This window comes from Paramormyrops kingsleyae, chromosome 1, assembly GCF_048594095.1.
Source record: "Paramormyrops kingsleyae isolate MSU_618 chromosome 1, PKINGS_0.4, whole genome shotgun sequence".
NCBI classification, from domain to species: Eukaryota; Metazoa; Chordata; class Actinopteri; order Osteoglossiformes; family Mormyridae; genus Paramormyrops; species Paramormyrops kingsleyae.
Window position 1 is genome coordinate 26181045 of NC_132797.1, and position 263312 is coordinate 26444356.

Here is a 263312-nt window from a genome sequence, read left to right on the forward strand (position 1 = left end):
ATAATCATGGAGGACAAATTTCAGATCTTCAGGAACACTTTTTCTCACAATAAATATCACCTTTCCTCACACAGGTGCAATTTTGTTGTCGCTATTAATCACTGAGCATGAGAATCACAACGCAGAAGCCATGCTCAAAAAGCTAGGAGGCTGAATCCACTCAACGGAGGGGTGAAATGGATTAAAGAGATTAGCCCTGGAGAGCAGGAGACCCAGCCCAGTATGAGGTTAGGAGATCAGAGGAATGCATCTCTAAAATCCCGCACATGGAAGCCATCAATCGGACAATAAAAATCATCCTGCCATTAAAACAGTTTTCTCGTCAAGGGTGAAGATTCCAGCCTGAAGATTAGCGCTGTTGTGTGGACCATGTGTTTCAAAGCTATTTACTGAAAGAGATAGAAAATCAGTCTGGATCTCAGTTTTCAGACAGACAGAAGTGACACAATCACCCCCCTCGCTATTCAAAGTGACATATATTTGAGAAGGTAGGGTCAGACAGTCCCTGCAGCAATGGGGTCCAGCTCAGGGACCCAACAATGAAATCACTATAACAGCCCTGGGATTTGACCTGGCAACCTCCCAATCACTAGCAAGGAGTCCTGACCATGCATCTCTACCACATTTATCAGTGCTCTTTATATCCCTCCAGCACTCATGCGCACATGCTGGATATTAACATCAAAAGACTTGGGCGAAGATTCTAGATTTTCCAATACTTGCAATAGTAACAGGCTTCATAATATTAGGCCACTATGACACAATTGTTCCACTAGTCTGGAAAACAATGGATGAGTTTGACAAGTTAATGACACACACCATTGTCTTCCACGTTGACACAGTGTTTTCACATGTCGTAAATATTGCTCCGGGATAGAGTTGCTGATGGACTCTGAACGGTAAAATTGTCTCCTTTTCTTTCTGTGTGTCACCCCGCTGCCAGCAAGGCCAGTGCCGTCTGGTTCCTCTTAAAGCTGCGGTCGCCCCCAGCACCATGCGCCACATCAAAGCTCCAGCGTGGCTCATCCACAGAAGAAGAATGAAAATGTGGCAGGAACCTCTCTTCTCGTACCGCACTTTGCATTCATCGGGGGAAAATAAACGTCTTGGGGGCAGGTCACACCAGGACAGGGGGTGCTGGGCGGGTCACTGAGGTTTTGCAGAGGGGTCCTATAAGACGTATCCCCCCCCATTCCCTCCAGACAATCAACTGGGCAATCTGAGAAGGATTCATGGTGAAGAAGAGGCCTTCCCAATCCTACACTGGGACGACGAAGGCTATGAATGACCCAGGGGTCTTGGCAAACGAGTGCTGAACATGACCACCTCACAGAAGGCAGAAAAAAATACAAGCGGAGGAGAAAGAAGCAGGATGACAGGATAGGGGACAATAAGTAACCAGGTCTGGATTATCTTAACTGAGGGCCCAAGGCTGACATCAGCATGACCACTTCAGGCGCTGCCGATTTAACCAACCCAGTGGTCTCAAACGTAAAGACCCCGAGGGCCTCTAGTTAGGACATCTCCTCCCGAGCGGACCGAACTGGGGGGGGTGACACCAGGAAAGTTTGCCGAAGTGGGAAGCGGGGCTGCCGGTGGACCCATCTGCGGCCCAGATTCAATAGGTTTAACCCTTCTATTTTTCCCAAGGTGAGGACTTTGATGTTTGTCCGGCTCTAGGACAAATGCAATAATCTGCCCCTGTCACAAGCCTCTGTTTTGGGGACAAACAATATATTTTTAACATAAGCTGAAAAAGTTCAGGTCGCAGTCATGGTGTGTTTGTTGTGTACAAATGACAGACCGGACCTGGTTCACTGAAGAACCCTAAGGTTTTAATCTGATCGGTTCACTGAAGAACCCTAAGGTTTTAATCTGATCGGTTCACTGAAGAACCCTAAGGTTTTAATCTGATCGGTTCACTGAAGAACCCTAAGGTTTTAATCTGATCGGCTCACTGAGGACTGTCAGAGTCTTTATCTGATTGGTTCATTGAGCGACCCTAGGGTCTTAATCCAACACTGTCTTTTGCTCCAGTCTCTTGTAGAATCTAGCTCCAGGAATCCCTCATCTGCTGCCATCTCTGCTTGCCATTTTCAGTCATTTATTTCAGTAAACCTCATCCACTCCTTCCATCATGACATGTTCGTCTACTCCTCTCATGGATCTGTCATTTGTCGCTGAGGGATTTGGAGCCGTGACATATTGGCAATCACAGGAAAAAGACACAGTTTCAAATTTCTTTTATAATCTTTTCCGTACGCCTTTTGTTGATGCAGAAATAACGACAGCTTGGCATGGGAGGGTTTGGTGGTATTTGTGGATGCCTGTAACTGGTCAGCTTCAAGCCTTTTCATTTGAAATCTGGAAACCTATATTTCATCCCTCGTATCTAGAAAGAAATACACAAGTGAGGTTTATTTTGTCAGTATACTAAGAGGCTTCTGGGAAACATTGGAGAGTGATTCTGTTTGGGCTCAGTCTATGTCTTTCCATGCCAAGACCTCAGACTAAAACAGAGGGTTACCATAACGATTACCTCTCAGGCTTGATGTCATAATGACCAAGAGCACAATAATGGCTCCAACTGACCCCTGATATATAGATCTCTGACATCATAATTCATTAAGTCTGGATTAGTCAGATTTGGGAAACAGGCTATTTGTTTTAACCTGTGACCACATTCAAAGTTATTATCGAATTGGGATATAAATGTTTATATCATTGTGTGTATGTTTATTACATTAGACAGCTGAGTTTGCTCCTAAGACACAACAATAAGCACCATAGCCCTGACCAGGATAAATACTCAGAAGATGGATTGAAGGATTATTGTCCTGTCAGCAGAAAAGACATCATGTCGGCTGCAGTTTGGTATTATGTTTATTGTATTTGGTAAGAGCATTTTCTCTCTAACCCTAACTGTAAGCCTAACCCAGCCCTGACTCAGTTAAGCAGTTGGAAGACAGGGTAAGGAAAGGATAATTTAGCAAGTTTAATAGGGTACTATTTCTTGCTTTTTTTTTGGTGAAATCGTGGAAAATGGCTGCTTTTCACTCCTCTTTTTCCAGACTCATCTTTAGGCTGTGATTTTTACATGACGGTGAAAATGCAGCTATAACAATGAAGTCACACCTCCTCCCCCTGAAAGTTGTTCTCCCAGGTCAGAATCATAGTCACTGGGGGCAGAATCATAGTCGCTGGGGGCAGAATCATAGTCACTGGGGGCAGAATCATAGTCGCTGGGGGCAGAATCGTAGCCAGCGGAGTCAGAATCATAGTTAGCAGAGTCAGAATCATAGCCAGCAGAGTCAGAATCACAGTCACAGGGGTCAGAATCACAGTCACCACAGTCAGAATCATAGTCACCATGGTCAGAATCATAGTCACCAGAGTCAGAATCATAGTCACCAGAGTCAGAAAAGTTGCTTGTGCTCATCCCGCTGCTGCGGGGTGTGGTGTGGGGGCAGAGTGTTAGATAACGACGTCTATGGCAAATGGGAAAACTGGCCTTTCCAAAATGACTCAAAGCTGAACAATGAAGGCTCAATACTGCCTGCCAACTAGCCGAATGTCGACCATAAATATGGACTAAGTGAGCTGACCTTAATGCATGTTTGCCGCTACAAAAGGTTGGCACATGTCTTGGGAAGGATGGTGTGTGGCTCTGTGGGTTAGGCATCTGTGCCTGTGATTGGAAGGTTGCTGGTTTGAATCTTGGCAGAATACCCCCATCTCTGTTGAGCCCTTTAGCAAGGCCCTTAGCCCCTTGAAAAATGCTTCTGGGGTGCTGGATGGACAGCTGAGCTGTGCTTGGACCCAAGTTTAGTTCTCCACCATATTTGTGTGTCTTAAAAAATGAGGATAAGTAGGGAAATGTGATAACAACATATTCCCAGTTTACCTGTTGTTGCATGTGCAGAAATGGTAAATAAATAGCTTCGTTTCATGTTTACATACCCCTCAACCAGCATTGTGGCTCGCAGTTGATGCACTTCACGTTGGGGCTCGCAGCTCGACCTTATATGCCCTGTAGAACTTCTAGAAGGTTCCAGGAATGCCTGCAGCTGCAGTGTCTCCTGAGAACCGTGGTTTTCAGGGCTTCCTGGAGCAAACAGAAGTGCTGGAGTCACTCCCCCTGAATCCTAACAACCCTGCAAAGAAGAAAGCAGATGAGAAACCACTGAATTAGGCAGCTGGAGACACAGTGGCCTGTGTTTCCTTTTCTGTTGTTTTTAATTCATCCATTGTATTAATTCCTCTGCTTCTACTCCAGCCGAGGTTGGAGTCTCATTAATTATCCCTTTCAGGGGTAGCAATGGCTGGGCTATGGATTTATGTAAAGGTCCTTTTGTTTTGGCTATATGGAAATTACAGGAAAGAGAGGTGTCTCTCTCCCCATCCTGGATTTGTTTATTTCCCCTGATACTGGAATCTCTGGCTCACTAAGAGCTTGTTTTCTTAAGCCTGTTTGTGAAGTTTGCATTGGTTGAACGGTTCCATGTTCCGGGGAGAGTGCCAACAGCACCCTGGCATTGCTCCTGTCCGATGAATGTGACTGAGACTCCAGTGACACTTTATTGACCTCCAGCTCAGAAAAATTTTACTAAAATGTTTTCCAGCATCTCTTACGCTTACTCTTACTGGTCCATACAATTTATCACAATAAGACATAATTTTGTGATGTTGTGGGGATTACCGGCTAAAGCTTCAGACAAATCTTATATTTTTATGCGCGGAGTCTGTTGCATGTGTGGGGATAATTCCCTGGCAGATCACATGACCTTAGCTGTCTGTGGGTCAGCTGACCACCCTCTGTTCAGGGTCATCACCCTCTGATCCTGAGGGCAAGTAATGCCAGTGACAAAGGCACTCAGGGGGTCTGTCCGCAATCAGATCAGTGATGACTGGAAATCACACCAGCCCCCCCCCCACCCCACAGCATGAGTACCATGGTCACATATGTTCCTGCGCAAGAAACCTGCTAGACAAAAGGACTGTCAGCAATGCATTCCAGTGTCTTTTCACATGAAGCATATCTGCATAGATAGATAGATAGATAGATAGATAGATAGATAGATAGATAGATAGATAGATAGATAGATAGATAGATAGATAGATAGGTCAAATTAAAAGTAGATTATATCTGCCAAGAGCAGGTGTAACATTTTCATGCAGAAAAATTACATAGATTATTATTATTTTATTGTATAGTGATTTCATACATGGATGGATGGATGAATGTTAGCCAGACTTATGGCCTTTGGAACTGGCGTATTGCCTGTTTATGTCCCTAGGTGGAGCTGTTCTTGTGCCCTTATTGTACTGTATGTAGGAAATACTGCAGTCCTTCTCCTTATATGTTTTGTGTGGGTATTTGATTTTGTTATAGTAACAGTTTAACTGCAAGCATTTGTCTTCAGCCCACATGAAAAATGGCTGCATTCCTGTTTTTTTTCTTGCCTTGAATAAACATTAAAGACAAAGTGTGCCTGTTTTGCTAATTCACTCAGATTAAGTGCCTTAATTTAATTTTACGTTACAGTTTCCTTATGACTGAATGGCCTCTCACATACTCAAGCCTTTAAAGTCACTCTGTAAACAGGGTTCAGGAAGATTTGGGCAAAGGAATCCTTTCATCAGGCCACGTTAACTGAATCACCACCAGCCCCCATGCAAGACTTCAAAGCAGGGATAATCCTTATGCCAACACTATGTGTGGGTCTCTGCGTGCATGCGAGCACGTGTTTGCGTTCGAGCCGTGACTCAGAACTGCACAAAAAAGCGTCAACGGACCCCTTCCCATATCGGTGACCGGGGGTGCCGTGACAAACTGTGACAAGCGCCCCCACCCTCCGGATCCCTTAAGGAACAGGCTGAAGTCTTGATCTCATGCCTGTGTGACTCTCATTCCTTTGTTGGTGGGAGTGGGGGGGGGCTGTGATTCTTCAAAAGATTACGATGGGGGACACCAAAGGATTGGGAAGGGGGAACCAGGAAAGTAACCAAGCTGAGACCTGGAGAATGTAACCCCAGAGTTCGGGTGAGAGATGATACCATGGAAACAGCCAAGGAAGCTGGGAATAAGCTTCTAAAGTGAGCTTCACTTGTGAATTCAATGACCATCTTTGCATTTGGGGACAGAAGATACCCTAAATCACAACTCCCGCAACCCCACACTCTCTCATCACATAGCATACAGTATATGTTAAGTTTACTAGCATGAGTACATGTCAAGATGCTACCATCTTTATGAAGTTCATTTTTATGGTACATTTTTTGAGTAAGCAGGATTTGACAATCCCTGATGCAGCTGGGGCTTACGGGCCTTGCTCAAGAGCCCAGTGGCAAAACCACTCTGCCAATCTAGGGATCGGTGGGGGAGGGGGGTGTTTGTTGTTGTATATGATGGTTTTTGCTTGTTTCAATCCTGTGATTTTTCTTTAAAAAATGTGATTTAAAAAGTATGAATTAAAACATACTGTGTTACTGACGTAACTGGGTAACAGTGTTTTTCAACATGCATATAATCACAGTAAATTAAAGAGTTCTCTGGTTTGGCGTAATTCTTCCTTTCTTGCACGCTTTAGCTGCAGAATGCGAGTGGATCACGCTGGTGAATCTCTCCTCTTCTGACGAGGGCTGGGCTACATCCAGGCTTCAGACATGCAGGCAATTTGGCAGGTGTGTTAAACATGTGCTGTCCTGTAAATCCCAGTACAGTAAAATCCCCTAAAACATAAAGTGTTTCTTCATTATTGTTGGTTATGGAGTGACACTGGGGGTCTGTCAAATGCACAGCAATTACATGTATTTCAGGACCAGTAGGGGGGTGGAAATGCATGTGGAGCCCCCAGCCCAGCACTCTGCTCCCCCCCACACAAGCATTGCTAGATGTCACTACTGCTTCCCTGGTGTCTTTGGAACTGAAGCTGTAGGTAGGATCAGAGTGGCATGGCGAGCCACCAAGCTGAACCCAAGCTGGACCCAGGGTCAGCTTCCGCCTAGACCAAGCAGGCTGGGCAATCCAAGACTCTTTACCCTCTCTGCCTCTACCTTTGCTTAAGACTGCAATCAGTTCCAGAGTATTTAAAAGCTACACACAAGCTGTAAAAATGAGTCGAAGTTTATAATTACCTAAGTTCAAATGTTCACCCCGTTCACCATGATAGATGGACAAGCTGTTGCCTCTGTTTTCTTTATCAGCTTCAGTCCTCAGCTTCTGAGCTACATGCCTTGAGCGAGTGTGGATATCTCCATAGGAATAGCTTCAGAGGCTTATCTGACTGCACACATGAGTATCTGCTAAGAAATACACATGGACATTATCCCAAGGACGTGAGGTTAGGGCAGCATTAACTCCGCTGATGCCTGAACAAGGAGAATTCTGCTTCATGTACTACCTTGATCCAGGATAACTGGTGAATTTTGTTGCAGAGGTATATAGTACTGAGAAATTACAAATGAGCAATTCTGCGCTCTTCAGAAAGTCCAGAGACCGGGTAAATTCATTTCACAGAAGTATGTTCCAGTTGCCCCAAAATTGTTATGGCTTTTATGATGTAGGGTTTCAACCAATCAAGAAGAGTTTCAACCAATCAACCTAAGGTCAAGAAACCATAGTGGCGGAGATACAAGGAAACAGTGTGTCCTTAAGAGTAATAGAAAATAGGGGAAGAGAACAGTCCGGAAAGTGGAACGGGGTGACCACAAACTACTTATAGTTTCTCCGGGGACCTGAGAGCCGTTGGCTTTGTAGACTTAGCTGCCCTCCTATGAGATCTGGTTGTGCGTTATGTCACAGTATGACGCTGAGCGCTGTCACCGTAAGACCCAACTTCTCTGCCGCCGTACGGGAAGGAGCTCCAGCTGAGTAAACACTGCGGGACAACCGACAAGCGGCCAGAACCTTCCTTTCTCACACAAGCCACAATATTCCCTAGCTGCAAGGATCAGAAGTTGCTCCAAATTACATCGTAAATGTAAGCCAGTCCCATTATTTAATACTTGAGGTTTGGCCTTTTTCTTAAGGGGAAAAAACAGTTCAAGGATGGTACAGCGATCATTAAGGTTTAATGACTGACTGGCAGTGACGTTGCGAGCGGCAGTGACGTTTCAAGCTGCGGTTAGGGAATTAGCACAGTGCTGGTGCGGAACGTGTGTTTGGCGCTGCAGACCCCTGCGCTGGGTTCTAGGCTGGTCACTTCATTTCCCCTGCCTTTGTTTTTCTTCTCTCTGTGAAGTAGCACAAATACTATGCCCTGCTGGCCAATACCAGCACAAATTATCCCAAGGAGATGGATAGAAAGGGCCAGCAGGAAGCTGGTCCACAGAACGCTACAGATACAGCAACTGCCTATGCATGCAAATCAAAAGGCTGCATAATTAACAGTGTCATTAAAGCATTATAGCTTTCACCTTCACTCCAGCTGCACCAGGGACTAGTTGACCCTGCTATCTCTCAAAAAATATCCCTAGCATTGGATGTAACATAATGTTCACATTCTGACCATCCAGAAGACAAACGATGATGTCGAACCATCGGAAAAAGGAGACATGAAGAATACCTGCTTTGGTGCGTCAGACTGAAGACCACGTCCACCACCCTGCTACTAACAGTCAATAAAGTTGGACTGCTGCTTTCACTTTCATATACGGAGAAGTTTCATGCATCATTTTGACCGTAATGAATCCCATAAGTCCAATGATTTTGCACATATTACAGTCTCTTGGGTAGGGCAGAGCTGTATAAATACCCAGAAGCCTGAGGAAAACAGAAAAAAATTATTAAGATGAACATTCCTAATGTCCACTACTAACTAGTGGAGTATCAGTTGTCTTAAAAAAAGACATATTTCATGCCACAAAAAGTGGGTGGGATGTCTATTATGATTTGTCAGTAATTTGGACCAATACGGGACTTCTGATGTGCATGATTAATGTTCCACCTGCCTGCTTCTGTTTAATTTTCAGTCAATAATCAGTGTGAGAGGACAAAACTTTGGGGACTGGGGACATTGAGTTGTTCGTTTTAATCACCAGCGAGCGCTCTCTGCAGTCAAAATACATGCTCTGTGTCATGGGAAACACGTGGGCGTTTATATTTTGGTTTTCCAATATTTAATCACAGAATATGTTTTGTTGGAATTGGAATGCTCAGCATGGTTTATATGCATGAGCAAAACAGCGTTGGACTCTACTATAAATTCGAGCCAAGCTGACGAGAAACTGTTTTGGTGTTTCTCATAGTAACCAAAGCGTAGTCCAACATAAATGGTTATGCATAAAGAGTTAAACAGAAAAACATACAACTATACTTAACTAATACTTAACATAATAAGTTCTACTTATACAAATATGCATAAAACACCTATATGATGATGAGGACAGCATGTGGCTCAGTGGACTAAGCCTCTGTGCTCGTGGTCAGAAAGACCAGCCTCAGTACATCTGCAGGTCCTTGGGCAAGGCCCTTAACCCCCAGCTCCCTGGGCACCATAACAGGTGGCTGCCCTTCACGGCCAGCTTGCTCTCACCTACAGGGAGCAAAATGGGAGGAAAAATGAGACATGTGACTATTCACATGGACAAAACACAGTCAATCGACACTTGAGACAATCCCATAAAAATGTAGGGGTTTCTCTGTTTCCATAGCTACCTTCAAAAGTGAAAATAGCTGTAAGAATTCAGGCTATACTTCTTTTTCACTGGTAACAAAGTAGGACAACTACCAACATTTTAGCCAACAATGTCCAGATTGTAAAGATCATAACTCTAACTATGACCCTCTACCAACAGCCTGATTATTTTGCCCAATGAAATGTTCTTCTTTTATCAGCTTACTAAACATTTTTTATGACTCATTGTTATTTTCATATGATTCACTCTAGGAACCTCTAACCAGAGTAGAAACCATTCACACAATCTCTGATATTCACCCATTCATTTTCCAAAGCCGATTAACGAGTTCAGAAACATGGTTAGCCAGGAAGGGTACAAGGCAAGAAACACCCAGAATGGGATTCCACCAACCCTAACACAGTCGATACACACACACACACACACACACATATCTCTCTCTCTCTCTCACACACACACAGAGTCCATGTATTCATATCTATATGGGGCAAAACCTAAACCCAACCATGACAACCTTAACTCCTACCTAGCCTTAAGCTTAACCATAAGTAACCAAACAACATACATTTTTAATATTTTGCTTGCAGTCACAAATTTTTATAACATTGAGTTTCCCCTTGTGGGGGCCGAAACAAGGTCCCCACAACATCAAAATAACAGGTTTTTATCACATTACGGGGAGAATGTAATATATATATATTACCATGCACACACACTATGGGAAATTCAGATGTCCATGTTTTTGGATCAATGCAAGGGACCAGAGTACCTGGATGAAGATGAGAACATGCACACCTCACACTCGTGCAGAGCCTGGAGCAGAAGTCACACTCCCAACCCTGTGGGTGGGCAGCTCCAGCTCTACTTACTGAACCACCATGTCTCTGCTGACCCACAACATCCACTGAACTGAACCCAGTCACTCTGAGGAAACACATCAATGACTAAACAGACCCTGCTGTTTGAAAGCAGAACCAGTCTGAATAAAAACAAAACCTGTGACCTGGTGTGGAATAAGCGGTTGGAATATTTCAATAGATGGAAAAAACCAAGAACCTTTAAGTCCTACATCTCAGACTCCTTCAGCTTTCTGAAAGCCCTCAGCAAACACTCTACAGACTTAAGTTTCTGTTACCCTTCCTAATTTGGCTCCTGCTTGAAAATCTAAGAGTACCACGACACAAGCATGTCTTCATCAAGTGATGCCAAAAAGCTCAGCACAGCAATATATTTTTATATGGTAAATACCTCTGAGTTTTGACGTGGTTTGGTGAAATAAAGCTGCTCTTTGCTTGCCGGCTGGCGAACACCCAGAGGAATGGTCCACTGTCCCATCAAACAGACCAATGTGCAACCTGATGTGGTCAACGGACCTTCAAGAGAAATCAACTGGGCTGAAAGACCTTACTGGACATTTCCAACCAAAGTGCACTTTCTTGCTAAAAAAATGACAAACAAAAAAGTATTTGACCTTTCTGGGTATTACACTGTGTTTGTAACATAATGGAGAGTGTGGGTGCTCTGAGGGGGGGCGGAGGCTGGAGCAAGCCCTTTGACTCCTTTGAAATTGAACAGGAATGGGGTGAAATAAGTCTGTTCTGTGTATCTGAGAGACTGGGGGTGATGGTGCAGCATTCCTGACTGCTGATTTTGAAATCGCATCGTATTTAGGCTAGAGGGTTGAAGTGTTTTACATTTACATATGTTAGTTATAGTTCATGCCTCCATCCTCTACTGGATAATTGGTTAGAAAAGAGGTGGATGGACTTTAAATGATATCGTGCCTGATCCATTATTACTGAAAGTTTGGTTTGTACTGACTTGGACACTTTAATCACCTGGATTTTGTACCGAGTGTATGAAATGGGTAGAAAAAAGTTTAATTGAGAAAAAACACTCAATTAAAATATGGTTTTAACAATTTTAATTTCTAATAGTTTAATACTTTGTCAGGCAGCACAGAATCTATAACAGGTGCCACGGGTGCTAAGCAGGATATGAAGCGATTTTAAATGCATGGTGTAGTCAACTGAATTAGCACAGTGTATCAGGCTGATTATGTATTATGTATGTGGTTGTATGTCCATTGTCTTAGTATTTTTGAGAGACTTGTATTTTGTAGTTATATGCTTCATTGTCTTTAGCGTACTTGTAACTAGCCGCCACTCTTGGCCAGGACTCCCTGGAAGAAGAGTTATTGTAACTCAATGGGACCTTCCTGGTTAAATAAATGTTAAATTAAATAAATAAAAATAGAGGTAGAATTGTCTGAATTTGGAGAGTTATGTTGAGGGTTTAACTGAGATTCGGGCTGAGTCAGCAATGAATGCAGCCTGCCGGTTTGACTGAGCCACTCGCATTGACTGAGGCGCTCATCTTGACTGCGCTCACCTTGATTGAGGCGCTCACCTTGATTGAGGCACTCACCTTGACTGAAGGGTTCGCCTTGACTGAAGGGTTCACCTTGACTGAGCCACTCGCCTTGACTGAAGGGTTTGCCTTGACTGAGCCACTCGCCTTGACTGAAGGGTTCGCCTTGACTGAGCCACTCGCCTTGACTGAAGGGTTTGCCTTGACTGAGCCGCTCGCCTTGACTGAGGCGCACGCCTTGACTGAAGGGTTTGCCTTGACTGAGCCGCTCGCCTTGACTGAAGGGTTCGCCTTGACTGAGCCGCTCGCCTTGACTGAGCCGCTCGCCTTGACTGAGGCGCTCGTCTTCACTGAAGGGTTCGCCTTGACTGAGCCGCTCACCTTGACTGAGGCGCTCGCCTTGACTGAAGGGTTCGCCTTGACTGAGCCGCTCGCCTTGACTGAGCCGCTCGCCTTGACTGAGGCGCTCGTCTTCACTGAAGGGTTCGCCTTGACTGAGCCGCTCACCTTGACTGAGCCGCTCGCCTTGACTGAGCCGCTCGCCTTGACTGAGGCGCTCACCTTGACTGAAGGGTTCGCCTTGACTGAGCCGCTCGCCTTGACTGAGGCGCTCGCCTTGACTGAAGGGTTTGCCTTGACTGAGCCGCTCTCCTTGACTGAAGGGTTCGCCTTGACTGAGCCGCTCGCCTTGACTGAGGCGCTCGCCTTGACTGAAGGGTTTGCCTTGACTGAGCCGCTCTCCTTGACTGAAGGGTTCGCCTTGACTGAGCCGCTCGCCTTGACTGAGCCGCTCGCCTTGACTGAGGCGCTCACCTTGACTGAAGGGTTCGCCTTGACTGAGCCGCTCGCCTTGACTGAGGCGCTCGCCTTCACTGAAGGGTTCGCCTTGACTGAGCCGCTCACCTTGACTGAGCCATTTAGAACTGGCATTAATAATATTACTTTATAAAATACTTGCATCTATATGTAGTGAAAAGTTTGTAGTTACACTCATCCCTAATGACCACTGTCATCCTTGGTCTGTATGATGTGATAGGTTATTATCTAGTAGTATTATCCAATATCCCAATATGTAATCATAAGTAACAAATCCATCGTCAATTAAAGAATATAAGAAAGCGTTGAAATACACAATTTTCAATGTGTTCGGGGATTTTCCAAAGACGTTTTTACAACATTTGAAAACTGCAGTGTTTCCATCACAACAGTAGGGGGTGCAATTGAACCCCAAGCGCCCCTTGCACCCCTTCAGCAGCGGAACAAAAGCATTCAGCTGCGTCCCCACATCAGTACCGCAGCCGCTCTTATTCTTTATTATACAAGGACAAGATGGCTTTTGTTAAACGCTTGGAGTTATGGCTTGGGCTGTGGGGACGCTTTCTGTAAGGAGGCAGTTGTGAATTGTGCGTCTCTTTCCAACAGTGCCTCTGGATGTATTGATGGCAAGTGTTTGGGCAAGTGATGCAGCAGCGCGACTGACTTTTATGTTTTGAGCAAGGACGCTTGTGCATTTTATTTTATTTTCATTTTGTTTTCCGCTATCCGAATATACTTTACTTTGGCATAATTTGTCGAAACTTTAATTGAAACGAAATCTCAAGAGACATGGGAAGTGATAAAGAAAATACACCTGAAATGTTATCCTGCATCTTCAGAGCGAGTCATGCCATCATTTTGCTTGTACTTATCGGTGAGTAACATCTACTCATAACAGTGAGTTTATGCACTTTTAAATACTTTATCATAAAAAAACACCAACAAATCACATCCTCGGTGCAAAGAAGAAAATCAGGAATTGCATGAAAATAGATATAAAATGACTGCGGTTGTTATTCTGATGTAACGATCACTCTTAGTTAAATAAATATACGACCATTTATTATTTTCTTAAGCGGGATCCCACGCTTTTTCTGTACTTCCAGGGGACCTTAAAATCGCGCCCGCGAAGCCCTGGGACCCGGGGTATGCTTTACAAACTCGTAAAAACCTACTTTACAACTTTTACTTCAATTCGGCTTATATTCCTACAAATCAGTGACATCCCCATAAATGTGGAGACTGCTGATTAACTGTTTTAAAATGATAATGAATGATGGTGGCATGAAGTGATTGAGAAGGAAAAATAAGCCCCAGCACACGTCGCTTTTATTTCTGAAGCGGTAATATTTTCATTGTAAATAATGACATTATTAGTTTCTATTACTGTTTCGAGCAAGGGAAGGGCATGTCCAAACCAAATCTTTGCGCTAATCGCTTACATTTCCCCCGATAAACACAGCACAGCACAAATCTCATTCCTTGTTTCCTTTGGCCTAAGTAAAAAAAAAAAAAGTGTTTTCCGAATAGTCTGTAGAACATCCCGAATAAGAAGGCAATAAAAATGAGGCAGCGGAGCAGATGGGGCGAGATGGGAAAGAGCGACTGACAAGCCGCAGCTGCCCGCCGTCAGCAGGGAGGAAGCTGCACTGGAGCCGCATCTTGGCTTTAACTTAAAATGAATTAGGGCTGATCTTTACTACACTTTCTATAGCATGTTTGAGGACCGTACCGTCCTCGATGCAGATTTCCCCAAACGGTAGTAAATCCTAAATTGTTAATTGGTTACTTTTTTGTGCTAAATTGGAATAAAATTACACCTCAAACCAAAGGTAACTACATCACGACGTTGTATTCTGCAATTATTTATGAATATGTCTTATTGATAAAAGGTTCATCTTGAGTCTTCTGAATAGATGGAAACATGGATATTAATGGGATTTTAGAGGGGGAAAAAATGCGTACAATTTATTTTACAAACTTCCCATTTACCAGAATAAAAAGCAAAAGTAGGTTGGAAAGCAAATGTTATCTTAAGATAGTTATGAAAATTGGTAGAATGGATTGTTACATTTAGCTGTGTTGGTGACTCAGACTTGAGCGTCTTTGGGGTTTGAGTCTGTTTTGAATCACGTCTGTCTGTGATCCCGGAACCAGAGTTACCTCACTATGGGGTACATGCCAAAGGTTAACGTTTGTAGTGGTTTAAAATCTTGAATTTCCATATGTCTCTTTTTGTGATTTACAGAGGGGGTGACGGGTGGGTTTTTTCTTTTTTTGGTGGAGACAGACTGTAAAGCTGGATTCAGTTTTGTGCTCAGCTGGTTAGCTTTGTGGCCAAAGGTATACGGAGTCGAGGATTTGGATTTGTGACCAAGATATTTGAAGGGTTTAAATTGCGGGTAGAGAACTCTGACCTTGACCAGACTCTAGATCTCTCTTTCAATGAGGTCCTGATTCAATCATGGAACCACAGGGGAGAGGATAAGAGCAGGACACCCTGCGTGTCTCAGGGGCTGGAGGTCTGGATTGCAAATGAAGAAGGTTTTGTCTCAAAATATATATAAATATTTACATTTAAATTAAAACATTAACTTAAATAAAGGCCTCTCATCTATCCGAATATTACATACATTTATTCAATTAGCAGACACTTATATCCAAAATGATTTACAATGGAGAAGGCAGGGTCAACCTGTCTCTGGCTATGATATAATCACTTTGCCAATCCTGGGATTTGATCAGGCAAACTTCTGGTCACAGTGCCTTAACTCGCTGGACCACACGCCACCCCCAAAGGAATAATAAGGCCCCCAGGAGTAAATCAGCCCCTTTGTAGCTGTGCACACATAGGGCACCAAAGACCATCTTCTTCTATGCATTACATTACTTTTATATGACACTTTTATCCAAAGAGGCGTACATTAGAGGGAAAGGTTACAGGTTATGTGCGCTTGACCTTTGGCTTGTTAGCATGATAACTGAGAATGGTAACCAAACTTGGTCACCAAACTTTGAGCATAACCAGGTGCTTGATGGCTGGAATCTCCGTCACCATTCGGTACAATATGATTTCTCTGCGTGGTGATATTCAGATTGTTCTTGTCTTTTGGGGTTATTCGCACAGGTCTGGGCGAAGGCTCCCAGCACGGCGACAACAGCTCTCAGGCGGTTTCCATGGCGAGTCACATGGGGCAGCAATATAAGGAATCGCAGTGTCACCGCTTGCTCAGTGACCTCCGTAATGGGGCGCGGGTCATTGTGCATTTGCCTTCCAACATTGAGGGCCATTGGGTGTCTACAAGGTAAGCTTCCATTTTAGGTTGTGCACTTAGAGAAGATAGGAAGCACAATTGATCTGAAATAACAAGTGCAGAAAATACAGTATTTCGCAAAAGTGTTAGGCAGTCAAAGAAAGTAATGTTTAAATGATTTTCGTGTTGATGTCACATCTAATTTTATATCCATCAAAATGTCAGATCAGCCATTTCAAAACCACTTTAAAATAATCCCAGTATTTTCAACCACTGTCCAATAAAAGAGCAAGTTGAGGGAGGCGTAAAAACAATTTCCCCCACAGGGATTAATAAAGTGTTCATTAATACATCCATGTATTTTGTGACTTGACCAGTAGCACACCAGTAGCCAATCAACACCTCAGTGAATCCATCCATTTTCTGCTACTGCTTGTCCTGTTCAGGGTCACGGGGATTTGGGGACTATCCTTTAAGCTACAGGCACAAGGCAGGGAACAACCCAGAATTGGGTGCCAACTCATAACAGGGGACACACACACACCGTTTGCTAACACAGGCACACCTATGGACAATTTGGTAAGTCCAATAAACCTCAGCATGTTTTTGGACTGTGTGTGTGGGGGGTGGGGGCAGAGTACCTGAAGGAAACCACATGACGACAGAGAACATACACACTCCACACACATGGAGCCATGGTGGAGACTCAAACCCTGGTCCCACAGGCAACAGTGCTAACCACTGTGTCACCCCCCGAGTTATTTAACTAATTAAGTTAATTATTTAATGAGCTGGTGGTGAAAATTAACAAACACATGGAATGGCTGAGGTGCCCCTGAGGAGAGGTTTGTGAACTGAAGCTGTGTTCTAGCCATCCAATAAGATATCAGTACATTTTTGGGAGAACTGAAGAAATGGCTGTACTTCGATTAATTTGCATATGTTCTAATGTTGTGATGTATTTTAGAGCAAATATATGACTACTCCCTGGATAAATAGCCTTAAACATTTTTTTGGCTGCCTGATACGTATTCACAGTGCTTTATATAGTAACTAAGTAACACGAATATGTGTTTTGTTTTGTTTATCTTTTATAGCTGCCAAGTGTGGACAAGCTGTGTTAGATTCAGTTACACTTCTTAACTTCAGAGTAACTCAGAACCTATAGTGGTTTAAGAACAACAGCAAAAACCCTGAATAATGCTGATTTTGTTTGAGTTTTAGTTGTGTAAATTAATTGCCGTAAAAGGTGTTTGAAGGAAATTAAAGCTGTGAAACCAGGGAAAATGTATCTGGTTGTTTTCATAGCTGTGAAGTGAGACCAGGCCCAGAATTCATCACCAGATCCTACAAGTTCTACCGGAATGGTAGTTTCGAGGCCCGTCAGTTTTACTACAGAGACAATCACTGCACGTCCCCGGTTTACACGCTGGTGATCCGTGGCAAAATACAGCTGCGGCAGGCCTCCTGGATCATCCGTGGTGCCACCGAGGGCGAATACCTGATCCAGCACATCCAGGCTGTGTGCCACAGCCAGAGGACGGCAGACCAGCTCGGCCAACTCCTCAACTGCACCTGCCAGGGTCCGCAGAGGTCCTGGGAGCCCGGCTTGGGCTACGAGCTGTTGAATGAGCAGACCGGCTGTGACTGCTCACTTGGTCTAAATCTCACCATGAATGAGCTGCAGCTCCTGCGCTTGGAGAAGGTGTACCTTCACCACGGCCATGTGGTGGAGCAGCTGTTCCTGGGAGACGTGCATACGGATCCCACCCAGAGGATGTATCACCGACCCTCTAGCTTCCAGGCAGCTCTTCAGAACGCTAAGGTCAGCAAGAAACATCTTGACGTTATGGGCAACCGTGATTAACCAGGCAGATGATCTGGTAACCTTCTTATTCTTAGGTCAGAGCTCATAAAATGCCTCGATATATCCGTCCATCCATCCATCCATCTGTCCGTCTTCCATAACTGCTTATCTATAGGGTTGAGGTGAGCCTGGAGCCCATCCCAGGAAGCACAAGGTACAAGGCCTTATATGAATGTAAAATCATAGTAGGTTAGGACAGAAGAAGTAACCTTTGCAACTTTCCCAGGATAGACTTGTTAGGTGCCTGTTCTTATATCAAGAAGGTTGTAGATTCAAATCCCATGGCCTGTAATCATATCTCCATTGAGCCCTTGAGCAAGGTCCATAACCCAAGTTTACGTGACCCAATGCTTGTGGGATGAAGGCAGTTTTAAAATGCTAGTGAACTTTGGAGGAAGATCAGACACGTGGCTCTTGGGTATTTCACTTCCAACCAGATACTTGTTTAAAGGCACAGAGATGCTTTTGTCTGCTCCATAATTACAATATGCTCTTCGTTACTTTGATTTTGCCAAATTTAAGTGGCGGGACTGATGTGGAGTCAACGAATTCTAATTAAAATTAAACCACTATGAGCTGGTTGACTGACACTACACCAAATCTGCTACAGTATTTGAGTGAGTAGATCCGTGAGTAATTCATATAAATTTCATATAAATGTTGCCTTAGTGACCAGACCCCAGAATTACTGTGATGGTAACTTAAATGTCTCTTTCGGGAGCTGTAACAATGCTTAAAACATTTAATGAAGAAGATTAAGAAAACAGAAATTGTCATGGAACAGACTCTGCGGTCAAGATTCCGCTTGTATTGTTACAACTTAATGGAATTTATAGAGTTATTTTCACCATGGCGATCATTCTTTTATTAGTCCAATCGCAAATATCAAACTTTCATGTTAGATTTGTGAAACACTGTACATCAGACTTTTTAAGAAAGATGAGGGAAAGGTATTTTTAAATATTGAAACTAAGTTTTGTATTATGCAACACACTCTGGGTTAAATTGTGTGTCTAACTTGTTAGCTCAGAAAAAAACACTGAATCTACCAGCCTAGATTTTCATGTTAGCCTCATTAAACACTGTCCTGGTTTTCAGCCTAAACTACCTTTAAAGTAAATAAGCTATCTTTAATCAATAAATGTGTATTTGTGCTGGACTTCTGCTGTGAAGTTCCTGTATGTACGGTGGTTTTTTGTGAATAACGCTCATTGAATTCAGTTCAGTAGTGTGGAAGCGAGTGAGTTTGGATTGCAAATGGAGAGCTGATTACATCGCAGTGTTGGGATGCTCTTGTCACGACATGTGACATTCTGAGAGATGTGATTGGCTGTTTCTTTTCCAATGTTATGTTGTGCCATAGGCAGAAATTATACATTAGTCCAACAGTGTATAATAGCACAGCCACCTAAATTCTTATGTATGTTTATATCCCAATTGACCAATAATTAAACATGTTCATATTTATCATGCTAAATTATGATGCTCTAATTATCTTTCAAATGTCTTCAAATAAGGCCTCCTTTAATTTTATGAGCATAAATTGAATTTTTATGTATGAATTACAGAGTAATTACATGCTTTTAGCAGTAAGATTATGTTGCCTGATGCTTGAATGCTGTTTTGCAGAGAGACCTGCAGACTGTTGTCCATCTGACCTACCTTTTTCATTCCCTCATTTTCATTTTTTCGTCTAACTATTAATTTATCTGTTGTGCGATCAGCCCTGCTGGTGTATTTAAGTCGTACTGAGTTTTCCGTGCTATTTTCCATGTATGGTGTCGGACGTTTGGGAAATGCTGTGCGACGCTTTTAATACTCGCCACCAGAGACTTCAGGAAAATGAGGGACTGACAAAGATCAGCAGTTGAGACAAAATCAGTTTTTAAAAGGCTGCAGTTTGGTTGCAACCTGTGATCTTTAGTCCGAATTTCTGATTCGGGCCTTTTGACTTAGACTGTGATAGACTGACATCCTATCCTGGGTGGACCCCAGCCTTATGCCCGGTGCTGCCTGGGATGGGATAGGCTGTAAGCCCCCCCCCCCCTCCCAAAGCAGGATAAGTGGTTGGAAGATGGATTTATGCCAAATATTTTCAAAGGAACCATTTCACCGCTGAATAGGCTAACAAAGCACTTAGCCTGTTTAGGATACCCATTTGGCGGATTCTGCACTGGTACACATATCAGCTTATCAGAAACTGATTGGATGGCCTGCTCCCAGGGCTGTGCCTGTAAACCAATAGCAAGTTGTCTGTCTCTCTATCTCACCCAGAAGTGGAAAGGGTACATTGGGCTTTTCCAGTCAGATTTTTTTTCTTTATTTTTCTGATACAAGATCAATCATTTGTCGCATCTCATCTGTCATATCATTATTATTATTATCCTGAATTTTCCCTCTTTATTGTGTACACCATGTTTATTGTGTACACATGAGGCAATGTCTGAGGTGGGTAGTACCATGTTTGGATGGGGAGGGGGGGGGGGGGAGTAGTTGTGGACGAAAAGTAGTAGGATGAATATGCAGGGATCCCCCCCTTTTCCCTGTGGGTTGAGATTCCCGTCTTTATGTCGGCTGCAGAACCACGAGCAGGCCTGCGTGGCATGCCGCATCATTGCGCGGTCGGGGGAGTTGCGGCCGCCCGTGCTGCCGCCACGAGCCGACCTGGCGGTGGCGCTACAGGGCCAGTGGGCGAGCCTGCGCTGCGAGGTACGGCCGCAGGGCCTCTTCCTCAAACGCCATTTCATCTTCCATGACAACAACCACACCTGGGAGGGCTACTACTACCACTACATGGACCCTGGATGTGAGCAGCCCACCTTCAGCCTCTACGCCAGGGGACGCTATACCCATGGTTTGCAGTCGGAGAAGGTCATGGGGGGCACTGAGTTTGTCTTCAAAGGTACGCCCCCATTGAGTATTTTTAGTGGAACGATGGGAGCTCGTAGGCTTGCTCCCAAATGACGACAGCTGGGACTCATTTCTTCCTTAATCACCAAGCTATCAAACGAGCTGTAACAAGGACCTCGCAGGAGCCCAAAGCTGCATGCACAGAGAGGTTGTTTTCTTGGTTAAATTTTTAAGTTAATGTGTCGTTAGCGTGGACCTCAATCTAGGAGTGCGCTTGTCATTTACTAAAAAGTACTATAGCTAAAAAGTAAACAGCTAGCATGTACAGTCAAAAGATCTATACAGCTTTGTGGCTGTTAGCAGAACATGCTGCTTCAGCGTCTCCTAAATAAGGAACATGTTTATTTAATATTTAGTGAAGTGACTGTTTGTGGCCAATAGTTCAAAATATATTTAGCTACTAAGTAAGTAGCAAACTCATAGAGTTAAAAACTAAACAAATTGCTATCAAGAGAAGATCGTAGCTAGTTGACTGGTTACTAGAACATGCTGCTTCAGCATCTGCTAGATAAGGAACACATTTATTTAATTAGTGTAGTGACTGTTTCAGTGTGTGCCCCAGCTGTGCCATGTCTTTTGAATCACACTGTAGCGTGTCAGTGAACAATGTTTCTATCTACGCAGTGAACCACATGAGGGTGACACCCATGGAGCTGTTCACGGTGTCCCTCCTGAACATCTTTGATGGGAACGAGTGCGGCGAACAGGGCTCCTGGCAGCTGGGCGTGGAGCAGGACGTCACGGCGACAAACGGCTGCGTAGCGCTGGGCATCCGGCTGCCCCACACCGAGTACGAGCTCTTCCGCATGGAGCAGGATGCCCGCGGACGCTTCCTCCTCTACAACGGCCAGCGGCCCGGTGACGGTTCCAGCCCAGACACGCCCCAGAAAAGAGCCACCTCCTATCAGGAGCCCCTGGTCCGGTGTAGGGCCAGCAGCCCAGGGGGCCACAGAGAGGCTGGGGACCAGGTCCCAAGACGCAGCGGGGGCAGTGGGCAGTGGCTTGGCCTGGCAAACGTGGCTGTGACCCTACTTGTCACCCTCCTCACCCTACAGCCATGTTGATCGAAGAGGACCAAACGTACACGAACATTTACACTTATATAGATGGATATGCTTCATACTCACATACGTTCAGGACAGGAAATCCAGGCAGCTACAGCTAGAACTATCCCCGAAGCAGGAAACTCATATGATCCCGTGGTTTATACACCTCCCAGTGACCGTGAGGAGAAACATACAGCAGGACGCAGGCTGAAAGGGAAAATGTGCTGGCATGTCGTTCGCATCCCACAATGCACCGGTTTCTTGTTCATTAGTTATTTGGGGGGGGGGGGGGGGGTACTCATAGTTGTTTTCCCTGTTCTGACCTTAGAAAATTGAAAGAAATTAGTTGTTTAGAAACCCAAATCCCTACTCACAGTCCAGTATTTCTGTAGTATCTGTACTCCCCAGAATGGCTGTGAAGCAGGGCAATAGGCTCGGCCTGGACGACACGGCTAACCAAACCATGTCACTTAGGGGTCAGAGGAAGAAACAAAGACTGTACTTATGGTGGAGAATAAAGATGGGATTTAACACGGCTGGGGGTGGGGGGGGAGCAAAGACAAAAACGGGCGGCGTCAGGCACAGCACAGGGGCAAACACAACAGGCAAAAAACCTGGTCATGGTGTTGGGGGGGGGTTACAGTGCAGTGCAGGCAAAACAAAAACGTGGAAAAAAACATCGAGCTCCTAGACCTGCTAAATGTGCCCCTTCTCCACCAGAGACCAGAAACTCACTGCAAGAACAGCGATTCCCCAAAGAGAACATGGTCAGTTATAGACAATTTTATAACTAGTAAGCGAAAGCTTACCTATTTTGCATGATCAAATAATTTACTACAAGAACTTACACTGACTGGCCACTTTATTAGGTACGCCTTGCTAGTACTGGGTTGGACCTCCCTTTTGCCTTCAGAACTGCCTTCATTCTTCATGACATAGATTCAACAAGGTGCCTGAACATTCCTCAGAGACTTTGGTCCACGTTGACATGACAGCATCAAGCAGCTGCTGCAGATTTGTCGGCTGCACCTTGATGATGCAAATCTCCCGTTCCACCACATCCCATAGGTGCTCTGCTGGATTGAGGTCTGATGACTGTGGAGGCTATTTGAGTACAGTGAGCTCACTGTCATGTTAAAGAAACCAGTCTGAGATGATATGAGCTTTGTGACATTGTGTGTTATCCTGCAGGAAGTAGCCATTAGAAGCTGGATACACTGTGGTCATAAAGGGATGGACATGGTCAGCAACCATACTCAGGTAGACGGTGGCATTTAAACGATGCTCAGTGGGCACTAAGGGGCCCAAAGTGTGCCAAGAAAATACCCCGCACACCATTACACCACCAGCAGCCTGAATTGTTGATACAAGGCAGGATGGATCTACACTGTCATTTTGCTTATACCAAATTCTAAACCTAATATTTGAATGTCACAGTAAAAATCAAGACTCGTTTGGCCAGGCAACGTTTTCCTAATCTTTCGTTGTCCAGTTCCGGTGAGCCAGTGCCCACTGCAGCCTCAGCTTCCCATCCGTAGCGGACCGGAGAAACGCCACTCACTGGATGTTGTTTCTTTTTCAGACAGTTCTTTGTAAACCCTAGAGATGGTTGTGCATGAAAAATCCCAGTAGATCAGCAGTTTCATAAGTTATCATTCCAGCATGTCTGACACCAACAACCATGCCATGTGCAAAGTGACTTAGATCACCTTTCTTCCCCAGTCTGGTGTTTGATGTGAACATTAACTGAAGGTCCTGACCTGTATCAGGATAGTGCTGCTGACATGATATATTAAATAGGTGAAATGATGATACTTTATTGACCCCTGTGGGGAAGTTATCGTGTGCCTACCCCATCTTGCTTGCCATAACTCACAGGCACATATGTAAGTGAGAGCAAGCTTGGCAGTGAAGGGCAACCACCCATAACTCACAGGCACATATGTAAGTGAGAGCAAGCTTGGCAGTGAAGGGCAACCACCCATAGCGATGCCCATGAAGCTGGAAGTTATGGGTCTTTGATCAAGGGCTCTCAGAGGTGACAGACCTGCTGTGGCTGGGGCTCGAACCAGCAAACTTCCAGTCACAGGCACAGACGCTCAGCCCCCTGAACCACACGCTGCCCCCAAATATTTGAAGCAGATACTACACATGTGCTTCAACAAGCAGCTGAACAGGTGTATCTAATAAAGTGGACAGTGAGTATAGATTCTTTGTACTCCTAAGCAGGGACACACTGTTTAAGCTTAGATAAAGCTCATGGGAGTTTCAACCATTCAGATTGTAGAAGATGTGAGTCCAAGCAAATAACAACCAATCAGATGTCTTGGTCCTGCCTCTTCTACTTGCTTGGACCCACATCCTCTACAATCTGATTGGTTATCTGTCTGAACCAATAATTTTGTTCTGCCCTCAGAACATTTTTGTGCAAGTAAAACTCCTATGAGCTTAGAGCGATGTTTTACAAGGGAACAAAATCCCTTTAAGGCACAAGCAGTGTAGCTGCTGTACTGCAAGTCTTTGCGAGCTGCCAAAACACTTTTTAGAGGGAGGGGCTGTTTTATTGGCAGGCTGCAGACATTCTTACAGCTGATAACGAGGCAGAGGGGGACAGCCTTGCCATAAACCAACAATGGAAAACATCTTGCAGTCGCATTTTCGATCTTCTTAAGGGGCAGTTGGTTGGTGCTGGCAGCCGCTTCTGGAAAGTTAACAGAGCAGTCTGGTTTGAAGCCTGAAAAGTACAGCCGTTAAAATCAGAGAGAACAGGGGAGAGATTAAAGTATTTACTGCCACTTTCAGAATACAAGCTAGCAGAAGTACAAGAGCGGCATTGAGTACAAGCAGTCTTTAGTGTCACCTCAAAACATCACGAGTCACCAAATTGGGGAATAGGTGACATCGGTTTTCACAGTAAAGACCATGTTTTCTGTATAAAAGGCACATTTCAAGCAAACAAGCAATACATGGCATTTTAGAACAGAATATCTTCATGATTAAAAGTACTTGCTTTAATTAGTCTGTTACGGCAAGGGAGAGAAGTGTTAGAAACCTTTAGGAGCAGCAGAAATTACATTTAGTGAGTTGCGTTTTGACCTCCAACCACTAGGTGGAGTGACCAGAGTGCAGGATCCTAGAGGACTTTTGGCCCCTCTATGATTATTATTAGTTTAAATGGAATCCTTCTTCACTCCTTCGGTTTCAATTTAAGCTTCCATATTAACTTTACTACATTCTTTATTGGAAAAAGAAAAAATACATGCATAATAAAGACAAACAAGGTTGTTATAAAATAATGTTAAAGATTTTTTTTTTATTTTTGTTAAATACCATGGGAGAGGATTGTAAGAATTAAGACTTTAATTCAGTTGACATTTGCCTCATGAGGGATACATGATTTGTAGAGGGAAAAAAGTACATAATAATAATAATAATAATAATAATAATAATAATAACCCAAATGTTTTAGTTGGAGTCAGCAGAAATAGGAAAATACTGGACAAATATACATTGGGGAAAATCACACTGTGTACCCCCAACCAAACCTCAAATACCCCACCCAAAAAAAATTACTCAAGATTGACAAATTTCTCAGGCAATTTAGCAACAGGTAGCAAAGTGTTTGTATGCGTGTTTGATTTTCTTTAAAGAATTAAAACAACATCTACAAGACGTGTATTTTTCCATTCAAGTCATTTTAAAAGCAGAGAGAGAAAGACAGCATGATTCTTTGAGTCTTTAAACAAAGGTCCCATAACCTCAGGTACCTACACCCTGGAAATGTAGCATTTCTTGTTCTTCCTCATTAATGAGCCCCAAGCACTCATCTCCCTCCACCTCCGCTCGCCTTAAAGGAGCGCCGTCCATTTCCAGTCTGCGTGCATGCCAACCGCGTGAGACACCGTTAAAAGCCAAGGTCTGCCCAGGATATCGTACATCGCATACTGCAGGTGACGCTATGGCCGACCTGTGACGCGGCAGGTCAACAGAAAGCACATGATTTCGACTCCCCGACCTCCCCCCACCCCAGGCACAGAGAGGCGCCACCCCAAACCCCATTCCACCACACTACAAGATGAACTTCCCCAGGAAGAACCCGATGAAGATGGCGGCGATGACAACGAGCAGGGACGGAAGAGAGCTGGAGCCGTGGTCTCTGCCTGCCAGGATGGCTGAGCTCGGGATGGCACTGTCCGACCTGGGGGCCTTACGCATCCTCAAGCCATCATCCTGGGGAGGGGGGAGGAGAGGCAGGCCAATCAACACAGTGGATTAACACCTCAGCCAAAAACCATTAGCATGTATCTTAACCTGTGCTAATTTATTGTCCCCTAAGGCAGTGTTTGCTAATTTTTGCTCCCTCCCAGGTCCTAGCCAATACCCAACAAGGGTGTGTTTGGGGCTGGGAGGGAGCAAAAATGTGGACTGGGATGGGAAACACTGCCCTAGGACATGGTTATTGCTTAATCAAAAGAAGTGGATAGCATAGAAGACTCCATTTAATTAAGGGAATTATACTTGTTTGGATAGTAACGTTGCGGCTTTGTGCCAAATACTTCAACAAGTCATCCTGTTAAGCAAAGGCAGCTTTAGCTCCTGTAGCTCAACAAGGACAGAACTGCACTAACAATGCAAGGGCTGTGAGCTCACATGAAATTGTTAGCTTGCCCTCTACTGTGGGGCACATACCCACAACGGGCAACTCAGCCACTCTGCTAAAATACAGGAGAACCTGAAGGAAGTCTGTGCCATCCCTGTGCCCAGGAGAGATTCACACAGAGGTGGGATGGAAGTGTGAGGCAATCCTACCCGCCAGTCACTGTGCTACAGAATGAACTCATCCAGTGACGCATAGCCAATCAATGACCGCGCACACGGAAAGTCCCGCCCAAATGAAAGCTGGCTGGCATTCTGAAGCACCTTGAGCTGCCGGTTCTCGTTGTCCAGCCTGACAGCCTCCAACTGGAGCCTCCTGCACTCCTCCACCAGCTTCTTCGTCTCTGTGTCGTCCAGGGCCAGGCTGCCTGGCTTGCCCATGGACTGTGGTAGAAAGGGGCCGTCCACTTTGGACAAGTTCAGCATGGGGGCGGATTTACTGGAGTCTGTGTCGCTCTAAAAACAGTGAAACAGATAAGAACTTTGGCGTCGTGCTACACGTCATCCAGGCAGTCAGCTGACTGAATAGGCCCCTCCCCCTTCAAGAAGATTTCCTTTGAAGAACCTGCCTGACTAGTTCTCCCCGGGGGGGATATCTATAAAAATAATCCAGTGAAGCATCAGTTATATATAAAAATGCCGATAAGTCAGAGTAAGGAAAAGGGCAGTGTTTACATGCACTGGAGTACTACAGTGCCCCCATGTGGTGAAATTTGATTCTACTTTGACTTGAGCATCACACAGTACTTTAACATTTGAATCATGTGGCACGACAATGGCTAGTTTGCAGCTGCAGGTGGACATTCCTGGGAAGAGCAGTAGATACCATTAACCAAAACCAATATATTTACATATTGGTGATATCCAACGAAAACCCACTGTTTGAAGATTGTGACTTTTTGCCATATATGACATATGCACATTGTCCTCTGTCTACTGATGGCGTTTGACAGCTAATTGACCAATGAAATGTTTTATGAAGTTAACTTTTTAACTAGCATTTGTTTGTACTAGTTAATATTTGTATTCATGATGGTTGTTTGTTCAATATTGCTGATTTTAACAATGTAACGTTGACAAGCTACATAATTAACATCATTGTGAATTGTGAGTATTATGCGAGATTATTTTGCATCTTGCCGACTCTGGCATATTTATCTCGCTGACAACAATTCATGTATTCATGTAAACCCATTTAAACATCAAACTGTTCACCGACAGCTGTATAAAGATAGGTTTCCATTAGTGGTGGGAAGGGTGTCATGACATTGTTTTAGGTTTATTTTCTATAGTGGTTTCTGAGAAAAAGTGTTTTTTTTTCCTCACTCCTGAAATAATGGAATTTTGGAGATGTGCGTCTTTCGTTAGACAGCGACGGCATAATAGCGAGACCAAGGGTCACTCACTGATCTTTCATTCTCCGAAGGCAGTTCAAAGACGCATCGCAGCTTGGAGTCCATGAGGTCATCGGGTTTTGCATCCCTCCACTGCGGGGTAGGGGGGGGGGGGATCAGGCATGTTGTTTAGGGCCAACCCAACAATCATCTAAACATACATCCTCTAATAAACCACCAGAGGACGCTCCTTTTAAGACATACACAGTTTATAAAAGGCTAAATAATATTTACGAATGTAACTTAATATTAACTCTACAAAAAGACAAGCAAAAGCATGCAATATATTAAAGTGGACTGCTAATGAGATTATTAAAGTTAGAATTTCAGTTATAACTTCTCATTTTCAGGTCCTAAGTGTGACTGCACAGACTTCTAAAACAGGAAGCAGGTTATGAATATTTCAGTTACTTTAAAAGTCATCTGAAAATTCATTTCTGGACTAACTGATGACATACAGCTATTCCGCATAAGATCATGTCATAAAACCAACCAACCAAAATAAACGTTTCCATTATGAATGGCAGGCTATGCATAGCAACCAGCTACTGAGACCATAGCAACGCCTTCTGACATCATAAGGGCACATGCATTTTTACTGGAACCAACCACATAAATTTTAAATTAAACTGCGTTCAGCCAGAATTCTGCTTTTAAGTATGTGTGCAATTAACAAAACTGCAAAAAAAAGGAGTTTTGAGGCCAGCGGATTATCAATGAAGGGGGAAAAAACATCTTACCACGGCTTCCAAGTCTGAAACACCGGGTGGCGCAAAAATTGTCTGTACCATAAATTTGTGTTTACTTTTCTCATTGGGATCATAGTCGAATGGCTGCAGCATCACTGGGCAAGGAGGGGAAAACATACATTTAAGAAATGACATGAGCAGGCTGATTGGTTAATTATTTTTTCAAAATTAGCGCAGAACACAGGTGCTCCTCAACTTATGATGGGCTTTCCTTCCGATGAAAGTATTGTAAGTTAAACACAAGTCGAATATGAATATGATATGATAAACAAGCAAGTAAACGAATAACTACTGTCAGTTAATAGGTAAAAGTTTGCTTAAATGTAGAAAAAAAAAAGACTGTATGATGCATTGTTACACTGTATGATGCATTGTTACACTGTATGATGCATTGTTACACTGTATGAGATGTTTCTGCTTGCTATAGAGATTGTAAGTGTGGCTATGTAGATGCCGCCATTTCCCAGCATCAGCAGAATGCATTGTACAGCATATCACCAGTTCAGGAAGACATCACAAGGCGAACCACTGTAAAACGAGGATCAACTGCTGGGATAAGGGGAGTGGTGGAAAAACCCCAAGTGGGAGGGATTACAGCACAACATCCAATCAATGCCTGAATAATCTAACAGGAACCAGTAAGGGCAGTTGATGAAGGAGCCAATGGGAAGGGAACTAAAACAGCCAGTGATTGGCTGCACATGATAATCCCACCCACAACAGCTTAAGGCTATCTTCAGTGTAAATTCCTTTAATATTTTAAGCTTTATATTAATGCTGCTTACCAGACACAGTCATGGAAGTGCCGGGTTCGATGACGCCGCTGTTTGGACGCACGCAGTACCTGCGCGGAGCCGTGGTCTTTACCTTGAAGCATACTTTTCGGTCTGAGGGATTCTTCAGCCGGAGGTTTGTGGTCACCACATCCGTGAAGGGCCCTGATGTGAGAGGAGACCACATTGCCCTTTACCATTACAACGCCTTTTGCTACATGCTCTTTTATAAACACCTTATTCACCACTATGATCACTATGATCTCGTTGCACTGAAGGTGTCAGTTTTCTGAATATCAGCCCCTTCACTTTTTTTCCTATTCCACCCTTAATAAATCATTACACGTGTCTGTTTACTGACCTTTAAGCTCTCTTCATTATCTCAAGCCCAACTCTGACCTCTCAAAATTTCATATTTATTGTTATTCCTACAACCCAACCCAGCACTACATATCCCACGGGACCCTAATCAGGACACTATTATATTATACGAGCTGTTAAGTGTCCCATTAGGATATTTTTGGGCATTTCCTGGGGAAAAAATATAAAACGGACCACACCTTATCGTCCGATGTGGTCCCCAGCTTTCAGGAAGGGGAAGCACAGGAAATGAGGAAACAGTGACCGTCTTCCCACAATGCATCTGCCCTCCTCGCTCCCACGGCTATCAGAGTACCCCCCGCGATCAGTTCATCCTGCTGTGACCAGCAGGCAGCGCCAGCGAGTCAGAAAACCAAACATACTTGAATGCGTCTCAACACACAACACCGCCCACAAGACAAACAAGGGAGAGCCTAGGAGGAAGGGGGCTGACGGGAAAGCCGCAGCGTGGGAACGCGGAGAGAGGACGGCAGCAGAACAGTATCCCTGCCAGGATCAGGATTAGAATGCAGGATCACTCTGTCTGCATTGCTACCCAGCCACTACTGGGGATTCATTTATACAGGCGGGCAGTGGGCATCCATCTCCGCGGCCACAGCGCCATCCACACCGTCAGCGGCTCCCCAATACATGGAGCATTTGCTGCATACAGGCCTACCCTGCTCAGAAAAAAACAAAAAAAAAAAAACACCACGCCTTGCTTCACCAGGATGCAGAGCTCAGGATGTCGGGTTGCAGAAACAGGATACGGGGTCGACAAAGACGGGAAGCACGGCTACCAGACGGTATCGGAATCAGAACCCCACCTATGGAGACCCCAAGGTCGCAAGCTGCTGGGCGCCACAGTGGTGCTGTTAGCCACAGGCTAGCAGGCTAGCGGTACTTAAGAAAAGTAACGTCACAAGCAACTTCATCCATGATTTTTTTAGCCACTTGCAGGTACATAGGAATTTTTCGGCCATTCTTCTGCTCCGTTGAGATAGAGACATACAAAGAGTTGAAAGCAAGTCTTGGGGTTAGAGTGCAGGGAAGCCATGTATCCAGCGCCGCTGGAGAAGGTTTTTGGGATTATGGGCCTTGTTGAAGGGCCCAACAGTGACATGATCATTCTGCTAGCCAAAGGAGTACAGCTGTGAATGGGCTCCACACACACACACACACACACACACACACACACACACACACACACACACACAGACACAGACACAGACACAGACACAGACACAGACACAGAATTCGGCTGGCCCAAAGACACACCCAGACGGCTGAGATTTTTGCAGGATTATCAGGACAGAGAAATTAAGCCGACCCACGTGACTAAGAAGCTGGAGCGATGCCCCCGATCAAGCAGAGGATATTTTCGGTGTCTCCAGGGTGGCGTGGGATTCGGGCGGCATGATCAGAGCGAGACGCATGTGAGGCTGGCGAATCCACACCCTAAACTGACATTAAGAATTGGTGGTTCTTCAGAACGAAATCATGTTTGGATTATATTCAAAAAGAGATCTGTAATCAACAGCAATGCAAGCCAACTTCTGCCACATGAATGTTGTTAGAGCAACAAGCTGTACAATGCACTGAATAAATTTCACACGATGTAAGATTATAGAAATTAAAAGCAGTACTGCTCAAATATTTATCCAGTTTATTGTTCTTGTATTGTTACACCTGCTGATCATAGAACATACGTTTTCAGACATTCACTGTCTACTTTGCTACTTGATATGTGATAACTGTATATCTTTGGGGCTGAGGGACTTTTTAAGCCTCTGCATACTTTCATATTTTTTAAAGTATCAGTGTCTATATGCAAGTAATGTGACTCTGACTTTAAACTGAAACATTAAATATAGTTTGTGATTGAAAACTGTCCCTAATATGACAATGCAATCATGGAACGTTATCCACCACTACGGGAGGGGTGTTTATTAGGGCTGCTCAATATAACATATAACGATATAATCAAGATATGAGCACATGCGCAATAATCACCAGGGCTTAAGGTGACTGGCGTGAAAATTTCTCCAGATGCTGTCTTTTCGGTACTATACAGATGTTTACTTGCACTCACAATTTGGTAAGCAGATTATAAGTACGGTTAAAAATTGAATGAGATGCGTATTGTGACACCAGTCAGTCAGTAATCTGCATAAGTGAGGCATATCCATGTGTTTAATAAATGTGCTGGATTTGAAACTGCAAAAAAAGAAAAAAATCATGTTCGATATTTCTCTGAAATGTTAAACCCCACAGCACTGCCCCCCCCTCACAATATTCAACAGCACTGTGTCAACTGTGGAGACCTTCAGAATTCTGGAAACCACCATTTCCGAAGACCTGAAGTTCAAGACCAATATCAACTCCATCCTCAAAAAGGACCCACAGACGATGTACTTTCTGCTGCAACTGAGGAACTATGGCCTGCCACACACTGCTCAGAAAGTTGTTGCCACAAATCAGGGCTTGAACAGACGGCAGAGAACAGTAAGCAGAGCAGAAGATAAAACTTGTTCTCTTCTGCATCATTTCCACCAACACGGAGCCAGTGCTGGGCTGGATCTCCCTTGGTGCCATTTGAGAACCTGCCCGCATTTCCACCGGTTTCAAAAAAGGAATAGAACCCAAATATTACACAGGCAGAAGTGAGAGTAAAGGTTAATATGTAGTCAGTTTTTAGACTTATTTTGATCAGTTTTGGATTTTAAGTTTTTACTAACTGCGGAACCGAAAAAAAAAAAAAGTTTTCAGAGTAAGACTTGTTGCGCTCTGTCTCTACTGCCTGTATCCCCTTTTGTCTCCTTAAAGGTTCCCTGTCTGTATATGTGTGTAATTTGTTCTCACTCACTGTTTTACCACTGTCCTTTTGAGGATCACACACAAAAAAAGAGTTTGCTAAAAACTTTGCTGTCCGCCATGGTTTTATTGGTCTAACCTATGATTTTTTTATAATTTATTATTAAATCTGGACAGCAAATTGATCTTTCGTTTTCTACAGAAAATAATGTTACAAGTCGTTTCACTTACCACACCGGCAATATCAGACAAAACTATATTGGACAAAGAATGAATTTTCTGGGTGTGTGAAAGGTTTGAACGCGATACCCCGTCCTACTCTCACTGACATTACGGTTCCAAACTCTGAGACCAGCTGTTCTGTGGTGCCATGCTGGAGTTGTTTTTCTTCTTGCCCAGGACCAGTTTTTTCTAGTGGAAATGCAAGGAACCAGTTCCAGATTGGTAAAATGTCTGGCACTGGCTCCGGTACTGCATTGGTGGAAACAAGGCATTCAAGAACCAGAAAATGGGCGGGGAATATTATTACAAATTCTTCACAACCTGGACACATGCTTTTTCAGCTCCTCCCCACCAGCAGACATTACCCTGTACATCAAAACTACTCAACACAGGAGCAGTTTCTTTCCTCATGCCATCACCCTCATAAATAGCTGACCTGCATCATCTGCTATGCCGCAGCTACTGGTCTTTATACCCTGCCTCACATCTACAAACACTGCATTCCCACATCAGGTGCATCACTGTTGTCGTGCATTATTGTATATTACTTATTGTGTATTTAATCTATATATGGCTTGAATATTGTGTATTGTCTGTAAATATGTTTTGGTTGTATATCGTCTAACTTGAGAGACACCAAATTCCTTGTGTGAATTAATATGCCAATAAATCTGATTCTAATTTAGCCAATAAATCTGATTCTGATCTGATTCTGACTGCAGCCTGACTCAGAAGACTCAGAAGTTTCATATCAGTGAAAATTTCCATATCGGCGCACTACATATGCAATCAAGAAAAAAAATTTATGGCCAATCCACCAGGGAAGGGACTGCGCATGTACCCCACAGGTTGTTGGGTCAAGTCCCAGGAATAGCGCTGAAGCCAAACTAGAGCGAGCTCCCCGACTCATCTAATTATAGGTGCTTGTAAAATCGAAGGCATTGTAACTCACTTCGGAAGAATGAAGCCCAACACGAAATGTCAGTGTAAGAGATTATTTTATGTTCACGAGTGGCGGCAGTGTACAGCAAAGCATTGCTTTTAAGGGGGACGTCAACGCAAACGACAGGCAAGACCATAATACTCCAACTACGCCACCTCTCCCAGACCTTGAGGTTATTTGGTGTTATAACTGCATTCCACAGATACTAAGCCTGGCTGTAGGTGATATGTCAATCCCAGCAAAATCCCTACTGTGTTTTGTCTGGGGGAAAGGAGAAAGTGTCAGTACAGAAGGGATCCTGACAGTATTAATTAAAAGCTCTTCCATTCACCGTACATTTAACTGGCCATATCAAAATACTCCAGTGGAAAAAAACAACATGCTTAAAAACGGCGCTGCCTTTGAAAGTGTGGACTTCTTAAATTTTATCTGTGGATCGAATAAGGTCAACAGCGCAATAAATTCGAGTAGTATTTTATTTCAGGCACTTAAACCGCCCTTTGGTTTTATTTAACTGATGGCAGGAAACGTAAGTGCAGTGCATACGTGCATTTTATTTCACCTGTTCATTCGACAGGACAACTACTGTTGCTCAACAGTATCATAGTATGAGGTTAAGGTGAAAAACTCGACGCTACATAAAAACAGAAGAGCATTCAGATTCATGCGCGACTCCCGTCCTCCATGCACCCCCCACCATGCACTGTCCCCCACCCACCCCCAAGGCCTACATCGCTTGCCTGCCCAAGAGAAACACAACCCCATCCATCCAACCGGCACGGTAAACAGCAGGATCGGCCACAAGTGACGGAGGACAAACGGCACACGCGGTCCCACGGTGTCACGTGTGACCTGGGCGATCACATGACCTGCTCACCGTTCACCACGACCCGATCACAGTGCCCTTCATCCCACATACTGGTTCCAAGTGTACAGGGTAACAAATAAAGCCAGCCGTCTCGTTAATGGCAACCTTTGAACCAGCACCAGTTATTGCGTACTTGTAGCAGATAAGAGGTTTAACAGGGACCCGGAGCTTGCGCTAGAATTTTCAATTATGTGACAGCTCTTAGTAAACAAGGATCTAGACAAACACTAGAGCTAACAAACGAAACTAAAAGGCATTCTTCCACATTTAGCAACTGTTACTTTATAAGGATCAGTCGTAATCAGCTACAATTTCTTTGCCACGTATGTTTAATGTTGCATGGGTATTTCACAAGCTTCGGTGTCCATCCTTTGAAGTTTAATGAAGCAAGGATAAGCACTGAATAAAACAGTGACAGAGTGAACCCACCCAGCGGACTTTTTGGGGGATCGGGTGGGTTATTAATTGGACAGGGTTGATATGTAGAGAGACGAAACTCCCAAATCGACCTCACATTGTTACAAAAGTTGTTCCTCTTTAACGGACAGTGATCTCGCTACAGAAGAATAACCCGCCAGGATGTACATGGACAACTAGTTAAAGACCCAAACTACCAACTGCAACGTGGTACCAAGAGGAATTAGCTGCCTTTACGATCCGACACAATCATGAGGCATACGGGCCCAGTGACACATCAGCGGAACGCCAAGTTCCTGCACAGTGCTGCTCCGGCTGGATGGGAGAGCTCAAACCCGGGGGTACAGGGGGGCACAGTGAAGGAAACTCCCCCCGCCGCACCTCCTTAAGCACGTGGTCCCGGCCAGTCGAGCGGCAGTCCGTCTGGAACCACGCAAACCCCCTTTACCTCTGTCAAAATGGCGTCGGAGGCTTTACAAGAAGCAACGAAGAGGGTGTGAGTATTACACCCCCCCCTCCACGATCCTGAGTGCAGCGTTACAGCTAGGCCCCGAATAAGTCCCTGCACCCACAGTAAGCGGCGGTGCATCTCCCTTACCTTTAAATCGCAGATCGCTAGGCGGATCCAGAATAAGGATTTGCTCTGATTTGGACATTTTTTCACTCCTCGGGGAAGGGGGAAAGAAAAATAATAAACCGCTGCCGACGGCTGCGCCGAAGGACCGCTGCGATTGGAGACGGGATCTGCAGCTCGCGAAAGGAACGCGCGCGACCAGTGTCTGCGCTTTTACGGCCGGGACCACTGCGGTTGCTATGGGTGACGTCACATGTGCGCCGCGCTGGAGCCGCACTGCCGGAGCGCCATTGCACTAGGGTGCTGAATGGAGCTTCGTATCGTGCATCGTCTTATAATGAATAAAGTCTGAATATTAGCTATTAGCTCATGTGGGTTTTGGGCTTGCTTGGGTTCTGATTTCGTGGCCTCACAAGAGGGACTTAAATCGGTGCTTTAAACTGATGCATCTTTGGCTACTGTCATTCCTAGTTTTTGATATTCACCAGTGCGCCAAAGACTGGTGAAAGAATCAGAATCCTAGTGGTCCTAATGAGCTGCGTGGCTACTATATCCGGCCACAGCGACAAATACGTTTTTTCAGTTTTACTAAACAGCGTAAAGGGTAACGATTCTGTACTTCTAGAAATACCTGAATCCGCACGAATGTTTATGAAATTATTTGTCCTGACATCGATTAACCAAAGGGTGGAGCCAGAGGAGTGCAAAACTTATTTATTATCCCCTTTCGTCCTGTCTACTTGTTTCAAAATGGTCAATTAACTCGTGTTTTGGCGGGTACCATCGTTGCAAGTTGGTTTATTTAAGGTGATCTCATATAAAAATGATGTTTCTTTCACATTCAGACGACTGTAGATATTACTCAATGCGACCATGCATATACGAAGCACCTACACACGTGCATACTACATATATGCATATTTCTTTATACTAGCAATACTAATATGACCAACATGCTTTTATCGAATACAGTTAAAAAGCCATAAAATTTCAGTGCTTTAGCGCTTCTCCTGTTCGGTTTAATATAATTGAGTTTGGAGTTACTCATTTTTTTTTTTTTTAATTAAACCGACACCACCTTTTTTGCAAACAACATACTACCGCTCTGAATGTTAAAGTAAATACACTGGACTGTGATTACTCAGAACATTATTGTTAGGTCCTTTGTTTGGCCCGAGTGTATAGGTTTCCTTGACACGAACCGAGTATAAACAAGTATTAAAGTGGACCGACGTGTTTCTTCCCGGACAATGGGGCTGCCCGCCGACGGCGTATTGTGGACACCGACCGCTAGATGGCGTCGTAATTTCTACGTGTACGTCGCCGGTCCGCCCGCGCGTCCGTCTCCAGCGGAGCGGCTCCCCTCTTGTCCTTTCCAGGTGTCTCCTCAGCTGCAAAGACCACTTTAAATGTAGGACCGGGACAAGATGGCGGGTATGCACCGTTCACCGTAGCTGTGGCCATCCGCGTTTTTAAAAGCCTTTCTTTTACATAGTAGCTTTTAACCACTTTTTATGCTTAACAAAAGTGTGGCTCCATAGTCTGGGCATCGCCTTACTCGCATACGATTGCTGTTTGGTTATATATAATTTTTTTAATTTGCAGATTTATCTTTGCTTCAGGAAGATTCTCAGGAGGAAATTGACGGATGTAAGTTTGATTCTCGGTTTTTGTCTGTTTTTTTTTCTCTCCCCACTCAACGGGCAGTTTTCACGCTGCGGCTGCGGGCGAAGCCGCCGTATCGCCGCCACTAGCAGGGCATCGCGGTCGGCCTAGGACTGCAGGCAGCGCCCGGAAACCTGCCGCGGCTTGCCGCTCGCTTCCTGCGTTTCCTCCTGCATTTTTATTATTATTACCCACACCCTTTATGGAGGGACAAATCAGAGGATTCATATCGCTGGCAATCGGTGTCTGGCGGCTGGATCGGTTCTGCAGGGTGTTTATGGAAACGCGGTCGGGGGTGGATTTTAACCCCCCCCCCCGGTTGTTTTTCCCCGATCAGAGCCCCCAGGCAGCGCGAACAGCTGGCCGGACACCATGCGCTAGTTTTTTCAGCTTCGAACGGGTGGCGCTGCTTGTTCGTCGGCCGACTGGGCTGTGCCGACCCAACCCGACCCGGTCAGAAAGGTCACGAGGACCCAGAGATCGGAACCAGTTCCCTGTTTAAAGAAATGTGGAAATCGGACTCAATTCGTCCGCTCACCACTTTAGAAAGTTTTCCTTAGACAAAAAAAAAAATTGCTGACTGGGTCGGACCGGCGGCCCCTGTGTTGGGGGGACGGATTTGTTTTTTCGGATATGGGTGGAAGTTGAGCATGCTTGCTTTCTTTTTTTTCTCTCCACGGAAAAGGTCCTATTGCATCCTCCTAGGCGGTCTTTTGAAGTTTTTCCGACGTTTTATCCCCTTGATCGGCTTCTTTCATGAAAACAGCTAGTCCTTCACACTGAATCCGGACCGCTCCAGCCCTGTCCCTGCCTTATAAAAAGCCCCCTGCTTGCATCTGTCTCCTTTCTTCAGTGATGGTGGAGGGTGCTGCTTCTGGTGGCGGGCCGTGCTGATATGCTGTGTCTCCCCCGCCTCGCCCCCCATCTTTTTAATAGTTGGTGTGGATGACTACAGCTCGGAGTCTGACATCATCATTATCCCTTCAGCGTTGGACTTCGTATCGCAAGATGAGATGCTGACACCCTTGGGCCGATTGGACAAATACCTTACCAGTGAGAATATTTTTAACAGGTACGTTTGGCGATCCTAAACGTCTAAGTAATCAGGAACCAGTTTCCAATCCAATGTCGTTCGCTTATGGAATCTCAACTTTGTAAAATGCGTACTAGTTCAGTTAAAACCTCTGGACATGTACAGATATACAAACTACCAATAAATTGCGTATGTGTTGTGAAATTAACCACATATTAATATCCTATATAAGTTAGCCATCCAAAAGGCCTTTTGTTTGTCATTTCTGTGGTTGTGCCAAACTACCTTACAATTCCTTATTAATTTCAGGCAAATGGTGGCTCGAAGTTTGCTAGACACCCTGAAGGCAGTGAGCGAGGACGAGAGAGACTGCATCGCTGTGCTGGAGCGGGTCAGCAGGCTGGCGGACGACTCGGGTAGGGGAGGTCACTCGGCGCTCCCTGGGTGCGGGTGGGACAGGTGGCGGGAGGCGGGGGGGGGCAGCTCTCTATGAACGAGATTTTTTTTTAACTTGCTGACAGTTGGCCAACTTTAGTCTTAAGGAGTGATCCTGAGTTTAATGGCAATGTGGTCCTGGTGTCTTTCATATCAGTTTTGCTTCTTTAGCCTCATTGCTGCCATTTCACCCAAATGGACCACCCCTGCTACTTTTGCAGGGTCCCTTCTTGGGTCTGTCTGCCAAACCCCCCCCCCCCCCAATCCACCCCACCCCACCCCACCCACGGTACCCGTGCTGGCTCACATCCACATCCGCAGCAGTTCCTGTATCATTGAATGAACACATTAAGCAATAATTCTCAGCCATAAAGCATTATGGGTCGTTCCTGTTATTGTGCAGTCTCTTATGTTGTGCTGATTAAGCCAGTAGCATTACATTATTTTGTGCCTGCAAAGGAAAAATGCAGCCAGCGTGTGTCAGAAAGGCCCTTATTCTGTGGAAGGGCGCCTTGGCACCCAGTCTCTGGTGTTGAAATACGCAAAGGTGTGTGAAATTAGAGGCCTCATCCTTTTGAGTTTTGAGTAAGCGAAACAACCGGGAGCTCAATCTGTAAAGCTGAGAGGCTCCTGTGTAATCTGACATGCTTGTTTTAATTGCGTCTGTTTAGTAATGGTGCTTGTGTAAGTCGGCTAGATAATCTGACTTGTTTCCTGAGAACGGAACTGCTGGCTGCCTGGTTTTCCTCCTCACTATATGATTGGTGGTGTCTCCTTGTATTTGTCTTAATTTTTGTTGGGTATCTTGCTGTCGTTATGTCTGGTCCTATTTGTTTATAGCAGAAGCAAATCCGGCGCCCCAAGGGCTATTAAAATACTTCAGGAAAGAATCTCATTGGCACTTAAATGATAAAAATCCAAGTGCGTTTGGTTTGGCCTTTGAAATTATACCGAGTGAAATATGAAGGGCTCTTTCAGTCACTGTAGTTTTGCCTAACGGGCATTGGTGATGTACCTGTTTGTACCTCTCTGCAAACGTTTCAGAATCACATTTCTTGCCAAATACTGTTATATAGAAGGAATTTACTTTGGGATGTTGTGCAGGACATGACAAGAAAATAAATTATGTAAATAAAGTGCCTCGTGTGGACAATGGGGGTAGTGTGAGGTTGGTTACATGGGCTGTGGGGTGGAATGTGCTGTCTATAGTCTTCAGGGAAATTTTGTTTTTAAGTTCAGAAAGAAGAATGCTATGTTTTCTCTTATGATTATGACTGAGGCCATAATTTTTATAAAGTATTGCTCAGTGTTGAGTTTTCTGCAGGGAAATGCTGTGGTCGTGACCCTCCCACCTCCACTGGCAGCTTGGTCTATGAAGGGAACACTAGTTGTAGCGTAAATAGGATTGGGGGGGGGGGGTGGGCTTCGCAGACTGAACGCGCGAGGTGAGGGTGAAGCCTCATATGCCTGTCGCTGCATGTCGTTCCTGCGGCGCTCTGGGGGGTGGGGGGTGCACGATCAGAGCCAGCCTCTGTTTTAACCGGGGGGGGGGGGGGGGGGGGTTGCTCTGAGGGGACATTCTGAGGGTGCAGGTGTTTGGCTGTAGCTAACCTCCCTGTTCTTTAGGTTTAACCCCCTCCCTGCCCCACCGGCTCACACGGAATGCTCTCTGCTTGCTGAGAGACAGAAAAAAAGCCTCACTGGGCTTAAGTGTGTCATGGCGTCAGATATCTGTGCTTGTGAGGACATGCAGAGTCGCTAATGAAGTTGTGAGTGAGGAGATCAGGGACTCCCTGCCTCTTACCATTGGTGTCTATACCCTGTAATCCCATAATAATATGCAGCCTTAGGCTTATAAAGGTCGGCTGACGATTGCGTTCCCACATGCAGTTATTACTTCAGATTGACTGGATATTATATGATGATGCTATATAATGAAATTCCTGAAAACATCACCTTTTTGTGAGCTCAGTCTTCTCAATCAGTGGTTGAATAGATCTGGTCTGCAAGGTGGTGGCAGGTGTCTGGTGTCCTGCGTTGGTCTTAATGGAGAGAGAATTTGGTAAGTGAGAGGAATCGAAGAGCAAACTTTTTAAATCTCACTCTGTTCCGCGGGGTACGTCTTTAATGAAAGTTCTTCATCAGATTACGTAAAGAGTGAGTGAGTTTTGGATCCCAGTACTGTAGCACATGAAGCCTGAGGTCACCGACGGTCTCATGCCAACATTAAAGATGGGCTGAGTGAGTTTTGTAAATGTGCTCTTCGATTTCGAAAACCGATCCGCATTGTTCTGCTGGCAGTGTCTGTGGCCTTCTGGTGTTACACGACGGCCACGGAGGTGTAGCGTTTCTCCAAAGCGGTGGGGGTGACCCCTGCCTGCTTCCCGCTCGCCTTGCAGAGCCCACGGTGCGGGCCGAGCTGATGGAGCAGGTGCCTCACATCGCCATCTTCTGCCAGGAGAACAGACCCTCCATCCCCTTCGCCTTCTCCAAGTACCTGCTGCCCATAGTGGTGAGATACCTGGCTGACCAGAACAACCAGGTAGGAGCCTCCCAGTGACCCCCCCCCCCCATCTTTGCTTCTGACTCGGTGCAACTTTAACAGATGGTGCCAGTTGAAGTCATGATGCATAATATGCTGACAGAATTAGTGTTTTGTGTATATCGTGGTATTTTGAAATATTGACTAGATGCACCGATTTGCAATTTTCTTGGCTGATTCAGTTTTTTTTTTTTTTTTTTTTTTTTTTGCAAGTGTGACTGGCCGATTAGATTTTTGCCGATTCTGATTTTGTAAGCACTATGATTGACAGCTTTGTCATAGTGGCTGCGGATTCCCTTGCCGTCGTATTCTTTGCACATGCTCGCCCGAACTAACGGCAAAGTCACATGGCCTAAGTTAGCTACTCATCTGCAGCTTCCAACTCGTTCAGCTTTTTATTCGTGGCGTCTTATTTCATGGTTTAAGTTATTCCCACCTTCCTCAGAGGGGAGTGTTGACAGCGGTACATGCTGCGCAGTTTACAGGCAAGTCATTTTGAAAATATGAAATAAAATATGAAAAAAAAATTTAAGATGTGGCACACACATTTCTGTGGGTATGCCATTGTAAGGAAGCACTGAGATTAACCTGGCCCAGACTATTATATTTCCAGCTGGGTAGCATGTAAAACTTCTCTGTCGCATTGCTAATTTCAGTGTTATTGTGGCATGCCTGCTGTGTACCAAGCATTTCATGTTTGCCGTACCCAAGGTGAATATGACCTCCACATTCCATTTGGGAATGTGACTTCTTATTCAAATCACTGTGTACAATTGCTCAGTGTCATGCGACCAGTTTACTGTTGAGAAAGAAATCACATTATGTCTGGGTAATTCCGCATTTTCATTATAGGGAGACTTCATACGTTATTTCCAAAATGTCTTGTAAAAACTGCTGCACGTGTCGTTTTGCCATTAGTTTGCGCGACTGTACAAGAAACACGACAATCGTCCATGACTGGTAAATTAAAATCCAGGTGATGCTACTTCATTTTAATTTTAATTTTGGCAGGATTTTTTGCACAATGACTTTGAAAATTAAATGGCAAAGTTTGTTCATTTTATTCAAATTTTCACATAAAATACCATAAGATGACGACATTGACCTTTTTCTCTTGTCTTAAAGTCCATTTGTTACTAACCTCCAAATGAAACTGAAGTGTAGCACAGCTGCAGGGTATGGCTGGGTGACATCACCTCAAATCAATATCAAAATTAAACGTTTTGCAGCAGATTACGATGTTTTTTTGCCCTGATATTTCAAGGTTTGTACTGTGAATATGCCCAACCATTAAAGCTGAGATTTATACAGTCTTTCATTAGAAAAATCTTTTATGATTTTAAAATAATTGCAGGAAACACAGATGAACCATTCATGGTCATTGCATAGTTTTAACAATTGAAATAAAAGTGCAAATCGCTTGAAATGAAAACGTCTTACGAAAGAGGTCACATGTTCCTTTTTTATGTAAAAAGGAAGTTCCCTAAAGAAGTAGAAAATACATAGATTATTTTGTTTGCAAAAAATGCAGTGATCTCATTTGGGTGTAATTAATCACTATAAGCAGATGAACATTATAACCAATTTTTTCTTTTCCTTTGTCTTGGGCAGATTGCCATCTAATTAACATTTGTATATTTATTACATGAATATAAGGTAATAAAATGTAGATTACAGGTCCTGAATCCCGATTTTGATTAGTTTTCAATGAATTGACGTGCCCTTCGTGTGGCGCATGTGTGAAAATGATCAGCTCGGTATTGGGACTGATCTGGCCGAGGACGCTGAAAACCAGCCAGTTCTGGTCCCTGGTTGATCGCAAATGGGGTAGTTGGACTTGCCAGTTGGTGAAGTATATCGTGGGGAACCCACTGTATGTCTGGATAGTATGTAGAATGAGGTACTGCCCAAGCCCACTTTAAGGCCGTGATTATTGATATAGATCTAATGCATCCCCCTCGCTTTGAATTAAGAGCATAAGACTGCAGGTCTTACAGAACAATTTATTCAGTCATTTTTTGAAAAGTTTGAATTCCCTGTATAATCCTTAAAAACAGTGATGAGATTTTGTTTAACTTAAGTGTTGCTGACTTTGAACAGCCGGGGGCATCGTGGTTAAGGGGTATGCATATAGCGATGTGTCCCTGCCCCCCCCCCCAGGTGAGGAAAACGAGCCAGGCTGCACTTCTGGTGTTGCTGGAGCAGGAGCTTATCGAGCGTGTCGACATCGAGAGCCAGATCTGCCCTGTACTGGTAGACCTTACGGCCCCAGATAGCAACGATGACGTCAAGACTGAAGCCATGGCGGTGAGCTGGGGGCTTGTGTGTGGCTGGGGGGGGGGCGGAGTCTGCCAGGGTGCCAGTTTCTCCACTGGGTCCACCTGACCCTGTGCTGCCCGGCCGTAGATCATCTGCAAGATGGCGCCCATGGTGGGGAAGGACATCACAGAGCGCCTCTTCCTGCCGCGGTTCTGTGAGATGTGCTGCGACTGCCGCATGTTCCACGTGCGCAAGGTGTGTCCCTCTCTACCACCCCTCTACCACCTCTACCACCCCTCTACCACCTCTACCACCCCTCTACCACCTCTACCACCTCCTTTTCTAAAACCCGTGAGGTACAGGTGCTGGTGGGCCTTGTTTTTCCCGCTCAATGACAGCACTTGTTATTGGCTTGTCCCTGTCAGGTGTGCGCAGCCAATTTTGGGGACATGTGCAGCGTGGTTGGGGGTGAGGCGACCGAGGAGCTGCTGGTATGTCTGTTACCGCAGTATTTCAGTTTTTGAAGTTGTGTAAAAGTTTAATGTTCAGTTGGAAGTGTTCTCTGACCTCCCCCAAATCTTCCTTCCCAGTTGCCCCGCTTCTTCCAGCTCTGCTCCGACAACGTGTGGGGTGTCCGCAAGGCTTGTGCAGAGTGCTTCATGGCCGTCTCCTCCGCCACCTCTCAGGACGTGCGCCGCACCAAGCTGTCCTCACTCTTCATCAACCTCATCAGCGACCCGTCCCGCTGGGTCAGTCTGCGTGCCCGGGCGTGGGGGGTGCCCTTTGTACTGATGCTCCATTCCTTTGTTATAACTCATTAGTTCACTTCAACACCCCTTCCTTTGGTGAGATAATCTTTATTGGTGGTGGCAAGCGGCTCAGCAGGTTGGTGATCAGAAGTTTGTAGGTTCAAATCCCACGGCAAGCAGAGTGATTTCGCTGTTAGGCCCCTGAGCAAGGCTCTTAAACATCAGTTGCTCCAGGCACTGTCTGACCAGAAAAAGTTCTTGGTTTAGTTAATGAATTACATTTACATGTTAGCAGAGTGAGAGGATTCTTGCTTTTTGAATAAGATGAGGCCCAAGTTTGTACTGTAGGAGATCATTTCTAGTAAGACTGATCGCTCAGTGCTGCCCCCTTCAGGACACAGCACAGGCCCTCAGTTCACCCTAATGATCCGAGGGAGTTCAGTCATGGATGCTCACTCCTGCTTCGGTACTACGTCGTGTACGCTATGTTACCTTAGGCTGATCGCGGAGCGCCTTTTCCCTGCCAGGTGCGACAGGCCGCCTTCCAGTCCCTTGGCCCGTTCATCTCCACATTTGCCAGCCCCTCCAGTGCTGGCCAGTACTTCAGGGAAGAGGGGGGGGATGGCACACGCACCTGTCCCCCCAGCAGGTATGCCCCCTAACCCTGCCTGTATATTTTCATAAATAGCATCCTAACTTCCGCATTACATGCTGCTAATCCTCTAATCTGGGCTGGAAATAAACATAGTTTAATGTGCTGGTCCTGCCTGAGATGTCACTTGGTTTCTGGTGGAATTTAGTATCCAAACAGGCTTTTAGGTTGATAGCAAGTTCATAGCAAGCCAGGCAGTGACCACCCCCATCTTCACGTGATATGCCAAAAAGTCCTTCTGTTATGAGATCTTTGTATTTAGGCCCTCAAACCCAAGACCTAATTCAGCCCCTGTCATCCCACAGTGGGGAAGCTTCAGAGACTGCAGTGAGCAAGCCTCCAGTCAGTCTAAATGCAGAGGCAGCCTCCGATCAGCAGGGGGCGACGTTGAGCCTGGACTCGGACTGCTCGCTGGATCTCACCCAGGAATACCCCTACTCGGAGGTGCCAGATCACCAGCCCCACTGTGATGTGGAGGCACCAGGCTGCTGCAGGACGGAGGAGAGCAGTGTGGACCTTGGGGTGGAGGGTGGAGGGGAGCAGGCAGCTGAGGCTCTAGCGTCGGACATCTCGTGCGACGCGGAGGCTGAGCCAGATCCGGATCCTGACCCAGATCCGGTTTTTGGGGATGTTGATGGGGGTGAGGCCTCTTACTTGGATGCGGTGGAGAATACGACCATAGCAGAGGATCGGGATACGGCCGCCCCTGCCGAGGCGGTCCCGGGGGCCGTCCCTGAACAGGAGCTCTACAACTCCTTCCATTACTGGAGGACTCCTATCCCCAACATTGACATAGACCTGGAGTTACAGGAGGATCAGGGCCCAGAGCGAGCAAGCACCAGCCCACCTGGGCACCAAGGGGCCCCTTCCCTCGGCCGGAAGGAGCTCGAGGAGATGATTGAGAACCTTGAGCCGCACATAGACGATCCCGACGTGAAAGGTGAGTCACGGGTAACCAACTCCCCATAGACCAATGGGGAATCAGCAGCAGTCCAGGTTATGACTTAACAGCTCAGATAACAGGTCCCTCAAACTTCGTTTTGATCAGGTTCGGTGGTCCAGACATTATGCCGCTTTATATGGTATTTTGAAGGAGTAACATTATGGCAGTACAGTGGTACCTCGGTTCTCGAACTCACTAGAACTCGAATTTCTTGAAAGGCGAACAAACCAGTTTGACCTAGAACTCAATCTGAATATCAGAAGTCGAACCGTGAACGCTGACCTAATATAAATTGTACGCGCCAGGAAATGAGTCACAAGGCACGTATCTGAGCGGAAACAAAAGGTAACGCTCAGTGTCAGCCTCGCATTTGCTGTAGTAGTAGCGCTTGTTGGTGATACAGTATTTTCAATAAAATAGCATTATCAGGTAATACACTGTACTTTATATCATTTTGTTAGCCATTGCTCACCAAAAAGTTACGTAATAGTTGTACAAATATTCCAACCTAAAAGTTTTGCTATTCACGAACAAATTAACGAATACAGAGTAATAATAAACAATGGACCGGATTCAAAGTTTTTTATTGTCATGTACAGACTACAATGCAATTCTTACTTGAATGCCTTCTTCACAGACTGGACGATTAATCAAATAAAGCAGCGCAACATTACAGTAACTAACAAATAAACCACTAACTTACGTGTACTATTAGAGCATTTATGTAATTTATTTAAACTTTATTTTACCAGGTAAATTAACTGAAAACCAGTTCTCACTGCTTTATGTGATATTCGGGAGAAATAGCAGATTACGCATCGGAACTGCCTGGGATACAAACGTCATGCGTGTAACTAAACTCTTCAGCCAATAAGGGCAAAGGTGTGTCGTCACGGAGGCGGTTCCAGTTTGTGCAGCCGGGTGAGAGGTCGCAATGCATCTAACTGTAATGCATTGCGTCAGGATCAGAATGCGTTGCTTTAAGCCAGCGCTGTAAGCAAGTCGAACGCACCCAATGACCGGACTGGGGGAACAAACTGAAACGTGGACTTAATACAGAGGACTAATGACAACAACCAGAAACAGCTGATCACATGGGGATCCCACACGGGTTTAACGAGGGGGCGTGGCACACGGAAGGAGCGGACTATCGGGGCAGGACAGGGGTAATGTTGGGATAAGATCTTTATCGTTTTGGAAGCCATTAAGAAAAAATGCTCTTGTTTTATGCTGTTCATTTTGTGTTTAAATGCTAAAAAAAATAAACACATTTAGGTGTAATTTTGGGGGCCGGGAACCAATTAATTGGTTTTCCATTATTTCTTATGGGAAAAATTTGATCAGAACTCGAACTTTTTAGGATTCGATCCGGAGTCTGGAACGGATTAAGTTCGAGAACCGAGGTACCACTGTATTTTAAAATCTTTTAAAATTCATTGGGGGGTGCAGCCGATTTTATCGTGGAGGACCACCCACTCCCCTCAAATCTTGTTGTCAGTATTACAATATTATCATACCACGTCCCAGGCCTACATTGGGCTTTCAGAAGTGAACTTAAAGAATCCAAATGAAATGGCTGCTTTTTGGTTTTTATGATGGGTAGGTTACCTGTTTGTTCCTTCTGAGGTACGTCCTGAGCTCCTCTCTTGGTTCCTCCCACCAGAGGTACAATCCGTGGTTACGCAACTCGCCAGCAGGGCGGCGGGCAGGAATGCACCGGTCGCGTTTCACTCGGAGGTGGCCGGTCCGGGCTTGTTAAGCCTCCTGCGTCATCCAGACCTTTACGAGCTTGGCGTGCTGTCCAGGACACGGGGGGGCGGGGGGGGGGGCAGAGAGCACCACAAGCTTCCTGCCATTTCTGGGAACCGGTTTTGCTGCCATCCTAGTCTGACTGAGTGACTGGTCACGGCAAGTTCTGAAAGGGTCTCAAGGCTGAGCTGGAATTGTAAGCATTTTTAAACCAGCAAACTCATAGCACGCCCAGTCAGATTTATGTGATGAGCATTGATTGGTGTAAATTGCAGAGTGTACTGCATGCTTGATCATGGCATTAATTTAAACCTATACTTGACATAAGGTTGCAACTGAGCTGGCATGGTAAAAATTGGGTCTCGGTGCCACAAAGGTTTGGAAACACTGGCCTAGTGAGCCTTATTAGGTTCCAGAACCTTCGGGATTCTACTGTCAATTTTATAAACCCAAATGGACTCCACTGGATGTGTTTATAGACAATGCCAGGTTGATTAGCTGTCTGTATCATGGGTTCTCCAAGAGCTTACTTATTTTTTTGTGAGTTAAATTGAAATTAACAAATTATGCTGTTTTAAACTTTTAAATTATGCTATTCCCGGTCAGATAAGAGCCCCATTCATACATCGTGACCTCAGCTCTTCAGAAGCACCACTGTGACCCATCGATGTGCCTCAGTGCCCAACAGTGAGGTTTTTATTCCGAGCCGCTAACGACGGTGTCATGTCGAGGCTGCCTGTGACGAGGGTCCCCATCCTGCTCCCGGGGACAATTTGTTTACATGACCCCCCCCCAACTTGATGTGTGACTGTCACCCTTAGGCTTGACATAACTCCACGGCTGTACAGGACACTTCTGTTCAGCTGCACTGCTGCCTCATTCCTTGTTTTGGATGCACAGGATAAGCTATACATTTTTCCATTTGTTTTGTCTGCTTTCTTTGGATGCTTCGTGATGAGCTCCGAGTTTGAGGAGACTTCCAGGAGACCCCCGCTGCTCGGCTGGACGGAATAGCCTCAGATGTCGGCCTCCATGTCCCCGCCAGCCATTCATTAATCAGTCATCTACTTACCCGTTCTTTCATTTTTCCTTTAAGCTACCAAAACGGTAACTTCTGCTGTTTCTGCTTAAAGCCTTGGCAGTTGTCTTCGGCCTTTTTAAATGTCTTTAAGCACTAACTTGAAGTTGCGAGCAGAGGTACATCAGATTTTTTAACTTTTGGACTGCAGTTTCTCACTGCTTCGAGCGAATCTGCTGCAAATGTTGCTCTTTGTTCACTTTTTTTTTTTTTTGTCTTTGAAGTGAGATTGTGCTTCTGCTAGTCAGCTTTACCAAGTGTCTTTACCCCGTATGGTGCCCTAACCCCCTCTGGACACTCTTCAGAGCCATTTCATTTTTGACAGCTATGTCACTGCACTGTATTCGACCCCGAAGCGCAAAGCTGTCGGGCTCGAGGATGCAGCCTCTGCAGAAATGAAGTGCTGGGGTCTTCTTTTTGGTCTTGGGGAGCAGTGAACTCTCCACATAATTTCTGTTTCTCAGCAATATCAAACTTTTAACAGGAAGAATATTGGATGTGGGATAGAAGAGGGCCTACTATCATGGTGAAGTGCAATGGCTATGCATGATTTGGTTAGTTTTAAAATTTTATAGCCAAATCATTGTAGGGCAATTCCAGCATTGTGAGTGTGACATTTAAACTCGCTGGCAAAAGCAATGCTTCTGCATGTACAAGCTCTGGCAATGAGTCAGTCTGCACATCATTTTGTTTAAATATAGACAAATCCTCAAAACTGATATTCATTTACATGTTAAGTATATAGCACTTTATCAGCATTATGAAACAGACTTCGGAATGGAATTGCCCAGTAAATATTGAAAAAGTCAAAAACGGGGTCAAAAAACATTTTACTGTAGTGCTATACTGTAGTATTCTGGCATTACCCCAAGTACACCTTTAAAGCCAAATCCCCCTAGACAAACACAAAAGCAGTGAGCACCAGTGTGAGGATATGCTGTCCTGTGTGAGTAGAGGTGACACTGCTCCACCCTTGTGAGAAGATGCCCGCAGTGATCTGCTCATCACAGGGGTGGAATATCGGACCCAGGGCTCACATTTCATGAGCAAGTCTCAAGTGTGGAACCCAAAACCACGTCCTAAGCACGTGAGAAGCTTTGGGTCTGGGTCGGGCACATATGGGTATGCTTTGTACTTGGGCCTCTGTGTCTGTAATCTGAAGGTTACCGGTTCGAGTCTTGTCCTCTCTAGAACAGTCACATGTCCTTTGGGGCCCTTGAGCAAGGCTCTTAACCCCCCAAAAATGCTCCGAGGCTGCTGGATAAGTGGCATAGCTTCATCTCCAACGTGCATTTTCAGGGTTAATTTCCTGTGTGGGGAGGGCCAGTCAGGTCCTGCAGAGGCTTTGCTGATGAAGCAGTCGCCTTCCCCGAGGGCTGGCCGGCCATTGCTGAGCTCAGCGTTCTCTGTTCTCAGCTCCCTGCTCACTTCTGCTTCGCCCCCCCCCCCCCCCCCCCGACATGGTTAAGCACAAGTAAACGCGTCAAGCCTTCCCCTTCATTCTGAGTCCAGGAATCATGTAGACGCCCTGCCCCAAGTCTTTGAAGCCGCCGAACAAGGGGGTTTCAGAATTTCCTAAAGCGGGACCCCCCCCCCCCCCCCCTTCCCAAAATGCCCCGAGCAAAGCTGATGACCCCATAGCATTAATGCCTGGCTTGGATGTTTTCTTGCTGCATAAGCCAAATGGTTACAAATGGTTAAACTCACATTTTGGCAGTTTTATCAACCATATGTTTCACAGAGCCCAGTGTGGGGAAAAGTTGTAGATGGATTGATGTAGATGCTTGGGTGTAAGCAGATGGGTAGATAAGCCAGAAAGAAATTGCAGGTTTACAGTGGCATGATGCACACATTTAGAAAAGACATTTATACATTAATAGACAGTAACGGCAGCAGACGACAAACGCTAATGTTGCAAAGAATCACCGAGATCCTGCAGCAGCCTACAGTGAAGAACAGTGAAGTTGCGTATCTGAGGATATGTATCCCAGGGTGCCTTCTGCCCATTGTGTGATCTGCTCTTGCGTTAAAAGCCATTTCTATGCAGATCTCAGTGCAGATGTGCTTGAGGTCACTATTTTACCTGTGGGTGGCGGCGGTGTTGGTGTGGTTAATTGGTAACAAAAGACTAATCCCCTTTTGGCACGTCAGGGTGTAAATTGGCAGCAGACGGATGCGGTTCAGAAACCAACAGTGATCATGTGTGTGTCACGTGATTCCCGTGTTAACCAGAATCGTGACCTCAGGAATGATCAGATTTGCTGAAGCTCAGATGCGGAGTCGAGCATGAATTGGGTTTCCTGCCCTCTGCAGCACAAGTGGATGTGCTGACGGCTGCCCTCCGGGTCGCGGCGCTGGACTGCCACCTGGCAGGGGTGGTGCCAGAGCTCCGGGACGCTGCCCGAGGCCGCGGCGGCCCCTTCGGCGCCCACGCCGTGCCTTTGATCACAGACGCCGCCGACATCCAGGTGATGGCCGCTTCCCGCTCTCTCTCCCCTGCCACTTCGGCTTCCGGGCCTGACGTGCATTTCCACCGTTCAGAACCACGAGCCGACTCTCACGATCCGGCACAGCGACGACTCCGAGCTCAGCGACAGCCCGAGTCCCGAGGAGAAGAAGTCTAAGCGGCAGGTTAGTATGGGGCTAGACTGGTCTGCTGCTGCTTGATTCTCAGCTAAGGGATTGTTGGGAGCCTGGGCAAGGTATTGGCCAACTAAGCAGTTGCGTAGGACTTGGGTGGCCGCCAGTGTCGCCCCCCCCCCTTCCCCCAATCTGATCAGCCTGTCATAATTGAAAGGAAGATGACAAATGACTTCTACGTCAGTCATATTTTTTTAGGGCCCCTGAAAAGCATCTCTTAACAGAGCCGATCGATAAGTCTTGGTCGAATTACACCAACACTGCAGAGTAGTTAATTTATCGGGAAACCAAAATGTTCCCAAACCACTTCTGACTGGATGATCAGCCAGCTCACAATAGCCATTATCGAGATTTTGTTGTTCAACATTTTCCTGTGAATTTAAGTTCCGATCATGTCAATAAAATGTGTTTGTTTATCTCATTGTTTACTGAACCAGAAGTGAATGTGTCCTAGGGCTGAACGTGATCCCTGGGGATCATATCACAATTTTTCTGATATATATTGCGATTCAATTTGTGATATAATTTATTATTGTTTTTAAAGTCAAGCCTCAGTTCCATATTGTGTGTAATGATATTTTTCAAACATGACACAGCATTACCACATGAGATACTATCCGAATATTAACTGGTCTATATTCTAGTGCCAGGATGAGAACGTAAAGATATGAATTGCTTCCCACCTGTATATATGACTTTAAACTGCTCTGTTCTCTGTTATCACAAAAGCTGTGAAGGTATTAAGTTAAAGTTATAAAAATAAATCAGTACAAGTAAGAAGAGAAACAGTGACCTTGCAGCTACTGCTGCTTGGACCCCTAATAATTGGACCTTTCTGTAAACAATCTCTGACCACGAAACACGTAGGTGATTCGCTTACAGCTCGGCAGTGGAATCAATATTTTTTTGCACCCCAATTATAACGTTTACCTTGGGTGTCATGTTTGCTGTTTGTGGGCGTATGCGCAGTCGCCTTGGGCCACTTCTGATTGGCAAGCATGACTGGCACGCGAGTATGACACATCTGATTGGCAAGAATGACTGTCACACAAGTAGGATGTCATGAATTGATAGAACTATTCTCACGACAGTGCGAATAAACCCTGGGGCAGACGTGCTGTGTAATGCATACCCTAAATTGCAGCGTTTGTGATGGGCTAATCCTGTTGTTTCTAATCCCAATTTCAATAAATCTTTCAGCCCTAACATCTACCATTCAGCGCTACTGGTAACTGAGTACTGTGAGCTTATGCCGCTTTTTATACCATGAGCTTTGTCCTTTTTACACTCACCTTGCACCTCCAATCCCCCTAGGACGTGGTACCTCAAGCCCTACTGGACCAGTACCTGTCCATGACCGACCCGTCACGTGCTCAGACTGTTGACATGGAGATCGCCAAGCACTGCGCCTACAGCCTGCCAGGGGTTGCCCTCACCCTGGGCCGGCAGAACTGGCACTGCCTCCGGGACACCTATGAGACGCTGGCCTCGGACATGCAGGTGCGCTGGGTCATGTGATCGTCCTAGCTGGTCATGTGATCATCCCAGCCCTCACTAACTGGCTAAAGACCTGTCTGTCTCTCAAGTTTTTTTTGGTGCAAATTATAAGCAAATTTGCACGAAAGTTAAGTTTATGAAGTTACTTTTATTAGTATTTTTTTTAAGTTTATTAAGTTACTTTTTCATCCTGTGAAATTTTAAGATCTTTGTCTCATACTTCAACATGGAGCAGGCTTTTGACAACTGAGTATCTCTATAAGAACTAATTATTTTTATGTCCTTCAGTTGTACTAATTCACAAATTGTTTCCAATTCTGTTTTCGCAATTGCAGTCTTCTAAATACGCAAACCTCAGATCAATGGAAACGCCTCTAGCAGCAGCAGCCTCCTTGGCTCTCTGCTGCCACTCGTGTTCCAGCACATTCCAGTTCTCTCACCCCCTCCTTCCCGCAGTGGAAGGTGCGCCGGACGCTGGCCTTCTCCATCCACGAGCTGGCCTTGATCCTTGGAGACCAGCTGACGGCTGCGGACCTGGTGCCCATCTTCAATAGCTTCCTCAAGGACCTGGACGAGGTGCGGATAGGGGTCCTCAAGCACCTCTACGACTTCCTCAAGGTATTCCCATTTTTTAATTTTTTTTTGCTGATTCTTCCAGAAGTGACATATTAGCACATGAGATACCACCTATCCAATAAAAGTTGAATTTAAAATAGCTAAAATGCAGTTAAACCTGAGTTTCTAGACAAGTAGTTAATTATCAAAATTTAAGTCTGTGCTTTGGAATTTGAATGGAATCTGTTTGTGGTGAACCTTGATGGCACTTTTGGCCTGATTGGTCACATGACATGGCCAACTCCCAATCACATGACCACGTCTCTTCCCCCCTCCCGCAGCTGCTGCACCAAGACACCCGCCGCAAGTACCTGTACCAGCTGCAGGAGTTCCTGGTCACGGATAACAGCAGGAACTGGCGTTTCAGATCAGAGCTCGCCGAGTAGGCTTTTCCGCCATGCCATGCCCCCCCCCCCCCACCCAGTCATATGCTATTCTCTCACATGCTCCTCACCTCACATCTCAGCTCTGTGTGGGTTTCCCCAGCATCCATGTGTATGGCCCAATGCCCAGTCTACTCTTAGTTGATGGTAATCCACCCCCCCCCTCTCTGGGGTCTTTCAGGCAGTTGGTCTTGTTGCTGGAGCTATACAGCGGTCAGGATGTCTACGACTACTTGCGCCCCCTGGCTTTCAGCTTGTGCACTGACAGAGTCTCCTCTGTGCGGTGGATTGCCTACAAACTGGTACGTCACACTAGTCTGTTTATCTTAATTCAGGTAGAGATGTTTGTTTCGGCTTAATTTTGTGCCTCAACTCTAATTCTGTTCATCCTTAAACTGCCACGCCCCCTGCAGGTGAGTGAGATTATCAGGAAGCTGTCTTCTGACCCACCCCTGGTGGCTGACTTCATGGTGGAGCTGGTCGACAAGTTCTGCCACTCGCCGAAGTGGTCGGGGCGCCAGGCCTTTGCCTCTGTGTGTCAGGTGAGGTTTTCCTTCCTCTTGACAACCTTCTGGGCAAAACGAGGCTGTGAAAGACAATCTCCCCTTCCCCCGGCTCCAAAACGGCTGCCTGAATTTCAACCTAATGAGAACCAGCTGAGCAGACAGACTAGACCCTCTACAAGACACTGGCCTCCGACATACACTATTGCTGGGGTCATGTGATTTTTCCCTGTAGGTCATGTGATCATGTCAGGCTTCACTAACTGGAACCAGTTATGACACTCTGTCATGCACTTTTGTTAGCTCTGGATTCTCGGCCTGCTTCCTGACCCAAAAGGGTTGTTTCCAGTTAATTTTCGGGCAAATTACAAATTTTCTACAAGCCAACAAAATTGAATTGAAAATGTGTTTTCTCTTAATAGATGTCATGTGGATAATTCTTGTCATTTATCATACCATGGAATTGAGATCTATCCATCCTCATACTTCAACATGGACTTTCCATGACATGGTATCTCTAGAAGAAATCATTTTGTGTTCTACCTATCTGCTAAGCCAGGTCCACAGAAACCCCAGACCAGTATACATTTTTGCTCCCTCCCAGCTCAGGTATTCGGTGCTTTTTCTTGACTGGGACCTGGGTGGGTGCACAATTGTGGTCTGTGGGTCCCTGAGGACAGGGTCACGGCCATCTTTGTGCTCTGAACCTCATCGCTTGTTTGCTGATCCCACATCATGACGAGGGTGGAGGAATTTTAGCTTGATGGGTTTTGCAAATCCCTCCCCAAACAAGGCTGCAGTCAGATCAAGTGTGTTACTTCATCTGTTTTTCAAACTGACCTAATTCATTACTACTTTCAGAAGTAATTAATGAGCTTGTAGTGTTCTGAGATCGGTTCAGTCACATGAACAAGGGTTTCTCTTCAATAATGGTATTAATGCCTCTTTTATTCTCCCTCCCTGAGTGGGGGGCTCTGCCCCCCTTCCCAGTGAAGCTCACATTCATTATCCCCTTGCCTGCTGGACATGGGCTTTGGCTAGCAAGTCAGGATCTGTTCCCGGCATGCCCTCGGCTCTCTGCCCACTCCTTCCACGTCTCTGGGGGTGTGGCCCCAGTTTCTCGATTGTTTGTGATTTTCTCGTAGCATGGCTTCCCTTGCCATCTCGTGTGTATGTGTACAGTGACGTACACGTTGAGTGCGGCTCAGCGACGTCTGCCCTCCCTAACCCCCCACCTGGGTCCCCGTGCAGCTGGTCATCGAGGACGACTGCGTCTCCCTGGAGCAGTTCTCCGAGCACCTGCTGGCCCCGCTGCTCCAGCTGGCGTCCGACCCGGTACCCAACGTCCGGGTTCTTCTGGCCAAGACCATCCGGCAGAGCCTGCTGGAGAGGGGTGAGGGGGGGGTCTCGCCGGAGGGGGGGGGGGGGTTGCGGATTAGCGACTGTGGTGGCTGCCTTTCATCGCCGTGGCCTATACCACTTTGCTTAGTCTCGTGTAGTTTTACCAGCTGCATCTATTGTGATGAGACGGTGAGGGTGGTGTGTGAATCAAATGTAAATAACTGGATCTGAAAATCATTTAGGCTCAACTTCCATCCTAAAGTGGATGAAATGAGCATTTTGTAGCTGTTCGAATTTAGTAGTTGAGAAATTTTTTGGGTGCCATGCAGTGGCGGGGCAGGCGGGGGCCACTGCCCCTGGGACAGGCCCTCCCCTGGATCGTAGAGGGCCCTCCCCCCAGCCAAAAGAGGACCCTCTCATATCCTCCTGAGACCCAAGGAAAGTGTCCTTCAATTTTAGGTTATTTGTCTTTGGGGGAAATAAGACATCTTACAATTTAGATTTTTTCAAATGTGTTTTTATTTTTAATTTCACTGCATGTCCTCTTTAGTGTACAACAGGAATAAACACGTTTCCTTACATCAGTGAAAAGATAGATGCAAAAACAAAATGTCCACTACAATGGACATAAATTAATGGGTGGGGTATCAGGAGGATATACTAAATACACACAGTTGTACTAATATAATTTCTCTAAAGCTCTTGACAGCTGTAATACATTATTTACCTTTTAACTGTGACTTGCGATTTTATATTTGTCATTTTTTGAATACATTCTTATTATGGTGGGTGTATGGTGTAATTTTTAATTTTTAGAAAAAATCTATAAAATCCCTACAACAAACTTAAAATATAATACACAGTAATGTTTTGAAGTCAAACTAAGCTGTTCCTTTTGTATTTAATGGTTTTCCGTTTGAGGAATTTGCAAAAAACTGCACTGCATGATGGGTAGGATCTAAAGGCTGCCTAACGTCCCTGCCCGTCTCACGACTGTATATAGCCGATTATATGTCGTGGGCCCTTTAAATTTGTTTGCAATTTCGCCAGGTAAACTGCGTTCTGTTAGACTACATATTTTGGGATGTTTTATTGTAGTCTTTGTAAATATGTATATAGTTTAGCCTAACCCAGCCACTTAAGGGAGCAAGCCAGCTCAGCTAGGTGCCGGTCCCAAGCCCGGATTAATGGGGATTGGCGCCAAGAAATAGAATTTCTTCACTGCATCACTGATGTCAAAATGTGGGAAATATGTGGTTGTATAAATAAATGCGTAAAAGTAGGTTAATGTCTAAATTGTTCTGTCTAAATCATACAAAAAGTTAGGCTATATGACATTTGAATGGGCTGTACCCGGAGGCATGGATGCATTATGAGAATGAGAAAGACGGTGCGTGCACACTAATTTAACCTATACCCTATTCACTTAGACAATACACTGTAATTTTTGCAACAGAAATGGATGAGATGGGCAGGCAGTTGGAGGTGAAATTTTTGTCCTTGGTAAAACTCTGACGGTCTCCACACTGGTAACAACGTTGTTTTCTAGGCATAGCCAAACAAATGTTCTCCTGTCTAGAAAACGCAATTTAGCCACTAAAACTTTAGTTTTTGTGAGGGACAGTCCAATTCTCTCAAGTTTTTGGTGTTCTTGCACCCACACTTTAAAACTCATTTCAGCGCTGCCACATATACGTATGCAGGCGGGAGGGGGGGCCCGATCTGTGTTTGGCCCCGGGACCTTGTGTGCACTTCTGCCACTGTTACTATGGCTCTGGATGCCTTGTTGACCGTCGGTTTTTCATGGCCTGTTGGAGCCAGGATGTGTTCCTTATGCCACCTCTTCTTCTACCCCCCCCCCCCCCCCCAGAATACTTCCTGCATTCTGCCAACTCCCACCAGGAGGCACTAGAACAGGCCCTGGTAGCCCTGCAGACAGACCTGGACAAGGACGTCAAGTACTTCGCCAGCGTACACCCAGGGAGCACACGCATCAGCGAGGATGCCATGAGCACGGCATCCTCCACATACTGAGTGTGCTCCCCCCCCCCCCCTGGCCCCGCCCTGCCCTGGAAAGGAGGCGGGGCATCTCTACCACAGGCACTACAAGCTTACAAAAGCCACACGAGTTGACCTTCTTGAGACTCTTACCCCTCCCCCAGCATCCTCTCCATTCTACAAAGGCCTGTCTTTGTGCTCTGACTTGCCACTGAAGCCTTAAAAACGTCTTCCGTAAAGAAAAAACGAAAAAAAAAAAAATACTTGAATGTCCAGAACGGGCTCTTTTGAAAAGAAACTCCGCTGAGTGTCACTTTTTAAAATGGACTGTCCCTCCAATCAGCCGGAGGCAGCATCATGAAGCTTTATGGAAACGCATCGGCCCAGCCAAAAGTTTGTGGGGCTCGTTTTAATAGAAATGGGGCGTAAATGATGGACGTGGCGTGTAGCTCACGTCTGCCGGGTGCGATCTAAGGGCTCTGGTGTTTTTAACGTCTAGTGCAGCACATTGTTGTACCCAGGAACCCCTACCCCTGCTCTCAGGGGGTCTTGTTAACAGGAACAATTTTGTTTGTTTTTTATTTTTCCTTTTTTAAAATATTGTCAGTTGTGCTGGCCATTTCAGGCCGTGACCAGGCAAGGCAGCCGACGGCACGATGAAGCACATTGCTGAAGTCGGGTGTTTTAAACTTGAGAATAAAATTCTGCACATTTTTCCTGTCCTCCTGCTTTTTCTTATCCTGTACATATAATCTTTAGCAAAAAATTCCACTTTGATCTACAGTCGTGTTTAGTATTGTTATATCAGTTTGTCCCCTATATGTCCAAAATAAAAGAAAATGCAAAACAGCGCTTGGAGACTGTGTGGATGAAATGGGACTTTCCTCTGGGAATCCATGAAGTTACTGAAATCATTTGCGCGTTTGAGGGGTGGGGGGATCTCTTCTCATTTGAATATTTTTGGTGGCCCTTGGGGCCTTGTATTTATCAGGGAATTTCTATTGTCCATATGGAGAAGTCTAATGCTGGATTTTGTTCTCGTGAAGAATGGTCTAAGACGCCAAAATCCTTCCCCTAGTCATTAATGATCTGGTTCTAAGGAAGGGGGTGGTGCTTCCTGTTTGTTTATAGCTGAAACGGAACATCAGCCTTTGCCCTTGGTTTGCACACAGTGTGTGAAATGTGCAACAATCTGTCCTGGTTTGTGTGCAGAAGAGTGCCCCCTGCTGGTGGTGTATGCACCATTTTGTCCTTACTGGAACAATAGATAGAGCAGCAGCCAGAGACCCCACTGGTGTTCAAGTAACTTGTTGAAGCCTCGTGAAGAGGAAATTTTACATGCATATTGTTGTGAAATTATATTTAATGAACCGTCAGATACCAAAGACTCATCTCTGGCTTAGGAGCTATATTACCAGCTGTTTCTATGCCTTGACATGACAATAATAGGTTAAGGACATCCTTGGTGTGCAGGCCCCACCCCTGTAGTGTGGTAGCCATGACGACAGTGGTTGTTTATAGCGATGGGGAACGTGGCCCGTAGATTCTGGTGGCTTTAGTTGCTGGGCTCCGCGGTGGTCTGTCTGTTTCTGGCCGGTGGGGGAGGGTCGGGGCCGGGGGTGGGGGTCCTGGTTGCCGCTGCTGCTCACTGCGCAGGAGGCGCAGCTGGACACGTAGCTCGATGATGGCCTCCTGCTCCTCATGGATGGCCTGCGTCAGGTGGGTGTTCTTCAGCTGCCGTAAAGAGCGAGACGTGTTCCTGTTATATGCCTCCGTAGCTATTCCTGACCTATTACCATAGTTTTACATTATTTGGGAACATATTTGAAGTAGCATAAGAGCTGGGAAAAAACGACCAAAAACAACATATCGTTTTGTGATGCTGTTATCTGTAGACTTGCATCTAGGTTATGTTCCAAAACTAAGGACGCAAGTCAATCTGGACATGTCTCCGTTATTGTAGGAGAAAAGTCAAATATACTTTATAACAAAAGATGCAACATCAGACACATTTAACTAAACCTCTATGGTGGCAGCGCGACTGGTTTGTTTTGATTCTTGCCACATGCTGCACTCGTGATAAAACATGTTCACCAACATCCACTGCATCTGTATGTTAAGTCTCTCGCGAGGGCATTGATTGACAGTAGAGACGTGTCCTTACCAATACTGTGGGAGTGACCATGTGTGTTTAGGGGGTCGGGGGGGGGGGGGAGGCGTTTGGGGCTGTTTGGTCCCTTTCAATGGAGAAGCCAAACCTACGCCATTGGTCTCTGGAAACATTGTACTAAAGGTTCTTATGGGACATGCGTCTGATGAGACGTTACTCGATAGGCTGGGGGTCGACACTCTTATCCAGAAAGAGCCGGGGTGTGTGCGGGTTTTCGCTGCAGCTCCCTAATTAAATTACTAACTAGAGGACTGATTGGTTGAAGTGTCCTCATGCCTGGGTTTGAACAGCTGATCTGAAGGATATCCCAAAAACCTGCATAGATACTGGCCCTTAGGCCCGAAGTTGATGTATGCGAATCTGCCTTCACCTCCAGTTCCTCATTCTGCTTCTGCAAGTCCTCCAGAATGTCCCTCAGCTCCTCCTCATCCTCGCTTTCACTGTCGCTGTCGGAGGAGCATTCCTCCGTCTCGCAGCGCCCAGGCTGTCGGCTTTGGGGGGGGGGGGGGGTAAGGGGAGGACCGTAAGGCGAAATACTGCAGTTTAGGTGAACAGTGTTTATGCAGGTCTACAATCTTCCATTAATTAACAGGTTCTATCGTGTTTGTGCCATGTTTAAATGAGGTATCAATAGCTGATACAGATGAACGAGGCCTAAAGAAAACTTACTCCCTGTTACATTAGTTGCTCTTATATAAAGTCAATGCTTAATTTGTACATTACAAATTACCAGATCAAAAAGAATAAATATGAGGCGCAACGAACAAAGGTGACCATACGACCTCAGCTTTCCAGGAACACACAAACAAAGAGGGCCTCCTATAAACATAAAGAATGTTGCAAATCTATGCACAAAAGCCAGCAGAGTAGGGTGAATAATTACCCCTGACACATGAAGAATCATTTAGTTGGCTTTACACAAGCTACTCATATAAACTATCAAACTATTAAATATACCTTTTATGTTAAAATGCAAATATCTATATATATATATATATATATGTAAAAGCACATCTGAGTTTCTGATGTGCTGACAGAAAAGTTTCAGAAATATATACATAAAAATAATGTCGTTGGACACTTGAATTCTTTGACATTACTGACCCTGACAAAGGCATTTAGACACCGAAACGTTGGTCTAATGAAATCTGCGTCTAAGTCTGTGTGCAATGTTTTTTAAAAAAAAAGACATTTCTCACATGATTCCAAATATTATGACTATTGAAGGATATGTACACACGTTGAATTCATCTTCCACAGGAAAAGAAAAATGTAGATCACTCAGCATTTTTAATCCACAGAAGAGTGCATAACTTTTTAAATCTATCTCTGTTCGATTGCAGACTGAAGTGCGCGGTTTGAGACGTGGGGGGCTTTCGCCTTGTACCGCTAGACATTACGCGTATCTCTCCTTTACATGTGGCAACTGCGCTGTCGGTGTGGGATGCTCTCGACAGCCTGGTTTTGCGTTTTAATGTGGATGGAGATTTTCGGTAAGAACAAAGGTGAAATGTACATGTGGCCTTGGTCTTCATAAGCTTGCATGCACTCGATTTCACATTCAGATAAATGCTGGATTGCTTGAACTAAATACTGTAATGCATATATTGCAGATATGGCATTTTCTGGAACAGGATCTGGCTCAAATAAGAACTATCTAAAGTGACGTGTTTTTTTTTTTTTTCTTTCGAGAAAGCAGCATCAGGCTGGCCCTGCAGCAATTTGGGATTAAGGGCCTTTGCTCAAGACCCCAGCAGTGACATCATTTTGCTGACCCTGGGATTTGAACTGGCAACCTTTTGATCCCAGGTACAGCATTCTAATCTGCTGAGCCACACCCCAACAGCACAGACATGTAGTCCATTAGCAAACCCGCGTGGAGTTACCCCTGTGTAAATATGCAGCGTACCTCTGCAGGTCCGCTATCTCAGCCCGCAGTCGTTCGATCTCCTCCTTCTCCGTGGCGATCTGCCTGCGGAGGCCCTGCTCCAGTGCCAGCAGCTCCTCCTGCTCTGTCAGGATCTCGTTCTCCTGCAGGGGGTGCAAGCGCCCACACACGTACAGGGGTATTTTTTTAAAACGTCCAGGCTGAAGATTTTCAGAAACTCTGTTTTCAGTGTCTACGTGTAGACAGGGAGTTTTTGGCTTGCAACATCAGATTGTGTGCCATTGCTGACTTTGTTGGATGTCAGAGTACGCGCAGTTCGCCGTCTACATTAGCTGTTTAATGGTCTAGCGCAGGGGTCACCAACCTTTTTGAAACTGAGAGCTACTTCACGGGTACTGAGCCATACGAAGGGCTACCAGTTTGAAACACCCTCCTAAACGTATCTAAACGTTATGTATAATAAACATGCTTTAAATGCTTCATTTAAAAAAACCTCAGAACTCAAATTTAATCCGTTCAGAACTCCGGATCGAATCCTAAAAAGTTCAAGTTCTGATCGAATTTTCCCCATAAGAAATAATGGAAGACAAATTAATTGGTTCCCGGCCCCAAAAAATTACACCTAAAAGTTTTTTTATTTTTATTTTAGCATTTCAACACAAAATGAACTGGATAAAACAAGAAGAGCATATACTGTACTAAACACATCTAAGCACATTTAATAAAAACAGTAATTTGTAAAGTAAGAAAATAAATGTATCCAAACAATGTGTCCTGTCCCGACCGTCCGCTCCTTCCGTGTGCCACGCCCCCTCGTTAACCCCGTGTGGAATCCCCGTGTGATCAGCTGTTTCTGGTTGTTTTAATTAGCCCTCTGTATTTGTCCGCGTTTCAGTTTGTTTCCGCAGTCTGGTCATTGTATTGTCCGTCTGCGTTTTGCCTGCCTTACCTGTAATTAAACCCCGTATTCCCCGATACCCTGATGTCTGCGTCTTTGTCTCCGTTCCGTCCCCGCTCAGCACAACAATATTATTATAATTAAATGTATTAACTATTTATTATTAATATTAAAATAATGAATAAGAAATCTTTATTTCTAAATGTATTTTATTATATAATAATAATTACTGTTACTGTCTATCATTGTCTAAATATATTTTTACTGTCTAAATATATGTATTCAGCTTGTGTAAACATGCACGATGCTATCATAGGTAATGCGAGGCTGAGACTGAAGCATTACCCTTTGTTTCCGCTGAGAGACGTGCCGCGTGACTCATTTCCCTGCGTGTACAAGTTATCTTAGGTCAGCATTTACGGTTTGACTTCTGAGATTCCGATCGAGCTCTAAGTAAAAATTTTTCGAACTGGTTGGTTCGACCTTTAAGAAATTCGAGTTCTAATGATTTCGAGAACTGAGGTACCACTTTTCATCTATATAAATGCAAATGTGATTAAAGAAGAATAGCAATAAGATAAGATTAAATTTTAGAGGCTGCTCACTGGTGAATTGTGCTATTTTTAGACCAGGTCCGCGGGCAACTCATGTGGTCCTTAGGGGCATCCGGGTGCCCGTGGACACCATGTTGGTGACCCCTGGTCTAGTGGAACTGGCAATAAGCCTTTTAATTGGCCAACATGACTTTACCTGTTGCTTTGGTATGCCCTTGGTATGCCCTTGGTATGCCCTTGGTATGCCCTTGACTGCACTTTAGCTTTTTCATGTGGGTGAAGGTTTTTTTTTTTTTTTTTTTAATAACTGAGGAGGAAAAACACAGTTTTTAAAGAATACCCATGTATGTGTGGACAAGGCCTTAGTTTCTTTATAAGATCTAACTACTATGCTACAGAACTGAATCGGCTGTATTCTTTGGTCTACATGTCCATCTGTTGCAGTTTCTATCGTTAATGTCAGTCCAGCGCATCCTTAGCAGATGTCCTGTTTTAATACACAGACCAGTTGCTCATCCCCATTAATCAATTTAATTAGTCGTGCAAAACACTCTGATAAACGCATGCATTTTGTCTGTGGATGCTTTCACCCACGAACACACACAAACTATAATTCCTGTGTTCCCTTTTGCTTTGCAATGTCTTATCTTTTATTGCACCGCTGTTTGCCCTGTATTTCACTGCTGTTTGCCCTGTATTTCACTGCTGTTTGCCCTGTAGTTCACAGCTGTTTGCCCTGTATTTCACTGCTGTTTGCCCTGTAGTTCACAGCTGTTTGCCCTGTAGTTTACAGCTGTTTGCCCTGTATTTCACTGCTGTTTGCCCTGTAGTTCACAGCTGTTTGCCCTGTAGTTCACAGCTGTTTGCCCTGTATTTCACTGCTGTTTGCCCTGTAGTTCACAGCTGTTTGCCCTGTAGTTCACAGCTGTTTGCCCTGTATTACACTGTTGTTCTGTCCTGCATTGCACTGTTGTTCTGACTTATTGTCTCCGCCCCCCCCCCACCCCCATGCACCTGTCTCCTCTCCTGCAACTGTGGAATTTGCTGTGTTCCTCAGAACACGTGTAGCAATATAACTTGAAATGTGAAACAAAGGTCAGAGATCACTGTGCTTGAATGAGTCTAAGGGAGCGGATTCTCTGAGCTGGAAGCATGTGATTAGAGGGGTGGTCATCTTGCTAAGCAGAGCAGGTTGATATCATACCTACTGTATTACCCAGGGGCAACATTGGTGTCCCCCTCCCCAGATGTTTCACAAACTAAATAAATTGCTACCACATCCGGGTAGAAGATCATAGCTAGCTAGCTGGTTGTAGAACACGCTGCTTCAGCATCTCCTAAATAAGGAATGTATTTATTTAACAGGGGGTCTCATGCAAATGCCTGGCTTGAGTGGTGGTAAACGCTACTGTTGTAAACCATCTACCGCAATGTGGCAAAACGTGGGCAGCGGATTGTAAAACACAGTGAGCATCACAAATAACCACCAGGGTTAGTAATTCCATACCTGGGCCAACAGGGTGTTGATCACCTCGTTCTCCGATGTTTCCTCCTTGGACAAGTCTTCTGAGGGCTGACAGCTGAGCTCCTTGACATCCTCGCCCTCACGCTCCTGGATTTATGGAGAAGGTTATCGGTTATTAGCTCAGATCCTTCTACATCACACTACAACATCTGGTAACAAGAAGAGCCAAAACCGTGGTTGTGTACAGGGCCAGCAGTAAAACTTCAATCAGAATATCAATGCTGGCAGTTAGAGCTCCGAAACAAATGCAAAACTTCCCAAATACACCAGGAAACAATGTGGAGGAAAACAACAACTAAATCAAGTGATTGTTTTTGGTCATCTATTTAGATTTGTACTTAATGCTTGTTTGAAGTAGGGTGTGTAGATCATTAAATATTATCAGGACTGGCAACTGAAGTTAATATCCATCTGTGTTCTGTAACTGCTTAGCCTATTCAGGGTGGAAGGGATCTGGAGTCTATCCTGGAAGCTACAGGCACAAGGCAGGGAACAACCCAGGATGGGACGCCAACCCATCGCAGGGGACACTCACACACCTACAGGCTGTTTGGCAACTAACCTCAGCATTTTTAGACTGTGGGGGAAACCGGAGTACCCAGAGGAAACCCAGCGACGACACAGGGAGAACATGCAAACTCCACACACGGAGCCATGGTGGAGACTCGAACACATGTCCCAGAGGTGTGAGGCAACATCGCTAACCACTGTGCCACATTGCTTTTTTTTTTTTTTTTTTTTTACCAGTAATGACTCTTTTCACAGTACTTTCACAGAGGGAAATGGTATCCTGTTGTCTTGTGTAATGGTCAGATGAAGCTGATTGGTCCATTACCCTTACAGCCCTACAGTGGATAGGCCGTCCTGCAGTACTTACCTGCTTCTCAGCCTCGCGCAGCTTACGCTTCAGCGCCGTCAGGATGCGCTGCACCTCCCACAGCCGCTCCTCTTTGGATGGGTCCTTTTCCCCGACCTGAAGGTCTTGGTGCAGGCTGTTCAGCAGGAACTCCTGTTCCACGTGAAGACACAGACATTTACTGGAGCGTGAGGGTCGTTTAACAACATAAACTGTACCTTACACCCCGAGACAGTCCACATTTTTGCTCCCTCCCAGCTTCTAACTCACTTGCACCAGGTACTTGGTGTTCTTGATTGACTGGGAGCAGGGAGGGAGCAAAAATGTGGACTGTCTGGGGGTCCCTGAAGACTGGGTTGAGAAACACTGCCTTGTACAGTCTTACGCCTCCCACCCCCCCATGGATCGTAGAACCTTCTACAACAGGGCTCACTCACTGTCACGGTCCTCAAAATTTTTTATCTGTGGGCCAGGTATGAAGCCTCTGTCCCAATCAGAATCTGTAATAATTAATTACTAAACTAACTACCCAGGAGAACTGAAAACATGGCCTGGATTTGGAGGAGCCCTGCTCTAGAGCTTGTTTGCTCCAGGTAGACCTGTCTTCGGATCTCCTCCTCGATGCTGTCCGCAGTGTCGGGTAGGCTGGGCACGGACGCCACGTTGGGCCACCTCAAGGGGCGAACGGCAGGCTTCAGGGACACGGAACCGAAGAGCTCCGGCACGTGGGTGAGGAAGACGTAGAGGACGCGGTTCCCGATCTGTGGGGATGGGAGCACATGGACCATCGATGGAGGAGGCGCTGCTCTGCTCAGTCCTGAACCTCATACAGTGCTCACGCCTTTTTCTTAAAGTCATACATCCATCCATCCATTTTCCGAAACACATTTAAAAAATGTTGTGTCTAAATAATAGTAAATAGCCCATCAGAGGCAGCAGAATCATAGAGGTAGAGGAGGTAGAACCTCTGCTGTTTTTGAGGTTAAATTATGAAACAACTCATTGCCATCATTTTGTCATTTAAAGACACATTTCTCTCTTCAGAAAAAAAAATCACCATTTTAATGCTGTAATATTGTCTTGTTAGCTCCTCAATTTTATTAGTCACTAGCTGCTAATGCACCTGTTAGCAATGTAATTTCCTTTTCTGAATTAACGGTTTTAATTATTAAGGAATACAAAATTATATACATTTAGGCCTCTAAGCATTCTGGGTTTTTTTTTTTTTTTTTTTTACATATTTTCTAAAATTAAATATAAATGTGGGTAAATGTGAGGAGCCTTTAGTATGAAATGTCTTTCTCAAAATAACAGGCACCCTGCCTTAGAATATGCTTCAGTGCTTTTTAGTTTATTGCCAAATAGTTTGAATTAAAACCAAGAAGGCCTGTTTATTGAAGAACCAACCGTATAACGAATAAACGGTAACAATGCGAGAGAATGCACATAAAAACGGAAATTAACCAAACACTCTGTTAAACCACAACAAATGGCTTCCAAGGAGGAAATAAGAGTGAAATGTCATTCTAACTGCCTGTAAAATGCCAGACTTCAAGCTAAGGTTCCAGATGCTGTAAATCATTTTCAGGTCAATGTTTTGAGGCTGAAATGGCACTGAGTCCTCTGTGACACTGTGAGTCAATAACCAAATTCTCATCAGAATTTAATAAGAGCTGTTTTTTTTACTATTATTAAAAAAATATTCTTGCCACCCTGTGCCTCACACAGGCTATCCACCCCTCCTTCCAGGCCTGACCTTCACCGTAGGGTTGAGGACGATGGAGATGTTCTGGATGTTCATTTTGGTGTCTGCCTCCCTGCTGATGATATGCTCCATGTGGGTGAAGAGCCAGGCCAGCAGCAGGCAGCTAGGGGGCGCCACCAGTGCCAGAAGCCTCCGGAACTCGTGCACCGTCTCGGCCTGGGTGCTGTGGTCACACGCCTCCTCGAAGCACGGGGCCAGGTCCTGTCCCAGGAGATGCTCTGGAAGCTCCCGCAGATACTGCTTCAGAAGGCTGGCCACCGTGTGGGGGTCCTGCTCCCCCAGGCGGGGGGGTGCTCCCCGGTCGTATGCAGCCTTCAGCTCCTCGATCTTTGACTTCACCCCTAAGAGTGCATTTTGATGGGGGGGAGGGGGGTTACTACACCATGCATCAGAAGCCAAAGTGTCATTTCTTTGGAAATTGTCCTCAATACCATAGAACAGGGGTGGGCAATATTATCCGCAAAGGGCCGGTGTGTATGCGGGTTTTCGCTGCAACTCCCTAATTAGATTACTAATTAGAGGACTGATTGGCTGAAGAGTCCTCACACCTGGGTTTGAACAGCTGACCTAAAGGTTATCCCAAAAACCTGCACACACACCGGCCCTTTGCAGATTAGATTGGCCACCCCTGCCATAGAATAATCAGACTAGTCGTCCTAGACGATCCCGATGCTCGTTATGAAACATACATTTCATGAGTCTAGTACAGGAGCCTCGTTCCCTCAGGGACATGGGTTTGATTCCTGCCTTGGCTATCTCTTGCACCTCCCTGTTTGTGCTTGAATTTCCTTCCATGGTCCAGAAACAACATACTGTTAGCTGAACTGGCAACTCTAATTATAGAGATTGCCATGCAACGGACCAGCATCCCATCCAAAGCGCCCCCTGCCTCACTGCCTTGACTTCCCAGCCCCTACATTACCCTGTTCCGCATAACCCTGAAGAATATAGATGAATCAGGCTGGAACGAGTATCACCTTTGTCCAGGTGCATAGCTAGACATTCTGGGCTGCTCAAACTGGAGTGTACATCTTTTTTTTTTTCCTCTTCATATTCAGGGGCCCTAATTAAGTGCTGTGGCCCCTGAATCCGCTAGCATATCCATGCGTCTCTGGGGGCCCCTGAATCCACTAGCGTATCCATGCCTCTCTGGGGGCCCCTGAATCCACTAGCGTATCCATACCTCTCTGACACCCGTGCCTTTGCTGTAGGGCTCACCTGAGACGCGGTAGATGCCTTCACACATGCCGTGGTTCTCGATATGGTCCACACATTCTCTGAAGATGGCCGGCAGCTGGATGCCATCGCAGAGCGCCGTCCGTTTGACCGCCTCGGCCAGCAGCACTCCGAAGACGGGCCCCGGTGTGGGCATCGCCATGAATGCCACCTCCGGCTGGGCACCGGGCTTCTTCTTCTGCTTCTTCTTCTCCTTCCACTGCTTGACCACGTCGGTGGCCGGCGGCTCCTGAGATTCCTTGTCCTCCCTGACCTTCACCTTCAGTTCCTTGTCCTTCTTCTTGGAGAAGCTGGGCTTGCGGAAGACGCGGATGGCTCTGGAACGCTTCATGGCGACGGTGAGACTCGCTCCCCCCCAGCGGCGACCTGGGGGCGACGGAGCGGCACGCGGTCGGAGGGGTGTCTGGATCTGCACCCGAGTGCAGTGGAAGTGCGCAGAGGAGGAGACTGCAATCTCGGAAAAAAACGACAAGAAAAAAAAGAGGTCAGGTTTCAATTAAAGCGCTGCCCCAATTTGCTGCTGGCTTTTTATAAACTGCCCTCTCTGGCTGCGCAGAAATGCAGTGAAGATGCAGCGGTAATCAGGGCACCCTAGACATGCACGCTGCCTCCGCGACACCCTCACTCTAGGCCTAGTTACGCACCACGGGAACAAGTCATGCTGGGAAAAGCCGATTTCCAAGTGCTCACCCCCACCCACAAGGCTCACAGGATTTTGGCAAACTGGAGCCGCATGACTGGTACAGAGCTCATCCAGCCAACACTGATCAGGCCCACCATGCATAATTCCTGGGCCCCCATGACGCACAACCCCTCCTACCTAGGCCCTCTCTGCCCCCCCCCCCCCAAACCTCAGACAAATTCCCCCCAAGAAGGCAGGCCTGATGCTGGTTAGTTAGCCTACTTGTCAAAAGTTTTTGCTTGTGGGTGTATCCTTTCTATTCAGTTAGAAAATATTCAGCTTTTTAAACATTCATTTAAGTGTATGAATATTTATGAGTGATGGCAGAAATTGATTTCAGCACCTGCAGGGTAGTCTTACATGACTAATGACTGACTGATTCAATTTGCTTCCCATTGGATACTTTACTGGTTCCTGTTAAATCAGACCAATCAGTGAGTGGCAGTTTATCAAAATCCCACCCCTTTATCACATCAGTAATTTATGATGCAGCCCTTTCATTAGTGGTTCCTCCCAAATTTCAGCCTTCAGACTTTTGCCCTCCACCCACTCGATCACTACTGACTGTCCCCACATACCGTTTCTGGCTTGTCCAAGCTCCTGCCAAATGATCCCACACACTCAAGACGTGGGCCTTCCGGAAAACTCCGTCACAAGGCTGTCATCTCTGCTCCACAGAAATACAAATGCAGCCTGGAAACATGAAATGTGCACATTGTTCTTTTCCCATCTCCTTTTCCTTGTTACACTTAGATGCTTTGATAAGGAGCAGTAACTAACCCTCCTGGGCCCACCCTTGCAGTTCCGGCCCGTGACCTCTGGGGGGCCGCTGTCCTCGGCGCTCCCCTGCACAGAGCCTGCACCCTGAATGCTGACTCACCCACCGCTGCTCTGGGGCGGCTGACAGTGGCTGAGAAGGATGCTGACTACTCACCTCATTACCAACACGCTTCTCCACAACTTCGGCTGAGGTTTCATCTGCACCCATATCAAGTTAAATTTCAAATCAAGTTAAACTGCAGTTGAAACAGGAACACAGAATTGTAAAAGTTAATAACATGAGAGAAGTGTGAGATTTCTCGAACATTGTTGTATATGTCTATACGTGTAATGATTCTTACAGTTTCAACATGCATTTTAATATGCAGGAACATATGTGATTATACCACTATCAGGCTACCTATTATGTTACACTATTGTGTATCAGTTACCAACCATCCTATCCTGACAGCCCTCATATGTTGTGCCTGTGTTTTCCCCTTTATATGTAAGGGTTTAGGTCCTGGCTCACAAGTTGAGCAACTACGTTGTGGTTAGTGCTGTCATCGCTGGTGGCCGTGGCTTCTTTGTCAACTTAACTGTCTTAGTCTACCTTGTGTATTGCTTAATAAACCTGTACTGAGATCTACTTCCCAGTATTTCTTCACCCGTTTTTGGCCAAATGTGACAACCATATTCAAAATCACTTATATTGTGTGCCTTAGACATTGTAATGTTTAGTCGAACACTAAATGGACTTTACAGCCCTGTCTGTGTGCTGTATATACTCAGTTACAACCACATGATTTGCTATTTGCAAACAATTAGGTGTACTTAATAAAGTGGGATTTGAATGTATTCAAAACAGCATTTATAACAATTCAAGAAAATATATCCCACATTGACCAATAGAGGGCACAATTTGGTAATTTTAAAACATACTCGTTATAAATCTGGGTCAGCTTATTTCATTGACTTGGGTGATCTGCTGTAAGGTTGTCCGTGAGATATGGTCTGTCATGTGAATGTAACTGTTTTATCAGTCTATATGTAACTTCACAATACAATCTATTAAGCGTAAAATCCTGCAAAGGAGCCTACGGGATAGATGTTCACAGTAGGTATACAACTACAGTACTTACAACTAGGAGAAAAATCTGCTACTCAGCCGCCAAAATACGCCAATTTAACAATCAACGCAACTTTGTTTACCAAGGATAAAATTAATATATTCTAAAACAGTAATTTCACGTTTTAATGAATAATGTGTTGAAAAGAAACTTGAAGCAATCCAAGTCAAATACAGCTAATGTGCAAGTTGAGAGGAATGCAGAACAAGGTGTGTCACAGAAGATAATTGGGCTTGTGTTAACAGGTAACAGGCTGAAATCTCATGATGGTAACAACCCCTCACAGTAAAATTCAAAACTTTAATATAAATTTACAAAAAGCTATCAAATTTCAAATCCTTCATCAAATATCTTTCACCTGAAATTCTCAAAAGCTTTATTTCTAAATTCAAAAGTCGTGTATTCAGCCGGGCAACAAGAAAACTCCCAGCCCTCCAACCTGTCGATTGCTGGATTCGGAATATTTTCGGGTTTGGGGTTTTTCTGTGGGTGTGTGTTGAGTAGGTTTGCTATCCGGATGCGTCACTTAAAATATCTAGGAGGTTTTACGTGTTTTGGATTTGATACTCGTTTAAAGTCAAATGCAAGGAACGTTTTTTTTCTCAGAAACGACGCCTAATGTACTTGCGTTTAACGCACCACGGTATCGCATAACTAACAGGAATTAGTACGCGGCTTGTTTTACTAACTCATCATAGCAAATTTAATATTAATTGTGAACACCTGACACGCATTCCTGTAACTAGTTACTACTTGAATCATTGAAAGTTTCGTTGACATACTGAAATCCTTTTTAATTGCGATTAATTACGTAAATAGTTAACTACATTAAAACATTATTACTACTCTGTATCGTTATAAAATGTCACTTGATCCTCGAATCATTTCCTCTGTAAATACCAAAATACAGCTTTCTGTGTCAGTAAGTCACATGCCTAGAAATCGCATGCCAAATAGAGCTATATATAATCGCTATTGTTATTAGCAGCGCCGAATTTGATCGCGCACAAGAACACGTAAACTGGTTGGACAAACTGCCTGTAAAGCTGCATTTGTCCCGCCTCTTTTCTGGCGGACCCTTCCATCAAGCTCGGTTGACGTGTGCGGTTGACCTGATTGGCGCTGTGCCAAGTGAGTGAGCAACCCATGCATCAATCTCAGATACTGCGTCTATTTTTTACATGAAAATATGCAGTAGAAATTTAAACCCACAGCACCATGCCAATCAATTCATAATATAAGCTGAATATTTTAGTATGCCGTTTTTTTTTTCTAAAAACCTTAAAGTTTTCTATTTTATGTGTAACTAATTATATGCGAGTTAACTATAAGGAAAATACGTATATTAGTCAGAAATCATCCATTTATATCCAGGACTCAATTTGTGAATCAATGTATATTTTAAAAAACGCCAATTCATTGAAAGTGCACACTTTTCCCATGTATAGGTCAAATACAGTAAAACGGAGCAGACGTGGACCCGCCTCGCTCCCCGGGCGCACCAAGCGCGGCCACCCTGTAGTGTTTCCCCGGGCCGGGCGCGTGCCCGACGCCACTGCGCACGAGCGCTCAGGAGGCAGGCCGCGCTGTTTTTCTCACTCCGACGGAGCCCGAGCGCGGCCATCAAAACACGGCAAAGGAGAAGCCCCGAGAGCGGCGGAGCCGCGGAGGTAAGGCGGGGGCTTCGGGCGCCGCGAACCGGACGTTTTTTAATGCGAAGAGCCGGCGTACAGTACGTTGCCCCTTTATATTATTTATTTTTACAAGGACGCGGTATTGTAGGGACATATAAAAGAAATGTTATTCCTCTTTGGGGGGGGGGGGAGACGTAGGCCCGGTGACCCACATTTGCGCTCGCCTGGAAAGAGGAAGGGGGGCGGCGGTATGTACACTTTTTTTCAAGCCGAAGGTTTGTCTCCGGTCCGGGCGACGCCTTCGCGTTATTGCGGTGGCGCTCGCCTGGCGGCCCGAGTCCCCGACCGCCCACAATAAGAAACTCCCCCGACGAACGAGGCGGACCGGCTACCGCGACGCTCCCCACGGTGCGGCTAGCTCCGGGGGGGGGGGGCTTCCAGGCTGCTGGACGTAAAATGTCACCGGAGCTCGCTAGAAGCATGTATCATATATCTTATAACATGCCATTGTGTCTGTGTACTTGGCGTAACACAACTGGAATTTTTCCTGAATGTTGGTTGAATTATTATAAATGTATTGTTATCATTATTATTATTATTATTAATAATAATATCATAAATTATAATGATGAACTAATGCGAATGATGGCCGGTCATGTCTGACTATCTGCGGTCGGTCTCGGCACTTGACAGATTGTATAAGAGCAACTTGTGGCTGCGGAGTGACGCTGCGGCTGCTCTTTCGTCTCTAACGTTATCGTGTATGGATCTGGTCTTGGGAAAACCAAAACTCAGGATTTAGCGCTTTAAATCCGCATTTACCATGTTGCATTTGCTATTTTTAACCCAAAGTATGGCCGCAGTGTAGGTATTCTGTCCATTAAGGACACATGACTGAGCGCATCGGCATTTTCGTATGGAAGGTTTGTTCCGGTTTAAAAAATGTTTTTAATGTAAAATCTACCCTTTAGGCAGTTTACAATTTAATCCCTGTAATCCTTTAACGTTAAAGGCATTTTCATATATTGGTTACCTAAGGTCAGAAAACGCTCTTAAAAGGTTTAATAAAGTTATCAGGTTTAGATACTGTCTTATGCTGTCGTTTTAATCTATTTGCATCTGAATTATATTGCCTGCGAAGGTAACTTTTTAATTAGTGAGTGCAGTACGTTATATTTCACAGCTTGTCAGAAGCATCATGGAATTTTTAATTATTCTTCAAGTATGTTAAGTGCTTGTAAAATGAGAACGGTTAGGATTTGCATTAAATCTAGAGAATATTGTTATTGGGGCTTCCCCAGTTAGGTTCCCCTCATCAGTGCAATTGATTTTATTCACCCTGTTTCTAGACACTGTAACATGCATATGTCTTTGCTGGCAAACCCCTCCAACTTACCGACTTTTTGTCCTCCTTCCTGCAGTTCTGCAGATCCAGCTTTAGGAGACCTAGATGATTATTGCTCTCCTTGGATGCCTAAGATTACAATATTGTTAAAGTCAAGCATACTCATTTGATTCATATCCCTAATGTAGGACTCTTCTAGCAGATGAAAGTTCTGTGTCCTTAGCTACCACGCCCCTGTGTGGCACTGGAGAACACATTTTTTCTGAGATGACATGAGAGGAAACATACTTTCTTATGACTGGCTGGAGTTGAAGTTTTTGGTTTTGTCTGAATGGCAAATCATGTTTATAGGCAGCGTTTACATTGTGAGGTGTTAAGCTAAACTTCGTTCCATTGCAGATTTTTTCAGTTGTATTGTTCAGGCTCACTATTACATGTGTAATTCGTATTTGAAACCTGTGGCTGTCTGGTATCACGGTTCTGTCCAACAGAGTGACATAAGGTCTAGATGAACACATAGAGAAAAGCAGCTTTGCTTACACGAATGCAGGTATGATCATTTTTGCATGGTTGGTAGACTTATCTGGAATACTATTTGATTGGTCAGCTGTGAAATAGTATTGGGGCCACAAGGAACAGGTGGCGTAAACATCACCTTGAACCAGTTTACTTTGTGTAAACTGCCTTAATGCATCTGATTCTGTAGGCTGTGTATTCACTTTGGCGAGAGCTCAGAATGGCCGTGTTTGCGTTCCTGCAGGAGAGCGTTTGGCGGGCAAGAATGGAGAGGAGCACTGCAGTGTGCCAAGCTAGTCAGTGATGTCGCTGTCTGGCCTGGCCGTGACCCGGTCAGAGGGATTTCATGGAAAGGCAGCTAGCCGTTAGCAGCGATACTCCTGCGGTCGAGTGTCGCTCCGGATTGCTACACGCGCAGCTGCTGTTTAATTCGTGTTTTTTTGGGGTTGCACTGTAGTCCAACCGTTTCCTGGAAACCTGCAAGCACCATTTACCCAGAGCTGGTGGTGCCTGCTGCAGATTCTGGCATTCAGCCCATTGCTATCTGTCGTTGCTGCCTCTTACCATTTCCCCACTTCCACTGACAGCATGTACTGAGTCAAAGGTGAAAGTATTTCCTGGATTTTTATAACCTATGTTTGACCTTTTGGTGCGGCTGGGGGTTTGTCGGAGGTGTCTAGGCCTCACTCAAGGGTAGCTGAATGTACGTTCTTCAGGGAGGGAAGCCTGGTGCAGGGGTTTGACTTGGAGTGTTGGCTTGTGAGTAGCAAGATTAAGCGGTTATGGGCTGTCCTCATCTATGTGTCTTGCAGGGGTCCTCACTATTGTGTTCTTATGGGTCATGTAGCTTTTACTGATCTTTCAGGCCCAGCTGGGGGGCTGGGGTCCCCTGCTTAGAAATGCATTTGTGTGACCCACACCCTTCTACCTCGTACCTTCTAAGCTTAGTCACCTACCTGCTGAGCTCAGCTGTATGGAAGGGTCAGCTGCTCCAGGGTTTGCTTTTGTTAGTACTGCTGGAAAACGGCAGTACTGGGGCAGGCAAATGGAACAAATGGAGCAGAAGGTTTGTAGAGTAATGCTGGCAACTAAGCCTTGATGTTTGCCTGAAACAGTGTCTTCCTCTTTAAAATAATGGACCTTTGCAGAGATGTGGTGTCCTTTGTATGTATTATCTCCACTTTTTATTTAATTGACAAATTTGTAAAGTAGCTCTTCTGCAATTCAAACACAGGCTGCATGCATTCGTTGTTCCTTAGCTCATTTATGGAAATTTTTGGTTTTTAGAGCTTGATTTTATGGAGTGATTGTGTCCATGTTGTCACATGTAAAACTTGGCTTCATTTCTTAGCTGTTGCATGGGTCCAGGAAGTTTGATTTCCACAAATGTGATAAGTGACAGTAAGTTATTGACTATGTCCATGGATTTGCATCCAGGAAGTCTTGCAGATTGGTGGGAGGAAAGTGTTTAAATAAGTGTGTGGATTATGGAAAACAAAGAGGCCACAGTGCAAACTGTTTAGTACTGGGAAGGTGCAAGGTTACGCTAACTCAAACACAGACGTGATACACGTGGTAACACTACAGTTAAAGTGACAGAAGTGTCAACGGGTGAAAAGGGCATTTCCTCGTGACCTGAGGTTTTCCTGGTCACATGTTACTGCTCACTGATGAAACGCAACATGCAGTCAGGTAGGTAATGAAGGGTCATGTCAGGATATCAGGGACATCAGCAGTGACATACAGTGACACATGACAACAAAGGACAGATCAAAACATTGCATCAGAATGCATCAGCTGTACAGTGGAGGGATTAAATCAAAGGTATTAAATGGAACCAAATTGTATTCAACATACGGTTTGTACAAATGTTTGCTAGGCTAATGCACATGTTTTTGCTTACAGGTAATCCCCCACATGTCTAATCCCTCTCTTTCTTGCACACATTTTAATGTATTTGTCTTTTAGTTCTCTTAAGCAAATGTTTCTTCCGGTCAGTACTTTGAAAGATGTTTTTGCTAAAGGTAAATCAGAGGCAGTTCTACGTTTTTTTAACAAAAGGCAATATAAACCAACTTATTTAGAATTGTATAACTTTTATGTAATTTCTTTATTACTTTCTGTGTGTTAAGTTTTTACTTTCTCAAGTTATTTTTTAAATAAACTTTTACATAACCTTGTTTTTGCCGTGCATAGGCCTAGAGCCTGAGCTGCTTGCATTGTGCGAAAATTCAACTGAACTGTACAAATGTTCATTAGTAGTATGAGTGAAGGTAATGCTATAAGTTAATGTGGTTTTTTTAACTGAGAGCCTAGTGTTTCTGTATATTTGCTACCTCCTTATCAGACTGTTTTCCTGCATTTTTTTTTCTGCATGTTTTCCTGCCAAGCGTTTATCTATTGAGACCGAACATTTTCATGGGTGAAAGTCATAGATGCTGATGTATCTGCAGTAGAATGAGCCAGTGGCTTCCTTTTATTCGTGTGTATTTGTGTCCTCCTGTGAGGAATTGCTTTCAGGTGCTTTGGGTATTTGCACCTTTGGCGCTTGAGCTGACGTCGATTGGCGCCGCTGTGCAGATGATACAGCTACTTCTGGGCTTGATTTGTATATTTTGTGCGTTGAAGCGTGTCTTGCTTCAGGTGGAATATTGACCCTGCCCTGCTGTCTAGAGTGACATACCCTGAGGACACTTGCAATAAGTGGATTCCAGGCAGCTATCATGGTGGCATTTTTCTGTGTTGTTGGCCCCTAAAGCAAAAAAACTGTTTCTCTTGTTTTTTTTTTTTTGTTTTTTGTTTTTGCTTGATGCCTTTGGCCATATTGAGCTGAAAGCAACTGCATATTTTTCATCTAATCATTACCTGACTTGTGTGCCGAGTGTGCACGCTTGCGCACTCGCACATTCACTTGCATCCATAGAAATATCGTTCCTAAGGGAGCAGCTGCGTTCACAGTTTCTAGATTTGCTAAATGATTCGTTAGCAGCAGGACACCAGCCTGTATAACGATAAAGAGCTTGGCTTTGGAACCGAACGTACTGTTCCAAGTCCAGTAGTGCAGTCGTTTTTGGGTCTTTAGGCATATTTTCAAATAAAATGGCTAATGTATGAATGGGACGTTGGGAATGCAGTACATTTAGATGAAGCCGTACTTGCAGTGTCGGCATCCCCCGACTTTCTGTAGGTTCAATGTTGATTGAGATTGGATTGGTCAAATCAAACAGCAATGTGATTGATTGTGTAGGGTGGGAGGCTTTTCTGCCAGTAGTGCTGGGCTCTTTTGTAATGGGTGGATGTTCCTTTTGACATTTTCCTTTTGGTTGTGAATTGCGTGAGTCAGATCAGAGGTCTGTTGTACACCATTGAACTCTATTGTGAGACCTGAAAAACAGGTTTCGTAGTTAAACAATTCTGACAAAAGAGACAGGAATTATGTTAGTTTTTTTTAATAGACTTTGCACGGTGTTTGGCGGTATATTGTTAATATTAAACATCCATCTGATTCCAGCTGTCGGAGATGTTATAAACATCGGTTGCTTTGTTGAAACCTTGGTGTATGCTTGTAGCAAAAGATGGTCTGTGAGAGGTAATGAAGGTTCAGGGGGAAAACAGGGTAGGAGAATTGGCAAGTAGCATGGTTGTTTAGTTTAAGATTTAGCTGATAAGTCTTAGTGTAGGTGGAAAGGTCAGGGGTGGGTTAAAAAAATATGTCTGCTCACGGTTGATTGGATGGGAATACTGCCTGAAATCTGCCATCTTTGAGTGGGGATTGCTGGTATTTCTGTCCTAGAATGCCATAGAGTAGGAGAAAAAGTTAAAAAATTGGCTTAAAGATGTCTGGTACTAAGTAAGTTACCTATGACTGAGTATGTTCAAAGCAGAGTGCATGGTGCTTGTTATTGATGGGGGAAACTTTAGATTTTTATGGATGTGTCAGTCATTGCAGTTGTGACTGAGAGCTGGTTGTTCTGATGGTTATGCGTATCAGTGCTGCATGACGTTCTTATGAATCTGTTCCCTTTGGAATTGCTGGGAATTGAGAATGGTTTGGAATCTGCAGCCGCTGTGAGTTTTGACCAGAATTTGAATGTTCTTCCTGTCTCTGATCTGTAAATCCTGGTGTCTGGGGCTGTAATTTGGATACATGCATTGTTGAGGCTTCATATATTCTGTGTGTCCCGGTGCTGCTATCTTAGTGTCGTGCCAAACCTCCACAGCCTCCCATAGCTCCAAAGACTAGCGGCTCACGGCTGCTGTAGAGAGTTCTTAATGACAGAGCTCTCTTGAGGGGCTTCTGTGAATGAAGTGACTAATTCATTCATTCTGTCTTTCCCTAGGTGCAGTAGCCTTGAACATCTTTGAGCTGCGAAGGACAACGGTTTCCCTGGACAGGACTTTACTGAGAGCGGTAAGTGCTGAGTTTGTCTGTGTGCTTCTTGGGCGTCCTGGCGCCCCGCTGGGCTTTGCTTGTCTGATGTAGATCATTTCTGTGGTCAGGAGGATAGTCTTTGTGACCCGTTTGGGTTTTTGCCATGGCGTGCCGGCGTTTGGTTGGACTTTCCCACTGCCTCGCGGGCCTTGTATTCTCCCTGTGCATGTAGTCCAGTTGGTCTTGGGTTGGCGGCCTTGTCAGACAGGCCAGATGGTCTCTGTTGCCATCGGTCAGAGCTGAGGTTAATTTCAGCAGGTACATGTTATTGCATGATTTGCCAGGGCAGAACTGAAGCAGAACGGCATTGAAGTGTTTTGACGTCACCAGTGTCCTGTAGTGCTTGGCTGTGAGTGCCCAGCTCTGGGTCGTGATGGGCTGGAGGGCATTCCAGTTTCTGTTCTTGCTGAGCTCTTTATTAGCTAGTCCCAATTAGCTGTTGGCTGAATGAATCTGAGCATATTAAATATTAGCGGAGGGCCTGAGTGCTATTCAGTCTTGTTACACAAAATTTGTGTTGGCTGAGTAACACATGTAAGTGTGAATAGAGGAAACTCTGGCAAGGTTTGGCTTCTAATAAATTATTCTCTGTTATCTGATTCTCACTGAAATCTGCTTCCAGCACAGATTTATGTGGGTTTAACTTTCATTAATCATTTATTTAACACAACAAAAACAGTTTATTATTCAAAATGGGATCATTTAAAAACTCTAATCTGTACAGTGTTATGGTTTCCTCCTTGACCATAAGTCTAGTGGAAGCCACAAATGTATTGCTTTCGCTTGTCTGATTGAAGGAGGATAAAAACCTATGGACCCCACGAGGCCTGGGATTGTCCGGTCCCCATACTAGTGGAGCGCTCCAAGCTCTTTCTCTTGAAGTTGTTTTCCAGCAAGCATCTATCCTATGAGCTTCATGGACGGTATCCAGGAAGCTTGAAATGTGGCTGAATATCTGCTGTGGTTCCTCACAATGAGCAGGCTGGGCCTGGCTAGCAATTCAAACCCTGTTTTACATGTAAAATTTCCCACTTGCAAAGGAGCCATTTCTTTCAGAGCTATTTATAAATAGAGTTAATATGCAGGGTTTGCCTTGGCGAATAACCTTCCTACAGCTACCTCTGTCTCTTTCGTGTGATATTTAGTTTATTTGCAGAATGTTTCGCTGGCTGCAATTTTGGATTCCACCTTGGTCAGTCTGTTTACCGTGCCATTTGAGAAGGTCCATGGGGGGGAAACATGCTTCCATCAGCTGTGTGTGTCTTCATTTAGCTAATTGTTTGTATAGTCTACAGGACTGCATTGGCCTCCTCGAAGCAGTTTCCCCCAAAGCTGGTTTCATTGCCTACGAAACAAATGTTACTGCTGAAAAAAATGTGCGGTGGCTGGTTTTCCTGTAGTGACCACATGCTGGTGTACTTCAGAAAAACGGGCGGTGACAAGGGCAAAAGCATGACTCTGTCGTGGTTTAATGTACAGTCATTCGTTTTTGATTCTACCATTGTGACTGAATTTGCTTTTCATGGTTCCTATAAGGCATGACGTATGAATGCTGTGGCTTGTTTGTTGGTAGCCCTGGCTGACCTCCCATCCTGGGTGTCTGGATGCCTCATGCCCTGTGATTCCTGGGATAGGCTCCAGGCCCCCAGCTACCCTGTACCAGGAGAAGTGGTGGATGTTAATTAAAAAATATCCAGTATCTCCTCATATTCCTAGCAGTAACACAAAGTAATTATGACAAATTGAATTTTGGGAGTGGTTTGGGTAGGATGACATGAATGATGTCTGAGGAAAATTAAGGATGATTGGCGAACAAGAAGTGTGTCTCATGCGGGCTGTCAAGGGTCTGGCATAGCTGGTGATGAACGCTGCTAGTGATGCACCAAAGTGGAATTTTTGCCTGACACTAATAACCGATATATTTTTCACTAATATCCATGATACCGTTAACCGACTAACCTCTTAGCCACTTGCCAAGATGGATGGGCGGACTGCCCATGGTGAAACAACAAATTTGCTGGCGTAGATTAGTGGAATGATGTTACATCCTTTTCTATTCTGTGAAAAATGAATGATCGATCTGCAGGCCAGATTAAATAATGAATTAAAAACAATTCACTGGCCAGTACTTTCGAGACGTCTTAAGTGGTGAATGAGCTGAGAAAATCCCTCATCCTTCATTATGGAAAACAGCCGATTGTCCAATACAATCATCATTATTAATTCAGTAGTTCTGTCTTTGAGCTCCAGTGCTGCTGACTTTGAATATCGGCTGGCAGCATCACCCAAGATTGACACATCAGACTGATACTAATATCTTGAATTTTAAAGAATATTTGCCAGTACCGATATGTTAACTGATATATTATGCATCTCTTAGTATAATTACTAGTGTAATTCCAGTTAGTGCTGAACCCTATAATCAGAAACCTGTGGGATTAGTCGAAGCCAAACTAGGTAGGTGGCAGACCTCCCACACATGAGCATGAGCGCCATTTGCATATGGAGCTTCTGCGCCAGTCAGTAGTCCCATTTTGGCCAAGTGAAGACGAACTGGGGCATTGCTTTTCCGTCAGTCCGTTTTCTGTTTGACTCCAGAACCGCAGTCTGGACCACTGACCCAGTTGGCGCGGCTGTGCCTGGCACCAGTCTCGGAACGACAGGCCTCTCTCTCTCTCGCGCATGCGCGCACGCAAACACACACAGCTCCCCTTTAGCTAGCTCTGATTTTCCAAGTTGATAACGGAGCTCAGAAGAACACAAACTAGGGAATAATGAGCTCAGAATCACCTGACTTAACTTTTTGGTTCTTCTGCCTGCCTTGGTATTTCTGTAATACTCGGTTGAATCGCTGCAATGCTGGGATTTTATTTAATTTATTTTTTTTAAGCTCTAAAAGCAGAGTGATCAGCACTACAATGAAACAAAACTATATTCAGCAGTTTGACTCCACAGAAAGCGTAGCCTGACATGGAGTTCATTCTCACGTCGACCCACAGGAGAGGAAACATCCATATAGTTTGTATACCTTGCAGATACATGGGGGAAGGAAGAAGATCCCAGACAAAACACACATATGCTCTGCTGTTTAAATCTTAGGTTAAAACGAAGGTGTGTGTGTTGTGAATAATGTTGCCTCTGTGTGGAGTGAAGGGGGCGAGGCAGGGAGCAGCTGGCAACATGGCCTTGCCTTCAGGCTGCCAGGCCTCTTCCTTCCGCCCCAGTGACCTACTTTAGACTCACTTCCTCTACCAGAGAGAGAGAGAGAGAGAGAGAGAGAGAGAGAGAGAGAGAGAGAGAGTGAGAGTGTATTTTAACCTCTGCCGATCAATGCTGCCGCGCAGGATTTTATCGTTTGCCTTCCGAGTGTGCTTGGTGTCTGCTCCATCTCCCCCCTCTGCATTCAGAGAACCTTTCAGGACGAAAAAATAAAAGCTGATGCAGTTACCAGGAACAAGATACTTTTTGTAATAACTCCGCAGTCTGCATTTTTAACCGTTCCCCCCCCCCCCCCCAAATTTAGTACTGTAAGATCCCTTACTTTAATCCCCCTGTCTTTAGGTGAATCTGATTTGATTTTTAGAACCTTGTTTTGGTGTAATTCATTTAGATCCACTGTATGTTATGTTATGTTATTTATTTTTTTGGGTGTTTGGGGGGAGGTGGCACAGTTCCCAAACTGGAAAACATTAAGGGCTTCTAGAATATAACCCCAGCCCAAGTGTGGCTCGGACTTTATTGTTGGAAACGTTTTATTGTATTGTCCTTATTTTAACTACCATTTTACTGACCCTTTAAAAAAAGTTTTTAGTAAAGACAAGGCAGAGGCGTTTTAGATTTTTAATTTTTTTTTTATGAAAAGCTAATCTTAAGCATCTTATTGAGATTGATTGTAATATTTTATAGTTACTTATGGAGTTTTTTTACATTTTGGGTTATTTAATCTTTTTTATATCCCTTTACTCTCACCATGAATATAGCCGTAATTCCTGGCTTAGCGTTAAAAATCAACATAATTTATTGTGGGTGTTTCTGGTGGTCTGTGCTATGCCTTTCAGTGTATTTGCAGGCTTGTTTAAGTAGAGAAGTGCTAATCACCATGAAGATGCATAACGTTGTTTGTTCTTCCCTTCAAGACCATGACTTTGGTTTTATCTTAAACCTGTTGGAATGTTTCATTGAGGCAAACAGAACAGCCCCCCCTCCCCCATCTCTCTGCCCTCCAAAACATAACTCAACATAACAATAATCATATGCATAATCTTGTCTAGCATACTTGATTTGCGGGAACTCGCATTGTGCCTTGACTGTCCTTGACTTTTTTTTTTTTTTCTCTCTTTCTCTTTCACTTACACGGCTACATTCATCCTCAGAGTTGTTGGGGTGGATGAGTAGCTGGGTTTGTGTGTGTGTGCGTGTGTGTGTATGTGCGTGCATGCGTGTGTGTGTGTGTGTGTGTGTGTGTGTGTGTGTGTGTGCGTGTGTGTGTGTTCATGTGTAATTAGCTCCTTGGTGGGTCTGCGTGGTGAGTCACGGCTTAGTGCTCTGCTGACCTACATTCCTGAGAGAGCTTCTCTCCAGAATGTTAACGTCAGGCTTTCACTGCGCCCGTCGTGTGGTGTGAGGTCCTATGAAGGCATGCAGGCCTTGAAAGTGCGGCCGGTACAGGTGTAGCAGGTTGTGGGAACGTAGAGGCATTTAAGGGGGTGTGATTAATGCTGATAGATGAGCATTGAAGCGAGGGCTTAGGGGGTATTCTCAGGGTGTAGTAGGGTGCTGTTGGGTGTAATATGATAGCTTGTCGGGGTATACAAGTGTGTGGTGTGTAATGTGGTGTGTAGAGGTGCTGCCTGTAGGGCGACCAGGCCTGCGGTGGCTGGTCGGTGAAACGCACACCTGCTCACTGGAGAGGAGCAGCACCAGAAACTGGGTCAGTGGGTCAGCAGGTCACTGGGGCGGCTTGCCGGCGACGTCAGGCTTACACAACCGTCAGCAGCGCCGCCGCTTTGCATTGGGGAGTCACCGCATGCCCCTCTTTTTCTCTCACTCCGTTTTTCCATCCACTCACAATGTCTCATCTGTGTGGCCCGCCTGATGAAATGCAGTGAGCCTGGCAGATTGCTGTTGAGGGTCTTTCTGCGCAGTATAATTTCTTGGCAGTCGTGCCCACGGCCCTCCCTCCTCGTCGGCCGTTGGGTCCCGTCCCAGTCTGCGTGCTACAAATGTGACGACGGACAAACTGCGTGTGACACGGGTGTGGCCGGTAGCGTCCGTAGCCGCGTTCCTGAACTACCGTGGGATTAATGTCAGCATCATGCCTCATATGAACTAGCAAGTTGTGTGTGTGTGTGTGTGTGTGTGTGTGTGTGTGTGTGTGTGTGTGTGTGTGTGTGTGTGTGTGTGTACGTGCGTGCGTGCGTGTCGGTAGGTGCTGTTTGATGGCGTCCAGCCCAGAGGAGGAAAACACTGAAGTGCAGTGGCCTTGGGCTGCATTGCTGTGTGTGTGTGTGTGTGGGTGTGTGTGTGTACGTGCGTGCGTGTCGGTAGGTGCTGTTTGATGGCGTCCAGCCCAGAGGAGGAAAACACTGAAGTGCAGTGGCCTTGGGCTGCATTGCTGTGTGTGTGTGTGTGTGCGTGTGTGTGCGCGCGCTCTTTGTGACTGCTTTTATCCACGCCGGGGAATTCTCTCTGGAGTAATTACAATCATCCCGCATCACGGCGTTTCCATTCGACTAGCTGATTGTCAACAGTCACAGTCTTAGTCCTTAAAAAGGTTTTGTGCCAAGAAGCTACGTGCTTTTCAGTTTTTTTTATCTTTATCCATTAATGACTAACCTCCTTTGTGTCTGAACGCTTTATTGTGAATGTAAGGCTCCGCGCGTTAAGGGCTCTGATCATAATTTCGGACGACTGATTTAGCAGCATGTCAGAGGGAGAGGAGGTGGAAACAGGAAAGTGAGGCACCAGAAGGTTTCTTCATACTGCTGATATTCACATGTTGCTCTTGCTAGCAGTAAATTTGAAAAATTAGGATAGTCTGCCTTAACTTAAAACTGTTGAACACACTGTGGTCATAAACTATGAACCTCAGTACATGGCTAAACATTTTTTAAATTATTATTTAAATCCTCAGAGTCCAGAGGGTTTGACAGTAGGATCCATCCCATGTTCCTTTTATGGGGTTGGGGTTTGGTCCAATTCTGACCTGGACCAGATGCAAGGCAGTACTTGTACTACTGCTAAGTGGGCAGCATTGAGAGTTTGCATCCTGCCCTGGCCCTGTGTGAGGAGTTTGCTTGTCCTATCCATGGTCATGTGGGTTTGTTCCTGTAGTGTGTGTACACTCTGGGCGCTTTCATACCGCACAAAGTACGGTACTTTCGGTACAGTACTTTCGGTACTTTCCATTGACTTCCGGTTGAGTTCCAGTACCGAAAGTGCCAAACCAGCTGGGGTACTTCTTTGGTACTTTGGGTTGGGACTTACAAACGTATTTGCTGTAGGGGTGGGTATTGGCAAGGACCTCACGATATGATACGTATCACAATACATGGCTCACGATACGATTAAAATGCGATATATCGTGATGCTATACATATTGCGATATATTGCGATATTCTAGAGTTCACTGAAAATGTAATAATAGAGCTGAAATGCAAGTTGCTGTGTATGATCTGGGTGGTCTTAATAAATCACATTACATTAATAATTCAGCCAAAACAACATAACTCAATTGAATTTTAACTTTATTGTCTTTGCATTTTAACTCACTGAACTAGTGGACACCAAAAACGTTAAGATAAAGTGCATAAGAATGAAAATAAGAAATTAAAGTGCCCAGTCGGTTATCTTAGGGCGCTTTTCCATCGCACAAAGTACGGTACTTCCGGTACGGTACTTTCAGTACTTTCGCTTTTCCATTGACTTCCGGTCGAGTACCAGTACCGAAATCTCGAGTACCGAAAGTGCCAAACCAGTTGGGGTACTTCTTTGGTACTTCGGTACTTTGGGGTGGGACTTGCAAACGTATTTGCTGTCGATTGGTTATGTAAATAGCCTGCCGCTGAAACACAAAATACAACCACCATCTTTTGAAATACACAGCGAGAAACAAAATAAAAAGCAGTAGAAACAAAAATATAAAAAAAGTAAAACGGAAGGATGGACAAACGAGGAAACACAGGCTTTAATCGCCATATGGTCAGATGAACAGATCCAGTGGGATTTGGATGACACGACATGGAATAAAAAAGTATTTTCCGTAATAGCAAGCCGCTTGGAAGAAATGGGGCACACGCGAAACACCGAACAATGCCGCTTGAAAATAAAAAAACTTAAGCAGGACTACAGGAAAGTGAAGGATCATAATAACATGTTTGAATTCAGCAAAAGAAATACCGCGTCGCGCTTTGTGATGTCAGTCAGGGGCGATCACTGATGATGTCTTTTGGCGCCGGTACCAGTTTTTACTCCAGTGGAAAACCGACACAAAAGAAGTACCATACTTTTGGTACTTTATGGAAGTACCGAAAGTACCAAAAGTACAGTACCTGGTGCGGTGGAAAAACGCCCTCTGTGATGTCCTCTGCCTTCTTCCCTGTACTTCCTGGGAAAGGCTTCAGGGTCACCATGACCTTGCACTGGAAAAGCTATAATGGAAGATGGATGATAATCGTGATGTAAAATGAATAAAACCTTCTGGTTTAGGGTGTATTTAGGCAAAGTTGGATGATGGAAGAACAGAGCTGGTGGCCTTGTGTGGCTGATTAATTCCCTTTCCAGTCAGCATGGAACATATGGGATATGTTATCACTGCTCAGTTTGTTATGTCTTGTTTCCACTTGCCTGGGGTGAATCTCAATTTGTGTACTAGACCATACTTGTGTTCTCACCTACCCGTTTTACATCATCAAGACCAAGACCAGTTCTGATACTAAGAAACCAAGTACAGAGGATGATAAAAATCCCTGGATGCTAGTCTTGCTCCGCCTCAAATATCAAGGATACATCGGTTGCAGCCTTGCCAAAGGAGACCAATGTCCTGATTGATTGTGCCCCTGGTTCGTTCTTGGAAGGCAAGTTAGCAAGACCGGTCTTGCCAAGACCACAAGTATGGTCTTTGTGTTCTTGGTACTGAGATTCACCCCTGCAGCCTGCTCGCATTCACGAACCCCCCCACCCACAGGTGTGCTACTTGGCTGCGATGTGGAACCTGAACACCAGGATCCGTCGGAGATCACAGCATCTGGACGGTCCCCGGTAACCCCGCTCCCCCCCACACCGTCGGAGCCTCTGGTCGGCTGCTGTCGGGGCTTGCTAAAGCACCACTCCGCTCTCTCTGGCACGCGACTGACGCCGAGCACTTCAGCCTTTGCCACGTCAACAAACCGGTCAGGCACATAGTACAAACCGGACTGGCTTTATCGGAGGTACGGACCGGTCTGGACCAACAAAATGTACCAGTGTAGCCGAGGGCTTTAGGACCCAGTGTGTCACAAGCAGGGTCAGATTAAACATGGTGTGCTGCACTGAATGTGGTTTAGGCTAACTTTACCTCTGCTTTTTTCCCCATGTTAGGTACATCTACAAATGTCTACCTCACGATTAAAGGGCCCTCTAGTTCCACTGCAACCCTGAACAAGTTACAAAAAAAAATGACCTCCAGCATTGACCGGTAAGTGTGGTTTTCCATCATGCCCTGTTTGCTCAAAAAAATCGCTCTCCCGTGGTACAGTGTGACATTGAGGTTATTCTGAGGAAATTGTTGATCTGTGTTGCTTTCTGTTATTTGGTCTGTATGAGGGATAATGCTTGTTTCGTTTGGTTTCATTTACCTCTTGGCCTGTGCTGCATGAGTTAATCATAATGATTGTTACTTGGTGGTATCTGGGAAAAGACCCCAGAACTTAGGAAAAGGCTGGCCTTTAGCAAGAAAGTAAGTAATAAAAGAAAAGCAGCGGTATAGTTGTATAGAGCAGCCTGGTAACTCCCCTACAAAGACGAAACACCATAACCGCATGTTGTCTTAAATCTGAGTTATGACCAAAATTGGGTGTCTTAGGCTCTGTTTTACCTCATGACAAAATATCTTGGTTCAGCTATGTTCTATTTTGAAGAAAACACCATCATTTGCCTACCTACCTACTACACATACAGATGGACAGTCAAAATCTTTAAAGCCCTCTTTATTGGTTTCAGTGTCAGCATAGTTACTGTGTTTTGCCTTTGTGGGGCAGTATACTGTACACACGGTCTGAGCCATGTTGTGTGTTAGCACCTGTTCTACGATAACAGCCAATTTGGAAATCCCTGTAGCTACTGTCAGGCTACCTCCGTCTCACCTAAAGGTGGCCGTAAACTTCCAATGGTGTCCAGACAAAACTAAATCGAACTTGTCTGCAAGAACAATCTGTCGCATACCAACCAAAAGCCGTTCGTTGTATGTCACACTACAACCCTAGATGGTGCAGAATGTTTCCAATGCAGCAGAGCCGCATACAGTAACAAATAAACATATTGTCATAGTCATTTTAATGCAGATGATAGAGCTTTAAAGTCACTTTATTAATAGCCACTCTTGGTTTAATACTAGCAGCGGCACAGATGGGGAAGCCAACAATTTACATGACACTCACGGTTACATGCTAATGAAGCACACGCATTCCACCGCAAACATTACAGTTATGACATTTACTATTAGCGTAAATTTAAAAAATACACCATTTAATGATAGATGGGCACTGTGCAAAGCATAACTATAATTACATAATTCGTCCTGCTGACCAATCCCGTGGCATTAAATTGTCAGCCAGTCATGGACAACCTTTGAGACTCTATATATGTGGTGCAACAAAACGGAATCGTATTGCTAAAACAATGTTGGGTCCGTTTGAAGCATACAGACACCTTTAAGAGGCTGTTTTTCCTCAAGGGTATCACCACTGTTATCAGGGCTTGGGTCTCCTGCTCAGAGCTGTGCTGTTTGTTAGCCGTCTTCCACGTGCCCACTGGCTGATGTTTGCCTTGCATGCATCTGGACTCCATTGGCACAGTAAAGTAGAACTATCAATGTTTTAAAAACACTCGAGTGTGGAGTAGCTACGCTGCTTTGACTTCCCCTCTTATTTTCCTGTTAATTTTACGACTGGATGAGCCAGCAGGATGGAAACAGAAAAACAAACCTTTCCATGATCTGGGCATTTGCTGCAGGTGCTAACCAGATGATATTATCCTTGATGTAATGGCTCACTAATAGGATAACATCGATGGATGGATGGATGGATGATCCATGTTTGTTTTTTGTTTTGATAAAACCACATGACATATGCGAGAGGGAGGAAAAGAATCAGCTTGATATATCTTCAAAAATTCTATTAATAATTCTAAAGCATGCTACAATTTTACACATCGACTCAGACCCATGAGGTTTGGGCTCTGCCAATGTCCTTCAGTCCAACGGCTAAAGATTCTTAAATCCGAGAAGGTCGAAAAGTTGAAGGTCATCCTCGCCCCCATGCCTCCACTGATTCTGTATCAGTTCTCCTTCCCCTCCTTTGCGTTAAACAACAGGTTACACTTAAATGGGGACGCCGATCTGGGACCAGTTGCAGTGGGCCGAAAGCGTCCACACCCAAGCCTGTGTTTCATTAGCTTGCTGAGTCATGGAGCAAGCTAAATATAGATAGCGCTAAAACGGTGCCCTTCTGGCTGTAACGGCACAGCTTCCTCTATGGCCGCCTCTCGTGTTTGACCCGCTTGGTGTTTTCCTGCCCTCCCCCATGTTTTCAGCATGGACTAAAGGGCTTTCTTCCCCATTTTGTCGGTGCTGAAATACTACTGGCTATTGTCGTGCGCAACCAACTTGGTGTAGCCTGACATTCAGTGTTAATCACGGTGGTGGTGCCTGTGGGTGTGTGCATAACTTTACTCTGGCGCCCCCTCTGTCCTGATTTGGGTACTTCTGCTTTGCAGGGATGACTGTAGCATTTTTGATGGTCTGATGGAAGAAGATGAGAAGGACAAAGCAAAACGGTGAGGTTCTCCGCAGTCTGACAAGTCTCCCCCTGCTGGCCTGGAGTCAGCAGGTGATCGTGCCGGTTGCCATTGGCAACCTCAGCCGTTAATGTCTTATCTAATAGATGTGCTTGCTCTCCATATTTTCCCTACTGCTCGCATGTCAGAAACACTCATGCTGTTAGACCTTTGATCAGAGCACTTGACCTAAATCCCTCTGGTGCAATATCGGGTTTTGTAAATGCACCAGTAGCAGCAGGCAGCATGCGTTTTGACACAGATTTTTAACCAGGAAGATATCTGTTCAAATCCCAAGAGTGGTGGCAACTTAGTAGCTCAAGCAAAGCTCCTAACCTTGGTAACTCTAGCAAAATAACCAGCTGTATAAATGGGTGAAAACATATTTTTATTGTAAGGTTGCTTGTGACAGAAGCACCATTTTTTTGTGTAGATATGTGTCAGGTAAGCATCAATTTAATGATACAACCACAGAGAGGGTCTAAGCTGAGTCTGACATCTCCCTATAGAGGCTTTTCTTTTGTGCCAAAAGTAGCTTTATTAGTCTATAAAAAGTTCTGGATGCAGTGCCGGCATTAACTCTGTTCCATTCTGCAGGAACTAGCATGTGAACCTGCATATCAGCCTTCTACAGGCTCACTGGACATATCAAACCAATCCCATAGCATAACATATTCTGATAGGCTGACCCTCTGACCTGGGGGGTGGGGTCAGGCAGAGAGGCAACAGTTTGTGTATTGAAGGGATTAGTGTCGGTGACAGCAGGAGACCAGATGAAGTGTTGAAATATGTGGTCCCTGACATGGTTAGACCCCAAAGTTAAGACTACAAAGAATGGGTCTACCAGTCCCGGGTGTGTCAGCAGCTCAGTGGCAGTCCCTGCAGGGGCTGGTAACATCCCAGTTAACGTTCATCGGTATGCGAAGGTCAGGCCGTAGCAGCTGGAATTTCAGATAGTCAAGTCGGAGGTTGAAAGAGATGTTGAGTGCGGGATTCACAATGGACTGTGGGCTCTGGAAGTGAAGTCCAAGTGAAACAGCCAGTCTGGATGCTTTGAACTGGACTCCCCACACTCTGACCAAGCTGTCCATCATAGTCGAAGTGGACACATCGGAAAACACAGAACTTCCTGCTGAAAGCTAGTGATTTTTTTTTTTGTTTCAATATTATTACTAAAATTGCATTAAATATTAATGAAATGTAACTGTTTTTGGGAAGGCTGTAACTCACAAACTTGCCCTGCATGATTCTGCCCCAGTGTGTCCAGGAACAAGTCAGAGAAGAAGAGGCGAGATCAGTTCAATGTGCTCATCAAGGAGCTGGGCACCATGTTGCCAGGGAACACCCGCAAGATGGACAAGAGCACCATCCTGCAGAAGAGCATCGACTTCCTGCGGAAGCACAAAGGTAACGACCCTCCATCCGCCCGGCGTGCCTGTCGCTAGGGTGCCAGTTTCGGCTAGCCGTCCTTTTTACTGACTTCCTTGTGTGTCTCTCTCGCCCCGCCCAGAAATTGCTGCCCAGTCGGAGTCCAGTGAGATACGGCAGGACTGGAAGCCCCCATTTCTCAGCAACGAGGAATTTACGCAGCTCATGCTGGAGGTGGGCTCGAGGGCTTTATGTCACGCCTGTCTTGTTGTAGTTTTGATATTTTAATGTGGTTTTTATATTATTTACTGTTGAAATCTAGTATTGTTTTAGGTAGTTGCCAGTGTGGCTTTATTGGTTTTTATTTTAATGATATATTTCTAATTAGTTTTTATATATTTTAGCTTCAGTTTAAGTTTTAGTAATTTAAGGGACAGAGGTAATTTGTGTGATCTTACATGAATACACATTATGTCCTAATGTCCTCAGAATGGTCAAAGAATGTTCAAAATAGGGGGTGGGGGAGTCATTAAAGATAAACAAGTCATTACTTTACCTAACTAGCATTATACAACAGCAACAAAGTATTTGACATTTTTTTTAAATTTTGTTAGTTTTCTCTGTAATATAGTTTTCGTTGTATTTATTTTATTTTGGCACCTTATTTTATTTCAGGTTACGAAAATGAGCATTATGATAATGACCCAGTTTCACAGCACTTTTAAAACACTGCACCGTATGAAATGTAACAGAAGGGTTGGGTCCTGGGCTCTAGAATATCGTTTCATTTCTTAAAGTTCCTGTGTGTGATTACATAAAAAAGCACGTTTAATACTTGTTCACCTGCTCTGTTTATTTTTCAGGCCCTTGATGGCTTCTTCTTGGCAATAATGACAGATGGGAATATTATCTACGTATCCGAGAGCGTTACCTCTTTACTTGAACATTTACCTGTGAGTTTGCTTGTCCGTCAGTGGGTGTTCCCTCTTAATCACTGAATTACTCATCCTCCTTGCAGAGAGTGGAAATGTGGGCCTTTGTGCCCATTTTTAGCAGCTATTTGAACATTTTAAAGTTGACCTTTAAAAATTGTATGGAAAATGTGTGGGAAATTTTCTGAATCCCCTTGAGCAGCTATTGAACCCACACTAAGAACATAAGAACTATACAAACGAGAGGAGGCCTTTCGGCCCATCGAGCTCGCTTGGGTAAGATGGTGCCGTACTTAAACGAACACCAGCCCTACTGCAAAAATTCTTGCTAAATGCAACCAAGTTCCAACCAAGTGACAGAGTTCCATTCCAACAACCCGCTTGTTAATCAGAATGTTCTCTAAGTGAAATTGATGGCAGCCTAGGTGTGACCGCAACTGTGCCTATGACTTTACTTCTGCCTTCCGTGCTCAATTTCTTTTATCCTTCATGAAGTGGTCATTTTTAACAACGTTCTGAACATTCTAATTCAAATTAAATTTGGTTTTGATCGTGTGAATTGGTCAGAAAATGTATTCGTATTTCCCAAATGAACGCTAAGCAAGGAGTGGTTGTACGTAGCCTCACTTTATTATCAAGTGTAAAATATTGTTTACGAAATCTATTTTGATAAAGAATGATATTTCCCGTAGACTGCCGCTTCTCCTTTACAACTCACACTGCCCCGTAGTGGACGAGCCCAGCAGGTTTTGCTTGCCTGCAATCTGCTAGGTGTGGGTGATAGTGGCAGTGTGGTGCCTCACATTATCCTGTCACCTTCTAAAAGGACAAAAACATGACTCTGTGGGTGCAGGTCACCTGACCTCCAAGCCTTTTCCTTGCAGTGTGACCTTGTGGATCAGAACCTGTTGAACTTCCTGCCCCTGGGCGAGCACTCGGAGGTGTACAAAGTCCTGTCCACACAGACTCTGGAGGGTGAGAGTCTCACCCCAGAGTATCTGAAAAGTGAGTCTTGCTTTGCTTATGCTTCCTGTCAGAAGGCCTGTGCGTGTGACTCGTCTTCTGGCCCCTCACTGTTTTGGAGATGTGGAGGGTATCTGTTCCCTATTGCCGCTTCTATTTGTTTCACAAACCTGCACCATGCATCGAAGGGGCTTCAGCCTGTCGCCGGCACTCGTGGCTGGTGGCGGCGCTGAGGGTGATGTTCTGCGCTCAGTCGCTCTCTGCTCATGTCTGTTTCCCCCAGCGAAAAACCAGTTGGAGTTCTGCTGTCACATGCTCCGCGGGGCCATGGACCCCAAGGAGCCGCCCGTGTACGAGTATGTCAAGTTCATAGGAAACTTCAAATCCCTGAATAACGGTGAGAAATTCTCTTGCGATTTCAAAGTCAGGGTGGATGACGGTGCATAGCTAGTTGGTTTGATAAAGCTGCCTCCTATCACTCAGATTTATGCGACACCCTCTGTTTCTGATGTAACTGACAACAAATGATTAGCTTTAGGGCTATGTTGTTTACATATGAGCTGCACAGGGAACTGTGAGATAGACTGGCTATCTTTATCTACTGTCTCTTCCCCAGTGCCTAATTCTACCCGAAATGGATTAGAGGGAGTGATCCAGCGATCTCTCCGGCCAGCCTTTGACGACAGGGTGTGCTTCATCGCCACCGTAAGGCTAGCCAAGCCACAGTTCATCAAGGTAGGCGCGTGTGTATACATATGCGTATCAGCTGGGACAAGATTCAGCAGAGGGAATGTGATTCCCCCTCTGGTCCAACAGGAGATGTGCACCGTAGAGGAGCCCAATGAGGAGTTCACCTCCCGGCACAGTTTGGAGTGGAAGTTCCTCTTCCTGGACCACAGGTATGAATTCTGGCCTGGCATGTAGCCTCATGCTGTTTATCTTGCTCTATGGTTCCATTTTATTCTATTTTCCTTTCCCGTTTGTTGTGCTGGGGGAGGAGGCACATTAAAAAGGTCTTTAGTTGTGCCTGGCCATGAAACTTTGAGGCGAGGAGGTTATTTTAGAAGCCGTCCCTTTCTCGGGTTACCTGGAATGTGCTCGCTTATGTAGGAGCAGAAGTGCGACTGGATCAGGAGGGTGGAGCATAGCTGTGTCAGTGTAGGTCAGAGGACCCTTCATACGCCTGGCTCACGTATAGCCTCGATCAGGAGGCCCCATGTGCGGCTGTGTCTGGCGTAGCCTCGATCAGAGGGCTTCACACGCCACAGGGTATAGCCTCCATCATCGATCAATAAATCTGTTATTTTATTTGATTATAGGGCTGCCATTATCAGTTACATCAATAACTGTGTAATCTGCCATTTAATCTGATGAATCTAAGTAATCATTTCCGCGTGATAGCATATATATCATATATCATATCATATATCATATCTTATGATATCATATTACTGTGCTGGCCTGAAATATAAGATTATCAATTTCTAAACATCAGTTTAAATATGGGTTACCGAAATTGTTGTTCTCATTTTGGCACTGTTAATATAAATACCCAGTTGCACACAGCCTGATTTTGTTACGGGTCTGATATGTGCCAGTCTGGCCTGGTGCTATCATGAATGAGTATGTCTGTGCAGAGACTTTTCCTGCACCATCTCAATTTAAAGGCACAACTACCTGCTAGTGTGTGAAAAGTAAATTTTTACTGAATATCTCTGTACCTTTTCCCTGAACACTAAGAAGAGTTTCCAAACAAATTGAACTATTTACATGTATATTACGTGGACAATATTTTAAGTAACCCATGTTTTAAATTGATGTTTAGAAATAAGTTATGATATTACTAACCCCTTGGTGTCTCAAATCGATATTGGATCAAACAAAATGGAATTGGAAACTGAATCGATTTGGGAAATCAGCAGTGGTATCCAGCCCTAATCCCGAGTTCATCCTAAATTATATCTGGTGCACACTTTATAAATCAGAGTAATTTCATTAAATTTTTATGCCGTTGCACCAGTGCATATCCAATCAGACCAATCACCATTTTTGTGGTCTTTGTTGCCATGTTGTGTAGTAACATTTCTGGAGAAGTGTGCATCACGCTACAGTGTAGGCTCTGGAGTAGGGTACGTGGCATCAATTCAATGCAGAGGTATAAATCAGATTTTAAGACTAACATTATTAGTCAACTAAAGTGCAGACGTACTCTATGCTGCTCAGCTGCTGCTGCATCGACCAGTCTCGTCTTGTGTTGACACAGTTAGCCAGCAGTGTGCTGGATAGACTGTTGCAGACATGCTCACAACAGACAGGAAAAAATATATATGACTTTATGGGTTGAAAACGTTTTTGACAGTCAATTTTTGTTCACTTTACCTGCAATTTTTTTAGCAGGTTTACAGTTAGCAGAACTAAATTTAGCAGAAGTTAATTGGCCCACTAAAGGTTTTCAAAGTTAGCAGAAATGTTAGTCCTCTAACGAAAACATTTGCGGCTTGGCAGAACCCTGCCCACCACTGCAAGTAACTGTTGGTTCACTGGCCCATGTGGACGCTAGAGGACTTAAATAAATGTAATATCTGGGGGAATCACTTCACCTAGCTTTTAGTATGTCTGAAATCTTTAAGGTTGAAGAATATTATTGTGTTCTTTGCTAAACAGGACTAACGTACACGCAATTTAGTTCTTGCAGGAAATCTTGAATCTACACTGTGTGCCTGTTGTAGACAGTTTTGGAGACCATTTGTGAAGCTTGATCCTTTGTCGACTTTGATTTTCTAGCCTTGGCTGTCTTATTGGTGAAAGAAAAAGTGCATATGCAGTGTAAGAGCTGGCTGTTGAAGCCTTTTCACTGTAACGCCAAGGTCTTCTATTGAGGATTCCTCATATCCACAGAAGCCACCTACATTTACAGTGAAGTTTTGACTATATAGGTCCCTGATGACTTTTCTCTGAGCTTAAAATGAATTTTTAATGCTGTTTGTGAGATAGCCCTTCGTCATACTTGTTTTAATTATAACCCCTTGTATGAATAATATCCTTGAAGAGCAGCTAATAAGGAGAAAAGTAATGGGCGCAAAACAAAGCCCTGATGAACACTGTTACTGGCAGCTTATCATTCATGCTTCAAAGTCTAATAGATGAGAACTAATCAAAGAGCACCTGTCCACTGAGACCTACAACTGTCTTGATCTGGCTTGATCAGGGTGTAAATTGGGTTGGGAGATATAAGCATCTGGGTATTCATTGAAAGCCTAGCTTAGCTTAGCTTAGCTGCACTTATGCCTAGTCGATTCCTTCACAGCCATATGTTTGTAATGTGCTGTTTGCCACACTTGTGCATCGCTTTGGACAAAAGTGTCTGCTAAATTGCATGTACAGTGCAGTGGGACCAGCTGCTTGACATGGTGCTGTTTTTCTTCCAGGGCTCCCCCCATTATTGGATACTTGCCGTTTGAGGTTTTGGGCACTTCTGGCTATGATTACTACCACGTGGATGACCTGGAGACGCTTGCCAAGTGCCACGAGCACCGTGAGTGGTCAAGCTATATGTGTGTGTTTCTCTGAGGATGCTCTCTGGGTGACTGCCTGAGGATGTGCAGTGGTGCATTTTGGAAAAGGGTGCTTGCATTAATTGCAGCTGTAACCCAATAATTCATCTCTCTCTGCCTGTGACGTGCAGTGATGCAGTATGGGAAGGGGAAGTCGTGCTACTACAGGTTTCTCACCAAGGGCCAGCAGTGGATCTGGCTGCAGACGCACTATTACATCACCTACCACCAGTGGAACTCCAGGCCGGAGTTCATTGTCTGTACCCACACCGTGGTCAGGTGAGCACTCTCAGATATCCTGATTACTGGACTCGTATTTGGAGCCTTATGGAACAGGAAGTGGTGACCAAATTTTCTGTGTGTCTCCGTAGCTATGCAGAGGTCAGGGCTGAGCAGCGGCGAGAGCTGGGCATCGAGGAGTCGCCCCCTGAGATGGCCCCAGATAAGCTGGTGGGGGGGTGGATCAGACTCCATGGTGATCGTTTTTGCAGTTATTGTTTATGAACTGACACCCTCCATCTGTGTCGCAGAGTCAGGACTCGGGCTCTGAATCGCAGCTGAACACCTCCAGCCTGAAGGAGGCACTGGAGCGCTTCGACCACAGCCGGACACCTTCAGCATCCTCGCGCAGCTCCCGCAAGTCATCCTCCCACACTGCCGTGTCGGACCCCGCCTGTGCGTACCTGTCCTCGCAACTGAGAGACCTAAACATTTATTAAATTGTATCGGGTGATCAAGATATCAGTCCCGTATTTTGGTGCCTTATTGGCAAGTGGCTGAACTATCAGTTGAGAGAGGAAGTTAGAGTAAAACCACATGTATACACAAGTCTGTGTGACGTTTACGGACAGCCCTGCCTCTGACTTCCTGTTTGTTGTTGCCCCCCACAGCAACCCAAACCAAACTGCAGACGGACAGGAGCACACCACCCAGGCAATCTGTCGCCATGGAGATCACCTCACAGCGAAGGTCATCTGTTAGCAGCCAGGTCAGCCGCAGCTGGTTAATGTTCACCCATTTGTGGGTTCAGGCTGTTTAGCAATTTGACTAGTTACCAGAGCAGTGAAGGATGATATATGTACCATTAAGGCATCGCTCACTCTGTTCGCCCCCCCCCCAGCAATCAATGAGCTCCCAGAACACAGGGCAGAACCTGCCGTCAGCAATGGTTACACCCCCACAGCAGTCCCCGATCCAGCCTGGAGTGCAGGTGGGTGACACGGGCCACACTGTGACACTTCATGGTCACGGTCGGGGTCACTCTGCGGACCGTGATATGCTACTTCCCCACATTAACTGTTTGCTCTGTACTTAGGTGGTCCGTCACTGTAATCTATTTTTTTAGAGACCTTTCAAAGTGGTATTTTTGTGGTATACATGGGCCATTCTCACAAACTCCTCCTATTTTCCAAATTAGTTTGAAGACACACTCAAATCATGCAATCTCATTGACTAAACTTGTTCCTGCTTTCAGGGTAGTTTTATTAATTACCATTTATTTCTGTAATAAAACTATTTCATCAAATCCTTGGCAAAAACTAATGCAAAATTTGAGCAACAAAAAATGCTTCTTGTCATAAGTTTATTGCTTATTGTGGGTTACATGCAATAAATTTGAATGATTTAAAAACATTTAGACATTAAAAATATCGAGATTTGTGTTATTTGGTCATAAAACTTATGGTAATGAAATAGGGGTTAAATGTTTAAGAATCATTAAATCCTTTAAATCTGAGCAACACATGACATTTTAATATACCTAAAAAAGTTAGTGATCGCAGTTGCTCTACACAAAAGCAATTTATTTCATTGCATCATTTTTTATTTTCCTTTGTTAGAATGACCCAGACTCTCATTCCACTCTTGTTTTTTACTGGGGTGTCAGTCAGTCTGAGGTGAGGGTTACTTACCACTGAGCCAAGATAATACTGGCGGGGCTTTATATATCTGACTTGTTTGTGTGCTCTCTAGTGTTATCGTTTTGAATTTTATTATTATTATTATTATTATATTTTTTTTTTTAGCTTTTGTTTTTATATTTTCAGTTTTCATTTGAAAATGTTCGGTTTTATTTAGTCTTCAGTGTCGTTTGAATTTTTTTATTAGTTTTTATTTCAAAGATGTATTTCTATGTAGTTTTTATGTCTCAGTTTTAGTAATTTTATTTCTAGGAAAGTTGTACAGCTGTTTTGTGTCTCATCTTTATAATATATATATTAGGGAATCCTACACAGTGCACATTATGCAGTAATGTTCTCGAAATGGGCAAAACATGTTCCTACTATTAATGTTTATTAAAGATCATTAAAAGTCATTAATTTAGCTAAATAGTATTTTAAAACCGTAATGGAAAGACATTTGCTTTTATTTCTGTTTAATTAAAAAGCAGTATTTGTAGTTTTCCTTTAGTTTTTATCTAGTTGTAGTTTATTCTCGTAACTTGTTTCAGTTTACGAAAATGTTTTCTTATAGCTTTGACTTCAGTATCCTTTAGCTATAATGACGCTTGTGCTTTCTAACAATGGCCGCCCCTCCAATCAGCCCGCACTGCAGTTCTCCGCTCAGCTGGGCGCCATGCAGCACCTGAAGGACCAGCTGGAGCAGAGGACACGCATGATCGAGGCCAACATCCAGAGGCAGCAGGAGGAGCTTCGCAAGATCCAGGAGCAACTGCACATGGTGCAGGGCCAGGGCCTGCAGGTGAGTCAGCCTCCGCAATGGCGTCACATGGAGCGCCTGTTACCATGGAGATGGACCCTTTCTCCACTTTTCCTGTCTGCAGATGTTCCTCCAGCAGCCCACGGGCAGCCTGAGCTTCGGTTCCGTGCAGCTAGCCCCAGGCACTCCTGGGTCAGGCACAATGGCCCAGGGCGGGGCTCTCACCATGCAGGGCCAAGTCCTCCCGGCCAGCCCACTGCAGTGTGTCGGGCAGCGGCTCATGCACCAGCAGCAAGCCACACCCACTCAGGCCCCGGCCACTCAGACCACACCCCAGCAAGCCCCACCCACTCAGCAGGCCCTACCACAGCAGGGCCCCTCCCTCTCACAGGTAGGCCCCTCCTTTTCACAAGTAGGCTTCTCCCTCTCTTGTACACACCCCAAGCACCCCACTAGTAGTATAGTAAGAGATGGGATATCGATTTTGTGTATTGAGAGACATTTCAGAGTTTTTGTGAAGCTCTTTATGTAGGAATTGTAAATTTGCAAAGCCTGAACACAGTGCTCGACCCTATTTATCTTCATTGGAACGTATTTTGAAAATTGTTCCTGCTGCATTTTTTGTGTAATTGTGTAATTAAGCTGTTTTGCGGTTGTACTGCAGTTTTGCAAATTGTATGACGATCATATGAAGGGCAGCTTTTTGCCGTGATGTTCTACTCAAGATGGTTGTTCCTTCACCTCCACTTGAACCTGGGTTTCGACCCTCCTACCTGGTTATCTAGTGTCACTGTGTTTTTCTAAACTGAACTTGGAAAGCAGGTCAGACATTGCAGGTGCCAGTGATGACTGTGACCTCAGCGGTGATCTGTAGAGGATCACCATTCAAATATTACACTTAATTAGTGCCTCAAAGGCTGGAGAGTCGTTAAGAGCTTGGTTTTCAAGATGAGGTTTCTTTAGATGCCTTCTAGTCTGTTTCCACAGCCCTAAGCTGTAAGATGTTTTAAAGGCACCGGCAGTTCAGGTCGTAGAGCTTTGAGTGCACAAGGCCCAGTAGCAGGAAGTCTGAGTTATATTTTGATAATGAGCTTAGCTAACTGCAGGCTACACTTACCCCGCATGAGCCCAGACAAGCTGGTGTTGTGCCTGAGCTTTCGGCTTATCGCCTCTGGTCGTCGTCGTCGTCGTCGTCTCTGGTGTGGATGACCCAAGACAGAGACGTCGACTTTAGAGAAACAGTCCAGTTTAGACCCAGGGGGTCATTTGTTTACCTCAGTGTGATGATATCACACAGCCTACACCCCCAGCTGACTGTGACCCAGGAGGCACAGCAGGAAGGTGTGATCCTGGATCTGCAGGGAGGGGGCAGCCTCTCGGGCAAACAGCGGTGTCTGAAATAGTGTTGTAATCTGTTTGTTGGTTTGACAGGAACAATGCATACTGTAAGTATGCTAGATTTAGCCAAAAGGCTAGTTTTCATCTGTAGTCCCTGGGTTCTCTGTTAAGGGCACATCGAAAGATAAAAACATTCTCAATTTAATAAAATACAAAACCATGCAATGCAATGAAGGCAAAGAGAATGTGAATATTCCTAATATATTCAGTTCCACTGAAAGATAAAGGCACTTATAATGATGAAAAAAGCACAAAGTACATCATCGAATTACTTTACAAATAAAACATTCTCCACATAGGCTTCTGTCTAGAACAGTGTTTCTCAACCCAGTCCTCAGCGAACCCCAGCCAGTCCACGTTTTTGCTTCCTCTCAGCTCCCAGCGCACCTGTACCAGCTATTCGGTGTTCCTGATTGGCTGGGAGCTGGGAGGGAGCAAAAACGTGGACTGGCTGGGGTTCGCTGAGGACTGGGTTGAGAAACACTGGTCTAGAAGCTTCTGTAAAGATGCACACGCTCTGGCAGCATGTATATGTCATACTGACGCCCCTGCTGCCTCCAGGCCCAGCGATCCGGTCACGCCCAGCAGTCGGCCTCCCTCTACAACACCATGATGATCTCCCAGCCCGGCCCGGCCAGTGTGGTCCAGCTCGCCACCAGCCTGGCCCAGAACAGCACCTCCAGCGGCGCCGTGGCCACCTTTGCCCCGGACCGCCAGATCCGGTACTCGGCTGCCCGTACCGGTTACATCCTTCACGGGGAACGATCTGACCAGAATAAACATTTGTTGAGTGGGGGGAGTCTGCGCGTGGCTCAGCAAGTTAGGGTGCCGTGCCTGTAATTGGAAGGTCACCAGTTGAAATCCTTTGGTCAGCAGTGATGTCACCATTGGGCCCTTTAAGCCTCTATCTGATCCTGCTTTGTCAATCGGGTGTCGCTTTGGATTAAAGTGTCTGCTAAATAAATAAAATGGGAGGCAATATTATTTTTGCTCAGGTTTGCAATCAGTAGTGAAAGTTTTAAGGAAAATAGTATATATTCCTTACATTAAACATGAGGGAAAACATGCAAACTCTGTATTGTTACTACAGGACTGTGGATAATGTTTCTCGGTGCCCAGTACAGCGTGTGACTGCGGCACATGTACTGTTGACGTCACACTTCCTTGAACCCCGGTGGCCTGGCTGTGGCCCAGCTCAGGCTTAATCAGGAATCCGGGGGCCTATATTCCCCCCCCCCCCCCCCCCCTTCCAGACCGGAGCTCGTCCCCCGCTTCCCAGTCAGGGTCTTTCTGTCTCTAGCGAGGGTGGGTTTGGCGGGCTGTTGTTCCCCACAAAAACCGTGAGATTCACACGCCGTTTTTGCTAACGCTTACGCGCTTGACGTGTCATCCCCCTCCAGGTTCCCCGCAGGACAGCAGCTGCTGACTAAGCTGGTGACGGCCCCCATGTGTAGCGCGGTCATGGTCCCCACCACCATGTTCATGGGCCAGGTGGTGACCGCCTACAACGCCTTCGCCCCGCAGCCTGGCCAGCCGCAGACCATAAGCCTGGCACAGCCGACGCAGCCGGCGCCAGAGCAGCAGGGCCAAGGCCAGGCTGCGCCTGCGCAGGGTGGACAGGCGTCTGCGCAGCTGACTACACAACAGGCTACGCAGTTCCTGCAGGTGGGCAGCAGATTTTTTTCTTTTTTTTATTATTTTTTTCTTTCCTTTTAGCTATTCTTCTGGGGTGAACTTAGGGTCCAACAGCAGTCCTTCATGAGATGTTACGCATTAGCTTTTAAGTTGCATAGCAGGTAACTTCACATAATCTCTCTGGCCATGTCGCCCCAGGCTCCGCGTCTGCTCCACGGCAACCAGTCTGCGCAGCTGATCCTGCAAGCGGCCTTCCCGCTTCAGCAGCCCGGCGCCTTCACGCAAGCTCAGCAGCAGCAGCCACAGCAACAGCAGATCCCCACCCACAGGACTGATAGTATGTCCGATCGCTCCGGGACACAGCCCCAGTAACCGGGGCGACAGCCACACGAGTGCATGGACTGAACCACAAATCCAGCTGTATGGGGGGTAGGTGCTTTTAAGATGCAGTATTTAAAGTGTACCTATTGAGCTCCGCCCCCATTCACCTCCCCTGCCCCCTGGCCTGTGGGACGGTGGGGCGCAGGCTCGTCCTCGCTGCCGGGAACAGCTGGCTGTTTGCACTGAACTCTGGGAAGAAGGCACTGGCAGTCGCGGGAAGCGGACTCGCTAGCAATCTGCCCTGTTCATCTCCCAGAGCTCTTCTCCATGGTAGCCGCCCTGGAGCCTGCACCACGGAAAGCAGAGAAGCATCATGGGGCCTCTTCCCGTCCTTCGCTGACCTGACCTGCTCACCCTTTCCCTCTCTCTCTCTCTCCCTTCTCTCTCTCACCTCTGCTGTCGTCAGGCAGATTTAATTTATGCAGGTCTCTCTAAGCTGTCAGTTTGAGGCCTCCCTGCACCCTTTCTTTTTTGTGTTCATGTGAAATAATTATGGGTCAGAAAATATTTTTAAGAATGTCATATGGATTCTACTTTATTGTACAGACGTGTGTAACATAATATGTAAATACCCAGACTAAAGGAAAGAACTAATATTTTATATGATGCATGAAAAATATAATCTGTTATTTGTAGCTTTGAATATACTTTTTTTTTAAAAAAAAGTACTCTCAGAGAAACCGAGAACTAAACGCTAAAGTTAATATTTTCACAGCTTCCCTTCGCTATTGGTCCGAGCTGGTGTGTCACAGTTTGTTTAATGGGTTTAACCTCAATTCTACAAGCCAATTTTCAAGAGTCTTTTACTCAGAATTTTAAAAAGTTTGTTCCAAAGAGAGCGATGCTCTCTCTAAAAAATATATATATTAAAATAGCCGAACAGGAAGATATGTGTGTGTGACAGAGTGAGTGATATTGCACAGCCACAGGGGGGGAACCACATGCTTTTGTTAATTCCCCCCCCCATGATGACCAGCTTCTCACGTTAACCACAGAGGGTGGTGTTTACTCCAAAATGTTGTACAAACCTTTTTCGAACGTTTAATGAATGTCATTTCCATGTATCATGAGGTCTACCAAAGCATTATGAGTTCCTCCCTAGCCGATACGACTGTTTTTCTTGTATCCTCCTTAGAGTGCCAAGGAATTGTGCTTCATTTTTAGCAAGAAATGAAAGTAAAATCGGTTGTTTTATATTTGTCGAAATGGTAGCATCGAATAAGGACACGGATGACGTTAGCTTTCCGATCTATAGTACTTAACACGAGTCGCAGTCGATTTTTGGGTCTGTTCTTACATTTTGTCACTTTCTCCCTTTTTCTGCTGCTGTTCTCTGTTATTTCCTACACAGTGTCAGACTGAGCTGATACTCTTGGTCCTCGGGGGCTAATACTCTTGGTCCTCGGGGGCTATCCTAAGGACCTCACAGCTGTCTGGACTCTCGGGGAGGAGTGTGACATTTTTCTGAAACTGAAAGCAAGTGACATACTTTATACTGAGTGACAATCAAGGTTGGCTGTGCTGAAATTCAACTTTCTGTTTTTATTTTTCCCCTAAGTGGTTCTCATGAGGTGATGGCTTGATGGGTGTGGCTTCTGTTAGGGCGTGAGTTGTCAGGACAACCATTTTTCGCACAAACAGCATGTTGGTTTGCACATTTACTCGACATTGTCCGTGTTTCCCGGATTGCATGCTGATTTCTCAAAACACTAAACTTTGCTTCACAGATTTGTGTTTTTTTTTTTTTTTTTTTTTTAAAAGCTAAGTACGAATCGTTTCTCATCACTCTACACCAAGGCTATTCAACTCACGGTCCTCAGGGGCCAGGCCCTGCTGATTTTCCAGCCTTCCTTCACCTATGAGCCAGGTGTGAAGCCTCTGACCAAACAGAATCAGTAATTATTAAACTAACTACCTGGGAGAACTGAAAACAAGGCCTGGATTTGGAATCGAGGGCCTAAATTGAATAGTCCTGCTCTACACCATGTGAGATCAGTTTGTTGGTCCAGGAAATGTTTTCTTGCTAATCTGTGACTGCCCACCGCCAGTGGTGTTGCAGTTAATTCATGCACATTAACGTAAGTCTTAGCTAAACGTGAGCTGCTGTGATTGTATATGGCTTGTAGTTCACACTACATACGGTCTGAGTGAGTCGTGTGGTTTGTCTTCCTATTTTGAATGTAATTTCAGATGGTTTCCTGGACGGTTTTCTGATCTGTTTTTTGAAAATGGACACGTTAAATACAGCTCCAAATTTTGGTTCATGTGGAATGCAGTATCTCGGCCAACATAGAGGATCCCCATCTGCAGTTGGAGTTACACTAACATATATAATACAATGATTTGTATACCTTCAGTGGTTTACAATGTCCTGATGTGTCCTGTAAACCGTCAGCGTGAATTAACTCCCTCAAAAGACCCAAATCTGAATCCTTCAGGTTTGCAGGCCGAATAGATGTTAAGTCAACTCCACCACATCTGGTCAAAAATGTATGTTAGCTGGTGTGCTACGTCAGCCCACCTGGAATGTTAGAGTTCCCTACACTTTGTCTAAGGAAGTGAATCACTTGGGTCCATAATGAACTTTATGGGGCAACAGTGTCCATATAAACAGCAGCAGTTAGGGTGGTGGAGAGACCTCAGCATTGATGGTGCAGATTGTTAACAGAACCGCTTGACTTTAGGTCACACACCGCAGCCAGGTGATGTGGTTCCCATGGGAATGGCAAGGAGCAGAGTCAAGATTCCCTCCTTAAATGGTAGTGTTCTGTACTTTTTATGAATGAATGAATGAACGAACGAATGAATGAATGAATGAAAGCACAATAATCAAATAGATGGTGCTGGGTTTGTGGGTGTGGATATTTCGGTTCGAGGAATATAAGACCTATCAATCAGTCTGTGAAGGTTAGCCTGGGATAGTGCTTTGGGTTGTGTGTGCGTGTGAATGGGAGTGAAATGCTGTGTGTGAGAGCTGAACAGGGAGTGATAGCTTCTCTGTGTCTCAGGGAGTGGATTGTGTTAGACAAGCTTGGTCATGTATGAATATAAACCCACTGAGTGTCTCTTTCCTGTGAATGATCATGGGTTGTTGGCCATATTTTTCAATTGTACTTTTAACACAGATTTTAGAAGTTTTGTTACAGTTGATTTGGTAATTGCAGTGACTGACAATCTTTTTTTTTTTTTTTGTTACTTTGAAGTCTTTTGGATGAAATGTCTGTTGGTCCCACAACCAGAGAATGGATGCAGAAATGCATTTATTTTTTTAAGCAATTAGACCAGTGAAACCCCTCAAATGTTAGGCAGGCATCGCATGCCTTTCCGCACAACCTTGTGTTGAATTCAGGTTATTGCAGTTCATATCAAACCAAGAGAGATCTGGGAGGAAGCCTTCTGGAGTGTACTGCAGGCTCAGGACTGATTTTATGGAAGTACCTCTCATTATTAAACTGGTGGCTGTGAAAAGCTGTGTGAGAATTCACTAATAATAAGGAGCTGCTTGGTCATGTCTGGAAGGGGGGAACAATGTATTGGTCTCCCCTTATGGTTTTGCTATTGTCAATGCTGCCCCCTGCAGCTGGCACTGTGATGTTGCGGCCGGGACTTAGGACTCAGTGACTAGTTATATATAGGGTTATGGTGGCATTTGTGACCAATTGTGTTTTGATAGTTAGGTTAGGCTCAGGGACAGGTTGCTTAGGGGAGACAGAGCGAGTCTCAATAAACTGTTATAAGTCCGAAGGTTGGAACTTCCAGTACTTCAGCAGAAGTCATTTTTTGTGTGTGTAATTGTCCATGTTTGATCCAATTATATTTCAAATGCAAGCTAAATACAATTAGATTTTAATGCATTGCCTTTTAACTGTATAGTAAAATATTTAATATAAATGAGAGCTTAAATAATGATGGTTTGATTTATACTGAATGTACAGTATGGATCCTTGGATGAATGGAATTGCACTGAGGTTTATTTTAAGATGTTTATATATATGTATGTCTGACATAACTAAACATCAAAATACAAACACACAAAGGTACAAGTATTTTTTTGAAATATTTTTTTAAATGGCTAAGCCAGCATTTTAAAAATTAAAATTTATATGGATAGAGTACAGATGTTAAGCTTGCTGTAGGCTCTGAAGGGACGTCCACAGAGGGAATCTCTTTGAGGGGTTTAAACAAACTGTGACACAGCCCAGCAGGGTTTCCCAGAATCGCAGGCCATCCCTGAGCCTGGTCATGGGTGGATTGGGGACTGGGGGGGTCAGGGTTTCTCTGGGGTCAGGGCCAGCCTTGCTTCTGTGATCCAGTCACTGTCTGAACCGCCCAGTTGTAGAAGTGACACCAGCAGGTGCTCCTTGTTGGTCTGTACTTCACAGCAAGATGTCAAACTCAGTCCCGCAAATGTTACTTTGTACCTTTCACTCTGACCCGGTGCAATCACTAGTCATAAACTTAGTTTGTAATGATTCGTTCCTAAGAAAAACAGGGAAAACAAATTTGCCTTTTTGAATACACAATCTGTATGGGTACTTAATTTAGCAGTAAAAGTGTAAATGTCTAAGGTATCAGCAGGAAATATTTAGGTAACACATGCAGGAGTTTGAGACCGAGTTTGACAGTGTTTAACCACACAGACACATCCAGTTTCCAGGCCACTGATGCAAAACCATTTTTAATCCAAAGAGTTGTAGTGAAAGATGGGGAAACAGATTTATTATTTTATTTAATAGCTGAAGGGCCCACCAGAAGTAAAGGAATTGTTTCAGTCATGTACTATGTTCTGTAGTTCTGTTGTAAGCACTAGAAGTCCTGAATGTCTATCAGTGTTTTGTGTGTCATTTAATCAATGTGTAATGTTCTTTACAGAACACTTGTGCTTGGCTTACCAGATGTTTTTGTACACAAAAGAAACCCCATACGAAACCTGGAGAAATATCAGTGCATCTCCCAGGAATCTAGAGAATGGAAAGGCTTGATCCAGACAATGGCACTTTTGGTTTGTAGAGGAGAAAAAACCTAATCACTCACAGATGAAAGCGTCCAATGGTGCTGTAATATCACTGAGTGTAACCGATGGTTAGCGAAGCTGCTGTTATTTTCCCACAAACGCTCATTCTAAGCAGACTGCTGTTTGCTCCCCGAATCCATTTTGAAAATAAACTTGTGTTAAAGGCTGTCTGGCAGTTTTATTGATTTTGTTTTGCAAAGTTGAAGTGCTTGTGTTGCTGGTAAATTTTGAGTATACTAAATGAGCCTGGGGGGGGACAGGTTTAGTATACACCAGGCAAAGGAAATATTCTCTCCTTTTTTCTGCTTTAAATGTTCTGTTAAGGGACTGACGTGTCTCATTATCCCTATTAGATGGGTGCCCTAACACGTTATCAGATGCTTTTATTCAACGTAACACTGAGAAAACATGGTCAGCCAATCCCTGGAAAATTATGACAGAGTATTCCTCAAGGACCCAACGGTATATTCCTGCTGTCGCCACTGGGATTTGAGCGGACAACTTTATGATCACAGGCACGCGGTCAAAAACCACTGAGCCACACGGACCCTGCTTTAGAACGTCCTCAGATGTCTTCATGGTTGATGTTTCTGGTTCCTGATCATTCCTCTCCAGCTGGCACCATCCCATACTGAAGGTCTCTGGTGTTTCCTGGCCACCCCATCTTCCTTTTGCCTTGGGCATTCCAGTTTAGCGCCTGTCTGCTGACACCACAAAACAAGCTCTCTTGTCCAACCTATCTCCAGCGTCTTAACTCTTCATGAAAGACGACGCATTTCTTCCCAGGGCATAGGTCCAGAACTCTTCTTGGTGTTTGGTGGAATAGTAGCTCATATAAAACCATTTTTTCCATTTGGGCTTTGGACCAGAAACAGGGCAGCTCTTCCAGGTTTAGGTTACCATACAATGACCTGACACAGATACTAGTGATATCACCAAGACGAATCAGGGTTCCGGAGTTACTGATATTCCTTCCAAGAGAACTTTGGATGATTAGGAAGGATAGACTCCACAGCTAATGGCCCATGAGTTTATCCTACATCCTCATCCCATAAAACATCATGAATATAGTAGCACACGCAGCACCACAACAATCCAATAGGAGTAAATTCCACATTCACATTTGAGCAGCTCACCCTGATAAGATTATGAAGAAACTTGGTGATATTAGATCTGTAGAAGATAAAAGGTATGCTTATTTGTTTTTATCTAAATTTGATAAGTGGCTTTCAGAGACAGGATGACAATCTCTAAGATGCAAATTAAAACAACCATTTACTTTCAGAGCTCACATGGCTGAATAAGGAGATTTGGATAATTTTAACCTTTTACTAAACTGAAACAATGGTGGAGAGCTGAGGTGGAAGGATTGTCCAGCCCATTTCCACGAAAGACAAGGAAGAGACGGAAGTAGATTTATTGAATATTTACACATCAGAGTTTACAACTGATCGTTTCATTAAAACTAAAGTTACAAAAACATGGACGATCGCCCACTGAGACATTTGTACCCTCTGCCATATAAACCTTAGACACCTGCTTTTGGTGAAATAGCTATTTCATAATGACAAGATAAATTACTGGCTCTAGAAAACCTTAATTCTAATAAAAAAGCATAGTTTGTGCTGATGTTAAATACAATCTGCTTTTGCAGTACCAACCCTCCTTCCCTAAATTCTGATATTAGGGTGCAAAACACTGAAAAGATGTGTGTCCCATGTGGGACACTCAAATGCCAAGTTTTGTAAATTGAAACTGATTCAACCCTTTTCTTGATACAAGTCCTTCAGGTCCAGCAAATGTGCCCAATCAGGGCCTCAGCCTTTGCGGTTAGTGTGATATCTACCACACCCCCCTCAACACGCTCCCATCACATGATACAGGACAACAATACCGGCTCAGCGTTAGTCTGACCATTACCCCCTCCTAACAGTGGATGCAGAACCTGGACAAAGGGGGCATGTGGTCGTGTGTTTGGACACCCTCTCCCCCAACACAAACACCAAGATGATTCATTACAGTAAGACACTTGAGTCACACTCATCAGAACATTCAATCACACACGCATGCGTGCTCACACAGAGTGAACATACTACCCCCCTACACACAGACACACTCTGGCAGAGTGACTCTATATGGAGAGAAGGTATGTATACACACATACGGTACATCACTCACCCAGCACTAACACAGAGCTTTGGGTGTATTTACAGTTAGTGCTGCCTGGTATCAGAATCCAGCATCGGGCTTGATGAAGAGCGCAGAGAAAGCAAAGGCCAGGAACACGATGCCTCCGACGATGGTGACTAGGGCGAGAAAATGATCAGCACCAGCAGCATAATTACACAGCCCCACCCCCCATCTTCAATTACAGTCCTGGGGAAGTGCTGCTCGAATGTCACTCCTGCAGGCCTGTGTTCTCTCTCCCAGACAATCTGGTTACATACTAATTGGCCAATTTCACTGCAATGATATTTCAACTTTGCAAAAATAGGTCAGATGATGTATTTTAAAATCATGCCTTCTTGTGAAATGGCTGGCCCCCCCATTGAGAATGAAACAATTATTTAATATAAATAAAATGTTGTTACTGGGTCTTAGGTGAGTTTTCATAGCAAGAATGTTAAGGATAGTGCAGTACCCCATAATGGTACATAGAGGGCAGATAAGCTGGTTTTCCATTCCTTTCCTTGAGCTTAATTGGCCTAATGTCCATCCATTTACTGGTATGGTTTACTCCCTTAATATAAAGTAAATTGATTTCACCTCAACAACAAGATGTTTCATATGTTAACCTGCCAAGTGTGGGAGGAGCTTAACCCCAAATCCCAAGTACAACTCTGCCTGGCAGTAAAAAGCTGGACCCCTATGCTATAAAGCTCCCAGAGACAGCAGTCATATTTACCAGTTCGGACAGAGATTTTCTGGGCGATCATCCTTCCACCAATCACCGCCAGTCCTGTGCACAGCCAGTGTCCCAACGTCCCGCCCACTGCAACGCCGAAGGGGTCCTGAAAGGGGGGGAAAGTTGGTTAAAAACCTTCCACGCTGGTATCATGTGACGTGCCTGACAGACAGACAGACAGACAGACAGACCTCTCGGGCTGCCAAGACAATGGTGGTCAGCTGGGAGCGGTCACCCCACTCTGCGAGGAAGGTGAGGGTGAAAGCCTGGATGAAGATGGGGGAAATGAAGCTGTGCCACTTCCGCTGGGGTAAGACCACACTGGATCCTGCTTCCACGTCCGACGTGCCATTCATCAGTTTCGATCGCTGGAGCTGCCGGGGGCCGACCGAAATCAGAGAAGTCAGGTGACCGCGAGGCACATGTGACGCGGTGAACGGATGTGTGGAGCATTCAGGGGTCCGCGCACCTCCTCGTCCTTCTTCTTGATCTCAGCCTGCACCTCCTCCAGCTCCTCCTGGCCCTCGTCGGGGCTCATCTTGAGCCCCTCACGCAACATGCGCACACCGAAGATGGCGAAGAGCGCCGTGGAGACGTAGTAGGTGTAGATGCGGGGGATGACTGTGGTGGCATAGCCAAAGAGGACTGTGGAGAAGTGATGGACACCATTAATATCACTTCCATCATTCAAACCCGTCTGCGCAGACAGCCATTTATTGCAGGGTGATACACGCACACACACACACACACACGCACGCTTGCATACACACACGAGACAGGTTACCCTGAACGGCATAGCTTTCGATCGACCACCCTGTTCTATTAAGGATTTTTGGACGTCCTCAGAATTACTCAAATAAAAAACATTATTATTATTATTATTATTAATTACACATAAGAAGGAACTGCCACAGGCACAAGGACACTCACGCCTCAAGAATAACAGCTAAATCTTATATGATGGTCATCTAACTGGTTCCTTACTGCTGTGGGACTTTGCACACATGCTTTTCACTCACTTGTGCTTACGGAGTATCAAGAGATGTCACAAATCAAGTGATTTGATTTGAAGGTGAAAACATTTTCACAGTTTATTACCAAATAACCAGCCTACAAAGGAGTGAAACAAGCTACTTAAATTTTCCACTGGCCCATGAATGATCAAGGATTTTTTTGACATTGCAATTCCAGTGTTTGAATATTCATAAGAATTAAAAGTTCATTACTCATGAAAAGGGTGTACTTATATCATTGTGCTAATATATTATCGTTATATAAATTTTCATTAATGATAGTGACCCCCCCCCCCGGTATTACTCACCCGAGAGGCAGGTCATGAGGCTGAGGGCCAGAATGGCTCCTGCCAGCACGGTCAGACGGTTGTACCGCATGGCCATGATTGCCGCGATGAAGAAGGTCTTGTCGCCCAGCTCAGACACGATGATGACGGAGAAGGAGGCTGCGAAGCCGTGGATGAAACCCAGGTTGCCTTTGCTGGCATCGTTGTCATTCGTGGCGATGCCTTTGGGCTGAGAAGTTGGGACTTTCTGCTGGGGAGGAGGGGGTACAGCTTATCTCCCAGAATGCAACCGGCTTCACTATTGAACGGCTACCAACTTATGGCAAATCTTAAGTGACCATATTCTTTTTCAATACAGTTTCAGTACATAACCACCTTTGCCACCAGTACAGATTGCCCCCCCAAGCACTCAGTCAATCATCAGTGCCTCCAATGCCTGGGTTCCTCAATACACAACACCAGACCATCCAAGTCCCTGTTCATACTTCTAGTGCTGACATGGCAGGCAACTGTGTACTTTGACACCTGGCCTGGCGTGGTGCTAAGTGTAGTATGGATGTTATAAGAACTTTACTAAAACTAACCATGCCCTATGTACTTAAAGTACATAAGGCAGTACATTTTGCTATTAATGAAAACATTTGCATAAACTAAAATAAAAAGACATGAAAATGAAATGAAAACCACATCTAAACGAGAAGTATAAATATTCCTTCCGAAAGCATCAGAAATACGATAAATACAGTAGTACCTCAGTTCTCAAACTCAATAGAACTCGAATTTCTTAAAAGTCGAACCAACCAGTTCCAAAATTTTTTTACCTAGGACTCGATCTGAATCTCAGAAGTCAAACCGTGAATGCCGACCTAAGATAACTTGTATGCGCGGGGAGATGAGTCATGCGGCACGTCTCTCAGCGGAAGCAAAAGGTAACGCTTCAGTCTCAGCCTCGCATTCGCTGTGATAGCATCATGCATGTTTACACTAGCTGAATACATATATTTAGACAGTAAAAATACATTTAGACAGTAACGGAAATTATTATACGATACAATACATTTAAAAATAAAGATTTCTTTAATTTGAATAAAAGACCATTTAATTATAATGATATTTTCGTGCCGACCAGGCAGAACGCAGACGGACAATACAATAACCGGACTGGGGAAACAAACTGAAATACGGACTAAATACAGAGGACCCGCTGCCTGCCTTTTGGTTGCCTGGCGATTGGAGGGAGTGGTGGCACCGGCTTGTCATCTCCCCCCTGCTCCCCGTTTGTGTCTCAAATTTTACTGTATTTGACTCTCCCTGCTGGCCCCTGGACGATGGACTCCCCCCTTTGAGTCTGGTCCCTCCCAAGGTTTCTTCCTTCTAGGGAGTTTTTCCTTGACACTGCCAAACAGTGTGAAGTTCTTCCGGTGATTGGAGTGCCAATCCTGCAACCAACCCCCAAATTTTCCCTGGAAGTTGGAAGACCTGCTTGGAGAGCTGAATGAAAGTTAACGTTATACCCAGGTTAATGGCCTTGCTCAAGGGCCCAATGGAGTAGAAACACTCTTAGCATTCACGTGATTATTCTTCTTCCGGAACACAACCTCCGTCTCAGAGCTGCCCGTCAGTGCCTCCAAAGGACAAGCCCCCGGTACACAGTCATCAGTGTCTCCAAAGGACAAGCCCCCGGTACACAGTCGTCAGTGTCTCCAAAGGACAAGCCCCCGGTACACAGTCGTCAGTGTCTCCAAAGGACAAGCCCCCCGTACACAGTCGTCAGTGTCTCCAAAGGACAAGTCCCCGGTACACAGTCGTCAGTGTCTCCAAAGGACAAGCCCCCGGTACACAGTCGTCAGTGTCTCCAAAGGACAAGCCCCCGGTACACAGTCATCAGTGTCTCCAAAGGACAAGCCCCCAGTACACAGTCATCAGTGTCTCCAAAGGACAAGCCCCCGGTACACAGTCGTCAGTGTCTCCAAAGGACAAGTCCCGGTACACAGTCGTCAGTGTCTCCAAAGGACAAGCCCCCGGTACACAGTCGTCAGTGTCTCCAAAGGACAAGCCCCCGGTACACAGTCGTCAGTGTCTCCAAAGGACAAGTCCCCCGTACACAGTCGTCAGTGTCTCCAAAGGACAAGCCCCCGGTACACAGTCGTCAGTGTCTCCAAAGGACAAGTCCCCCGTACACAGTCGTCAGTGTCTCCAAAGGACAAGTCCCCGGTACACAGTCGTCAGTGTCTCCAAAGGACAAGTCCCCCGTACACAGTCGTCAGTGTCTCCAAAGGACAAGTCCCCGGTACACAGTCGTCAGTGTCTCCAAAGGACAAGCCCCCAGTACACAGTCATCAGTGTCTCCAAAGGACAAGCCCCCAGTACACAGTCATCAGTGTCTCCAAAGGACAAGCCCCCAGTACACAGTCATCAGTGTCTCCAAAGGACAAGCCCCCGGTACACAGTCATCAGTGTCTCCAAAGGACAAGCCCCCGGTACACAGTCGTCAGTGTCTCCAAAGGACAAGTCCCGGTACACAGTCGTCGGTGTCTCCAAAGGACAAGTCCCGGTACACAGTCGTCGGTGCCTCCAAAAGGACAAGCCCCCAGCATACAGTCGTCGGTGCCTCCAAAGGACAAGCCCCCAGTACACAGTCATCAGTGTCTCCAAAGGACAAGCCCCCAGTACACAGTCATCAGTGTCTCCAAAGGACAAGCCCCCGGTACACAGTCATCAGTGTCTCCAAAGGACAAGCCCCCGGTACACAGTCGTCAGTGTCTCCAAAGGACAAGTCCCGGTACACAGTCGTCGGTGTCTCCAAAGGACAAGTCCCGGTACACAGTCGTCGGTGCCTCCAAAAGGACAAGCCCCCAGCATACAGTCGTCGGTGCCTCCAAAAGGACAAGCCCCCAGCATACAGTCATCAGTGCCTCCAAAGGACAAGCCCCTAGCATACATTCATCAGTGCCTCCAAAAGGACAAGCCCCCAGCATACAGTCATCAGTGCCTCCAAAGGACAAGCCCCCAGCATACAGTCATCAGTGCCTCCAAAGGACAAGCCCCCAGCATACAGTCATCAGTGCCTCCAAAGGACAAGCCCCCAGCATACAGTCATCAGTGCCTCCAAAGGACAAGCCCCCAGCATACAGTCATCAGTGCCTCCAAAGGACAAGCCCCCAGCATACATTCATCAGTGCCTCCAAAGGACAAGCCCCCAGCATACATTCATCAGTGCCTCCAAAGGACAAGCCCCCAGCATACATTCATCAGTGCCTCCAAAGGACAAGCCTCCAGTACACAGTCGTCAGTGCCTCCAAAGGGCATGCGCTCTAGTACACAGTCGTTAGTGCCTCCTAAGTAGGAGTCCCCAAGTATACAGTCGTCAGTGCCTCCATTGGACGAGTGTCCCCGTACTACTTCCTTATTCATTGAGTTCATGAAGATATCACCTATCACGGGGCCCATGTGTCACGCCAGTATATTTGTAGTCGCACAAAGTTAATTAGCAGCATTATTATTGATAATAATCCTTATAAAGACAGAGAGAAACTATTATAGAGAAATACTTTTACTGATACTTTGCTGACTAAGCGATCACGTTGTATCAAAATTCAGCTACACACCAATGACTAGAACAAACTGACCTATAAAAAATAGCTGGCTACGAAAACACCATTTTCTTAAAGCGTCTTTTTCTTTTACATACATCGTGTCCGCGCACGGTTATACCTCTTGCTGTGGCTGTTCTTGAACCGGTTTGTGCTCCTCCTGAATTCCGGCAACTCCGGCCGAAACCAAGCCGACGACCAGCAGAGATAAGCAGACCAGACCCGCTCCGTGCCTATTGCCGGCCCAGAGAAACATCTTACAAGCGAACCACACTGTTAAAAGTCAGCACTAAGAACCTTAACTGTGTGTACCAAAGTGCCTGCATAAAATAAATTAAAATGATATTGTAAGGTCAAGTAACTAATTACACATTCTATACTCCTCGACACTGTTCCCAAACTCAAGACACCTAGCGGCACAGCACAGCCTAACCCTACATCTGAGGGGCGGTACCGAGCACAGGGATTGGTTCGGCTGCTAAAAGACACGTCGATAAATACCTTTGCGTCACATAAGCAAAGGTCGACCACTGGCGGAAATGCCTGTCTGTCACAAACGTCATGGAAAACGCAATCATGTTTGGTGGAAATTGACAGAGGAAGGAAGCAGATTTTCTGCAGGAGAGCCGGTTTTAAAAAGGGGCTACAGTAAGCCAGCAAACTGCCGGGATTCTTTTAAAGCAAACCAATAAAGTAGGTTGAGTAGGTCACACCACCCGGCGATGGACAGCGCAAGAATAATGTGAGCTCTCACTTTTCACGAGTTCTTGTGACAGCAGCCATAACATTTTCAACTAGCGTTGAAAGCAGGGCTTGACTGGCCGTCTGGCATACCCGGCATTTTCCCGGTGGGCCGGCAAAAAAATATCGGTTCAGGGCACCCCAATTTATCACTATACAAAAGTTTTTGTGGGAAACCTGTATTTCACTAAAAGCGCGAACTGACAGTACAAAACTGTAATAGACATAGTATCACAGCGTATCGAAGCGACATTATCAGTAAAATTATAAATTAAATGAAATCACAAAGTATCTGTCATTTAACGTTTCGCCTGGTTATCTGGTTTTACTACAGCGTGAGTTCTACTATAGTTACGTATTTGTATATGTTACGTATGCTATATATGGATGTTTTCGTATTTCATATTTAAAAAGCACGTCTCATCTGTATAATCCATATGGGCTTGCGTCATTTTAAACTAATATTGTAAAGGCTGGTCGACCATGCCAAAGTTAAAGGTGAAATTTACTGTGATGATGTTAATTTACAATTGCCTTAAACTCAGGATGTTTTAATGAGTTGGTCCATGTCCCGCTGCCCATGAGATATAAGAAATAAAGAATATAAACACGAAATTTATGTGACGATTGCAATTTTACTGTACAAATCAAAAAAGATAAGGAATGAAGGCTTTGCGGTGCTTTGGGTATGTGGGAAACTTGCTGCAGTAGAACTCGTGGCTGAGCCGTGCAGCGAGCGCCTGGTTGCAGAGCACATAAAGCACCACGAGCCACCACGAGAGAGCGCCGCCTCCCGAGCAAACACCCAATGACACGTAAATCAGCAGCTCAGCCAGGTAGTGAGGACAGGACACCAGCGCGAACCAGTCGCCGTGCGGAACTGCATGGCCCTGAGCCGCGTCTTTGCCTGCAGACAGATAAAGATGGGTGAGAAACCCAAGGGGCTTTACGATCCCTATTAAAATAAAGGTTATATTACCTGCGATCTAATTAATATGCAGAAAGAACAGTAGTTGAGGGCAGCAATTTACACTAAAACAGCCTTTATATAGTTGAGCAGAAATCTTAACATGACTTGTACCAATAAATATTAAACTGAATAAAAATATGAGTATTAAAATAACTTTGGATAAAATTTGAGGGAAGTGGTGTAATAGTAACACAATAAATATACCAGCAAGACTTATAAACGAGTCTGCAGAGCTCGGAACAGGCTTGTCACCACATTACCTAAACGACTGGTCCGCAACCGAGCCAGTATCACTAGACACTTGTGTTGGTGGAAGGACGCCCATAGGAATAACAGAACTCCTGGCCCAAGGTACCACTGGAGCCAAAAGCTACGCTGAGCTGATAGAGACCCTGCCAAAAGAGTAGGAGCACATTAGTCACCAGCGGCACAACACACTTTACTGATTTACTCAATACATAACAAACGCTCTTGGGAAGAAAACGATAGATATAATTATTCCCCACACTGGTTATAATGCTTGGCCATTATATTTATCCAAAGGTTCTTGCAATTCCGCTCATTTAAGTAGCTGAATATTTCAATGTGCAAATTCTGGTTATGAGTCTGTGGTCCCAGTGTGCTCTGCTGATAAAGTGGGGCTCACCATCCTCTGAGTGAAGGTGGTCTACACACAAAGCAGTCAGCCCCAGCAGGACATAATATCCTAGGCCAAAGCAGTACTGTGCCAAGTGGATGACTCCATCAGAAAACACGCTGAGAAACAGGCATTCCAGCAGACGCCTCAAAGAATGGATCCAGAGCAGGACCTGCACCAGCACCACAGACAGAGGCAGGGCTGGGGGAAGAGCTGCCAGCGTTAGACTTCATGCATGTACCACGTTTCAAAGGTGATTTTAGAGAACATTCACAGTGGCCCAACAGCCACAGCGAGGAAGATGACAGTAGCCAGCACCTTTCTGGGGATTCCCCAGACTGCCCTTCAGAAGCGTGAGCATGTGATCCAACCAAGCTGGAAAACTTTCACCCAGGATAAGTGCTCGCAGAGAGGTGAAAATTAACAAACCGTTCCATATCACTGAAATGGTGTAGAAGTGAAAGAACCATCTGCAAGGACACAAAATATCTTTTTAAAAAGTGTTCTGAGAAATAATCTCTACCTGAAAATATTTTTTGCAAACATTACACTACAAATCATTTGTTTTAATTTTATCCATTTACTTTCTGCAAATGCAAAACTATTGACTTAATACATTAAAGAATCCATTTCACTGTTTGAACTTGGACCTTTGAAAAAATTCAGCTTCTGTGTCAAAAACTGCCCATTAAAACTATGTATAGAGTATTAGACTCCCAACTAACTTACTTAAACTGTGGAAACATAAGCTTCAATACCTCCTTAGTTACCTTTTGCACACATGTTCACGCCCTATGTAATAGTGCCCCCTAAATTTGCATTTTACTATTCGTGACAGATTTCCTTATGAAGGTCCCTCACTAGTAGTTACCCTTTGCAGGGTTACCAACTGTCACGAATCTGGCATGACATTCACGCGTTCTGACTTTCACGCTCACGCAAGAAATCTTACGGCAAACTTATATAATTCCATTATAAACCTAAAATTAGCTACATCAAAAGCGTTGGGGTAGTTTGCAAACCATACAGACTATTTACAAGGTAATAAAACTCTTACATACATGTAAGTTTACGCGTGTGCAGACTTGACTCGAATTGAAAATCTCACACCAGCCAGCTGACAAAAGTTGGCAACTCTGCTTTTCGGACTGATCGTTGACGCTCTACAACTGTTGATTTACGTCAAGCTAACGACCATATTTGAATAGATTTTTCCTAACCTTTTTGGAATGTCAAAAATACGAAGAAAGTCTGGCCGTTGTAAACGCTTCTTGGTTTTACCGTATCGGATAATATCCTGAAATAACTGATACAAGCGGAATCGCTCAAATTTACCAGATGGATAAGTATGACAGTGGAGACAACAAGCCAGGAAAAAACAAACTGCTAATAAAAACCATATCTGATCAATTAAGCATAACCTAAGCAAAAACATCACGATAACATTTTAACGTGCCACGATCCACAAAATTCCGCCGGAAACACGTACTTTACTTTAGTTCCGCATATAAAACGCGTTTCTCACTTACACGTAGCACCTCTGAAAATATTGGTACTTGAGATGTTTGTATGTAATTGTGAAGTAATATATTAAAAATAATAAGTGATGTTACAAAGAATGAAAAATAAGAAATAAATAAAACTGGCTAGGATAATTTGATTTATTACTTTTAATTTTTGCCAGCAGGCGGCAGCACAAAACAACTTCCAAGTGGCACCAGAAAAGACTCGATGTAAGACTCGCGGATTAAGAATTCACGTTGCATTTAATTTATTTATTAAACGATTCAGCGTTAAATTTCCTGTTCAAATTGAAGAATAAGAGCAAGGTAGCCAACTTGTACCCAGAACCTGTGGAAGCTCCTTCATGGCTATTGGAGAAGCATCCCAGGTTGCTACATCTGGAAGCTGGTTGAAAGAATGTCAAAATTCTGCAGTACTGTCAAAGCAAAATGGGGTTGTTTTGAAGAGTCAAATATATGAGAAAATTTCAAGACATCAAGCACTTCTCTTGGTCATCACAATATCAGATATGAATTACTTCATTGCCTAGAGGCCTTTTAGTATAAGGTGAATAAGATGTCTAAAACAGAGACAAATGCATTAAAAGCAGGTGTGTCCAGGCCCTTGACTATTACTGTACATCACTTCATGCATGGTTCTATTCCCTGGAAAACCACTGAGGAGCCAAAGAAGGAGATAAATCCAGTTATCTAAGCTTCTTTTTCTGACAAACCTATGTTTCTGTGACCCTATAGCTGAAGAAACATCACTCAAGTACGCCTTTGAGTGGTAAAAATGCCACTATTGACTGCTCTTCACATGATTTAGCCCACTTCATGTGAGGAGATAAGGTGCCCTTACAATGGTCTATGCGGCCCCGATGGATACCCTTCCAGTGGGAAAGTGTGCAGTTATGAAGTGCCCTTCTAGTGGAGGAAATCTGATGCAGTGCCCTATAAGGTGCCCTAACAATGGTCTAAACGCCCCCTATGGATACTCTTCCAGTGGAAAAGGGTGCAGTTATGAAGTGCCCTTTAATGGAGTGAAAAATCTCTTGATAGGTGCCCTTCCAGTGAAGAATAGGATACGGTGTCCCACTATGAGATGTACATGCGAAAGTAAATGAATAATGTACCCTCTAGGTGTTCCTGTGTATACAAAAATCTGATGGCTAGGTTGCTTCTGTAGCAAAATACGGGAACATGCTCTTTTCATTTATTTATTTATTTCGCCCCTGCCCTCCAAACAGCCTGAGTTCACTACCTGTCTGTTACCAGCATGTAGGATGACCTGAGATGAGGAACATCAAAGGACTGATTTAGGAGGACCAAACGGAAACATGTGGACAGATGTGTACTTCTTCCGAGAGGATCAAAGAAATAGGATGTGATGTTTGTCATGTGAAGAAAATGATGAGGTAGACCAATGCTACTGGGCTTTGGTCACAATCTAATCATGATGTGAGTCAGATTTATGAAGCATTTAACATGAAGCTTTATTGTTTATAACAAAAGAGGTGATCCTTCATGTTGCTTCTGCTACCTTCCTTTGTTGTCTAAAGCAATGTTTCCAAATCCGGTCCTTGGGGATCCACAGATAATCCACGGTTTTGAAGTTTTGCTGAAATTAATGGAGCAAAAAAGTGGACTGTCTAATAGGGAGCTCAGAGGGAGCAGAACTGTGGACCAGCTGTGGATCCCCGAGGACCAGATTGGGAAACACTTGATTAAAGAACAAAATCTCATGTTCTGTGACTGGGGATAAGACTCCTCACCTGACCTCTTGTTCCTTTGTTGCTCCCATTTGCTCCTGATCCCAACTTAACATAGCTTCAAATCCAGACTGATACATCCTCACTATTTCAAGTAAAAAATGTTCAGTTTCGTGTTAGTTTTTTTCTTCTACTAATCTTTATTATTCAAACAATGATTACATTCTGCATGTAAAGAATCTATAATGACACAATGACCATGAATAAATCAAGATATACAACCGGCATATGCAAAACAATGACTCACCTATGAAGAGGAAAAAAGGTTGTGTTTGGCCAGTAATGTTGCCGGCAATTAGGACTGTTAGACCATTTCTCTGGTTCTCTGGTATGTTCTACTTTTTCCATTTGCTTGTATAAGTTTGGCACATAAGGTGTTTTTCTCAAGTTGCAGGGAGGTGTTTGGTGCTTACACATCTTTGCTGTGATGTGTGCGCTTGTGTGTGTGTGAAGTCGCCTGTGCCTGTTTTCGTGTGAGCCTGAGTGATAAGAGAGTAGTGCAATCGAGACTGTGGGGCGATTGATTCCAGGATGCCACCTAGAGTTTTGCGGTATCCTGCCTGAGGAAATGTGGTCTGTTTCCTGCCCCTTCACCCCCCTCCCGCCCCCCCCCCCGATGCCAAATACTGGACATTCATTAGCCACCATCACCCCACCCCACCCCACACTTTAAACCCCCTGCCAGGCTGCCTGCTCCTTTATTATAATAATGAGTCATTATATACAAAGGATGCAATGTTAATTAAGCATGACACTATGCTTCTGTGTGACTAATGCAAGCTCATCTGCATATTCGGCCACAGGATGTCTGGTGGAGCAGCTTCTCACAGGAGGGAAACTGAGGCGGAAATTTTTGGGGTTGGGGATGACAAACAAGGAGATGTGAGGGGAGCCCTTTTCATGAGGCACAGTCATGTGATGAAGTGAAAATATGTTTTGCAGGGGTTGGACAGACTTAGAGAACCATAGTACAAAAAAGATACCCAAGGCTGGAGATCATTACTCTGTGCATCAGTGTGTGTCCATAGTGAGTCTGTGAGGTCACTGCTTATTTCAGTGGAGCAGATGGAGTGGAATCACATTAGTATTTTGAGTGTTGACTACCTGAGCAGAATGATGAGTTGATTGATGTATCTTGTGCACTGGAATGCTGATATCTCAGCCAAAGAACATTTCATAATGCCCCGAAATGAGATGTTTCTGAAATGTTTTTCTTGGCTTATAGAATGGGGCTGGCTGGATTTTAGCTCTGTAGCCAGTGTGTTGCTTCTTTGTGTGACTGTGGATCTGCAAGCCAGTATGCATGATGCTACCTAACAATGCAAATGTATGTTCGACATTTGGTCCCCACAATGTGGTAAAAATCTGTTATTTTGATGTAAATTTTTTTGGGGGGAAATTCAGTTTTATAAAAATCTGTGACTGCAATCAAAAAAATGGTTTGGTTACTTATTGTTAAGGTTAGGGCTGGGTAGGGGTTAAGGTTGTCATTGTTTAGATAAGGGTTTTACCATAGAAAACAAAGGACAGTCCCCACAAAGATATGAATACAAGTTTATGTGTGTTTGTGTATGGGTATCCAAATGTTCCCACAATGTGATATAAACCTGTTATTTTGATGACAATTTTTTTTGACCCCCACAAGAGGAAACTCAGTTTTATTAAAATCTGCAACTGCAAACAAAAAAGTAAAAATGCTAAAAGTCTTGTATTTTGTTTGGTTACTTATGGTTAATGTTAGGGCTGGGTAGGGATTAAGGTCGTCATAGCTGGGATTAGGGTTTTTCCCATAGAAATTAATGGAGTGTCTCCACAAAGATATTAATACAAACATGTGTATGTGTGTGCTTGCCACTAACTATAAAACGTGTATGTTTTTTACTACTAAATACTAAATATTTGTATACATTTACATTTACTGCATTTGGCCCTTATCCAGAGTGACTTACATAAGTCTCATCAGTGGATATATTCTGATACTGATTCAACAGACCCTGACTAGGAATAGTATCACTCTAAAAAACTCTGCTATAGACTCTGTGTAATGACACTTGCAGCAGTGGCAAACTGCAGTAGATCAACTAAAGCGAAGCAGTTTATTTTAGATGGAATGTAGGGAAGTATAATTAGTTGCAAATTATGCAGAACCAATAGGACAGAGACAATGATGTGCAATGCCTGGGACTGGCAACATGCTTCCAAGAGCTTGACAAACACCCTGCTGGTTACACACACACACATATCAGTAATTGAAAGCACGCAAAGAAATAGATACAGCAGATCAGGAAGTGAAGTGACTCGTGCCAGGCCCTTGTCATACAATAAGACATGACTATATCCAAGATATAAATTTTCACTTGAAAGAAGCATACTCTTACTGTGATTGTTTCTCAGGTATAGCACCACCTAGCTGTGAGGAGGAATGTGTTGTGCTGTACTGGCACAGCAGACGGGACTGTGGACATTGCTTTAGGGCTGGAAAATAAAATAACATCTCGCCCATCTCACCCATTGTGCTGGAGTGGGACTTTCCATCCACATTAGTGCTTCTTTTCCAAAAACACATTAACACACCGCTGGGGCGGGAATGGCTGCTCTGGTACCTGGGGATGAGGAGGGAGCTTCCTGGTGAAAGCTTGATGAAGAACAGGGGAAAAGTGTATAGCTATCAACCAGCGAACTCCACGTTCCTGTATCCATGATAACAAACCCCCCTATGAACAAAGATCACAGCATCTGCTGTAGATTTTTTGAATCCAATAGGTTCCACCATGGAAGATAGTAGTGCAGATTATTATTATTACTAAACCATATTTTGGGTATTTTATCATGGACAACAAGTTTATTAAGAGGACAGTAAGCCAAAAGTCTTACAAAATTGAAAGGTGAATACACGTTTATTGGGGGTTCACGACCATTTAAGTCAATTCAAAACAGTTGCATTTCTAAAGGAAAAATTGTACACCTTGAAAAGGTCTACCTGCGCTAGAACTTCATGGAACATGATGGGTTTCCATGGGACTTTCTTTGTAGGGGCTTCCCTGAACACATCCCTTGCAATGCGTAGTGTGGACAATACCACAAATACACAACTGCTTATTTATCAGTACTGTCCTGAAATTCTCCTGTTTCCTGCCCTTCACTAATACAGATCTTCGAGGTTTTTTCTCACAGTGAGCAGACCTAGTAATCACTGACATTATGAAAAGTTGCACTGGCATGTTCATTAGGTCCAGATCCAACTGGCGCAGTAATGTAGCTCTCACTGTTACCGATCCAGCAGCTTCTGGTAGCGACCGACACCGCATCATTAACTGATAACAAACTACACAGTCATCAGATGGCTGGCACAGTGGCTTCACAGATAGGGGCTCTGGCTGCTCAAGCCTTTCTTTCAGCCCCCTGTCAGTAAGGAACATCTGTTGCAAAGAGGTCTTTGGGAAGGACACTCATCCCATTAAGCTACAGTCAATAAGCGTTCAAGAACAATAACTTTGTAATAAATTTTGTTACAATATCGCTAATTCGCTAACTGCCGAGCAGCTTCATGCTGATACCATAATTTCAGAATGCTTTGTGCATATCGTCCATGAACTCTGTGTTATAAATTTACAACAAATGTACTTGTGGTTGGTATGACCACTGTTAATGCTCTTGGCACCCAAATGCCCGCGTTGGATAAAAGCATCAACCAGCTAATTTGAGTTGAATTAAACTCAATTTCGAATTTTATCGGATTCCCTTCCAAACACGCCTATAGTTGTTCCAAGGAGCTTGTCAAAGAGTTGAACAGCATCACAGATTGACCTAGAACATTTAGTGTTACAAAGGACCAAAATTATAAACAAATGATACATTATTCTCCTCGTACTATCAGCATCCTATCTCTAACCAGAAGGTGCAGTAATATGGAATGTAACGATTAAGCACCTAACTTGTGGAGGTTACCAAATCACATCTACACGAATATATCGGTTGGAAAACGAAAGAGTTCATATTAATTATTCCTATTACATAGTTAATTTAATATGTCAAGTTCGCTGATCAACATGAAGACACTTTTCCATGTGGGACATCAGAAGACGTAATAATTAGTTTTAATTTGCTTTTTTACTGCTATGCATTATATATCATACAAATTATGTTCTGTGCATAGGGCTGACACATTTAATGGTACTTGACCACGCGTAACCTATTCCAGAACTTCCCAGGAGTGTGACTCCTCCCTCCCCTAGTCCCCCTAGCGCGAGCCTCAACCGTCAGCCACGAGCGCAACTGTGCAGAAGCGCGAGACCAACAGGTTCCTGTCGAAGCTGTTTCAGTATTACAGATTTTCTTCAGGAAAATAAACTTGATAACTATATACCGGCGTTTTACCAAGTGGAATATAAATATACGTTTGCAAATTACTGGGAATTACGATGATATTTCGGCGGAAATTATAGAATTGTAGGTTCCAGAGGAGGCAAATCTTCAGTTCTTGGTCAGAAGATGAGAACGGCGCTCATTGTAATTTATTTTGTGGGAATCCTCCACGTCAGCCGGACGATTGGTAGGAGTTGATGACATTTCTTTGATTATTAAAAATTCATTTGTATATTATTTTTTTTCTACGTAATTAAAATAATAGTTCACAGCTGGATATCATAATTATATGCGGTTGTATCATACATTACTTCATTTGTAGCCCTCAGATACTGTAACATTCTACCCGTAACGTTTATTGTTACTGGTTGAGGCTAGAAAATAAAAAAAACAGACAAGTGTCTATTTGTATTCATGTATGGTCCACACCTTGTAGAAATCACGACAGGAAAGTGGATGTAGCCATTCACTGAATAATACAATGCGCTTTGTTGAATTATATTCGGCTGAAAGATTCAGGAAAAAAAGTTGCTTGACGGCATTAGAGTTACACTTAAGTAATGTACATTGAAAAGCAATTTTTCAAAACTCACTCAGTCCATTTTTGGTATTTTTGAGATGTTACAATATTGGGAACCAAAACTCACTCAATCCTCCTGTAATTCTACGATGAACTTAAATAGTCCATCGAAATGGTACTTGTTTACGAACTTATTCTGTGCACTGGGTGAGTTTTGTAAATTTGCCTTTCAATTAAGGTTAGAAAGGAACACAGATGCATATTATGTAGTACTTCACGTGTTATGTAATATACCTCTCTGCATAAATCCATGTGCTATTTGGAAATCCTCTGATATTCTGCCAGTGGTTAGCTATTTTTGTAGATCTGTTTGGACCAAACAGGACTTGTTCTGCGTCTCATAAATGTGGTGCAGCAGAAATATTTTACAATTTTTTATCCTTTGTCTTGTTCTTTTGTGTATGAAGTACAGCTGTGACCACTGTGACAGATGTTAAGCTTCCTTTGCAGGAGGTATTGTTATTGAATACATGTAGGACACCTTTTGAGGGATAATTCCCAAAATCTTAAATAGAATTAGACTCCTCCTTTATTTCACCATTAAGAGACCGCTGCTTCATGAAACAGGATGTCCCCCCATGAACAGGGTGGTCCCTGCCCTTCCCTGGATCCCCTCAAACAGGAAGTCCTCGTCCAGCACCAAGCCTGGTCCAACCTTAGGCCATCTGCCTGCACTTCCTGTTTTGACAGAGGAGTGCCATTTGCTCCTCTAGCGGAAATAGCACTGGACTGACAGTGCCGTGTAGATACACAGGATCTATCCTGCTTTCTTTTATTTCTTAATGCTTCTAGTCAGAATCATTGCCATTCAGACAGTATGGCAATTGATTTCTCAGAATGCATAAAATAATTCTAGCTCTCACAGTTTATAGGCTGCCTCAACTGCTCTTATTTCCGTTATATTTCCAGTACTCTTAAGAAACATTTTAATAGTTCTAATTGTTCTGATATCCGAGTTAGTTAGTATCCATCTTTAGTCCCCTGGCATCAGGGAAGTCCTCCTCTGGGTTTACGCTGTCAAATTTTTATGCTCTTCAATCATCAGATGAGTCAAGCTGCTCATAGATGGCCAGCATCTGGAGATGTTCAGTGTTTTGCTGAAATGATTTTGGTCCAAAGTGTTCACCAGTAGCATTTTATTTTTTTCTGCCAGCACTACAGCTGCAGTTTACACCTGACCCTCCAGTACTCAACACTGCAGAAGAAGTGTACAGAATAAACTCCACTGACTCCTTGGAGCTCACATGCAGGTAAAGGTCCTGCATAAGCCTGATCCCAGAACAGCCTAATTCTAGTCTGACTCATTCTAGAGCAGCCATGTTGTAGTTTGTACATTGATTTGAGAAAAATAGTGATTTTTAATTTTAACTACATCAGTACCTGGAAAAACAGCAATATCACTCGTGTCAAATAGTGGTTAAGCAGAATTTGTCCTCCAAAGAATGAGAATCTCATGGGTTCTCATCAGTAGATCAGAGCATATCAAAATGATCCTCTAGTTTGAACTAGTGTACAGATAGTGTTACAATTTCAGTGATGTGCAGAAAGACACTGCAACTTCACTGTGGTTTCTACAGCAGTCCAAATCAGATCTAGGACTGCGATCTGCCTCATTTAGATGTGGGTGGTGTTATTGCCAGTAATCAGTCACATAAGGTTTAGCACAATGAAGACAGTGTACCATAAGTTCATCTATCTAAACAGCAAAGAGACACACTGTTCACCATTCAGGAGGGTTAGAAGAGCTCAAAAGACAGAGCTAGTCTTGTAAGAGGTAGACAGGTAGGTGAAAGTCACCTCAACTACCAAGCCAACTTATCAAGGAATCAGGGATCACTTCAAGGGACCTACGCTTATCCTAATGCAAGATCATCACTGACAAAGTTGGATTTGCTTAATTTTGGATCTTCAATTTGCCTTTTACTCTGCAGTGGCCAGCAGCATGTTGAATGGTCCACCCATCAGGACCTGTCAGATGGGAGGCTGGTCCTGACTGACTGCAGTGGGTCCGGTCTCTTCTGCTCCTCCCTTACAATCCACAAAGCTGTGGCCAATGATACAAACCTGTACCGCTGCTTCTACCGTGACCTTCCCGTGGAGGATGGCAAGACCTCCACTTCTGTTTATGTCTTTGTGCAAGGTAGCTACTTTGACACATGCACACATGGCTGCTTTGCATGGCTGGGTGGAGAGGCTATGGTGTCCTGGTCCTGTCCTGGTGGTGGTTTACAATTTTTCTTTAGACTACAAGTCATAATGTCTGATGTGTCCATCCATCTATTTCTCTTCTATAACTGCTTACACCTTAAAGTGCCATGGGGTGTAACCTTATCCAGAAAGCTCAAGATTAGGTTATTACAATATGTTCTGTCTACCAGATTGTAGGCCTTACATTGCATGCCCTTGCAGTAAACTGTGTCCTGCATTTGTGTATATGACTATAATGGCATACATTTGTGGCAGAGGGATTTTTGGTTCAGTGTTGTGCAGCAAGGTATTCTGCATTTATGTACAGAAAGTTTTTTTCTGTGGTGTATTACAGGGTATTCTGCTTTCGAGTATTTGGCTACAGGGCATTTTTATTCTCTGGCCTATTACAGGGTATTCTACTTTTGAGTATTTGGCTACAGGGCATTTTTATTCTGTGGTGTACTACAAGGTATTTTCAATGAACTGTTAATGTTAATTTTGGGAAAAATAGCAGAGTGAAAAATACATTTATGATGTTTCAGGTTAATAATACCTTGCAATGAAGTGTTTATCATTTAGCTTCGCCTGGTTTAGTGAATATGGATGTAATCAATTTCCAAAATTAGAATGTTTGTGTGTTGTAGGGTTAACTAGCTACACTTACAATATCATTGTCTTGCTCTCTATTTATGTTTATGTTAGTTTGTGAAACACCTGTAGTCTTTTTTATGCTTTTTAGCATCAACAGTTTAGGAGAGAGCAAGGAACCGAAACCAGGAATGTTTTCATTTAATGTGCAATCATTATAACTGAACATGACAATTTTTTTTCCAGAGGATACCACTCCTCTTGAGATTCCAGTATAAACTGGAAAATAAATGTCTTCAGACAAATCAAGCCAGTCACATTTGTGCCAATTGCTGGGATTTTTTTGTTTTCAATCAGCATTACAAAAAAACTGATAACTCCCAATACAATACCCCCCTCCAAAAAAGTGAATCAATCAATCAATCAATCAATTAATCAATCAATCAAATAATAATAAGATAGTGTACAATATAGTTCAGGTGGTACAAGTGAAGCAGAAGCATGCATTGTAAACATGTAATTTAGTGCAGGTGGAAGAGTTGGATTAGAGTCTTTGACTTGGATGAGGACAAGGACGTAGAGACTGGAAGCACTGAGCGATCGAGTGGATTAGAGTCTTTGACTTGGATGAGGACAGGGACGTAGAGACTGGAAGCACTGAGCGATCGAGTGGATTTGAGTCTTTGACTTGGATGAGGACAGGGACGTAGAGACTGGAAGCACTGAGCGATCGAGTGGATTTGAGTCTTTGACTTGGATGAGGACAGGGACGTAGAGACTGGAAGCACTGAGCGATCGAGTGGCAGCTGGCACAAAGCACTCGGTTGTTCATCTTTAAGGTGCTCTACAGCACTATTCAAATAACTATATTCTCTGCAAAGTTTAGGCTACAAGAAAGATTAAATAGATTCTAATATAGTTCCTACCATTGTAAAGGGAGTTTAACCCTTTTGTTAGCCCCACCTGATGAATGAGTGGGGGGGGGGAGTTGGGGGATGCATCAGATGACATTTACAGTACATGTTTGACGCTGTCTGCAAATGTAATGAGAAGAAGCTGTGGACTTTCTGTCTCTCTGGCTGCACTTATAGAGAAACCATGGAGTATATTTGTTATCTCTTCTTGTCATAGACTATAACATTCCATTAATACCCACCCCCCACAACATCGACGTTGTGTTCATCCGCACTGGTGAGAGTGTGGTCATTCCCTGCTTGGGCTCCATCGAGAACCTCAACGTCACACTGCACATGGTAAGAGCACTAAACAGTATAAGAGTACCTCATTGAGCACGTCACACAGAGCTGCCCACTGTATATCCTGTTGCACCTTCTGTTCAGAATCACTGCTTATATAATTCTCACTGATACCACATGCCTTGTGTAGACTTACAAGTAATGGATTATCAGTCTTTTGAATTGAGCTAAATGGATGCTGGGATGTGATTCTAAGCTTCAGTGTAGTGATAAAAAATAAAAACTGATCTTCTGTTGTGCTCTTCAGAAGTTCCCTCCGAAACAGCTGCTTCCAGATGGCAAGGAGGTTTTCTGGAACAGTCGAAAGGGCTTCACCGTGCCCAGCCATCTCATCAGTGGGGCTGGCCTGGTCTTCTGCCAGACACAGATCCACAATGAAACCTTTCAGTCTTCCCTCTATATACTAACTGTCGTTGGTAAGAGATCTGCCACAGTTCTACACAGCAGGTCATGTGTAAACACACACACACACACTCTGTATGTAGAAACACTGACAGAGACACAGGTGCATGGTGATAAACACATACATAAACATACTAACACACATATAAACACAGACAGATACAGGCCTACATTCAATGTTACCTACAGTGATACTGGGTACTGTAAAGATCTATACAGCAAAATCCTCAGAAATGAATAAAGACTGACAAGAGACACACAGTTTGCATATGCAGTATCTACAGTCTAGACTAAGGCTATAATGATAAACAAACTCTCCCTGTACCTTTCAGTGCATCACTTAATCAGTCATAATTGGGAACATTTTGGTTTCCCAAAAAGTAATCCAGAACTGGAGGAAAAAGTTGGTAGGACCAAGACTATCTATGGGCTCTGGTCTACCCAGCTTGGATATATTGCTGGAAACCTATCCAGCATGCTCTTTTGAGACGATCATCCAATTGTGTATATAACTGGAGCAAGGCAGTAATGGTCATCCTGTGACGTTTAAGGAGCTTTTGCCAGGAAATTCAGACCAGGCTAAAAAAATTACTACGGTTGTATGTGTTTATTGCTACAGATAAGCAATCGTACTCAATAGTAGAGAACACAGGATTTAGATGTGATTTAGTTCATTATGATTGTTGGATGGACGATGTAATATTTTTGATTAATTTATTTTACATATTTATGTTTAAAATATGTAAATAGGTGTCTGTTAAGTTTCGTTCTTCATACACATTGCGTTTGGTTTACAACTCCTTCTAATAGTGTTGAAGATATTTAACAATAGATTTCAAAACTGATTCTGTTCCCCTTGCATCAAACCGTGAACCCAAAACCACTGTACCATGAATTTTGTATACAGTTAGACTCCTAGTCAGGACATATGTACATTATTTGTGATGGCCTTTTTCTGTCTTGTAGGGTACATGATTTATCAGCTCATGTTGACTCCGACTCAGCAGCGGCTGGTCGTGGGGGAGCGGCTGGTTCTGAATTGCACTGCCCACACCGAGTTAAATGTGGGAATTGACTTCCGCTGGACCTTCCCGGCAGGCCAGGTCAGTGCCTGCCACAACACCAGTCACTCCCGTCTACACGCTTAACCAGAAAAAATAGTTTAAAAAATCCATCAATTTTTTAATACCTGAAGTACTCTACTTTCTTCTGGCCTCCTGCCTGTGAAGGACCTTGCCCAACCAGAAATCCGCCCGCATAAGAAGAGGATGATGAGCTCCCTGGAGCTCTCCAACATGCTCGTCCTGGAAAACGTGACACTCAACCACACAGGCGAGTACACTTGCTCGGCCTACAGCGGGCAGATGGTCAAAAACAGCACCGCCTCTGTGATGGTCTACGGTAAGTGCCTCGATCTCTGCTGCTCTGTGACATGTGAGCCCTTGTCTGCTGGTTTGTTATCTTTGTTTAGGCGCAACTAAGAAAATGGATGTATGGCAAAATGCAAGTTATAAGTTGGTTTCCACAGAAACTTCTGCTAGACAACTTCAAAATTATTCACATTAAAGATACTGCTGGTGCCATAATCTGTGTGTCTGTTGGCCCAAATTGCAGATCTTACCTCTTTGAGGGTAAGGAAGTTCAGTAACATGACACTGCATGATTGATATGTCCTTACCATGTTTAGAGAAGCCCTTCATTGTGCTCAGTGATGATGGACCATCCGCCATTGAGGCCACAGTGGGGGAGAGGCTAGTGAAGATCCCAGTGAAATATGATGCCTACCCCGCTCCGAACGTGATCTGGTGAGAAGCATGTGTCTTGTGCATGTGTGTTTGTAAGTGGTGTGTATTTATTTGTGTGTGTGTGAGCCAGTTAATGTGTAGTAGTGCTTATATGCTGTGCATATACTCGCTTGCTTCATCCCACTTCCTGATTCCTGTCAGGCTTAAGAACGGCCAACCTGCCTTAAAGGATGAGATGAAGTACAGGATGCGCCAGGAAAAGGACGCCCTCATCATTTCTGATGTAGCTGAGAGAGATGCTGGCAACTACACAGTCATTCTGAGGAACCTTGCTGCTAAGGAGGAACGTACGATCCAGCTGCTAGTTAATGGTACTTATAACCTCTGTCACTATCCAGCTGCTAGTTAATGGTACTTATAACCTCTGTCACTATCCAGCTGCTAGTTAATGGTACTTATAACCTCTGTCACTATCCAGCTGTTAGTTAATGGTACTTATAACCTCTGTCACTATCCAGCTGCTAGTTAATGGTACTTATAACCTCTGTCACTATCCAGCTGCTAGTTAATGGTACTTATAACCTCTGTCACTATCCAGCTGTTAGTTAATGGTACTTATAACCTCTGTCACTATCCAGCTGCTAGTTAATGGTACTTATAACCTCTGTCACTATCCAGCTGCTAGTTAATGGTACTTATAACCTCTGTCACTATCCAGCTGCTAGTTAATGGTACTTATAACCTCTGTCACTATCCAGCTGCTAGTTAATGGTACTTATAACCTCTGTCACTATCCAGCTGCTAGTTAATGGTACTTATAACCTCTGTCACTATCCAGCTGCTAGTTAATGGTACTTATAACCTCTGTCACTACCCAGCTGCTAGTTAATGGTACTTATAACCTCTGTCACTACCCAGCTGCTAGTAAATGGTACTTATAACCTCTGTCACTATCCAGCTGCTAGTTAATGGTACTTATAACCTCTGTCACTATCCAGCTGCTAGTCAATGGTACTTATGACCTCTGTCACTATCCAGCTGCTAGTTAATGGTACTTATAACCTCTGTCACTATCCAGCTGCTAGTTAATGGTACTTATAACCTCTGTCACTATCCAGCTACTAGTTAATGGTACTTATAACCTCTGTCACTATCCAGTTGCTAGTTAATGGTACTTATAACCTCTGTCACTACCCAGCTGCTAGTTAATGGTACTTATAACCTCTGTCACTATCCAGCTGCTAGTTAATGGTACTTATGACCTCTGTCACTATCCAGCTGCTAGTTAATGGTACTTATGACCTCTGTCACTATCCAGCTGCTAGTTAATGGTACTTATAACCTCTGTCACTATCCAGCTGCTAGTTAATGGTACTTATAACCTCTGTCACTATCCAGCTGCTAGTTAATGGTACTTATAACCTCTGTCATTATCCAGTTGCTAGTTTTTGACACTTCCTCTCTGTGTCTATTCTGGTCACTGATGACTGCTTCTATTGCTATGCTTTATAATTGTTCCATAATTTCTCATCGGTAGCATGGTGGCTCAGTGGGTAGCTGTGTTCCTTCACATCTCCAAGGTTAGGGGTTAAAAATCTGTCTCTGCTCTGTATTTGTGGAGTTTGCATGTTTTTTCTGGGTATTGTGGTTTTCTATCAGGTATCTTAGTTCTACTTTACTGCTCTTTTACTTCTCTCTCTTCATAAGAGCATGATGTGCGTCCTTCTCTGTACCTTAGCATTACTGTCATATACTCCCCCCTCCCCCAGTGCCACCTCAGATATATGAGAAAGAGGTCGCTGAGGACAATGACATCCATATATATGGGAGCAGCCCCATCCTGCGCTGTACCGCTCGCGGACACCCCTCTCCTGTGCACTTCTCCTGGCAGTGGATGCCCCAAGAGGATTGCCCTCACAACTTCCTGTGAGTCATTTGTCACATGATCATAAGGCTCCAAGGGCATAGGCTGTGCACTCACTCACTAACTGTTCCCTATGCAGGGGATTCTATGTAGTTCACTATACGGGGAATTACTGAAACACGACAGTGGTTTCGGACATTATACTCCAAGATACTCTGTGCTGGTAACCTTGCGCATATTGTGCACTATTAAGGGAATATGAAGTGATTCTGAATACAGCCATAATGCAGTATTAATACTTTGACACTTGTGTGTGCCAGTAGAGGTCTATTGTTTTAGATACTCCCATGAAACACAGGCAAGGATCAAAATACCTGCATCCACCTGTAGCAAGCCTATCATTTAATCTGTTAACCTGTTTTTAAGTTTAAAGTTATGTGGACGTAGTGTAAATATATAAAAATACCTGCTAGTTATATGCTGGTATAATGAAATGATAACCATGATGAAAAAATGTAGTGTAATAATTTCTTGAAAATGTAACTGAATAAAAAGTAGAATACATGTTGAGAGACTATAGCTAAACAATGTTTCTTTTGTCATTTTTACTGATTTAATGCTGCAAATAAAACAGTTATGTTGGTTTTACAGCAGAAATGCCAAACACAGGTTTTTATACATAGCCCTGGTTTTAGTTCCAGCCTCACTCTAAATTAGATTTTATGGAGGGCTGTCTTGTGAAATCTTAATTATGCCTAATTTGAGTCAAGAGTTAGACAAAAACAAGATCGTAACCTGGAAGTGAATTTGTGTTTCTTCGTCCTTTCTCACTGTATGAGCTTCACTCGCACAGTGTTTATCTCCACGCATTCTTTTTGATGCCCATATTTTCCCCCTGGCCTGCAGAAGCCCTTGTGTTAGGCTGGAGCAGGTAATACTGCATCGCTTATGAGAAATGGCACCTTTAGACTGTAGTCATTTTCCTGAGGACCAACGCCCCCATTTGTTTGTGCTTGGACCCCCCCCCCCCCACCTCCGTGTATGTGTGTGCGTGTGTTATTGCGCGTGCATGTAAGCGTTCATACTCCTAGTCCCCACCCAGCTCAGCTGGAAGTACATTCTGTTATACTGACCAAAATATCCTGACTTGTACTATAATTAGGACTGAATTGTTCTGAATGCTTCTCTGTGTATGTAATATGTAACTATACGTATACGTGCAGATATGTCTGTGTATGTGTATATTTTTCAAGGTATGTAACTGTATTTTAAGCTCTGTTTCAGTGTGCATGTTGCTGTATGTGTGCATGGACTGATTTGAATCCTCTGACTATAATTTCCAGGTCAGAAGACTGGAGGTCATCGTGTAACAAATGGAGGGACATCACAAACAACACGGGCCAGAATCCCACTGAGAGCCCAAACACCATTACTGACCAGTTCAACAAGGCAGGTTCTACCAGCACTAACTGCTAACGAAGCCTTGGTTGGGGCCTCTGTGCTCAGCATGTGTAGTAGTCAGGGCTGTTGGAAAGTCAGAGCTGTGTGAAACAGCTTTTATTGCCTTACATTTACCTTCTAATAGGCTGGGTTATATGTGGTCAGGATGGGAAGGTGGGCCATATGCTGATGTAATCAGCATGGAGATGGTAATCGCTTTAGTAACGCAGTAAAGGCATTGAGAGATCAGTACATGTACAGAGATTAGGGCTATATGAGGTCATCATTTTGCAGGGGTCAGGACTGTTTTGGCCTAGTACATATATTTCATTTCTCCTTGGAGATTAAGTAAGTTTAGTACATCCATCCATTTATACTACGAGTTCTATTCGAATGACCAGCTCGGTAAGCAAAATGGTTGCTATCAGAAAATCACGGTAGCTTGGGTGTGACCTGGACTGTGCTTCTGACTTTACTTCAGCCTTCCATACTCATTCTCTAATGCTTCATGAAGTGACCATTTTTAACAGCATGTTTTACATTCTAATTCTCTCTTACTCCAACATGCATTGTTGTCAGGTGTATAAATTTTGGTTCTAAATGTGCACATTGGTCGGACATTTTATTTTTTAGTACCGTTGTATTTGCAAGCAGTCTCTAATCAAGGTAGTCACTAAATGAGTAGTTGTACACATATTTAGATTTATGGGAATACTAAGTTGTATGCAAAATTAAACAGCTGAGTTGCTTAGAATAAGCTGGCCTATTTAATTAAAATAATGGAGCCTTCCTTTGTGTGGCAGACTATCAGCTCTCTGAGGATCCAGAGGGCAGAGGTACACGCTCTGTACCGCTGTGAGGCGTCAAACAAAGTCGGCCGTGACCAACGGGTCATCTTTTTCCATGTGACTCGTGAGTGATTCTTCCATAAACGGGTGTCCTTTGTCAGCTTAGCTAAGGAAGCTAGGAACTCGCCTCACATCAGAATAATTGTGATTTGAATTGTGGCCTTATGCTCATGGGTTTATAATGCCATAATTCTATTTTATAAAATAACAAGAAAATAAGAGCAATGTAATGTGCAATTTACCAACAACAGCAAACATCTTAAATACATACTGTTGTCTTAAGTGATGTTCATTCTCTGAGTTTTCTCTTATTTTTGTTGTCTGTTATCCATGTTATTAATTACAAAGCATTAAAATATGACATACTGTATGTGTTTTACAGTTAGTGGTGGCACAGTGGCATAGTGCACAGTGCATAGTGCATAGTGCATAGTGCATAGCACTACCACCGTCCATCTCTAGGTTTGGCAGTTTGATCCCTAACCCTTCCCTGTGTAAAGACTCTGCTTTGTTAGGATATCAGATATGTCTTCATTTACATAGTTCTCTGTGTCTGTGTGGATGCAGGAGGTCTGGCACTAGACATGCTGCCCTCCTCGGAACCCATCGAACACGACAACGTGGCTCTGAGGTGCAAGGCAGACAAGCTGATCTATGGAAACCTACGCTGGTTCTGGCTGGGCAGAAACATGACCCTTACCAAGCCGCTGCTTCCGGCGCAGTCTTGCCGTACCCTGGCTTTGCCGGCCCAGCCCCTGTCACAGGCAGTCCTGTCTGATCTAGAAGGTACCAATGTCACCCTGGAACTGCGCTTCCCCAACGTGTCTCAACACCATCAAGGCCTTTATGTCTGCCAGGTAGTGAACATCAAGACCAAGGAGAAGACTTGCCTGGTGAGGGCGCTGACTCTTAAAGGTACGGTGCTTGGATCACACTAGGGGTGGGAAATATCTCCAAAATGTCATAACACGATATTTTTGGTTAGAATCACAAACCCAAGATATAGACTGAGATTTTTTTTGTTCGCTTGCTTGTTTGCAAACCAACCAATTTGGAATGTATGAAGTAATGTTAGGGTTAGGATTATTAAGGTATATAAAATACTTTATATATGAAAGAAACTGACCTCATATAGCACAAGTGCTTTTTAATTTTTTTTTCCACACAATCAAAGTAGAACTTTTTTTTGGAACCAATATTTCCTTATCAGCCATACACACTCTGCTTGTTTGACAGTGTAGCCAAGCCCACTATAGACCATGTGTTTACTGTGTGAGTGAAGTTTAATATTTTTGGTAGTACAATAATATTTTAGCAGTTTGACAATATTTTTATTTGGCTAACTGGTTAGAAAAGAATTAAGAATTAAGTTTTTATTTCAAGATCTAAGTTGAGGTTCACTGAGACAGGTAACTGACAAAGAAGTGAGATATACAGACAGCGCTGATACGTTATGCAGGCTGAAACTCCTTTGTTTAAAATCAGTCTGCTTTGTTGTAGTACTATTGCAGTGTCCCAACACACATCGGTTTGTTCTGTCATTGTAATAATGGTGTTAAATAGTGCTGTATTGTGATTATTGCGATAACTCTGAAACACGTATCATGGATACAATTGCAACTGATCACGATAAATTATCAGACCAGTAAAGTCCATTCCCTTACCTCTTTGTCCACTGTGTTGAAGTTGATCTCTAATTCAGAGACTAACTGAAGAACAACATTAGCAAGGTTAGGTACTTCATGTTATTTCTGTACTGAATAACTGCCCTATGATCCTCCATAAAGTCAGATAGTTGACCGAACAGAATGGGAAAGCAGTCGTTCTCCGGGGAGCAGCTCCTTAGCATGTGAAAAGCGGACACGCTCCGTCCGTCAGTCCTGCAGCACATGGAAACCGCCTGCTTTCTCACTGCCAGCCCTACAAGCTGCAAAAATAATGGTGGGCCCAAGTGAGCAGAGGGTGAATGCGAGCGACACGGCGTCACTGACATGCCAGGTCACTGGAACACCCATGCCAACCATAGTGTGGACCAAGAACAACCAGACACTGGTGCAGGGTTCAGGTGAGGAGCCTGTGGGATTCTTGCAACATTAGTGTTACATAAATCAGTTACCATATTGCTGTTAATTATGAACAATAGAGGAACCTCATGTTATTGAAGCAATACTAATCTTAGGTACCAGGGCAAGATTTGAACCATTTTCCTCTCATTAATAAAGTGTTTTAATGTACATTTGAAGTGAGATGGCTTTCTGGTAGAATTTAAACAGCAAAAAATGGAATGGGGTGTCATGGTGATTAAGACCTTTCTTTGGCTTCCTGCTCAAATTGTTTCAGGGGTCGCTAAGTAAGGTTTTTAACTTAGGTTGGTCTAGTAAAGTATCAACCTATATTAATTGGTGAATTTTGAAATCACTTTGGATAGAAGTGTCACCCATCCAATAATATGTAAAGAGAAAAATTTACATTTAGATTTTTTTCTTTTTTTCCCCTTGATTTCATTACAGTTTATTAATGTGAAGTATATGACATGCAACAACCTGTAATTTGGCACTTTCAAGCAACCTCCTTTTGTCCCTGTTTCACATGAGCTTCACCTGCATTCCTTCAGGTGTGATCCTGACACAGGGCAACCAGACCCTGACCATCCAGCGTGTGAAAAAGGAGGACAGCGGCCTTTACACTTGCACGGCCTGTAACGCCCAGGGATGTGACGCCTCACATGCAAGCCTCATGGTGGAAGGTCAGTCCCAACCCCCACAGGAACAGGAAGTGCCACTAATAGCCTGAAAGAGGTCCATACTTCCTATGGTCAGCTGTGTGAACCACATGATCTCCATGATTTCTGGCGACCTACTGATTTCTTTCTAATGTCTCATACCGGCAAATCATTGTTCATTTATGTAGAAGTGGACTTAATTAAGCCGTATTACTTTTTTTAAGTCCCCATCTGCGGCAGAATGTGGATCCCGTCCTTTATCTGCAAAGTTAAAAATAGCCGCTAAACAAAAGCGACGTCGTCACTGGAGGGTGGTGTCTCCCTGGGAATGGGGGAAGCACAACACTGACCGATGGCTCTCAAAGAGCCCGAACAATGGGGTCCCTCCTTTTGCCGCGACCTCCCAAAGTCTCTGTGCTGTCCCACAAGCTGAAAACAACAACAAGAGCAACGACAACAGGAGTGATTACGTGATACGTACAACAGCTGCTACAGGGAAGGCTTGCTAATCAGGGAGCGTAGTGAGATTCGTTTGGGGCAGGGGGCTGCTCTCTTAGAACACACATTATAATACTTGTTTTGTTTTTTTAGCTCTAAAAGCTGTTGTTGTAAGTTTACCTGCATGTGTCATTTGAACGGGTATAGGGGGATTTACGTACAGTATTAGCTAACTGCAGTTAGCAGAGCTGTGTCCTCATTAACCTGTGGGTGTGGCCGGCACAGGTGTGGAGGAGAAGACCACAGTGGAGCTGATTGTCCCAATTGGATCCGTGGTCATTGCCATGTTCTTCTGGCTGCTCATCGTGTTTGTCGTCCGCAACAGGAAGAGGGTAGGCGCCCGCTGCTCTGAGGGGCCATTGTGTGTTCGGAACAACAGCTCCTTTCTTCCCCTGTCTTTCCCGCTAATGAGCACCGGCAGGGTGATAGCCAGCTGGGTGAAAGGATAAGGTAGCTTGTCGAATTTGCCGTGGGTAATGGCATGTATCGGCTGTGTGACGAGTGCCCTACATGTCGCCCCACAGCCCAGGGATAGTGAGCTGAAGACAGGCTACCTGTCCATCATCCTGGACTCAGAGGACATGCCGGTGGAGGAGCAGTGCGAGCGTCTGACCTATGACCCCAGCAAATGGGAGTTCCCCAGAGACCGGCTGAAGCTTGGTGAGAATGCCCACCTGAATGGACATCCAATAAAAGTGAAAAACTTAATGCAGTCAGAATTGATGTTTCCTCATATCCATCACCTGTAGCCGTGGCCTTCAGTACAGACTGAAGACAGATGGAAGATTTGTTAGATTTTTTAGCTATCTTTGTCCAGATAGCTAGTGGCTTAGAATTCTAAACTCAGATTTTTAATGTATCAGTTCAGAGAGGGCATCTTGCTCAAAAGGTACAACACAGCAGCTCCCCTTCAGGGACCAGCACGTTCACTGTTGCCTGACTGATTTCCAGGAGAGCCTCTGGGGCGAGGGGCTTTTGGCCAGGTAGTGGAGGCTGCTGCTTTTGGTATCGAGAAGGCCGCCACCTGTACCACGGTGGCTGTGAAGATGCTCAAGGGTACAGTATGTCCCTCTTTACCTGGCTCTCCGGTACCCATTTCCTACTCACTGATCTTTCTTCCTAACAAGGATGTTGGTTACAAAATGAGCGGACATAGTGATTATACAGGAGCATGACAGTTATGCATGACCGGTCTTTTCATCCTGATGAACATGATGATTGAAATAGCTCCTGTACTATAGAGGGTGCCACCTCCAGTGAATACCGGGCTCTGATGTCAGAGCTAAAGATCCTGATCCACATCGGCCATCATCTCAATGTGGTCAACCTGTTAGGGGCCTGCACAAAACCAGGCGGTAAGTGTTCCTCCACTGATCTCCCCTGTACATGTGTCCAGTCAGTAACTGCAAGAAAAGACAGGCTTTCATCTTTCATTGGGTTTCATTGTGGAGATTAAGCATCACGAACTTCTATATGTCACCTGTGCGCCTCTTTCCACAGGCCCCCTAATGGTCATTGTGGAGTACTGCAAATACGGCAACCTCTCCAGCTACTTAAAGAGCAAACGCTCTGTGTTCATCCCCTTCAAGGTAAATGAGAGTGTCCCTGGACTTGGAAACACATTTCCCTATGTCCCTATGAATGGACATTTGGCTCTATCATCACAGTGGCTGATTACAATTTCTACTCTTTCAGATACTGCACACTGTTTAAATCCAGACCTGGCTCATTCTCTCAAATTAGACCATTACTTTTATAAAAGTACATTATACTTTAAAATGTATGTTCTTTGCTACAGCATTACTCAGCCTGTAGTAATATGGAAACTCATGTGTGATACGTGTTATCACATCCTGTTTTTCTTGCTCGGCAGAGAAAGCCTCTGAGGTCCCCTGCGGACGAGGACTTGACCAGGGGTGACCTGGGTTTTGGCATGGACCCCCCCAGGGGGAGGGCTGTCTACAGCGCCTACCAGAATGATGTGATAGTCTGTCACCAAGGGGAAGAGGGTAAGAGCTCCTCAGGCTACTGAGCCAAGTGTCAGCAGACAGTAGTGCACGACCACAACTGTGTAGTGCACATATACCTGCATATATACCGACAGGCTTTTATGCACCTCTGGACCATCATACTGTAATGTGACACGAAAATCTGTTTTTGCTGCCGCCACCTTTTTCTTTAACCAGTAAGATCCAGTTGTGGTCACCTTAAATTCCACATGAGCTGAACACACCAAAAAGGAATATAGAGACAACAGGCCATTTTTTAACCAATCATTAAATTCATAAAACCGTTGGACCCCCAGACAGGATGGATGCTATGGGTTCTTTAGAATGTACAGAGCATGGGAACCAACCGCAGCCCCAACCATTCTAATCAATCTTTACACAAGGTTGCACTCCCCCACAGGTCAAAGGAAGGCATTACAAAGAATTTGTACCAATAAAACATATGCAGATCACTAGGTGTACTCACAATACCCCACTATATAGATACAGTGTGTTAATGTGTTTATATACGTGTATATAGCATGAGTGCCTCTATAGGTGATTATGGGTGGGCAGTTGTCAGCTATCTGCCAGCTATCTGATATGATACTGTAGCTGTCTGATTCAGCAATCGATAAGATTTCGCCCAGCCCTGCTGGGTATGGATGTTCTCATGGAAATGCCTTAACTGTGTCCCCCAGGTAGGGGAGATGTGAACAGGTCCCACTTAACCATGGAGGACCTCATCAGCTACAGTTTTCAGGTAGCCAAAGGCATGGACTTCCTGTCGTCTCGCAAGGTAAGCATTTACTGTCACTTGACGAGACTTAGCAACAAAAAAAAAAAATTAGCCTGACTTCTGTTATCCTTACATTTCTGAAGTTGTTAATTTGTCCTGTGTGAGGTGGAGGCAGAACAGGCAGCAAAAGTTTTATTTAGTGGGAAAAAAAGACTTGGAAAACTAAATTCATCGTACAGTACAAATAAACACGGAATTAAGCTAGGGACCTTAGGGATGAACACTACAGGTGCTCTGTGGAGAACTCAAAGAAGTAACATGAAGCCACTGATGAAAACAGAGGCATCTTCAGTGACCCTCACATATCTGTCATGAAAGACAACAATTATTTCTAAGGCTGTCCTAATAAGACCTCTCTCAGACACATGTATGTAAGAGATAGGAAGGCAGGAGACTGGAATAAGCTTCCTAGGGCTATAGTGGGAATGTGAGTGACCTCACATTAACTGAGGTCAGATGACGTTCTCCCAGCCAATATTCGATAAACGTCGAATGTATGGCCTGAACAGCTGCTCCTCATGTGGCTACAGTCAGGGCTTTGTGGCCGGCTGCGTCCCTATAGCTGAGCTCTGTGTATAGCACTGTCCCTATAGCCCGTGAGGCTGATTCCGCTGAGCTGGGCTCAGCAGCATGCTGCCTGACTGAGGGCTTGGGAATGTGTGCTGACAGTGTATCCACCGAGACCTGGCTGCAAGGAACATCCTGCTCTCAGAAAACAACGTGGTGAAGATCTGCGACTTCGGCCTGGCGCGGGACGTCTACAAAGACCCCGACTACGTCAGGAAGGGAGACGTGAGTCTCACGGTCCATTTGTCCTCCCTTTCATTTGTTTCTGCTGAATCCGTTTTATCCCTGAGTGACACTTTCTCTGCTGTTAAAGGCACGGCTCCCCCTGAAGTGGATGGCTCCAGAAACCATCTTCGACCGAGTCTACACCACGCAGAGCGACGTCTGGTCTTTTGGAGTCCTGCTCTGGGAGATCTTCTCCCTGGGTGAGCTCTCACTTCCAAAACCTATAATCCTTCCAGCGGCATTTTTTTATGTCCCGAACTCTGACCCGTGTGACAAACGTATTGCCACCTCTCTGACCTGTGTGACAAACGTATTGCCACCTCTCTGACCTGTGTGACAAACGTATTGCCACCTCTCTGAGCTGTCCAAACCTGTGTCCTTCTGTCCACCCACAGGAGCGTCGCCGTACCCTGGCGTGCCCATCGACGAGGCTTTCTGCCAGCGGCTGAAGGACGGAACGCGAATGAGAACCCCCGAATACGCCAGCCCCGAGATGTGAGTGTGCAGCACAGCTTGTCACCATGAACGTCACCCCAGATGGACGGCCCTTGTAAACACCAAGCTATATAGATACTCATGTATTTCATTTGCATTTGCATGTTTTCCCAGATATCAGATCATGCTGGGCTGCTGGCTGGATCAAGCCAAGGAGCGGCCGACGTTTCCCGAGCTGGTGCAGCACCTGGGCGACCTGCTGCAGGCTAGTGCCAAGCAGGTAATGTGCCAAGCTCTGACCTCCAGTGACCTGCGCCGTGTGGCTGTACGTAGATCTCTGGTATTTTACATAGTTTCCTGTGAGCGTATTTTTCAGGAACTGTCTGTATATATCAATGACACTTGATGCCTGAGTAATCGCTGAGTACCATCTGAGTAATGTCGGAGTAACGCTGGACATGGGCATGATGCCTTGTTGCAGGATGGGAAGGACTACATTCCATTGACCCCTGGCCGACTGGAGGGGACATCTGGAGCACTGCTGCCAGTTCCCCCTCAACCCCGCGAGCTGCAGCCGGGTGCCAGTGAACCCCTGAATCACTATGACAATGCACCCTACTTCAGGTATGCCACCCCCTGCTGGTGACAGTGCTCACTTCCCTTGGGAACGAGTTTGACAGTAAGATACTGTGGTCTGAGCTTTGGTGCTATTTGACTGCAATAATAATAATGCAGAATATCACTCTATTATAATATAAAATATGATCACACATGAGACACACTGTGCTGCTGTGAATGACTGTGGTGCTTGGTCCACTGGAACCTCCCCATTCAGGGAAACACATTTCAGGTTCTCCCAGAAGAGTGACAGGTGCAGCCAGCCAATCAGCAGGAGGACCTTTGAGGCAGTGCCGCTGGAGCAGGGTGTGATTACGGTGAGAACGCAGCCTTGCCCTCCGTCTGGCCACTGGCCTCCCACCCACTTTAGCAGACAGGATTGGTGGCCCATCTTCTTTCTACAGAGACCCACTCACAGTAAAGAACCATGTTTACCATGCAAATATCGACTTCTTGTATCTACGTTTAAAATTATATTCATCTATATTAATTATTTCTCTTTAGTATTATGTGGGTAAATGACATGCTTGTTTTTGTGTCATTTTTTTAATCCTTTGATAAATACATAGCATGTCTAACATTATTGCATGATACCTCTTTAGTGCAAATATATTTTCAGTGCATTCAAATAAAATACAGTTTCGTCATTTTTGCATCTCAGTGTCCAAAAACCTCAGGTGGTACAACTTACTCTAAATGAATAGAGTAAGACATATATTAAAATTAAGTAATTAAAAAGGTATATTAATTACACATAATTATATGCTACAAACCTTTAAACTCATAAATGTCGCAAAACAATGAAGTTTTAAAGTCATTAAGATAACTGATTTTTTTTTTTCGGTAGTTCCACCTTACATTTTTCATTTTGTGAAAACCTTAATTGTCATTCAGCCATGCATTGACAGAGACATCACAGTAAGCATTTTGATCAGTTTGTGTGGGGCATTTGCTTCCAGAATGCTCAGTTAGACATTGGAATGGGTCTGTCTCCTGAGGATGCCAAGAGCCTGGAGCACCCTGCGTCCCAGACACCAACCTTCAGGTAATCATAACAGCCCCAACATTACCCCTCTGCAGTGACAATGACCATCATTACCAGGAGATTAACCTAAGTACACTCAATCTGAAGTAGTATCCTTAAAGGGTGTACCATAGTAATACCTGACCATAATGTGCAATCTACCAGCCTTTACAATAGTATTTAAAATACAAGATACGTCCTACAAAATACTCTTCCGCTGGAGTAGCCTTGTAAATATTCAAATAAAATTTCATTTTAAAATGTCCTCTAGGAGAAATAACACTTAAGTCCTTTTCCATAGATATTACCTGTAAAATACAAGAGGAATTAACTTGTAAGTACTCCACAAATGATAGGGTGCTCACCAGGGACACCTTGAAAATGTGATAGCATGTACATTAGCAGACGTGATAATACCTTTATTCTGATTGGTTAATACTCCTGTCCTTATTGTTATATGCTCATTGATTGATTCACTCATGTTTTTCCACAGTCCTCTCATACGCTGCAAAAGCAAGGAGTCTTTGGGCTCAGAGTCTTCCAATCCTACCAGCGGTTACCAGTCGGGCTACCACTCAGATGATGCGGATGTGCCTATATATGCCAACGAGGAGATCATCTTAAAGACCCAAGGCCAGGCCAAGGCCCCTTTGAGGGCCTGTGTGAAGTTCACCACAGAAGTGCGATACAGTGCTCCACCGGTGTAGCAACTGACCAGGACCTTCTGCTCTACAGACAAGCCACCATGTCCTACATCATTTAGACTATAGACATGACCCCTGACTTTTAATTAAGAGGTGGACTGCGGTCTGTCACAGTACAGAAAATGCTTTCATGAGTTCATTCAAGTGGTCGACACGTCTTGACAATCAACCCATCAAACTTAATTTTGACACAGAGCAAATCTGAGACGCTAAAACAGATGAGTCAGTAAAGAGTTAAATCATGCATCTCGTTGAATCATCATATTTCTCAGCAACAAATTAGCTTCTTCCAGCACAATCGCTGTCTCCTCTTGAGATGTGGATATGTGAATTATTTTATTTTTGTTTTTAAAAATGGATAATATATTTTACAAGGGGAAACAAAGGTCTAGCACTGCACGTTTTCACGCGACCTGAGACACGCAGCCGGGTTTGCAGTGAGGCAGAGCACTGGCGTCCCGCTCACGGCTACACGGCCACACGGCCACACGCTTCCTCTCACAGGAAACGTCTGCTGGGACACAGCGAGACAATGAGTCTGCTCATGTTTTCTTTTCAATTGTTTGTCAAGACAAGGTCAGCCCATACTGATAGAAATGGGTCCTGTGAAGTGTTTTGCTTTAGATAGATTTTTTTTCCACCGTTTTTTCTTGCGCTACTTCTGGCAGCCTAGCGAACCAAGTCATTTGTACAGTTTATTACGAAGACTCATCAAAAGTTTATGTCAAAAGAAACCTGTCTTGTTTTACTTTTATTAACATAACTGTAATAAATATAAATAGTTTTATAAAATAAACACCATTGCCATTCAAACCAGACCCAAGAACTTACTCTGCTCTGATGAGCAGAATTGTTAGGTTCGTCCTGTGGTTGGTCTGGTCCAGTTTGTGACTGAGACTGGTTATTATTACTCCTCAGCTGGTTAAAATATTACCCGTTTTATACGGGATGACCATTAAACCAGAGTAGGAAAAGGAGAAGAGGGCCCAGCATTCCTGTGACCGACATTCAGCTCTCCATTATAGGGATTGCACAGCACCCTTATACACAACAGTGATTTCCTGCTCAGGAAACGTGATGAGTGTGGCTGGGTGCAGGTCTGACTGTGCAGTGAAGCACACCTTACGCAGGTGACAGTAGCAGTGTCCTGTACTGTGAAGCATAGGTGCTACACAGAAGCAACATTATCTGTGACTTCCTGTATGGCGAGGTCTATTTATATAGCACTGAGTGTAGATGTGGGATTGTGATAAAGTTGCCTCAAATACAAACAACAACGTCGACTTTCTTCCTGTATCAGTGGCCCGAGGAAACGTTACTAATTTCAAAGTGTTATATTTAGCTGAAGAGGTACCCAGAATAGCACATATAACTGCAGTATACATGCAGCAGCCTAAATTACAGTACATTTATTATCTGCTTATTTTGCACCCTGTGATGGAGTGGCATCCCATCCCAGGTGTCCGCTGCCTCATGCTCAATGCATCCTAAGATGGACTCCTGGCACACCTCAACCCTGTACTGCACAAGTACAATGGTTATGCATGTTTAGTCCACCTCAGCTTGAACACAAAACCCAAATGCAGTATTACTATTGCTATTGCAAATTTTGCTGGTCAAGTCCACTTAGGATTTCTTATAACTGTCAAAAATAAGACAATTCGCCCAGGAAATTGATACTGATCTGTTTTTTCAGTGAAATATCCAGCAGAAGGATAAGGAATCATGATGACTTCTTTCCACTGTCCTTTCTCATCTAAATTTCTCTGTTCCAAATGTAGTCTAATATGTAGTTTTAATACGTAATATGAATATTGGTTTTGCAAATATTTACAATTTTTGTTTTCCAGTTTTTGATTCTTTGTGGAAAAAATGTTGCAAATATAGAGCAATCTCATGAAATGCACTATATTAAGTAACACAGTTCAGGATAAGTAGCATCTAGTGGGATTCCAGCCTGAAGCAGTTTTACAAATGGTTAAAAATCTTCAACAACTGTGCCATCTGCTGTCAAGGGTGCTGTTCATGAACTGCAGCTTCTTGCGAGACCGATCACAATGAGCATTTGACAGACAAATAGTTGCGACCAGACCAATCACGGGAAGCATTTGAAAGAATGATGTTTGTGTCCAGACACACCACAACAAATGTTTGACGGACTGATGGCTGCAATGAAGCCAGTTACAAGTTTTTTTTTTCTGCCATTGATAAAAACATTCACTGCTTTAATATCCTGTTACCTGTTTTTCAGACTTTTTTTTTACACGCATAAGTATTTCTAGCCTAGCGTGCTATTTTGTCCCAGCCGTCCGACTTTTGGTTGTCGTGACGACCAGCTTGGCTCTGGCTTTCTTCCACTGGGGGGCTTACCTATGCCTGACGCAGCCAGAGGTCTTTGTTGGGCAGCTGTACTTCAGCTATTTATTACTTCGATTAAAGGCCAGCACAAATCTGTGTAGTTTCTCACCCACAGGGCCCCTTTCTGTGCAAACAATTGTTTGCATGCTCACACACACCATTAGGAGAGGCTATATTTAGCCATACACACACAAACACACAACAAGGAGAAGGGGCATTTACGCGCAGCAGGAACAGGTTACATTTACTCAAAGTCTTGATGAAGGGAAGTTGCTTTTTCCACAATAAGCGGCTGTTTTTAATGTGGAACACACAGTAACTAACTCAACAAACAGGGGCTGCATTAACTCACGCTACATGGATGGGCTACACACTTGAGAGGTCTGACGTTGTATACATTAACACTAAAGACTTACAAAGGCTTGCGGACGTCAAAACAGGAACCTCAAGCGCCCACCGCAAAGTGCAGAATACCAGCAAAGAAGTGCTCTCTGTTTGGACTGTGGCGGCTAGGTTTTCATCACTGCCTAGCCTGTGGCTCCTTGATAATGCATTCATCCTCCACTCAGACACAATGAGCGTTAATTAACAGAGGGTAAAGGAAATGAGTTTGTTTCCCTCCATGCCAGGTCAAGTCACTCCCGGAACTGATGTATGGAGAGCTGAGGAAAACAAGATGTTTGCAGAGGCAGCACAGCTGTCTAACGGGGGCAGTTAGCACTGAGGTGTGTTACTAACACTGTCCTGCTGCTTACAATGTCACCATTGCTGTCCTGCAGTCTTACACAGGGTGTTAACAATGCTTTCTTGCGATTTCCCATGAAATCAGTATTACTATCCTGCAGTTTCCCAAGATTTCAATATTCCTGTCCTGTAGTTTCACATATGACCACCAAAATCTCAGTGCTGCACAGGAATTTCCCATGTGACATCAGTATTACCATCCTGCAGTTTCTCATACAACACGAGCATTTCTGTCCTGCTGTCTGATTCCGAACGTTGACACTGCTGTCCTGCAGCTTCCCGTGATATCAGTATCACTGTCCTGCAGCTGTCCATATGATGCCAACCATTCCCAGCTTTCTGGGATTTCATGTGTGGAGTTTGCATGTTCGCTTTGTATAATGCAGTTAGGCTAACTGACATCTCTAAAGCATTTGTGGCTTCATATATGACTGTTTGTGTGAGTGCCTATGTAGCCTGTGGTTGGGCTGGCATCCAGTCTGAGAGGAATTCCAGCCCTATACTGCCTACGATGAGGACCAGGCTCCCTCATCACCCTGAGCAGGGTAAGTGGCAGGAGGATGGATGGATGGATGGACGGACGGTGGCTGAATTAAAGTGGACAATACAAATGCTTCAAAACTACAAGTAAGACAACAGTGAGACTGAGATCACTTGCAAACCTTACAGTTATAATGCCGATCCTGCAGTTCTGGGGTCCTGCTGGCAGTAATAAAGTTCAGTGGGGAAGCAGCAGGAGGATTTTCAGCAGAAACACAATGGTATTAAGCCGGATTTGAGAGGGTATTGGCTGCGGGGGCCGGTTCTGCTGCCAGGTCCTCAGCCAGTACAATCTCACTTAAACTAAGTCCCTGGTTGAAGTGCAGGTGCTTGTAGAAAAGGCTGCACTCCTTAGATCACTGTCCCGACATCTGTCACAAATCCTTCAAGCACCTGTCATAGAGTGATTCAGACTCATAATAATGGGAACGTTCAAACATATAAACAATTTGTGATGTTAATGATTCAGTTCAGGAAAATCTTACCTAGGGCATCAGAACACCCAGAAAGACATTGTAATTAATATTCAAACAACTGGAAGCAACGAATGAAACCCATCACTGTCATTTGCTGTGTAAATGCTGTACTCCAGTTTCTCTGAATCACTCATATATTAGGCCCTAGCGAAATATGCTGAGTTTGTTATCTTAAATGGGCTCAAGCATAAAATAAACATATGTTTACTTGTGCATGACTGGAGGACAGGGCAAGCCTGTTTTCTTTAATGGAGAAATGGACATGGAGCAAGGAAATGGCTGAAAAGCATGTACATATCCACACACACCAGATACATGCCTTCATTATTTTGATATTATTTCGACAGTAGGTCACCTTACCATTTTATTGGGAGTTAATTAGTAATATTCCAAAACCTGTAGGAAGCTTCTTCTCAGAAGTAGCAGATAACGCCATCTAGTGTTTACCATTGGTAAGCACATCCCACACTAATTACGTAATCATTTAAATCATCTTAGCAAGCCAAGACACAAAAGTTCCATCCATCCATCCATCCATGTTCTGTAACTGCTTGTCCTATTCAAGGTTGTGGGGGGGTCCAGAGCCTATCCCAGAGGCTACTGTCATGTAGCAGTGGGTAGAAGGACGACCCAAATGCAGGCACTGCACTGGGAACAGCACTGCGACAGTCTGGTCTGGGTTGAAGGGCGATGGGGAACCTCCTGGATGATAGCAGAGACCGAGACAGTAGCTGGGAGAGGAGCTGGGAGAGGAGGTGGGAGAGGAGCTGGGAGAGGAGGGCTCCAAGGGGCCCACAGGGCAGGACCCGGGCATGACACAGCTGGATCGGGTGGTGTGCCTTCTTGAACCTGGTACTGGGGTTTGGACAGGGACCCACAGAGTGGAACTCAAGTGAACAATGACCGAACAGGGAGCACAGGCAGACAGAGAACAACGACCGAACAGGGAGCACAGGCAGACAGAGAACAACGACCGAACAGGGAGCACAGGCAGACAGAGAACAACGACCGAACAGGGAGCACAGGCAGTCAGAGAACAACGACCGAACAAGGAGCACAGGCAGACAGAGAACAACGACCGAACTGGGAGCACAGGCAGACATAGATCAACGACCGAACTGGGAGCACAGACAGACAGAGAACAACGACCGAACAGGGAGCACAGGCAGACAGAGAACAACGACCGAACAGGGAGCACAGGCAGACAGAGAACAACGACCGAACAGGGAGCACAGACAGACAGAGAACAACGACCGAACAGGGAGCACAGGCAGACAGAGAACAACGACCGAACAGGGAGCACAGGCAGACAGAGAACAACGACCGAACAGGGAGCACAGGCAGACAGAGAACAACGACCGAACAGGGAGCACAGGCAGACAGAGAACAATGACCGAACAGGGAGCACAGGCAGACAGAGAACATCGACCGAACTGGGAGCACAGGCAGACAGAGAACAATGACCGAACAGGGAGCACAGGCAGACAGAGAACATCGACCGAACTGGGAGCACAGGCAGACAGAGAACAACGACCGAACAAGGAGCACAGACAGACAGAGAACAACGACCGAACAGGGAGCACAGACAGTCAGACAACATCGACCGAACAGGGAGCACAGGCAGACAGAGAACAACGACCGAACAGGGAGCACAGGACAAAGAGACGCTAAGGATGGGGCACTGGCCCATCGCAGAGCGCACTCACACCTGTCGGTACCTCCAATTCACCAATAAATAAAATTTAATTTTAATATTTTAGGTTATTGTAGAAACAAATAACTTACATGATAAGTTCTCCTAATCTGCCTGCTTCTTGACCCCATGCCCCCCTCCTCAAAAGCCATGGCGGAGACTCCAACCCTGGCTCCACAGGTGTGAAACTGCGAGGCAACAGTGCTATCCACTGGGAAACCCCAACACAAAAGTTAAGTTTAAAAATGTTTTAAATAGTTAAAAAGTTATAAATATGCAAAAATCTTTCGTTTGTTTACAATCACTTCTACATTAAGCAGACACAAATTTTCAGTGTGGCAATGAGTTCAAGGGACAGATAGAGGCATCAAGTAGTCCCGATTGTGTTAAAGCTGGAACGGAGTCTCTAAATTCTCATTTCTTCCACCTCTTGGCAATGAAACATAAAGGTATGCAGAGAAAAACAGACTACATTGAAAAATAAATACAAAATAAATATAAACACAGGCGGTTCTATCATTTCGTTCATCGTGGGACCCAGCCCCCCAGCACCGCTTATCGTCCCGTATTTCATCAGGGGGCTGAGCCGATCAGATCGGAATCTGCCCTGGATACAGAAAAATGATGGTCCCACTTTAATAAATATGCAAAAATCTTTCGTTTGTTTACAATCACTTCTACATTAAGCAGACACATATTTTCAGTGTGGCAATGAGTTCAAGGGACAGATAGAGGCATCAAGTAGTCCCGATTGTGTTAAAGCTGGAACGGAGTCTCTAAATTCTCATTTCTTCCACCTCTTGGCAATGAAACATAAAGGTATGCAGAGAAAAACAGACTACATTGAAAAATAAATACAAAATAAATATAAACACAGGCGGTTCTATCATTTCGTTCATCGTGGGACCCAGCCCCCCAGCACCGCTTATCGTCCCGTATTTCATCAGGGGGCTGAGCCGATCAGATCGGAATCGGCCCTGGATACAGAAAAATGATGGTCCCACTTTAAAGTGTGGTCAGCCCACAAAATAACAATGTCGCTTCGACTAAATTAGCTCCGCAGTACCGTTCTCTGACACCAGGGGGCTCTAAAATTACAGTTATTGCTCGAGGAGAGTGGCTGAGCTGTCGCCTGGGCACAAGGAATATATTCAGCACTGTAACATCCCCCAGAAAGTGATGTTAAAAGCAACTCACTTGTGAAGAAATGCAGCTGCCAAACGAACAGACCCAAATAGTTAACCATTGCGCTAACTGGAATTATAGTAGTACTGTACTACATTGAAAAATAAATACAAAATAAATATAAACACAGGCGGTTCTATCATTTCGTTCATCGTGGGACCCAGCCCCCCAGCACCGCTTATCGTCCCGTATTTCATCAGGGGGCTGAGCCGATCAGATCGGAATCGGCCCTGGATACAGAAAAATGATGGTCCCACTTTAAAGTGTGGTCAGCCCACAAAATAACAATGTCGCTTCAACTTCTGCTTTGGTTTTATTGTCAACGTCTCTTATTTATTTTAAAGTTAAATAATTAAGTGATTGAAAATGTGACAATAAAATTCATGTGTCTATGGAACATATTAATGCGCCACCAAGTGAGAGAACGCGAAAGTCAGCAGATCACACGCTAATGGAGCACCGAAATTATGTATTCCTTTAAATCATTTTAGATATAGCATTTGCTTTAATAACAAATAATAAAAACTGAATAATTTCTATGTCTTTCAGAGTCGCACGTGTTTCTCTTGAGTTTCCTCCTACAACTGACTGGCGTCTCTAAATTGCCGGTAGTGTAAGAATGAGCGCTTACCTGCATGGGATGGACTGGCATCACATCCGGGGTGAGCTCCAAGCTTGTGCTCCGTGCTAACTGGGATAAACTCCAGCCGTCGCCTCCCCGTGACCCTGACCAGTATAAGCAGTCAGAAGTTGGATGGATGACGTCTTCGAATTCTATGCCGATCGATGTCTGCTATACGTGAGAGGCGTCGAACGAGAGGAGTATCACTGCAGGAAGGTAATCTTACAGACAAAAATCAGTGTCGCAGGAAACGTGCTACTGTAGATGTAGCATGTAGTGATGTAAACCAAGTGTTGGTACAGATATGGGTAAATATAGGAATGTGTTACTCAAATACAATACCACTCGGCTAGTTTACCTTCTGCTGAATTTTTAACCGGAGTAATTAAGGTTATGTATCTAGCTACAGGATATAAGACTTCCAGGTTAACCTGTAACAATACCAAGTCATGTCATTAAACTTAGGGACGTAACTAGAAACTCTGGCTCCCCTGACAAAATGTCACCTTGCCTCTCCCCCCATCCCCCCTTTGGGTTGACAGTATCACTGTGAAGAAATATGGGTCCCTTGGTAGATTTTGCAGGGGGGCAGATGGTAGGTTGTCTGTGATAAACGTGCCCAGGACAATCTGCTTCCCAGGGCTGCCACCCAGCTCCCCAACTCCTGGAGGATTCTCTGCATGTCCCCGTTTCCGTTCATCGCCCCTCAGTCCCTGTCCCATTGCCCTGCCCTGTCTGGCCTGTGTTGCCTGTGGCTCCCTCTTATTCTGCCCCTCTCTCTGTTGCCCCTCTACTTGTCTGCCCTGTTCTAGCATGGCATGTTCTGTCTCTCGATGTCATTGTCTCTCCTGCTCCCTGGTCCTCGTTGACGTCTGGTGTTTGTCCCTCTGATCCCAAGTCTTATGTCTTCAGTCTGGCCCCGGGTTTGGCCTGTTTCGTCAGTCTGGTTTTGTTCACTGGTCTCTCCTGTTGTACTTTTGGTCCCTGGTCTGTCCCTAGTCCCATGTGTCCACCCTGTCATTCATTCCCTGTTTGACTTGTCATTCCCAGTCGTTATTAACATCAGGCCTGTTTCCTTTCTAGGTCTTGCCTTCCGATTTTGTCCCCTCGCAGCATCATTTGTTTTCCTATTCCATCCATCCATCCATTGTCCTGTTTTGTTTAATAAAGCCCATTCTGTTCTCCTGAGACCTGCCCTCGAGTCACCACACCTATACGCTCATTATATTTATTATGAGGTTAGGGTTATATGTGTATGCAGTCATCTGGCTGTCGTGTTGCTGTAAATGTTTCTGTGGGGTTATATTTCTGTGGATGTGTTACAGTACACGGTGCTGAATGTTGTGACATTTTAATAATAATAATAATAATGCATTTTATTTGTGGGCGCCTTTCTAAAACCCAAGGTCACCTTGCATAGTCCATAAAAGACAAACGATAAAAACAAATAATTAAAAAGAGTTATTAACATAATCAGACAACTATAGGTGTAAAGCGAGTAAGCCAACTTAAACAGATGGGTTTTCAGTTTTGACTTAAACAAGTGAAGAGAATCGATATTCCTGATATCCGGCGGAAGTGAGTTCCAAATTCGGGGAGCAGAGCGACTAAAAGCTGTGTGTCCCATGGTGATGAGGAGGACAGAGGGAACAATAAGATGGGTGGAAGATGAAGATCTGAGAGTTCGGGATGGGGTGGCAATGTGAAGCAGGCCAGATAGATAGGGAGGGGCGAGCTTGTAAATGCATTTGAAAGTGAGAACTAGAATTTTGAATACTATTCTAGTTTCTATGGGCAACCAGTGAAGCTGTTGAAGGACTGGGGTAATATGTTCCCTGGAGGAGGTACGAGTTACTACCCGAGCTGCAGCGTTCTGAAGGAGTTGGAGTTTACGGAGGGACTTGTTAGGGAGACCAAAGAGAAGAGAGACAACTATAGGAGTTACAATAGAGAGTTACTATAGGAGTTACTATAGAGAGTTACAATAATCAATCCTAGGGTGTGGGGTGGGGAGTTGGAGGCAGACCTTGGCGCACATGTAGGAGGTCTGGGTCTTATCTGTGTACAGACACTGTGGGATGATCGCTGGCAGGAAGGAGAAGTTAAAAAAACGGCAGCACTGTCTGAAAGCTGCCAGAGAAGATAGGTCACCAGAACCTTCCATAGAGCGATAGTCATCTCTGTGAAAACGATGATGAAGATACGGCAGCCGTTAGGGCGGTCAAAGCAGCGGCGGTTCTATGAGTTTTTTTTATCGTGGGGGGCCGTAATGTCAATCGAGCCAATGATATGTTTTAAATCGGTGAGTGACAGGAGAGGGAATACCCCGGGGGCCAATCAGCTTTCAGCTGGGGCTAGTGCCCCTGTGATCACGCCCCTACATATGACCCGGGGTCCAAGCCTGAGTTGTGATAGATGGAGGGATGAGTACCCACAGGCCTGAGTTATGAGTACCCACAGGCCTGAGTTATAAATACCTATGGCTGAAGGATGATGAACCAGGGCAGTGGGATGATCACTCAGGGTGTTAAAAGCCTGGCACTGCTGACTGATGAACAAACTTGCAGGACATGGTAACTTTTTAGCACTGCTGGGAACTTTCGTCACACCAAATCGAGTGAGTCGCAAACAAGCCTCGCCCTCTGACTGACATGAGCTAAAACCCGGAGCACTGACACATCATGCCTAGTCAGTCTCCTCACTCAGACTCACAACAAATTAGTTTCTGCCAATTGAAATTGGTTACAGGTGTGTAGAGGGTGCTCTCCTCCAACCCCACTCCGCCACAAAAACACCCAAGACCTTAGTCAGCCTGACTGCCACCTGTCCTGACCTGCCTGTGTTGAAACCGGCCTGGTATATCACCCAGTTTATCTACTGGGTCACATTCTTTAGAAGTCCATTTGAATACAGACCAGACAGAAAAAAATAAAATTTTCTTTTTTTGTGGGCGGAAGTCTGAGCGTACAGAGGAACCAGAGAGATAAAGGACAATGAGAAGTCGAGTCTCACGATGGGCTCCATGTTTGGGGTCGTAATTAAAGCAACAGCTGAATGAGATGGACAGGAGGGAGATAGCCCCCCCACTCCCGCTTGCCGAGTTTGATGAATGCACTGTATCAACACAGGGGCATAATGACATCGACACGGAATAACAACGTTAAGGGATCTCATATCACCCCGTCCTTCTCATCAGCCCGGGAACAATGAGAACATTCTGGAAAAGCAATATTTTAATTATATCACAGCGATAAGACTCGATTATGAAAATAAGTAATTCAAGAAAAAAATAACGTAATTAAATAGAGAGGGAAATATCATGCAATAATTTGATATGATATGAGAGTTAAGAGTGGGCTGGAGGGAAGGGCATCCCACGGGGCCCGTATTGGCTGGGTAATGTTCGGAAGATTCCATTATGGCCACTTGTGAAATAGCCTCTCTGAACAGTTAGAGAGCATTATAGAGACGTTCCTTGATTGTTTGTGGCTGGAGAGCATTTCCGGGAAGTCTGTATGAGGAAACACTGGGCCCTTTGGGACTGAGAGCTAGAGTCAGCAGAGATGGTTGAGGGGGGCAACTTAATCTTCCCTGTTCGGATCAGGGGCACATCCAGATCAGGGCCACACAAAGACTTTGAATTCTATGGATTGGGCGCCCCACCTTCTCCAAACAAAAGCTACCATTACCCACTCTCACATAGTCATGGGCGCCCCCTAGTGTCTGCGCCCCTGCAAGTCTTCTCCTTTCACCCTCTTTAAGGGAGACCCTGATCCTGAGGAGACCTTGACAATGGCTGACACGGGGACCGCTAGCTGTGTATCTGTACCCGTTTTAGTGTGTGAATATATTAACACCTGGAGCCATTCTCTCTCGTTACTTGCCGGAGCGTCGCGAGGGGTGGAGTGCTCGTCTCAGAGCACAGCAACAGCCAAGTTTCACAAGCTCCACCTCTGAACATAGTTGATGTACTTCACAGTGATTGGCCAGTCGGGGAGGCCTGACGCATATGCATCACTCCAATTAGATGGTCAGAACGACATAGCTGGGGTGTACAGCATGCTCTACCCCATCGTACTGGTTCTATTTCAAAGTAATATTACTATTAATGCTACTTTGCAGTGTGTTTAGAAAGCTTGCACAGTGTTTCAGGGGCGCACTTGGAGAGGAACATCCAGTGGTTGCCCATAACGGGCTGTTTGATTCATGCGATGACCCGACATGGTCATCATGGGAACTGGCAGCAGAGTTGTTGATGGACTGCAGGCTGCATCCAAGGAGTGAGCAAGCAGGTTGTGTTTTTTCCAGGATGTTTTTCCTGGTCGGTATCATCAACTGTTTTGCTAATGGTGGAGATAAAATCAAAAACGTGGCAAGGAAACCCCCCCCCCCCTCCCCCAGCCATAGCGGCAGTATGGCAGGAATCTGGGGCAGCTGTTCAGGAAGCTGGTCTCTGCTATCTGAGGGACCCCCCCCCCCCGGCCCCCTCCTCAGGCACAGCTGTGCCCCCCCCATCACAGCACAGAATACACTACAGGAAGTTTGGGGTTGGAACAATGGTGTGAACAAGGCAGCGGGGGCACACACGCATGTGCACACACACGCGCTCACACACACACGCATGTGCACACATGCACAGGCTCGCATGCCCTGCGTCATAGGAATAAACAGCCTTTGAATTTAGGCCAGTTTACAATGCTGGAAAATTGGAAAATTTTAATAAAAAATATGGCACCTGCTGGTCAATTAGAACTGGTGCAACTTCACGCTAATAAAACATTAGCGACACTTTGATCAAATGTCAGTCACGATGTATTTCGCACTTCAGCTGCACGTCATGTCCACACCAGCCGCATGTCTGAATGCAGCCTGACACCTTCCTCAAGGCAGTACAGCTGAGTACTACCTTAGAACTCTAGATTAGGGGTTCCCAAAGTGGGTTTACCGCAGTAAATGTAAAGTAGTGGTGGTACGGTCTGTCGAGTAATTTAGCTTCACTTAAACTTGTGCAGAGGGGTCTCAATTTTTAACTGTGACCACACCTGGTCAATTGCGACAGATCCAGTGAAGGGGCCGCCCCTCACAGTTGGCAAACTGTACCAAGGGAGACCTCGGGGCGGCTATGCTGGGGTCACGAGTCTGTTATTGTGGGGCTCACGGGCTGAAGAATTTGGGGATGTAAGCTCTAGCTCAAAAGAATGAATGATTTGAGCGTACTGCTTTGGACAGTAATAAAATGGCTCTGAAATGGGCTCATACGCATCTGTCATGGTTCATGTGCTATTAGCTACTATTAAAGTATGACCTAAAATTTAAATATAGATTTAGTGAGAAATATGATTTTTGATGATATCATTGAATCAGTGATAAATCATCAGTCCATCTTACATAATCACTTATTCAATAAAGGGTCAGAATGAGCCAGGAACCTCTGCCAGCGGACAAAGTACCCCCCACACACACAATGGTGGGGGGGAAAATGGGCCATCAATGAGTAAATACATATATTCTTTATGTTCTTATATTGTTTTTATGTTGTATGTTCTTTGAAATGACTGTTTAAACTTGAACCATAGCAATGAAGGGGGCATGATTACAGTATAGACAAGGAAAGATGATTGAAGAACAAACAGACTTTTCTCCTGGCAAAGGGTGGATTTGCAATAATGCTTTGAGCAGTATAGTAGTGGTAGGGTATGTAGATTAATTTAGCTCAGCACAAGAAAATCTTTTAGAGACATTTAGATATTAAACATGGAGATGAGGAATATGGCTTAAACTTTGTCTTTCATCGATTTTTTTTCCTCCTGGGGGGGGGGGGTAGTTCCTGTTGCTCTTATGTTGCATTACAGTGTCTCCTACATACAGTATTTTGTAAGAGATGCAGTATCCAGTTGCTTTCTGCGAGTCTGACCCAACTATAGCCCAGCTGTGGGGCGCTTAAGCCATGGCACCTGTCACCATCCAATCACAGCCTGTCATGTGCAGACCCAGCAATTCTTCTGACTGTAATTATGGTCTGTGCATGTGACAATAAGAAGGGCAGTTTGTGGGCACAGCTTATTTTATTTATTTTTGCAGACACTTTTATCCAAAGTGACATGCAGTCCCTGGTGTAACTGGGGGTTAAGGGCCTTGTGACATCACTCTGCTGCCCCCGGGATCTGAAGCAGCGAGCTTCTGATCACAGGTGCAGCATCGTAACCTGCTGAGCCGTACACTGTCCCTATGTCGATGTGAGAAGTTCAGACAGGAAAGAACCTTCATCCTTTACAAGGAGCCTCTTATCTCTGATACAGGAAAGTTCTGTTTAACACCAAGTTGACCATCAAAAAATGAAAAGCAGAAGTTTACGTCTTTCTGACCTACACCAAATTTTGGAGAGTCGGAGGTGTATTGAGAAATCAGAGACAGAAGCAGGAGCAGAAACTGGGCGATTATGAGCTATACCAGTGTTTCCCAATCTGGTCCTCAGGAACCCACAGCTGCTCCTTGCTTTTGCTCCCTCCCAGCTCCCAGCCAGACAGTCCACATTTTTGGTCCCTCCCAATGCTTACAGAAAATGGGTGGATGGATGAATTCCTCACCCAGTAAACGATGATGTTCAATTTTAAACATAAATACTACTTAAAACTTAACAAGCTGGGCCGCCCAGCTTCCTACTGGGAGAGAGCAAAAATGTGGACTGTTGTGGGTCCCAGAGGACCGGATTGGGAAACATTGGCCTACAGAGCTGTGGGAGCTATGCTACTGTCTCAGCACCATCGAAACCATATTTGAAATGGGCTCCCGTAAAAACAATCTTGGACAATGTTGCGTATTGTATATGCTACGTTGTTAGTGTGTGTTAAATATATTAATATATTTATAAATATTGGGGATAATGTGAAACTAATCTGCACTTGTATATGAAACAATTAAGTCTAAAAAAAATGTACACAACATTTGGCACAAATGTTATCCTGGAGTAGATGGGTGTAATATCCTTCTTAAATGGTTGTAGACACAAATGGAGGGTGGAGATTGGGTGTAGGTGGAGGGTAATGACGCCATGGGCCTGTTATGATCTGATGATACGGCTGGAGACCCGTTTAGTTAAGGTTTAACTTGTATTTCTGTTTAAAATGGAACATTATCATTCAGTGGGTGAGGAATCCATCCATCCATTTTCTGTAACTGCTTGTCCTATCCAGGGTCACAGAGGGTCTGCAGTCTATCCTAGAGGCTATGGGCGCAAGACAGGGAACAACCCAGGATGGGGGACCAACCCATAGCAGGGACACTCACACACCCAGGATGGGGCACCAACCCATAGCAGGGCACTGACACACCATTCACACCTACGGTTAAGTTGGTAACTTCCAATTTACCTCGGCATGTTTTTGGACTGTGGGGGGAAACCGGAGCACCTGGAGGAAACCCCACGATGACACATGCAAACTCCACACACATGGAGCCATGATGGCGACTCGATGGGTGAGGAATAATTATTATGCCAATTATTGCACTGGGGATAATAAAATTTGCATCAGTAGTCATGCTTGGTAACCCAAAATGGGAATAGGTAGTAAGCATATAGAGCACTATTGACTCTCTCAGAGGACCCTACCACACAATGTGGATGGATGGATGGATGGATGTTTTTATTGTCATTGTAAGTACAATGAGATTTAGTTTGGAACACGCCAGCAGATGCACAGTATATTTACAATTAAATTGATTCTGTGAGCCTCCCTGTGAGTCTTTAAACCCTTTAGACCAGTGGGCACCAACTGGCTGATGCACTGGACCATGGTTTTGTGTTCCTGATGGAATTTGGCCCTCAGGGAAAAATAGTTGGGGACCTCTGTTTTAGACAACAAACAAACAAATTTATTTTTGTATAGCGCATTATAATAACATTACATCGTCTCAAAGCGCTTTACAGCATCCCCACCCAAAGCCCCCAGTGAGTAAGCCATAGGCGACAGTGGCAAGGAAAAACTCCAGAGAAGGAAGAAACCTTGGGAGGGACCAGACTCAAAGGGGGAGCCCATCCTCCAGGGGCCGGCAGGGAGAGTCAAGACTCTCCATAACCTGCACACTGGTCCACAAGGTAATATAGGGCAGGGTTTCTCAACCCAGTCCTCGGGGACCACCAGACGGTCCATGTTTTTACTCTCTCCCAATTCCCTGCCAATTGGGAGAGAGCAAAAACGTGGACTGTCTGGTGGTCCCCGAGGACTGGGTTGAGAAACCATTATAGGGGAAGATCATTTTCATGCTTAAAAACCTGTTGGGACTCGGTTCAGATAGGTGTGGCTGCAGTTGGGCTTGTGATATTCTGTGATTGGGGGGTTTTATGTGTGAGAATGGCTCTAATGAAGGGTGAGAGCAGCCCCGCACGCCAACGCCGTACCCGACACACAAACATCCGCTGACCGTCATGCGGGGCAACAGCAGCTCCAACCACTATCTCCTCATCTCAATATCCGCCATGAAATGAAAACGCCAGAGTCTCCGACTCGACCAGACACTCAGGCACAAGTTCCAGAAGCTTCTGGCTCATAATAATCTCAGACATCATTGTCCTCATGGAGGGGGCGTCTGTAGGCTCAAGGAGGGAGGAGGGGGGAGGGGGGGTGGGGGGTGAGGCTGCTAGTGTACCAGTGATACAATTTCACTGGTCTTGTGGTTTGGTTGCTGCATAACACCTTAACAGCATTTTTAATTTTTAATTTGGTGGCTTCTTTTTCACTGTTCGTGGATTGTTGTGAGGTATAAATCTTTCTTTTGACAACTTTCAGCAGCCAGCTAATGACATTAAGCCAATGCTGGACTCAGCCGACTGAACATACTGACGTTCTACTAATAAACAGAAGGACGAGAGTCATTCATGGTAGGAGAACCATGCTAGACAAAGGACCCACCTCATACACCTCGTAAGGCTGTGGAAGGAGATCACCTAAGCATTTCAAATACAAATCATCAAGGTTCCAAGGTTTACCTGTAGAAAGTAGGTTACTGAGGTCAATAACTGGTTATTGAGGTCAAGCTAGCTTCCAGAACTTTACACAAACACCACTGAGAATGAGTGAAGGGCTATTTATAGATAAATATATTTTCATTGAAAAGAATACATTTTCTATTGGCGAGCTTTGAAGGTCCGTTTGGTGCCTTGTATCTCTGCTATCTCTGTAGCTATTAGTTAAGTTCTCCCCAAACGAGCTTGATGGGCCGAATGGCCTCATCTCATTTGTAAATTTCTTATGTTCTTATCGTCTAACCATTAGCCATCTTGGTTGGTCTATCAGTGTTATTGAGTCATTCTGCTGTCAGTCAGACATCCTTATCTCTCTTCATCTCCTGGATAGGAACTGTACCCTTACTATCTCAGCCCACCTCTCAAACCACCAGCAAGCTGTTAACACAGATTGCTGAGCAACTGATCTACATTCCATCTACACTCCTTGCCAAAACTTTGACTGCTTTTGCCCGGAGAGAATCATTTTCATATTTTCCCCTAATTGGCTCTCGATTTTCCTGGGTTTTGGATTTCCACTGGAAAATTAGATGCAGTAGTTAGTGACTTAGCGATTTGCCTTCAGCATGGATGCTACAGGTGACGAATTCATTAATCATGTGACCATATTGGAGATCACATGGGCAAGGTATTTTTATGTAGTTCACTATGTTGACCTCATGACATAATCACATCATCTCTGTAGTCATAGGGGTCATCACACTTGTTCGGATGTTCCCGAAGAAAGACCAACTGAAGGATCTGAAAGGACATTCATTATAGCCCATTAAAATGGTCATTTGAACTTATTTTTAGATGAATTACTGGCTGTAGACATTGTGAGGTGACAGAATGTCTGTCCTAACTGCAGACCACTGTAGCTCGACCACGGTAGTGGAAAAACTGACACATAGAGAGAGAGCATAGCACCCCCTACTAGAAAGGGCTTTGGAACTGTCGTGGTCTGCATTATGGCTGTTGGTGGTGCTGCCAGATAAGGGAATGTGGAAGGTGTTTGATGCAGTCCTGCCCCTCACCAGCTGCCAGTCTTTGGGGGAGGGGGGGGGGCTTGACCAAATGCGTGGCGTCGATTGCTTCTCATAAGCCTGAAGCTCGGAAAGAGGAAACTGTCTCTCAGTGTGTCAAGCGTGGGCATGATGGCAGGTGACAAAAACAGCCATATCAGACCACAAGACCTTTCTCATGGTGTGGGGTCTCGACCCAGTGCATGCAGTAAGGGGCACTAGAGAGGCACCATGCAACTGGCAAACACGGACGGCACATGTGAAGAGTGTATGATATCAGGGGTGGTGTGTGTCACATGGTCAGATCAGTCCCTATGGCAGTATGAGGTTTGATTTCATTATTTGGGCTCTAGTAACAAATCTAGATGTTTCCTCTGGTCCTTATAACCATCGGCATTGTCTTACCATTATGTTGGTATTATTTTAGTGGGCCATCTTGCAGCTCCCAAGAGTGACAGCAGCACTGCCACAGTCCTCGCTGACCTTCTGGTTGTGTAACCTCCAAACGGGGCTAGGAGGTCTTGCCAAACTGTAGTTGTGAGAAAAAGGAAACCAGGATCACCTTAGATAAATGTGCAGCTGCTCTGAACTGTCGCTGTGGTCTCCTTGTGGTCATGGGAGTTAGAGGTGGGTTGCAATAATGGAGGGGGAGGTTGTGGCCGTTTCTCTGTTTCCTTAATAACTCCCCTCCCCCCCCCCCCCCGCCCCGTAAGCTGAAAACGCTTCTCATGGAGCAGCCTGAATATGGTGGCGAAGGAAGGGGACTTTTAATGTGACATTAAACCTCCAGTGTTATTAATGGTGGAGACTGGGTGCTATTTTGGTGATTTGGGGATCACTTGTGCGTTCAAGGGGATACGTTTCCTGTGGCGACCTCCAGTTGGGGCTGCGGCCTGGGGAGGGACCGTCAGGCCCAGTACGGTCAGTCAAACTGCTAGAGCTGTGGAGGCCTTCCCACTGCTGTTTCCCAGTAAACTGGGCATCGCATGTTGGGCCGCTCAGGTGAAACTGTTCTTCGTCCTTCGATTAAACATGACGTGCTGTACCTGCCAGAAGTGGGGGGGGGGGCATGTCCTGTGTCCCTCGCCCGGGTGGGGGGCAGGCGGTGGCAACTGTCATGGTTTCCACAAAAACCACAGGAAAGTGAAACACACCAGGCTGGGGTGGTAGGAGGTGAAGCAATCCCAGGATCTCAGCCACTCACACACAGTGAGTATTTATACATCCGAGTTAGGCTGACAGTACATTGTCACATGATATATTAATGTCTACAATAAACCGCCTGTCTTTCATAATTACTTGTCCAGTACCCATAATGCACTGGGATGCCCTGGACAGGACACTAGCCCGTTCCGTACTGGTTGAAGCCCATGTAGTACCCTAGTCAACCCCCCCCCCCCCCCCCCATAAGGGACATTAACTTGCATCTTTTCACTATTGTTGATATACTGTCTATTTTACTTAATCATTTTATTTTGATTACTCGTACTTTATTCTTATTGTAATTTATTCTTGAATCATTTTGCTTTCCATTGTATTGCATTCTAGTAAGTAGTTGGAAAAGCGTTTCACTACAATGCAGTATACTGCAATACAATGTCTGATTGTGTTCGTGACAAATAAAACTTGAATCTTGTAAACTGGCACCCGCTTAGAAGACGGTGTCCTCGGCAGCTGTCTATGTCATCGATAGGGATGACTGAGGCTGGCTGAGCTCATCACAGGGCATTCATTCACACACACCATTGCACACTGGGAAATCACTAATTTAGATTTCTGATAAATGTGTGCATCTGGACTACAGGAGGCAGGAAAGGTTACCACACAAAGCACATGCAGACCCTTCGCAGAACGTCCATCTGTCGATCTTCCATACCTGCTTGGCCTATGCAGGGTCGCGCAGATCCAGAGCCTGTACTGCAAACAACAAATGAAAAACAGGGAATAACCCAGGATGGGCCCCAACCCATCACAGGACACACATACACCATTCACACCCATGAGCAATTTGGTCACTCCAGTTCATCTTAGCATGTCTGTGGATTGTGGAGGGAAACTGGAGTACCTGAGGTAACACCATGAAAACAGAGGGAGAACATGCAAACTCTACACATGGTGCCATGGTGGAGACTTGAACCCGGGTCCAGTGCTAACCGCTGTGCCCCCCCACCCCCGACATAATTTATTATTGTTCAAAATTATGTCTTTTTCAGAACCAGGTCATATGCAGACTCCATGTTTAATTTCATAGCCGGTCCTGGACCTTATACCCCGATATGTCTGACTGCCGGAATCTAATCATTAGCAGGACCTGAGCTGAAGCTCACTGTTTACACGTGGTGGAGGGAAACACCACGTCCCTGACACGACTCGCTTCCTCTTCTATATAAAACATCACTCTGTGGTTTCTAAAACTGAAATGCTTGTCAAAATGCTAAATGTATTTTCAGCAAAAATACATACGATCGCAGAAGTAGGACTTGGGAACCAAGATAATATAATGTCATCAGATAAAAAAGACGCATCTTGGTAAAGTGCAACAGTTTTGAGAAATGTTTAAATGGATCCAGACCATCAGGCCTGTCTAAGATAAGAGTTTTGGACATCTTTCAATTATATTCATTATGTCTTTAAGTAATTATGACGATGCTATTTTTTCTTTTTTTATCAGACATCTAATTTTTTTAGGTTTTATTCACCTGACATGTTTCGACGTCGAAACATGTCAGGTGAATAAAACCTAAAAAAATTAGATGTCTGATAAAAAAAGAAAAAATAGCAGTTTTGGACATATTTACTGGAGTGGCCCAGCATCCCCACTAAAAACCAGCTTCCTCTTTGTTCCTGCACTTGCTTCTTTGTTTGTCTGCGCCAATGGTGCATAATGATACATTATGTTGTTGCTTAACATACAATACCAGTCAAAAATCTGGACACCTGCGGTTAATGCATTTGTCTCTGTTTTAGCTATATGTTATTTACCTTATAATAAAAGGCCTCAAGGCAATGAAGTAATCCATATCAGATATTGCAATGACTAAGAGAAGTGCTTGACATCTTGAAATTTTCTCTATATATTCGACTCCCTTTCCCCTCCATGACATCATTGGAGACTCTTGCCATTCTTTGAACCAACAGTCCTGAATGAGTTTCTACAAGTTCTGGGCACAAGTTGGCTACTTTGCTCTGGCATCTTGTTTCAACTCCTCCCAAACTAGCTCTATAGGGCCTAAGCTGGGGGGTTGTGGGGGGCAATTCACTTGTCACAGCACTTCTTCTCTTTCCTTGTTCACTAGTACTTCCATAATGTTGGTGTACTCAGGGCCATTAACTTCATGAAAAGCAAATCTTCTTCAGTAGGTGTGTCCAGATTTTGACTGGTTCTGTATACTGAATTGTTTGAAAGCAATTTGATTAGTCTCAGACTTCAGTGGCACCTCTTGGAACTGGGCATCTTCCCTTAATGATGTCTTATTCACACACTGTAAAAAAAAAAAGTAGTTTGTGCTTTATTTATTTACTCACATCCTGCAGGTCATCGTGGGACCTGAAACTCAGCATGTGACAATTCTCCGACAAAGCGAAAGAATGCTTTGAATGGACGTATGAATCTTTGGCTCAGACTCTGCCGGGGGAGGATGGACACCTTGAAGTTATCTGCTTCACGTCGGATGAGACGGTCACAAACAGGAAGTGAGGGAGGAAGTCAGCTGAAGGATGAAGGAATGGGATGTGAGGATGCGGCCGGTTTGTTTTGGCCGGTGGCTCAGGGGCTGTCTTAAGGTTCCGTCCGGAAGCTTTGTTTCCTTTCTGAAGTTTCTTCTCATGTGAGCTTAATCCATTCAACAGAGATATTATTAATAAAAGGGCTGGTCAACCCATTAAGTGACACAGGCGGTCGCCTAGGGCACCATCTTCTGAGGGGGCACCGACTTAGCAAGTGAATTTCACTTTGACTTGGACAGGGGGCGCCGGCAGTGAAACTTGCCTAGGGCACCACATGAGCTTCCACCAGCATTGTTTGTTATTATTATTATTATTAATTACATTTATACAGTGCTATTCAAAACGCAAAAACACTTACAATACTCAAGAACAAAACCAGCCGATGGAGTAATTGAACACAGAAACAGTTGCAACAAGCTCACAGTGATGAGCAATACAGTAACGAGGATTACAAGTAGTAGATAGATGAAGCGAGATGAGTGGGGAGGGCATGGAGGGATCAGAGTGGAGGGAAGCAAAGGGCTGCGGAGAACAGGAAGGTTTTTAGGGGAGATTTCAGTCACCAGAATGCAAACTGCTGGCAGGCCGTTCAGGTAAGATCAGCGATGGGTGACACTGGGAGTTTGGTTCAGCCTTAAGCCCGGGGGAACATCAGGACAACAACTGTAGTCAGCACCGCTGGTGGGCTGTGCAAACATGCAAATCACGAGATGGAAACACACGGTAAGGACACTAACCTACCCATCTACCAACTAGTCAGCACAGATCCCCGATCACTTACCAGGGACTGTTTATTTACGACACAGGTGGGGGGCCGTGTTGCGTCATCCAATGACGTGTGGAGCAGGAAGAAACACAACAGCGTGACATCAGACCCAGTACCGGCCCATTTGGACATGGACGAAAGCCGTGCTGTACTCCAAGGGAGTGTTTCCGCACAGGGGGACATTCGCATGACCTCCAGCAGCCTGGATTTCCTCCTGCCCTTATCTGATCTCATAACAATGACTCCAGTTCTGGGCCTAAGAGCAGCTGGACGCCCTCTGCTCCCCCCGCTGAATGGTATGACCCGGCCCCAGGTGTCTCAGCTCCAGTGCCAAACTTGCGAATTCCTTGGAAGAATGAACCTTTGGCACTGACATAACAAGATGCTTTAGCATCACCTGTTTGATACAATGCAATACGTATGACCTATTCAATTTGAGATACAAAACACCAAAACGTGTGGTACATTCATCGCCCGCATGCCTCCTTTCACATTTCAGCAGTTGCTGCTATCTTGGATTTTACTCAATTCTGGATTCTCACGGTCAAGGCTCCTGTTCAGTGTAACATTTCACCATCATTTTCTCGCCGCATATTTTATAGTTGCATCCAGTGTTTTCCACACAGAAATAAATGTGGCCGCCCTATAAACAAAAAATATGACAGGCAGGAAAATATTTTCAAATGTCAATTTATTTACATGAACATAAACTGCAACATGTGGAAGTACATTTCAACAGCGACTAACCCTGTACATGAAAACAAGAAACCACGTCAAAAAATATAATAAAAAAATAAGACAGTCAAGAGATAATGAATTTCAAATATTTAACACAAAATTGATCTCAATCTTCCAGGATCACCCTCTTTACAGACATGTTTCACATATGGGCATCTATATTAACCGTTATAGAGTATCTGAATGGCAGTGAATATAGTCAACATTTAGCTGGTCAGGTCGGCAAAAGGGGCAGTGACATAGTCACCTGGGCTTGGCTCCGCCCCTCTGGGTGAGATTTCTGGGCATCTAATCCTCAGAGGTAACAAGAAAAGCTTTTAAGACAAAGAAAGCTCGAAGAAAAATAGTAAATTTAGGCTACACGTGAGAAGCATTTACATGAAACGATACATTAACATTCATCCTGAAGGTGTTTGCAACATTGCATGCAGAAATGAGCGTATGCACAACGTTCGGATGCATAAAGTGCCAACATCACAGAGGGGACAGAGCAGAACAGAGTCACACAGGTGTCAGCCGATAGCAAGTGCCAGGCTATACCATGCTAGGGCTAACGGGAGCGAAAGGGGAATGTGGGTGGACGGTGTCTCTCGCCCCACTTTACCTCCGACAGACAGATTACCCGACACTCCATGACACCTGAGAAGCAACTCCATAACACCTGACAGGTAACTGCTTAACGGATTAGCCAGCCAATCCAGGGATACAGCATTTCACCTAAGTACCATGTCTTGGAAAATTACAAACAAAATATTATTAGCATTTTTATTGTCATAATCATTATCAGCTCCAAGTTTATGTACAGAATGAGTTCTATCTGAAAGTGATTGTTATGTAGTATGTACAGTGGAGTCTCTATGGCCCCGTTTACACTGTCTGTTAAATGCGACCTAATTCCGATTTTTTGCTCATATGTGACACAGATCGGATCTGTTCTGTGACAGTGTAAATGGGAAAAAAAATGCATGCATTCGGATATTTCGAGATCGGTTTCAGGCCTCATTCATATGTAGAAATACATCAGATATAAATCAGATATGGGCCAATGCAACTGTAATGTAAACAGGCAGATCGGATTTTCTGAGGCATTGCGTTCTGTACGTCATTAAACTGCGTACGTAAAGCGTACGTGTGGAAGCGTAACATTCAAGAAACACACGAAACATGGAGGAGGAAAGTGTAGGGCAGTGGTCGACGCCTGAAATAGCCTACCTTCTCACCCTGTGGGGAGAAGAATCCGTTCAGGATAAAATTAAAGGTTCCTACAGAAACAAATCTGTTTTCGAGGATATTTCGGCTGCAATGATGGCCCTCCTCCTCCTTCGCCTCAAAATCGTGATGTTGTTCGGCGAACTTCGCATACATCGCAAAGCTATCATAAAACAAATTTCGTGTTCGTCCGTCTTGGCTACGGTGTCGTGCAAAAACCCCCGTTGAGCATGCGTGAAATTATAGCAAGTGTAAACACACGAATCGGATATGGGTCACAATTAAAAAGACCGTGTAAACAGACGGTCCAAAAAATCGGATATAGGCAACAAATCAGAATTAGGCATCAAGACCTGCAATGTAAACGGGGCCTATGAGATGATGTCATGTGGGCCCTGTTATCGCAGGCTAACTTGGGAGTCACTCTGAGTAAGCGACAGGCCAGAGCTCTGCACTGATTGCCGTTTGCCTGCCAGCTGCGCTCACAATGACGGCACGGAGGGAAGTTAGGCCAACAGCTGAGGCCTGGAAGTGGGATTTCCTGTATAGGAAGTGAATGAAAACAGAGGAGCCTGAAGATCCTCAGCCGGATCTATGTTCATGTTCATGTTGAAACCAGGCCCACAACTCAAGAATATCAGCAGGTTCTAAATACAACTAGAAACCAAGCCCATAGCTGAAGAACTTTAGCAGGTTCTAAAGTCACCTAGAGACCAGGCCTACAGCTGAAGCTAGTTCTAAATACACCTACAGACCAGGCCTACAGCTGAACAACCTCAGCACGTTCTAAATACACCTAGAGATTAAGCCCACAGCTGCATATGAGCAGGTTCTAACCCTACTTATAGACCTGGCCCACAGCTGAAGAAACCCAAGAAGACTTGTTCTTTTGAAAATGTCCTTGCAGTTTTAAAAGCTCTGCGTAGAAATCATTTTGTTACTGAAGCAGATTGTCTGTCGTACCTCAGAAGCTGCCTCACATATAGTATAAAAGAATGTAAACAACAAAAAAAAGCTATTTATCGTCAACAATAGCACAGCTGGATGATTGACCTCAAGCCATATTGCCCAGGGATGGGTCACTTTTATGAGTCTTGGCCAAAGGAGATTTCACCTGTTTCATCCTTCACACTCAATGTTTCACTTATGGAATAATACTGAAGACTGGGAGACGCTCTAGACTGTTAATTACTCTGATGAGTTTTTTCTCCGTGTACAAGGAGAAAAAAATCTCATGTGGCCCAAAGAGAAATGAAACTTATACTACAAACCACTACAACATGGATGTTTGTTTTTGCTACTGATCTAAAAATAGACCCTAACACGTGAATCTATATTGCACCTGCAGTTCGAAACAATCTTTCATACGAATTAACAGTATTGCCCCATAAAGAGACATCAATATCTAACAGCACACTGAAGATGTACAGCTTCACATGGACCAACATGCCTGAACAGCAGCTGAATTTAGCAAGACGAGGTGATAGCTATTTACAAGACAATATTCTGCAGTTGTATGGTTCGATACGGGACAGCGCACTGAAGCTGTATAATGTTTACTTGAGAACAGCACACCTAGCCGAACAGCACACGGAAGCTTCACAACCATGCCAGACTGCATAGATCCACATGAACAAGAGTCTGTAGCAAGGTGACGGTAGTAATGAACTCAGCAGCACGTGAGGAAAGATACTGTCGAGGCCCCCGGTAGGAGACGAGAAATATCACTACTGTCTGATACGGTCTCGTTACAGGTACACCCAGGGACGGATTATGGGTTGTGTGGGCCCCTGGGCAAAACGTTCGCGAGGGCCCCCCCCCCCCCCACCCACCACCACCAGCACCACCACCACAACCACCACAATTCAAGGGCCCTTGGCAGCCAAACGCCCTCCCTCCATGTTTCCATCAGTGGCCCTATAGGGTCAGGGGCCCTTGTAGGCAGAGGATCAAAGAATGTAGTCCCTCTAAAATAGACAAACGAAAATACATTGTTGATAAGCGTTGTAAATTGTTTTGGGCTAGGGGCCCCACGGGCCCCCTACACCCAAAGGGCCCCTGGGCAGCGGCCCCGCTGGCCCGGTCCGTAATCCGTCCCTGGGTACACCTATGTGTCTGTGTGCCTGTGTATGAGAAAGTCAGTGTTTTTAACACATAGGAGCTCTGTAGACCATAAGGAAACCAGCACAGATCACTGGGGGAAGGCACTTGCAGGACATCCCCAACTTCTGGGCCTTCATGCCCTATGTGGGTAGGGTGCCTCCTCTGGGAAGACTTCGTCGGTCACAAGCAGTGGCTGTGTGGATGCCGTGCTGCTGCCCACGGAGTTCAGCCGCAGGAAGTGGCCGTTGGGGTTCTCCCGCGTTGCCAGCCGGGAACTGAAATTCAGATACATCTGGTAGAAATGAAAATAGATGGTGGCCAATGAGAATTCAATGCTACACGAAGCAGGCAAACATCTGAGAACATCTGAGAACAGTGAAAACAAAAGACTGGCCTCTAGCAGTTTGTCCCTTAGTACCTAGACTGCACTGACATCAGCCCCCTCCATACAGACTGCAGTGACACCAGGTCCGACTGCCAAGACTGCACTGACACCATCCCCTGCCATACAAACTGCAACAACACCAGCCTCCACCACCTAGACCGCACAAACACCAGCCCCTACCACATAGACTGCACTGACACCAGCTCCACCACCTAGACTGCATTGACATAAGCTCCTTCCAAGACTTAAACATCATACCTACTATCACCACAGGTTTTTGTACCAAATAGAACAAGATCAGCTCTTACAACCTAAAATGCTACATCATTATTACTGCTAATACTGCCATTATTCTCCCACTGAGTTCATCCAATTCAGATTTGTAAGCAGTTCAATTTATTTGTTACTGATTATATTTAGATTACAGAAGAGATTTACATAATGTCACAGGTAAAAGTGACATCAGTCCCTAAACTTCCTGCAGATCTCATGTGTTTGTCTGTCCTTCAGCACCTTCTCCCATGGGAAACCTGCCAGTATCTACAGGACTGAACGGCTCCCCACAGCCTGATCCATTCCTCTGCTTTAGCTCACAGACAGGGACCAGCTGGAGACGTTGCTATCTCTGGAATGCACAGATAGTGTCTGTGATGCTGAAATGCATGTTCCTTGCCGAGCCGAAATCAGTGAATTAATTAATTAATCACATATACTTTGCTCCACCAACATAAGAAATCTCATGTTTTGTTTTTTTTTTACAAAAAAGATCTACATTTTTACACAAAACTAGTCCTACTATCCGAGAATGTCTAGCGTTTACCAAAGGTAAACAGTAATAGCCCTGGATCACCAGTACCTGGGCAATCTGCATGAATATGACATGTTTGAGCAACTACCAAAAGCATCAGAGTGGATGTGACCTGGCCTGACCTGGATCAATGGCTTTCAAGCCGTTCTGCTGTAGGATACATGGACTCCACAGCAGCACAAATGACTGATGATCTGAAACGGTACACACTGGACAGCACACCAGGATACGTACACGCTTCGTGCTATCGGACAGCTGCTCTTCAATCTTGTCCACGATCTTCCCAAACGATGGTCTCTTGAAGGGGTCAGCGTCCCAGCATGAGGTCATTATATCATACCTGCAAGGATCGGAGAGCACGGGGTCACCATGCGCCTCCCCATGTGGGAGAAGTCAAATGACAGGCATCCTTCACTTTCCACTTGAGCTCAGTAAGATTAATCAGCTCCACAGCTGATCACTCACAGTTACCAGAGTGACAGTAACCAGGGTAACTGTGTAGGGGGTTATAACCCATTTTTACAATAACACACATGCATACACACTGAGAAAAAGCACAGCAATGGTAGAAACATGTTGACACAGACGAGACCAAAAATTCAGATAGTGTATTCGAGAGATACCATGGTAAGACAGGGGAAAGGGATTATTCGAAAGGACTACTGCACCATGAAGGCAAATTAAAAGATTTACAAAGGCACGAAAACCTCAAACACTGTAGGATTATAAAACATAATCTGGTTGTAATCTATTTAAAGCAGTGACAAACTAAAGAAAGAAGACCGGCTAGATTAATGACGCACGTCAACTAGCAGTAAAACTGAACAGCTAACTCTAGGAAGCAATTTCTATATCTAACCATCAATCAATATTAACAGAAAATGTGTAATCGAAACCATTCTTTACGAAGGTCTGACTGCTGACATACTGACAGGTTGTTTTCAAAATGGTTTCGGTACTGGTATGAGATATTCCTTATGGTGACATCCATGATCCAAATACGTTTTTTATTAGGTCATTTTTTAAACAAATGCATATCTGCACGAACCACAAAGCCCAAATGTGTCTGATCAAAATAAAAAAGATCAGACAAGTGTAAGAAAATATAAAGGATATGTAAATGAACTGAAAGTATATAGGGGAGAGTGACCTCATTCAGTCCTCTACCTAGAGCGGAAAGCAAGACTCAGAAATCTCCTCCCCCTGTAAAACTGGAGTTAAGGTCAAATAAAGGAGCTTTTAGGATATGATCCATGTCTGATATGTACTTCTCGTATTCATGCTTTGGCTATTCCATATGTTGTGTCAGGGTCTCAGTTTGGTCAATGTCGCTCACTCACATTTTCCTGGGGGCAAATTCTGGGTCATTCATCCTGTAACCTTCCTTGATCATCTTGTAGAACTTGGAGTCCACGGGCATCCCGGGGTAAGGGCTACTTCCTGTAAGGAAACACGGATGACTCAGCGGCGCGACAGCTAAACATGGCCACCGCATCATGGAGGGTTCTGGGAAGTCCAGCCTTACCCAGAGAGAAGATCTCCCACAGCAGGATGCCATAGGACCAGACGTCACTCTCAAACGTGTAAACGCACTCGAAGATGCTCTCTGGCGACATCCACTTCACTGGGAGTCGAGCCTGCAGGAGAGAAGCCATCATAATTGGCTAACTCCTGTCAGCTGACAGGAAGCACGACTGGAGCCTCTCTGACTCCACTAAGTCTGACTTTTTACTGAAATACTTAAGGATTTACTGGAAGTATTTAGTGTCTATCCTTAAAATAATGGACGTTTCCCTATTACAAGCCCTTTTTCTGACTCTTTGGGTCACTGCAGTAGAAACCAAACTTTGAGCTACATGAACCAAACCACAGACACGACTGCAACCTCCAAAAAACATTCCTTCTGGAATTCATATTTACATTTCCATACTATACTTGGAAAAATGCACAGAAATGCTTTGAGTTAGAGTTGTAAGCCATATCCCACCTTTCTCTGAACATATTCCCATTCTCTTGTATTTTCTAAATGGTCTCTAAGTTGCCCGTAGCATCCGATAGTATCTGTGTGAGTGTGTGTGCTCTGCCATGGACTGACATCTTATCCAGGATGTATCCCAGCTCTGAGATAAGCTTCATGTGACCCTGGTTAGAAGATGGATGGATGAATGGATGGATAATACTTTGAGAAAAAAAAAACATACTAATATGTCACCATTGCTACCAGTGAAATACAGAGTCTCACAGGGACCCGTGTTGGGGCCAGTATGTCTCCCTTAACACGTTCCCTATTGGATTGATCCTCTGAGTAAATTTTCCTTCAGTGGCTGATGACACACAAATCCACCTTCCCTTCATCACTATGATACTCTGTTCATGATATGTGGGAAATTTCCTAAGGAATTTTAAAAACAGATTAAATATAATTACACAAGATTACCTAATTTGTTTGGCGCCTCTAAACTAATCTCTGAGTTTCGACTGCCTGAAGGTAATGACACAAGTAAAACCACACTGCTGTCAGATCTCATATATGAAGGATTAAACTTGTCAAGATGACACTAAAAGATGTAATTTACTGGGACAGACCAGTCTTAACATTCACTCCTCAGAGACATGCTTCCACACAGCTCAGAAGTAACTCCAGACTAACCAAATGACAGGTGACAATATTCCAACCATTTACTAGGGCTGGGCGATATGGACCGAAAACCGTATTTTTAGGCAGAATAGCATTATGTACATTAGTATTTTCTGTGAGGTTGGCTAAATGTTTAAATATACAAATACTCAGTATAGATACTTTCATTACTGCAAACAGAAGTCTCAAAATAGACAAAAATAAACGATGCCTATATGGGTCCAATAAAGCAGCCTCAATATAATACCCTTTAACATCACTACGTCTACTAACAGCATTTTTTTTTTTGTTTATGACATTGCTCTTAAAACAGAAGCTGGATGCTTATGAGCAAAAAACAAAAATCTAAATCTAACACCTATTTAGCAAATGGCACTAAAACTGAAAGCAAATGAGAAAAACGTAAACTATGCTTAATATCTGCAAAGACCCTCAGTTTAAGTTACTACTCAAAATATCAACAAATTTCAACAAAATAAAACAATCATTGCGAATTATAATATTTTTAGCCTGAGTCATTTGTCAATGTTTTGAAACAAAATGAACCGAGTGACAACGATGCCTCCAACAGCTTTTCCGTGAGACGCAAACTGGGCTGGTTTAATTTTAGCTGTGCATCCTGCAACGGCACGACCAAAGCTCTCACTCTGTTACAACCAGAAAGGAATACTATTGGTTTCTGTTAAAAGAGCTTTAATAGAGCCCTAATTTTATATTGATATAAAGGGTATTGTGTTATCCTACATCTCATCTTGAAAATATATCAATTTACTGTAAAAATGCAATATACCACCCAGCTCTACCAGTTACAAAACATCTTACCCATCTGAAAGCTGTAGGCCTACTGTTAACTGCACGGTTACCGGCAGAGCCATACCCATTTGAAAGCTGTAGGCCTACTACTAACTGCGTGGTCACCAGCACAGCCAATCCCATGCGAAAGCTGTAGGCCTACTGCTAACTGCACGGTTAGCAGCAGTACCAAAGCCATGTGAAAGCTTGAGACCTAATGCGAACGGAAAGGCATCCGTATCTGCCACGTTCACAGACTCACATTGCCCTTGACCACATAGTTGGAGTCAGTGGTGATATCCCGTGCCAGGCCGAAGTCGCAGATCTTGGCCACCCGTCCCTGAGTAAGCAGGATATTCCTGGCAGCGAGGTCTCTGTGGATACACTAACACAAAATACAACAGTCAGGTACACACACACCCACGAAGTGTCAACACGTGACGCTCTAGAAGCACGCAGGTCTGAAACATTAGAACGAGGTAAGCTTCTCCTGGATTGACATCATACACTCAAGGGAAAGTTTACCAGGTACACCTGCTTGCTAATGCAAGCAGCCTCTTCCAAAACAGCGAATCATGTGACTGCAACTGATTACTTACAGCACACAGACAGGATCAAGAGGTTCACTTACTGTTTGACTAAGTATTACAATGGCTAAGGCGCCTGATCCAAGCGATTCCAAATAAGGTGTGATTACTTGTACCATACAGTGCCGTTATAGCATCATTAGAAACAGCTGCCCTCCTGGGATTTTGACAGGTATCTGGAGTTTACAGAGAATGAAGTAACAAACTAATGCACCCAGTCAATGGTGTTTCTGTGGCCAAGAACACTTTCTGAATGAGAGAGGTCAGAAGAGGATGGCCAGACTCATTAACGCTAACAGGAATGTCACAAGGCCAAGAATAACAACTCAGTACAACAGTGGTGTAGAGAATGGCTCTTAGTGCACTACTGATCCTACCCGGTCCTACCCGGTAGTAGCTAGGTATTCCTAATGAAGTGGGCACTGAGAGCGTCTTTGTATTTGTGTTGTTCAGTATGGGCTGACATTACAAGGTCATAATCAATTCCTATTATATAACAATAACAATCTGGTCTGGTTTGATGTACTCCATCAGGAGCATTAAGAAAATGTTTCTCCACCCAGTCTTTGGGAACTCCCAGACAGGCCACATTTTTGCTCCTTCCCAGCTCCATACCAGGTATTCGGTGTTCTTGATTGGCTGGGAGCTAGTAGGGAGCAAAAATGTGGCCTGTCTGGGGGTCCCAGATGACTGGGTTGAGAAATACTGCTTTACGGTATTAATCTGGTATGTAATGATCTTACAGAAGGACCTTCAGCATGTCATGGATAATGCATTTACCCAACGCATTAAACTCAACAAACTTTCAAACTCAAGAAACACAACAAACACCTCGAATCCTGACCCGCTTGGTGGAGAAGGGAACACTGCAGCTTACATTCTTGGAGGCAAGGAAGTCCATCCCTTTGGCCACCTGATAGGAGAAGCTCAGTAGGTCCTCGGTGTCTAGTGACATCCCATCCTCAAGCAGCGCATCGCTTTGCTCTTTTTCTGCACACAATCCTCCTGCTGCATAAATAGTGGGGGTGTCACTTCACAGTCCTCACATCCTCCACACAAAGGTCTAGGTCTCTCACCCATAATCCTTAGCAGAAGCCTGATGGTTTACACAGCTTACACATCCTTTGGGTAAAGGTACAATGACTGACCACTCCGTTCTGGACATTGACCATCTATATACGCGTAACTAATGTTCAAGTATAAATATTGATGAGGTATAAATTTTTCAGTGACTGAACAAAACTAGTGCAGTTAATGTAGATGTATAGGGTATCTTAGGGCGGCAGTACATCATTGCTGTAGGAAGAAAATCGTGTTTGTCCATTTTTTGTCAATTGTTACTTTTTACCATAGATGGAATACGCCCATTCCCCTCTGTTTACTGACATCGAATTGACTAGTGAAAAAATGTTTTATGAAGTCATATATTTAACCAGTATTTATGTTTGTACTAGTTAATAATTGTATTCATGGTGGTTGTTCAAATAAATTATATAGCTGATTTAAACAACTTAATGTTGATATTGTAGATAGCTAGATAACATCATTGTGTGAATATTGCATAATTGTGAATATTATGCAAGGTTAATTTGTATATTGTTGACTGGCATATTTGTATCACTGACAACAATTCATGTATTCATGTCGATTTAAACATCAAACCATTCACTGAGGGCTGGGCAAAGTTAGGTTACTCTTTGTGGTGGTAAGGGTGTCATATTGTTTTAGGTTTATTTCGTAGTTTTGGAGAAACTGTTTTTTTCATGCTCTCAGAATAACACATTTTTGGAGATGCGTGTTTTTCATTGGACAGTGAAGTATAGTGGATAGCTAAATGTAAACACTATTGTAGCAGCAGACCAGTCTATGTACTAAGGCATTACTCACAGTGTAAACACTTCTGTAGCATCAGAGCAGTCTAAGTACTAAGGCATTACTCACAGTGTAAATGCTACTGTAGCAGCAAAGCAGTCTATGTACTGAGGCATTACTCACAGTACAAACACTACTGTAGCAGCAGAGCAGTCTATGTACTAAGGCATTATCTGCAGTGTAAACAGTACTGAGTACCACTTTACAATAAGGCTCCCTTTTGCCACTTGTAAATGGTAGTGACTCATTAATAAAAAGAAAACTATGTTATAACTTGTTTAAAATTGTCTATGTAATAATTTACAAAGTGTTACAACCTAATTAATAACCACATTATAAACCATTCATAAACTCTTTATATAGGTAGCCTTATTGTAAAGTGGCACCCACTACTGTAGCAGCAGAGCAGTTTATGTACTAAGGTATTACTCAAAGTGTAAACACTACTGTAGCAGCAGAGCAGTCTATGTACTAAGGTATTACTCAGAGTGTAAACACTACTGCAGCAATAGAGCAGACTAGTTAAGGCATTACTTGCAGTGCAAATACTACAGGGTCATCAAAGCAGCAGAGTTCTTGCCTTTTCTCAGTGAAGGTTTCCTGTCTGAAGAGAAACCACGTGAAGGGACTCCAGTGGCAGCTGGCCTCATCATCATGTAGCCATTTCTGTTTTCATCTCTGTAGGGTATCCAGAGACCAAAGGATGACAAAGGTAGCCCTTCACGAGCCACTCTGAGGCATGCAAGTGCCCCCCCTAACCCCCCGCTGAAGAGCAGCCCCCTGGCCAGCGTTCGGCAAAGGGTCTATGCAGTAACAGCAAGCCATGAAATGGTGGTGCATCTCGACTCTGACCTCACTGACTCCGGATGCAGGAGGACGTTTTTGTAATGGCAGTCGTCTCCCAGCTTGGAGCAGAAGAATATCTCCCGCTTTCTTCTCAGGAAGTTCAAGAGGTCACCGAAGCAGCAGTACTCCGTGATGACCAGTGTAGGACCTGTGGAAAGTCCGGGCAGATAAACACTCTAGTGGAAACTTCACAAGTACAAGAGATGCGATATCAACTCAAATCAACTGTCACGCAAAGACTGAACTTCTGACAAACGCTGAGGAACATCCCCCAGACTAAGACCCTCCCAGATGTCCTCTGATCTCTTGTCCACAGTCTGTTTATGAGCCTTGAGGACTAACCTCCAACAGTGCAGGCTCCCAGCAGGTTAACAATGTTCATGTGGTGGCCCAGGTAGCTCAACACCTTCAGCTCAGACATCAGAGCCTCCTTCTCAGTTGCATGGGCACTCGCTAGGGAGAGGAGGTAACATGGCAACCGTCAAACTCCACCTTTGATTGGATCCTTCCCTCACGCACTCACAGACACCCCAACAAGCACACACCTTGACACTGCACCGAAGCACGAATGCTGTATTTCCTACTCAGGGGGCCTTAGTTCATAGCTAGTAAGTACCAGTGAAATCTGATAATGTCAGATAAGGTGTGACTGTGCAGATGCACGGTCGGACTCACGTTTCAGCATCTTAACGGCCACGGTCATCACAGTGTTGGCCTTGGACATGCCGTAGGCTGTGGCCTCCACTACCTTCCCAAAGGCTCCAGAGCCCAAGGTTTTTCCTGCAGATGAAACCACACTCACAGATAAGATGACACTATCCCACAATGACTGGAATTCTGCATTACATTAATTTAAAATTAATATGTCCAATTGTTTCCACTACGTTCAATTTCACCCGTAGTGAACTTTATATCATGCCTTACAGGATATACAGTGCTCACAGAAAGTATTGGGATCCTTGCTTAATTCAATAAAAATACCCAAATTAACCCACACTGTATTTTGTATCCTTCTGGGAGACATTGACTATTGCAATTAAGAGCATCTAGGCAAGAGTCAGTGAAAAAAATTATGAACGTTAAAAAAAAGAAAATGTCTGTGAGTAGGATGTGTGCAGATATGTTTCTGATGGACTTTTGTTATGAAACCAATAAATTTGTAACATTTTTACAGTATCACATTATACGTGTTTAGCATTTGCATTACTGGATATACTTTAAAGTTTATTTTAATTTATTATTATTATTATTATTATTATTGTTATTAATAATAATATTATTTTTATTATTATTATTGAACTTTTTCTTATTTTAGAACTTTATGTTCTATGTTGTATGCAAATATATACACCAATACTGCAAAGACAAACTCCTAGTATATGCAGGGCTATCTGGCCAGTAAACTGATTTCTGATTCTGAAGAAGTTTTCGTTTTGTGCACCTAGAATTTCAAACATGAGTAGTTGTTTGCTCAGGCTACTTGTTGTCCTTAGCGCCATCACGCTACATAGGGACTTCACACTACAACTACTTTTGCCAGACTAAACCATCCAGGATCCTAGATCCTGTTTACTCCTGGGGCAACATTTCTGTTATTGTTGAAGCCTGGTGTTTGCTCAGAGGGTGTGGCACATGAAAATACCTGGGAAAATGGCTAGGACAGGTTGCTGGAAGGCCCGGTCTTCCCCTGAAATAGCTGTTAGTCATCGGAGTTGCTTACCAAACCGCAGCTTGTCACGGGGGAACTCCCACTGGTGGTCATAGGGAAGCTGAGCAGGGTCAATGTAGACATAGTTGTTGCCGTGGATTCCTTCGATCACCTTCCACTGGATCTGATACTTAGGCTTCTGTTTTGCAAGAGAGAAGAATAGGTTTCAATTATGCTCTTCCATACACAAATGAGACATTCTGGCTGGGGGGAGAGTCACGGATTTGACCCTTGGGGGGGGGGGGGGGGGGGGCTCAGCCCCCAGTGATATGTATAAAGTAATCAATTACTGCTGCATTTCCCATGGGTCCTAGTGCTACCTCTTAGAAGAGGCAAGGTCAAATTTTGATGGATTTGAATGAAGATGAATGAGAACACACCATTCAATTGGCTTTTTAAACACAATATTTAAACTAATTAGTGTACAGTTATTTGCAGGGGGCTAAAGCCCTCTCAGACAGCACTAGCAATGCCCCAGTTCCAGCGAGGTGGACATCATCCCTGTGATTGGTCAGCATACATGTGTTCTGGCTTGTGATTGGCCAGTATGCACACATATGGTCCAGCAGCCTGAGCGTACCTGTAAGTACTTATAGAAGAGCAGCAGCAGGATGACACAGAGCAGGGCCGCAGCTGTCACAAAGCCGATGAGTAGCGGCGTGAACAGGTGATGTGGCACCGTACGTTCTGGAGCAGGGGAGACAAGGTCACAGAGGTAAGCTTATGAACCCAGGAAGAAACCAGAGGCTGGAATGGGACTGACCAAATCCAGGCTCCCAAAACCAGACACCAAGGTCCATTGACAGATAGCTACATTATTAAACATGAAGGAAATTGCAAGATGATGGTGCACTGCCTTCCCCATCTGTGACTCGAGCCCCGGTGTCTCACAGAAGCTGGGACACACACCACTATCCTAACAACAAGAAAGCCATAAGAGGGAGGATTCTCCCAAAACCGGGTTTCCCATCCAAATCAAATAGTGTTCAATTAGAATTAAATGGTTTGTTCCACCAGGGTGGATTGGTTTATATAAGGGGGGTGAATCCATGCTTTTCTGTGTTCCCGATTATAACCGTTTTCATTATAAAGCTTCTCTGTACCTCTCTGTCTGCTAGCCATCTGTCAGCTCCAGAAAATGCCACGAGTATTAACATGTCCAACAGCAACACATAAAACAGTCGTTATTTGGGATTAAGCAGCTGATTTGAAGCCGGGAAAAAAATCTGCAGGCCCGTGTTTAACAAACACATAAGACGGACCTGAAAAACCACCAATGACTTAAATTACACCTAAGTAAATATTTACTAATCATAACTAATGGTATTTGTGTGCATGAGAGGGCCCTGGTAAATACGGGCCTGAGGGTGGCTGTCTCTGTAACCAGCTATTAAACTTAATAGCTAATCACTAATTATTAACAGTTAAGCTACAAGCGTCATGCCGATCAGTGCATTTTTGACCTCAGGGGAGTGAGTGCTGACGAAATTCCCGAATCAAGCTCGACGTAATGAACTGATTACGGACTCCGACCAGGTTAACGGATCTCATTATCCTTCCGAGAAAGGGAATAATCTTTCATAAGCATCTCTGTCTGTGCGACCACAGATTCTCGTCGCTGATTATCAACAGTATTAAAAAAAAACATGTCGCAGGCCATAAACCACTTGAGACGGAGAATGAGAAGACGGTTAAAAATGGAACGGTTGCATTTGTGTTGTCATTGTAGACGAATAAGGTATCTGTCAAAAACAAAAAAATAAGTCAGTAGGTAGTTAACACAGGAAGTCTGAGCAGCAAACATTCTCCTTCTGCTTCCCGGTTTTCTGACAAAACACCATCAGTGTTTTTTATGAACAGGGAAAATCCCCGGTATCATACGGTAAATGTATTTTGAGTCTGTGCTGAGTGTGTCCTGTTTCCGTCCAGTGTTTGGTTATATTAGTGTTTATATTCCTCCGTCAATGGCAGTTAAAACAATAGAGTATAGCGGTTATTACTGCTGAGGCTCATTGACTGCTGTCCGGCTGACCGTACAATGACGCCCTCAAGGTCATCTGCATGGCCCAGTAAATATTACAGGTTGTTTAGCATATACTTAGCGTTTACCTGTTTGGATGTTCGCTGAACATTTCACAAACTCTTGGTTAAGACGTTTGGTTAAGTTACAGGGACTTAAACAGCTTGTGTGAGTGGTACATGTGGCAAAGTACAGATTAGAGTGGTCAGTGTCCCTGTGGTTTAAACAGTCGATGTTGCATCGTGTTAAACAGTCCACCTCATTCATAGTTGAGCGGTCAGTGTCACTGAGGTTTAAATGGTCAGTGTCACTGAAATTTACACAGTCAGTGTCACTGAGGTTTAAATGGTCAGTGTCACCGAGGTTTACACAGTCAGTCTCACTGAGGTTTAAATGGTCAGTGTCACCGAGGTTTAAATGGTCAGTGTCACTGAGGTTTACACAGTCAGTGTCACTGAGGTTTAAATGGTCAGTGTCACCGAGGTTTACAGGGTCAGTGTCACTGAGGTTTACACGGTCAGTGTCACTGAGGTTTACAGGGTCAGTGTCACTGAGGTTTACAGGGTCAGTGTCACTGAGGTTTACAGGGTCAGTGTCACTGAGGTTTACAGGGTCACAGTTATTGTTTTTCTCCATCTCTGTAGAGATGTATAATAAGCTAATAGGCTGTAAGGGGATTTCTCTCCATTTCACATCTAAGACTGCAGAGTCTGCAAGAACTAATCCCGTGTAAGTCTGTCCATGGCTACAAAGCTGCCTCGCAAGCTGCCTGTAGCTGAAGGCCCCCTAAGCGTCTTACTCTCGCCTGAGCGCACCCCCCCCTGCCTCCCCCCGAATCCCCCACTCTCTAACCACGCAGACTTTAATCCCCATCATGCGCCTCGCACCTCAACACAAATGATCTCCAATCAGAGTAAACAACGGTGAGCTGCACTGTATGCTACACATCTGATAGCTTCCCTGTATTTGCCTGATCACTGCTCGCTACGCAAGTGTCCATTTCCCGCGAACCCAAGACAGCCCTAGGAAACTAATCGGTTTACAAAGCTGCAATTTAAATAACGAAATGTGCTCATCTGTTGGGTGCACAACCTGTGACTTACAGTTAACACATGTTAAGTGAGTGGGAGGGGTCAGTGAGGTAGTAACAGGTCACCTGGGGTGAGTGGGCGGGCCAATGAGTGAGTGACAGGCAGTCTGGGTAAAGTGGAAGGGACCGATGAGTGAGTGCCACGTCAGCTGAGGTGAGAGGGCAGGGTCAATGAGTGAGTGACAGGCAGAGACATACCACTGATGGAGAAGAGGAAAAAGGCCTCTTCGTCTTCCACCATGGCCACGCATTCCACCGTCTGGTAGCTGCCCCTGCTGACGTTCAGCCGACTCTCCACCTTGCTCCGCCCAAAGGCAGGGCTGGACAGAACTATGCTGGTGACGTCCCGCTCTTCCATGCTGGAGTTCTGCAGGTGTGAGCACCTGGAGGCAGCAGATCATGTGACTAAATGCGAAGAATAATGGCACAGACAATAAATTATGTTAACATGCCAAATGACGCTAAACATGTAATTTGTATCCTGTTGGAGAGACAATAAATCCTGCAGGTGTAATTTGTACAACACTGAACAGGTGATGTAATCCCAAAGCATTCTTGATAAATTGGCTTGTATACAAAAGAGCGTCTGAGAATTGAACGTGTTAGTGTGTTTCAGCTGTGGCACTCTGCACTTATTTTCATTTGGTTTCCTGCCAGGGGCGATGCTAGGCTTTTTTTAAGGTGGAGGGGGGGCATAAGAGGGGCCGGAATTCTAACAGAGGGCCCAACCTTATCATTAGCCAATGATATGTTTTTAATCGGTGAGTGACAGAGGATGATGCACTCCGGGGACCAATCAGCTATCTGCCCCCTGTATACGCCCCTGCTTCCTGCTGCGTTTATCTAGGCAGGATCTGGATAATCCCCTCTGACTGCACAGGTGGCCCCCGCTGATTGGCGTTGCCACAGTCACCCGTTGCTTCCTGATCAACGTCACTGTCGTCAGTGGCTCAGAAGCCTGGTGGAATTATCAACTGTGGAAGCTGCCATGTCGATATCCTGAGACGCGAGTCCGTCCTGTCCCCCATTCACGATGACCACCCAGCGCTTTTTGAACGGCTCTCTGGAGATGCACCGTGTGTCTAGATTGATGACGGGTGTTTGATGGTGATTGATGACAATGGAGGATGACCGGGTGGCTGAACAATGACCATGTGTACGAGGAGGTTAATGTTCCACCACTGCCAATTCAACTGGAGAACTTCCCATCTCAGATATACGGGTGCAAAATGGCAAACCGTCTGTATCATACTACTACCCATATAAAAATAGCATGTTACATTACTTAAACTCGGAAAATAACAAATTAGAAAATCTTTTAAGTTAACAAAAAAGAAACAAAAGTATTACAGGTGAATGAAAACATTCCATATACTCAAGCATTAATGCAATTGTGTAAAAATACAGGTCTGACATGCAGGTTATATCAGAAACACTCCAAACTTGACAGCAGAGGTATGGTAAATCTTAATTTCCTTAACAAAGTACTTCAAAACCTATTATTGAATTTGAATAATGAAGAAATATGGCAGGGATGACATGCAGTGACCCCCTGGGTTCAATCTGACATGCAGTGACCCCCTGGGTTCAATCTGACATGCAGTGACCCCCTGGGTTCAATCTGACATGCAGTGACCCCCTGAGTTCAATCTGACATGCAGTGACACACAGGGGACAGATGAGTAACTGGTTTAACCATCCTGACACAGAACGACATCAGGGTAACTTTCAAGAAACATCTATCCTTGTCTAACAAGGAGCAGGCTCATGAGTACTAACAAAAGGTGCCTCAGTGGGTCACTTCTAGAAGCCCCTGTTTAGTGTAAATATTCCTAACCACCCCCTCCTCTAGACCCTAAACAAATCGTGAGCTGGATGCACATGTAGTTTCTTGTTGGTGTTCACCAAGACCAACTTTCAGTTGTAGTAGCTCTTGTGTAATCTGATATTTAGCAGCAGGGGTGCAGTAGGGGCATGGATACTCTGGCAGGTTCAGGGGGCCCAGCACTTTACAGGGGCCACCGTATGGGCATGGATACCCTGGCAGATTCAGGGGGCCCAGCACTTTACAGGGGCCACCTTATGGGCATGGATACCCTGGCAGATTCAGGGGGCCCAGCACTTTACAGGGGCCACAGTAGGGGCATGGATACCCTGGCAGGTTCAGGGGGCCCAGCACTTTACAGGGGCCACCTTATGGGCATGGATACCCTGGCAGGTTCAGGGGGGCCAGCACTTTACAGGGGCCACCGTATGGGCATGGATACTCTGGCAGGTTCAGGGGGCCCAGCACTTTACAGGGGCCACCGTATGGGCATGGATACCCTGGCAGATTCAGGGGGCCCAGCACTTTACAGGGGCCACAGTAGGGGCATGGATACCCTGGCAGATTCAGGGGGCCCAGCACTTTACAGGGGCCACCTTATGGGCATGGATACCCTGGCAGGTTCAGGGGGCCCAGCACTTTACAGGGGCCACAGTAGGGGCATGGATACCCTGGCAGGTTCAGGGGGCCCAGCACGTTACAGGGGCCACAGTAGGGGCATGGATACCCTGGCAGATTCAGGGGGCCCAGCACTTTACAGGGGCCACAGTAGGGGCATGGATACCCTGGCAGATTCAGGGGGCCCAGCACTTTACAGGGGCCACAGTAGGGGCATGGATACCCTGGCAGATTCAGGGGGCCCAGCACTTTACAGGGGCCACCTTATGGGCATGGATACCCTGGCAGGTTCAGGGGGCCCAGCACTTTACAGGGGCCCTTGAATATGTAAAAGTACGCTTAAAAATGGGTGTGTGGGGGGGCAAGGTAACATTTTTTCAGAATTTGTACCTACGTCCCTCTTTAGGATTTGGAGGATGAAACCATGTCTAATTTAAGTGCCGTGACCAAGCGCAAAATATACTTCGACAGCAGATGAGTTCATGCCCCTGCCGCCAATCAAAGCATGGCAGAGATCGGCACTCGAGCCTGGGCTCCGATCCTCCACTGTCTCGTGGCCCTGACTGCGGCAGATGGCCTCTTTGCAGGGGCAGCTGTTGACTGCATGTGGGATGCTCATTGTACCAGGCTTTCTTTGCTCACAACTGCGTTTTTTCCTTATTCCTCAAACCTGTCGTTCCTCGTAAACACTGGTGCCTGTATAATTAAACGCCTGTTCAGTGCATTTGTTTAACCCAGTTATACAGTACTGGCACTGACCCTCAGGTTTAATGTCTGTTGGGTTCTGAACCAGTTTGCCTGTTTTCCTGTAGCTATGGGGAGTTCTGGAGAATTCCATGTAGAAGTGCACGCCTGGGTCATGTGATATACTGGTGTCTATACACAACATACCCCACCTTATGCCCTGTGATGGACAAGCGTTCCATCCACGGTGTACCCTTACTCATGTTCTGCGCACTCTGGAATACCACCACCAGCATAACTGAGTAAAGAGGTTACTGAAAACAGATCGATGGTTTTCAGGATGGACAAGTTTGTCCTGTTTCTTCTCAGCATTCTTGTTTAATTGCATAGAAAATAAGCAGTTATTAATATCTTTTAAACTGTTCTCTCCTATGATCCCATTTGCAGTTACTGCGCTGTCACTTCCCACAAAAAAAAAAAACCTCGCATTTCCACTCCATTAATGGATATTTACCTACAAACTATGCACTTTTGTTTGTAATACATGAAATTACCTCTTAAATACAGTAATATTCATGCTCGTGCTCTTGGTGCAGAGATTCATACTGAAAAATTGTTCACATGTCACTTTTAACTGTGCACAAGCCGCATTAAAAGCCGCTGCTTGAATTATTAATATAGATCCACTATTCTCACACTGAGAGAACTTCCTTAATGTTCTGTAAATAATTTTTCAAAGAACCAAAGTGAAAAGGCCCTTGATAACGTCAAGTTCTCCTTCTGCTCTTCTGTTCCTGAACAACCCCAAGAATAAAACCCAATAATGTTTTCACAGAACTCTGGGGTAATTAAAATGAGATTACTAATGACATTTAAAAAGTATCGAAGCTCCACAGATCAATGCAGAATCACTTCCATTGTAACCGAAAGGGAAAAAAGAATCATTCCAGTAATTAGCCATTTTGTATACAAACCAGGCAGATTAAAGGACAGAAAACCAAGATCTAGGAATTTTGGACCTTTAGTGGCAGGTTAACCATATTTTCAAAGTCATTATTGTTGATGCAAGCTCTACTTTGCAGCTGACCTTAACTTACTCATGATGCAGGATCAGACTTAGTACGAGATGAAGGAAGACCATTAAATCTACTTTGAATTTTTGTTCCTGAAGCTTTTTCAGTAGCCCAAACTAAACAAATGAAGCTCAATTTCTGAAAAACCACCGAAACCGCAAGAAAAAAAAAAGTCTCTGAAAGTTTCTGAGAAAATGCACAAGCTACAAGCAAAACAAGGCCACAATTTCTGGAAAAAATAAGTCCAGACAACAAACAAGGTCACTCTATGAAAAGAACCACAAGCACAAGCAAAACAAGGCTAATTTCTGAGGGAAAACAGAGCCCTGCTTTGCTATGCATCACACAACTGTTCAGTCTTCAATGTTTGGGTCACCATAGCCCTGAGCCCTGAGTTGACTCACCGTCTGTGCGGCTGCTCGCAGGAGAACCAGGTGATCTGAGGGGTGGGGTACCCCTCTGCCACGCAAAGCAGCTGCCCATCCAGGGGCCCCTCCCGTGCCACAATCTCAGGCTTACCTGCATGAGACATAGACTGGTCAGGGCACGTCCTGCATTCCACTACCACATACCCCCCTCCCCCACCCCTCACTGGAGCCCACTGCCCCACTTACTCATCACATGCACCATGAACAGCTGGCTGGCCGTGGCGTTGGTGTTCTGTGCCAGAAATGTGTACACCCCCCCTTCCGAGGCTTTCAGGCGCACCAACTTCAGCTCGCTCTCGTACCTGAATGGGGAGGGCATCATCATCATCGTCGTCTACAAAGATCGCCATGGCAACGCGTCCTGAGGTGAACATACCTGAGAGCACAGCTGGGTATCGTATGACATTACTGCGCACATACAAATGCACACGCAATCAGGATAATTTAGGGTCACCGATTCACCTATCAGCACATCTTTGGATCGGAGGGTGAAATTTGAGTACCCGGTGGAAGCCTGTGCAGACAGACCTGTCATTTATCACAGAATTTTTAGGGTAGACGTAATGGTAGGTGTGTGGACCAACCTGAGTGTTGCTATGAGTCACTTAGCTACTCTAGGGCCTAAATCATAATAGAACTTACCTTGTGAAACGCAAAGTAATGAACTGAGCTCACCTGTATCCCATCTCTTGCGTGGAGATGACATGGTCCGAGCTGTTCTGCAATGCCTGCCCCTCATACACCCAGGACATGAGCTTCGGTCTGGGGTAGGCCTCCAGCACAATCCGGAGGACGAGGCTCTCCCCAGCACGGGTGTACATGGTGTCATTGCCCACCTCTATTAGGGTGATGAAGCCCCGCTCTGCATCCAAGAGCAGACTCACATGAGACATCTGTATTTCCACAGAGTTACAGTCTTCCCGGGCTTCGGACCTTAATGAGTGACACCAGTTCCTCACCATAGACACGTAGCTGGATGGACGACGAAGCCACGCCACGCTCATTGGTGGCCTCGCAGCGGTAGCTTCCGGAATTATTCATTGTCACTGTGGCAACTTTGAGCGAAAGTATATTCATGTACAGCAAGGGGTTCGTCAGCATTTGGAACTTTCTCAACACGACTGGGTTCTGTGGACAAAGGCCATTTAACATGAAGCAGAGTGATTACTCACCATTCCCATTATGGCACTGGGAAGTTCACTGTGATACAGACAGGCTGTATTTCAAACAGGTGATCTGCTATGATGTTCACTGGATAATACCCGTCCCACACACATACAAACACAACAAAACACTCAGTGATCATCGTGACAGGCGGATTGGAATGATCTATCGATCAGGTGACGATCTTACCGTTCCTGGTGGAGAGGTCCACTTCAGGCTGAAATCATTGTTGATATTGGTAGTGGTGCACGTCACCTCAAAGCGTTCACCCACAGTGAGAATCACAATTTCCTTCTCAGATAACTCGATGTTGGGAAGCTTATCCGCAGCTAAAAAGAAATCTTAACTTTAGTTTCAACCCTCGGGTGTTTCAATCCTATCACTATTCCTTTCTTCAGATCATCTCTGTCAAATGCACATAACGGTGTGCAGTCTACCCAAGCCGCAGCAGGAGTATAAAACGTCTGGAGGGACACCCAGGGGGGGCTTTGTTATTTCTGGGGCCCAACTCAAAAAGTAACTTAAGGGACACAACACGGCCCCCCCACAATCCTCTGGGCATTGCTACCTGTTTGTCACCATGTCCCTGATGCATGCTGGGAAATTGAATGCGAGCGACAGCACGCTTACCCAAGCGAACGGTGAGCGTGTACTGGACGGAGGTCTCCGTCTGTCCATTCAGCTGACCAGTGCAGACATAGCAGCCCTCAAAGTCCTTCCGTAGGTTGGAGATGGTGACGCCGCGCTCAATACTGGCACTGAATTGCAGCCCGGGGGGCAGCGGCAGGCCACCGCACGGAACCACCTGCAGCTCAGTCACATTCGGGTCCGTCGCCAGGCACGGGATCACGCAGCTTTCGCCAGCCTTCCCTAGTAAGTTATTCATGATCGTCTTCCGGAAGGCATTCTTGGGGTCTGCCAAAACAATGGCCTTGCTTTTAATTATCTCATTGGGAGAGAGTGCTAGCTTTAGACTTCTTCCCTGTGGCAACAGAACTATCTTTGTTTACTAGATATGATAGGAACACTAGTTAGCCGTTAGCTTGTGTGCACACCTTTGACAAACACGTAGACTGAGGCCTGCTCGCGGCTCTCCCGATTCTCACACAGGTAGCGGCCCATGTGTTGAGCCTGAGCCTTGGGGATCTTGAATGTGGCCCTCCCCTTCGTCTTCTCGACCCCCTTCAATGTCTTGTTGTAGCGGTCTTCACGTAGCCACTGAACATCACCGTCATCCCAGCAGTCCAGCTGAAGGGGGTCGCTGAGGGACACCACCAGCTGCGGGCCACCTGGCTCTATGCGGAGCCTCGTCTCACCTGAAATACGGCAGTTTATTGGACCCGTGAGAGAAATGCAACGGAGGGCAAGCCTGTAAGAGTGGCTAAACACAACTGCTAACACAAGGCTACTACACACTGGTTCTTAATACACCTTAACTCACATGCCAGTAAATATGGTCTCCACAGGGCCGGCCCAACCGTTTTCGGGGCCCTAAGCAAAACGTGATAAACCTAATTGTCATGTTATTGTCCTTCTGATTCTGACAGGCTGATCAGCTGAGGGGCCCCAGGGGGGCCCTGGGCCCTAAGCAGCAGCATAGTTCATTTATGCCTTGGGTCGGCCCCGTATCTCCACAAACCCTAAAATTACTGCCATCTACATGGTCTCTAACATCGGGTCAAAACACGCAACTAGTAACACTTTAATGGAAGTAAAGCAACCATACCAAAGGCTAAGACCTTGTAGTAGAGTCTTCAAATACCCAGCAAACTGCATGTGTGTGTTAGTATCCGTTGGCATGTGTCAAAACTTAGCATGAGAGGCGAGATACAGACACGGGGCCACTCCCTGTCACGATGCTAGCTGCACTGCATGTGAAGGGGGTATAGCAGACACGGAGGGTGACATTAGCATGCCGAAAAACTCCCAAGTCAAAATACAGAGCTGGAAGTTGGTTTACTGAAAGCCCCGGACTTCCATATTGGTTGATATGTATAGAAAATTATGGTCAGACATGTGTCAACGAATGGTAGAGTCAGGGTGTTAATGGCAAATCAGATCTGGTGCTGATGGCCTTGTGATTAAGCCCATTTCCCTGAGCTGGGTGACTGGTGGGATATTTATACTATATATTACATTACTGACATAATCGACCAAGAATAATTGGAAACTGAAGTATATGCCCCACAATAAAAAACATGTGAAATGGAGGCTGCGGAAATAAAAATTTGAAGTAAGATGGCATTGCATTGAGTTTAATTGGAGAGTGTTAAAAATCGAGTTCCCTAGACAAGCAATAACGCTATAAATATGCCAAGAGGATATCCATGCGATCTGTCGCTTTACACGTCTTTTAAAACTCCGGGTGCGTCCTCAGCACGCGCCACTGCCCATTGATCACCTCCTGTCCGTGCATGTCATCCACGCATATACTTACATTAATTTGCAGCATAGCACTCTTTTCGCTTTCATACTTCCATTTCACGCACACACACAAAATCACCTCTTTCGCAAACAGCAATCCAGCGGCTAATGCACCGACGTTTGAAGCAGGTACAGCCACTGCGGCGCCGAAGAGTAAACATGGATTCTGCATACAGACCACATTCTAAACTAGATGCTAATTACTTAAGAGTGAAATATATAAGCAATTTAAATGCGTTTTACTATTTGTTATGCAGTGCAGACAATAGACAGCTTATGCGCTTTATCTGATTTACTCAAGCAACAATCACTAATAAATGACAAAAATCAAAATGTTTCTCTTGATATCGGTCTAGCCTGGAGGACACGTACTGGACACGGCGGTAAAAACACTTTTCACGTGCGAGGCGGACCCAGTTAATAGGCCACCAAACATCTGGTTTAAGGTCCATTCGCCATTGAGCCTAATGCAGCTTGTTGGTGATCGCAGAGGTCCTTAGTATTACCTTGCAGCCTAAGTGAACCAGGTCTAAATAACCTTTTTCAAAAGACATGTTTAAAAAGAATACCCCGTATCCAGGATTTATACCTGCGGTCTCTCTCCATACAGCTGTAGATAAAAAAGCATATGCATAAATAAATCAGCTACGCAAATCAACCCGTCTTGTAAACATCTTCAGTAATCATCAGGTTTGCTTGCACCCTTCTAAGAAACCTACGCAAATTTCCATGTGCCCATCTTAGTCATAATACATGGACCAACGGCATCGGACTTTTTCATAGAGCAAACTCGGATTACGGCTTTATATGAAGAAATCAGAGGTCGTTTCGGACCGCGGTGTCATACCGACACAAAGACAGAAATTAAAGGAAGAGGCACGAAGCTCGCGCGCAATTAAATTACTGCAGAAGCTACATCACGGATTTATATTCTGGTAAATGCTGTTAGAATGGTTGTACTGTTAACAGGGTAGCCCAATAATTTGAGCATGTGGAATACACGTGTTAAAATAGTAGGTAATACACACATGCTGTGTAAATAATTAAAGCGCAACTTAAAAAAAAAAATTAAAAGCGCTTTTTTATCACTACAACTACAACTAACACTACTACAAGTAGTAATAGTAGTGATAAATGAAAGATTTTCTAGATGAACAAAATATTGAACGCAGTGTACTTTATTATACTACGTATAGCCGTATAACTGGAACGGTGTAATGGTGCTGCCGCAGCACATACTTCATTGTTTATTGTCTTTGTGTGGACGCGTGCGTTAAGATCCGCACTTCCAGTTATAGGATAAATAATTAAAAAGACTGCATCTGTATGGAAGGGGATACACACCACCCCTTCACCTGCAGCTTCGTCTCAACGGATCCAGTTTCCTCAATAGCTTTTTGATGCGTTAGAAAATATCTAATCAATCTAGTTTTGAACAACAAACTAGCCACTACAGTGTAACTGTGAGTTTTTCTTTTTACACTAGCTAACAAAGAGAAAATAACTGAAAGATGAATTTAATACACTTAAACCTCTTTTACTGGTAAGTAATTTGAGCTGATGTTAACATGGTGTTGTATATATGATAGACGTGTAATTCAAAAAAGCATTACTGCCTGTCACTTGTAACGAAACAGGTGAAAGAACATTTGATCAAATAATAATAAACGTAACAGGTGGCTTTAAATAGCATTAAACAGCGAAAAACTAAAAGTGTAAGTCAACACTATTCCCAAATATTAAAAGGATAATAACGAGCCTGCCAAACACATTAGCATATCCAAACAATTCCTATTAAATTCTTAAAAATACAATCCAACAACACTTTCACCACTTTTCGCGTGTTCTCTTTAGTTTAAAATAAAATAGACTTGTTTCCACTGATCGTGCTTGAGGGTCCTACCTGGAATGAATGTTATCAGTAACGAAGCAATAAAGAGCCAGTACGGTCCCATAGTTACAGTCCCATTTATCTTGAAAAGGTGTTGTGACAGTGTGACTATCCTGTCGGACTCTAAGCGCTCCTGGGTTATTAGCCGCAAAGACTCTCCGGCCTATTTGAATATTCAGGACGCACGCATCAGCGCACACCCCTGTCTGCTTGCGTTGCTTTCAATGCGATCGCGTTTCACCTTCATCGTAGGAGTTACATGTAAGTAATTTATCAGCGCAGGGTGTTTCTTAACACTCAGTCCTTAAGTTAAAAGAAGTTAGTCTGATGTTGCACCAGTCCGTTTAAAACTGCGCTTCTTGGTACGATTTGGAACTTGTCAAGCTTCAAAGTGCGTATTTTAAATACAGTTTTAACAACGGGTTTTTTTTATTTAAACCTTTATTTTACCAGGCAAAGCATTAAGATTAAGAACAAATTCTTATTTACAATGCCAGCCTGGCAAGTGCCCGAGGGCACTTGATAGACAACGTAAAACAAAGACAATGAACAAATGCCCCTTTGATTTAGTGCGTTGTCAGATTTTATCGACATCAACTTTTAGACTTTATAAAAATAATAAACACACTGAAGACTGTGCGACCTCACGTTCATACAAATACAGGGTATACATATAACTTGGATTATTTGTGTTTTCGTCTACGAATAATAAGGGTCGCGTTGCCTCGCGTTCGCCAAACAAGACTTTGTTTACGGTGTCATATACTAAGAGACACGTTGTGGCCACCTCACCTTCAGATCCTTATCGCTCACAGGGTGTAGACGTCTCCAGACTTTCATATCTTTGCATTGTTATGCGGCAACCAAGCTCAGGACACAGAAACAGACGCTTAAAAAAACGACCTGTCTACACAGCAGGATGCCGTGAATGAGGGCACGAAACAGCGGTTCCGGTCTTCCTTTTGTCTTAAGTGCAGCATTTCAGCAAGAACATTATAAGTCCAAGCACTGTGAACTGCATGTTGGCCATAAAAACCGATTAATGTGTGATTTAAGCAGATTTACTTTCTTGCACAAACACACACTGCTGTGACTACATCTGTAGACCCCCCGCCCCCTCCTTTGGGTGTGGTGGATGGTCCATATGAAAATCATGTGACTTCTGGCAGGGAACCAGGAGGTTCATTCATGAAGTCTTTGTACGAACGAAAAAGATGAAAAATATGTGTGTGTGTACATTTATATGAAGATTTGGGGATCTATAAAGAAGCACTTACCCTGAAAAAGTTCACACATTTACGAATCTTCCAGAACAGTCGTACGAATGTTTTGAAGGAAACACAAAAAAGTGACATCTGGAGTTCAGGTGGAAATGTCTGTCTAAGTTGCATCTACAGTTGGTTTTAACACTGGGTGAAATGCACGTTAATAAATACAGAAACATTTTTATTGGGCCATTATCTGATATACAACTAATATTCCGCATTTGTTTTGAGCGAATCAATATATGAACTGGTGAAAAAGAAGACATGATACTTACCAATATATTTGTTGCTTGTAATCCATGTTACATGTGTGTTTAATTAAAAATCAAAGTAGGCACCTTCAGCCTCGGGTGTCAGTCACATCAATGGATGCAGACAAATACAATGGGAGTGAGTCTTCAGAGATCACTATGATTATTTTCATATTGATGATTCGTGGCTTGTCAGCCATTTCAGGTCGCCAAGGGCCCTTGAGCATCCCCTATTATGGAATCAATTTTGGATTTCTGGGGACAGGAACATACCAAGAGGAAGATGGTGGTGCTGTCGTTCGGCAACCAGAGGGTTGCAGGTTCGAGCCCTGGTTCCTCCTTGAGCACTGAACCCCAAATTGCTCCCGGTGTGCAGGTTGGTGCCTTGCATGTCAGCCTCCTCCACCAGTGTGTAGATGGGTGAATGTGAGGCATGTATTGTAAGTGCTTTGAGTACTCGTAGGAGTAGAAAAGCACTATATAAATGCAGTCCATTTACCAAGGGGCACTGGCTGACAGATCAGGGGTGGACCAGCCCTCACTGAGCTCCATCATTCCTCAAGTAGTGGCTGGCATAAGCCACCTGTCATGACCATATATTAAGTTTACCTGTGGCATGGATGTACAGGCAAACACTAAAATGCAATTTTCCTCCTATCCTACTCTTATCGATGGCATTGGCTGGACACACAATGCAATAAAAGCACCATCAGAGAATAAAGCTGCCTTTGCGAACAGAAATCCCTGCACGATGATTTGTAAGTTGAACCTACACATACAAATAATATGAGCTGTATGCCGGAGTTTTTGTATACATAAGGTCTCCTTTGACTAATATTCTCATGTAGCACTCAGAGGAGATAGTGCTTTCCCACTTAAGCATAGGCTATTAACCCCATTTTTACACCTACATAGCGAAGAGGAATTCTCCTTCAGTGGTGTACACAGAGTGCAAAGCGCACTATAGAATGTCTGACGGTGACGGTGTTTGGACAGGTCCGGTGTTGTTCTGTTATACCACCCAACAAAGGTGTGCAACATAATACTGTTGTACTGTATCCTACACAACATCACCCACCGACACAACCTGCCCCTAATTGTGGAAGTGAATAATATCGTTGCTGAGTCTCTGCCTGAACCGGCTGACCTCTCCACTGTGAGACTGAGGGATAGTGTGTACAGAAAAATGTAACCCAGGAACTATTTTAATACAGCGCACATTTTGTCCAAAGCCCCTTTGATTTCCTCCAGGTGTGCATTCATGGTCCAGAGTTCTTCACTAGTCTGCCTTTTCTATTGGTCCATCGCCGTGTCTGTCAGCATTCACCCTCGCTTGGTGGATGTGTCTCGTGGGATCGGAGCTGGGCGGCTGGATGGTGCCCTGCTTCAGCTGACATCACGCTTAGACATCTCGGTCACTGCATATAATAATAAAACTATTTTCATTAAGTTCAATTCAGTTTTATCTGTATAATGCATTTTCACAACATTACATTGTCTCAAAGTGCTTTACATTATACCTGCCGCATAGTCTCCAGTGAGCAAGCCAGAGGCGACAGTGGCAATGAAAAACTCCCTAGAAGGAAGAAACCTTGGAAGGAACCAGACTGAAAGGGGGAGCCCATCCTCCTGGGGCCAGCAGAGGAAGTCATGATTGTATTTCTCTGGGGGACTTTACCTGACTCCGTTGTGTCTGTGTCTGTGTCCCCTGCCACATCCGTATCTCCACGAGGGATGATTCCCAACAGGGACGTCTCTCCAATTATTTCACCCAATTGGCCATCCAAATCAGAGAGAGCCCCCGCCAAGGCACCCCCACCAGTGGCCGACACACTGCGCTGGTGTGCAGCAATATGCATTTTTGCCTCCAATCTGATGGTCTGTTTAATTCTTTTTTATTTCTAACATTGCCTGGCTTGTGGAGCTGACCAGATTAACAGCAGCATTTGCATGCTGCCAATCCACAGTGTTTTTTTTGTTTGTTGCACCGGCAGAAGGCTACCAAATAGAAGGGTTTGGCGTTCCTCTATCTTGGTCAATGAAGTCTGCACTTCACAGTCGGGGAAGTTTAAGTTCTTCTGTCTGGCAGCTGCCTCCACTGTTGCAGACATAGCGTCGCAAACGTAGAATATGCACATATATATATATACACGTGGCTAATTTGCAATGCTACTTTAGGGTAATTAGTGGGTTTGAATGCGGCAGTCTCTATATATCTTAATGGAATAGAACAGAATAGCGCTGGGCCATTGCATGTGAGCAGGCCGCCATCTTTGTATTAAAAAAAAGTCTCTTAAGCACGTGTGAATGTTTCTACGAAACATGGGACTTATAACCTGTACAATGCGTGTCATGGTTTACAGAAGGTTTTATGAAACTGAGTTTTACTGTTCATACGATCATCATTTTCCTCTTGCTCAAGAATTTGCGAACATTTTTTATAAATGACCCCCCAGGGACATGTCGGGGCATTAGTGAGCGCTTGCTGGGGCAGTAGCTCAGGACCCTGATCTGTAGAGGACCCTAAAATGTTCTTAATGGACTTTTTTTTAGGTAGATATTTTATACTTGCAGCACTGCAAGCACCTAAGACTACATCCACTGCTATGCTGTCCCTTAAAAACACAGAAATTATTCTCCATTTTCGCCTTCCATCCACACTACCCTAGAGTTTTAAGTTCCCACAAACCTAGACCTTTGTAAACACTCCCACAGCCACATACTTCTGAAAAGTACATATTAGAGTTGCAGTGTGGATGAGTGAAAACACAAACCAAGCACCCTAATTGGTCTGTACTCATCATGTGGCCCTTCCCTGATTTGATCCCACCATTTACAACCTCTCATTGTGTGGTTGGTCACCTGGAGTGTTTCTCAATATGTGTACTTGTGTTCTCCTGTATACATTTTTCATCATCTTCTATTGCCGAAGACCAGTTCCAACACTATTAAGAAAAGTACAGAGGACAGTAAAAATCCCTAGATAATGTTGCCCTAGCTCAAATACCAGGGATGTACTGGTTGCATCCTCATGTAACCAGAACAATCCCATGATTTACTGTGCCCCAAGTTCTTTCTTGGGAGGCAAATTAGCAAGACCAGTCTTACCAAGACCTCAAGTACGATCTTTGCATTCTTGGTATTGAGGAATAGCCTTGGTCATCCTACACGGAAGTAAACAGTGTTACGGTGGGGCATTACACAGGCAGAAAAAGTGACGATCCACTGATAGCTCAGAGACAAAGCCGTTTATTAGACAAACGTAACACAACAGGGAAGGGACAAAATAAAATGACCATGACGGGTCAAAAGGTAAACGGAGAAAAACAAGTTAACATTAAAAGAAACCTTAGAATAACACAACTGGGGTCAGAGCAAGGCAAGTACACAAGTAAGCAAGTAAACAACCATGCAGTAACATGACACAATACACAGAGTAATAATCACGCAGTAACATGACACAATACACAGAGTAATAATCACGCAGTAACAAGACACAATACACAGAGTAATAATCACGCAGTAACATGACACAATACACAGAGTAATAATCACGCAGTAACAAGACACAATACACAGAGTAATAATCACGCAGTAACATGACACAATACACAGAGTAATAATCACGCAGTAACAAGACACAATACACAGAGTAATAATCACGCAGTAACATGACACAATACACAGAGTAATAATCACGCAGTAACAAGACACAATACACAGAGTAATAATCATACACTCACGCAGGACAGCACTCAAGCTGCCAGATGCAGCACAGTGGTGCCCACATATACATATTTCAAGTCTCAGAACGATTGTAAAGTCGATCAGTCATTAAGTCACATAGGTTGTAAGCTGACGACAAGTTGAAGTATTTTTTAACGATGTAGCATTTAGCCAAGCTACACCATTATTTGTAAAAAAAATAAAATAAATAAAATTAAAAAAAAAAATATATATATATGTGCTGCACTACTGATAAGTTATTGAAAAATGTAATTAAGTTAGTAGTGTTGCTAATTGTAGTTAGCTACTGCCGAACATTGGTGGCTATACAGAACTCGGGACATTGAGGAGCAGGTGAGGACAATCAAATCAAATGATCAGCATGGGGCAACAAGATACAGGTGGGGTACTTACAATAAACGTGCACAGAACTAAAGATCCTTAACAAACACTGAAACTAGGAAACATTAATCACGCAGCACTAGAAGCTAGAGAACACAGAGGGCTGACTACACTAGGAAAGACTAAGAACAAATACAAGCAAAACCAAAATCAAACAGGACACAAGCAAGGGCAAACCGAAACAGGGAAGCAAAGATTACTAATAACAAACACTTGGGAAAACAGAAAACCAATAAACAAACAAAACAGGTTAGGCTAGACTCCTGCCAGCCTCAAACCCATAAGCAGACAGTTTTCAGCCTCTTAGGTACACACAGATCCCATAGAGCTATGCGGCAGACCACAGAGCAAGGAAAAACACTACGGCTGAAGGGCTATTAGTCAGAGAGGGGGAAAGTGGGATGACCAGTGACTCCTGCTGACCAAACGGGGAAAAGACGCAAAGGGCGGGATCGAACAGGCACCGAACCTGACCAACAGTATTCCAACATGGCAGATATGGAGGATCTGCTTTCAATGGCACTTTCCCTGTTGCAGCTGAATAACATATTACATAAAAATAACATATTGCACAAAATTCAGTTCAATTCAATTCAATTCAATTTTATTTGTGCAGCGCTTTTTCACAACGTTACATTGTCTCACGGCGCTTTACATTATCCCTCCCCAAAGCCTCCAGTGAGCAAACCAGAGATGACAGTGGCAAGCAAAACTCCCTAGAATGAAGAAACCTTGGGAGGAACTAGACTCAAAGGGGGAGCCCATCCTCCAGGGGTCAGCAAAGGAAGTCAAATGAGCAAGATGGCAAAGTCCAAACGAAAGTAAAGGAACCACAGGTCACTGTTTTGAGGCCCACATGCCCAATGTCGGCTATTATCTGTGTCATATACAATTTTGTTCGTTTCAGTATATATGGAAATACTTTTGTAAATGATGTGAAAATGCATCTATAGATAGAGATCATTTTTGATTGAAAACGAAACATTCGTAAATGAAAACGTAGAAGTGTAGACATACTGTAGCCTTAGTTCATTAAACTCAATTGCAGTGCAAGTGAATGTGCTGTCAGAAAGTTTTTGTTTTTCATTTGTTTACACGTACGTCAGTCGCTCCTACTTATTGTTAATTGGTTTTAATGTTTTTCAGTTGGATGATTGTTCAAAGTTTTCCATAGAAATCATCATGATGGACACCAGAAATTGCTATAGCAGAGGAGAGAAAGAACGAAGGAAGAAAAAAAAACAATGTGAGAAATTCGACGATGATCAGTAGTAGGACCATCGTCCTTGCCATAGTCTCAAACTGTTATTGAAGTCAAGAAAAATTCAACACTCATCATGGCTGCCATTCATTTTAAAGCTAAGTCATTTACTTTTCTTTGGTTCACTGTGAAACCTTGAAGTTGATATGTATAGCACTAAGTATTTTATATACTCCAAAATATTTTGTGTAGTTAGGGCCCCAAAAATGCCTCAGGCCAGGGGCCTTAATCCTTCTTAATCTGGCCCGTATGAAACTTTTTGTGTAGATTTTGTGAAAAATGCGTACACTTACATGCACAATGCACAATGTAAATGTGCATACATGCACAAGCCTGAGATCCTACCCCAGTTATCACCCGCAAATACTGTAAATGGTCAATGCAAATGAAGTGCATGTTCATAATAATAATAATAATATGCAAATCAAGACGTCCTGCTAATGAACTTCAGTGATAGCAACTGTAAATTAAAAACAAAGTAGAGGAATATTAAACAGTGTGAGCTAGGGGCACAATAAAATTTATATTTGGGGGCCTAATAACCTCTTTCACAAGCAAGAACATGTATAGATGTACATTGTATAACTATTTATTGATCACGCATGTATATATTGTACAGCTATTTCTTTAATTTTTGCACTATTTTGCACTCTTAAATGGCAAACAGCATTTCATTGTCTATGTACTTTGAGCAACGATAATGAAGCTAAATGGCAACACATCGTCACTGCAGTAAATTCTGTCAGGTTCAAAAGGCCTCAAAAAAAAGAAGTGGTCAGATCCTTAAGATACTGTAGAGACAAAGCAACAACACAGAATCAGTATGACTGCATTTATCAGGGACAAACCTACATCTTCGCGAATTGTATCAATAACAAGGTATGTTCTTTGTACATTGTCTGTACATGTAGGTCTGCCTGTTCACCCACAGTGTAGGGAAACATATATTTAATGCAAAACAGACTAAATGCAAAGATAATACACATACTGCACACACTAAACAAATAAGTAAAAATAATGTTGGTGGTCTGTGAAAACTCATTCTCTTCTAATCCTTCTGTTTGTCTAGTCACTAGCAAGAAGGACATTACACCGTATCACATTCTCATGACTATTGGCTATACTGTATGTATACATGGGCCCATGTATATCAATGTCTGACACCTAAATCACATGTAGTGACAATTATGTTCAGTTCATGGGAGGAAGTGGCAAGATGTAGCATTTGAAATGGCAAATTAAATTCTTCAAGGCAAGTACTTAGTCATTGGCTTTACAATTGACTTTTCCCAATTTGTCCAAAATGTTGCATACACCTCCTCCTGAGTTTCCATAAATATACACCATACCCCATGAAGTTTTGTTTTGGGGTTTTGTGTAACTAGTAGGGTTCACACATTTCAGGCATCTTTTTGTGCGTACGCAGCTTTGATAAATGAGGCTCCAGATCTCCTCATGAACCAAGTTATTCCATATTACACAGTATTCAACGTCCTGCTTGAGATTCATTGATCTGCACCTCCAACTGTAACCATCAATGCCCTGTTATTTCCATGGAAAACCAAAAGAAATAACTACATGAAGCTAATTTGGAAAAGCGCCTCTCCAAATGCTGGCCCATGACCATCATGTCAGTTAGAAAAGTTTTCTTGTTTGTCTCTGAGAAAGTATAAGAAAACCTGATCAAATGTGGCAAAAAAAACAAAAAACATTTTGTACGTGTGATATCTTATCTGATATCTCTTGGCGTCAAGCGTGTACGTCATTTTGGTTTTGGAATTACTGCGGCTTCTCAAAGAGTACTTTTTTTAACCATGGGAGAAGGGGTAGGGGGGATTCTGGACAAGTGGAGATTAAATGTTATTACTTGAGTCTCTAACCCCTGCCCCCCACTGGCCCAAGATCAGATATGCAAGAGCTATGCTTGTGATACAGTGAGCCTGGTGCCCCACCAAGACAACCACGAAGCCTGCTGAAAAGCAGGACTATTTTTATACACAAGTCTGGCCCAAGGCCTCCTCTTCGTTCACATGACCATCGCTGGCTTACACACCACAAGCATGGAGTTGTGAAGGGCTGCCATTGTGTCAGTTGGCTTTGCAGCGCTTGCAGCGCTTGCCCTCAGATACAGCCCTTGTTGTTTTTCATGTGCCCTGTCATGGATTCAGAAACCTTGTGCTGGTGTTAAGCTGCTGAACTCAAGCTTATTTTGCATTTAATACCCACAGCTCAGGACTACATCTGCACTCAACTTCTCTGCTATTTATGTATTTCAACTACTATATCCCCAATGCAGCTGCTGTGTACCTTACGTTAAATCTCAACCCAACTGTACCATCATGTACCCAGCTCCACTTCTGTGTACTCACATATTCACACCTTTCCCAATTCAACTCTTACTTCCTCCACATTACATTTCTACCCATCCCCAATGCCATTTACTCAACCCTAAAGTCATAAACTCAACCTTACCGTTGAGTAGCCAACACTACGGTTACATACTCAGCTTGACTGCCTTGTGCCAACCACTCACTGCTGCCTTACTGACAGCTTTGATGAAGAGGAGCATGTTGAAGCATGCTGGGAATGGTGACACATTCTCCTGGCATCAAGGCATCTGTTCGCTGTGCTTCCTTTGCCGGGGAATTAGGCCCAAAGCTCAGTGTGATTTCAAAGTGACTCCTTAAAGACACATGCCGACTGTTTCCAGCTTGCACACTGCAACACTGTTGGCATCCTTAACCAAATAAGAGGAGTGTGTTGAATAAATAGTGTCCATCAACATGGTAGCCAGGGTTTTGTCAATGACTAACAAATCATTTTCACCCTATGAGCTGTTATAATGCATTAATTAGTGTCAGTGACCCTATGAGCAGTTATGATGTGTTAGCCAGTGTCAGTGATACTATGAGTTGTTATAATGCATTAATTAGTGTCTGTGACCCTATGCACTGTTATGATATGTTAGCCAGTGTCAGTGACCCTATGAGCTGTTATGATGTTAGCCAGTGTCAGTGATTCTATGAGTTGTTATAATGCATTAATTAGTGTCTGTGACCCTGTGAGCAGTTATGATGTGTTAGCCAGTGTCAGTGACCCTATGAGCTGTTATAATACATTAATTAGTGTCAGTGACCCTATGAGCTGTTATAATACATTAATTAGTGTCAGTGACCCTATGAGATGTTATGATGCATTTGCCAGTTTCATTACTGTAACTAAGTCATGACAGGACTGAAGCAGGCAGTGGCTTATCAGTATAAGTCCCTATACAACAAGTACACAGTTGCTTTCTCAAGTACAGCAAGTAGAAACATGTCAAAAAACATAAAGAAAGAATGATGTTTAAGATAACCAGTGCAATGGTATAAGATGCAATTTATGGCTGAGGAAGAATCAGAAGGAGGTTCTGGAATTTTCTCAGCAATAATATAGGGTTTTGCGTGGCTTAAGAGTTCTGCCATATGCAAATCAAAGAACTATCAGCAGGGTTAATCACATTTCAACACGCAATATCTCATCGAGGAAATGAAGATCATCTTGAAAGTGAAGACCAGAGCAGGTCACACCCTGTTGAGTTTTCAAAGAAGGAGAGCTGACATTCTGCTACATTTCATTTTAGGAATTATGTATCGTTGCCGTAAGCTCATGCTTCCATCAGGAAATGTCTGCCCCTTCAATATTTCAATGGTCAGCTACTCAAACTAGTACGGAATTTAAAAACAGACTGTCATAACCTGAGAGCTGCTGGTGTTCGATTTCCTGGGACCATCTTGTCTGAATTTCCATTGAACAACTTTAATTGGACAACTTAATTCATACCCCCCCATGCTGTTCTATTACTATATTACTGTTCTTCCACTGTAAGCTTTTCACAGTCAAACCTACTGTGCAGCCCTACTTCATAGTTGCACTATTTTCTGCAATATATTTATTTATTTAGTCATTATTGTCTTGTGCGCCTATGTCATCTTATGTGTAAATATGTAAAGTCTCAAATGAAAGCTATATCCTGTACGCCTGCATATTTTCAAATTTCGCTTGCAAGCTTTTATCGTATCGTGTTCTGAGGAACACAGTAAACTCTTATGTTACGGCTGCAGGGTATAGGGCATGGGAGGATAGGACAAAAAGCAGTGCAATAAAATGACAATACAGTTTGAATCAACATATTCTTCACAGGAACTTCACCTGAATTTTCCTAAGAAATACCTGTTTGTGTAACTGGATTTAAGCTGAGTGGTGAATGCATATTTGAATCCTTTCCACAGTTTCCCCATTGCTGGCCGGTCGCACAAATTCTTCCAGATCGAAAACACACCCTGGGTCTGTGAGTTTGATCTCAGCGATCCCATCCTGGTCACGCTCAAGCAGCTGACAGAGATCACAGATCAAGTCAGTTTGGGGGGCCTTGAAAAGCATAACATCACTCTGAAATGTACTCTCATATTTAAACTGGTCTCTCAATTCATCACTTTTGACAGAAGACAAATATCAGGATCGAAAACAATCAGCCTATTACCACAGTAGTGATTTAGCTGGATTCTCTCCTTAAAACAGTAATGTCATTGTTCACTTCAAAGTGAAAACCAAAAATCAGTCTCATAAAAAAAAACAATGGGACATATTGTGTTTATCGGTGAGTATATAGCAATATGAGTTCACATTGGCAAAAATGCATTTCAGTTATGAACATGTTTTAACTTCCACTTGCATGACAAGTTTGCCCCTGAAAGTTAAGCAAAAATATGTTTTGCACTACATTTCACAATTAGACAGTTGTACATGGAACCATAACGTGCAGTAAAAATGTTTGATGGCATGGAGGAACCTTATGATGGTGCTCTCATGTGTGATCACCTCATGGAAACATACAACACACCTAACTCATTACACTGGTCAAAAATACCGGACTGCAGCATTAACAGGCACATTCAACTTAAACTGGCTTCCTGCTGATGCTTCTTGAGCTTAAGGATTCAAGGCAAAATCCCAGATGAAGTGCCCAGTACAGAATATAACATGAAGAATCGATAACCCCCCCCCCCCCCACATAAGGGCAACCAGCCTAACATTCCAATTTAAACTCCCAGGAGAAGCTCAAATACTTTGAATTGTTCTGATAATGAAAGTGGGTTTAAAGGTGATCACTTTCATCTAAGGATTTTTTCTGCTGCCCATGTTTTCATTTAGAGATTGACTTAGCTGGAGAAAAATGACCAAGTGAGCATTGTGTTGCGTACAGGAGCGATTGTGGAGTGGGAATTTCCTTCTATTTAATCCAAGTTATGCTTCCCCATTCCGCTTCTTCGGCAAACAAAGTGGAGATTGCTGTCCAGTTGTAAAACCATCAGTAGGTTCATTACTGTGGGAACTTCCAAGTTCACGATCCATGAGAAACTGGGAAATTCGTATGTTGGCGACCCAGTTGCACATCAAATTCTAGGCCTCCGATTCATCCCACAATGTTATGTAGTTCCTCCAACCAGCCTGGCCTCCACAGCTCACTAGAAAACTAAATCTGGGTGTTGGTATTAGTGTCATATGTGATAAAGCTCAAACTCATAGCCTAGACCTGCTCCCATCCACGCAACCGTACAGAGGCAACCCTGTCAGCAGCTATTAAGCGTATGACTTACGGCTGACATTTAAATAACTGTCAATACGCAGCAGATTTAACTGCAGTGTCCTGTGGCAAAAGGGGCGGGGAGTTCCCAGGTTGCTGTCCCTATCTGGCTGGGACACGAGCACCTATGTGAGTACATGGAGTTTGCCTCCAAGTCAACATCAGAAAGTGACTATGGCTCACAGGCTTCCAGCACATCCACGAGCCAGGACAAGTGCAGAGAAGTCTGGGATCTCACTGGCAGAACCGGTTCTGGCTGGATCCGGGAGTGGGTACTGGGATCCGGGAGTCAGGCAAACATAGACAGGGGTGAGTGAGATTAGCGGTTGCAGCCCAGCATGGAGTCACTCCTGTAGGCACCAAGGAGAGCATCTCTCCTCCTTAGCTGTAGTTCCTGGCCCTGCATCCAAACGACAAACTCAAAAACAAACCATAACAAACCTTCCCAGAGGAAAATTTTACTGCTCATAGCTTGCTCTTCTATAGCTTAGGGAGAGAAAATTGGGATTCTCATTTTAGCCTCATTTTAGTTTCTATGTTGTCTGATATGTTTCTCCTAAAATTCACTAGGAGAGATAAAGTGAGCATAGGTGAGCCAGCGGACAGGAGTAATATTTGAGACAAATAAGAAATCGTGCCAAATGACTCAGTCTCATTAATGAGTAATACTGGAGCTAAAAGATCCACGTGCATAAAGCCAGGTCAGGGACTCAAACCCACAACCCTTCCCTTGCAGAGCTCGTCTCTGTGTCCATGATATACTGTAGTATGATACACAGCGTCAGAAAAAGAATTAGAAAAGGATAAGCTTTACTACTGAATTTAGTTGCAGCAGTATATCAGTTAAATCAGTAATTGAAATTAGCACTAAAGTACAAATGTTTATTTTTGCTGCAGGAACAAGCACTTACACAAGCAGAAGTCATTTTATTATCTTCAGTAATATATGGGTGCCACCTTGATACAGGTATTTGACCTTGGCAGCGATGAGAATAGTTCATAACTAGTGCTCTCCTATTTCTCCACCGTAGATCAAAATGTGGCGCAAAAGTTGAGACAAGCTAAGAACTATTTTAGAGCTTGATGAGATCTCTTTTGAAACTGAAAGTGAGGCTGATATGTGATTTTGTGCTTTTTTGCTGGAGAGCAAAAACGAGAGACAGGAGAAATAAGCAATACCAGGGGTGTCAGAAGCATTTTGAATGTGGGGGACACACACTGGCATAAAACTAATATTTTATGTTAAATGTGGGGGGGGTCCAAACAAATAATTATGAAATGTGAGGGGGACACGTCCCCTTCAGATTTAATGGTGGCGACGCCCGTCAGCTAAACTCTCATTTTGGTTACGCACAGATCTCATAGTTGTCTAGGAGAATTAAATGAAACAGTTCTGAGATATCTTTTCTGAATTTATTTTCCTATAGGAATATCTTGACCCTTAAATGTCCAATCCAATGACTAAAGAGTCATCCAGACCCCTTTCCCCCTTTATTCCCCCCACTGTGGCTATAGAAGACTGACACGTTTCATTAGCACCCAGGTCTGTCTGGTGCCACATTGTGTTCAATGCTGATTGTGTGTTTGGGATTTCCTACCATTTTACTTCCCACCCACTGCCACTGTGTCCCATTTCAATGAACAACACAGTGTCCTGTGTGCAATTTTTATTTATAAATATAGACGAGAAGAGAAAGCATCTATTTTGGTACAAGTAATATGAAAATATTGGCAACAGTTGTAACACTTTACTTGATGGGACATAAATAATATAGCATTATGCTGTTATTTATGTACTGTATTAATGAACTACAAACTAAGTCTCAATTACATACTGATCTCATTTTAATTCATCATTGGTGAATCATGATACATGTTTTATCTCAAGCAGATACTGTATTTGTTACTATACCTGATAATTCTGTAAACCGTTGTGAACTACTGAAGTAATGAAAAACACGTTAAATATAGATCTCATGTTTGTTCATCATTAATGAATCATAATGCAACTTTTATCCCAAGCAGTTACTGTATTCGTTACTGTATCTGTTAATCCTGTAACAATCCTGGAACAAGTCATGAATAGCACGGGTGAAATACTGATCATGTTTGTTCATCACTAATGAACAGCTACACATCTTTTATATCAAACTGCGACTATATTGGTTCATGATTTCTTCATGATTTGTACTTCATGCCAAATGAACATACAGTGGTACCTTGGTATACGTCCACTTTGGAATAAGTCCAACTTGGTATATCTCCTGTTTGGACACGAAAAATTTTGCTTGGTATATGACCTTTGTTTGCAATACGACTCGCGTGCTAGAACTTGTATGGGTCATAATGAGTCAGGACACCGCACGCTGCCCTTGTTTACCTCTCGAGACAAAAGCCAGGACTGCCCACCAGCGTCAGTACTGTCGGTACTGTCAGTGAACAACCCGCGCTATGACTCTCTTTTCATTTATTTCATCTAATTGCTTTTGTATTGATGTATTTTAGTATTAAGCAGTGTTTAAGTGTTTAAATTATTTTATACAACCCCATCAATGTATAATATGCCAGTAACAATAGGATTTTTTTTTATGTTTGGTCAAGTCCAAGGATCTGGAACGGATTAAGGACGTATACTGAGGTACCACTGTATTAATCACAGCTAGTCGCTACATGCAGTATGAATATATTAGCGACTGTTAGCTGCTACAGTATGTGCCATATGAACATTTCAACTATAACTAACTGCTACATGCCTTATTAACATATTAGCCATAGTTAGCTGTTGAATACGTGATGTGAATTTATTAGCCACTATAAGCATGATGTGAACATATTAGCATCAATGAGTTTGTGCATGTGTGATGTGACCATATTAGTCAAGGCTGGCTAATTAGGCTTTTGTAGCTGGAAATGCTATTTTCCACTGTGTCAGCCAGATGTAAATGATTGACGAAGGGCAAACAAATTACACTCGTACATATTATGCTCTATAACCATGAGCTATCCTTTAGTTTAGATGAGATATGTGTCAAGATAAAGTACCGAAGAAATATCTCTAACTTGATGTGTTTTGCTGTCACATGATGTTTGATTGTGTTGGATCCTCAGGACTTCACATGTGCCTCTTAAAGACATGGGACCTCTGTGAAGGACTCCCTGTGACCCCTTATCTTTCCAAGGGAAGAGCATTTTGTTATCAACGGCACTGAGCCAGGAAAGCGAACAACTGATCTAACCCAGACCATAGTAACCAAACAAGTCTACAGTGTTTACTTAGCAAACACCTTATCGTGCTTAACAGTAATCACAAAGAGTGCTCCCTAAATGTAACCCCAAGCAGATGAGAGGCCCATTTTACAGTTCCTTCTGACCAAAATCAACATCAGGCTTGCGCCCGAGGCCAGCCCTGCTTGAGAGAATATTAACCTCGTCTGTGGCTCACTGTTTTCCCTGTCCGGTGTTCAAGGCATCCTACTAAGAGTACTTGATCGATCCAGGCTAGCAAGCACGGGTGGGGCATGCAGGTCTGCAGGGTAGTGGGGACCGGGGATAGGGGGAGCAGGATGGTTAAAGGTGACCCGAAACCAAAAGTTTGCTGGTTTGAACCTTGGGATGGGGTCACTTTGTTGAGCTTGCATAAACACCATTGCTGACCCCCACATAACCTTCTCGCTGACCTCCAGATAACCCTATTTACCTGGTCCAGTGTCGCTTTGACTGAAAAGTCCTATAGATAAATGGATGAGAGGTTCCCAGGTTACCATTCATTATTCAGCTGAGAGGACCTCTGGTGATATAAGCGGAATATACAGAGTTTGTCTTCTAACTGGTGTCAGAAGATGACTTTGGCTTGTAGGCATCCAGCATTTCTGTGAGAAGGGACAAGTCCCTTAAAGAAGTCCAGGACAACCCATTTGCCGGCCTCCAGATGACCCCAATAACCTGGCCCAGCCGTGCTACATAATTGTTTACTCTGAGATCAATGAAGAGGGTAGGGTTGCATTTTCATTGTTCCCATCTGGAATCATTTCTGCCATTGAATGGAGCTGAACTTCATAAGGATTTTGGCAGTTTTCTCAAATTTTTCCAAAAACTGGAAGCTAGGTAGAGCAACATAAGTGTGCTAATATCACACGTTATGCTAACCATGATATCCTGCCCTGATTATATGATACCCTTGATGGTACAGACCTCTAGTAAGACTGAAGGAATCTCAATAAATAAATAATAAATATGCTAACAGTGGGTTATAATGTCCATCATGGGTTCCTACACCTCAGGCCGATGTTGGTCAAGCTAAGAACACCCTAGAGCACGGTCTACACATGGCTGCTGAAGGCTTCTTCCTGGGCCCCATTTCGGTTACATCATGAGCTCCACAATCAGCAGCTAAACAACCATAGACATTGGTTGATCTTACAAGAATACGGGAGCTTCGACTTCCAGCCACAACTGACCTGAATACAATTACACCCCTCGGCTCATCAAAGATGTTCACACAAGCAGCAAGTCACAACCCGAAATAAAAATAACCTTCGTCGAGAGGTTTTCGTTGGTCACATGGGCGGAGAGATCGTCTCCAGGCTACGCTGGCGTCTCTGAGAAAAGCATATGACCAACATGCTGTCACTACTGTGACCCGAACTGCTGGCTGCAAACCAAGCCTAACAGACCCTCGACTGGCTGCTACAGTCATTTCAGCTACATCTTTTGGGCCCCAAGGGCTTTTCAGTAAAATCAAATATGTGTCTCTTCAAAACCGGGAAATAGGTTTTATAAAAAGCCACTGCATCCCAGGGCAGCCGTGGAACCGTGCGCCTGACAGTGTATGGGTACTCTGATTTCCCTCCACAGTCAAAAAACATGCTGAGGTTAACTGTAGTTACCAGATTGCCCATAGGTGTGGCTGTGTGAGTGACTGGTGTGTAAATGTGCCCTGTAATGGGTTGTTCCCTGCCTTGTGCCCCCTGCGACCATGAATAAAACAAGCGCTTTCAGATAATAGATGGGTAAAATATATATATTGTATAATAACTATATATTTTTAATATACTGGCCTCCCATGCAGAGCACCCACTGCCGTTTGCCTCCTGGGATAGACTCCAGGTCCTCCACAACCCTGACCAAGATGGATGGATGTTCCCAACACCCAAAAGCTCTCAACACATCAACAGCAATCAATTTTAAGCAATTAAAATCCGGAGAGTGTACAGGGGGAGGGCCATAGGGGCACAGGCTCTCAGCTGAAAGCTGATTGGCTAAGGGAGTTCCCTCTCTCGCAAAATTCTAGACATATCATTGGCTAATGAGAAGGATGGCCCCTCTGTATGAATTATGGCTCCTCTCATGCCCCCACCTTAAAATAATCTTATAATCGCCCCTGATTAAAATGATTAACATTGCAGAATCAAAGAGTTATGCTGTGAGATACAAACTGTATGACCTAGAACTATAATATCTCTGAGGGCCCTGTGAGCAGCTGACTACACAACCAACCAGACAGCTGAACTTTGCAAACCCGGAGCAGTGAGGTGTGAACCACACCTCGTTTTATCGCTGCTGTCCTCTTTCTGCAGTGAACGGCAAGGCTGCCATGCGTGCGAGCGAGGTCACATTCCAGATGAGCCAAATTAGCGCAACCCGATGCCGTGCTGATTTCACAAAACACTCTGTTGACTCTAAATCTGATGCAGATGTTTTAGAGATACCCCATATCCGTGCAAAAAAATGAAAGGAGGGGCGTATCTCAAATTTTTGGTCACATGCTTTCAATTAATAACAAACGCAAGTTACTGTTTGGTTTTACTGTCGCACATGTGTGTGATAAAGTCTGTCACTCTGGTGTGTAATGTCATTTGTCACAGTGGTGTTTAATGTATAACAGAATCTGACACATTTACACCTGTAGTAGATTAAGACATGTATGTTTATGCCACAGTGGTAGCATTTCATTGTTTATTTGTTTATTAGTTTACCTGATGCTCTTGCCCGCTTTCCATCGCTTCCTGCTTTCAGCGGTAAGTAGACAGCGGTGTTGTGAGGCATGGCGACCTGGTTTCTTATTCTGATTTTGAAGTAACTCAACTTTTATTTGTGGATAGGTGTTTTATCCATCTGTCCATCTTTTGGCTGCTTATCCAGTACAAGGCCGTGTTCATTCAAAATAGAACATATCATTTAAAGATCCCTTTTCTCAAAGAGTCTGACAAAAATAGTCTGGATATTATAAAGTATGAGTGGATTTGGTATCAGAAAATTCTCTTGATTTCAACAGGGTGCCAACTCTGGCTCTGGTTTTGGGTTATAAGTAATTCATTGTGCTGGATAAAAAGTCTCCCCATCCAGAGTCTCCTACTGCCTCGTACTCAGTACTGACTGGTATGGATCCTCTGAGCAAATTCCATCCATCTGCAAAGGTTCAGCATTGCGGTCTGAATCTGACGGTGGTGTTGCTTGCAGACAAGGGTTTTAATTTCGACAAGACGGCTCAGTCAAACGAGTGATGGAAATAGGCTCGTTAGCAGAATGCCGCTGAAACTGAGTCATGTCCAGGGAAGGATCCGCCAGCAGCCGATTCACTTTACCAAGGAGTCTCAGGCCCTTGAGTAGCACTCGGACGAGGCCAGGACCCGTGTTGGGTTTCGTCTGGCGGTTGTTGTACATCAACAATCCTCATAAACTCAAATCAGATTCCCTTTATATCTTACCACTCAGACACGCTTACCGTTAATGCTGATCCATATTGTAAATGTTGCCATATTTTATGACAGAGAGTCAATACCAATTATCGCATGAATTGGCTTGTTGTAGTGGCCCAAGTGAAGCAGTGGAGAGCTAGCTAGACCGCAAGTAGCTTGGTCATTTGTAGCCAGGCCAATCGTGGTCAGGGTAGGTGTACCAGGTCTCACTGGTTTTTAACTAGTCATAGCCAGGGTTAGTGTAACTAGATCCAGTCTAACCTCACCAGATCAGGAGGATGTGTGACATGGAGGCAGTAAATATGTACAGGTCCCTTCATGTCCGCCTGACCCTCCTGTCTCCTCCCTCACGTGGCCCCGATGAGCCTCGCCTGCTGCTTGTTGCCCCTCATTTGTTTTTGTATGTAAGTCCCTGTTTGTCTCATCATCCCCAGTAGTTTTGTTTCAGTAACCTGCCTTTTAGTCCTTCCTCCCACGCTGCATGACAGTATTAAGTGCAAATCTGCAATTAGACATTAATCTGACTCTTGGAACCTGCTAATGAACATAAACATGCACAGTTTTTATTGTATATTATATGTGGCTACAGGACGTCTGATTCATAGTAACAGGAAGAGAACAGGAGAAAGGTATTTGAGGTTTTTATTCGACACTTTTATGGTTGAAGTGGGTTTGTTATTTCAGCTGGTACGTTCTCCTCAGGTCACGTCCTCACCGATTCGCCTTCCTATTCACCTGCCAATTCAACTCTTTTTACCACGTGTCGCACGATCTGGTGCAACAGTCCTAGATGTCAGACAAAGCATCGTCTCTACTCTACCCACCATCGCCACAGAACAACAGACCAGAGGGGGCAGTTAATACGGAGGATAACCTGGGGGCCTCATCTCTGTTTGAAGTTTTCTTTTAATTACTTCTGCTGCTGCAGGGCTTGTCACGAGTAACAGAAAATGCACAGGGGGTTTACTGTGTTGCCTGAGATGCATTGTGTTACTCAGCAATGATAAAGCAGCGTCTCCAGACTGCCGACCCAGCACTTTGTATAATGCAGAGCAGCTCTGACATAAATGATACTAGGAAATGTGCCTTTAGCCGTAGGCCGGACCTAACTTTCTGCCTTTTTCTCTTATTTCATATCTCAAAGCAAGAATAAATGATTCCTTTATAAAAGTCCAATTGAAGCCGTCCACAGAATTCTCTTTAAACAGAGACTACGTTAGGGCTGCTCTTCAAAGGGCATACCCCCCACCTTGGGAAAAATGGAACATTTGGTTAAATCAGCAACACCTGAGTGTCCCTGCTGATGTCAGCCTAGGGCCCCCCCAATTAGTTATTATATTCCTGCCATTAAATATTAGTGATGCTTTATTAACATAATTAAAATAATTTATTACATTCACCACACCGTGACAGTGAAGGAAGCCGCCCCCCCCCCAGGAAACATTTCTACAACCAAATAGGGCAGCGTGTGGCTCAGTGGGCTAAGCCGTATAAGCCTGTAATCACAAGGGTGCCGGTTCAAACCCAGCCTCAGCACGTCTACGGGTCCTTGAGCAAGGTTCTCAACCCCCAGCTCCCTGGGCGCCGCTACAGGTGGCTGCCCTTCGCGGACAGCTTGCTTTACAAGAGAGCAAGTTGAGGGAGGCGTAAAAAAGAATTTCCCCACAGGGATTGATAAAAGTGTCAATTATTATTATTAGGAGTGATATGTGCCAGGGTGTAATTTCTGCTGATGCCTATTCAAGTACTGAGGAATATGGATTCTCCCGTAACAAAGTTACAAAAGGCTATAATTCTCCTGTAGCTAAGGGTACAAAGGATGGAATGCAGAGGTACAAGAGAGGTCTCTGAAATTATGTGAATAAATAAAACAGATGTTGATGTTTAAGGTTCTAGTTCTAGTTTACAGAGCAGTTTTCAAGCCAGTGCAAGACAGCTCTCCGAACTAGCATCAAACATTCACGAAACTCCTAAATCTCCCAGAACCAGCATCCCAGTGCCATATGCCCGTCTCCGTTATCAGAGTCAGGGTTTTGTGGATCTGTTTCAGTCAATTCAACGTTCCCCCAACTTCCAGGGAAAGTTTGGGGGTAATTGGCAGGATTGGCACTCCAACCACTGAAAAAAGAGTTGACACGTGTGTGTTGGCTGTATCAGCACACGCCCCTGACCTCTCCCCCCCCCCCCCCCCTTACAGTCACCTGTCCCTTGTTCTGAGATTATTTGAATTTCTTGTTTTCTTTCAAACTTAGTGCTGTTATTCTTCTTATTATATATTTTTAAGGAAGCATGATAACTTTCTTTGCATTATTTAACGTCAGCATGCCCGGGGGCTCTGGGCAGCCAGTTGACGTTGGAGCCCCAGAGGTTTTTTTTTAATCCATACTATGGAGTTTTCGCTTCCTCTCCCTCATTGTATTCTGGAATTTTCCCTTCTTCCTTTTTCCCCCTGTCTTGAACAATTGTGTATCTATGTGCTAATATTGCACTGCTGCTCACTCTTGTTTAAGTGCCTTCAGGGCAGCTGTGCTGAGAAACATGCTATATAAAAATACTGTAATATGAAAATTCAATAGCTTGGACCAGCAACTGGAGGGAAACTTTTTCTCTAGAAGCTACTGCCGGCCAGAAAGGAAGGCGGGGGAAGGCAAAGTGCTGTATCAATTATGAAGTCGAGACAGGAACATGGAGCAGTTATAGCGAACTAAGCTAGTGCACCTGAATAAACATGGAGGTTGTAGAGGTTAATCATAACCCACGAGGTAGATCCGAGACACCAACAAAACAATGCGACAACGAGCCAGCAGGGGTCACCACAGCAGTGTTAACGTTATAAACAACGAATGCTTGACCCCCAAACATCTCTGTGGTCAGGATCCATTTAACATGAGCAGGAGCGAGATGTGGGCTTTAAAGATAAAAATTGTGATGGGACTGCAGTGCCAGTTGAAGGAAAGCTTCCCCACTGGTGCCCCCTGTCTGACACTAAGGGAAATGGGCTTGCAGGGTTGGCACCCCCTTAGAAAATGGCGTGTTCCCATCCAGCCTGTATCGCCAAATGGGTTGACTGGTGCGGCAGGTTTGCATTGTAGGGGTTTTCCTTTTTTTCCGGTTGATCATATCCGTTTCCCCCAGGGGGGAGGCTTCATATTCATATCAGGCTGAACCACTGTCTGTTATGTCACTCTTCCATCTCTGGCTGATACCGGTTTGACATTTTAGGGAAAGGAACCTGTTTCACCGTTAAGTCGACACACAGGGCCATGTGTGTCGGTGTCATAGCTGCTGGACAGACGCCAGACACACGGATCTCTGGGAGCTCGGAATCAGACACAGAGCGATGTCATGGACACATTTCCCTATTGCTAGAACACTGCTATCACAATGCAAAACTGTCACCGGTGCTTTGCATGCGCCGATATGCAAGTCTGTTACTAGAGGCACCATATCTGTCCGACATGTCCCAGAATTCCTATGGCCTTTGTTCTGGCTTTCATTTGACTTTCATGGGACTTTCTGCCGCTGATATAATTTATACCTGAGGGCCTCTAGTCCTCTAGCCCTGCAGGTCTGGGTTTGTGGCCCTGCTAACCAACAGTTTCTCTCCGGTTGAATGCTTCCACTGTACTGCTCCAGAGTGTTTTGGTTTCAGTTTTGCATAACAGCATAACCCTCGTGGCTGCTCTCTATTAAAGCCACGTGATTGTATTACATGGTGCTGTTGTTAAACATCAATCAATCAATCTGCCAATCAAATTTCACATAGTGCATTTGCAGCAAGTCTGTCTCAAAATGCTTTACAGGAATTCAAAGGATTTTTGTTTAAAGGACAGAGAATTTTTATTTGCCATTGTGCTGGTGGGTTACATAAGTACAACAAAATTTACTAGCAGGATCCATAAAAATGAAACTTACAGGCATTCATACATTCACAGGTCTACATATTTACACACCCACATACACACACGCAAACACACACACATATATAGTAGTCTGGACACGCCTGCCTTTACTGCATTTTTCTCTGTTTTATCTATGTTACTCAACTTATAGTAAAAGGCATCGCAGCAATGAAGTAATACATATCACATATTGCAAAAACCAAGAGAAGTGTCCAACATGTCAACATTTTCTGAAGTTTCAAGCACTTCAAAATAACCCCCTTTTGCAGTACCTTATGTGCATAAAGTCAAATGATTTTCAGGTGTGTCCATATGTGTGTGTTGCACTACTCAGTTATCAAAAAAGAATTAATAAATAAACATTATGGCTTATATATGAGAATGAGTCCCCCATGTCCACCTGACCCTCCGATCTCCTCCCTAGTTAGAGGCTAGTTCTTTGGGTCCGATTGTTGATCTGTTCATGACTCATTACAGTGTTCTTCAAACAGTACATGTTTGCTGAGTTCTCATATTTACCACACTCAGTTGGGCATTAATTCTGGGTCTCTGTTTTCCTCTTCTAATGTAAAAATAATAAACGTTTTTGGTATAAACACTGGGGCAAACTTTCTGGACCTGAAATGTCCACCTCTGCAGATCATAAGACAAAGCCATGGTCTCGGTACAACTCGCCTTTTTCCATCATAAAAGGAGTGTGTTCTCACAATGGGTATGAGAGTGGGCGTGTCCTTGGATATTTGCTAAGTGCTAAAGCAATGCATGCATTTATGGAAAATTAAGTTTTGTGTACATATTCTTAGCCAACTGAGCACCATTTAGCTCTGAGGCTCCTGATGTAAATATGATAATATTGTGAAATAGGAAAGGTTCCAGGATCCCAGTTCACAAAACAATAACAGAAAAACAAGAACTCCATGTGCACCTTCTATTGTGTAGAAGCCAGGAACTCCATGAAGCTTCTTCTGCACTGAACATCCCATAATTATTGCCCAGAGCTACTAATTCGGCCAGCATGGTACATAATTGACAGCTGTAAGGTCCACAGACCACCTCAGTATTATTAACTAATGATACCACAACCTTAGCTGCAGAGAGTATCTCAGTGGTATCTAATAATGAGGTTAAAATCTTAACTCCTGAGAGTATCTGAGTAGTATCTAATGAGTTGGCTAAGGCTTTAGCTATAGAGAGTCTAAAATAAAATGTGTGTGGGGTGTGGGGGGTGTTGTCAGAATTTGTTGACCTGGGGGAAGTCTCCCTTGGTATGTCATTTTGGCACTCGGGGGTGGGGCGGGGACTTCAAGCCCATATTTTTACTACCTGGATGTGTGCCTGCTTACAATTGAATTAATAGCAGACTATCAAGGTTTGTGAATAGAATATTGCTGTAAATCCAGTTGTGGCTCCTTTAGTGTGTTCACAGAATGCAATACCATCAAACGTCACAGATTGAACTTCCCAACTGCATATTGATCTCATCATCCAAGTTCCATGCAGAATTAACCCTTAGAAACCCAGCAAGACAAAACTGTAGCCAAAACACACTCTGACACCTCCCAGGCGATATCTGTCCTACATGAATCAATGTGGGTCATCTGATCTTCTCCATTTCGTTTCAAGGGCATCGCCTAGCCTAAGTCATCCACCCCCCAAGCCTGTGTTGCCATCCTACAAGAGAGACCTACCAGGATCACACTACATCCTTTAACATATTACTTTCCATTAGACTATGATTTTAAAAATACATTTCTTACATTTATTTTAGTTATGTGTCTTATTTAAAATGTATTGCTTAATTTTATTTTAAATGTACACCTTTTATTAAAGCCATATCTTTTGTTGAAAACGAAAACCTTGGCCTAATCAAATCTTTTCTTGTGCTATGTCTCCCTCTATTGATGAAAATGTGCATTTCACGTCATTTTGAATATGCATGTACACGGCAAAAAAAGAATCGTGTTCCCGACGATAAAAACGTTGCTATAGACAGGTAGGTGGTTAGCTGTCCAGTCACAATTACGTTCTGTTATTGCTGTAGTCTGAACACTGGTCCTTGGTATGGACGTAAAAAATAATCACTTGTGGTTCCTAAGTCTTTAAAGAACTCACTAGATATTAAAACTGAGCAAAAGAAGGCCACAGGATTCCAGACAGAGGGCGCCATTGTGACGCAAATGGGAAAAGATAGGAGAATTTAACACGAGGTTCAGAAGGAACAGCGCTGGGCATGTAACCTCAAGCAGAAAACTCAAGCCCAGAAACAGATACCTGAGTAAGTGTTACTGGAACTACGACTGACATGCAGAGTCTAGCAGGAAGATTTAAGTAACCATGCCGGGATGGGGGCCAGAGAGCGGCTGTATTGGTTTTGTGAATGTGCAGGACCCAGGGAAGAGGTGCATTGGGGGAGTAACAAAGTCAAGGATGACTCCGGGCTTTCTGGAGAAGATGTAAGCACTCATTTAGGGGGGAAGATGCTTTGAAACCTGCGATAAGTGCCGGTCAAAGCCCTGGCGACAAGCCTGTGTCGCCTAATGGGTTGACCGGCCCTGACTACAGTGGATTGTCCAAGTAGTGATACTGTCTGCCTTGTGTTTCGAACCCGTGTTCCTCCCCTAATCGCAGAATAACGCCAATAACTGTCAGAAATGCTGTCTCTAAGGAATATACAGAACAATAACGGTTGTAGAAATGGTGACTAGGCCTGAAAGTCGCTGAATTCAGAGTAAAGTTTGCGTTTTCATTGTCTATCGCAATGACCGCAATAAATTAACAGTGCTTTGTCCTGCTATCGAAATGAAATAAATTTACATAAAACACAATGAAACCGACACAACGCTCCTATTGAAATTACAGGTCAGCGATATAATTTAAGCGTTGCCTATTTCAAACTGGACTGATTATTGCTTAATTAAAATATATAAACGAAGGCAGAGATGGTGTGGACCGACTCCCTCGCGGATAATGGCCATGGTTGCCCTGTGTATTGATCCGTGTTACTGTGTTTAATTTGTGGTTTTCCTGTTAATGTACGTTTTACTTCAGTGAAAGCTAGTCTTGTTATTTGTGATATATGATGCTATTTTTTCCACATTTACTGGTACAGAAAAACAATTACTCCAGCAAAAACCGGAGTGAAAAATGATAGAATCAGGTTCAGACAGAAACTGACACTCCCACCGCTCAGGCAGTTCATCTTCATAATTCAAAGCGTGAAAGATATTGTTTCCCATAACTCTGCACCCGAATGATTAAAAAAGCAATGCATTTTTCCATTCCGTATCTTAAGTTCTGAATTTGCAGTCTATAAAATAACCTTTTTCCGCTTTTCACGATGGAGGCAAACTGAGAACTGTAAAGGCGTCATACTGCCTCGTAAGCTGTGAATAAATTAAAGGCAAAAGGACTTTATTAAATCATTTATTGAAATATAGATCATCTGAATGTACATATTGAATAACAAAACAAAAGGATACATCTGTAATTGAGAAGCTGTCTATAATTACAAGCATTGTACCTTCTGTAAAGATCAACGGTCACTCTTTCCAATGTTCCCGTCCCTGTCACGCCGTTGAAAGGAAAACTTTCTACGCAAGTCCAAACCTTGTCTCTCGCCAAAGAAGGAAAGTTTTTAAAAAGTGCAAGTTTCTTAGTGCCCGTAGAGTACATCACAGTCGTCAATGGCACAATAGAGGCAGTGACATAGCTAAAGGTAAATAGGGCAGTATACGCAAATATACTCATCGATGTATGACATCGCGTTGTACTTAACTAGTCTTTTTTTCCAGCAGGTAAAACACATTTCTGTACATATCTAGCACTGCCCATTCCAGACTGGTAGATTACTTGGCTTTGTAGGAGTTTTGGATGTTCCTTATATCCACATCTGGGAAAAACATTGTTAGTTTCCACAAATCTGTTGCTAGACTGTTTCACAAAGGCATTTAACACCTGGAATGCTTTCAGGACTGTTATCAATCCAGACGGCTTCCCTCATTGCCTGGATCCAGGCAGAAGGTTCTTTGGTGGTCCTGTATGCTTGACGTCTTCTGGGAAAAGGAAATGAATGCCTGGGATCCAATGGCAACAGGGTAAATGTTCATCCTTCGAACTGGATCAGCGACAAGTCCGTTATTGATTGTCTAGAGCTAATGACTCTAATTGTCTATCGGCATTGTGGTTCAGTTGACGTAGTTGCATATTTTGGCATCCATAGAGGTTCAAGCACAAGTCTTTAGACTGAGTTTCAAAACGACAGTCACGTACAATTAGGTATCTTAAACAGAAACATGAATGGTCTCATTGAGATGGAAATTTGTGGTTGGGTTCCTACATGTAACAGTATTTTTAAAGTCTGTAATAAAAGTTTGTTTAACAAGTAGATTAAATGCTTTTGTGTATAATATTTGGTTTAAATGTGTTTTATATAAAGGCAAATTCTGGAATGTTTGTCATATGGACCTGAAATGAAGTTATTTCTATTGTGTTTATTATTATTATTATTATTATTATTATTATTATTATTATTATCATCATCAATGGATATTTTTGCCTTAAAAAGTACCTTTAGGTGAAAATCGTTTGTTTACTTCTAATCAGGACAAGGCAGTTACCATTATAATAACATCAACGACATAAAAGCTTTTACAATATAGCCACATCTTTCACCCAAATAATGCTCACTCCACAGAAGTATTAACAAATGTTACATTTTCATAGGTATGATAAAGATCAAAAGTAAAAAAATAAATCTGCCTGCTGCGCTTAATTGGCTGCTGACATATAATCTCACACACGCGAACACAATGTAGTGAAACTTTGTGCTTTTAATATTGCATCACGGTTTCTTCAGTCAGCTAGCTTTTGGAAGAGCAGTGGATGTTGTGTGGACTAAGGGAAGGATGTCACAAATTGCCCTTTCCATGGTTTAGCCATCTTTAGAGATGTTTCTTCTTACCAAGACAGTGGAATTGTTTGTATGATGCTTTTGGGTTTAGTGGTTCTCAATCAGTTCAGTCATTGCTTCCAGGAACTGTCAGTCTTTGGGGGTTCAGCGTGATTTTGGTTCTCTGTTCCTTGCCTCCGATTCCTCTGTCGCTTATATCGCTGGATTTAAAATGCCCACAGAATAGATGCTGTACATTTAAGATGTCCTCTTCATCCTTATGTGCTCAATGCCCCAAAACGAACAGGACATCACAATGTGCCAGAGGAGATGATCCAATCATGCAGAGCGTGACTTGGCAGGGGTCAAAGTTCATCCGCAGTCCATGACTCGTCACCATTGAAGAGGCGCCCATGATTTCTGTTCCTGGGGCACCTGGAGAACAGGCCTTGGGTCACAGAGAAAAGTGGTTTATGCTCTGCACTGGGTCTTAGACTCTCAGCAGCCGGCCTGTCCTGGAGAAGGGGAATGGAGGGGGTTTTGGGTGTAGCTCTGTGGAGTTTACAGAAAGCTGTCCTCTGTCATGTCTCCTGAATCTAGGCACAGCTCCAGCATCTCAGAATCTTCCAGCATCTCAGCCTCCCTCCTGCCGAAGGCAGAGCTGCTGGAGCCGGTCTCAATGGCGCTCTCCTCCGACGTCTGGGAACTAGAGAAGGAACAAGAGAGGGATTGGGATCAGAACCTGCTTGAAGCAGTACTTTTGGGACAGCAGTGCAGGTAGTGTGGCTGTGGCCACTCAAAACGTGGCATTTGTAGACTTAAGAGCAAAGACATTACTATTACGAGGAACAGCTTAGAGGTGGCATTTAGAGGAAGAGGGTGTCAGTATGGGTTGTGGCAGTAAGTGGGTTAGTTTCACCGCTGGTGCCCCCTGTCTGAGACAAAATGAAGCTGGCTTGCTAAGTCGGCCCCCCCTCAAAAGATGGCACCCCCCAAGCCTTGACTAATACCTTGTAAACTGTTCATAAATGTACCCATTTCACTACACTGCTTGTATTTCTGTTTGTTGCAATATATCTCCCTCCTGATCTGGTGGAATATCACTGCTGTATGCATGCACCACATTCACATCCGCATTCACATCCGCATTCACATCTGCAATCGCATCTGCAGCCAAACGTAGTGTGAACTCAAGCTGTCACACGTACGACCCTCTCCAGTCCGAAAGCACACAAAAGCGCACGCGGAAAAGAGAAGCATGAACTAGGCTTCATGGGCCGATCAGGACAGGGTTAGGGTGCCGTGGTGCTTATGGCAGCGGTCACTCTACGCACCTGTGACGGTTCCTCTTGCTGTACTCGTCATCAGACATGGGGTCCAGGTCGGGCAGGGGGATGATGTATCCGCTGTCGGAGCTGAGTCGCTGCTCGCCGAAGCCACTTTCCCGCTCCTTCAGCTTGCCCTGGTTCTTGTAGGGCATCCCCACGTAGGCGTCCAGACCGTCCACCTGCACACGCGTCACCGCCGGGTGGTCGCTCCGCAGGAACTCGTGGTGGACGCGCTCATAGCACTGCGCACCAAACGACAGGCTCTCAGCATCGCCGTGGCGACTTGATGAGAGTCGCAGCTGCTTGCCATTACAGGGCGTGTGTAAATCCAGGGTGCGTTTCCCAGGGAAACCACACCAAATACCGAGCGGTGTTATAGTAAAAGCTAATTACTCCACTCCCCCGAATCATAAAAGGCCCAAAGGTCTTATCGATGTGGCGGCATGCAGTCCGCCCGCCATGTGCTGCTGATGATGCAGGGCTTCCTGTAGTAATTACGAACATCGGCTCGCCTCCTAAAGAACATCCCATCATTAACACAGCTGCTTGCCAGCCTCGTCACATGAGCCATGTACCGAATAGGCCTTGTAGCAGTGGCTCTCAAACTATGGGTCGTGACTTCCTGGGGGGTCGCCAAGTCATGGGAGGGGCCATGGCATGATATTCTGGATATGTGAGGCTTAAAAATAAAAAAGTTTTAGAACCACTGTGCTATGGGGTCCCTACACACCTGGTCTACTTCTGCAAGCAAGTCTGGGAATTCTGTCCTCTTAGCCTGACCCTCCAATAATACAGAGGTTGTAAGAAGCAAGTAGGAGGTGAGTGTCAGACAGGAAGTGACAGTAACAGACTGGAAGTAAAGCTAAAAGAATAGGTAGGTGTTACGGAGAGGAGCTGAGCTCATCAAAGGGCTTTGAGGCGACAGATGGGGTCCTGTTTGGCTGTAGAGCTGGATTTGAGAGAGACCCACCTTTTTGTACTCGGAAGGCAGCAAAGAGGCGACGGTTTCACTGAGGCTGAAGAAGGAGGGTCTCTTCTTGGGTTCACTGTTCCAGCACTTCATCATCATCTCATACCTGTAGTCATAGAGGTAGGGGTTACATATTACATATAGTGCAGTGCAGTATGTGCTGTTGTACTCTTATGCACTGTGCTGTAATGTAATGTGGTTTACTGTAATGATGTGTAGTACAGTAGGCCTTCTAGATGTGTGTAATGGGGTGTAAAGAGAGCTGCATTATAGGATAAGTATGGACATACACGTCACTAGTGGCATGCTCAGGTTTGGCCATCCTATAGCCGCTTTTGATCTTGTTGTAGAAGGTTGAGTCCACTACCATACCAGGATAGGGGGTCCCACCTGGAAAAAAAAACAGAAAAAATGTTAATTCAGGCCTGCTGTTATACTGTATATTGGACAGTGTAGCTCTGTGTGAAACACTGAGAGAACACAGGGTGTCTGTCTGACATACCCAGAGAGAAGATCTCCCACAGCAGGATGCCGTAGGACCAGACGTCGCTCATTGTGGTGTACAGGTTGTCAAAGATGCTCTCGGGGGCCATCCACTTCACAGGCAAGAAGGTCTGCGGAGCATTGGGGAGATTCGCAGGTCAAAGACATGGATCAGTGTGAGAGCTGAAGCTCTTAGTGTGCAAGGATTCATGATTGACTTTTATGTTTCCACCCATCTTTAAGCTCTACCTCAACCCAAACCATCAGTTTTATTCTTTTTGATGGTATTCCACTTGCTACGAGATCTCCCCGCACGCACATTGTGGTCATGTGACCTGTGCCTTGCTGAAAAGTGCCCTCCTATACTCACACTGCCTTTGGAAACGTAGTTGTTGTCGTGCATTATGTCCCTGGCCAGGCCGAAGTCGCAGATCTTCACGATCTTGCCTTGGGAAAGCAGGACGTTTCTTGCAGCTAAATCTCGATGCACACACTGCAAGCAGAAGCACTTGATTTACTAACAACATTTCATGATAGCAAATGTCAAGAAACAAGCTACAATCTCCTTGCTGAGACCTTAAAATTCCTTCTGGAAAAAATCAGAGAAACAGGGTAACAGGTCTGCCGCAAGAATGAGCCGCGCTGCTCTGTGGCACCGTGTAATTTAAGCCTCAGTCCTATTTACAGGCCTCTCTTCTGCCTGTCCAGACTTCTCCAGTGCTGATTATTGCCTAACCCCTGATTTAACAGCCATGTGACCCCAGACTTGGACGCCTGGGCTGTCATTTTCTCAGATGGGAGGAACCTATTGCCATCATCTTTGTGGGCACCGGGGCAGCCCAGGACTGAGAGACAGCACAGCAGTTAAAGCCCTCAGCTCGGGGCCTGCGAGGGTACTGCTATTTGACCATAAACAAGGCCGTCTCCCTCCCTTTACATAATGCCAGTCCTCCCCTGCACTTGCTGTCCCACCCTTACCTCCCCTAGCAATAACTGGCTGTGTATCTGGTCCTTAACCCCGCACCTACTGTCTGTCTGGCCAGGCAACTTCATCAGGCTTCTAATGCATCTTGTTGCCTGTGTCATTACATTACACTCAATCTAACATGGAGTCACCACTGCTTTGCGTACTGGCCAATTCACCTACACTCTCGTCCCGATAAAATAACAGGGGCCTCCCTGCATTGGAGTCATTTTACATATTTAGCAGATGATTTTTCTCCAAAGAAACATAAGTTTTTTGATGAAGCTGGGTCAGCGACCGTGTTCACAGTATTCTGGCCCACGAGCCACATACAACCTTCAGAAAAGACTCCTGAATGGAACACAGGCACAAACTCGGGTCCTTTAGCATGACAACAATAACCTCCAACCAGTCAAGCCCTCCAGCTTTTTAGCCGAGAGCCCCTGGTCGCCAGCGGACTCACGTTCTTGGAGGCCAGGAACTCCATCCCCCGTGCCGCCTGGTATGTGAAACTCAGCAGGTCCATAGTGCTCAGGCCGTCGTCGGAGTCGTCAGACAGCAGGCTGTTTGCTTCCCTCTCTGCGGGGTCAGCGAAACACAAGATGTTTAGCTCACGTGACTCATATCTGGAGCAGAAAACGTCAAACCAGCGGACCTCAGTATATATATAGAGGACTGACCATTCTGCCTTTCTTAGTGAAGGCTCTGTGGATAGCCAATGCAACATGTGTGCTGCAATTACCCAGTGTGTAATTATAGGACAGGATCAGGGCCACAGCACTGGAGGGGGAGGGGGGATGTCATCCGTACCGCTCAGAGATTTGTCCTTATGAGAAGGCGGGTGGTCATAGTTGGATCCGTAGACGTCAGAGTACTTTGAAGCGTCGCTCATTTCCAGCATAGGGACGTACTGGGTATTATGGGCTTGCATCATGTCCATGTAGTCCCCTTTGCTTTCGAAGGACAGGATGACGTAGCTGTACAAGGGCACGAAGATGGGTGCTGTGTTAGACGCAATGCTGAGTATTAAAATGAATAGCATTGTGTTTATTCCTGAAGGCTTTGAGGACCAGTATGAATAGGGATAGTTACTGTGTAGAACAGTGCAGTGTTAAGAACCTCAGTGGAATAAGTCGAGCCCAAAAAGCAGACCTGCCACTCACCTCCTGCTATTCTCATCAGCCGGGTTGATGCCAAAGATGTCCAGTTCTTTCTTGGACTTGTCGATGTGCTGGCTAATGAAGCTGTCTCTGTTTTTGTGGAGGTAGTTGACCAAATCACCATAGAAGCAGTACTCTGTGATAATGTAGATTGGTCCTGAGAGAGCAAGGGCAGAGGTGGCTGATCAGACCTGGGCTTATGGTCGTCAGTGAGCTGTAAAATGTGCTCCACTAGAAAGAACTGCAGGAGCCCCTTCTCTACAAGGTCAGTGCCACAACCCAGGCTACATACCCGACTTGGTACAGGCCCCCAGTAGGTTGACAATGTTCAGATGAGGCCCCAGATGAGTCATGATCTTCAGTTCAGACATGAGGGCCTGTTTCTCACTGGACCTTGCTGTGGCTGAGAGAGGAATATGAGCAGTTTGGTCAAACATTATTACTCTGCCGACTTTCAGCTACAATCCAAAGTCCCTGCCAGGTAATGACTTACGCTTCAGCATCTTGACGGCCACCTTCATCACGGGCTGTGAGCGGCTGAGGCCGTACGCCATCCCCTCAACCACCTTCCCAAAAGCTCCAGAGCCCAGAACACGGCCTGCAGGGAAGGAGGACATGGACAAATCATGCTGTGTTCCTCAGAAGCACGCAAGTGGAGTTCCAGGAATGACCAAAGCTGTGGGTCTGGGGGAGTAGAACTGATTGCTATTCTTCAAGGTGGCGATTGTAGTATCGCTGTGAGAGTTAATTTCAGTAACCCATATTTAAACTGATGTTTAGAAATCAATTTTTTATTTTGTTCACGTTTGGTACTGCTAATATATTTGACCAGTTGCACACAGGCAGATTTTGTTAAGGGACTGACAAGCACGAGTTTGGCACGGTGCTACCATGAATGAGTAAGCGTGTGCTGAGACTGCCGTAACTAATGCTAACTATAGCTAACTAAACGCTAGTGTGTGAAAAGTAAACTTTCACTGAATACCTCTATTCCCTGAACACTAAGAACAAACTGAACTATATACACCTTTTTTAAAATACTCCCTCAGGTTTCATTTCACCCTATGTCTTGCTCTTTCTTTGGCTGTAGCTTGTTGCAGCACTCATCGCCTGTCGCTCTCATTGGCTGTAGCTTGTTGCCGCACTCATCGGCAGTTGCTTTCATTGGCTGTAGCTCATCGCCGCACTCATTACCAGTCGCAACACTTTTCACGCTACAGGATTTGGAGTTTCCGACAGTTCCAAATATTTAGCCTGCTGGATATCTGACAGGCATTTGTGAAGCATCGACGACTCTAAAATTAGCTGGAGTTAGCATGTTGAATCTGTTTCGACTTTGGAATGACAGAGCTGACAGACAGTCTTATCAACTACTCTCTCTGTCATTGGTGTAATTTATTGGGAAGCCAAAATGTGCCCAAACTGCTGATTTAAGTGATGTGGGAGGATCTTTGAGCTCTCTAGCACTAGCTGTAACCAACTCAAAGCCACAATTAGCATAATGTTTTCCATGCTGTACATCTACTTGTGAATTTAGGTTTCACCCGGGTCAAAAAATGTTTTAATTTGTTTCATTCAGCATTCCAAAATGAAAATGCTGTAACTGAGAAGCACAATACAAATGTGTACCATCATAGCCCTTGTCTTTACTTTAAATGTTGACCTGAAATGTGTTTTTGGCAACATATGTTTTAAAATTGCGATGACATATCAAATCAGCCAACAAATATCGATATTATATTATTTCGAATGGTCACTGCAGATTCCCACCCCTATTTTATACATGTAGCATGAAAATTATGCGATAGGATTTCTATAAGAACCAGCCAATGATCTGACAAAATGTAGACATGCATCCAATGAACAGTGTGTGTTGGAAGCCAACCAATGTAGGGACAGCCAATGATCTGACTAGATGTGCAGAAGTCAGGCATATATCTCAAGGCTCACCCAAAACAAGTCCATCACGGGGAAACTCCCATCTGGAGTCATATGGAAGCTGCATGGGATCCACATAGATGTATTCGTGTCCATCTGGACTAATTGATTCAATGACACGCCACCTAATCTCATACCGGGGTTTCTGAAAGGAAGCACACCCCATGTCCATTAGTCAGTGGAACTTCAATATCACACTTCCAGCAAGTTGTTAACTTTTGGACCTAAATCCCATTGTTGACACTGAACAATAGGAACTGCTAAGAACACTGGAAGTGTGAAATGTGTAAGCATAGCCAGTGTAAGCGTAGACAGTGTAAGCGTAGACAGTGTAAGCGTAGACAGTGTAAGCGTAGACAGTGTAAGCATAGCCAGTGTAAGCGTAGACAGTGTAAGCATAGCCAGTGTAAGCGTAGACAGTGTAAGCATAGACAGTGTAAGAATAGACAGTGTAAGCGTAGACAGTTTAACTACAGGTAAAATGTACAATGGATGTAGTGGTAATTGTTACATGCAATTGTCATTTTTGGCTGCAGGTAAACTGAACAAGCCTTTATAAGTAGAATTAATGAATGATATTCAATACCTGCTTCCAGATAATGACCAGGACAATGAGAGAGATGATGACAATGACCAACAGAACCAGGACAGCAGCTGCAACCGTGAGCTCAGACTGTAGGGCTACACAGGAAAAACATCAAAAATGTTTTGAATTAATCAGGAACTTAGGACATTTTTTGGGTAAGTGGTTCTCTATGAGAAACTCTCCTTTGGCGATTTCACAGTGCAAAAGTATAAAGCATTACTTAGCCTAATATAATCTATCAAAAAAAAAGTTGTGGCAGGTATCATTGAAAATAAGGGGACATTAATAACGATGCTCACCATTTGAGACGAGTTTCACTTCCCGGCTAGCCACCGCTAGCTCGTTCCTTGCCAGGCACCTAAGAGCCAGAGAGTTCTCCAGTTTGGCAAAGATCACCTGACTCTCCAGCTGGTTGTCCTGGTTTACGTGAGTCTCCAAGGTGATATCGGTGGAGTTGACAACCAGGGAGGTCCACTGAGATGAATCATTAGAGCATCTAGTGGACAAACAGAAGGATAACATCACAGTTTACGCTGCTGCCTTCACTTAGACAGCCCCCCCCTTGTTTATGAGGTGGCTGATCTGCTGGGTCCTATGGAAACGCATGTGGCGTAGCATGTGTTACATGTGAGAGGAAACGTACAGTTTGATGTTCTTGCAGACAAACCACTCCACTTCTGGCACAGGCTGCCCTCCTGCAATGCACACCACAGACTGTCCCGTGGCAGAGCTGTGGTGCAGGTCCATCAGCTGCACAATTTTTGGTGGCACTATGCAGGAGACAGAGATGGTTGGTCATGATTAGCTGTCAAGTGGAACTGTCATGGTTACCTCTGCTTGCTTACAAACAAGGGAAAATTCACAACCCTGAAAAGACCCTTCTTTACCTTAACCTAACTGTCACATGATTTAACCATAATTAAAGGCTGCACTGCATTTACCTTTCACCTTCAACGTGAAACTGAAGCTCTGGGTCAGGTTCCCATTTCTAACTTGGATGGTGTAGTTTCCACTGTCCTCTTCCTTTGCTCGGATCAGAACCAAGGTACCTTGGTACCTGGGAAACAGATGTTGCTTGAATACATCCGCAGTTTCTCAAAATCATGTCAACATTAGTTGTCCCTGTTCAGCATTTTTCATTCTAGAATTGCAACAACTGGATAGTCTGGAGTCAAGGTGTTTGGTTTAACTGGGTCATCGGGTTTCTTTAGGTGTACGAACTATGAGCTATGTCAGTACTGTTTGGGGTGTCATGCTTGTGGTTACCTGGTTTCGTTGACGCGCCGAAGGTTGCTGGTCATCTCAGCGTTGACGTCGTTCAGCACCTTGCCGTCCTTCAGCCAGGTGACCCTGGCAGTGGGGAAGCTATCAATGATAACCATAAATTCCTTCACCTCGTCTAGATCGGCAGACTGCACGGCAGTGAAGGTGGGCTCCAGAGATATGAAATCCCTTTCTGTGGAAGGAGAAAATGCTCAGAGAGGCAGGGCTCCAAGTCATGGAGAAGCCTTTTATTCATTCACAATTTAAGCATACCATAGACTGTGATTTCCACCTTCTTGGTCCGAGTAATTGTGGTCATGATGTCAGTGATGGAGCACTCGTAGAGGCCACTGTCCTTGGTGGTGGCCTGGGAGATGGTCAGCGTATAATTGATCTCCTGGGATGCCTTGCTCTCCCTCACTGTCTTCACTCCCCTTGAGCCCTGCACCAAAAAATCACCCAGCATGCATCACTTCACACGGCCCAGATGTCATGTCTTTGTGCAGTGGCTTGGACTTAACGGAAATCACACGAACATTGCTAGCATTACTCCTAGTGATGCCACCTTGATTTTGGGGAGGTTAAATGTGCCTCCTCTGGTTCCTAGAGGTGATACCATAACCTGGGCTGTATCAACAGGCAACTGTGACAGGTACGTGCTTAACTACAGAATACAGTTAAATCACTGGTCTTCAGTGCTCTCCCCCTGACACAATTCAATGTGAGAAGCCCTCACCATCTTCCCAGGGTACTTCCAGAGGTCCTCCAGCATCTCGCTGCCACGTGCTATACAGCTCACCACCAGCTTCTGCCCCACCAGCAGAGCTGTGTGTTCCACGCGAAGCTCCACCTGGAGGTCATCGTTAGCTGCAAGAGAGTGGGAAGGAGGCATTAAGTATCACACACGGCAAAAATGCTCTATTGCCTTAATTACGACATCATCGCCGGTGATTACTTGTCCATCCATGGATGATGTACTCCTCACTGTAGTGCTCCTCGTCGTTGACCAGGGCCTTGCAGACGTAGGTGCCGGAGCTGAATAAGCCCACCATGCCCCGCTTGCTGTCATAGGTGGCCGGCACCTCCTTCTGTGTGTCCACATTCAGCAGCGTCACATTGGTCCTGGGGTCTGACACTCGGCACTGGATTTCCATGTCATCCATACTGGCCAGGACGTGCTTGCTGTAGGGGTCCAGAGATGGGACGAAGGGCATGTCGGGGTCTATGGGAGAAAGAGAGGGAAAGTTGAGGTTGTACCGGAGTTCCAATCACTTACAAAGGGACTGAGTAGCTATATCAGGTCTTGATACTGTTGTTGTGTTTATGTAAAGCTACTTATGAAGGGCACTAGAGCAAATATATCCATAATACGCAATGGGATCGCCCAATGCTGGTCACAGTATGCGACACAGAAACCTTGGTACTGTACCTGGAACATAGATGTAGATGCCAGTCAAGTCTTGCTCGGTGTGGTTGCTGTCCACATGATGGCAGGAGTAATAGCCGGTGTACTCCACAGTTGCATTAATCACAGTGAGCGTGGTCACAAAAAGGCCACTGTTATCCTCCTCTGTGTCCTCCAGGAAGTCTCCTGGGAAGATGGGCAAGTCCCAGAGCACCTCCCGCTCACCCTTGCACTTGAGGGTGAATTCCTGGTGGAGAGGGACGACCATCTCCGTCTGCTGGGGCCAGATCTCGGGCAGTGCCAGCAGCAGGGGCTGCGGATCGGCGCCTGAAACATAAAAACAGATTCTTTGGGTTTTTTTTATTGCATTGAATTTTATCCAGATTTAAATTTTAGTGAGGTTTTACACAAATATTTGGGACTGAGCTTTCCAACAGTCCCCACACACTTGAGCAGAGTCTTGCGAAGCTGGTTATCCAACAGTATCCAGAGCTTTGCAAACCCTTTCATTTTTGCGTTAGCTGTTAACCAAAACTCCCTGCCTCTTGAGTTTCTGGGATCCCAATGGGAAGAGAACCAACAGTCTTGTCCAAAATGGCAGGTGTGGTTCTCTAAGCCAAGCCACTGTAATGTGCTTGGGTTGATACCATGTTGTTGTGGGCATAAATTGAGATCTAGATGATACAGACTTAGCACTATGCATTATGAATGCTTATGTCTTTGCCTATGCAGTCTAAAAGCTAGCTCGCTCAGGATGAACATATATTGTGTACATGAAGGTGGCTTCCATTAGCTTATTAGCTCTTGTCTAGTGTCACACTCATGTGCATATTCTGTCAGTATGTGGAGGGCATGTGCAGGGCCGGCTTGTCTTTCAGGCGACATAGGCGACCGCCTAGGGCACCATTTGATTCTGGGATGCAAAAGAGCGAGTGAAGAAAAAATCAGAAGAAACCCCTCTGAATGAATTGGGTGATGTTATTTATTTGCACTAGTTTTAATATCTCACTATTTTTTTGTGAAAAAAATGTTTTGGTGCATGGATTATTCCTGCTGGCCAGCACATATGGCTAAGCTGCAGGGCAGCAGGGAGGGGGCGACGTGGGTCTCACCTCTCACTCTCAGCTGGAAGGAGTAACGCACTGCCTTGCCATCGAGCGGCACCTTCTCATGGGAGACCACAATCGTGTAGTTCCCACCGTCGCCCTCCTGGGTGCGGGAGAGCGTCAGTCTGCTCAGGTACCTGTGAAGTGGGGGAGGGGGGGAGCAAGAGGTCACCCACAAACGCCAGAAATTTGTTGATGTCCGGAGAAAACATCTGAGAGTCACCCTGATCTAGTCTATTTACATCACCTCTCGCTCTCTCAGTACCCTGCCTCCAGTGACTGGATCACATGACTAAAGTGTCACCTGACCAAGTACTAACCTGCCCAAATACTCACCTGCCCATATAGAAACATGTATAGCAAGCATAGGCGGTTTGACACCTCATTTAAAAATAATTATTCTTAAACTATAAAAAGTTTTTTGTCAACAGGAAACAATACAAAAATACAAAAGAAGCTGATCCTTACCTGTTAGCAGTGATTGCGTTAAATTTGATGAAGATATTATGTTGGCTCTCATCAATGGCCACATTGTCCTTCAGCCATTGGACTTTGGGGGCAGGGTACGCATCAATGAAGACGCTGAACACACTCTCTTCCAGACTGGTCGAAAATTCCAGCGGCGCGATGTTGTGGTCCAGTCTGATGAACGTGGTACCCGCTGGCGAAAAAGTAGAGCCTTTGGGTGAAATGGGCTGTGAGAGGCGGAGCTCTCTATGAAGGTCCAGGAACGCAACCTACGTAAGACCGTGACAGACACCCTCTGGACTCTGGTCATGCCGGTCAGAGTATCGGTGACGGCGCAGTCATAAAACCCGGTGTCCTGCTCAGATGCTGCACGGATGCTTAGGGTGTAGTGCATGGTCCCAGCAACAGCCTGCCTGCTCTCTTCAGCACCAGTGATCTGGAGGAAGACGACAGGCAAGAGCAGGTAAGGACAGGTACACTGTCAGAAAAAGGAGAGTACCAGTTTGTACCTTGCCTTGTCACTTGGCCTGTACCCTCAAAGGCCTGCCAATTGTACCCTATAGCTGTACGTAATTGTACCTTTGAAGGTACAGAAATGGACTATGAGGAACATTTTTGTACCTTGGGGGCACATCCATGTTGTTTGTACCTTGGGGATGTTCCTCAGAGTCTGTAACTTAAATTCAACTATAAGGTACATTTACCTACAGCTGGAGTAAAATCGGCAGACTTTGAAGGTACAGCCATGGGCGTCGACAGGTCCATTCACTCGGGGTTATAGCCCTGAGTATTTTAGCCCAGATGTCGTTTCTTTAGCCCCAGTTAAACTTCACTTAGCCCCTGATCTTTTTGATAGCTAAAAACTCCCCAGGTACAGCCCGAGTGACACATAAAGGTACTAATTGGTACTCTTTCTTTCCTGACATTGTGGGGCATCTAGGAAGGTGACTTTACAGGCAGAAAGAGCTGCTGAACTATATCTGGTCATCAAATTCCCTGTCTACCTTTAAGGAACATGTCAAGATCCATCTGTTCCAAGAAAACCTCAAGCAGCCTGGTACTACTCCACGCTCCCTGAATGCTTTTAATGTCGCTTTTTGATGATTTGAATAGTGGTCTTGTGTTCTTGCTTTGTTGTAAGATGATGTCTAGCTCCTCCTCCAATACTGCTTTCACTGGAAGCTCAGCATAGCTGTTTTCACGCGAAGTCAGCTCCTTGACAGGACTTATGTTTTCCGAGTCCTTTCCTCTGTGATGCTCTGGACCCTGGACCCTATCAGCGCTGCAGCGTAGCCACACAGCAAAGAACCGGCCGGGAGCCCTTGCCTGCTTGCTGGGGTGCAGCCACGTCTGCTGGTACGAGTCCCCAGCGGGGCCTTCACAGGTGAGGCTGAAGGGCTCGCCCACCCGCACGGCTGGCTGACTGGCGTGCAGCTTCAACTGGAAATCATCTGGGAGGGGGGAGGTATGAGGTTACACACGGGGGGGGGGGGGGGGGGGGGGGCAGCAGTAAGCCAGCAGACTCCAGATATGTGCCGTGGCATTTCCGCTTTCATTTCCCGGAGTGTTGTGGAAACGCCCCTCCCACCAGACAAGACCAGTCCAATGAAGGACAGTTATTCTCCCACTACTGCCCTCCTCCCTCATGTAATATGAGATGTGAACTCATTCATCCCTGAAGACCCCTCCCACCCCAACATATACTTAGAGGCACACTGATGTAGGACAATGACTGTACTACATGCTCTTTGACCCAGAGTATATCAGTGCTCACTCCATACAATACTGTACTTTGTATCTTCTCCTGTGTCCACATGTAAGTGAGACCAGAAACTTCTGCTCCAACATTCATTACAACAGCAACACCTGGAAGATCAGGTAATGTGCTTTCTGTCCCACATCACATGGAAAAAAAAACGGAACCCTCTACAAGTGGCCTACTAAGTGGTTCATTATCAAAGTGTGTACATTTTCTCAATTCTACAGAAATATTTATGTTAGGCTACCACGTAAAATGTCTGTAATGTTAAAATAGTTATTTCAACACTTCTCGACCGATAACTTCATTAACCGCACGTTGGCACAAACGATTCCCTGGGACGGGTTTGCCTCGCCGTTATCTGATTAGCCCGCTCCTATCCAATCCAAATCTTTAATCCCGTACGCAAATGTTTTTTTTTCTAAAGCAATTAAGCACTTTGCTTAAGGGTTCAGCTGTCTATCCTGCTGCGTATATGTACAAGCGCCGCCTGTAGATACTGCAATAAACGCGCCGTCGGGCTTTTCTGTTTACCGTCTTTTCCTCGATCGGCCTTGACCGTGTAGATGGCGCTGCTCCGAGTCTTGCCGTTCACGGTGGTTTCACACAAGTAGGAGCCTTCGGGGAAAGTCCCCAGGAAGCCGATCTTGTTGAAATATGGTGCGGGCACCTCCGTCCGGGAATGGACACTTCTGAGCACGACGTGCCAGTCCGGGTTTGTAACGCGACAAGGGATGTCGGTCAAAAGGTCCGTTTCCCCTGAGACATTTTCGGGAGCGAATGGAATCTCTGGGTCTATAAAATAATATATACAATTACTCTATGCATCAAAATTTGTATTGAGTTACACACCTTGTGGGGTACATAAACTTAAATTTTGCATGGGGAACATGTATATTTATTTACCAGGTACAAATATGTATATTTCAGCCTGCTTATCTTCCTCTGCACCCTGCCAATCGTCGTACTCGCACACTAGGGCTTCAGTGTTGGCGGCGGACGCGTCTTTAATCATCAGCACGGCGGTTCGGGGGTCTTCCCGTTTAACCACGGCATTGTCCGACAGCGGGGGCACCCAGCTGACGGCCCTCGTCCCGGAACAGGTCAAATTGATGCTGGCGTGACGTTTAACAACAAGCTCGTGCAGGTCGGGATGGATGAGTGGAGGTGAAGACTCGCTCTTAATGGCCCGGGGACCTGCATCGGATGACAATGTCAAATTAACGGTGTTTATATAAATGGTATTCAGGATGATTTGCTAAACGAAATGTTTTACATACTTTCCCATTTGTTCCCAGTTAATCAATTATAAATGACTATAATAAATAATGAAATAAACGCAAATAAAGCATTGTTACGTTACCTAAGAGGATCCCGATGAAACAGACTCCAAATGAAAGGATGGCCCACGCGACACCCATGGCCCCAGGCGTCAATGTAAGCTGGGGCGACAAAACGAAATCGTCAAATTCATCTTAACAATATTTGGACCAGATTTTAATTATTTACTCTTAAGAGAAGCAAGCACGCAATTTATTGGAAACATCCCCACACGTAGCATGAATTTCAAAATTTTCAATCTATCTGAACATCGATTTCATAACTACGTTTTTAAGCAAGACCCAAAATTAGTCAGCAACTACAAGAATCTGTCATGAAAGGTTTGCCGAGCCAAATGCCTGTGTGTCCCTTAGCGGCGCCACAAAAATGTTGGAAGTTACTGAATTTCACTTTGCCAACGCAACAAGATAGGAAAAATAAGGAGGGTGTTCTTCCCATGGTAGCCGCAAGAGGGCGCAGCAGTACAAGTTTTCGCGAGTGACAATAGCCTATATTCAGACATTGGATATTTTTAATTGCTTCAGTGCACATTCGACTAGAATGAGATGCATATGCTGGAATCACAGCTCATATTGGTTGAATCTCTGAATGAATGAATTTCCTAATGTGCCTTTTGGGTAATTTTACGCACCAAGAAAACGTTAAATTAATTTTCAAGCAAGAAAACTAAAGTCATCAAAAGTTTTTTGTTGTTTCACAATACAACCCATTTCTCGAGGGTAAATTTTAGTTGCCTATCTGCTTAAGCAAGATCCGTGATTATGATGATAATTGCATTAGTAAGAGAATTATTAGTCTATTTTAGTAACACACTATCTAAACTTCCGCGCCCCCCCACCCCACCCCCGAAACTTCTTGTCAAAGACCTCATCTGGTCGAATGTTTCTAATCAGTGTGGCCCGGTTCGTCAGTGGAGAAATTGCCCAAGAGACAGCGAAGGAATCTGTTTTTTATCTGTTAGGCGGAGAGTCTGATGCTCTGGACCCTGGACTCTATCAGCGCTGCAGCGTAGCCGCACGGGCACAGAACAGCACGCAGAGATGCGCAGGGACTACGCTTTCAGCAGAGTGCAATTCGAACTTATATCCAGGCGTTTTGTCCTCTATTTCTAAACCAGACATAACAATTAAACGCGTGCAAAACAGTGCATGCTCCATTTCGTGGCATTTGTATGATGCAAATGGTTTTGCAAATGCTCAGTCCTTAGCAGAAGAAAACAGGAATTTGCGATGATTTGTGTGACACTGAACGCTGTATTTATAATTTCCGTCCTCTGCCTTTACTTACTTACATAACCATAAAGAACTTATAAAAGTTAGGCCTATGCTGACGAAATCCATCCCGAAGTCCCGCCGAGTTTGCCACAATGTACACAGAATAGACCAATTATCCCAGAGAAATATTGGGGTGTCGGAACTGTAATTAAGTATCGCTCTGCTGAGGTGGCTTAAGCACAAGAGCTGCTTGGAAATTCAACCTACGAACGCCTTAATTTTACAAACTTCTGATATTTTTCAACCACTTAGAGAGGATGATCTTCTTGTTTAACCACGCCAATCGCCCAGTTTTACAATAGCTGTCCATTTTTTAGCAGCCAGACAAGAAGATTGCCCGTATCCTCTATTCGGGCGTTTCTATGCCGATTCTCACAGTACCGAAGCGGTGCCGTGAAATGAAGCGTAGTTGAGAAGTTTATTCCAACCGACGGCCTTCCACATATTTTTTGACGGCTAAAACCAATCCCACACACGAAGAATTAATTTCCATTGAAATACACCAAATAGAAAACCAGGCGAATGATAGCTCGTATGGGTGAAACCAGTGTTTCCCAGCGACACAATTTAAATTCTTAGGAACGACGTAACCAAATAATTCTTAAAACTGGAAAAAAAAACTAACACCGATAAGAGGTACAAAACGATTTTCCCCAACCTCAATTCCCTTCGGGAGAAAGGTCTCCCTTGAATCTTAGCTTTAGAGTGCAGTAAGATCCCTTAAAAAAACACGTTCCAGTGAAAACGCAAAGTGATTATATTCCATGCGAAAATGTGAGATCCCATATGCATGAATGCAAATAGCTTTGCACTCGTTTTCAAACGCTTTCCCATTAACCTCTTTAGCCCCATCCTGGGTGAAGCCCCGCGGTGTCCGGGTGACATCTCCCGCTGCGAAGTCGAAATCAGCCTCTTTCATCCAGACCCATCAGCGTACCTCAGACAAGCGTCTGGAGGTGAAGCCATTTGTCGTGTGAAAACAGACAATATCCCAGTAAAATGATCAACTCCGTCGCAAAAATTAAGAAGCTTAAAGGAATCCACGTCCTTGTGAACTTAAAAAAATCCAGAAAAAAAGTCACATCTGTATTTGGAATGCTGACCAAACTTCTATATGTTGAATGAACAAGCGAAAGACGCGTAGACGTATATAAACAGAAACCAATTCCATATAACTACATTTCATTTTAATTAGATCCCACTTTCCGTGAATTTATCTTATAATCCCACAAAAAAACCATCCGAAATGTTGAAATTTGCGAAATACCACCTACATTGCGAGAGGGGGGTGTCGGTTTAAATTATCTGTAAAAGAAGCCAATACAATACCTTTTTAAAATTCCGTTTGGGTGTTTTTCTTAATTAAGGTAACCCCTGGATGAATGTTAAAAAATCATCTACGCTCCGGTGCCAGTCCTTGGATCCCAGTAACAGATGCGTCGGATAAAATCCTGCGCGTAGAGCATGAGGCTCCGGCGCTCCTCTGCCAGCTTCCGCCGCTGCGCTCAGAATGCGCTCCAAGCACAGCGACCCGTAATTGATTCAATGTAACAGTCCATCCTCCCCTAAAAGTAATCATCTGCCTTAGAGTAAATAGGGATCAGGAAATGAACCCCCCTTTCCCTCATCGAAAGTTTTCAAAATAAGAGTCCTCGGCTTAGCCTTCGAGGCACATGAGGAAGCGGAGAGGTAAAAAAAAAAAAAAAAAAAACATATGTTTCGCAGAGTAAGCTTTTTCTTCCCCTGGTGCTGCTTTTGTGAAAAAGGCGAACTATCCACTAGAGAAACATCGTTTCGTTAGGAAGTGCCAGAACGATGGCAGCCCAAGTTATACCCAGGTCATTGGATGCTTTAAAGGCATTTGATGTATTATACTATTTGGTAAAATTGCAAAAATGTAACATTTTAAAAGTTTGCATATATATTTTCTACTATGTCCGCTAGTTGTTAATAGCAACTATCTAACCTTTTGCCTTCATTTGCGCAGCTTTATACAAATAGGAGGATGAAATTTGATTATTTGCAGCAGACCCTATATAATTTAAACTATTATGTGTGATGTTAACTAAATGTTTAGGGTGTCTGTGAATAGTTTACGCAGTACAGATGCCTTCCGAAATGTTTTTTTTTTTTTTTTGCCATAAGAGTCCAAATTGCGTCTCGTGCCTATTCCGTTGACTATACCATGGACGAAAACAGGGGGCACTGTAACACCACAATAAATGTGCAACTGTCCTCGTCAAAAAGGTAAACGTTTAAACTTTGAATTGTATTTTTCACGGTTCCATGACGATTTCGGTGTTTTCGTGTCAGTGGTTTGAGCCTCCCCAGATCGAGAAATGGTGGTTTCCCATTTTTACTTAGGACAAGAATGGGACCACGAAAGTGCATTATTTAATGAGAATATGCGCGCGAATAGGTACGCGAATGCTGTGTCGGGCGCGCTGGGCTCTGCCCGCGGCTATCGCATAAGGCATCTACCCACCAATGAGCTCCAGCAACGCCTGTAGCAGTCCTGCACAGAAAAATACATCCACGACTCTCTGAACCTACCACCCCGCGATTACTTCCACATGTTCCTGCAGAAAAAAAACGCACAATGAACAGCCCGCCTTGTTCTGCTCACAAAAGGCCCGAGCTTTGTACTTTTTTATTTGCGAGGCCTTTTTAAATATATTTCCAGGACTGCCACAACATAGTAAAGCTGGGTGACATTTAAAACGTATCGTGGGAAAATGACCGTGGAAAGCTGCTTCGTCAAACTACGTTGCCATTGCAGAATTTCAGTAAAGCAGCGGTGTTGTTAAATCTTGTAATATTGCCATTCACTGATCCCACCTCCACCATCGAGAGACCGCAACCATATAGTTAATTTACCCCAAACAGTAAAAAGGAAAAAGAGTTGTTCAAAACATTATTACGGTTGTCGCTCATTTAACTGTATAATCAAATAAAGAATTTAAAATTAAGGTAAAGACGATTCTTGTAACCGTAATAGGCCTACTAATAGGCTATAACACGCAATTAAAACAAAAAGTACTTTAAAAAAAACAGCCATTAGAAAGTTATATATCCCATCCGTCTTCCAAATTTACAATGTATTCTTCCGTGGTTTTGTATCCTGTCTATAACCACTATATGGTCTTGTGTGGACCATTTACACTAATCGAATACCGTAACAGACTTTTAAAGTTTTTAATCCGTCCTGCTCTGTTTTCCTTTAAAAGGAATGTTGTCAGGTAACTTCTCATAGCGGTTTACTTTGTCGCGTAAACTAATTAATGTCAAGTTGCTTTTTCATAAACACGCAGGGGCGTTGCCACCAGCCAGCTTTGAAATAATTTAATAGTGATGTTTATGCGCATTTCCACTTTTAAATGCGCTGGAATGTCCGCTATGAGACGAATGTTACCGCCTGATGGCAAGTCTGCGTCAGCTGCGCCTTTCTGGCCTCCGAGCTTAACCCCCCCGTCTTGCACCCCTCCCTATTTCCTCTCTCTCCTCTCCCTAAATATGTTAAATATTTTATCGCTATACTCACACTGGCTTGTCACATGCTAACTGGCATAATTTTGTTAAGGTTTGGGTGAAAAACAATATGACAATACAATTCCAAAAAACCTTAAGAAACCTCGCGTCACACGATGGCGCTGCAATTCAGAATTTGCGATTTACTTTGCGACTGAATGTCTTCTAAGATCGAAAGAAAAAAAACAAACACAGTTTTAATTTCGTTAATATTCAAGTATCGGCGAGTAACAGTATCAAGCTTCCTTTACTCGGCCAAACTGATTTTGACTTTCGCTGCTCCTCCAAAACAATTTCTTTATCTAAATACAGGTTAATCCCTATGTGTATTTGCTTACAAAGCCTTCAAGTGGTTACATGTAACGTTACCTTCAGTTCTTTATTTGATTTTCAGAATTAGGCTTAATGATTAAATGCACTTTCTAAAGTCAACTTAATACATTGAAGCTGAAGACTTAATCAGTGGTTGAAGAGACTTGATAATTATCAAGAATCTCGTTTGCTGTATCTATCTAAAACTAATACATCTAATACCGTGTTTACGTTGCTTTTCAAAAACAATGCATCACAAAACATCTAAATAAACTTTCCATTATTTCGAAAAGAAAGTACGTATTCAGACACAATGAGCTGAAATTGTAAATGATAATATATTTATAATTGTAAATATTTTTTATTATATTTAGTCATTCATAGTCAATGTGTTTTAACCCACGGTAAGTGCAGTGGGTGCTGTTTTCTTAATAGCCCATTGGAATTGTGTTCACAGTAACAGCTACTAGAACAATAAGCATTTGTACTATAACTTTAATACTTTGCCCAGTACCATAAACGCACAATTACAATTAATAACCGGAAGTGCACCAGCGGACACGGTACTTACCTAAACAAGTTTGCTTAATTTAGTTAAAAATAATTTAAATAAAATTTTAAACAGCTGCCAAAATACATCGTTTCTTTTCAAATAAATTAATTTGATTTTGAGTCTCACCTGATTTTTTTGTGCTGAAATATTTCACAATGCAAAAAAAGTAACAGTAACCTGTCAACATCTGACAGGTTAATAAATATTAAATAGAAGCTCACGCATGCACCAAACACGTGCGTCAAATATAGATATTTAAGCTGACATCTGCAAACAATTTAGCCAAAATGGCGCTTCGCATTAGAGGTTGTCTAAAATAACCCATTCATTTTTCAGCCCATTAAACTGTGTTTACGTGGGAATGTTCTCATTAAAATTTAGAATAAGCCCCAATCTGTTTATAGAACACTTAATCATAGCGTTAGTTTTAGAATATATATCTGTTTGGGTGCCGTTTTAGTCCTATGTATCTTAACGTATTGTGTCGACCCTGAGCTAAATTCAGTGCCTTAATTACTTCTGAGACTTCCTTAAAACATTATTAAGTAGTGAAATATAAAATGCCGCAGTAAACGTAAAACCGGTAACTAGATAAGTTAAGTCCGGAATTCTTGGGGTTTAAGTCTATTTCTAAATTTTGCCTGTATTTTAGGTACGTTCTGTTAATTAGGCCTACCTGCTTATCGAATACCATTCATGACAAGTCATAGTTATCTTCTTAACTAACAGAGTACCGAAAGGCCCCCGCACAAAGATGTCTGACTATTACTGGGCTAATATTTTTTGGTATGCTCCAAGGATTTTGTCAGTGTATACAGATACAATTAGCAACAATAACATGGATTTCCGAAGGATACAAGGTCTTTGTCAGTTCATGTGTCTCCTAGGTTCATTAAATCGGATAACTACAACCATTAACGTTTCTGGCTTTGAAAGATCTCTGTAGTTGGGATGCTGAACTTTCGGTTGTGGTCAGGATTCGTACACATATACATACACATTTACCTCATTCTACACACGGCTTTACGGGTCCCTGACATAAGAAAATCGTTGATTTATTACAAATACTAATGGTGGACTGTAATCACTTTAGTTTCTTACTGAAACTGATTGTTATACACTGTTACGTGTAGAAATCTTCCTTCGCAATAGGCAAGTACAGAGCACCTCCTAAAGTATCCTGAAAGTATGTGAAAGTATCCTGAGAGTGTGGCTGTTCGTGTGTAGCTTCATATAATACATGAATCGTGCATTTTCGTATGGTAAGATACGTGCATTTTGTTGTGTGTTGGCATTTCGGAACCTATTTGGATTTACACCAAGATATTCCTTCGGCCAAGGAAAGCAAAACATTTGGGGCTGTTTTTCCTCCTTTTCTGTTCCCGGTTGCTGTCTATTTTTATTTTTATTCTTTTTTTTGCGTGAAAAATGCGTTAGACTAAATGCGATGTAATCGTCCTATTACTGTCATAATCAAAATGTTTATAACAATTAAACCTTCATGATTATAAGCTTTTAAACCCTTAAAAATATTTAATTCAATCTTTTTCTGTCTATAATTCAACTGCCTCCGAAATCTGCACTGATTCATTTATACCTTGAGGGTATTCAGCTGTGTTTTGTTTCTCCTAAAGGGGAGGACCTTTCAGCTGCACTGGAACCAGTGGGTTTCGTTGTTCATCACTGAATCCCGACTGCTTAGTCTGGTGAAGACTGGGAATGATTACTACATGGCCAGAGAATGAGACCAGTACACAAACGGACTGCATGGTTATGTTTGCAGTGCTCTGATTAACAGACAACGTTCAAAGTATTGTGATCATACTGCTTTGGATAGCCTTCGTAAAGAAAACACACGCACAAACACACACACACGCACACACACGCACACCCACCCTCCCAGACACATACCCACACACACACAGGTTTGCAATTATATCTTTGTGTAGACGTTCCATTCATTTCTACGGGGGAAACACTAATCCCAACATGACGACCTTAACCCCTACCCAGCCCTAACCTTAACCATGAGTAACCAAACAAAATACGAGACTTTTGGCATTTTTTTTTGGTTGCATTCACAGATCTTTGTGGGGACCTGAAAAATGGTTCCCAAAACGTCAAACAAAACAACTGGTTTTTATTACATTGTGTGGGACATTTGGTCCTCACAATGTAATTTAAAACTAATCCACACACACATCATTCAATTCAAATGATCAAACGTATTCCTGTGTCTTTTCAAAGCTAATAATTGGATGAAAACGAATTAGTACGTTCAGATGAGTCTTGAATAATGTGGACTTCCGAAATGAGGGGTGGTGGGTGGTCACCTTTCCCGGTCCGCAGCTATATGTCTCTCACCCAGATGAATCAATTACTTGCTACCGTGCTACTCCCTTCACATTTTTCTTCGTGGAGCCAGTAGTGGTTAGATTATATGGGAAGTAGCTACAGCAGCAGATCAACCTGGTGATTATGAGCACGCATTAGATGCCAAGTCAGGAAGGGCTCTGCGGATATACCTCTGAGAGAGGCAATTAATAAGCTTTGGACCAGCAGCATGTGCACTTTCATGAACATGTAATCTAGAAAATATAAAAGAGATCTAAAGCTCTTTAAGCGTCACGGAGTTGCCTAATGTAATGACCTTGGGCAGAGGCGGACATTTCAGGTTCAGAAAGTAAAAATCCAAACCAGGATTTTGTTTCAACCAACCCGTTGAGCATAAAGAGTCACAGTCACAGAGTACTTTACTGGTTGGTTGAAACAAAATCCTGATTTGGATTTTTACTTTCTGGACCTGAAATGTCCGCCACTGGCCTTGGGTGAGCTTCCCGAAGCCTTATTTATTGCAACTTTCCCGACGCATTCTTAACGCTACGACGTTCGTAAAATCGTCGTAGCGTTAAGAATGCTTCGGGAAACTCACCCCTGGTTCTGGATTCAGGAGGACACGCCGCTCACGCAGCTTCATGGCAATAATGATAATTAGCATTGTATTGCGGTGTGTAGCAGAATTTTCCACCCATGACTCCCATGCACATGGCCAGAGTTTAGATGCTTCGTAATATGCGTTTCATTCATTCTTTTCTCATATCCGCTTGTCTTATGTATTACATTGTTTTTTCCAGGAAAAAACGGGCACACGGCAGAGAGTAACCCAGGACAACCCATCCCGGGGCATTGCGTGTTTCGTCTCGTTCATTTATTCATTCATTCGTTCTCTTGTTCGTTCATTCGTTCGTTCATTTTCAAAACCCGATTGTCTAGTGCTGGGCCTCGGGTTCCGGAGTCCATATGGGAAATAATTCGCAAGGCAGACAATAATCCAGGACGGGGCGCTAACCCATGGCGGGACACTGTGTATATCATTCAGTTCTAATTATACAGGCGTCAGAATCGATTGTACTGAAGACAGACTAAAACTGCGGAAGTCGGGTAACAAGGAAAAGTAGAAAGTAAGCTACATAGCAAGCAAACTCCAGGGATACAGTTAAGAAATGTAGGTATATACTGTAGACTAGGAAGACATTTTTTCTGTTCGCCTGAAAAACCCATTTGGTGGCTTATTATGGATAATGCAGGTTTTTCCTCGATTGTGTTGATCTGTGTTGATGTGTGTTGCCGAGCGACAGAGATTTGCACGTCCAGACGAGGTGGCACAGTGGCCCTCTTGTTTGCACAAATGGGGGCCAAAAGTCATACTTGTTCTTGATGTTTGCCTTACGGACTATCAGCAATGGCCATGTACAATATACACACTAGTTTTGCACAGAAAATATTTGTTTTCATCCGGGAGTTTTTATAAGCATACATCAAAAAAGTGTAAAATCATATCGCGAACGTATGGCTTCTTGTCGAAATTTGTAGTTATTAAAGTTCTTTACACACGCCCATGCGATAAGTCGCCAGGTACAATTCCGGGATGAAGAGCATTACATAAATGGTAAAACAAAAAAAAATACTGCAATAGGCGTGTCGAGATTTTATTTATCTTAAATCTGTCATTTTCAGGATATTATTGTTTCTTGAGCGGTTACGAGGTTTTCTTTAAACAACGTCATATCAAGTGTGCGAGTGCGATAAACACATTATCTCCTGTTGCACTAGAATTCCTCTAACATGCGCCTGAATGTGTTAAACTTGTTGGTTTGTTTGTTTAACATGGATAAGATGCGTTTTTAAAAGAAAATTTTGTCTTTCGTCCTTTTAAATTGAGGCACTCATACAGGCTGGGAGCCATTCACATTTACAGCAGGCGTCACTGATCGTACCATAAATTATCCGACACTCTAATATATCTTTGACGCTGCGCGTAAGGAAACTTCCGAAAGACTTGGCTTAAAAATAATTTAGTGCTAAACCTCTATCGATGAGAACAAATAAGCAAAACACCGAATTGGGTTTTATGTTACGTTGTAAAAGTGGCCTTCACTTTTAGGTTTTAGGTGTTTTCTATTATAATACTGGATCGCATTTTGTATAAATTCAAGTCGGCTGTTTTTGTATGGCGAATGAACTCGGAATAGCTGGAATTTTGTTTTTTTTTCTTTCCACTGTTGTTTGTCAAATTTAATTCTAGCAAATATTTGCCAAATTATTCAATTATACCGCATGATCACTCCTTAATAGCAACGCCCCCTGGTGTTCGTTTGTTTTCTATAGATATAAACACGCATCTTACGTAGGACACATTGTGCTGTTAGCATGCAGATATCATGCGTTAACATGTAGCTTGCAGAGTATGGTTCTGTAGCAAAATGGGCCCATCACATACGCGCCTTTGCTTATTAGCCTCTTGCTCCTTGTGTGATCTTCAAACCAAACAATAAAAATAGGCCGTTATTAAATCCAGTCTGCGTAAATTTTTGTTATAATATTCTTTATCAGTGAAACGTTTCAGCTTACTGCTGTCATAGTAAAATTAATAACAGCCCTGCAAAAATATCGTGTGCTTATTACTAACGCGATTTTAAAATCTGTTAAAAATAATTATGAAATTTCAAGTGTTAAATAATTAATATTGAAATTATCTGCTCGCCCAGGCAAAGAAGTTTACTTTTACTAAGTTTATTTGCTGAAATTAATTTATAAAATAAAAAGAATTGCATTAAAATGTAATATCATTAGTCTTGTTAAAAATGCGCCATTAATAATACCCACAAGCCAATAAACAGCAACATTTCTGATTATGAGAAATGGTCTTTAAAAAGTATTGAAAAAATGAAGCGTCTCTGTTGACTGTTGTGTCAAAATCTTGGCAATTCATTGTCATTCGCAAAAGTTGTCCGCAGAATTAGACGCTCATTCAGCAGGGAAATAATACGCTAAACTCTCATTACGCTTATGAATGTGTATAATTTTTTATAATAATAAGCTATGTATAATTTAGCCATACTAGGCGGTGTAACGGTAACATGTCCAGGTAACAAAGTACTGTAAGGCCTAAAACGACTAAATAAGAAATATTTAAATTTTGTAAACTTCATCATGTATAGTACATTGAGGAAGAGCGAGAGGGACTATTTGTTAATTCCACAGATAACAACACATTGCGTTAAACAAAAAACAAACAAACAAACAAACAAAATCAGGTAAGCACACCTGCACCTTAATGAAACTGAAGGCCTGTTCCGGAAAAATGTTCTTTTCTTCTTTACGTCTCTCGAAAAGGTTAATGTTTAAGTGTTAAAACCCTTTTCAATTATATTCAAGTTGACGGGTTTCACTCTAATGAATTCAGTTGAAAATTCGATGTCAGAAATAATTTTAATCTTCGTTATATTATTTATTATTTATTTCATTGCCCCACGTCGTTATTTTATTCTAACGTAAATGTGAAAACTACTGTTGACTTTAACCCCATGATTCTATAGAAATTAAAAAAATGTAATGAAATGAAAGTAAAAAAGTTCTTTGTAATTAAAGCCTTCTTTTGATTAAGTGTAGCATATAGTCTAGACATATTTTCTTTAAGACATATATTCCTCTGTGTCCTTTCATTGGACTGGTCTTTCTATTCAATTTTATCCTCATCGTTGTCGTCCTCTTTGTTTAACTTAGCAGGCTCCACGTTGAAGTCTTTGACCTTTCTCGTCTCCTCTTTTTTCCATTTCATCCGCCTGTTCTGGAACCAGATTTTGACATGTCTTTCCGTGAGGTTCAGGGTGGCCGCCAGTTCGTATCTGCGGGGCCTTGAGATGTACTTATTGAAATGGAACTCCTTCTCCAGCTCCAGGAGTTGACTTCGACTGTACGCCGTGCGGCTCCTCTTGCTCTCTTCTAGGTCCTCCTGGAAAGGCCCACCTGGAAAAACCGGACAATGGGGTGGTTTATAGAAATATCCACTTTCTGTTCATCCAGAGCTACCGTAATCTAATCTGACTTTAGGGCTATATGTGTCAAAAGAGCAATATTTCCATTAGTATAAAATTTCACTATGTGTTATTATGTGCTTTTTTCAACACCTGTTCCGGTAGCAGTTCACAATAATTTAAGCTGTGACGAAATAATATGTTACAGGAAAGTCCCATTGTTTTCTTCCTATTTAATTAATATTTTCCTATACTATTTTTAAACGAAACATAAATTTATTTAAAAATTACGGATCGCAAAGAGCGCACCTGGAAGCGGCGACAGATACGGATGCGCCCTTGCGCTTCGCATCCACGGGAAGGGCACCGGCCCGACAGGCTCCTCTGCTACGCGGCCTTTGGCTGAGAGGTAGTCTTCCTCCGGCCGGCCTTTGCTTGGCAGGTACTCATAGGTGTGCTGTTGCTCCAGATTAGAGTGCAAGCACGCAGGGGGCACGGAAGGCACGCTCTCACTCCTGCTGTGCTCGTCGAAGCAGTTATAGGGTGTCCTCATCAGCGGGGTTTGACAGGCCCCCTGTGCGAACAGACAAGCGGGGGGCTCATAGCTGTAGTCTACCTGGCCACGGGAATCATAGCTGTTGTCATAACAAATATCCAGGTTGTCCATGACGAGCGCGGGTTGCCAGAAGTCAGCTTCGCAATAAGACGTCCATGCAAGTTCCCAGCGTCTGCACTTACGACTCACGGACTAATGCACCTGCACTGGATGCTTACCTGGTAGTCACGTGACGAGTGGCGAACAGTCAATTGGGTAATCATTTATAGTCTTTGTGAGCTGTTATAATATTTGCGCATGTACGGGTTAGTTCTGTGAAACATGAATGCTATTTAAACTTGTAGTGAATAAGAAGATCTTAGCCGTGCAAGTCGCCTTCAGCTTATAAGTATACTGTTTTCTTTGTCTTTTCTTGTTCTGAGTGACATCTCTCCGCGTGTACTTTAACCACGTTTCGCAACAGGGGCAGAGCTGCGTCCGCCTCCAGGAGCGGAACAAGATTGATTACCAGTGTAAATATGTGTAAGTGCCAGTCAACGTGACGTGCTTGGGGGGCAAACAATGATAGCCTATCTTCAAGTTTCAAACATTGATCAGGACCGATTTAGAACAGAAACAGAGCTAAGAAGAATATTTCCTGCTGGTGGGGGCCAAGGGGACTATAAAGGTCGAATTAACGGAAGCTCTTACTGCTGTTTATCTCATTATATTGTGGTGTGCGGGTTTGATAAAAAAATATATAAATTACTAACGCCGACGCACACAGACTCCTACTCACGCGCAATCATAAACACAAAAGTGCACAACCAATGGCCTACATAGAGCCCAAACAACAACTACAATCATAATAAACTACTTATTATGCTATATTTATTTTTAGAGTTAAAAATTGCAAGTGTATTAAAACCCACCTTGGGGACAGCATTGTTAAACCATTTGCAAGTTAAGTAAGGAAAATCTATCCATCCATCCATCTATCCATTTTCTCTAGCCGCTTGTCAGGGTCGCGGGAGTCCGTGCATATTCCGGATGCTACGGGCGCAGTAAAGTAAATGAAATTGCATTAAGGGCTGTGCTCCTGTTTATGACGTAGAGTAAAGGTAGACTATCACCTTGTCGGTATTGATTGCGACAAACCATCACTTCGCCACATTTCAGACACGAAACGTCTCGTGAATGTGATAGCCTACACTCATGGAGATTAACAGGAGCCGGGAGGCTTTGAAGCACTCTCAACCTTTTCGTTTTACCCTCTTCAGACGTGATTGTAGTGCATTTTTCGAAAGGCAAGTTCTTCAAACTGAATCGTACGATGCTGATTGATAATTAGGGATTTAATTAATATGTAATCCCACTTGAGACGTACGCAATGTCTCCTTAAACAAATGCTTAACAAAATATTAGGAGCAATTACCTAAACCTGAAATTGTCTCGCTGCGGTGCAATAATGGAGCCAGTAAAGTGGCGTGTTTAATGTAAATGACGGTAGAATATTCGTAGAAATCTATGAAAACATCGTTATGATGATCATCATTTAAAGATGTGTTAAAACGCTGCAGACAAGCATAACTGAACATTACTAAACCTTCATTGTTTTGATGAATATATCCTGCTTTTTGTACTGCGTCGGTTAAGTGTTGGTGAGACGGATGAAATATAATGATTTATTATCCTATTCAGTTTCCTTGCTTTTGGGGAGTGTTACTGTTTAATTCAGTCCAGTCACTAAATGAAGCTGATGATATAGGAGACACGCTCTACCGAAACAAAGGGATGCATTTAAAAGTGGTTGACACGTTTTAAAAAGGATTCTTTCTGAAAAGAATGACAAAGGGCGCCGAGACATATTGTGCGGTGACCGGGCACTCACTAAATTAAGTCACTAAAGGCGGTATTGATGGGACACGTGTCTAGAATTCGCAGTTTCATCATCTTTGTAGCAGCCACCTATCGGGCACGCAGAGAGCCCTGCCCAGGGCATCCCGCGATGGATTATGGGTTTAAAAGCACTCAGCCGCTGACATGGGTGTCTCTTACATCGAGCGAAAGCTGACGCCCCACTTGTGGATTCACCACTAAAGCAGAGGTCCCCGCGAGCCCACGACTTCCCTGTGCTTTCACACTCGAGTTTCCTCCTACTTTTCCCGATGCGCCAGCAGCTGCAAGCGCCTGAGAGCGGGCTTATTAATTGTCCTTTGTCATGCATAATTGCCGCATTTTCAATAGGTATTCGGAGGCTTTTGGAGAAACCTGGACGTTCAGTATTGTATCTGTTTTATATCGAGTTATTTGCATATTTCCACCTCTTTGTCGTTTTGAGTATTTCCGACGCCTAATCAAGTGTTCCGTAGACATAACTCAGTTTCTATCAATTTTTTTACATATTCTTCTATTACGGAATAGGCTATTGCATTTATTGTTAGTATACATGTAACAACTGATGATGTTGCAACATTAAATGATAACTAATTAAGTTGCTGTTATTTTTTACCTTTATTCTGGTAATTTTGGTGGATAAAATGAATACAACTTTCTTTCCATACCCTGTTCACAAACTGAAAGGAAATCCGATAATACGATTGTTCAATTCGCTTGCATTTGCTGCTTTTTTCCATGAAAATGTACGCCAAACATGTTGTATGCATGGTTGTGTATTGGCGAATCCGGGTCAGGTTATATATTCATATAAAAAGGAGAACATTCTGCAAACTGGTTAACTCCATTGTTAACCCGTTTTAATAAGGATGGTGGTCCTTACTCCCACACCTGCAAGAGCGAATTCTAATTCGATTAATAAGAAATTCAATATATATTCATTAGGTGTCTTTTTCTCGATAATATATTATCAGCAGCGGGAAATTAAAAGAAACCATTTATTCTCGCCTTGAATAGGTCTGCGTGGGACCAGAGTTTCACCTGCTTCTCCACTCAATTAGGAATGTATCCCAAACTCTGACAGAAAACGAGTTAAATTAACCGTTAGCTAATTTTCCAACGGCCCCTCCTACGTAATCCTTCCATTTTCAGCTTGCCCCCTCAATTTACCAGAAGTTGAAAGGTTCAAATAATGCCTAATGAAACAGTGACTAAATCGTTCTCTGGCGCTCACAGAGGAACCCTGTCGCTGTCTCTTCAAAGCCTCCAGGCCCGAATCTGTCGGGGGTCTCCCGGCTAAATGCAAGCCTTTGGCAGTACAATCTCACCAGTCAAAGCCTTTGCCCACTCAATGTAGCCCTTTTTGTGGTTTTGGTGGAATTGCTACATAATCAGCCGACGTGGGACTGAAACTGCAATTAAACTCCCTTTGGATTAATTTAACACTGGAGCCATGAGCTGCACAAAAGCGAGCATAAAATATGGAGCTTTGAATAAGGAGGCACCGTACTGCGGTTATTACCACGGACTAGGGACAAGATCGCTGGGAAGCATCGTTGTTATCAGATTTTAAAACATTATTTCTGTGTTACCAAAAGTGCTGGATCATTTTATTGCAAATTCTGATGTTACTGTATGTTCGTATGATTTTTATCTTTGCTTTGTATGAAAGCAACTTTTATATATACAAAACTCCCGAGAATTCTGGAATTTGCGCCTTTTTATGAAGGTACATCAGCAGATTCATCAGAAGATACATATCTCAGCATAAACTCTAGACGTTGAAATACAGTACATTACAGCTTTACAAATGTGTAAATTCGACGCTATTTTGATAGTCAATCCATTTTTTTTTTCATTTCAATGAAAATCCAATAATTATAAGTGGATTCGTGTTTTTTTTAAATATTTTTTTAATTAGCGCGTAAAATTGTGATATGTTAATTAAAGCTACGCCGTTTGAATGTAACCGGAGTGTCCTTGTTGCCCCGTCGGAGCATCCAGTCGTTAAACCTGGACTTACAGAGAAATCTTAGGCTGTTTGTTTATTTTTGGGACAATTAGGTATTCCACTCGTTGCACTTATGATTACACTGAAATAAGTTATTGTATTCTTAAAATAAACGTAAAGTAGTCGTAATGACCAATTAAGGTGTATAAAACTTAAACTTGACCTTCTGGAGTTCGCTTTTGAAATATGAAAAATGTAATATGCTCCCAATACTCGATTTCTCTGCTCTAACTTCTGCACGAAAGAACTATTACTTGAAGCAAACGCATCACATACACTGTTTATTTCTGGATGAATCGGGTTATATGTTGATATGTGGGAAAACTCAATTGCCCCTTTCACGTTTGCTTCCTAAACATCTCTCACTCACTTTATTTACTGTAGTGCACTCGACTGGATTGCGCTGCAAGTCAATTAAAGAGAGCCGGGCCTTTTTCACTGGCCGAAGACGGCAATGGGAGAAGGGACTCCCCAGCTCCAAAGGCTCTGAGTGAAAATTGACAGTGTAGTTCATTAAAGAGGACGGAGCCCGCCTCCGGCTTTGAAAGCGTCTTTATAAACCTGTCACGGCTATAGAAATAGACACAATGAAGCGGCGAGTCCAAGCAGTATCGCTGCAATCCGGGCTGGGCACTGCCAGCTTCAGACTTTAAAACAGATGGAATTTGTCAGGAGTCCATTAATCTGAAACAATTTTTTATCAACCATTCTCTTCCATACATAGGACATGGTTCGAACGGAAAGGGTGAAAGACTGAGCACATCATCTGACAGTTGTGATATTAATTTGCGAAAAACACCGCATTCTGAATTTAAATAGCAATTTTCGTTTTAGGTTAAACTTACATTAAATTAAATTGACATAACTTTTCCAGGATTGAAACTGAACTGCTGTCTTTGTGGCAAATATAATACTTTGGACGTTTCGCTTCATTTACAGATTGAATTTATTTGATGTATTGCACTGCTTATGGGCAAGTCTGGACCCAAGACTTTCACTCGCTGTAGTTCACGCGTTCTAGTGATGTGACAATAAAAGTGATTAGATTTGATGTTACCCAGAATTGCTTTTAAACCCCGTTAGCACCTGTTTAATAACCATACCGGCGCGCTAAGCAGTTAAAAAAAATAACTTTTTAAGCAAGGTCGTTGACGAAATAGCTGACACTTGTTGGTGAAACATCAGGCAAATTTTGTTTTTATTTAAATAAATACAAATATACACATTTATATAGTAATATCCACCCTACCATTCCTCTTCTAATCACTTATCCTGTTCGGGGTCTCAGAGAGATGTGGTGTGGGGGAGGGGTCTATCCCAGTCAGCGCAGGGCACGAGGCAAGGATACACCCTGGATGGGACGCCAGTTCATCGCAGAATGCCCACACGATACATTTTATATATGAGCATACAAATCATGGGGAAATCATAACAATATACAATATACATATCTAGTTACTGACTGATTTTTACAATATTCATGTATACGTGACAGAAAGTATACAAGCGCCACGCAGGAAGGCATATCGTATCTCCCCGTGTAACACAGGCGGAACTTGCAAAGACTTGGATTTTCAATTCTCTCTTTTCACTTATTTATATTGGAAGACAAGTTTAATATATATCTTCAGTCTCTATTTCCATTTATGCAATGCTAAAATTACAGTAATGACAGAAAAAAAGAGAGTTGTATAAGTCGTGTATTTGGAAATCTGAACGAGAATGTAATGTATAGGCCTATAATCTTACTCCAATCGGCCTCTGTCCATATTTCGGTATTTTTTCTTAAGTGCTAGTGGAAGTAAAGGTTGTGTGACAGGGATGTCATTATATGGGGGAAATCTCCTTTTCCTCTGTAGCTGATGCTGGCGACAGCGAGTCCTCGTCCTCCGACCGGGAGTAGTGCACGTGCCCGCCGGCGCATGTGCATCCCCCGTGCGCGCTCCTTTGCGTTCCTTTGCCCTCTTTCTTGTGCTTCACCCTTCGGTTCTGGAACCAGATCTTAACCTGCTTCTCTGACAGGTTTAAGTACGTCGCTATTTCTATTCTTCTCAACCTGGAGAGGTACATGTTGGAGGAGAACTCCCTTTCCAGCTCCAATAGCTGAGTGCTGGTGAAGGCAGTGCGCATTCTCTTCCCGTTTTGTATGTGACTGCTCTCAGGTGCACCTATACGAGAAGATGTCACGGATTAATACATGATTGCTAATCCCATTATTTTCAAGATAATTAAGTTCATTTCAATTCACCCCAATAAAGTCATTCAGCCGAAGTTTCACCCGAAATACCCATTTAACGGAAAACATCACTAGTGAGCTTCAGGAATACATTCCTTTCACTCAGTTTTCAAGTACTAAAACAAACTATGCACTTTATTCTCACTTTAAAAGAAAAACGACATTCATAGAAAACATTATGACTGACGCGCAGTAACTAACTTACCTATGGAAAGACAGTGAAACCTCCTAGTGTCTGTGACACTGTATGTAGGCGCGCCGACAGGTGTGTGTCCGTGCTGCGCCAGAGCACCGTGCTGCGTCAGAGCTGCGCTCTGCTGGTGTCCTATCCTCTGGCAGTACTGCATCTCACCGCTCGGAAACTGTCCCTTCAGCAGCGGAATGCTGCTCCTGGGAGAATGGATGTGAGACGTGACGCACAGCGGGCAGACGCAGAAAGTGCCGTTTTTCCTTGAGGGACATACCGGCGCCGCCACGGCCATGACGCCCGGTGAATGCACGCCGAGCGGGATGAGGAAGTCTTGCCCTGGATGCTCGTTCAAGGGCACGGGGCGAGCAGAATCCTTAATTATCAACGAATCGACATAGAATGACCTGGACATGGCTGCGGTGTGATGTGGTCAACGTTTCCGACACGAAATGCTGCTCTTTCTCATCTGAAGCCCTTGGGATCTCAGAAGGTGCTTATGTTCGATAGTTAAACAAAAGCGACCCCGGAGAGGGCTGGTCCTAACGCCCCCCACGTGCGTGCCCCGCTCCGGGACTTTAGTACCGCCAATGACCTGGGACACGTGATTCATCAAAGCGCTTCCAATCAAATCCTCCCCATTTAGTGGTTTAAGTCCTTTGGATAACAAGTAAGCAACACTAGTTTACTAATGTTAAGGAGCTGTTGGCGGCGCTTTCAGAACACGACCAGAAGACAAAAAGTGGCCAAGTTCAGCACCTGCTTACAGATCCATGGTGCATTATTTATTTGTTTTCTGTCTTAAATGGAATGGGTCGATATTATTAACTACTCTTCTGTATTATACGCCACTTAAATTGTCTACAGAAATTAAACACTTCTGTATTTTCAATAATAGACTATATCTTTTTGATGATTGTAACAGACCTTGATTTGGTCACTGTATTATCCTAAAAAACAAAAAAACTCTTTCCGAATAAAACGTCAAGTCAGTATGCAGTACTAATCAGGTTATATTGCAATTAATTATATACATATATATCTATCTATATATATATATATATATATCGATCTATATATATAATTAATTTATTTTGTATTATTTTTATAAAAGAAATTTATAGTGAAAGTGCCGAAACATCAAAATTTATTTGTTTGACATTATATTTAACTGAAGATGAAAATATTTCCCCATATTCTAAGAACGCATTATGCCACTGTCGCTGTATGACTTAATAGCTGTTTGGGAATACACACCTGAATATAGTAGTAGCTATAACTACTAGAGTAACTAACACTCTTACAGATCCGTCCAATACGTTTTCGAATATTAAGGCCGATTTGTTTATTGTATTTTACCATGATTTGCAATACAACGGCCCTTTCCCATTATATTTTAAGTGGAAAAACGTATTTTCAGGATCTCCGTGGAAATAAGATGCAAGTGAACAAACAACAGGACTCTCCATTGGCCACATAAATAGTAACTTTATAATAACAGTCCGCGACTATTTGGTTAAGATTTCGGGTCTAATAATTAAAGATTGATGAATCTCTCTAGAAACTGGGGCTGGCAATTTGATCACGATTAGGATTCAATTAGAAAGTGTTTATTATAGTTCTTTTCTCCAGTGTAAACACACAGCTATTCCAGAAATGTGTTAATCTCCAGTCTTGTGACAATAATTACCGAGTTTGATCTCCGAGTGGGTCAGTATTAGGTTTAACTCTAGACATAACGCTCCTTACTTGTATATAACGATAGTCGAACCAGTAATGTCAGTGGGAATTTTTCTTTATTTTTGCGCTAATTTTGCACTGCTTATTTAGTCATCGTACTTACACGTTATGTACATTTTCTTTTTACATTTTAAATAACATAACGGAGCTTAAATGCTTTTCAATTAAGTGTGGTGTATAATATTGAACTACATTTGTCGTGTTCTGTCAAGGCAAATGTAAATCATCCCTTTAAATAACCATTGGGTACATCATATTAATTTAATATGGCCCGGTAAGTGTTCTCTAATTAAGTCGAGGGAGGGGCTCGGAGTGCCGGTAACTCACCGGCATTTATAGGAATTTAATTGCAATCCAAACTATCAGCTGTATTTAAAACACAATGCGATGTGACTTTAAACTTGGATAAATGGACGGTAAACAAACACGTCTGTCATAGCAGCTGTAATTGGAGTAATGAAGTGCAGGCAGCAAGACGGGAGGCGCAGGGACTGGAGCGATATCCCAAACCAGGCGGAATGATGCATGGCGCGCGCCGACGTCGCACCGTCCCACCTCCAAATATTATTTTTCACCATAATTCTGCGCGATGAAATTTCATTGTCTATTAAGTAATCCCACAAATGAGATCCCTTATGAGTCTATAATGAAGTCTAATTGCTACGGCTAGCCTGGCCACGTGGAAAGGTTTAGGGGGTATTAAGCAGTCGGGTACAGAGCGCACGGTGTTACCTAGCCATTACTTTCATAATTCAAGGAGAAAATTAGCCCATTTAAGGGGGAAATCCTTTGATTCCTTTTATTATGCTCGGGCCGACAGAAGCCCAGCTTTGTCTACTTCGCTTAGAAAGGGTGCAACGAATAGTAATGTTACAAAATTGCCCTTTTTCTCTACGGAGCGGGAGTGAAAGGCATTCCAGAAGATATTCCCGGCTTAGCGGCTGGGTAACTCGGCCCCTCAAACCCCAGTCCATCCAGTGCGCTAAGAAGGGTCATAGCTCAGTCGTTATATAGCCTACGTACTGCACAACTGTATTGAAGCGCATTTAAAAATTCTATTAAAATAGCTTTAATTAAACACCCACCGGGGAAAATCGTCTATAGTCTGTTTGCGTTTCTATGCAAAACATAACGACATAAAATAAAATTAAGTAAACAGGCAGGCTTTGGGGGTATATAGACCCATGTTGAACACATTTAAGTGAACAATGGGTCAGTGATGTAAATTTAACATGGAAATATACAGACGTGTATAGGAAGGGAGATTTCCTGTGTAGTGCGCATTGGGGTTTTTCAGGGGGCAAAACACACAAAGTTGTAAAGGTGCACAGGCAGAGGAGCTGCCCCCCTTTCAGTCCTATGCATGGTTTATTATACCGTGAAGGAGTCCATTAATGTTGTGTTGAATGACCATCATTAACTTGTATCAACGCCTTTTACAAAGTTGCATTGTAGTGGGTCAGCCTGTGCCACATCTTGGCTAATACAGTGGGTGATTTCTCCTTTATTAGTTGCTAGGCAACCAAGTCTGAATACCAAAAGTGAAAAGAAACACTTGGGTCTTCAGCAGAGTCCTCAATGGTGATAGAAATGAACAATGATTCGGGGACAACATAATGCCACGGACTGACTTTTCATCAGCAATTATCTCCTTCATCTGATGACCAGCTGCAAAGGCCTCTCTCTGTTTCATAGTTTTAGAGAAAACAGAGACAGTGAGGCCCAGCCAGGCCACCATGGGGTTAAACCCATTTCTCCATGAATAATTACATTTGTATGCAAAAACGGTTAGTGGTGCATTTCTACAGGCAAAAAAGGAAGAAAAAATACAACAAAAACAACATTTCTCCAGCATAATGGCTGAGCCACACAGCCGGCCCCCCTTCCCCCAATGGGAGATGTTGGTGGCGGTGATGGCTCTCCGATTTATTTGACCGGGAACACAAAGCGTCCCCGAAGGGCAAATCGCAGCCCATGGAAGGGGAGCAGGTGGACGGCACCGAATTTATGAGCTCAGACGAGGCCTGCTACTCATTTCATACGTTAGCCATCTAGGATTTCAGCAGGTGATTTTCATCCAGAGCATTTTGCTTGTCTAGGAGTACATGGTACGTTCCATTCTACGTACGAGCGGTCCGGGGAGTGAGCTGGCCACAGTCCAGATGGATCCCTGACCTGAGCTGTCCTAACGCACTGAGCTCTTTCTCTGGATTGTCCAAGCTGTCCTCAACATTCACCACAGCTCCACAGACCAACTCAGGCTACAGTCCAGCAGGTGCAAATTCCTGCTCCAGCAGTGCAGTGAAGCACTTAAATTAACTTCACTGCTCTTTTTTATCTCATGCTGGACAGAACTAGAAAACGTGTGCAGCCCAGAGGTGCCCCTTTAGTCATCTATAGTGCTTATTAATATTGGAATAAAAGATTTGAAGAAGACCAATTTCTGAGCTGCCTCTTTGTGCATGAAATGTGTTACTGTCAAGCTCCTGTCAAAGCTGGGGGGCAAAGTTTCTTCTCCATGTAGTTCAGAGTGGAGTTGCAGTGCTGGTCAAAGCCCATATGAAGCCCTGGGCACTGTCTCCCCTTCTCAGGAAACTTTACTACTGCCCCCCCCCCCCCACCAGGAAACTTACTGCCAGCCTGGCTTACCCACCCAGAAGATGGTGCCCTAGTTGGCTGCCTCTGTCAACTGATGGGTTGACCAGCACCGCAGGGGGTGATGAGTACCAGTCCTCACAGAAGCATGTTTAGATGCTAGCTAAGGTAATAAATGATGAGATCCTCTGGATGCTGCTCTTCCTGGCCCTACTCCTCTCCTAAGGTCCCCCCCGCCCCCTACAAACACACAGAATCTCCAGTCATCATTCCCCTTTTCGCTCACATTCCTCCAAAAGACTAAACAGATATTCATCATGGGGATGAAACAGACTAAGGGAACGTCTAAAATGGCCCTTATTCTGCTCTCCCTGCTTCACTACCCAAAATAAGAAAGTCCACCCTAATTTTAATTAACCGGCACCGTGGGGTGTAACACTGTGCGCTTGTTAAGCCCAACCTCCAATTCCAGAGTGGAAGATACAATGTCTGTGAGCTAGCTACCTGTATAGCACCTCCTTTATTTGAGAAGAACACCGAACAGCCATATTGCTAAACTTATTTTAGCTTAGGACTCTTTTGCTGCAGTTTGGTGATCAAGACTAATTGTTGCAAGCCTCTCTCCTTTAAATGTTTCCTATAAGTTATCTCACAGTTTTTTTAAAATCCCACTGTTGAATATGTCTATTGACAGTTATAATAATATCCATGCTTTCAGCTGGTCTCCTGGCCTGCATGAGTCCTCCTGAAGGGCCATTAAGTTGGGTACTTCAACTGCGCTGCATTTGTAAATGATCTACCTGTATAGTGAGTCTAATTGTGAGCTGTGTTAACCACACCAGATGTGGTTGCCAAGAAACAGAATGATGTAACAATGATGATGTAATTCGACGTTTCCTCATCCCCATTCATTTACCTCGATTATGACATTCCATTAAATATATGCTGAAGTCATACTTATTGATACTTTAGGCAATGAGCATGTTGCAGGGATTATATGAAAATGGTACGGTTTTATTTCTGAATCAGGTTTTTCCAGTGTGACAGGATCAGACAATACATAAAACAAAAGATTACAGCACAAAAAGTCATAAATATATAAATATAAACAATGTGCTGTATACATGTCACGTCCTGCCCGTTATGTCCGCCTGACCTTCTGTCTCCAACCTCATGTGATCTTGATCAGCCACGCCTGATGTTTGTTGCCCCTCATTAGTCTTTGCATATAAGTCCCTGTTTGTCTCGTCGTCCCCAGTCTGGTCATTAACGTCACTTCTCCTGCAGCTTGTGCCCTTCCCATTGCTAGTTTTCCTGTTTCGACCCCTCAAGGTCTTGTCGGTTTCCCTGCTCCTGTCATGTTTTGGTTCAATAAAGCCGCTTTAGTTTTCCTTACTCCTGCCCTCGAGTCCTTCGTTTGTCTCCTGCTGTTCAGTCGGTGCCCGCCTCATCTCCTGTTGTCCCCTTGGTGGCCTCCTTGCAGCTTCCTGGCTCCCCACCAGTGATTTGCTCATTCCCTGCAGGTTGCTGCCAGTCTGGTGCCCAACTCCCTGGTCACTGCTCCTCTGGCAGCCGACTCCCCGGTTGCTGCCAGGCCAGAACCCGGCTCCCCGGAAGGTGCCCCGCTGGAGTATTTAGAGTTGGACCCTCCGGTTTTTGCCCTAAGTGCTGCTCTGTGGCCCCCTGCCTCAGCCTGAAGTCTGCGCTGACCTGGTCCTAAGTCCCGGTGCATTCAGGGGTGTCAGCAGGGGCCCCAAAGAGGAGCTGGCTGGGTCTGCATCTCGGAGACGGGGGCACACTATTTGGGCCTTCCAGACATTACTACTGCTGCGACCTGGAGAGGAACTGCTACTCCTGTTCCTGTTCTGTGGTCTGCTCAGCACCGTCCTGTTCCAGGTCTGTGGTTCCCTTGGTGCCCTCCTGCTCCTATTCTGTGGTTCCCT

At 44.2% G+C, this 263312-nt stretch overlaps 12 protein-coding genes across 23 annotated transcripts; 4 read left to right on the plus strand and 8 right to left on the minus strand.

The window, feature by feature from the left end:
- The first annotated feature begins 13259 nt into the window (after positions 1-13259).
- Positions 13260-27669, plus strand: LOC111850112 (protein APCDD1-like). Its single transcript, XM_023823671.2, has 5 exons — positions 13260-13699; positions 15953-16130; positions 17388-17904; positions 20527-20848; positions 21481-27669. Exons 1-5 carry the CDS (start codon positions 13615-13617, stop codon positions 21918-21920), a joined length of 1542 nt encoding a protein of 513 aa, XP_023679439.2. The 5' UTR covers positions 13260-13614; the 3' UTR covers positions 21921-27669.
- On the minus strand, positions 25196-35907 carry LOC111850113 (vesicle-associated membrane protein-associated protein A-like). The gene is made up of 6 exons (XM_023823672.2): positions 35697-35907; positions 29487-29639; positions 28693-28796; positions 27965-28045; positions 26823-27014; positions 25196-26132 (listed from the first exon to the last, which is right to left on the minus strand). The coding sequence occupies exons 1-6, from the start codon at positions 35752-35754 to the stop codon at positions 25971-25973; spliced, it is 750 nt and encodes a 249-aa protein (XP_023679440.1). The 5' UTR covers positions 35755-35907; the 3' UTR covers positions 25196-25970.
- Positions 35908-36739: 832 nt separating this feature from the next.
- ppp4r1 (protein phosphatase 4, regulatory subunit 1) lies at positions 36740-58603 on the plus strand. 3 transcript variants are annotated; one of them, XM_072712429.1, is made up of 20 exons: positions 36740-37106; positions 37278-37322; positions 38325-38409; positions 38680-38786; positions 41205-41347; positions 43508-43654; positions 43754-43861; positions 44032-44097; positions 44197-44355; positions 44883-45004; positions 45313-45947; positions 51091-51245; positions 51319-51408; positions 52732-52917; positions 53371-53532; positions 53811-53911; positions 54094-54214; positions 54326-54454; positions 55667-55808; positions 57627-58603. In XM_072712429.1, exons 1-20 carry the CDS (start codon positions 37100-37102, stop codon positions 57788-57790), a joined length of 2874 nt encoding a protein of 957 aa, XP_072568530.1. In that variant the 5' UTR covers positions 36740-37099; the 3' UTR covers positions 57791-58603. The 3 variants fall into 3 exon arrangements, with proteins under 3 accessions (XP_072568530.1, XP_072568521.1, XP_072568531.1); XM_072712420.1 differs by having other exon boundaries at positions 36741-37106; positions 38274-38409; XM_072712430.1 differs by lacking the exons at positions 36740-37106; positions 37278-37322; positions 38325-38409; positions 38680-38786 and adding an exon at positions 40367-40867.
- A 496-nt stretch (positions 58604-59099) lies between these two features.
- On the minus strand, positions 59100-72075 carry LOC111850119 (ralA-binding protein 1-like). Its single transcript, XM_023823681.2, has 11 exons — positions 70450-72075; positions 70109-70344; positions 69907-70021; positions 68629-69093; positions 67402-67751; positions 66245-66406; positions 65667-65798; positions 64772-64876; positions 61834-61955; positions 60295-60415; positions 59100-59488 (listed from the first exon to the last, which is right to left on the minus strand). Exons 4-11 carry the CDS (start codon positions 68975-68977, stop codon positions 59270-59272), a joined length of 1560 nt encoding a protein of 519 aa, XP_023679449.1. The 5' UTR covers positions 68978-69093; positions 69907-70021; positions 70109-70344; positions 70450-72075; the 3' UTR covers positions 59100-59269.
- Positions 72076-72767: 692 nt separating this feature from the next.
- On the plus strand, positions 72768-108245 carry clocka (clock circadian regulator a). Of its 2 annotated transcripts, none has more exons than XM_023823682.2 (23): positions 72768-72887; positions 79053-79123; positions 87330-87573; positions 87722-87818; positions 90116-90175; positions 91434-91582; positions 91686-91777; positions 92407-92496; positions 93360-93480; positions 93722-93835; positions 94055-94173; positions 94255-94337; positions 96867-96973; positions 97124-97271; positions 97364-97442; positions 97523-97667; positions 97883-97980; positions 98113-98202; positions 99534-99692; positions 99775-100041; positions 101610-101770; positions 102449-102713; positions 102882-108245. In XM_023823682.2, exons 4-23 carry the CDS (start codon positions 87799-87801, stop codon positions 103053-103055), a joined length of 2541 nt encoding a protein of 846 aa, XP_023679450.1. In that variant the 5' UTR covers positions 72768-72887; positions 79053-79123; positions 87330-87573; positions 87722-87798; the 3' UTR covers positions 103056-108245. The 2 variants fall into 2 exon arrangements, with proteins under 2 accessions (XP_023679450.1, XP_023679451.1); XM_023823683.2 differs by having other exon boundaries at positions 97364-97437; positions 97521-97667.
- Positions 108246-109479: 1234 nt separating this feature from the next.
- On the minus strand, positions 109480-117080 carry tmem165 (transmembrane protein 165). Of its 3 annotated transcripts, none has more exons than XM_023823691.2 (6): positions 115998-117080; positions 112305-112530; positions 111453-111628; positions 111175-111357; positions 110984-111089; positions 109480-110384 (listed from the first exon to the last, which is right to left on the minus strand). In XM_023823691.2, exons 1-6 carry the CDS (start codon positions 116130-116132, stop codon positions 110308-110310), a joined length of 903 nt encoding a protein of 300 aa, XP_023679459.1. In that variant the 5' UTR covers positions 116133-117080; the 3' UTR covers positions 109480-110307. The 3 variants fall into 3 exon arrangements, with proteins under 3 accessions (XP_023679459.1, XP_023679458.1, XP_072568555.1); XM_023823690.2 differs by having other exon boundaries at positions 112305-112533; XM_072712454.1 differs by lacking the exon at positions 115998-117080 and adding an exon at positions 113496-114031.
- Positions 117081-117232: 152 nt separating this feature from the next.
- srd5a3 (steroid 5 alpha-reductase 3) lies at positions 117233-119694 on the minus strand. 3 transcript variants are annotated; one of them, XM_023823684.1, is made up of 5 exons: positions 119445-119694; positions 118543-118694; positions 118234-118425; positions 117848-117979; positions 117233-117524 (listed from the first exon to the last, which is right to left on the minus strand). In XM_023823684.1, exons 1-5 carry the CDS (start codon positions 119657-119659, stop codon positions 117265-117267), a joined length of 951 nt encoding a protein of 316 aa, XP_023679452.1. In that variant the 5' UTR covers positions 119660-119694; the 3' UTR covers positions 117233-117264. The 3 variants fall into 3 exon arrangements, with proteins under 3 accessions (XP_023679452.1, XP_023679457.1, XP_023679455.1); XM_023823689.1 differs by having other exon boundaries at positions 119560-119682; XM_023823687.1 differs by having other exon boundaries at positions 119286-119586.
- Positions 119695-125760: 6066 nt separating this feature from the next.
- kdr (kinase insert domain receptor (a type III receptor tyrosine kinase)) lies at positions 125761-147169 on the plus strand. 4 transcript variants are annotated; one of them, XM_023823678.2, is made up of 31 exons: positions 125761-126050; positions 127597-127693; positions 128375-128583; positions 130353-130474; positions 130725-130893; positions 131846-131982; positions 132109-132280; positions 132567-132684; positions 132826-132995; positions 134394-134550; positions 135832-135937; positions 136732-136840; positions 137344-137691; positions 138695-138841; positions 139391-139522; positions 140222-140328; positions 140521-140656; positions 140948-141052; positions 141238-141351; positions 141497-141585; positions 141870-142005; positions 142686-142783; positions 143453-143575; positions 143664-143775; positions 143971-144070; positions 144185-144290; positions 144492-144634; positions 144846-144945; positions 145588-145673; positions 145954-145986; positions 146146-146284. In XM_023823678.2, exons 1-30 carry the CDS (start codon positions 125990-125992, stop codon positions 145964-145966), a joined length of 3822 nt encoding a protein of 1273 aa, XP_023679446.1. In that variant the 5' UTR covers positions 125761-125989; the 3' UTR covers positions 145967-145986; positions 146146-146284. The 4 variants fall into 4 exon arrangements, with proteins under 4 accessions (XP_023679446.1, XP_023679443.1, XP_023679445.1 ...); XM_023823675.2 differs by lacking the exon at positions 145954-145986 and having other exon boundaries at positions 146146-147169; XM_023823677.2 differs by lacking the exon at positions 145954-145986 and having other exon boundaries at positions 144861-144945; positions 146146-147169.
- A 25123-nt stretch (positions 147170-172292) lies between these two features.
- Positions 172293-195546, minus strand: kita (KIT proto-oncogene, receptor tyrosine kinase a). Of its 2 annotated transcripts, none has more exons than XM_023823532.2 (21): positions 195408-195546; positions 192136-192396; positions 191711-191995; positions 191270-191409; positions 190876-191044; positions 190592-190778; positions 190103-190218; positions 189893-190007; positions 185487-185671; positions 182759-182865; positions 182191-182317; positions 181146-181250; positions 180813-180923; positions 180477-180618; positions 180205-180302; positions 178630-178760; positions 177428-177550; positions 175261-175372; positions 175076-175175; positions 173970-174075; positions 172293-172817 (listed from the first exon to the last, which is right to left on the minus strand). In XM_023823532.2, exons 1-21 carry the CDS (start codon positions 195457-195459, stop codon positions 172683-172685), a joined length of 2907 nt encoding a protein of 968 aa, XP_023679300.1. In that variant the 5' UTR covers positions 195460-195546; the 3' UTR covers positions 172293-172682. The 2 variants fall into 2 exon arrangements, with proteins under 2 accessions (XP_023679300.1, XP_023679299.1); XM_023823531.2 differs by having other exon boundaries at positions 172293-172834.
- Positions 195547-221933: 26387 nt separating this feature from the next.
- Positions 221934-241042, minus strand: pdgfra (platelet-derived growth factor receptor, alpha polypeptide). The gene is made up of 29 exons (XM_072712463.1): positions 240789-241042; positions 238208-238286; positions 237751-238041; positions 237379-237639; positions 236412-236536; positions 235359-235521; positions 235086-235278; positions 234624-234754; positions 233536-233838; positions 233062-233328; positions 232843-232973; positions 232380-232548; positions 232110-232299; positions 231785-231900; positions 231487-231613; positions 231143-231339; positions 230844-230938; positions 230270-230402; positions 228813-228917; positions 228612-228722; positions 228323-228476; positions 227970-228136; positions 227623-227738; positions 226566-226688; positions 226215-226326; positions 226003-226102; positions 225713-225818; positions 224749-224984; positions 221934-224120 (listed from the first exon to the last, which is right to left on the minus strand). The coding sequence occupies exons 2-29, from the start codon at positions 238263-238265 to the stop codon at positions 223976-223978; spliced, it is 4425 nt and encodes a 1474-aa protein (XP_072568564.1). The 5' UTR covers positions 238266-238286; positions 240789-241042; the 3' UTR covers positions 221934-223975.
- An 8597-nt stretch (positions 241043-249639) lies between these two features.
- LOC111850066 (pancreas/duodenum homeobox protein 1-like) lies at positions 249640-250883 on the minus strand. Its single transcript, XM_023823533.2, has 2 exons — positions 250479-250883; positions 249640-250161 (listed from the first exon to the last, which is right to left on the minus strand). Exons 1-2 carry the CDS (start codon positions 250834-250836, stop codon positions 249872-249874), a joined length of 648 nt encoding a protein of 215 aa, XP_023679301.1. The 5' UTR covers positions 250837-250883; the 3' UTR covers positions 249640-249871.
- A 4988-nt stretch (positions 250884-255871) lies between these two features.
- On the minus strand, positions 255872-257527 carry gsx2 (GS homeobox 2). Its single transcript, XM_023823776.2, has 2 exons — positions 257053-257527; positions 255872-256779 (listed from the first exon to the last, which is right to left on the minus strand). Exons 1-2 carry the CDS (start codon positions 257447-257449, stop codon positions 256439-256441), a joined length of 738 nt encoding a protein of 245 aa, XP_023679544.1. The 5' UTR covers positions 257450-257527; the 3' UTR covers positions 255872-256438.
- Between the last annotated feature and the right edge of the window lie 5785 nt (positions 257528-263312).

Bases quoted from the DNA above. Each gene is read 5' to 3' on its own strand.
- LOC111850112 (XM_023823671.2), top strand. From the start codon at position 13,615: ATGGGAAGTGATAAAGAAAATACACCTGAAATGTTATCCTGCATCTTC. The intron at 16,131-17,387 runs GTAAGCTTCCAT...TTGTTTTCATAG, and splicing joins GGCCATTGGGTGTCTACAAG to CTGTGAAGTGAGACCAGGCC. The intron at 17,905-20,526 runs GTCAGCAAGAAA...TGTCGGCTGCAG, and splicing joins CAGCTCTTCAGAACGCTAAG to AACCACGAGCAGGCCTGCGT.
- LOC111850113 (XM_023823672.2), bottom strand. From the start codon at position 35,754: ATGTCCAAATCAGAGCAAATCCTTATTCTGGATCCGCCTAGCGATCTG. The intron at 27,015-27,964 runs GTGAGTGACCCT...CACTGTTTTTAG, and splicing joins CTTCGGAGAATGAAAGATCA to AGCGACACAGACTCCAGTAA. The intron at 26,133-26,822 runs GTGCTTCAGAAT...CCCCCTCCCCAG, and splicing joins ACGAGAACCGGCAGCTCAAG to GATGATGGCTTGAGGATGCG.
- ppp4r1 (XM_072712420.1), top strand. The intron at 53,533-53,810 runs GTATTCCCATTT...CCCCTCCCGCAG, and splicing joins ACCTCTACGACTTCCTCAAG to CTGCTGCACCAAGACACCCG. The intron at 53,912-54,093 runs GTAGGCTTTTCC...GGGGTCTTTCAG, and splicing joins TTCAGATCAGAGCTCGCCGA to GCAGTTGGTCTTGTTGCTGG.
- LOC111850119 (XM_023823681.2), bottom strand. From the start codon at position 68,977: ATGAAGCGTTCCAGAGCCATCCGCGTCTTCCGCAAGCCCAGCTTCTCC. The intron at 65,799-66,244 runs GTCTACCTGGAG...CACGTGGAACAG, and splicing joins AGGAGGAGATCCGAAGACAG to GAGTTCCTGCTGAACAGCCT. The intron at 64,877-65,666 runs GTAAGTACTGCA...CCATAAATCCAG, and splicing joins TGCGCGAGGCTGAGAAGCAG to GAGCGTGAGGGCGAGGATGT.
- clocka (XM_023823682.2), top strand. From the start codon at position 87,799: ATGACCTCCAGCATTGACCG. The intron at 91,778-92,406 runs GTGGGCTCGAGG...TTTATTTTTCAG, and splicing joins TTACGCAGCTCATGCTGGAG to GCCCTTGATGGCTTCTTCTT. The intron at 96,974-97,123 runs GTGAGTGGTCAA...TGTGACGTGCAG, and splicing joins TGCCAAGTGCCACGAGCACC to TGATGCAGTATGGGAAGGGG.
- tmem165 (XM_023823690.2), bottom strand. From the start codon at position 116,132: ATGTTTCTCTGGGCCGGCAATAGGCACGGAGCGGGTCTGGTCTGCTTA. The intron at 111,090-111,174 runs GTCTGTCTGTCT...CCCCCCTTTCAG, and splicing joins TTGTCTTGGCAGCCCGAGAG to GACCCCTTCGGCGTTGCAGT. The intron at 110,385-110,983 runs GTAAATATGACT...TTCTCGCCCTAG, and splicing joins GAAAATCTCTGTCCGAACTG to TCACCATCGTCGGAGGCATC.
- srd5a3 (XM_023823684.1), bottom strand. From the start codon at position 119,659: ATGTTTTTGCTTAGGTTATGCTTAATTGATCAGATATGGTTTTTATTA. The intron at 118,695-119,444 runs GTTAGGAAAAAT...GTGTCCTTGCAG, and splicing joins ATTTTTGACATTCCAAAAAG to ATGGTTCTTTCACTTCTACA. The intron at 117,525-117,847 runs GTAATGTGGTGA...ATCTGTCTGCAG, and splicing joins GTTGCGGACCAGTCGTTTAG to GCAAAGACGCGGCTCAGGGC.
- kdr (XM_023823675.2), top strand. From the start codon at position 125,990: ATGAGAACGGCGCTCATTGTAATTTATTTTGTGGGAATCCTCCACGTC. The intron at 140,329-140,520 runs GTAGGCGCCCGC...GTCGCCCCACAG, and splicing joins TCGTCCGCAACAGGAAGAGG to CCCAGGGATAGTGAGCTGAA. The intron at 144,946-145,587 runs GTGAGAACGCAG...ATTTGCTTCCAG, and splicing joins TGGAGCAGGGTGTGATTACG to AATGCTCAGTTAGACATTGG.
- kita (XM_023823531.2), bottom strand. From the start codon at position 195,459: ATGGGACCGTACTGGCTCTTTATTGCTTCGTTACTGATAACATTCATT. The intron at 191,410-191,710 runs GTAAGCGTGCTG...ATTTCTTTTTAG, and splicing joins CACGCTCACCGTTCGCTTGG to CTGCGGATAAGCTTCCCAAC. The intron at 182,318-182,758 runs GTACGCTCAGGC...CTTGCAAAACAG, and splicing joins TCTTCTATAAGTACTTACAG to AAGCCTAAGTATCAGATCCA.
- pdgfra (XM_072712463.1), bottom strand. From the start codon at position 238,265: ATGGGTGTCGCGTGGGCCATCCTTTCATTTGGAGTCTGTTTCATCGGG. The intron at 231,901-232,109 runs GTAACCACAAGC...TCTGTTTCCCAG, and splicing joins CGGCGCGTCAACGAAACCAG to GTACCAAGGTACCTTGGTTC. The intron at 231,340-231,486 runs GTACGTTTCCTC...TTTGTCCACTAG, and splicing joins GTCTGCAAGAACATCAAACT to ATGCTCTAATGATTCATCTC.
- LOC111850066 (XM_023823533.2), bottom strand. From the start codon at position 250,836: ATGGACAACCTGGATATTTGTTATGACAACAGCTATGATTCCCGTGGC. The intron at 250,162-250,478 runs GTGCGCTCTTTG...CGGTTTTTCCAG, and splicing joins GTATCTGTCGCCGCTTCCAG to GTGGGCCTTTCCAGGAGGAC.
- gsx2 (XM_023823776.2), bottom strand. From the start codon at position 257,449: ATGTCCAGGTCATTCTATGTCGATTCGTTGATAATTAAGGATTCTGCT. The intron at 256,780-257,052 runs GTAAGTTAGTTA...CTTCTCGTATAG, and splicing joins GTTTCACTGTCTTTCCATAG to GTGCACCTGAGAGCAGTCAC.